This window comes from Lagopus muta, assembly GCF_023343835.1.
Source record: "Lagopus muta isolate bLagMut1 chromosome W unlocalized genomic scaffold, bLagMut1 primary SUPER_W_unloc_1, whole genome shotgun sequence".
Taxonomy (NCBI): Eukaryota; Metazoa; Chordata; class Aves; order Galliformes; family Phasianidae; genus Lagopus; species Lagopus muta.
In genome coordinates this window covers 697,756-986,113 of record NW_026040168.1, presented here as the reverse complement: position 1 = coordinate 986,113, position 288,358 = coordinate 697,756, and the positions used below count along the sequence as shown (strand labels likewise).

The 288,358-nt window shown below is 43.9% G+C and overlaps 2 protein-coding genes across 10 annotated transcripts; one reads left to right on the top strand and one right to left on the bottom strand.

Annotated features, from left to right (window-relative positions):
* Positions 1-65,662: 65,662 nt before the first annotated feature.
* LOC125687565 (zinc finger protein 532-like) lies at positions 65,663-201,244 on the bottom strand. Of its 9 annotated transcripts, XM_048932740.1 has the most exons (11): positions 201,022-201,244; positions 198,848-198,958; positions 178,818-178,857; positions 141,039-143,380; positions 135,330-135,511; positions 130,625-130,801; positions 96,112-96,274; positions 94,626-94,898; positions 67,806-67,918; positions 67,036-67,183; positions 65,663-66,157 (listed from the first exon to the last, which is right to left on the bottom strand). In XM_048932740.1, the coding sequence occupies exons 4-11, from the start codon at positions 143,358-143,360 to the stop codon at positions 65,663-65,665; spliced, it is 3,873 nt and encodes a 1,290-aa protein (XP_048788697.1). In that variant the 5' UTR covers positions 143,361-143,380; positions 178,818-178,857; positions 198,848-198,958; positions 201,022-201,244. The 9 variants fall into 9 exon arrangements, with proteins under 9 accessions (XP_048788697.1, XP_048788696.1, XP_048788700.1 ...); XM_048932739.1 differs by lacking the exon at positions 178,818-178,857; XM_048932743.1 differs by lacking the exons at positions 178,818-178,857; positions 201,022-201,244 and adding an exon at positions 200,672-200,958.
* Positions 125,220-196,457, top strand: LOC125687566 (uncharacterized). The gene is made up of 2 exons (XM_048932748.1): positions 125,220-127,630; positions 191,637-196,457. The coding sequence occupies exons 1-2, from the start codon at positions 125,228-125,230 to the stop codon at positions 192,285-192,287; spliced, it is 3,054 nt and encodes a 1,017-aa protein (XP_048788705.1). The 5' UTR covers positions 125,220-125,227; the 3' UTR covers positions 192,288-196,457.
* Positions 201,245-288,358: the final 87,114 nt, after the last annotated feature.

Sequence of the window (288,358 nt, the reverse complement as noted above, 5' to 3'; positions counted from 1 at the left end):
GGGGATAGAACTGCAATTTCTTGCAATAAATGTCGTATTTTTTGTAGAAAAGTGCTGTTTCTGGCAGAAAGCGTCAAATTTTTGAGGAGAAAACTGCAATTTCTGGGAGACGATGTCATATTTCGGAGAGAAAACGGGTATTTCTGGCAGAAGATGTCATTTTTTGAGAGAGAAATCTGGTATTTCTGGGAGAAAATGTCGTATTTTTGGACAGAATACTTGTATTTCTGGGAGGAAACGTCATATTATGGGGAGAAAACGGGCCTATCTGTTTGAAACGGCCGTATATTTTGGGAGAAACCTGGCATTTCTGGGAGGTGATGTCATATTCTTGAGGAGAAAACTGTTGTTCCTGGGAAAATATGTCATATTTGGTACAGAAAGCTGATGTTTCTGGGGGAAAATATCATGTTTTTGGGCAGTAAATTGGAATTTCTGGGAGGAAATGTCATCTACATGGGACAAAACGGCAATTTCTGGGAGAAAATGTCATATTTCTGGGACAAAATATCGTATTTCTGCAGAGAAAAGAGGTGTTCCTGTGTGAGAATTTTGTATTTTGGGGGATAGAACTGCAATTTCTTGCAATAAATGTCGTATTTTTTGTAGAAAAGTGCTGTTTCTGGCAGAAAGCGTCAAATTTTTGAGGAGAAAACTGCAATTTCTGGGAGACGATGTCATATTTCGGAGAGAAAACGGGTATTTCTGGCAGAAGATGTCATTTTTTGAGAGAGAAATCTGGTATTTCTGGGAGAAAATGTCGTATTTTTGGACAGAATACTTGTATTTCTGGGAGGAAACGTCATATTATGGGGAGAAAACGGGCCTATCTGTTTGAAACGGCCGTATATTTTGGGAGAAACCTGGCATTTCTGGGAGGTGATGTCATATTCTTGAGGAGAAAACTGTTGTTCCTGGGAAAATATGTCATATTTTGTACAGAAAGCTGATGTTTCTGGGGGAAAATATCATGTTTTTGGGCAGTAAATTGGAATTTCTGGGAGGAAATGTCATCTACATGGGACAAAACGGCAATTTCTGGGAGAAAATGTCATATTTCTGGGACAAAATATCGTATTTCTGCAGAGAAAAGAGGTGTTCCTGTGTGAGAATTTTGTATTTTGGGGGACAGAACTGCAATTTCTTGCAATAAATGTCGTATTTTTTGTAGAAAAGTGCTGTTTCTGGCAGAAAGCGTCAAATTTTTGAGGAGAAAACTGCAATTTCTGGGAGACGATGTCATATTTCCGAGAGAAAACGGGTATTTCTGGCAGAAAATGTCATTTTTTGAGGAGAAATGTGGTATTTCTGGGAGAAAATGTCCTGTATTTGGACAGAATACTTGTATTTCTGGGAGGAAACGTCATATTCTTGGGGAGAAAACGGGCCTATCTGTTTGAAACGGCCGTATATTTTGGGAGAAACCTGGCATTTCTGGGAGGTGATGTCATATTCTTGAGGAGAAAACTGTTGTTCCTGGGAAAATATGTCATATTTTGTACAGAAAGCTGATGTTTCCGGGGGAAAATATCATGTTTTTGGGCAGTAAATTGGAATTTCTGGGAGGAAATGTCATCTACATGGGACAAAACGGCAATTTCTGGGAGAAAATGTCATATTTCTGGGACAAAATATCGTATTTCTGCAGAGAAAAGAGGTGTTCCTGTGTGAGAATTTTGTATTTTGGGGGACAGAACTGCAATTTCTTGCAATAAATGTCGTATTTTTTGTAGAAAAGTGCTGTTTCTGGCAGAAAGCGTCAAATCTTTGAGGAGAAATCTGCAATTTCTGGGAGACGATGTCATATTTCCGAGAGAAAACGGGTATTTCTGGCAGAAAATGTCACTTTTTGAGGAGAAATGTGGTATTTCTGGGAGAAAATGTCCTGTTTTTGGACAGAATACTTGTATTTCTGGGAGGAAACGTCATATTCTTGGGGAGAAAACGGGCCTGTTTGAAACGGCCGTATATTTTGGGAGAAACCTGGCATTTCTGGGAGGTGATGTCATATTCTTGAGGAGAAAACTGTTGTTCCTGGGAAAATATGTCATATTTTGTACAGAAAGCTGATGTTTCTGGGGGAAAATATCATGTTTTTGGGCAGTAAATTGGAATTTCTGGGAGGAAATGTCATCTACATGGGACAAAACGGCAATTTCTGGGAGAAAATGTCATATTTCTGGGACAAAATATCGTATTTCTGCAGAGAAAAGAGGTGTTCCTGTGTGAGAATTTTGTATTTTGGGGGATAGAACTGCAATTTCTTGCAATAAATGTCGTATTTTTTGTAGAAAAGTGCTGTTTCTGGCAGAAAGCGTCAAATTTTTGAGGAGAAAACTGCAATTTCTGGGAGACGATGTCATATTTCCGAGAGAAAACGGGTATTTCTGGCAGAAGATGTCATTTTTTGAGAGAGAAATCTGGTATTTCTGGGAGAAAATGTCGTATTTTTGTACAGAATACTTGTATTTCTGGGAGGAAACGTCATATTATGGGGAGAAAACGGGCCTATCTGTTTGAAACGGCCGTATATTTTGGGAGAAACCTGGCATTTCTGGGAGGTGATGTCATATTCTTGAGGAGAAAACTGTTGTTCCTGGGAAAATATGTCATATTTTGTACAGAAAGCTGATGTTTCTGGGGGAAAATATCATGTTTTTGGGCAGTAAATTGGAATTTCTGGGAGGAAATGTCATCTACATGGGACAAAACGGCAATTTCTGGGAGAAAATGTCATATTTCTGGGACAAAATATCGTATTTCTGCAGAGAAAAGAGGTGTTCCTGTGTGAGAATTTTGTATTTTGGGGGACAGAACTGCAATTTCTTGCAATAAATGTCGTATTTTTTGTAGAAAAGTGCTGTTTCTGGCAGAAAGCGTCAAATTTTTGAGGAGAAAACTGCAATTTCTGGGAGACGATGTCATATTTCCGAGAGAAAACGGGTATTTCTGGCAGAAAATGTCATTTTTTGAGGAGAAATGTGGTATTTCTGGGAGAAAATGTCCTGTATTTGGACAGAATACTTGTATTTCTGGGAGGAAACGTCATATTCTTGGGGAGAAAACGGGCCTGTTTGAAACGGCCGTATATTTTGGGAGAAACCTGGCATTTCTGGGAGGTGATGTCATATTCTTGAGGAGAAAACTGTTGTTCCTGGGAAAATATGTCATATTTGGTACAGAAAGCTGATGTTTCTGGGGGAAAATATCATGTTTTTGGGCAGTAAATTGGAATTTCTGGGAGGAAATGTCATCTACATGGGACAAAACGGCAATTTCTGGGAGAAAATGTCATATTTCTGGGACAAAATATCGTATTTCTGCAGAGAAAAGAGGTGTTCCTGTGTGAGAATTTTGTATTTTGGGGGATAGAACTGCAATTTCTTGCAATAAATGTCGTATTTTTTGTAGAAAAGTGCTGTTTCTGGCAGAAAGCGTCAAATCTTTGAGGAGAAATCTGCAATTTCTGGGAGACGATGTCATATTTCGGAGAGAAAACGGGTATTTCTGGCAGAAGATGTCATTTTTTGAGAGAGAAATCTGGTATTTCTGGGAGAAAATGTCGTATTTTTGGACAGAATACTTGTATTTCTGGGAGGAAACGTCATATTATGGGGAGAAAACGGGCCTATCTGTTTGAAACGGCCGTATATTTTGGGAGAAACCTGGCATTTCTGGGAGGTGATGTCATATTCTTGAGGAGAAAACTGTTGTTCCTGGGAAAATATGTCATATTTGGTACAGAAAGCTGATGTTTCCGGGGGAAAATATCATGTTTTTGGGCAGTAAATTGGAATTTCTGGGAGGAAATGTCATCTACATGGGACAAAACGGCAATTTCTGGGAGAAAATGTCATATTTCTGGGACAAAATATCGTATTTCTGCAGAGAAAAGAGGTGTTCCTGTGTGAGAATTTTGTATTTTGGGGGATAGAACTGCAATTTCTTGCAATAAATGTCGTATTTTTTGTAGAAAAGTGCTGTTTCTGGCAGAAAGCGTCAAATTTTTGAGGAGAAAACTGCAATTTCTGGGAGACGATGTCATATTTCCGAGAGAAAACGGGTATTTCTGGCAGAAAATGTCATTTTTTGAGGAGAAATGTGGTATTTCTGGGAGAAAATGTCCTGTATTTGGACAGAATACTTGTATTTCTGGGAGGAAACGTCATATTCTTGGGGAGAAAACGGGCCTATCTGTTTGAAACGGCCGTATATTTTGGGAGAAACCTGGCATTTCTGGGAGGTGATGTCATATTCTTGAGGAGAAAACTGTTGTTCCTGGGAAAATATGTCATATTTTGTACAGAAAGCTGATGTTTCTGGGGGAAAATATCATGTTTTTGGGCAGTAAATTGGAATTTCTGGGAGGAAATGTCATCTACATGGGACAAAACGGCAATTTCTGGGAGAAAATGTCATATTTCTGGGACAAAATATCGTATTTCTGCAGAGAAAAGAGGTGTTCCTGTGTGAGAATTTTGTATGTTGGGGGACAGAACTGCAATTTCTTGCAATAAATGTCGTATTTTTTGTAGAAAAGTGCTGTTTCTGGCAGAAAGCGTCAAATTTTTGAGGAGAAAACTGCAATTTCTGGGAGACGATGTCATATTTCCGAGAGAAAACGGGTATTTCTGGCAGAAAATGTCATTTTTTGAGGAGAAATGTGGTATTTCTGGGAGAAAATGTCCTGTATTTGGACAGAATACTTGTATTTCTGGGAGGAAACGTCATATTCTTGGGGAGAAAACGGGCCTATCTGTTTGAAACGGCCGTATATTTTGGGAGAAACCTGGCATTTCTGGGAGGTGATGTCATATTCTTGAGGAGAAAACTGTTGTTCCTGGGAAAATATGTCATATTTTGTACAGAAAGCTGATGTTTCCGGGGGAAAATATCATGTTTTTGGGCAGTAAATTGGAATTTCTGGGAGGAAATGTCATCTACATGGGACAAAACGGCAATTTCTGGGAGAAAATGTCATATTTCTGGGACAAAATATCGTATTTCTGCAGAGAAAAGAGGTGTTCCAGTGTGAGAATTTTGTATTTTGGGGGACAGAACTGCAATTTCTTGCAATAAATGTCGTATTTTTTGTAGAAAAGTGCTGTTTCTGGCAGAAAGCGTCAAATTTTTGAGGAGAAAACTGCAATTTCTGGGAGACGATGTCATATTTCCGAGAGAAAACGGGTATTTCTGGCAGAAAATGTCATTTTTTGAGGAGAAATGTGGTATTTCTGGGAGAAAATGTCCTGTATTTGGACAGAATACTTGTATTTCTGGGAGGAAACGTCATATTCTTGGGGAGAAAACGGGCCTATCTGTTTGAAACGGCCGTATATTTTGGGAGAAACCTGGCATTTCTGGGAGGTGATGTCATATTCTTGAGGAGAAAACTGTTGTTCCTGGGAAAATATGTCATATTTTGTACAGAAAGCTGATGTTTCCGGGGGAAAATATCATGTTTTTGGGCAGTAAATTGGAATTTCTGGGAGGAAATGTCATCTACATGGGACAAAACGGCAATTTCTGGGAGAAAATGTCATATTTCTGGGACAAAATATCGTATTTCTGCAGAGAAAAGAGGTGTTCCAGTGTGAGAATTTTGTATTTTGGGGGACAGAACTGCAATTTCTTGCAATAAATGTCGTATTTTTTGTAGAAAAGTGCTGTTTCTGGCAGAAAGCGTCAAATTTTTGAGGAGAAAACTGCAATTTCTGGGAGACGATGTCATATTTCCGAGAGAAAACGGGTATTTCTGGCAGAAAATGTCACTTTTTGAGGAGAAATGTGGTATTTCTGGGAGAAAATGTCCTGTTTTTGGACAGAATACTTGTATTTCTGGGAGGAAACGTCATATTCTTGGGGAGAAAACGGGCCTATCTGTTTGAAACGGCCGTATATTTTGGGAGAAACCTGGCATTTCTGGGAGGTGATGTCATATTCTTGAGGAGAAAACTGTTGTTCCTGGGAAAATATGTCATATTTGGTACAGAAAGCTGATGTTTCTGGGGGAAAATATCATGTTTTTGGGCAGTAAATTGGAATTTCTGGGAGGAAATGTCATCTACATGGGACAAAACGGCAATTTCTGGGAGAAAATGTCATATTTCTGGGACAAAATATCGTATTTCTGCAGAGAAAAGAGGTGTTCCTGTGTGAGAATTTTGTATTTTGGGGGATAGAACTGCAATTTCTTGCAATGAATGTCGTATTTTTTGTAGAAAAGTGCTGTTTCTGGCAGAAAGCGTCAAATCTTTGAGGAGAAATCTGCAATTTCTGGGAGACGATGTCATATTTCCGAGAGAAAACGGGTATTTCTGGCAGAAAATGTCACTTTTTGAGGAGAAATGTGGTATTTCTGGGAGAAAATGTCCTGTATTTGGACAGAATACTTGTATTTCTGGGAGGAAACGTCATATTCTTTGGGAGAAAACGGGCCTATCTGTTTGAAACGGCCGTATATTTTGGGAGAAACCTGGCATTTCTGGGAGGTGATGTCATATTCTTGAGGAGAAAACTGTTGTTCCTGGGAAAATATGTCATATTTTGTACAGAAAGCTGATGTTTCTGGGGGAAAATATCATGTTTTTGGGCAGTAAATTGGAATTTCTGGGAGGAAATGTCATCTACATGGGACAAAACGGCAATTTCTGGGAGAAAATGTCATATTTCTGGGACAAAATATCGTATTTCTGCAGAGAAAAGAGGTGTTCCAGTGTGAGAATTTTGTATTTTGGGGGACAGAACTGCAATTTCTTGCAATAAATGTCGTATTTTTTGTAGAAAAGTGCTGTTTCTGGCAGAAAGCGTCAAATTTTTGAGGAGAAAACTGCAATTTCTGGGAGACGATGTCATATTTCCGAGAGAAAACGGGTATTTCTGGCAGAAAATGTCATTTTTTGAGGAGAAATGTGGTATTTCTGGGAGAAAATGTCCTGTATTTGGACAGAATACTTGTATTTCTGGGAGGAAACGTCATATTCTTGGGGAGAAAACGGGCCTATCTGTTTGAAACGGCCGTATATTTTGGGAGAAACCTGGCATTTCTGGGAGGTGATGTCATATTCTTGAGGAGAAAACTGTTGTTCCTGGGAAAATATGTCATATTTGGTACAGAAAGCTGATGTTTCCGGGGGAAAATATCATGTTTTTGGGCAGTAAATTGGAATTTCTGGGAGGAAATGTCATCTACATGGGACAAAACGGCAATTTCTGGGAGAAAATGTCATATTTCTGGGACAAAATATCGTATTTCTGCAGAGAAAAGAGGTGTTCCAGTGTGAGAATTTTGTATTTTGGGGGACAGAACTGCAATTTCTTGCAATAAATGTCGTATTTTTTGTAGAAAAGTGCTGTTTCTGGCAGAAAGCGTCAAATTTTTGAGGAGAAAACTGCAATTTCTGGGAGACGATGTCATATTTCCGAGAGAAAACGGGTATTTCTGGCAGAAAATGTCATTTTTTGAGGAGAAATGTGGTATTTCTGGGAGAAAATGTCCTGTATTTGGACAGAATACTTGTATTTCTGGGAGGAAACGTCATATTCTTGGGGAGAAAACGGGCCTATCTGTTTGAAACGGCCGTATATTTTGGGAGAAACCTGGCATTTCTGGGAGGTGATGTCATATTCTTGAGGAGAAAACTGTTGTTCCTGGGAAAATATGTCATATTTTGTACAGAAAGCTGATGTTTCCGGGGGAAAATATCATGTTTTTGGGCAGTAAATTGGAATTTCTGGGAGGAAATGTCATCTACATGGGACAAAACGGCAATTTCTGGGAGAAAATGTCATATTTCTGGGACAAAATATCGTATTTCTGCAGAGAAAAGAGGTGTTCCAGTGTGAGAATTTTGTATTTTGGGGGACAGAACTGCAATTTCTTGCAATAAATGTCGTATTTTTTGTAGAAAAGTGCTGTTTCTGGCAGAAAGCGTCAAATTTTTGAGGAGAAAACTGCAATTTCTGGGAGACGATGTCATATTTCCGAGAGAAAACGGGTATTTCTGGCAGAAAATGTCACTTTTTGAGGAGAAATGTGGTATTTCTGGGAGAAAATGTCCTGTTTTTGGACAGAATACTTGTATTTCTGGGAGGAAACGTCATATTCTTGGGGAGAAAACGGGCCTATCTGTTTGAAACGGCCGTATATTTTGGGAGAAACCTGGCATTTCTGGGAGGTGATGTCATATTCTTGAGGAGAAAACTGTTGTTCCTGGGAAAATATGTCATATTTGGTACAGAAAGCTGATGTTTCTGGGGGAAAATATCATGTTTTTGGGCAGTAAATTGGAATTTCTGGGAGGAAATGTCATCTACATGGGACAAAACGGCAATTTCTGGGAGAAAATGTCATATTTCTGGGACAAAATATCGTATTTCTGCAGAGAAAAGAGGTGTTCCTGTGTGAGAATTTTGTATTTTGGGGGATAGAACTGCAATTTCTTGCAATGAATGTCGTATTTTTTGTAGAAAAGTGCTGTTTCTGGCAGAAAGCATCAAATCTTTGAGGAGAAATCTGCAATTTCTGGGAGACGATGTCATATTTCCGAGAGAAAACGGGTATTTCTGGCAGAAAATGTCACTTTTTGAGGAGAAATGTGGTATTTCTGGGAGAAAATGTCCTGTATTTGGACAGAATACTTGTATTTCTGGGAGGAAACGTCATATTCTTTGGGAGAAAACGGGCCTATCTGTTTGAAACGGCCGTATATTTTGGGAGAAACCTGGCATTTCTGGGAGGTGATGTCATATTCTTGAGGAGAAAACTGTTGTTCCTGGGAAAATATGTCATATTTTGTACAGAAAGCTGATGTTTCTGGGGGAAAATATCATGTTTTTGGGCAGTAAATTGGAATTTCTGGGAGGAAATGTCATCTACATGGGACAAAACGGCAATTTCTGGGAGAAAATGTCATATTTCTGGGACAAAATATCGTATTTCTGCAGAGAAAAGAGGTGTTCCAGTGTGAGAATTTTGTATTTTGGGGGACAGAACTGCAATTTCTTGCAATAAATGTCGTATTTTTTGTAGAAAAGTGCTGTTTCTGGCAGAAAGCGTCAAATTTTTGAGGAGAAAACCGCAATTTCTGGGAGACGATGTCATATTTCCGAGAGAAAACGGGTATTTCTGGCAGAAAATGTCATTTTTTGAGGAGAAATGTGGTATTTCTGGGAGAAAATGTCCTGTCTTTGGACAGAATACTTGTATTTCTGGGAGGAAACGTCATATTCTTGGGGAGAAAACGGGCCTATCTGTTTGAAACGGCCGTATATTTTGGGAGAAACCTGGCATTTCTGGGAGGTGATGTCATATTCTTGAGGAGAAAACTGTTGTTCCTGGGAAAATATGTCATATTTTGTACAGAAAGCTGATGTTTCCGGGGGAAAATATCATGTTTTTGGGCAGTAAATTGGAATTTCTGGGAGGAAATGTCATCTACATGGGACAAAACGGCAATTTCTGGGAGAAAATGTCATATTTCTGGGACAAAATATCGTATTTCTGCAGAGAAAAGAGGTGTTCCAGTGTGAGAATTTTGTATTTTGGGGAACTTAACTGCAATTTCTTGCAATAAATGTCGTATTTTTTGTAGAAAAGTGCTGTTTCTGGCAGAAAGCGTCAAATCTTTGAGGAGAAATCTGCAATTTCTGGGAGACGATGTCATATTTCCGAGAGAAAACGGGTATTTCTGGCAGAAAATGTCACTTTTTGAGGAGAAATGTGGTATTTCTGGGAGAAAATGTCCTGTATTTGGACAGAATACTTGTATTTCTGGGAGGAAACGTCATATTCTTGGGGAGAAAACGGGCCTATCTGTTTGAAACGGCCGTATATTTTGGGAGAAACCTGGCATTTCTGGGAGGTGATGTCATATTCTTGAGGAGAAAACTGTTGTTCCTGGGAAAATATGTCATATTTTGTACAGAAAGCTGATGTTTCTGGGGGAAAATATCATGTTTTTGGGCAGTAAATTGGAATTTCTGGGAGGAAATGTCATCTACATGGGACAAAACGGCAATTTCTGGGAGAAAATGTCATATTTCTGGGACAAAATATCGTATTTCTGCAGAGAAAAGAGGTGTTCCAGTGTGAGAATTTTGTATTTTGGGGGACAGAACTGCAATTTCTTGCAATAAATGTCGTATTTTTTGTAGAAAAGTGCTGTTTCTGGCAGAAAGCGTCAAATTTTTGAGGAGAAATCTGCAATTTCTGGGAGACGATGTCATATTTCCGAGAGAAAACGGGTATTTCTGGCAGAAAATGTCACTTTTTGAGGAGAAATGTGGTATTTCTGGGAGAAAATGTCCTGTATTTGGACAGAATACTTGTATTTCTGGGAGGAAACGTCATATTCTTGGGGAGAAAACGGGCCTATCTGTTTGAAACGGCCGTATATTTTGGGAGAAACCTGGCATTTCTGGGAGGTGATGTCATATTCTTGAGGAGAAAACTGTTGTTCCTGGGAAAATATGTCATATTTGGTACAGAAAGCTGATGTTTCCGGGGGAAAATATCATGTTTTTGGGCAGTAAATTGGAATTTCTGGGAGGAAATGTCATCTACATGGGACAAAACGGCAATTTCTGGGAGAAAATGTCATATTTCTGGGACAAAATATCGTATTTCTGCAGAGAAAAGAGGTGTTCCAGTGTGAGAATTTTGTATTTTGGGGGACAGAACTGCAATTTCTTGCAATAAATGTCGTATTTTTTGTAGAAAAGTGCTGTTTCTGGCAGAAAGCGTCAAATTTTTGAGGAGAAAACTGCAATTTCTGGGAGACGATGTCATATTTCCGAGAGAAAACGGGTATTTCTGGCAGAAAATGTCACTTTTTGAGGAGAAATGTGGTATTTCTGGGAGAAAATGTCCTGTATTTGGACAGAATACTTGTATTTCTGGGAGGAAACGTCATATTCTTGGGGAGAAAACGGGCCTATCTGTTTGAAACGGCCGTATATTTTGGGAGAAACCTGGCATTTCTGGGAGGTGATGTCATATTCTTGAGGAGAAAACTGTTGTTCCTGGGAAAATATGTCATATTTGGTACAGAAAGCTGATGTTTCCAGGGGAAAATATCATGTTTTTGGGCAGTAAATTGGAATTTCTGGGAGGAAATGTCATCTACATGGGACAAAACGGCAATTTCTGGGAGAAAATGTCATATTTCTGGGACAAAATATCGTATTTCTGCAGAGAAAAGAGGTGTTCCAGTGTGAGAATTTTGTATTTTGGGGGACAGAACTGCAATTTCTTGCAATAAATGTCGTATTTTTTGTAGAAAAGTGCTGTTTCTGGCAGAAAGCGTCAAATTTTTGAGGAGAAAACTGCAATTTCTGGGAGACGATGTCATATTTCCGAGAGAAAACGGGTATTTCTGGCAGAAAATGTCATTTTTTGAGGAGAAATGTGGTATTTCTGGGAGAAAATGTCCTGTCTTTGGACAGAATACTTGTATTTCTGGGAGGAAACGTCATATTCTTGGGGAGAAAACGGGCCTATCTGTTTGAAACGGCCGTATATTTTGGGAGAAACCTGGCATTTCTGGGAGGTGATGTCATATTCTTGAGGAGAAAACTGTTGTTCCTGGGAAAATATGTCATATTTGGTACAGAAAGCTGATGTTTCCGGGGGAAAATATCATGTTTTTGGGCAGTAAATTGGAATTTCTGGGAGGAAATGTCATCTACATGGGACAAAACGGCAATTTCTGGGAGAAAATGTCATATTTCTGGGACAAAATATCGTATTTCTGCAGAGAAAAGAGGTGTTCCAGTGTGAGAATTTTGTATTTTGGGGGACTTAACTGCAATTTCTTGCAATAAATGTCGTATTTTTTGTAGAAAAGTGCTGTTTCTGGCAGAAAGCGTCAAATCTTTGAGGAGAAATCTGCAATTTCTGGGAGACGATGTCATATTTCCGAGAGAAAACGGGTATTTCTGGCAGAAAATGTCACTTTTTGAGGAGAAATGTGGTATTTCTGGGAGAAAATGTCCTGTTTTTGGACAGAATACTTGTATTTCTGGGAGGAAACGTCATATTCTTGGGGAGAAAACGGGCCTGTTTGAAACGGCCGTATATTTTGGGAGAAACCTGGCATTTCTGGGAGGTGATGTCATATTCTTGAGGAGAAAACTGTTGTTCCTGGGAAAATATGTCATATTTTGTACAGAAAGCTGATGTTTCCGGGGGAAAATATCATGTTTTTGGGCAGTAATTTGTTATCTCAGGGAGGAAATGTCATCTACATGGGACAAAACGGCAATTTCTGGGAGAAAATGTCATATTTCTGGGACAAAATATCGTATTTCTGCAGAGAAAAGAGGTGTTCCTGTGTGAGAATTTTGTATTTTGGGGGACAGAACTGCAATTTCTTGCAATAAATGTCGTATTTTTTGTAGAAAAGTGCTGTTTCTGGCAGAAAGCGTCAAATTTTTGAGGAGAAATCTGCAATTTCTGGGAGACGATGTCATATTTCCGAGAGAAAACGGGTATTTCTGGCAGAAAATGTCACTTTTTGAGGAGAAATGTGGTATTTCTGGGAGAAAATGTCCTGTTTTTGGACAGAATACTTGTATTTCTGGGAGGAAACGTCATATTCTTGGGGAGAAAACGGGCCTGTTTGAAACGGCCGTATATTTTGGGAGAAACCTGGCATTTCTGGGAGGTGATGTCATATTCTTGAGGAGAAAACTGTTGTTCCTGGGAAAATATGTCATATTTTGTACAGAAAGCTGATGTTTCTGGGGGAAAATATCATGTTTTTGGGCAGTAAATTGGAATTTCTGGGAGGAAATGTCATCTACATGGGACAAAACGGCAATTTCTGGGAGAAAATGTCATATTTCTGGGACAAAATATCGTATTTCTGCAGAGAAAAGAGGTGTTCCAGTGTGAGAATTTTGTATTTTGGGGGACAGAACTGCAATTTCTTGCAATAAATGTCGTATTTTTTGTAGAAAAGTGCTGTTTCTGGCAGAAAGCGTCAAATTTTTGAGGAGAAATCTGCAATTTCTGGGAGACGATGTCATATTTCCGAGAGAAAACGGGTATTTCTGGCAGAAAATGTCATTTTTTGAGGAGAAATGTGGTATTTCTGGGAGAAAATGTCGTATTTTTGGACAGAATACTTGTATTTCTGGGAGGAAACGTCATATTCTTGGGGAGAAAACGGGCCTATCTGTTTGAAACGGCCGTATATTTTGGGAGAAACCTGGCATTTCTGGGAGGTGATGTCATATTCTTGAGGAGAAAACTGTTGTTCCTGGGAAAATATGTCATATTTGGTACAGAAAGCTGATGTTTCCGGGGGAAAATATCATGTTTTTGGGCAGTAAATTGGAATTTCTGGGAGGAAATGTCATCTACATGGGACAAAACGGCAATTTCTGGGAGAAAATGTCATATTTCTGGGACAAAATATCGTATTTCTGCAGAGAAAAGAGGTGTTCCAGTGTGAGAATTTTGTATTTTGGGGGACAGAACTGCAATTTCTTGCAATAAATGTCGTATTTTTTGTAGAAAAGTGCTGTTTCTGGCAGAAAGCGTCAAATCTTTGAGGAGAAATCTGCAATTTCTGGGAGACGATGTCATATTTCCGAGAGAAAACGGGTATTTCTGGCAGAAAATGTCACTTTTTGAGGAGAAATGTGGTATTTCTGGGAGAAAATGTCCTGTTTTTGGACAGAATACTTGTATTTCTGGGAGGAAACGTCATATTCTTGGGGAGAAAACGGGCCTATCTGTTTGAAACGGCCGTATATTTTGGGAGAAACCTGGCATTTCTGGGAGGTGATGTCATATTCTTGAGGAGAAAACTGTTGTTCCTGGGAAAATATGTCATATTTTGTACAGAAAGCTGATGTTTCTGGGGGAAAATATCATGTTTTTGGGCAGTAAATTGGAATTTCTGGGAGGAAATGTCATCTACATGGGACAAAACGGCAATTTCTGGGAGAAAATGTCATATTTCTGGGACAAAATATCGTATTTCTGCAGAGAAAAGAGGTGTTCCTGTGTGAGAATTTTGTATTTTGGGGGATAGAACTGCAATTTCTTGCAATGAATGTCGTATTTTTTGTAGAAAAGTGCTGTTTCTGGCAGAAAGCGTCAAATCTTTGAGGAGAAATCTGCAATTTCTGGGAGACGATGTCATATTTCCGAGAGAAAACGGGTATTTCTGGCAGAAAATGTCACTTTTTGAGGAGAAATGTGGTATTTCTGGGAGAAAATGTCCTGTATTTGGACAGAATACTTGTATTTCTGGGAGGAAACGTCATATTCTTTGGGAGAAAACGGGCCTATCTGTTTGAAACGGCCGTATATTTTGGGAGAAACCTGGCATTTCTGGGAGGTGATGTCATATTCTTGAGGAGAAAACTGTTGTTCCTGGGAAAATATGTCATATTTTGTACAGAAAGCTGATGTTTCTGGGGGAAAATATCATGTTTTTGGGCAGTAAATTGGAATTTCTGGGAGGAAATGTCATCTACATGGGACAAAACGGCAATTTCTGGGAGAAAATGTCATATTTCTGGGACAAAATATCGTATTTCTGCAGAGAAAAGAGGTGTTCCAGTGTGAGAATTTTGTATTTTGGGGGACAGAACTGCAATTTCTTGCAATAAATGTCGTATTTTTTGTAGAAAAGTGCTGTTTCTGGCAGAAAGCGTCAAATTTTTGAGGAGAAAACTGCAATTTCTGGGAGACGATGTCATATTTCCGAGAGAAAACGGGTATTTCTGGCAGAAAATGTCATTTTTTGAGGAGAAATGTGGTATTTCTGGGAGAAAATGTCCTGTCTTTGGACAGAATACTTGTATTTCTGGGAGGAAACGTCATATTCTTGGGGAGAAAACGGGCCTATCTGTTTGAAACGGCCGTATATTTTGGGAGAAACCTGGCATTTCTGGGAGGTGATGTCATATTCTTGAGGAGAAAACTGTTGTTCCTGGGAAAATATGTCATATTTGGTACAGAAAGCTGATGTTTCCGGGGGAAAATATCATGTTTTTGGGCAGTAAATTGGAATTTCTGGGAGGAAATGTCATCTACATGGGACAAAACGGCAATTTCTGGGAGAAAATGTCATATTTCTGGGACAAAATATCGTATTTCTGCAGAGAAAAGAGGTGTTCCAGTGTGAGAATTTTGTATTTTGGGGGACAGAACTGCAATTTCTTGCAATAAATGTCGTATTTTTTGTAGAAAAGTGCTGTTTCTGGCAGAAAGCGTCAAATCTTTGAGGAGAAATCTGCAATTTCTGGGAGACGATGTCATATTTCCGAGAGAAAACGGGTATTTCTGGCAGAAAATGTCACTTTTTGAGGAGAAATGTGGTATTTCTGGGAGAAAATGTCCTGTATTTGGACAGAATACTTGTATTTCTGGGAGGAAACGTCATATTCTTGGGGAGAAAACGGGCCTATCTGTTTGAAACGGCCGTATATTTTGGGAGAAACCTGGCATTTCTGGGAGGTGATGTCATATTCTTGAGGAGAAAACTGTTGTTCCTGGGAAAATATGTCATATTTTGTACAGAAAGCTGATGTTTCTGGGGGAAAATATCATGTTTTTGGGCAGTAAATTGGAATTTCTGGGAGGAAATGTCATCTACATGGGACAAAACGGCAATTTCTGGGAGAAAATGTCATATTTCTGGGACAAAATATCGTATTTCTGCAGAGAAAAGAGGTGTTCCAGTGTGAGAATTTTGTATTTTGGGGGACAGATCTGCAATTTCTTGCAATAAATGTCGTATTTTTTGTAGAAAAGTGCTGTTTCTGGCAGAAAGCGTCAAATTTTTGAGGAGAAAACTGCAATTTCTGGGAGACGATGTCATATTTCCGAGAGAAAACGGGTATTTCTGGCAGAAAATGTCACTTTTTGAGGAGAAATGTGGTATTTCTGGGAGAAAATGTCCTGTATTTGGACAGAATACTTGTATTTCTGGGAGGAAACGTCATATTCTTGGGGAGAAAACGGGCCTATCTGTTTGAAACGGCCGTATATTTTGGGAGAAACCTGGCATTTCTGGGAGGTGATGTCATATTCTTGAGGAGAAAACTGTTGTTCCTGGGAAAATATGTCATATTTGGTACAGAAAGCTGATGTTTCCGGGGGAAAATATCATGTTTTTGGGCAGTAAATTGGAATTTCTGGGAGGAAATGTCATCTACATGGGACAAAACGGCAATTTCTGGGAGAAAATGTCATATTTCTGGGACAAAATATCGTATTTCTGCAGAGAAAAGAGGTGTTCCAGTGTGAGAATTTTGTATTTTGGGGGACAGAACTGCAATTTCTTGCAATAAATGTCGTATTTTTTGTAGAAAAGTGCTGTTTCTGGCAGAAAGCGTCAAATTTTTGAGGAGAAAACTGCAATTTCTGGGAGACGATGTCATATTTCCGAGAGAAAACGGGTATTTCTGGCAGAAAATGTCATTTTTTGAGGAGAAATGTGGTATTTCTGGGAGAAAATGTCCTGTCTTTGGACAGAATACTTGTATTTCTGGGAGGAAACGTCATATTCTTGGGGAGAAAACGGGCCTATCTGTTTGAAACGGCCGTATATTTTGGGAGAAACCTGGCATTTCTGGGAGGTGATGTCATATTCTTGAGGAGAAAACTGTTGTTCCTGGGAAAATATGTCATATTTGGTACAGAAAGCTGATGTTTCCGGGGGAAAATATCATGTTTTTGGGCAGTAAATTGGAATTTCTGGGAGGAAATGTCATCTACATGGGACAAAACGGCAATTTCTGGGAGAAAATGTCATATTTCTGGGACAAAATATCGTATTTCTGCAGAGAAAAGAGGTGTTCCAGTGTGAGAATTTTGTATTTTGCGGGATAGAACTGCAATTTCTTGCAATAAATGTCGTATTTTTTGTAGAAAAGTGCTGTTTCTGGCAGAAAGCGTCAAATCTTTGAGGAGAAATCTGCAATTTCTGGGAGACGATGTCATATTTCCGAGAGAAAACGGGTATTTCTGGCAGAAAATGTCACTTTTTGAGGAGAAATGTGGTATTTCTGGGAGAAAATGTCCTGTTTTTGGACAGAATACTTGTATTTCTGGGAGGAAACGTCATATTCTTGGGGAGAAAACGGGCCTGTTTGAAACGGCCGTATATTTTGGGAGAAACCTGGCATTTCTGGGAGGTGATGTCATATTCTTGAGGAGAAAACTGTTGTTCCTGGGAAAATATGTCATATTTTGTACAGAAAGCTGATGTTTCCGGGGGAAAATATCATGTTTTTGGGCAGTAATTTGTTATCTCAGGGAGGAAATGTCATCTACATGGGACAAAACGGCAATTTCTGGGAGAAAATGTCATATTTCTGGGACAAAATATCGTATTTCTGCAGAGAAAAGAGGTGTTCCTGTGTGAGAATTTTGTATTTTGGGGGACAGAACTGCAATTTCTTGCAATAAATGTCGTATTTTTTGTAGAAAAGTGCTGTTTCTGGCAGAAAGCGTCAAATTTTTGAGGAGAAATCTGCAATTTCTGGGAGACGATGTCATATTTCCGAGAGAAAACGGGTATTTCTGGCAGAAAATGTCACTTTTTGAGGAGAAATGTGGTATTTCTGGGAGAAAATGTCCTGTTTTTGGACAGAATACTTGTATTTCTGGGAGGAAACGTCATATTCTTGGGGAGAAAACGGGCCTGTTTGAAACGGCCGTATATTTTGGGAGAAACCTGGCATTTCTGGGAGGTGATGTCATATTCTTGAGGAGAAAACTGTTGTTCCTGGGAAAATATGTCATATTTGGTACAGAAAGCTGATGTTTCTGGGGGAAAATATCATGTTTTTGGGCAGTAAATTGGAATTTCTGGGAGGAAATGTCATCTACATGGGACAAAACGGCAATTTCTGGGAGAAAATGTCATATTTCTGGGACAAAATATCGTATTTCTGCAGAGAAAAGAGGTGTTCCAGTGTGAGAATTTTGTATTTTGGGGGACAGAACTGCAATTTCTTGCAATAAATGTCGTATTTTTTGTAGAAAAGTGCTGTTTCTGGCAGAAAGCGTCAAATTTTTGAGGAGAAATCTGCAATTTCTGGGAGACGATGTCATATTTCCGAGAGAAAACGGGTATTTCTGGCAGAAAATGTCATTTTTTGAGGAGAAATGTGGTATTTCTGGGAGAAAATGTCGTATTTTTGGACAGAATACTTGTATTTCTGGGAGGAAACGTCATATTCTTGGGGAGAAAACGGGCCTATCTGTTTGAAACGGCCGTATATTTTGGGAGAAACCTGGCATTTCTGGGAGGTGATGTCATATTCTTGAGGAGAAAACTGTTGTTCCTGGGAAAATATGTCATATTTGGTACAGAAAGCTGATGTTTCCGGGGGAAAATATCATGTTTTTGGGCAGTAAATTGGAATTTCTGGGAGGAAATGTCATCTACATGGGACAAAACGGCAATTTCTGGGAGAAAATGTCATATTTCTGGGACAAAATATCGTATTTCTGCAGAGAAAAGAGGTGTTCCAGTGTGAGAATTTTGTATTTTGGGGGACAGAACTGCAATTTCTTGCAATAAATGTCGTATTTTTTGTAGAAAAGTGCTGTTTCTGGCAGAAAGCATCAAATTTTTGAGGAGAAAACTGCAATTTCTGGGAGACGATGTCATATTTCCAAGAGAAAACGGGTATTTCTGGCAGAAAATGTCATTTTTTGAGGAGAAATGTGGTATTTCTGGGAGAAAATGTCCTGTTTTTGGACAGAATACTTGTATTTCTGGGAGGAAACGTCATATTCTTGGGGAGAAAACGGGCCTGTTTGAAACGGCCGTATATTTTGGGAGAAACCTGGCATTTCTGGGAGGTGATGTCATATTCTTGAGGAGAAAACTGTTGTTCCTGGGAAAATATGTCATATTTGGTACAGAAAGCTGATGTTTCCGGGGGAAAATATCATGTTTTTGGGCAGTAAATTGGAATTTCTGGGAGGAAATGTCATCTACATGGGACAAAACGGCAATTTCTGGGAGAAAATGTCATATTTCTGGGACAAAATATCGTATTTCTGCAGAGAAAAGAGGTGTTCCAGTGTGAGAATTTTGTATTTTGGGGGACAGAACTGCAATTTCTTGCAATAAATGTCGTATTTTTTGTAGAAAAGTGCTGTTTCTGGCAGAAAGCGTCAAATTTTTGAGGAGAAAACTGCAATTTCTGGGAGACGATGTCATATTTCCGAGAGAAAACGGGTATTTCTGGCAGAAAATGTCATTTTTTGAGGAGAAATGTGGTATTTCTGGGAGAAAATGTCCTGTCTTTGGACAGAATACTTGTATTTCTGGGAGGAAACGTCATATTCTTGGGGAGAAAACGGGCCTATCTGTTTGAAACGGCCGTATATTTTGGGAGAAACCTGGCATTTCTGGGAGGTGATGTCATATTCTTGAGGAGAAAACTGTTGTTCCTGGGAAAATATGTCATATTTGGTACAGAAAGCTGATGTTTCCGGGGGAAAATATCATGTTTTTGGGCAGTAAATTGGAATTTCTGGGAGGAAATGTCATCTACATGGGACAAAACGGCAATTTCTGGGAGAAAATGTCATATTTCTGGGACAAAATATCGTATTTCTGCAGAGAAAAGAGGTGTTCCAGTGTGAGAATTTTGTATTTTGCGGGATAGAACTGCAATTTCTTGCAATAAATGTCGTATTTTTTGTAGAAAAGTGCTGTTTCTGGCAGAAAGCGTCAAATCTTTGAGGAGAAATCTGCAATTTCTGGGAGACGATGTCATATTTCCGAGAGAAAACGGGTATTTCTGGCAGAAAATGTCACTTTTTGAGGAGAAATGTGGTATTTCTGGGAGAAAATGTCCTGTTTTTGGACAGAATACTTGTATTTCTGGGAGGAAACGTCATATTCTTGGGGAGAAAACGGGCCTGTTTGAAACGGCCGTATATTTTGGGAGAAACCTGGCATTTCTGGGAGGTGATGTCATATTCTTGAGGAGAAAACTGTTGTTCCTGGGAAAATATGTCATATTTTGTACAGAAAGCTGATGTTTCCGGGGGAAAATATCATGTTTTTGGGCAGTAATTTGTTATCTCAGGGAGGAAATGTCATCTACATGGGACAAAACGGCAATTTCTGGGAGAAAATGTCATATTTCTGGGACAAAATATCGTATTTCTGCAGAGAAAAGAGGTGTTCCTGTGTGAGAATTTTGTATTTTGGGGGACAGAACTGCAATTTCTTGCAATAAATGTCGTATTTTTTGTAGAAAAGTGCTGTTTCTGGCAGAAAGCGTCAAATTTTTGAGGAGAAATCTGCAATTTCTGGGAGACGATGTCATATTTCCGAGAGAAAACGGGTATTTCTGGCAGAAAATGTCACTTTTTGAGGAGAAATGTGGTATTTCTGGGAGAAAATGTCCTGTTTTTGGACAGAATACTTGTATTTCTGGGAGGAAACGTCATATTCTTGGGGAGAAAACGGGCCTGTTTGAAACGGCCGTATATTTTGGGAGAAACCTGGCATTTCTGGGAGGTGATGTCATATTCTTGAGGAGAAAACTGTTGTTCCTGGGAAAATATGTCATATTTGGTACAGAAAGCTGATGTTTCTGGGGGAAAATATCATGTTTTTGGGCAGTAAATTGGAATTTCTGGGAGGAAATGTCATCTACATGGGACAAAACGGCAATTTCTGGGAGAAAATGTCATATTTCTGGGACAAAATATCGTATTTCTGCAGAGAAAAGAGGTGTTCCAGTGTGAGAATTTTGTATTTTGGGGGACAGAACTGCAATTTCTTGCAATAAATGTCGTATTTTTTGTAGAAAAGTGCTGTTTCTGGCAGAAAGCGTCAAATTTTTGAGGAGAAATCTGCAATTTCTGGGAGACGATGTCATATTTCCGAGAGAAAACGGGTATTTCTGGCAGAAAATGTCATTTTTTGAGGAGAAATGTGGTATTTCTGGGAGAAAATGTCGTATTTTTGGACAGAATACTTGTATTTCTGGGAGGAAACGTCATATTCTTGGGGAGAAAACGGGCCTATCTGTTTGAAACGGCCGTATATTTTGGGAGAAACCTGGCATTTCTGGGAGGTGATGTCATATTCTTGAGGAGAAAACTGTTGTTCCTGGGAAAATATGTCATATTTGGTACAGAAAGCTGATGTTTCCGGGGGAAAATATCATGTTTTTGGGCAGTAAATTGGAATTTCTGGGAGGAAATGTCATCTACATGGGACAAAACGGCAATTTCTGGGAGAAAATGTCATATTTCTGGGACAAAATATCGTATTTCTGCAGAGAAAAGAGGTGTTCCAGTGTGAGAATTTTGTATTTTGGGGGACAGAACTGCAATTTCTTGCAATAAATGTCGTATTTTTTGTAGAAAAGTGCTGTTTCTGGCAGAAAGCATCAAATTTTTGAGGAGAAAACTGCAATTTCTGGGAGACGATGTCATATTTCCAAGAGAAAACGGGTATTTCTGGCAGAAAATGTCATTTTTTGAGGAGAAATGTGGTATTTCTGGGAGAAAATGTCCTGTTTTTGGACAGAATACTTGTATTTCTGGGAGGAAACGTCATATTCTTGGGGAGAAAACGGGCCTGTTTGAAACGGCCGTATATTTTGGGAGAAACCTGGCATTTCTGGGAGGTGATGTCATATTCTTGAGGAGAAAACTGTTGTTCCTGGGAAAATATGTCATATTTGGTACAGAAAGCTGATGTTTCCGGGGGAAAATATCATGTTTTTGGGCAGTAAATTGGAATTTCTGGGAGGAAATGTCATCTACATGGGACAAAACGGCAATTTCTGGGAGAAAATGTCATATTTCTGGGACAAAATATCGTATTTCTGCAGAGAAAAGAGGTGTTCCAGTGTGAGAATTTTGTATTTTGGGGGACAGAACTGCAATTTCTTGCAATAAATGTCGTATTTTTTGTAGAAAAGTGCTGTTTCTGGCAGAAAGCGTCAAATTTTTGAGGAGAAAACTGCAATTTCTGGGAGACGATGTCATATTTCCGAGAGAAAACGGGTATTTCTGGCAGAAAATGTCATTTTTTGAGGAGAAATGTGGTATTTCTGGGAGAAAATGTCCTGTCTTTGGACAGAATACTTGTATTTCTGGGAGGAAACGTCATATTCTTGGGGAGAAAACGGGCCTATCTGTTTGAAACGGCCGTATATTTTGGGAGAAACCTGGCATTTCTGGGAGGTGATGTCATATTCTTGAGGAGAAAACTGTTGTTCCTGGGAAAATATGTCATATTTGGTACAGAAAGCTGATGTTTCCGGGGGAAAATATCATGTTTTTGGGCAGTAAATTGGAATTTCTGGGAGGAAATGTCATCTACATGGGACAAAACGGCAATTTCTGGGAGAAAATGTCATATTTCTGGGACAAAATATCGTATTTCTGCAGAGAAAAGAGGTGTTCCAGTGTGAGAATTTTGTATTTTGCGGGATAGAACTGCAATTTCTTGCAATAAATGTCGTATTTTTTGTAGAAAAGTGCTGTTTCTGGCAGAAAGCGTCAAATCTTTGAGGAGAAATCTGCAATTTCTGGGAGACGATGTCATATTTCCGAGAGAAAACGGGTATTTCTGGCAGAAAATGTCACTTTTTGAGGAGAAATGTGGTATTTCTGGGAGAAAATGTCCTGTTTTTGGACAGAATACTTGTATTTCTGGGAGGAAACGTCATATTCTTGGGGAGAAAACGGGCCTGTTTGAAACGGCCGTATATTTTGGGAGAAACCTGGCATTTCTGGGAGGTGATGTCATATTCTTGAGGAGAAAACTGTTGTTCCTGGGAAAATATGTCATATTTTGTACAGAAAGCTGATGTTTCCGGGGGAAAATATCATGTTTTTGGGCAGTAATTTGTTATCTCAGGGAGGAAATGTCATCTACATGGGACAAAACGGCAATTTCTGGGAGAAAATGTCATATTTCTGGGACAAAATATCGTATTTCTGCAGAGAAAAGAGGTGTTCCTGTGTGAGAATTTTGTATTTTGGGGGACAGAACTGCAATTTCTTGCAATAAATGTCGTATTTTTTGTAGAAAAGTGCTGTTTCTGGCAGAAAGCGTCAAATTTTTGAGGAGAAATCTGCAATTTCTGGGAGACGATGTCATATTTCCGAGAGAAAACGGGTATTTCTGGCAGAAAATGTCACTTTTTGAGGAGAAATGTGGTATTTCTGGGAGAAAATGTCCTGTTTTTGGACAGAATACTTGTATTTCTGGGAGGAAACGTCATATTCTTGGGGAGAAAACGGGCCTGTTTGAAACGGCCGTATATTTTGGGAGAAACCTGGCATTTCTGGGAGGTGATGTCATATTCTTGAGGAGAAAACTGTTGTTCCTGGGAAAATATGTCATATTTGGTACAGAAAGCTGATGTTTCTGGGGGAAAATATCATGTTTTTGGGCAGTAAATTGGAATTTCTGGGAGGAAATGTCATCTACATGGGACAAAACGGCAATTTCTGGGAGAAAATGTCATATTTCTGGGACAAAATATCGTATTTCTGCAGAGAAAAGAGGTGTTCCAGTGTGAGAATTTTGTATTTTGGGGGACAGAACTGCAATTTCTTGCAATAAATGTCGTATTTTTTGTAGAAAAGTGCTGTTTCTGGCAGAAAGCGTCAAATTTTTGAGGAGAAATCTGCAATTTCTGGGAGACGATGTCATATTTCCGAGAGAAAACGGGTATTTCTGGCAGAAAATGTCATTTTTTGAGGAGAAATGTGGTATTTCTGGGAGAAAATGTCGTATTTTTGGACAGAATACTTGTATTTCTGGGAGGAAACGTCATATTCTTGGGGAGAAAACGGGCCTATCTGTTTGAAACGGCCGTATATTTTGGGAGAAACCTGGCATTTCTGGGAGGTGATGTCATATTCTTGAGGAGAAAACTGTTGTTCCTGGGAAAATATGTCATATTTGGTACAGAAAGCTGATGTTTCCGGGGGAAAATATCATGTTTTTGGGCAGTAAATTGGAATTTCTGGGAGGAAATGTCATCTACATGGGACAAAACGGCAATTTCTGGGAGAAAATGTCATATTTCTGGGACAAAATATCGTATTTCTGCAGAGAAAAGAGGTGTTCCAGTGTGAGAATTTTGTATTTTGGGGGACAGAACTGCAATTTCTTGCAATAAATGTCGTATTTTTTGTAGAAAAGTGCTGTTTCTGGCAGAAAGCATCAAATTTTTGAGGAGAAAACTGCAATTTCTGGGAGACGATGTCATATTTCCAAGAGAAAACGGGTATTTCTGGCAGAAAATGTCATTTTTTGAGGAGAAATGTGGTATTTCTGGGAGAAAATGTCCTGTTTTTGGACAGAATACTTGTATTTCTGGGAGGAAACGTCATATTCTTGGGGAGAAAACGGGCCTGTTTGAAACGGCCGTATATTTTGGGAGAAACCTGGCATTTCTGGGAGGTGATGTCATATTCTTGAGGAGAAAACTGTTGTTCCTGGGAAAATATGTCATATTTTGTACAGAAAGCTGATGTTTCCGGGGGAAAATATCATGTTTTTGGGCAGTAATTTGTTATCTCAGGGAGGAAATGTCATCTACATGGGACAAAACGGCAATTTCTGGGAGAAAATGTCATATTTCTGGGACAAAATATCGTATTTCTGCAGAGAAAAGAGGTGTTCCTGTGTGAGAATTTTGTATTTTGGGGGACAGAACTGCAATTTCTTGCAATAAATGTCGTATTTTTTGTAGAAAAGTGCTGTTTCTGGCAGAAAGCGTCAAATCTTTGAGGAGAAATCTGCAATTTCTGGGAGACGATGTCATATTTCCGAGAGAAAACGGGTATTTCTGGCAGAAAATGTCACTTTTTGAGGAGAAATGTGGTATTTCTGGGAGAAAATGTCCTGTTTTTGGACAGAATACTTGTATTTCTGGGAGGAAACGTCATATTCTTGGGGAGAAAACGGGCCTATCTGTTTGAAACGGCCGTATATTTTGGGAGAAACCTGGCATTTCTGGGAGGTGATGTCATATTCTTGAGGAGAAAACTGTTGTTCCTGGGAAAATATGTCATATTTGGTACAGAAAGCTGATGTTTCTGGGGGAAAATATCATGTTTTTGGGCAGTAAATTGGAATTTCTGGGAGGAAATGTCATCTACATGGGACAAAACGGCAATTTCTGGGAGAAAATGTCATATTTCTGGGACAAAATATCGTATTTCTGCAGAGAAAAGAGGTGTTCCTGTGTGAGAATTTTGTATTTTGGGGGATAGAACTGCAATTTCTTGCAATAAATGTCGTATTTTTTGTAGAAAAGTGCTGTTTCTGGCAGAAAGCGTCAAATTTTTGAGGAGAAAACTGCAATTTCTGGGAGACGATGTCATATTTCCGAGAGAAAACGGGTATTTCTGGCAGAAAATGTCATTTTTTGAGGAGAAATGTGGTATTTCTGGGAGAAAATGTCCTGTTTTTGGACAGAATACTTGTATTTCTGGGAGGAAACGTCATATTCTTGGGGAGAAAACGGGCCTATCTGTTTGAAACGGCCGTATATTTTGGGAGAAACCTGGCATTTCTGGGAGGTGATGTCATATTCTTGAGGAGAAAACTGTTGTTCCTGGGAAAATATGTCATATTTGGTACAGAAAGCTGATGTTTCTGGGGGAAAATATCATGTTTTTGGGCAGTAAATTGGAATTTCTGGGAGGAAATGTCATCTACATGGGACAAAACGGCAATTTCTGGGAGAAAATGTCATATTTCTGGGACAAAATATCGTATTTCTGCAGAGAAAAGAGGTGTTCCTGTGTGAGAATTTTGTATTTTGGGGGATAGAACTGCAATTTCTTGCAATAAATGTCGTATTTTTTGTAGAAAAGTGCTGTTTCTGGCAGAAAGCGTCAAATTTTTGAGGAGAAAACTGCAATTTCTGGGAGACGATGTCATATTTCCGAGAGAAAACGGGTATTTCTGGCAGAAAATGTCATTTTTTGAGGAGAAATGTGGTATTTCTGGGAGAAAATGTCCTGTATTTGGACAGAATACTTGTATTTCTGGGAGGAAACGTCATATTCTTGGGGAGAAAACGGGCCTATCTGTTTGAAACGGCCGTATATTTTGGGAGAAACCTGGCATTTCTGGGAGGTGATGTCATATTCTTGAGGAGAAAACTGTTGTTCCTGGGAAAATATGTCATATTTTGTACAGAAAGCTGATGTTTCTGGGGGAAAATATCATGTTTTTGGGCAGTAAATTGGAATTTCTGGGAGGAAATGTCATCTACATGGGACAAAACGGCAATTTCTGGGAGAAAATGTCATATTTCTGGGACAAAATATCGTATTTCTGCAGAGAAAAGAGGTGTTCCTGTGTGAGAATTTTGTATTTTGGGGGACAGAACTGCAATTTCTTGCAATAAATGTCGTATTTTTTGTAGAAAAGTGCTGTTTCTGGCAGAAAGCGTCAAATTTTTGAGGAGAAAACTGCAATTTCTGGGAGACGATGTCATATTTCCGAGAGAAAACGGGTATTTCTGGCAGAAAATGTCACTTTTTGAGGAGAAATGTGGTATTTCTGGGAGAAAATGTCCTGTTTTTGGACAGAATACTTGTATTTCTGGGAGGAAACGTCATATTCTTGGGGAGAAAACGGGCCTATCTGTTTGAAACGGCCGTATATTTTGGGAGAAACCTGGCATTTCTGGGAGGTGATGTCATATTCTTGAGGAGAAAACTGTTGTTCCTGGGAAAATATGTCATATTTGGTACAGAAAGCTGATGTTTCTGGGGGAAAATATCATGTTTTTGGGCAGTAAATTGGAATTTCTGGGAGGAAATGTCATCTACATGGGACAAAACGGCAATTTCTGGGAGAAAATGTCATATTTCTGGGACAAAATATCGTATTTCTGCAGAGAAAAGAGGTGTTCCAGTGTGAGAATTTTGTATTTTGGGGGACAGAACTGCAATTTCTTGCAATAAATGTCGTATTTTTTGTAGAAAAGTGCTGTTTCTGGCAGAAAGCATCAAATCTTTGAGGAGAAATCTGCAATTTCTGGGAGACGATGTCATATTTCCGAGAGAAAACGGGTATTTCTGGCAGAAAATGTCATTTTTTGAGGAGAAATGTGGTATTTCTGGGAGAAAATGTCCTGTATTTGGACAGAATACTTGTATTTCTGGGAGGAAACGTCATATTCTTGGGGAGAAAACGGGCCTATCTGTTTGAAACGGCCGTATATTTTGGAAGAAACCTGGCATTTCTGGGAGGTGATGTCATATTCTTGAGGAGAAAACTGTTGTTCCTGGGAAAATGTGTCATATTTTGTACAGAAAGCTGATGTTTCTGGGGGAAAATATCATGTTTTTGGGCAGTAAATTGGAATTTCTGGGAGGAAATGTCATCTACATGGGACAAAACGGCAATTTCTGGGAGAAAATGTCATATTTCTGGGACAAAATATCGTATTTCTGCAGAGAAAAGAGGTGTTCCTGTGTGAGAATTTTGTATTTTGGGGGACAGAACTGCAATTTCTTGCAATAAATGTTGTATTTTTTGTAGAAAAGTGCTGTTTCTGGCAGAAAGCGTCAAATTTTTGAGGAGAAAACTGCAATTTCTGGGAGACGATGTCATATTTCCGAGAGAAAACGGGTATTTCTGGCAGAAAATGTCATTTTTTGAGGAGAAATGTGGTATTTCTGGGAGAAAATGTCCTGTATTTGGACAGAATACTTGTATTTCTGGGAGGAAACGTCATATTCTTGGGGAGAAAACGGGCCTATCTGTTTGAAACGGCCGTATATTTTGGGAGAAACCTGGCATTTCTGGGAGGTGATGTCATATTCTTGAGGAGAAAACTGTTGTTCCTGGGAAAATGTGTCATATTTTGTACAGAAAGCTGATGTTTCCGGGGGAAAATATCATGTTTTTGGGTAGTAAATTGTTATCTCAGGGAGGAAATGTCATCTACATGGGACAAAACGGCAATTTCTGGGAGAAAATGTCATATTTCTGGGACAAAATATCGTATTTCTGCAGAGAAAAGAGGTGTTCCTGTGTGAGAATTTTGTATTTTGGGGGATAGAACTGCAATTTCTTGCAATAAATGTCGTATTTTTTGTAGAAAAGTGCTGTTTCTGGCAGAAAGCGTCAAATTTTTGAGGAGAAAACTGCAATTTCTGGGAGACGATGTCATATTTCCGAGAGAAAACGGGTATTTCTGGCAGAAAATGTCATTTTTTGAGGAGAAATGTGGTATTTCTGGGAGAAAATGTCCTGTATTTGGACAGAATACTTGTATTTCTGGGAGGAAACGTCATATTCTTGGGGAGAAAACGGGCCTATCTGTTTGAAACGGCCGTATATTTTGGGAGAAACCTGGCATTTCTGGGAGGTGATGTCATATTCTTGAGGAGAAAACTGTTGTTCCTGGGAAAATATGTCATATTTTGTACAGAAAGCTGATGTTTCTGGGGGAAAATATCATGTTTTTGGGCAGTAAATTGGAATTTCTGGGAGGAAATGTCATCTACATGGGACAAAACGGCAATTTCTGGGAGAAAATGTCATATTTCTGGGACAAAATATCGTATTTCTGCAGAGAAAAGAGGTGTTCCTGTGTGAGAATTTTGTATTTTGGGGGACAGAACTGCAATTTCTTGCAATAAATGTCGTATTTTTTGTAGAAAAGTGCTGTTTCTGGCAGAAAGCGTCAAATTTTTGAGGAGAAAACTGCAATTTCTGGGAGACGATGTCATATTTCCGAGAGAAAACGGGTATTTCTGGCAGAAAATGTCACTTTTTGAGGAGAAATGTGGTATTTCTGGGAGAAAATGTCCTGTTTTTGGACAGAATACTTGTATTTCTGGGAGGAAACGTCATATTCTTGGGGAGAAAACGGGCCTATCTGTTTGAAACAGCCGTATATTTTGGGAGAAACCTGGCATTTCTGGGAGGTGATGTCATATTCTTGAGGAGAAAACTGTTGTTCCTGGGAAAATATGTCATATTTGGTACAGAAAGCTGATGTTTCTGGGGGAAAATATCATGTTTTTGGGCAGTAAATTGGAATTTCTGGGAGGAAATGTCATCTACATGGGACAAAACGGCAATTTCTGGGAGAAAATGTCATATTTCTGGGACAAAATATCGTATTTCTGCAGAGAAAAGAGGTGTTCCAGTGTGAGAATTTTGTATTTTGGGGGACAGAACTGCAATTTCTTGCAATAAATGTCGTATTTTTTGTAGAAAAGTGCTGTTTCTGGCAGAAAGCATCAAATCTTTGAGGAGAAATCTGCAATTTCTGGGAGACGATGTCATATTTCCGAGAGAAAACGGGTATTTCTGGCAGAAAATGTCATTTTTTGAGGAGAAATGTGGTATTTCTGGGAGAAAATGTCCTGTATTTGGACAGAATACTTGTATTTCTGGGAGGAAACGTCATATTCTTGGGGAGAAAACGGGCCTATCTGTTTGAAACGGCCGTATATTTTGGAAGAAACCTGGCATTTCTGGGAGGTGATGTCATATTCTTGAGGAGAAAACTGTTGTTCCTGGGAAAATGTGTCATATTTTGTACAGAAAGCTGATGTTTCCGGGGGAAAATATCATGTTTTTGGGTAGTAAATTGTTATCTCAGGGAGGAAATGTCATCTACATGGGACAAAACGGCAATTTCTGGGAGAAAATGTCATATTTCTGGGACAAAATATCGTATTTCTGCAGAGAAAAGAGGTGTTCCTGTGTGAGAATTTTGTATTTTGGGGGATAGAACTGCAATTTCTTGCAATAAATGTCGTATTTTTTGTGGAAAAGTGCTGTTTCTGGCAGAAAGCATCAAATCTTTGAGGAGAAATCTGCAATTTCTGGGAGACGATGTCATATTTCCGAGAGAAAACGGGTATTTCTGGCAGAAAATGTCATTTTTTGAGGAGAAATGTGGTATTTCTGGGAGAAAATGTCCTGTATTTGGACAGAATACTTGTATTTCTGGGAGGAAACGTCATATTCTTGGGGAGAAAACGGGCCTATCTGTTTGAAACGGCCGTATATTTTGGGAGAAACCTGGCATTTCTGGGAGGTGATGTCATATTCTTGAGGAGAAAACTGTTGTTCCTGGGAAAATATGTCATATTTGGTACAGAAAGCTGATGTTTCCGGGGGAAAATATCATGTTTTTGGGTAGTAAATTGTTATCTCAGGGAGGAAATGTCATCTACATGGGACAAAACGGCAATTTCTGGGAGAAAATGTCATATTTCTGGGACAAAATATCGTATTTCTGCAGAGAAAAGAGGTGTTCCTGTGTGAGAATTTTGTATTTTGGGGGATAGAACTGCAATTTCTTGCAATAAATGTCGTATTTTTTGTAGAAAAGTGCTGTTTCTGGCAGAAAGCGTCAAATTTTTGAGGAGAAAACTGCAATTTCTGGGAGACGATGTCATATTTCCGAGAGAAAACGGGTATTTCTGGCAGAAAATGTCATTTTTTGAGGAGAAATGTGGTATTTCTGGGAGAAAATGTCCTGTATTTGGACAGAATACTTGTATTTCTGGGAGGAAACGTCATATTCTTGGGGAGAAAACGGGCCTATCTGTTTGAAACGGCCGTATATTTTGGGAGAAACCTGGCATTTCTGGGAGGTGATGTCATATTCTTGAGGAGAAAACTGTTGTTCCTGGGAAAATATGTCATATTTTGTACAGAAAGCTGATGTTTCTGGGGGAAAATATCATGTTTTTGGGCAGTAAATTGGAATTTCTGGGAGGAAATGTCATCTACATGGGACAAAACGGCAATTTCTGGGAGAAAATGTCATATTTCTGGGACAAAATATCGTATTTCTGCAGAGAAAAGAGGTGTTCCTGTGTGAGAATTTTGTATTTTGGGGGACAGAACTGCAATTTCTTGCAATAAATGTCGTATTTTTTGTAGAAAAGTGCTGTTTCTGGCAGAAAGCGTCAAATTTTTGAGGAGAAAACTGCAATTTCTGGGAGACGATGTCATATTTCCGAGAGAAAACGGGTATTTCTGGCAGAAAATGTCACTTTTTGAGGAGAAATGTGGTATTTCTGGGAGAAAATGTCCTGTATTTGGACAGAATACTTGTATTTCTGGGAGGAAACGTCATATTCTTGGGGAGAAAACGGGCCTATCTGTTTGAAACGGCCGTATATTTTGGAAGAAACCTGGCATTTCTGGGAGGTGATGTCATATTCTTGAGGAGAAAACTGTTGTTCCTGGGAAAATGTGTCATATTTTGTACAGAAAGCTGATGTTTCCGGGGGAAAATATCATGTTTTTGGGTAGTAAATTGTTATCTCAGGGAGGAAATGTCATCTACATGGGACAAAACGGCAATTTCTGGGAGAAAATGTCATATTTCTGGGACAAAATATCGTATTTCTGCAGAGAAAAGAGGTGTTCCTGTGTGAGAATTTTGTATTTTGGGGGATAGAACTGCAATTTCTTGCAATAAATGTCGTATTTTTTGTGGAAAAGTGCTGTTTCTGGCAGAAAGCATCAAATCTTTGAGGAGAAATCTGCAATTTCTGGGAGACGATGTCATATTTCCGAGAGAAAACGGGTATTTCTGGCAGAAAATGTCATTTTTTGAGGAGAAATGTGGTATTTCTGGGAGAAAATGTCCTGTTTTTGGACAGAATACTTGTATTTCTGGGAGGAAACGTCATATTCTTGGGGAGAAAACGGGCCTATCTGTTTGAAACAGCCGTATATTTTGGGAGAAACCTGGCATTTCTGGGAGGTGATGTCATATTCTTGAGGAGAAAACTGTTGTTCCTGGGAAAATATGTCATATTTGGTACAGAAAGCTGATGTTTCTGGGGGAAAATATCATGTTTTTGGGCAGTAAATTGGAATTTCTGGGAGGAAATGTCATCTACATGGGACAAAACGGCAATTTCTGGGAGAAAATGTCATATTTCTGGGACAAAATATCGTATTTCTGCAGAGAAAAGAGGTGTTCCAGTGTGAGAATTTTGTATTTTGGGGGACAGAACTGCAATTTCTTGCAATAAATGTCGTATTTTTTGTAGAAAAGTGCTGTTTCTGGCAGAAAGCATCAAATCTTTGAGGAGAAATCTGCAATTTCTGGGAGACGATGTCATATTTCCGAGAGAAAACGGGTATTTCTGGCAGAAAATGTCATTTTTTGAGGAGAAATGTGGTATTTCTGGGAGAAAATGTCCTGTATTTGGACAGAATACTTGTATTTCTGGGAGGAAACGTCATATTCTTGGGGAGAAAACGGGCCTATCTGTTTGAAACGGCCGTATATTTTGGAAGAAACCTGGCATTTCTGGGAGGTGATGTCATATTCTTGAGGAGAAAACTGTTGTTCCTGGGAAAATGTGTCATATTTTGTACAGAAAGCTGATGTTTCCGGGGGAAAATATCATGTTTTTGGGTAGTAAATTGTTATCTCAGGGAGGAAATGTCATCTACATGGGACAAAACGGCAATTTCTGGGAGAAAATGTCATATTTCTGGGACAAAATATCGTATTTCTGCAGAGAAAAGAGGTGTTCCTGTGTGAGAATTTTGTATTTTGGGGGATAGAACTGCAATTTCTTGCAATAAATGTCGTATTTTTTGTAGAAAAGTGCTGTTTCTGGCAGAAAGCGTCAAATTTTTGAGGAGAAAACTGCAATTTCTGGGAGACGATGTCATATTTCCGAGAGAAAACGGGTATTTCTGGCAGAAAATGTCATTTTTTGAGGAGAAATGTGGTATTTCTGGGAGAAAATGTCCTGTATTTGGACAGAATACTTGTATTTCTGGGAGGAAACGTCATATTCTTGGGGAGAAAACGGGCCTATCTGTTTGAAACGGCCGTATATTTTGGGAGAAACCTGGCATTTCTGGGAGGTGATGTCATATTCTTGAGGAGAAAACTGTTGTTCCTGGGAAAATATGTCATATTTTGTACAGAAAGCTGATGTTTCTGGGGGAAAATATCATGTTTTTGGGCAGTAAATTGGAATTTCTGGGAGGAAATGTCATCTACATGGGACAAAACGGCAATTTCTGGGAGAAAATGTCATATTTCTGGGACAAAATATCGTATTTCTGCAGAGAAAAGAGGTGTTCCTGTGTGAGAATTTTGTATTTTGGGGGACAGAACTGCAATTTCTTGCAATAAATGTCGTATTTTTTGTAGAAAAGTGCTGTTTCTGGCAGAAAGCGTCAAATTTTTGAGGAGAAAACTGCAATTTCTGGGAGACGATGTCATATTTCCGAGAGAAAACGGGTATTTCTGGCAGAAAATGTCACTTTTTGAGGAGAAATGTGGTATTTCTGGGAGAAAATGTCCTGTATTTGGACAGAATACTTGTATTTCTGGGAGGAAACGTCATATTCTTGGGGAGAAAACGGGCCTATCTGTTTGAAACGGCCGTATATTTTGGAAGAAACCTGGCATTTCTGGGAGGTGATGTCATATTCTTGAGGAGAAAACTGTTGTTCCTGGGAAAATGTGTCATATTTTGTACAGAAAGCTGATGTTTCCGGGGGAAAATATCATGTTTTTGGGTAGTAAATTGTTATCTCAGGGAGGAAATGTCATCTACATGGGACAAAACGGCAATTTCTGGGAGAAAATGTCATATTTCTGGGACAAAATATCGTATTTCTGCAGAGAAAAGAGGTGTTCCTGTGTGAGAATTTTGTATTTTGGGGGATAGAACTGCAATTTCTTGCAATAAATGTCGTATTTTTTGTGGAAAAGTGCTGTTTCTGGCAGAAAGCATCAAATCTTTGAGGAGAAATCTGCAATTTCTGGGAGACGATGTCATATTTCCGAGAGAAAACGGGTATTTCTGGCAGAAAATGTCATTTTTTGAGGAGAAATGTGGTATTTCTGGGAGAAAATGTCCTGTATTTGGACAGAATACTTGTATTTCTGGGAGGAAACGTCATATTCTTGGGGAGAAAACGGGCCTATCTGTTTGAAACGGCCGTATATTTTGGGAGAAACCTGGCATTTCTGGGAGGTGATGTCATATTCTTGAGGAGAAAACTGTTGTTCCTGGGAAAATATGTCATATTTGGTACAGAAAGCTGATGTTTCCGGGGGAAAATATCATGTTTTTGGGCAGTAAATTGGAATTTCTGGGAGGAAATGTCATCTACATGGGACAAAACGGCAATTTCTGGGAGAAAATGTCATATTTCTGGGACAAAATATCGTATTTCTGCAGAGAAAAGAGGTGTTCCAGTGTGAGAATTTTGTATTTTGGGGGACAGAACTGCAATTTCTTGCAATAAATGTCGTGTTTTTTGTAGAAAAGTGCTGTTTCTGGCAGAAAGCGTCAAATTTTTGAGGAGAAAACTGCAATTTCTGGGAGACGATGTCATATTTCCGAGAGAAAACGGGTATTTCTGGCAGAAAATGTCATTTTTTGAGGAGAAATGTGGTATTTCTGGGAGAAAATGTCCTGTATTTGGACAGAATACTTGTATTTCTGGGAGGAAACGTCATATTCTTGGGGAGAAAACGGGCCTATCTGTTTGAAACGGCCGTATATTTTGGGAGAAACCTGGCATTTCTGGGAGGTGATGTCATATTCTTGAGGAGAAAACTGTTGTTCCTGGGAAAATATGTCATATTTTGTACAGAAAGCTGATGTTTCTGGGGGAAAATATCATGTTTTTGGGCAGTAAATTGGAATTTCTGGGAGGAAATGTCATCTACATGGGACAAAACGGCAATTTCTGGGAGAAAATGTCATATTTCTGGGACAAAATATCGTATTTCTGCAGAGAAAAGAGGTGTTCCTGTGTGAGAATTTTGTATTTTGGGGGACAGAACTGCAATTTCTTGCAATAAATGTCGTATTTTTTGTAGAAAAGTGCTGTTTCTGGCAGAAAGCGTCAAATTTTTGAGGAGAAAACTGCAATTTCTGGGAGACGATGTCATATTTCCGAGAGAAAACGGGTATTTCTGGCAGAAAATGTCATTTTTTGAGGAGAAATGTGGTATTTCTGGGAGAAAATGTCCTGTATTTGGACAGAATACTTGTATTTCTGGGAGGAAACGTCATATTCTTGGGGAGAAAACGGGCCTGTTTGAAACGGCCGTATATTTTGGGAGAAACCTGGCATTTCTGGGAGGTGATGTCATATTCTTGAGGAGAAAACTGTTGTTCCTGGGAAAATATGTCATATTTGGTACAGAAAGCTGATGTTTCCGGGGGAAAATATCATGTTTTTGGGTAGTAAATTGTTATCTCAGGGAGGAAATGTCATCTACATGGGACAAAACGGCAATTTCTGGGAGAAAATGTCATATTTCTGGGACAAAATATCGTATTTCTGCAGAGAAAAGAGGTGTTCCTGTGTGAGAATTTTGTATTTTGGGGGATAGAACTGCAATTTCTTGCAATAAATGTCGTATTTTTTGTAGAAAAGTGCTGTTTCTGGCAGAAAGCGTCAAATTTTTGAGGAGAAAACTGCAATTTCTGGGAGACGATGTCATATTTCCGAGAGAAAACGGGTATTTCTGGCAGAAAATGTCATTTTTTGAGGAGAAATGTGGTATTTCTGGGAGAAAATGTCCTGTATTTGGACAGAATACTTGTATTTCTGGGAGGAAACGTCATATTCTTGGGGAGAAAACGGGCCTATCTGTTTGAAACGGCCGTATATTTTGGAAGAAACCTGGCATTTCTGGGAGGTGATGTCATATTCTTGAGGAGAAAACTGTTGTTCCTGGGAAAATGTGTCATATTTTGTACAGAAAGCTGATGTTTCCGGGGGAAAATATCATGTTTTTGGGTAGTAAATTGTTATCTCAGGGAGGAAATGTCATCTACATGGGACAAAACGGCAATTTCTGGGAGAAAATGTCATATTTCTGGGACAAAATATCGTATTTCTGCAGAGAAAAGAGGTGTTCCTGTGTGAGAATTTTGTATTTTGGGGGATAGAACTGCAATTTCTTGCAATAAATGTCGTATTTTTTGTGGAAAAGTGCTGTTTCTGGCAGAAAGCATCAAATTTTTGAGGAGAAAACTGCAATTTCTGGGAGACGATGTCATATTTCCGAGAGAAAACGGGTATTTCTGGCAGAAAATGTCATTTTTTGAGGAGAAATGTGGTATTTCTGGGAGAAAATGTCCTGTATTTGGACAGAATACTTGTATTTCTGGGAGGAAACGTCATATTCTTGGGGAGAAAACGGGCCTATCTGTTTGAAACGGCCGTATATTTTGGGAGAAACCTGGCATTTCTGGGAGGTGATGTCATATTCTTGAGGAGAAAACTGTTGTTCCTGGGAAAATATGTCATATTTTGTACAGAAAGCTGATGTTTCTGGGGGAAAATATCATGTTTTTGGGCAGTAAATTGGAATTTCTGGGAGGAAATGTCATCTACATGGGACAAAACGGCAATTTCTGGGAGAAAATGTCATATTTCTGGGACAAAATATCGTATTTCTGCAGAGAAAAGAGGTGTTCCTGTGTGAGAATTTTGTATTTTGGGGGACAGAACTGCAATTTCTTGCAATAAATGTCGTATTTTTTGTAGAAAAGTGCTGTTTCTGGCAGAAAGCGTCAAATTTTTGAGGAGAAAACTGCAATTTCTGGGAGACGATGTCATATTTCCGAGAGAAAACGGGTATTTCTGGCAGAAAATGTCATTTTTTGAGGAGAAATGTGGTATTTCTGGGAGAAAATGTCCTGTATTTGGACAGAATACTTGTATTTCTGGGAGGAAACGTCATATTCTTGGGGAGAAAACGGGCCTGTTTGAAACGGCCGTATATTTTGGGAGAAACCTGGCATTTCTGGGAGGTGATGTCATATTCTTGAGGAGAAAACTGTTGTTCCTGGGAAAATATGTCATATTTGGTACAGAAAGCTGATGTTTCCGGGGGAAAATATCATGTTTTTGGGTAGTAAATTGTTATCTCAGGGAGGAAATGTCATCTACATGGGACAAAACGGCAATTTCTGGGAGAAAATGTCATATTTCTGGGACAAAATATCGTATTTCTGCAGAGAAAAGAGGTGTTCCTGTGTGAGAATTTTGTATTTTGGGGGATAGAACTGCAATTTCTTGCAATAAATGTCGTATTTTTTGTAGAAAAGTGCTGTTTCTGGCAGAAAGCGTCAAATTTTTGAGGAGAAAACTGCAATTTCTGGGAGACGATGTCATATTTCCGAGAGAAAACGGGTATTTCTGGCAGAAAATGTCATTTTTTGAGGAGAAATGTGGTATTTCTGGGAGAAAATGTCCTGTATTTGGACAGAATACTTGTATTTCTGGGAGGAAACGTCATATTCTTGGGGAGAAAACGGGCCTATCTGTTTGAAACGGCCGTATATTTTGGAAGAAACCTGGCATTTCTGGGAGGTGATGTCATATTCTTGAGGAGAAAACTGTTGTTCCTGGGAAAATGTGTCATATTTTGTACAGAAAGCTGATGTTTCCGGGGGAAAATATCATGTTTTTGGGTAGTAAATTGTTATCTCAGGGAGGAAATGTCATCTACATGGGACAAAACGGCAATTTCTGGGAGAAAATGTCATATTTCTGGGACAAAATATCGTATTTCTGCAGAGAAAAGAGGTGTTCCTGTGTGAGAATTTTGTATTTTGGGGGATAGAACTGCAATTTCTTGCAATAAATGTCGTATTTTTTGTGGAAAAGTGCTGTTTCTGGCAGAAAGCATCAAATTTTTGAGGAGAAAACTGCAATTTCTGGGAGACGATGTCATATTTCCGAGAGAAAACGGGTATTTCTGGCAGAAAATGTCATTTTTTGAGGAGAAATGTGGTATTTCTGGGAGAAAATGTCCTGTATTTGGACAGAATACTTGTATTTCTGGGAGGAAACGTCATATTCTTGGGGAGAAAACGGGCATATCTGTTTGAAACGGCCGTATATTTTGGGAGAAACCTGGCATTTCTGGGAGGTGATGTCATATTCTTGAGGAGAAAACTGTTGTTCCTGGGAAAATATGTCATATTTGGTACAGAAAGCTGATGTTTCCGGGGGAAAATATCATGTTTTTGGGCAGTAAATTGGAATTTCTGGGAGGAAATGTCATCTACATGGGACAAAACGGCAATTTCTGGGAGAAAATGTCATATTTCTGGGACAAAATATCGTATTTCTGCAGAGAAAAGAGGTGTTCCAGTGTGAGAATTTTGTATTTTGGGGGACAGAACTGCAATTTCTTGCAATAAATGTCGTATTTTTTGTAGAAAAGTGCTGTTTCTGGCAGAAAGCGTCAATTTTTGAGGAGAAAACTGCAATTTCTGGGAGACGATGTCATATTTCCGAGAGAAAACGGGTATTTCTGGCAGAAAATGTCATTTTTTGAGGAGAAATGTGGTATTTCTGGGAGAAAATGTCCTGTATTTGGACAGAATACTTGTATTTCTGGGAGGAAACGTCATATTCTTGGGGAGAAAACGGGCCTGTTTGAAACGGCCGTATATTTTGGGAGAAACCTGGCATTTCTGGGAGGTGATGTCATATTCTTGAGGAGAAAACTGTTGTTCCTGGGAAAATATGTCATATTTTGTACAGAAAGCTGATGTTTCTGGGGGAAAATATCATGTTTTTGGGCAGTAAATTGGAATTTCTGGGAGGAAATGTCATCTACATGGGACAAAACGGCAATTTCTGGGAGAAAATGTCATATTTCTGGGACAAAATATCGTATTTCTGCAGAGAAAAGAGGTGTTCCAGTGTGAGAATTTTGTATTTTGGGGGACAGAACTGCAATTTCTTGCAATAAATGTCGTATTTTTTGTAGAAAAGTGCTGTTTCTGGCAGAAAGCGTCAAATTTTTGAGGAGAAAACTGCAATTTCTGGGAGACGATGTCATATTTCCGAGAGAAAACGGGTATTTCTGGCAGAAAATGTCATTTTTTGAGGAGAAATGTGGTATTTCTGGGAGAAAATGTCCTGTATTTGGACAGAATACTTGTATTTCTGGGAGGAAACGTCATATTCTTGGGGAGAAAACGGGCCTATCTGTTTGAAACGGCCGTATATTTTGGGAGAAACCTGGCATTTCTGGGAGGTGATGTCATATTCTTGAGGAGAAAACTGTTGTTCCTGGGAAAATATGTCATATTTTGTACAGAAAGCTGATGTTTCCGGGGGAAAATATCATGTTTTTGGGCAGTAAATTGGAATTTCTGGGAGGAAATGTCATCTACATGGGACAAAACGGCAATTTCTGGGAGAAAATGTCATATTTCTGGGACAAAATATTGTTTTTCTGCAGAGAAAAGAGGTGTTCCAGTGTGAGAATTTTGTATTTTGGGGGACAGAACTGCAATTTCTTGCAATAAATGTTGTATTTTTTGTAGAAAAGTGCTGTTTCTGGCAGAAAGCATCAAATCTTTGAGGAGAAATCTGCAATTTCTGGGAGACGATGTCATATTTCCGAGAGAAAACGGGTATTTCTGGCAGAAAATGTCATTTTTTGAGGAGAAATGTGGTATTTCTGGGAGAAAATGTCCTGTATTTGGACAGAATACTTGTATTTCTGGGAGGAAACGTCATATTCTTGGGGAGAAAACGGGCCTATCTGTTTGAAACGGCCGTATATTTTGGAAGAAACCTGGCATTTCTGGGAGGTGATGTCATATTCTTGAGGAGAAAACTGTTGTTCCTGGGAAAATGTGTCATATTTTGTACAGAAAGCTGATGTTTCTGGGGGAAAATATCATGTTTTTGGGCAGTAAATTGGAATTTCTGGGAGGAAATGTCATCTACATGGGACAAAACGGCAATTTCTGGGAGAAAATGTCATATTTCTGGGACAAAATATCGTATTTCTGCAGAGAAAAGAGGTGTTCCTGTGTGAGAATTTTGTATTTTGGGGGACAGAACTGCAATTTCTTGCAATAAATGTTGTATTTTTTGTAGAAAAGTGCTGTTTCTGGCAGAAAGCATCAAATCTTTGAGGAGAAATCTGCAATTTCTGGGAGACGATGTCATATTTCCGAGAGAAAACGGGTATTTCTGGCAGAAAATGTCATTTTTTGAGGAGAAATGTGGTATTTCTGGGAGAAAATGTCCTGTATTTGGACAGAATACTTGTATTTCTGGGAGGAAACGTCATATTCTTGGGGAGAAAACGGGCCTATCTGTTTGAAACGGCCGTATATTTTGGAAGAAACCTGGCATTTCTGGGAGGTGATGTCATATTCTTGAGGAGAAAACTGTTGTTCCTGGGAAAATGTGTCATATTTTGTACAGAAAGCTGATGTTTCTGGGGGAAAATATCATGTTTTTGGGCAGTAAATTGGAATTTCTGGGAGGAAATGTCATCTACATGGGACAAAACGGCAATTTCTGGGAGAAAATGTCATATTTCTGGGACAAAATATCGTATTTCTGCAGAGAAAAGAGGTGTTCCAGTGTGAGAATTTTGTATTTTGGGGGACAGAACTGCAATTTCTTGCAATAAATGTCGTATTTTTTGTAGAAAAGTGCTGTTTCTGGCAGAAAGCGTCAAATTTTTGAGGAGAAAACTGCAATTTCTGGGAGACGATGTCATATTTCCAAGAGAAAACGGGTATTTCTGGCAGAAAATGTCATTTTTTGAGGAGAAATGTGGTATTTCTGGGAGAAAATGTCCTGTATTTGGACAGAATACTTGTATTTCTGGGAGGAAACGTCATATTCTTGGGGAGAAAACGGGCCTATCTGTTTGAAACGGCCGTATATTTTGGGAGAAACCTGGCATTTCTGGGAGGTGATGTCATATTCTTGAGGAGAAAACTGTTGTTCCTGGGAAAATGTGTCATATTTTGTACAGAAAGCTGATGTTTCCGGGGGAAAATATCATGTTTTTGGGCAGTAAATTGTTATCTCAGGGAGGAAATGTCATCTACATGGGACAAAACGGCAATTTCTGGGAGAAAATGTCATATTTCTGGGACAAAATATCGTATTTCTGCAGAGAAAAGAGGTGTTCCAGTGTGAGAATTTTGTATTTTGGGGGACAGAACTGCAATTTCTTGCAATAAATGTCGTATTTTTTGTAGAAAAGTGCTGTTTCTGGCAGAAAGCGTCAAATCTTTGAGGAGAAAACTGCAATTTCTGGGAGACGATGTCATATTTCCGAGAGAAAACGGGTATTTCTGGCAGAAAATGTCATTTTTTTAGGAGAAATGTGGTATTTCTGGGAGAAAATGTCCTGTAATTGGACAGAATACTTGTATTTCTGGGAGGAAACGTCATATTCTTGGGGAGAAAACGGGCCTGTTTGAAACGGCCGTATATTTTGGGAGAAACCTGGCATTTCTGGGAGGTGATGTCATATTCTTGAGGAGAAAACTGTTGTTCCTGGGAAAATATGTCATATTTGGTACAGAAAGCTGATGTTTCTGGGGGAAAATATCATGTTTTTTGGGCAGTAAATTGTTATCTCAGGGAGGAAATGTCATCTACATGGGACAAAACGGCAATTTCTGGGAGAAAATGTCATATTTCTGGGACAAAATATCGTATTTCTGCAGAGAAAAGAGGTGTTCCAGTGTGAGAATTTTGTATTTTGGGGGACAGAACTGCAATTTCTTGCAATAAATGTCGTATTTTTTGTAGAAAAGTGCTGTTTCTGGCAGAAAGCGTCAAATTTTTGAGGAGAAAACTGCAATTTCTGGGAGACGATGTCATATTTCCGAGAGAAAACGGGTATTTCTGGCAGAAAATGTCATTTTTTGAGGAGAAATGTGGTATTTCTGGGAGAAAATGTCCTGTATTTGGACAGAATACTTGTATTTCTGGGAGGAAACGTCATATTCTTGGGGAGAAAACGGGCCTATCTGTTTGAAACGGCCGTATATTTTGGGAGAAACCTGGCATTTCTGGGAGGTGATGTCATATTCTTGAGGAGAAAACTGTTGTTCCTGGGAAAATATGTCATATTTGGTACAGAAAGCTGATGTTTCCGGGGGAAAATATCATGTTTTTGGGCAGTAAATTGGAATTTCTGGGAGGAAATGTCATCTACATGGGACAAAACGGCAATTTCTGGGAGAAAATGTCATATTTCTGGGACAAAATATCGTATTTCTGCAGAGAAAAGAGGTGTTCCAGTGTGAGAATTTTGTATTTTGGGGGACAGAACTGCAATTTCTTGCAATAAATGTTGTATTTTTTGTAGAAAAGTGCTGTTTCTGGCAGAAAGCATCAAATCTTTGAGGAGAAATCTGCAATTTCTGGGAGACGATGTCATATTTCCGAGAGAAAACGGGTATTTCTGGCAGAAAATGTCATTTTTTGAGGAGAAATGTGGTATTTCTGGGAGAAAATGTCCTGTATTTGGACAGAATACTTGTATTTCTGGGAGGAAACGTCATATTCTTGGGGAGAAAACGGGCCTATCTGTTTGAAACGGCCGTATATTTTGGAAGAAACCTGGCATTTCTGGGAGGTGATGTCATATTCTTGAGGAGAAAACTGTTGTTCCTGGGAAAATGTGTCATATTTTGTACAGAAAGCTGATGTTTCTGGGGGAAAATATCATGTTTTTGGGCAGTAAATTGGAATTTCTGGGAGGAAATGTCATCTACATGGGACAAAACGGCAATTTCTGGGAGAAAATGTCATATTTCTGGGACAAAATATCGTATTTCTGCAGAGAAAAGAGGTGTTCCTGTGTGAGAATTTTGTATTTTGGGGGACAGAACTGCAATTTCTTGCAATAAATGTTGTATTTTTTGTAGAAAAGAGCTGTTTCTGGCAGAAAGCATCAAATCTTTGAGGAGAAATCTGCAATTTCTGGGAGACGATGTCATATTTCCGAGAGAAAACGGGTATTTCTGGCAGAAAATGTCATTTTTTGAGGAGAAATGTGGTATTTCTGGGAGAAAATGTCCTGTATTTGGACAGAATACTTGTATTTCTGGGAGGAAACGTCATATTCTTGGGGAGAAAACGGGCCTATCTGTTTGAAACGGCCGTATATTTTGGGAGAAACCTGGCATTTCTGGGAGGTGATGTCATATTCTTGAGGAGAAAACTGTTGTTCCTGGGAAAATATGTCATATTTTGTACAGAAAGCTGATGTTTCCGGGGGAAAATATCATGTTTTTGGGCAGTAAATTGGAATTTCTGGGAGGAAATGTCATCTACATGGGACAAAACGGCAATTTCTGGGAGAAAATGTCATATTTCTGGGACAAAATATCGTATTTCTGCAGAGAAAAGAGGTGTTCCAGTGTGAGAATTTTGTATTTTGGGGGACAGAACTGCAATTTCTTGCAATAAATGTCGTATTTTTTGTAGAAAAGTGCTGTTTCTGGCAGAAAGCGTCAAATTTTTGAGGAGAAAACTGCAATTTCTGGGAGACGATGTCATATTTCCGAGAGAAAAAGGATATTTCTGGCAGAAAATGTCATTTTTTGAGGAGAAATGTGGTATTTCTGGGAGAAAATGTCCTGTATTTGGACAGAATACTTGTATTTCTGGGAGGAAACGTCATATTCTTGGGGAGAAAACGGGCCTATCTGTTTGAAACGGCCGTATATTTTGGGAGAAACCTGGCATTTCTGGGAGGTGATGTCATATTCTTGAGGAGAAAACTGTTGTTCCTGGGAAAATATGTCATATTTTGTACAGAAAGCTGATGTTTCCGGGGGAAAATATCATGTTTTTGGGCAGTAAATTGGAATTTCTGGGAGGAAATGTCATCTACATGGGACAAAACGGCAATTTCTGGGAGAAAATGTCATATTTCTGGGACAAAATATCGTATTTCTGCAGAGAAAAGAGGTGTTCCAGTGTGAGAATTTTGTATTTTGGGGGACAGAACTGCAATTTCTTGCAATAAATGTTGTATTTTTTGTAGAAAAGTGCTGTTTCTGGCAGAAAGCATCAAATCTTTGAGGAGAAATCTGCAATTTCTGGGAGACGATGTCATATTTCCGAGAGAAAACGGGTATTTCTGGCAGAAAATGTCATTTTTTGAGGAGAAATGTGGTATTTCTGGGAGAAAATGTCCTGTATTTGGACAGAATACTTGTATTTCTGGGAGGAAACGTCATATTCTTGGGGAGAAAACGGGCCTATCTGTTTGAAACGGCCGTATATTTTGGAAGAAACCTGGCATTTCTGGGAGGTGATGTCATATTCTTGAGGAGAAAACTGTTGTTCCTGGGAAAATGTGTCATATTTTGTACAGAAAGCTGATGTTTCTGGGGGAAAATATCATGTTTTTGGGCAGTAAATTGGAATTTCTGGGAGGAAATGTCATCTACATGGGACAAAACGGCAATTTCTGGGAGAAAATGTCATATTTCTGGGACAAAATATCGTATTTCTGCAGAGAAAAGAGGTGTTCCTGTGTGAGAATTTTGTATTTTGGGGGACAGAACTGCAATTTCTTGCAATAAATGTTGTATTTTTTGTAGAAAAGTGCTGTTTCTGGCAGAAAGCATCAAATCTTTGAGGAGAAATCTGCAATTTCTGGGAGACGATGTCATATTTCCGAGAGAAAACGGGTATTTCTGGCAGAAAATGTCATTTTTTGAGGAGAAATGTGGTATTTCTGGGAGAAAATGTCCTGTATTTGGACAGAATACTTGTATTTCTGGGAGGAAACGTCATATTCTTGGGGAGAAAACGGGCCTGTTTGAAACGGCCGTACGTTTTGGGAGAAACCTGGCATTTCTGGGAGGTGATGTCATATTCTTGAGGAGAAAACTGTTGTTCCTGGGAAAATATGTCATATTTGGTACAGAAAGCTGATGTTTCCGGGGGAAAATATCGTGTTTTTGGGCAGTAAATTGGAATTTCTGGGAGGAAATGTCATCTACATGGGACAAAACGGCAATTTCTGGGAGAAAATGTCATATTTCTGGGACAAAATATCGTATTTCTGCAGAGAAAAGAGGTGTTCCAGTGTGAGAATTTTGTATTTTGGGGGACAGAACTGCAATTTCTTGCAATAAATGTCGTATTTTTTGTAGAAAAGTGCTGTTTCTGGCAGAAAGCGTCAAATTTTTGAGGAGAAAACTGCAATTTCTGGGAGACGATGTCATATTTCCGAGAGAAAACGGGTATTTCTGGCAGAAAATGTCATTTTTTGAGGAGAAATGTGGTATTTCTGGGAGAAAATGTCCTGTATTTGGACAGAATACTTGTATTTCTGGGAGGAAACGTCATATTCTTGGGGAGAAAACGGGCCTATCTGTTTGAAACGGCCGTATATTTTGGGAGAAACCTGGCATTTCTGGGAGGTGATGTCATATTCTTGAGGAGAAAACTGTTGTTCCTGGGAAAATATGTCATATTTTGTACAGAAAGCTGATGTTTCCGGGGGAAAATATCATGTTTTTGGGCAGTAAATTGTTATCTCAGGGAGGAAATGTCATCTACATGGGACAAAACGGCAATTTCTGGGAGAAAATGTCATATTTCTGGGACAAAATATCGTATTTCTGCAGAGAAAAGAGGTGTTCCAGTGTGAGAATTTTGTATTTTGGGGGACAGAACTGCAATTTCTTGCAATAAATGTTGTATTTTTTGTAGAAAAGTGCTGTTTCTGGCAGAAAGCATCAAATCTTTGAGGAGAAAACTGCCATTTCTGGGAGACGATGTCATATTTCCGAGAGAAAACGGGTATTTCTGGCAGAAAATGTCATTTTTTGAGGAGAAATGTGGTATTTCTGGGAGAAAATGTCCTGTATTTGGACAGAATACTTGTATTTCTGGGAGGAAACGTCATATTCTTGGGGAGAAAACGGGCCTATCTGTTTGAAACGGCCGTATATTTTGGAAGAAACCTGGCATTTCTGGGAGGTGATGTCATATTCTTGAGGAGAAAACTGTTGTTCCTGGGAAAATGTGTCATATTTGGTACAGAAAGCTGATGTTTCTGGGGGAAAATATCATGTTTTTGGGCAGTAAATTGGAATTTCTGGGAGGAAATGTCATCTACATGGGACAAAACGGCAATTTCTGGGAGAAAATGTCATATTTCTGGGACAAAATATCGTATTTCTGCAGAGAAAAGAGGTGTTCCTGTGTGAGAATTTTGTATTTTGGGGGATAGTGAGGAGAAATCTGGTATTTCTGGGAGAAAATGTCCTGTTTTTGGACAGAATACTTGTATTTCTGGGAGGAAACGTCATATTCTTGGGGAGAAAACGGGCCCATCTGTTTGAAACGGCCGTATATTTTGGGAGAAACCTGGCATTTCTGGGAGGTGATGTCATATTCTTGAGGAGAAAACTGTTGCTCCTGGGAAAATATGTCATATTTTTTATAGAAAACGGATGTTTCTGGGGGAAAATATCATGTTTTTGAGTAGTAAATTGGAATTTCTGGGTGGAAATTTCATCTACATGGGACAAAACGGCAATTTCTGGGAGAAAATGTCATATTTCTGGGAGAAAATATCGTATTTCTGCAGAGAAAAGAGGTGTTCCAGTGTGAGAATTTTGTATTTTGGGGGACAGAACTGCAATTTCTTGCAATAAATGTAGTATTTTTTTGAAGAAAAGTGCTGTTTCTGGCAGAAAGCGTCAAATTTTTGAGGAGAAAACTGCAATTTCTGGGAGACGATGTCATATTTCCGAGAGAAAACGGGTATTTCTGGCAGAAAATGTCATTTTTTGAGAGAGAAATCTGGTATTTCTGGGAGAAAATGTCCTGTATTTGGACAGAATACTTGTATTTCTGGGAGGAAACGTCATATTCTTGGGGAGAAAACGGGCCTATCTGTTTGAAACGGCCGTATATTTTGGGAGAAACCGGGCATTTCTGGGAGGTGATGTCATATTCTTGAGGAGAAAACTGTTGCTCCTGGGAAAATATGTCATATTTTTTATAGAAAACGGATGTTTCTGGGGGAAAATATCATGTTTTTGAGTAGTAAATTGGAATTTCTGGGAGGAAATTTCATCTACATGGGACAAAACGGCAATTTCTGGGAGAAAATGTCATATTTCTGGGACAAAATATCGTATTTCTGCAGAGAAAAGAGGTGTTCCAGTGTGAGAATTTTGTATTTTGGGGGATAGAACTGCAATTTCTTGCAATACATGTAGCATTTTTTGTAGAAAACTGCTATTTCTGGCAGAAAGCGTCAAATTTTTGAGGAGCAAACTGCAATTTCTGGGAGACGATGTCATATTTCCGAGAGAAAACGGGTATTTCTGGCAGAAAATGTCATTTTTTGAGGGGAAATCTGGTATTTCTGGGAGAAAATGTCCTGTATTTGGACAGAATACTTGTATTTCTGGGAGGAAACGTCATATTCTTGGGGAGAAAACGGGCCTGTTTGAAACGGCCGTACGTTTTGGGAGAAACCTGGCATTTCTGGGAGGTGATGTCATATTCTTGAGGAGAAAACTGTTGTTCCTGGGAAAATATGTCATATTTGGTACAGAAAGCTGATGTTTCCGGGGGAAAATATCATGTTTTTGGGCAGTAAATTGGAATTTCTGGGAGGAAATGTCATCTACATGGGACAAAACGGCAATTTCTGGGAGAAAATGTCATATTTCTGGGACAAAATATCGTATTTCTGCAGAGAAAAGAGGTGTTCCAGTGTGAGAATTTTGTATTTTGGGGGACAGAACTGCAATTTCTTGCAATAAATGTCGTATTTTTTGTAGAAAAGTGCTGTTTCTGGCAGAAAGCGTCAAATTTTTGAGGAGAAAACTGCAATTTCTGGGAGACGATGTCATATTTCCGAGAGAAAACGGGTATTTCTGGCAGAAAATGTCATTTTTTGAGGAGAAATGTGGTATTTCTGGGAGAAAATGTCCTGTATTTGGACAGAATACTTGTATTTCTGGGAGGAAACGTCATATTCTTGGGGAGAAAACGGGCCTATCTGTTTGAAACGGCCGTATATTTTGGGAGAAACCTGGCATTTCTGGGAGGTGATGTCATATTCTTGAGGAGAAAACTGTTGTTCCTGGGAAAATGTGTCATATTTGGTACAGAAAGCTGATGTTTCTGGGGGAAAATATCATGTTTTTGGGCAGTAAATTGGAATTTCTGGGAGGAAATGTCATCTACATGGGACAAAACGGCAATTTCTGGGAGAAAATGTCATATTTCTGGGACAAAATATCGTATTTCTGCAGAGAAAAGAGGTGTTCCTGTGTGAGAATTTTGTATTTTGGGGGATAGTGAGGAGAAATCTGGTATTTCTGGGAGAAAATGTCCTGTTTTTGGACAGAATACTTGTATTTCTGGGAGGAAACGTCATATTCTTGGGGAGAAAACGGGCCCATCTGTTTGAAACGGCCGTATATTTTGGGAGAAACCTGGCATTTCTGGGAGGTGATGTCATATTCTTGAGGAGAAAACTGTTGCTCCTGGGAAAATATGTCATATTTTTTATAGAAAACGGATGTTTCTGGGGGAAAATATCATGTTTTTGAGTAGTAAATTGGAATTTCTGGGTGGAAATTTCATCTACATGGGACAAAACGGCAATTTCTGGGAGAAAATGTCATATTTCTGGGAGAAAATATCGTATTTCTGCAGAGAAAAGAGGTGTTCCAGTGTGAGAATTTTGTATTTTGGGGGACAGAACTGCAATTTCTTGCAATAAATGTAGTATTTTTTTGAAGAAAAGTGCTGTTTCTGGCAGAAAGCGTCAAATTTTTGAGGAGAAAACTGCAATTTCTGGGAGACGATGTCATATTTCCGAGAGAAAACGGGTATTTCTGGCAGAAAATGTCATTTTTTGAGAGAGAAATCTGGTATTTCTGGGAGAAAATGTCCTGTATTTGGACAGAATACTTGTATTTCTGGGAGGAAACGTCATATTCTTGGGGAGAAAACGGGCCTATCTGTTTGAAACGGCCGTATATTTTGGGAGAAACCGGGCATTTCTGGGAGGTGATGTCATATTCTTGAGGAGAAAACTGTTGCTCCTGGGAAAATATGTCATATTTTTTATAGAAAACGGATGTTTCTGGGGGAAAATATCATGTTTTTGAGTAGTAAATTGGAATTTCTGGGAGGAAATTTCATCTACATGGGACAAAACGGCAATTTCTGGGAGAAAATGTCATATTTCTGGGAGAAAATATCGTATTTCTGCAGAGAAAAGAGGTGTTCCAGTGTGAGAATTTTGTATTTTGGGGGATAGAACTGCAATTTCTTGCAATACATGTAGCATTTTTTGTAGAAAACTGCTATTTCTGGCAGAAAGCGTCAAATTTTTGAGGAGCAAACTGCAATTTCTGGGAGACGATGTCATATTTCCGAGAGAAAACGGGTATTTCTGGCAGAAAATGTCATTTTTTGAGGGGAAATCTGGTATTTCTGGGAGAAAATGTCCTGTATTTGGACAGAATACTTGTATTTCTGGGAGGAAACGTCATATTCTTGGGGAGAAAACGGGCCTATCTGTTTGAAACGGCCGTATATTTTGGGAGAAACCTGGCATTTCTGGGAGGTGATGTCATATTCTTGAAGAGAAAACTGTTGTTCCTGGGAAAATATGTCATATTTTGTACAGAAAGCTGATGTTTCTGGGGGAAAATATCATGTTTTTGGGTAGTAAATTGGAACTTCTGGGTGGAAATTTCATCTACATGGGACAAAGCGGCAATTTCGGGGAGAAAATATCGTATTTCTGTAGAGAAAAGAGGTGTTCCTGTGTGAGAATTTTGTATTTTGGGGGATAGAACTGCAATTTCTTGCAATAAATGTCGTATTTTTTGTAGAAAACTGCTATTTCTGGCAGAAAGCGTCAAATTTTTGAGGAGAAAACTGCAATTTCTGGGAGACGATGTCATATTTCCGAGAGAAAACGGGTATTTCTGGCAGAAAATGTCATTTTTTGAGGAGAAATCTGGTATTTCTGGGAGAAAATGTCCTGTTTTTGGACAGAATACTTGTATTTCTGGGAGGAAACGTCATATTCTTGGGGAGAAAACGGGCCCATCTGTTTGAAACGGCCGTATATTTTGGGAGAAACCTGGCATTTCTGGGAGGTGATGTCATATTCTTGAGGAGAAAACTGTTGTTCCTGGGAAAATATGTCATATTTTTTATAGGAAACGGATGTTTCTGGGGGAAAATATCATGTTTTTGGGTAGTAAATTGTTATTTCAGGGAGGAAATGTCATCTACTTGGGAAAAAACGGCAATTTCTGGGAGAAAATGTCATATTTCTGGGACAAAATATCGTGTTTCTGCAGAGAAAGGAGGTGTTCCAGTGTGAGAACTTTGTATTTTGGGGGATAGAACTGCAATTTCTTGCAATAAATGTCGTATTTTTTGTAGAAAAGTGCTGTTTCTGGCAGAAAGCGTCAAATTTTTGAGGAGCAAACTGCAATTTCTGGGAGACGATGTCATATTTCCGAGAGAAAACGTGTATTTCTGGCAGAAATAGTCATTTTTTGAGGAGAAATCTGGTATTTCTGGGAGAAAATGTCCTGTATTTGGACAGAATACTTGTATTTCTGGGAGGAAACGTCATCCCCCAGGCCTGTCAGCCTGACCTCAGGCCTGTCAGCCTGACCTCGGTGCCAGGGAAGATTATGGAGCAGATTGTCTTGAGGGAGATCATGCGGCACTTGCAGGGTGACCGGGGGATCAGGCCTAGCCATCATGGGTTCATGAAGGGTAGGTCCTGTTTGACCAACCTGATCTCCTTCTATGATCTAGTGACCCAACTGGTGGATGAAGGAAAGGCTGTTCATGTGGTCTACCTAGACTTCAGCAAAGCCTTTGACACTGTCTCCCACAGCATTCTCCTGCAGAAGCTGGCAGCCCGAGGCTTGGATGGGTACACTCTTGGCTGGGTAAGGAGCTGGCTGGAGGGCCGGGCACAGAGAGTGGTGGTGAATGGAGTCAAATCCAGCTGGCGACCGGTTGTGTGTGGTGTTCCCCAGGGGTCGGTGCTGGGGCCTGTCCTCTTCAATATCTTTATTGATGACCTGGATGAGGGCATCGAGTGCACCCTCAGTAAATTCGCAGATGACACCAAATTGGCTGGAGGTGTGGATCTGCCTGGGGGTAGCGAGGCCCTACAGAGGGATCTGGACAGGCTGGAGAGCTGGGCTGGAGCCAATGGGATGAGTTTCAACAAGGCCAAATGCTGGGTCCTGCACTTTGGTCACAACAACCCCAGGCGACGCCACAGGCTTGGGGCGGTATGGCTGGAGGACTGCGTAGAGGAAATGGACCTGGGGGTATTGATTGATGCTCGGCTGAACATGAGCCGACAGTGTGCCCAGGTGGCCAAGAAGGCCAATGGCAGCCTGGCTTGCATCAGAAACAGTGTTGCAAGCAGGAGCAGAGAGGTGATTGTTCCCCTATATTCAGCACTCGTCAGGCCGCACCTCGAGTACTGTGTCCAGTTTTGGGCCCCTCACTGCAAGAAAGACATTGAGGCCCTGGAACGTGTTCAAAGAAGGGCAACGAAGCTGGTGAGGGGTCTGGAACACAGACCATATGAGGAGAGGCTGAAGGAGCTGGGAATGTTCAGCCTGGAGAAGAGGAGGCTCAGGGGAGACCTCATTGCTCTCTATAACTTCCTGAAGGGAGGTTGTAGTGAGCTGGGGGTCGGCCTCTTCTCTCGTGTCATTAGTGATAGGACCAGGGGAAATGATTTCAAGCTACGGCAGGGGAGATTCAGGCTGGACATGAGGAAGTATTACTTTTCAGAAAGGGTGGTCAGGCACTGGAATGGACTGCCCAGGGAGGTGGTGGAGTCACCGAGCCTGGGGGTGTTCAAGGAAAGGCTGGATGTTGTGTTGAGGGACATGGTTTAGTAGGAGCTATTGGGAATAGGTGAACGGTTGGACTGGGTGATCTTTTAGGTCTTTTCCAACCTTAGTGATTCTATGATTTTATGATTCTATGATTCTTGGGGAGAAAACGGGCCTATCTGTTTGAAACGGCCGTATATTTTGGGAGAAACCTGGCATTTCTGGGAGGTGATGTCATATTCTTGAGGAGAAAACTGTTGTTCCTGGGAAAATATGTCATATTTTTGGATAGGAAACGGATGTTTCTGGGGGGAAATATCATGTTTTTGGATTGAAAATTGGAATTTCTGGGAGGAAATGTCATCTACTTAGGACAAAACTGCAATTTCTGGGAGATAATGTCGTATTTCTGGGAGAACATATCGTATTTCTGTAGAGAAAAGAGGTGTTCTTGTGTGAAAGATTTGTACTTTGGGGGATAGAACTGCAATTTCTTGCAATAAATGTCTTATTTTTTGTAGAAAACTGCTAGTTCTGGCAGAAAGCGTCCTATTTTGGAGGAGAAAACTGCAATTTCTGGGAGACGATGTCATATTTCTGAGAGAAAAGCGGTATTTCCGGCAGAAAATGTCATTTTTTGAGAGAGAAATCTGGTATTTCTGGGAGAAAATGTCCTATTTTTGGACAGAATACTGGTATTTTTGGGAGGAAACATCATATTCTTGGGGAGAAAACGGGCCAATCTGTTTGAAACGGCCGTATATTTTGGGAGAAACCGGGCATTTCTGGGAGGTGATGTCATATTCTTGAGGAGAAAACCGTTGTTCCTGGGAAAATGTGTCATATTTTTGGATAGGAAACTGATGTTTTCTGAGGGAAAATAACATATATTTGGATTGAAAATTGGTGTCATGGAGTTGACTAGATGAATCTATGTCCGTGACAGGGGCGACAGGCATCTGCCCTCCCCCCCCCACCCCAGTCCCACAAAAAATGGGAAGGAAGAAAGGGAGGAAAAGAGCAGCTGCAACAATCTATGGAGGAAAACTTATTTTATTATAATATTGGAATACAAGATAACACAATATATACAATTTAATTGAAATTGAGATTAATAAATCAGACAAGATGAGAGAGAGTGATTTCCCGGGACCGAGTGAAACCTGAAAAGCTTGGAACGTCTAGGAAAGCACCCTCCAGCACCCACTGCCAGGCAGCAAGAGAGCACCCCCCCCACCCAGAAGTGGCAGATCCCGTGACTGCTGTAATGTACAGGGATAGGTACCTGAGACTGGGGCAGTGACACTTTAATGCCTCGTACACTACATGATGTTTTGATGTGGAATACTGAAACCCAAAAACGAAAAACAAAAACAAAAAAACATAGAACCATGACATTCCACCCCTTATTCTACATCGTTACATCATGCTGAGAATATATATACATATATACAAATAAACAAACAAAATGATTAAAATGCATTACACACACATGCCTGTATACATATACATAGAATTAGTAACTGCACTCCCCTGGCATCAAGTTTCCTTGTGGTACCCATTGAACATCCCCATTCTTCTGCATTACCCACCAAGTGGATCCTGGTCCCTGGGCAAAAACTGTACTACGGAGAGGTTTGCCCTTTCCAGAAGCTGGAAGAACCCAAACTGCCTTTCCTAACATGTTCTTTACATGTACAACAGGGACTTTATCTCCCTCTACGGTATGTAGGGAACTGGATTGGTTAGGACCATCACGACTGATAGATCCTCTGGTATTGTCTAACCAGGTGGCTTCTGCCAAATGCTTCTCCCAGTGCTTAAATGTTCCGCCACCCAGTGCTTTTAGCCTCGTTTTTAACAACCCATTGTATCGTTCAATTTTACCAGAGGCTGGTGCATTGTAGGGAATGTGGTAAATCCACTCAATGCCATGATCTTTGGCCCAAGTATTTACAAGAGAATTTTTGAAATGAGTCCCATTATCTGACTCAATCCTTTCTGGGGTGCCATGTCGCCACAGGACTTGTTTCTCGAGACCCAGTATGGTGTTTCGGGCGGTAGCATGGGGTACTGCATATGTTTCGAGCCACCCAGTGGTTGCCTCCACCATGGTGAGCACATAATGCTTACCATTGCGAGATCGTGGCAAGGTGATATAATCAACCTGCCATGCCTCCCCATATTTGTACTTTTGCCATCGCCCTTCCTCCCACAGAGGTTTCATCCTCTTGGCTTGTTTGATGATGGCACATGTTTCACAGTTATGAATAACCTGTGCAATGGCATCCATAGTTAAGTCCACCCCTCGGTCTCTAGCCCATTTGTATGTTGCATCTCTCCCTTGATGACCTGAGGTCTCATGGGCCCATTGAGCTAGAAATAATTCACCCTTGTTCTGCCAGTCCAGGTCTATTTGAGCCGCCTCAATTTTGGCAGATCAGTCTACCTGATGGTTATTTTGCTGTTCTTCAGTAGCCCGACTCTTGGGCACATGAGCATCTACATGGCGCACCTTCACAACCATATTCTTTGTTCGGGCAGCAATGTCTTTCCACAGTTCAGCAGCCCAAATAGGTTTACCCCTTCTTTGCCAGTTATTTTGCTCCCACTGCTGTAACCACCCCCATAAGGCATTTGCTACCATCCATGTGTTAGTGTAGAGATAGAGCATTGGCCACCTCTCCCGTTCAGCGACATCTAAGGCCAGTTGGACAGCCTTTACCTCTGCAAATTGGCTTGATTCGCCTTTCCCTTCAGTGGCCTCTGCAACTTGTCGTGTGGGGCTCCACACAGCAGATTTCCATCTGCGATGCTTTCCCACAATATGACACGATCCATCTGTGAACAGGGCATATTTCTTTTCATTCTCTGGTAGTTCATTGTATGGTGGGGCCTCTTTAGCACGTGATACTTCTTCTCCTGGTGGTGTTCCAAACTTTTTACCTTCAGGCCAGTCCATGATGACCTCTAGGATTCCTGGACGGCTGAGGTTCCCCATCCGTGCTCGTTGTGTAATCAGTGCAATCCACTTGCTCCAAGTGGCATCAGTAGCATGATGGGTGGAGGGAACCTTTCCTTTAAACATCCAGTTCAGCACTGGCAGTCGAGGTACCAGAAGGAGCTGTGTGTCAGTACCGACTACTTCAGAAGCAGCCCGAACCCCCTCATACGCGGCTAAGATCTCCTTCTCAGTTGGAGTGTAGCCCTCTTCCAACCCCCTGTAGGCTCGACTCCAGAATCCCAGGGTTCGGCCTCGGGTCTCTCCTGAGGCTCTTTCCCACAAACTCCAAGTGGGACTGTTCTCTCCAGCAGCAGTATAGAGGATGTTCTTTATACCCTGTCCTGTCCGTACTGGCCCTAGGGCCACGGCACGGGCTATCTCCTGTTTAATCTGTTCAAAAGCCTGCTGCTGCTCAGGGCCCCATGTAAACTCATTTCTCATTCGCGTCACATAATGAAGGGGGCTTACAATGACGCTGTAGTTTGGAACATGCATTCTCCAAAAGCCCACTGCACCCAGAAAAGATTGTGTCTCTCTTTTGCTAGTGGGTGGAGACATAGCAATGATTTTGTCGATCACATCTGTCGGGATGTGATGACGGCCATCTTGCCACTTTATACCTAGGAAATGAACCTCCTGGGCAGGTCCTTTCACTCTGCTTTGCTTAATAGCAAAACCAGCACTCAGAAGAATTTGTATTATTCGCTCTCCTTTCGTGAAGACTTCTGCTGTATCGCCCCCACACAATGATATCATCAATGTACTGCAGGTGCTCAGGAGCACTGCCCTGTTCCAATACAGTTTGGATCAACCCATGGCAAATGGTCGGGCTGTGTTTCCACCCCTGGGGCAAACGGTTCCAGGTATACTGAACGCCCCTCCATGTGAAAGCAAAATGTGGCTTACATTCTTTGGCCAAAGGAATGGAAAAGAAGGCGTTAGCAATGTCAATGGTGGCATACCATTTGTCCGCTCTTGACTCCAGTTCATACTGGAGTTCTAACATGTCCGGCACAGCAGCACTCAGTGGGGGTGTGACTTCATTCAGGCCACGGTAGTCCACCGTCAGCCTCCATTCTCCACTGGCTTTACGCACTGGCCATATGGGGCTGTTAAAAGGCGAGTGAGTTTTGCTGATCACTCCCTGGCTCTCTAGTTGACGAATTAACTTATGAATTGGGAGCAAAGAATCCCTGTTGGTGTGGTACTGCCTCCTGTGCACCGTTTTTGTAGCAATCGGTACCTGTTGCTCTTTTACTCGCAGCAGCCCCACAACAGACGGATCTTCTGATTGGCCAGGCAAAACAGATAACTGCTTAACACCTTCTGTGTCTTCAGCAGCTATTCCAAAGGCCCATCGATACACTTTGGGATCCTTAAAATATCCCCTTCTGAGGTAATCAATACCAAGTATACATGGAGCCCCTGGGCCAGTCACAATAGGGTGCTTTTGCCAGTCTTTACCAGTGAGGCTGATTTCGGCCTCCAACATAGTCAGCTCTTGGGAACCCCCAGTCACCCCATGAATATAAACTGATTCTGTCCCTTGTTGACTCGAGGGCATTAGAGTGCACTGTGCACCAGTATCCACCAGGGCCTTATATTTCCGTGATTCTGATGTGCCAGGCCATCTAATCCACACAGTCCAATAAACTCTATTATCCCTTTCCCCCCCGGCTGGGGGCAGGGCCCCTCTATTTGTTACCTCTGTTGTCTGCAGCAACTGGAGCAATCACCTTTTTGGAGAAGTTCACCTTGGTGGTTGATTTGTCTTGTAATTCTTTTACCCATGCATGAAGTGCAGGAGTAGGTTGCTTATGCCACTTCTTCGTATCTTCTCCATGATCACGTAGGTAATGCCACAATGCAAAACGTGATGCAGTCTTACTGTTGTCACTTGTTCAAGCAGGAGGACGTCTTCTTTTGGTAGCTGAGACATTGGATGACAGTGGCTGGGAGGAAATCAAGTTGATCAGCCCCTCAAGTAGGCTGTTTTGGGAATTCTGTTCCTCACTGGATGTATCTGTTACCACCATGGCTTCATCAGCATCAGGCACAATTAATAGTTTGTCTATTATATTTTCTTGTTTGTTCTCCATTCTCTCCAGCTTTTCAGCTACTTTTTCAATGGCTGAAACACAAGCTTGTAGAGGGCTTAAATGTAACTCAAAGTCTTGAAGTTTATTAACCAACTCATTTATAAGGGGTCTTCTTTCCCCTCTGCCATACATTGCTGCAAACGTACTGGCGTACCTCTCTGTTGCAGTCTTCGTGAATGTACGCCACATGTTTGGTGTACACCTGGCTCTCTCAGGATCATGCTCTTGGTCTGGCTCATCAGGAATGAAATCGGGGCTATGTAGTGTTTCCACCACAGCATATTCTCTCAAATAACGGATGCCTTCTTCCATATCAGCCCATTTCTTCTTCTCAGGCATCAGATGGTCTTTGAAGGGGTATCTTTCTTTTACAGCTAACAACATCCTCTTCCAGAGGGTGAAGGCCTGGTTCTGGCATGTACCAATGCCTCTGTCAATGGCTGAGTCCCTAGTAATGCCACCCAGTTGGCGAGCTTCTCTACTATCTAGCCACACACTGTTGGCCCCATTGTCCCAGCATCGAAGTAACCAAGTGGCAATAGGCTCATTTGGGTGATGTGAGAAGTCTTTTCTCAGACTTTGAATTTCATTCATTTTCAGAGATCGATCAACAAAGGTAACAATATCTTGCTCACCTCTTACTCTTCCAGGACTTCTTGTTGCCCTCGTAGGCGTTGGTGACCGTGGTCTTACTGAGGGCCCCTCCCCTGGACTCAGAGGTGCTTCTCTTGGACCTCGGAGCCACTCCTCTGGACCTCTTTCCTCCTCTTTCTTCTCTTCTGAGTCGAGATTTGCTTTGTTTCCCGTCCTCTTACAGGGGCAACTGACATCAATTGTGGTGCCTCCTGTGGTTGATCGCGTTGGTCAGTTCCAATGCTCTCATCTTCCAGCTCAGCTTGGAGCCTGTCTCGTTCGATTATGACAGTATCTAGCTCAGATTGGAGGGTGTGTTGTTGAGACTGAAGATTGTCGAGTTTGGGTTGCAGGGAGTCTCTTTCAATTCGGAGGGCATCTCTCTCAGATCAGAGGTTTTTTCTCTGGAGCAGGAGACTCTCTCGCTCATTTTGAACTGTTTCCCTGAGACTCTCCCTTTCAATTTCAGAAGCTCTCTCTCTCTCCAGGATAGTATTGAATAAGGCCCGATAAGCATTAGCCAGGCCCCAAATCATTTGTGCCTCCTCAGAACTGCCCAAGCCGCAACATTCCTGCCTCAAATAGCTGTTTAGACTCTCGGGGTCTTTCAGGTGTTCTGGCGTGAAATTCCATGACACTGAAGATTTCCATCTGTCTAAAGTCTCTCCCAGACCTCTCCACACTCCCTGCCACTCAGTTTTCTCCAGTTTTGGGGAGGACATCCTCAAAATATAATAAATACTAATACTGAGCGAAATGATGAGCAATACATTCAGGGAGATTAACAACACAACTAGGTGATCATTCAAAAACTGCATAACAGGTTGAAAGGAGAGACTGGAAACCTTAAAAATCCCCAATCCTGTAAAATTAACAGCTGTCTCCGGAATTGTATGCCACATTGTATGAAAGTGCCAGGTCCATATTTCCACCCATGTTTTCAATTGACTGTATATGCCTATTGCTCCATAGAGCAAGGTGGCAAGCTTAATTAACGCCCAGTATGTTTTGAGCATTAGGAAAGAAGAAGCAGTAGCATGCAGCCCCTTAAAAGTCAGTTTCACAAGAGAAAGCATTTTTTTTTTTCCTCTTTTTTTTTTTTTTTTTTTTTTTTTACAGAGGCAAGATAGTAAAGCTCAGAGTTTACAAATATCCTAGGATATTGGCAGTCCACCTGGAGTTTTCAAGGTCACGTTTTCAGAGAATAGCGGTGAAACAGATAAGCTTTCCCAATGAAGCTCTCCGAGAGCAGAGTGAGATTTGTTCTAAACAGCTAGAAAGCAACTGCTGCGCGCATTCTCCACCAAAGAATATCAACGGTTTATGGGCTGGTTCGGCCCAGTTCCATGACCAACAGGGCGGAGGGATCTGCAGATCCGCGCCTCCGGGAAAGGGGAAAACAGGGGACCCCGAAATACTTGAAAACAAGAGCAATAATCTGAGGTGGAACAAATGATTTACTAAATATAGTATTAGCAAAAAATACAATGAGAGAGAGTGTCTATCTGGATGGTAGATAGACCTCACCACAATGCTGAGGTGAGAAGTGCAGTCCAGTTGAGTGACTGAAGAAAAGCAGATGGCGAAGTGCAGATGGCGAAGAAAGAACTCAGGTGACCTTGCACAGAGTTATATATCCTTGCTGACCACAAAGCCTCCCGGGGAAATGTAGTTCTCCGTCGGACGAACATTCGGCAGAAGTCAAACACCCCTGGGGGTGCCACTGGGGGCAGTGCATTACATGATGTTACGGTGTGGAATACTGATAGCCAAAAATCATAAAACCATGACAACTTTGATTTCTTTTCCTGGCTTCCAGGTGGCCCATGGGTCAAACGTATCCTATTTTATGTACTGTGTGTTGTTGCAAAACTCTTATGTTTGTACCGTGTATGATTCCATGTTTTATTCAATTGATACAACATGTTGTAACTTCCATGTACTTTGCAACTACTTCAACTGATGATGGACAAGTCCAACAGATCAGGGCAACATTTGTAACCAAGCCCAAGAAATCTTTTGTAGTAATTGTGTAACGATTATCTCCCCCTTCTCCCCTTCCTCCTTCCCCCCCCCTGCTTCTTTGCTGTCTTTTTATTTTCTCCCTTTTCTTTTCCTCACCACTGTGGAGGGTTACTTATGCACTACTACGAGCAATCTTTGAGCCACGGGGTGGTGTAAGAATCCTTTGTTTTTTGGCTCAAAGCTTGCTTCCTGAGGTATTTCTTGTGATAAGACTCTGAGTGATTTGTTGAGGAGGCAACTGATGGATGCTAACTGTGTGACAATCCATATCGCTTTGGGAACATTTGAAAGCCCCTTCCTCCAGAGCTGCTTGCTCTGTAGAAGAGCGGAAGAGAGTGCTCAGGAGTGTTTACTGGCGGAAGATCTGGCCTGTGACTAAACCGCTCCAGCTAGGTGTGGGAAAATTGGGGAATGATACCATCGTGTTCTGTGAGAAACAGGATGCAGATGGGCATCCCTGCTCCCTCTTATCTGCTGGCAAGGCCCGGAAGATGGAAACAAAGGAGTTTCTGCTGAGATCCCAGAGACAGAAGCTGCCACTCAAAGGTGAGCTGACTCAACCACTTTGAAAGCATTGAAAAGGGGCCATCATCGCCATGGTTGTCATCGTCGTCATCAACAGAACAACAATGCCTGACGACCCACCACTACTGAAGATCAAAGACTGAACTATGAACCACGCTGGATCCATGGTGGTGACTATGTCCCTCTTGCTTCCTATAAAGACTCCTTGCTTCTTCTCTTCTATCTTTTCTATCGCGCACCTTCCCTTCCCCATTACCCTAATTCATAATAGTGTCCGTCCTCCCCTTCCCCATTTCCCTGATTAAGATTTGTAATAAACTGGTCGGACCAACATTTGAACCATTGTTTCTTAATCTCACGCCGGGTATATAGATAATAAAAGAACCTCCTCTCCCTCCTATAAATTGGAGCAAGACATCATGGCACCCCAGAAAGAATTGAGTCAGATAATGGGACTCATTTCAAAAATTCTCTTGTGAATACTTGGGCCAAAGATCATGGTTTTATCATATTCCCTATCATGCATCAGCTTCTGGTAAAATTGAACGCTACAATGGGTTGTTAAAAACTATGTTGAAAGCAATGGGTATCAGAACATTTAAGCATTGGGAGAAGCATTTGGCAGAAGCCACCTGGTTGGTCAATACTAGAGGATCTATCAATCGCGATGGTCCTGCTAGCTCCCTACATACGGTCAAGGGAGATAAGGTCCCTGTTGTACATGTAAAGAACATGTTAGGAAAGGCAGTTTGGGTCCTTCCAGCTTCTGGGAAGGGCAAACCTCTGTGTGGAACTGTTTTTGCCCAGGGACCTGGGTCCACCTGGTGGGTGATGCAGAGAAACTGGGATTTTCAATGTGTACCACTAGGGAATTTGATGTTGAGGGAGTGCAGTTAGTAATTCCATGTATATATATAGGTTTGTGTGTGTGTGCATTTAATGTTTGGTAATTATTGCTTGTTTGCATATATTAAGCATGATGTAGTGATGTAGAATAAGGGGTGGAATGTCATGGTTTTGTGATTTTTGGTTTTTGATATTCCACATAATAACATCATGTGGGGCCCTGGGAGTTTAACTGTTAATGCTCAAGTTCTAGGTACCTGCCCAGAAGAGAAGAACTACATTCCCCAGGGGACTTTGCGGTCACAGAGAGGAGATATAACTCCTGGCAGGGTCACCTGATGAGCTCTTTTTTTGTCTGCTCTTCTTTGTTGTCTCTCCTCTTGTCTCCCTGCTGCTCAACTGGACTGCGCATCTCATGTCAGTGTTGTGGTGAGGCCTATCCACCTTTTAGACATTCTCTCTCTCGTTATATTTGATTTATTAGCTTCATTTCTGATTATATTGCATTATAGTGTGTTATCTTGCATTCTGATACTGTATTTAGTAAAATAGTTTGTTTCTCCTCAGATCGTTGCCACTGTTTTCAATTATTTTGGGGTTCCCTTTTGCGGAGGCATTGATTTTGCGAAATCCCTCTGCCCCACTAGTCACAGAACTCGGTCAAACCAGCCCGTAAACCACTGACATAGTGCACAGCAGCATTCTGCTCTCAGCACTGCCCTCATTGACAGTTGTTGGCTCATAGCATTCCTTACAGATGCAGGACCATGAGATGGTAAAATAAAAGTATTAATAATGGCTGTGAAAAATTAATTTTTATTATCTGTTCACTGTGTGCAAAACTATTCTACATAGTGATAAGCCGTAGTTGACAGTGCACATCAACAAACAAGTGTCAGAGGTATACACTCAATGAGGAAGGCAGCGGTGGCTGGTGCACAGAACGTGCAAACATCAAGTGACACCAGCTGTGCTCTGGGATAGAGGAGTACCTCACAACTACTCATGTACAAGTAATAGAAATGAGACAGGAAGAATTTACCAACAAACCAAATTATTATGAATGAGGATGAAGAGACAAAGCAGAATTCATGTATCCAATACACAATTTCCAGAGCGATTAAGAAGGGTTACAGAGGTGGCTGAGAAGGATCCATATTTTTTCAAACACTTCCATCATTAAAATTGCTAAAATTTAATGATGAATAACAGAATCTCACAAATCTTTTGGGGTAAAATGCTCCACATTTATTTACATATGAAATGTGTTTAATACAGTCGTAATGGGCATAGTGTATAGTAACATCTGACAGCAGCAAAACTTTAAGGAAATGAACAATTACTACTGTATATCATGCAGCTATCTATATATAAACTATTTGTTTTTTTAAAAAAAAGTACAAAACAGTTTTGTAGGGATACATACAAGGTATAAAATGCAAAACCAAAACAAAAATATAACTCTTACAGAGAACCATATACGAAAGGGACAGTATGGTACCTTTCTGTCCTTGGTGAAAGCATAACTAGTGATGTTAGATATACTCTGAATGGCTGAATTAGCTCTGTAAGGTCTGTGCTAATGGTGAAGCCCCTACTCACGTAGGCTGGTGTGTGGTGTGTTTGCTTCTTGATGGCTGTGGTTGAATGTAATGCTGAGCACCAGAACATTTGGCAATAGCTTACAGAGATGGGAAACACCAACCTCAGCAGCAAGTGTTAACTATTTTCTTTTGATAACCAGAAGTATAGGAAAATACATAATGCTGTGTAATCGCTTCTATACGTTTAATAAATTACATGACAAAAAAATCATAATTATATGCCTATTTCTGTAATTACATCTTACTTGTTTAATCTAGAGCAGCCCAGCCCTTTTACAACTATTTGAGCTTTGACTGTAAGCACCTGTTGGCAAAAAATTACTTCATTATATATACATATATATATTTGTGCAATTACATTTTTCAAAAGTACTTTATTACTCTGGGGGATCTGCATCTGTTTTGGTGTTGACATCTAAATCGGCACTGCACCTTACATGTGCAGCTTCCTAACACATTTAGAAGCACGAGTCCTGTGAAACTGGAACTGGAACTGTGAACTGCCCCACTAGACCTGCTGTTCACAAACGGAAGGTTTGGTGGGAGATGTGGAGGTTGGAGGCTGTCTTGGACAGAGTGATCATGAAATGATAGACTTCGTGATTCATGGTGGAGCCTGGAGGGGGAATAGTAATACTGCTACCTTGGACTTCAGGAGGGCGGACTTTGAATTGTTCAGGGGACTAATAGGGGGAGTCCCCTGGCATTCAGTCTTAGTGAGCAAAGGGGTCCAAGAGAGCTGGTTGCTCTTCAAGAAGGAAGTCTTAAGGGCGCAGGAGCAGGCAGTCCCCCTGAGCTGCAAAATGAGCCGGCGGGGAAGAAGACTGGCGTGGATGAATAGGGAGCTATTCCTGAGGCTCCAGGAGAAAAAGAGAATCTACCGCCTGTGGAAAGAGGGACAGGCCACTCAGAATGAATACAAGGAAGTCGTTAGGATGTGTAGAGGTGAAATCAGAAAGGCAAAAGCCCAGCTTGAATTTAACCTAGCCGCTGGTGTGAAAAGGAATAAGAAACTCTTTTATAAATACATTAACAGTAAGAGGAGGACAAAGGAGAATATCCACTCTTTGCTGGATGAGGCTGGGAATGTGACCACTGAGGATAAGGAAAAGGCGGAGGTTCTGAATGCCTTCTTTACGTCTGTCTTTAAAAGTCAGACCAGTTATCCTCAGGATACCCCTCTCTCTGACCTGGTAATCTCGGTTGGGGAGCACACTAACCCCCCTGTGATTCTGAAAGAAACAGTCAGAGACCTACTGCTCCAGCTGGACTGTCACAAGTCGATGGGGCCAGATGAGATCCACCCGAGAGTGCTGAGGGAACTGGCGGTGGTGATAGCCGAGCCGCTTTCCATCATCTGTCAGCGCTCCTTGTTGACTGGTGAGGTCCCAGAAGGCTGGAGGCTTGCCAACGTGACTCCCATTTATAAGAAAGGTCGTAAGGAGGATCTGGGGAACTACAGGCCTGTCAGCCTGACCTCGGTGCCAGGGAAGGTTATGGAGCAGATCATCTTGAGGGAGATCATGCGGCATGTGCAGGGTGACCGGGGGATCAGGCCTAGCCATCATGGGTTCATGAAGGGTAGGTCCTGTTTGACCAACCTGATCTCCTTCTATGATCTAGTGACCCAACTGGTGGATGAAGGAAAGGCTGTTCATGTGGTCTACCTAGACTTCAGCAAAGCCTTTGACACTGTCTCCCACAGCATTCTCCTGCAGAAGCTGGCAGCCCGAGGCTTGGATGGGTACACTCTTGGCTGGGTAAGGAGCTGGCTGGAGGGCCGGGCACAGAGAGTGGTGGTGAATGGAGTCAAATCCAGCTGGCGACCGGTTGTGTGTGGTGTTCCCCAGGGGTCGGTGCTGGGGCCTGTCCTCTTCAATATCTTTATTGATGACCTGGATGAGGGCATCGAGTGCACCCTCAGTAAATTCGCAGATGACACCAAATTGGCTGGAAGTGTGGATCTGCCTGGTGGTAGCGAGGCCCTACAGAGGGATCTGGACAGGCTGGAGAGCTGGGCTGGAGCCAATGGGATGAGTTTCAACAAGGCCAAATGCCGGGTCCTGCACTTTGGTCACAACAACCCCAGGCGACGCTACAGGCTTGGGGCGGTGTGGCTGGAGGACTGCGTAGAGGAAATGGACCTGGGGGTATTGATTGATGCTCGGCTGAACATGAGCCGACAGTGTGCCCAGGTGGCCAAGAAGGCCAATGGCATCCTGGCTTGCATCAGAAACAGTGTTGCAAGCAGGAGCAGAGAGGTGATTGTTCCCCTATATTCAGCACTCGTCAGGCCGCACCTCGAGTACTGTGTCCAGTTTTGGGCCCCTCACTGCAAGAAAGATATTGAGGCCCTGGAACGTGTTCAAAGAAGGGCAACAAAGCTGGTGAGGGGTCTGGAACACAGGCCATATGAGGAGAGGCTGAAGGAGCTGGGAATGTTCAGCCTGGAGAAGAGGAGGCTCAGGGGAGACCTTATTGCTCTCTATAACTTCCTGAAGGGAGGTTGTAGTGAGCTGGGGGTCGGCCTCTTCTCTCGTGTCATTAGTGATAGGACCAGGGGGAATGGTTTCAAGCTACGGCAGGGGAGATTCAGGCTGGACATGAGGAAGTATTACTTTTCAGAAAGGGTGGTCAGGCACTGGAATGGACTGCCCAGGGAGGTGGTGGAGTCACCGAGCCTGGGGGTGTTCAAGGAAAGACTGGATGTTGTGTTGAGGGACATGGTGTAGTGGGAGCTATTGGGGGTAGGTGGACGGTTGGACTGGGTGATCTTTTAGGTCTTTTCCAACCTTGGTGATTCTATGATTCTATGATTCTATGAAATTCAACATTTCCCCTTGGCTTACTTTCTTCCTTTTTCCCCTCCAAGCACTGCCTTCTGCTAAACTTTCTTTCAGAAACATTCATATAAGAAACAGTTTAAGAGAACCTAAGAAACTGTCCCAGCATTAAGAACTCTGTTTTAGAGAAACATACTACAAAAAACAGAAACAAAACAAAAAAACATTTTTTTCCACTAGATACCAATAAAAGCACATAACAAAGAGTATAAAAGTTATTAGCTTAAATATATACAAACTCTTTTCAACTCAAATACTGCTTCAGTGGTTTTGAGGGTATAGACAATGAGGTGAAGGGGGACGTTATTATGCAGAATATATTGCAACAGCCTGAACAGTACTGTTAACACTATTATACCTTGAACTTTCTGTAACAAAAATGTCATTATTATTCCAATGTGGAGAGAGATTTCTATATCCCAATGAACTGATTACTTTTCAGCTGAGCTCATTCTTTTTGACTTAATGAAGGCCATGCCATGTGTTCTCATGTGAGTATTTAAGGCCGCTTCAGTTTCAAAAGTCTTTGCGCAAACTTTGCATCTTCTGTCCAACACTGTGTTGTCAGACAATTCATCCTCATGGTTGGGTTTATTCTCTTGCTGATTATCCTCCCTGGATCCATTCTGCTTTGATACTGGCTGTGGCTCCTTCAGCTTGTGTACAATGAAGAGATGCCTGGAGAGAGACACATGAGACGTGTAGCAGAGTCCACACTCCCTGCACTGGTATGAAGAGCCATCAGATTTATGCTGAGGAATATGTTCGTGAAACTGGAGAAGATTTTCTGTTGTAAAGCCACAGACAGCGCACTTATGAACCTTAAAAACATTTATTTTTAGCTTCTTCAGTGGTTGTGTGATTGCGCCTCGTGGAGGCCTGAATTCCAGTACAGGTTCTTCCAGTTTACGCTTTGGACTAGGAACCTAAAAAAAGTCATAAATAGTATTTTTGTAAGCATAAATACGTAGTGACTGCAATGACCATGACTGCCAACTACAAAAACTTTCCCCTGGTAGGTTCCAGTGCAACTTCAATAAATACAGTATTTGAAATAATACAAGCAAATATATGTTGTTAATATAAATTGCATACAAATTTTATTTTGTCAGCTCTGATAAAGCAACAGTACCTAATGCACTGTATAAACAAGATTAAGTATTTGCCAGTGTAACTGCAAGTACACATTAATGTGACTGCAGTTGTGTATAGAATGCAGAATATAAGTCTAGGAACTCTTCAGCAGTACCTTCTGAAACTGTACTTCAACTACACTTAATATTTCATAAATGAAATTTGACTTGATTATCTCCTGATTATTAGTAGCCAAATTAATATATTGTCAAAGAGTGAAGCACAAGTCTTTGGACAGTGCTGTCTTCTTATTTTTGCTTTCCTCCTAACACTCATCATCATAGTGAAAGCAGTTTCACTCTAACATTTATGTCAAATAAACTCAAAGCTGGGTATTTGGGATAAGCTCACAGTTCTTCTATGTGACCTGTAACTTTTCTACAGCTATGAGAGGACTTAGTTGCAGAGGTTTTGAAAAGTGTTCATAAACCAAACAGGTAAGTTATATTCTCCATCATTCAGTGAATAAAATAAACTGTAAGTCTTTTGAAAAATAAGTTCCAGTTCAAACATAAAAGAATTTGTTGCAGGAACCTTTGAGATGTCCTGGGGGCTCAACTTCACACAGCAGAATTTTATGGTATCAAGATACCTGCATCTATTTAAAGATGCTGAACGTATATCCACAAAAATTTAATTCAGTGACTGAATTAATCTTCTAAGTGATTACCTTTGTATCTTCTTTTACTTCCCTTTCCTCCATACTAGTTAATTCAGTCATTTCTTTTACATCAGGGTCTTTAATGCCATGCATCAATTGAATATGTTTTTCCAACATCAATCGCTTGGTAAAAGTACGTCTTGAATCTGGGCAGTGCCTATATAAACACAGAGCAGGCGTGTAGAGGTTCAAATGTCATGCTTTAAAATAGATGTGCAATTCTGGAGAATGTGAACAGAACTAGTAAATAAGCCCAGACAAATCCAATCTATTAAAGATAATATTAAAAACAATGCTTTTCCAATCAATTGCACAAATATTATAAGAGAGGGAGAACAATTAGAAAACAAAACCGCAAATGGTTGAGCAGCTTATATTCACAGTAAATGAGAGAAAAGTTCTCTGAAGATAATATACAAAACAGCACAAAAAGAGGGTAAGAAAAAAAAACAGGAACATCTGAGTTTGTTTCTTACACTTCTCTTAATGTAACTAAACTGTACATTCAATTAAACACTTAAAGTTCTCCCTAAACTAAATTTCAGCAAGAAAATACTTTCCATGAAGGATGAGTGCTAGCTCCAAAGGAGTCTTAATTCTGCATTCAAGTCCAAATTCTTTGATATCCGTGGAACTAATGTACGGGACTGAGGTTAGGTTGGGTTATTCTAACCTCAGAGCTTGGAAAAGTTACAAAGAGAAATTCAGTTAACAATGTTTGTTGTTGGTGTATACTCTGCCCCTAGTATCTTTAAAAAATAAATAGAAGTAGAACTTACGAGCATGTATAAACCTTCCTAATGCCTTTGTGCTTGATACGATTGTGACGACATAAACTATGGGATGAACTGAAAGATTTGTCACATTGTCGACAAGGGTGTTTCTTCGTTTGCTTTAAAAAAAGAAAAACACATTAATTAAAAAAAAGCTAAACAAAAGTAGTACATGTGCCAATCTCTAATAATAGGAAAGAAACATACTTAACACTATCTGGCACTGTATATTCAAGCACGCACCTTTCCTACAGCAGCACTGTAGGAGACAGAGAAAATAGATCTTTATCAAAGCAGTGTGGACAACACACACCTACCAAAGACTGTAAACAGGTACCACAAACTGTGGATACAATGAAGGTCTTCTATCAAAGAAATAAGAAAAATCAGGAAGCTATTTCTAGATCAGTAAAAGCAACACGAACAGAGACGTGCTTTCACCATAAAGTCACCTTTCCATTCTGTATGGGAACTGCTGAATCACGGCCTGAACCTCTGATTGATTACCTGAGGTGAGCAATGAGTCAGCCACAGGAGCACAGGTGAAGGCAATTCACCTGTGCTGCTGGAAGGGGTGGAGCCTGGCTCCACATCTCCTAGACCCATTTAAGAGCTGACAAGCAGTGAAAAAAGGTCTTTTCTGGAGGTTCCTCCTCTGGAGTTTTGTAGTGAGTCTAGGATGTGGGTAAGCTTTTTATCTACTATCTATACTCTTTTTGTTATTATAATCTGCTTTGCCAAACTCTCTTGTTTATTTCATTATTGTAACATCTTTATATTAATTGGCTATACAATAGGTGGGCCAGGCAGGCCAAATATATTAAAATTTACATCACGTCCTTCCTATGGAATTTCTATAAATGGGATAGGGGGAGAATGCTACCTGCCCTAGACAAAATGATTCTAGGGCAGCAGATCCCAGGATTTGTGGGATGTCCCTGTTTTGAACTGGACTAGCAGTTATCAATGAAAAATGGGGGTCCCTATGTGTTATGGGAAATATATTTCCATATTGCATGGTAGATTATTTTCAGGGACCTGGCAAAAACATACTGGTCATGAAAGAAAAACAACTGGCTGCCTTCAAGATGGCGTGGCCACTATTAAAACCTTTAAATCACACAGAAAAATTGAATAATACTTTAGAAAATGAAAGCCAACTTTTGAAAGGCTGTACAGAGAAGTTAGAGCAAGAACTTCACGTATTAGCGAGGTAGAAACCGATTCTGTATCTTCCAATAGGTCAAGTTTGTAACACTTCAGTAGATAATGACCAGACTCTTGAATCAACAGACTTCGTTGATCAGGAAAATAAAAAAAAAATCTAAATTAGATCTCAAATCTCCGATTATGACAAATCCTCTGGAAGTCCATCCTGTTATAACTCAGAAAACAAAAAGAGTACAGGACAGACTGGCAGGGGTGCCGCCTGATCAGTGGCCCCCTGCCCAGACTCATTTGCACGTAACAGCCTGGCCTTACACAGCAACAGAATTGATGGATTTAGTATAGCGATTTCAGCAGAAGCCTGGAGAAAGTGTTCCGGCTTGGTTATTAAGACTGTGGGATTCTGGGGCAGAAAGTGTTTTGGTGAATAGCCTGGAAATAGCCAAGTTGGCCACCATGACTGTCCATCCTGCTCTCAGGCAGAGGTTGTATGCGGGTAATCGATATTGTGATGAAAACCATTCTATAAGAGAATGGTTAATGGCGGCCTGCTGTATGGTATGGCCGAATAAATCTGATAGCCCTCTTCATACAGGGCTGTGGTCCTCCATGGAGGACCTTCAAAATTATATCCATGAACTAGGCATAAGGGAAGCAATTCATGAAGACAAATTTGATGGCCTTGATATGGTCAAATTTTCAGCAGGGTTGGGAGCCTTGATTCTACAGCAAGCTCCCTCTCATTTGTGTGGTACTTTGGTGTCTCTAATAAATTCCCTGGTGGCCTCAGAAGCAGTAGTCCAGCAGGCTGCCCTGTTAGTGGCTGACCTAGGAGAAACAGGACGCCTGTGGACCAGGAGCAACATTTGGACATTAGAAGAAGCCGAGGTCCTGCCGGTGGCTGAAACCAAAATGCTGGCTACTCGAGCTCCTCAATCAGGACCCGTAAGGGTCTCCTGAAAACAAATGTTCAATAATTTAATTTGGGCTGGGGTCCAATTTGCTAAGGTTGACTGCTAGCCCAACCATGTCCTTCTCCAGCTTTGAAGACAACTAAAGGATAATCAAAAAATTCAGAACTACCCTAAGAAACCAAGGGTAAGGGTTATAGAGAGAATACCAACAACGACATAGAACCTAGAGGATTTCATTGTTCCTAATAGGGGGGAAAAAAAAAAAAGCTGCCTCAGGTGTCTTGGGCCACGATGCCTGAGCCACCAGAAGCAAAAGAATTGGCCATAGCGCAATTCATGGTGTGACAAGGGATGTTAGTCCCCTTAGGGCCTCCAGGTGGGACCAGAGGCCTTATGTAGAATTAACGATTTATTGGTCCTGAAAAAATATTCAGAGAGTTATGGCATTACTGGACACCGGAGCAGAAGCATCAATTATCTATGGAGGTCCGAGGAAATCTGATGGGGACAGAGTGATGACTGGTGGTCTTGAGGGGCAGACTATTCCTGTCACCCAAACATGGTTGAAATTAGGGGTTGGGCGTCTCCCACCCCGGGAGTACAAGGTGTCTATTGCCCCAGTCCAGGAATACATCCTGGGCATAGATATTCTGTGGGGTCTGGCTCTCCAGACAACTGTGGGAGAGTTCAGATTTGGACAGAGATGTATCAGTATCCGGGCAGTGCAGGCAATATTAAGAGGCCATGTGAAACATGGGCCTGTTTGCCTGTCGAAACGGTGTTGGATTACTGATGTGAGACAGCATAGACTCCTGGGTGGGCAAGATAAAATATTGAGAACAGTGCAGGAATTAGAAGAAGTGGGCATTATAAGGCGTGCATACAGCCCATATAATTCCCCCATGTGGCCAGTGAGTAAGTCGGATGGCACGTGGAGAATGACAGTGGATTATAGAGAATTAAAGGTCACGCCGCCTATTCATGAAGCCCAATATTGCCTCCCTAATGGACACATTAAGTAGGGAGATAAAAACCTATCACTATGTCCTAGGTCTAGCAAATGTGTTCTTCAGTATCCCAATTGCTGAGGAATCGCAGGATCGGTTTGCATTTACGTGGGGAGGCAGGCAGTGGACCTTTCAGGTCCTGCCCCAGGGGTTCAAGCATTCACCAACGTATTGTCATAATCTGGTGGCGCGTGGCCTGGCAGGTTGGACAAAACCTGATGATGTTAACCTATATCATTATATTGATGATCTCCTGCTGACATCCGACTCACTGGAGGCAGTAGGACAGGCGGCAGATTCATTAACCACCTATTTACAACAGAGGGGATGGGCTATAAATCCCCAAAAGGTGCAAGGTCCAGGCCTGTCCATAAAATTCCTGGGGTGGTTTGGTCAGGAAAGACCAAAGTACTTCCCAGTGCTGTCATAGATAAGGTTCAGGCGTTCCCTGTCCGTACAACATCGAAGCAGCTGCAAGAGTTTCTAGGTATATTGGGTTACTGGCGTTCCTTTATACCTCACCTTGCGCAGCTGCTAAGGCCACTGTACAGACTCTCAAAAAAGGGGCAGCTATGGGACTGGGGGAAAACCGAACAGGATGCTTTCCAACAAGCAAAACTGGCAGTTAAACAAGCTCAGGCATCGGGTATATTCGATCCTACCCTCCTAGCCGAGTTGGGCATTCACATTACTCAAGACGGCTTCAGTTGGGGCCTGTGGCAACACCAGAGTTCTCTTTGGGCCCCCATTGGTTTCTGGTCTCAGGTTTGGCATGGAGCAGAAGAAAGATACAGTATGATTGAAAAGCAGTTATTGGCTGCCTATTTGGCATTACAGGCAGTAGAGCCAATAACTCAAACGGCTGAAGTTATCGTCAAGACCACTCCACCGATCCAGGGGTGGGTGAAAGATCTGACCCACCTTCCTAAGACAGGGGTGGCCCAAGCACAAACAGCGGCACGATGGGTCGTCTACCTCAGCCAAAGGAGCAGTCTGTCTTCATCACCCTTGAAATAAGAACTCCAGAAGATCCTAGGCCCAGTGACGTATCACTGAGATGCACCAAAAGAAATACTGGTCGCTCCACCGAAGAAGAGTCCCGTTCAGGAGGGAAAATATCCTGTCCCTGAAGATGCCTGGTACACAGATGAGTCCAGAAGGGCAACCCGAACAAGTGGAGAGCAATAGCATACCATCCTTCCACCGAGACAATCTGGTTTGACGAGGGGGATGGTCAGAGCAGCCAATGGGCAGAACTGCGAGCCGTGTGGATGGTTATAACCAAGGAACCCGGTGATGGTATCCTGAACATCTGCACAGATAGTTGGGCTGTGTACCGGGGGCTCACTCTTTGGATTGCACAGTGGGCCACCCAGGAATGGACTATCCACGCCTGACCGATCTGGGGCAAAGACATGTGGTTAGACATATGGAATATGGTCAAACACAGGACCACAGAAGCTGACACGCTGGCCTGAGTTCGATGGATTGAGAATTCACCATCTGAGATCATCGCCCGTTGGTTACATCAGAAGCTACGGCATGCTGGACAAAAGACAATGTGGGCAGCTGCTAAAGCATGGGGACTGCCCGTACAGCTACCTGACATCGTCCAGGCATGCTAAGATCTCTTCTGGAGATCTTTCCTCTGGGGTTTTGCAGCGAGCCCAGGACATGGGTAAGCTTTCTATCTATTCTCTTTTTGTTATTATAATCTGCTTTGCCAAACTCTCTTGTTTATTTCAGAGTTGTAACATCTTTATATTCATTGACTATACACCTTCCCATAGCCAGATGATTTCTGCAGCTGCTGAGAGGTTACCAGTCACCCACAAGATGAGGGGTTAAAGACACTCTTTAAATAAGGACTAAAGCAAATAATCATGAATACTTATGTGCTAACAAGGCTCAGAAAAGTCACAAGGAAATGAGAGAAACAGTCTGATGCCAACTTGAGGGACATCTGTTTGGGTAAATCTATGTGTTTCCTTTGCTACGTGGAAGGAGAAAGAAAAGGAAGGAAGGTAAGAAGTATGGATTAGTTTCAGTCTATGCTGTTCCACCTGAACACACTTATGGGAGCTCTAGTATCTGAAGAAATAATGTATAAAACTATAGAACTATAAAAGCCCCAAGAATGAATGACATGGGCCCCATGCTTTAAACTTACTAGCACATAACCAATCCTAGAACTCAGTCCAAATCGGCCTGTCTTATCAGTATTGGAAGCAAGAAACCGAAATATTCCCAATCATATATCCTTCTTTCTTCCACAATTAGGAGCTTGAAAAATCTACTTATCTGTAGTTTTCTACTGCTTTGGTACTAATAAGGAAATCGGTATAACATATTGAAAATTAAATCCAAAGAATGTTTAAACAAATCTCATTTAAGACTTTCCAACAATCCAGTTGGAGCCAGTACCCCACACTCAGCATTCTACACGATGGTTCCTGCCAGAATCAGGGTGCCCAGGGTCTAAAGAAGAAATGGATTTCATTGGAATGCCCTGAAAGAAATTCTGATCACTTGCACCCAGATTTCAAGCATTCTACTCTGAGGAAGAATATTTCAAGCATTTTACTCTACTGGCCAGGTACAAGTGAGGGAATGGGCAGTCTCGTGTGATCAGTCCAGTTATCTAGAAGAAGAAAATCACATTTCCCAGACTACTTTTTCCTGCTCTAGCAGAGAACAGAGCTTTCCTTCACAGTGTTAATAACACTTTATTTCCTGCAATTCTTCACAGTCAGACAGACCTGACTGATGAGGAGGGTTGGAAGAGAGTGCTGACTTAGCATCACAGGACCCCCCCCCCCCCCCCCCCCGCCTGCCTAGCCTGCTTCCCCAGTTCCCTCTAAGCAACAGGTTTCAGACGCTGGAAACTGAAGGGGAGGCATGTGGTGAGGCAACAGAGGATCTGCCTAGGAGGGCGCCTAAGGCGAGGCGGTCACCCCAACACCTTGAGACTGCCTCTGTGAGGAAAGAAAGGTGATCGTGGTGGGCAACTCCCTTCTCAGAGGAATGGACAGCCCCATGTGCAGACCGGGCCTGAGTCATCAGGAAGTGTGCTGCCTTCCTGGGGCCCAGGTCAGGGACCTAACCAGGAAACGCTCAAACCTGGCTAGGTCCACTGATTATTTTCCATTACTCATAGTTCAGGTGGGTAGTGATGTAATTGCTCAGAGAAGCCTACAAACTATGAAAAGAGATTTCAGGGGTTTGGGGCATTTAGATCAAGGAGCGGGAGCTCAAGTGATTTTCTGTTCTATACCTTCAGGGGCAGTGAGGGACATGGAGCAGGCTTGGAAAGCACAAGCAATGAATAATGGGCCCAGAGGCTGGTATTGAGCCAGAAACTTTGGAATTCAGGAACTTAGTTCCTGAATTCATCCAGTAACTGAAGAACAAACAATATACCTCTTTCAGGTTGCAAAGGCAATGTATTTTCGTGGAGTCACTGATTTGATCATAACCAGTAATGTACTCCAAGATCCACTTATTTTTATCAATGTATATGGCTTTGAGCCTCCTGAATGCCAGGTCTGGAACCTGTTAATGATCTGAAATCAAAACTTCCCAGGATGACAGTTCCCTGGTTTGCCATTACAAGCCTTTAAGAATCCATCATCTATCAATGCAACACACAGACACCACCAAAACTACAACTTCTCCTCTCAAGGAGTACGTGTTTCTTTACTTTGAAAATAAATGAAAGGAAATGTGAAAGAAAAGTAACACAGAAATTTGCTGTAGATCATCAGCTGAGAAAGAAACGTAATCCATTGGCCATCTGTAGTGGTACTTCCGAGAAACTGCAGATAAAACAAAGACAGGTACAGGAACTGAGTGCAAGGATGACCACAGCCTTCCCAACCCCACCAATCTGACACTGATCTCTGTCCTAGAGAGTGATTTTCCATTAAAAATATCAACCCCAAACCTTGCTTGTTAGCACACTACATTTTCTCATTACCTGCATAAATTACCCAAAGTCCTTCCTATTTCCCTCCAGGCAGTTTTCACCAACAGCACATTGTCCAAAGGAACTCTAAAGACCACTCTGCACCATGCCCTGAGACGACAAAAAGAAGGACTCCGAAGTCGGAGCCATTCAGTGAGTCCAGATATTTGAAATAATGAAAAACACTACCGTTATTCACATGACCTGTGAAAAAAATATTTCTGTGCTCTATCAAGTGATCTCTTTCTTGTGGCCATGTTTTTCTTTTGCTGCTTCTCATGTATGCTAAAATATCTGTTATTTGCACTGCATCCCTTTAGGACCTGTACTCAATGTTTTCTGCAGTCACCCTTCGCAGTGGTTGCTTGCTCTGTGCAGCACAGAGCAGCACTGCCAGCTGCACCCAGTAAGCACCAGGGCTGAGAAATGAGAGCCCCGCTCCTCACTGCCATGCACAAATGCTTCTCAAACATCATTCAGAACTTGTATTCTAGTTTGCCACATTACTGCTGACGTCTACTCCTCAGAATCCTGACTGCTTGGATAATTCCTGTAAGATAGTGTTAAAGAGCTTGCCAGAAATAAGGAATGCTTCTTGATGTTAAGTGGTGGGGGAAAAACAAACATTTCTAAAATGCTGTTTCACCTCTCACCCATATAAATCCCACATATCCTACTAACTGTTTTAACTGAGATTGTAAGAGACCACTCCTGGGAAGTGAGTTGATGGATCACCACCCATGCAGATCAGCTGATGTGTATGCAGAACTCTGTCCAGGCACAGTGCTATTACAGCCACAGTGCTCTGCGGGATGTACTGCTGAAGCTCTAAAGAAGAGACAAAGGATTCACCAGTGTATCCTCTCCCTTGGCTGCTGCACACTCCTCCAGCACCTTGCTCCTATCCCAGCACAGCAGCTCAAGGTAACCTGAGGTAGTGCTTTTACTGCCAGCTGGTAAACTGGGCATTTGGTAAACTAGGGAATCTGCTGGTGAACACAGAGCCAGTACCAACTGCACACATCCCCTAACTCTGGGGTACCAAATACTTTTCTTTTATCCCTTAAGACCTGTCTCTTATAATGCTCTCTGCATCTCCAACTTTGTCCAAAAGTGAGGAAACATCAGAGCTGACTGCTCACCAACCTGCAAACACCAGAGGACCCTCAAGCTGCTGCTGCACAGCTTTCTAATGACTGCTGCCCTGAGCCGTGCAGCACTTGCTGATACAACTGCTCCTGACAGGAGAACATCAGTCTGCTATAAACAGTCTGACGTATCTGTCAACTTATATACATGTAAAAATTTTCTCTCTCTAAAACCATTTGGAGCTGAATATTTGTATTTTCTATATAAGCCAAAAGACATTAATCTGTTCACAAAAGAGCAAAAACTATCCAAATTTCAGACTTAGGTCTCTGAGAAAATGAAGTATTAAATAAAATTAACATAAAATTATCTATTAGTATTTGTTGTGATTCTATCCACCAAGTATTTCTTCCGCTCACATTTAAAAGTACTATTTTCAATCCTACACACATACACCTGAGTGCTGGCTTGCTTTATAGCTGAAGTAACTGATATTTAACATACAGCAGCTTAAAACCCTGTCCTGGTTGTAAAGGCAGTTACAGTTTGTTGGGACCTAACACTTGCAAAGCCCTGAGACAGGCAGTGCCCTGCACCACGCTGCCAGGATGACTGCACATGACTGCTTCTGCTCCCTGTGCTCACAGTGCAGGCATGGCACACACACACCTTGTCATTTTTCAGAAACCTGGTCAATAGTCACATATTATCTTAGAATGAATACACATGTATCTCACAGGGAAATACTGTCATACCAAATGGATGTGTCAGCATTTTGAATGCTACTTCACCAGAGCATGGTATTCCTCCTTCCTATACTTTTTTCCTCTAAAAACCTGTACTTGTGGGACAATGTACTTTATACCAGGAATACAGTATATAATCATAAAATGGCCTCATAAGCAAGAATTCTTCCAATATTCAAAAAGAGATCAGTCACGGAAAATGCTTTAATGCTGCTCACAGTCTACTGAAAAAAAAAAAAAAATCATATAAGGTTTGGTTGCACATAAAAACATCTCAGGTTTGCTACAGGAGAGAGCTGACAAAGTTGAAAGTTGAAAGCCATCCATTTTTCTACATTAAAATTATCTCATTTCAACCATTTGAGAATTACCACATACAGATATATATTTTTTAAATATAGCATATTCATCAAATGTGGACGTATTTCTTCTAATAAAACACACAACACTACAGCAGATAAAAGAGAATTTGTGCTATGAACACTTCATGTCATTCGGCCAAGATATATGAGAAATATCCTCAGGAACCAATTAATTTAAACAAGAAAATAATTTCCCTTTTCATAGAATCATAGTATGGCTTGGGTTGGAAGAGACCTCAGGGATCAAGTTCCAACCTCTCCTACTACAGGCAGGGTTGCCAGCAGCTAGATCAAGTACTAGAGCAGATTGCCCAGGGCCCCATTCAACCTAGCCTCAAACACCTCCAGGGATGGGGCATCCACAACCTTTCCAGGCAACCTGTTCCAGCACCTCACCACTCTCTCAGTAAAAAACTTCCCCCCGACACCTAAGCTAAATCTCCCTTCCTTTAGTTTAAAACCATTCTCCCTTGTCCTATCACTATCTACCCATGTAAAAAGTTGATCTCCCTCATCATTATAAACTGCCTTTAAATATCAGAAGGCCACAATGAGGTCTCCCCACAGCCTTCTCTTTTCCAGGCCCAACAAGCCCAGTTCCTTCAACCTATCTTCATAGGAGAAGTGCTCCAGCCCTCTGATAATCTTTGTGGCCCTACTCTGGACCCTGTCCAAATGCTCCACATCTTTCCTGTGTTGGGGGCCCCAGAACTGAACACAGTACTCCAGCTGGGGCCCCACAAGGGCAGAATGGAGTGGGACAAACACCGACCTTGCCCTGCTGGCCACCCCGCTTCTGAACCAAGGATACATTGGTCTTCTGGGCTGCAAGCGCACACTACTGGCTCATGTTAAGTTTTTCATCAACCAGGACACCTAATTCCTTCTCAGCGGGGGTACTCTCATGGGGCATGATTGATCATGGGGCAGTTTACTTGGCCCCTGGCCTGTTGTTCGTCCATGGAACCCACCTATCTCAAAGGGGGCAACAAATCCTAGAGCAGGAGCTAGCGGGGCTTATCGAAAGAGCTTTAAATGGGCTACAATGCGGGAAGGGGACAAAACAGGCCTCGCAAGAGATGAGCCTAGGGGAGCGATGCTTGAGCTGGGGGTGAGGCAGATGACTCGTCTCAGATGCGTCTACACCAATGCATGCAGCATGGGCAACAAGCAGGAGGAGTTGGAAGCGATTGTGCGTCGGGCTAACTATGACCTAGTTGCTATTACCAAAATATGGTGGGACCCCTCCCATGACTGGAGTGCTGTGATGGATGGCTACAAGCTCTTCAGAAGGGATAGATGAGGAAGGAAGGGTGGTGGTGTGGCCCTTTATATTAAAGACTGTTTTGATGTTGAAGAGCTTGGGGTTGGGAATTACAAAGTTGAGTGTCTATGGGTAAGGATCAGGGGGAAGGCCTGTAGGGGAGACATCTTGGTGGGGGTCTGTTATAGACCGCCTAATCAGGATGAAGAGATGGACGAGGCATTCTATGAGTAGCTTGCAGAAGATGCGCGATCGCCAGCACTCATTCTCATGGGAGACTTCAACTTCCCTGATATACGTTGGAAATATAATACAATGCAGAGGAAGCAGTCCAAGAGGTTTCTAGAGTGTGTGGGAGATAGCTTCCTTACGCAGCTGGTATGAGACCCTACCGGGGTGGTGCCCTGCTAGACCTGCTCTTCACTAACAGTGAAGGACTGGTGGGAGATGTGAAGGTTGGGGATTATCTTGGGCAGAGCGACCATGAAACTGTAGAATTCTCTGTTCTTGGAGATGTCAGAAGGGTGACTAGCAAAACTGCTATCCTGAACTTCAAGAGGGTGGACTTTGACCTGTTTGGGATGCTTGTAGCACGGGTCCCTTGGGAGTCGCTCCTTAAGGGTAAAGAGGTCCAGGAAGCCTGGATGCTCCTCAAGATGGAAATCTTAAAGGCGCAAGAACAGGCTGTCCCTGAACGCCGGAAGGCAAGCCGTAGGGGAAGACCGGTGTGGATGAACCGGGAAATACTGTTGAGACTCTGGAAGAAAAGGAGAGTCTATGTCCCCTGGAGGAAGAGACAGGCTACTTGGGGAGATTACAAGAAAGTTGCTAAGGTAAGCAGGGAGGAAGTTAGGAAGGCAAAAACCCAGCTTGAACTCAGATTGGCTACTGCAGTAAAAGAGAATAAGAAATCCTCTTACAAATAAATCAATTGTAAGAGAAGAACCAGGGAGAATTTCCATCCTTTACTTGATGCAGCGGGGAATGTGACCACTGAGGATAAGGAGAAGGCTGAGGTCCTCAACACCTTCTTTACATCTGCCTTTAATAGGCAGATCAGTTATCCTCAGGGCACTTTGCATCCCAGACTTCCAGATCAGGGTGTTACTCAGAATACACCCCCGGTGATTCAGGTGGAGACAGTTAGAGAGCTCCTCCTCCATCTGGACTGTCACAAGTCCATGGGACCAGATGGGCTCCACCCTAGGGTGCTGAGGGAGCTGGCAGGGGTGATTGCCAAGCTGCTCTCGGCCATCTACCAGCGCTCCTGGTTATCTGGAGAGGTCTCAGAGGATTGGAGACTTGCCAATGTGACTCCCATCTACAAGAAGGGCCATAAGGAGGATCTGGGCGACTAGAGGCCTGTCAGCCTGACCTTGGTACCAGAGAAAGTTATGGAGCAAATCACCCTGGGTGAGATCACACGGCACGTGCTTGGCATCCAGGGGATCAGGCCCAGCCAACACGAGTTCATGAAAGGCAGTTTGTGCGTGACCAGCCTCATCTCCTTCTACAACTGGGTGACCAGACTGGTAGACGAGGAAAAGGCTGTTGATGTAGTCTACCTAGACTTCAGCAAAGCCTTTGACATGGTCTCTCACAGTATTCTCCTGGGGAAACTGGCTGCCCGTGGCCTGGACAGGTATACCCTTCTTTGGGTAAGGAACTGGCTAGAAGGCCGTGTGCAACGGGTAGTGGTTAATGGAGTTAAGTCCAGCTGGCAACCTGTTACAAGTGGTGTCCCCCAGGGGTCAGTACTGGGGCCCATCTTGTTTAATATCTTTATTGATGATCTAGATGGGGGGATTGAGTGTACCCTCAGTAAGTTTGCAGATGACACCAAGTTGGGAGGTGGTGTCGACTGCCTGAGGGTAGGAAGGCCCTTCAGAGGGATCTAGATAAGCTGGATCGCTGGGCTGAGGTGAATGGGATGAGGTTCAACAAGGCCAAGTGTCGGGTCCTGCACTTTGGCCACAATAACCCCATGCAGCACTACAGGCTTGGGGCTGAGTGGCTGGATGAGTGTGAAGAGGAAAGGAACCTGAGGGTGTTGGTTGATGCCCGGCTGGACATGAGCCGACAGTGTGCTCAGGGGGCCATGAGGACCAATGGCATCCTGGCCTGCATTAGAAACAGTGTGGCCAGCAGGAGCGGAGAGGTAATCATCCCCCTGTACTCAGCACTGGTGAGGCCGCACCTCGAGTACTGTGGTCAGTTTTGGGCCCCTCACTACGGGAAAGACACTGAGGCCCTCCCTGGAACGTGTCCAGAGAAGAGCAACAAAACTGGTGAGGGGTCTGGAGCACAGATCTTATGAGGAGCGGCTGAAGGAGCTGGGATTGTTTAATCTGGAGAAGAGGAGGCTCAGGGGAGACCTCACTGCACTCTACCACTTCCTGAAGGGAGGTTGTGATGAGGAGGGGCTTGGCCTCTTCTCCCAGGCAATGAGCAGGACCCGAGGAAATGGCCGCAAATTGTACCAAAGGAGATTTAGGTTAGACACAAGGAAGAACTTTTTCTTTCAGAGAACGGTTAGGCACTGAAATGGCCTGCCCAGGGAGGTGGTGGAGTCACTGTCCCTGGCAGTGTTCAAGAGGCGTCTGAATGAGGAGCTACGAGATATGGTTTAGTGGCTTGTGGTAGCAATGGTAGTGGGAGGACGGTTGGACTAGATGATCTAGTAGGTCCTTTCCAACCTTGTGATTCTGTGATTTGGGAAACTGAAAAAAAAACAAGTAATATAATGTCTTTCTGCTATTTCAGCTGAAGCCAGTGAGCCAAAGACTTGGATCAGTGCTTGGAATTGGGCCCTAATTGATTCTTCTAGAGAATCCATACAAGATCAGTCCCTACGTTCCAAATCATTCAATCAAAATGATTTTACATGGAAAATAATATTAAAGGGTTGGCATAGTTATTCTCAATTTCTGAAGAAGTGACAGTTTCCTAATAATAGAGATACACAACAATTCACAAGAAAATTTTACTGATACAAGTCATTTTTCTGGTGCCTTATCTTAATGAAAAAAGAATTCTCAATCCTAAATACTACCAAGGTCAAACCATACGGAACTGCTTAAGGAACTGAAAAACATTCATAGAATCATAGAATCGCCAAGGTAGGAAAAGACCTCTGAGATCATCTAGTCCAACCGTTCACCTACCACCAGTATTTCCGCACAAAACCAAGTGGCTTAGTACAACATCTAAATGTTTCTTGAACACCTCCAGGAACAGAAACTCAGCCAACTCCCTGGGCAGCCCGTTTCAGTGCCTGAACAGTCTTTTGGAGAAGAAATTCTTCTCAATATTGAACCTGAACCTCCTCTGGTGCCACTTGAGGCCATTCCCTCTAGTCCTATCACTAGTTACATAGGAGAAGAAGCTGACTCCCACCTTGCCACAACCTCCTTTCGGGGAGTTGTAGAGAGCAGTAAGGTCTCCCTTGAGCCTCCTCTTCTCCAGATTAAACAATCCCAGTTTCCTCAGCCACTCCTCATAAGACTTGTGCTCCAGACTCCTCACCAGATTTGTTGCCCTTCTCTGAACACGCTCCAGGGCCTCAATGTCTTTCTTGTAGTGAGGGGCCCAAAACTGAACACAGTACTTGAGGTGCAGCCTCACCAGAGCTGAGTACAGGGGGATGATCATTTCCCTGTTCCTGCTGGCAACACTACTTCTGATACAAGCTAAGATGCCTTCTTGGCTACCTGGGCACACTGTTGACTCACGTTTAACTGAGTGTCGACCAACACTCCCAGGTCCATTTCTTCCACGCAGCCTTCCAGCCACCCTGCCCCAAGCCTGTAGCATTAAATGGGGTTGTTGTGGCCAAAGCGTAGGACCTGGCACTTAGTCTTGTTGAACTTCATCCCGTTGGCTTCAGCCCATTGATCCAGCCTGTCCAGATCCCTCTGTAGGGCCTTCCTACCCCCAGGCAGATCGACACTTCCTCCCAACTTGGTGTCATCTGCAAGCTTACTGAGGGTGCGCTCAATCTCCTTGTCCAGGTCATCAATAAAGTTATTAAACAGGACAGGCCCCATGTCACGGAGTTATCTAGATCTATCTGTGTCCGTGACAGGGGAACAGCAGGCCCACAGGCCCTCCGGCCCAAAAAACGAAAGGGAAAGGGAAAGAGGGAAGGTTAGGGAGATGGGAGCTGGGCCTAAAAGCATAACAGTGGCAATGATCTGAGGATCAAAGTTAATTTATTAAATATCATCTCAGAATGCAAGATAACACAATATAATATGATTTAATTGGAATTGAGGCTAATAAATCAAGTGAAATGAGTGAGTGTCTGTAACCAAAGGCCTTACTCTGAATTGAAGGCAAAATGGCTGGGGAGCACGCCCACACACTGCCAGGCAGCAAGCAAGAGGATGAGTCCCATGATTTGCCAGCTTTATCTTCTTCCTCTGAATGCAAAGTCCTCTGGGGTATGTAGTTCTCTTCTGAGAGACAGGTACTCGGAGAATAATTCCCAGTGCTTTACACTATGTTATGATGTAGAATACTGATAACAAAAATCATAAAACCACGATGCCCCGGTACTGTCATTCTGGGGAACACCACTCGTGACTGATCACCAGCTGGATGTAACTCCATTCACCACCACTCTCTGGGCCCGACCCTTCAGCCTGTTCTTTACCCAGCAAAGAGTGTACCTGTCCAAGCTACAGGTTGCCAGCTTCTCTAGGAGAATACTATGGGAGAAAGCGTCAAAGTCTTTGTTGAAGTCTAGGTAGACTACGACAACAGCCTTTCCCTCAACCACCAGGTGGGTCACTTGATCATGGAAGGAAATCAGGTTGGTCAAACAGGACCTGCCTTTGGTGAACCCATGCAGTCTGGGCCTGATCCCCTAATTGTCTTGCACGTGCCATGTGATCTCGCTCAAGATGATCTGTTCCATAACCTTTTTCTCTGAAATTATCAAAGGTGAAAACCTGACAGCGTATAATCACAGTGCATACTTATTAATGCTAATGCATTAATCAGTCCATTTTGCAGCATGGTTTTGCAGTATGCTTAGAATTGCAGTGCTCTGGGAAGTATTTATAAAAGCTTAAAAACTCAATATTGTACCAACATACAAACTCAATCAAAGCAGCTCAGACATATTTGACAAGGCCCCTGCACAGTGCAGATGCACCCTCAAGTGCTTGGTCAGAACAGCAGCAGGAGGACTGTCCTCAGCAGCACCCAGTATCTCCTGGAGCACCAGGAGCACAACCTGAAGTCATTCATTCTAAATTTGTTGGGATAATTCTACATAGAGACCCAAATAAATATAGGATGCACTTATTTCTGCAATGCTGGCCAAAAACAAAATAACTAAAACCATAAAAAAATTAAGCAAAAATATTAGTACATGAAATTAAATGAAAATAATGAACAGATATACTGTATCTATTAGTGTATTATAGTACACAATCTCTTTCTATATATACTATAATCTTCTTGAATGAAGAAGGATGCCCTTCACCTGAAATACTGTGTTACTCTTTGTGTTGCCCTCTTTAAAATCGTGCATAGGAAAAATGGAATGGGCAATGCAAATGTACGGTGTCAAGAGTGGTTTATGAAGAGAAATCAAAAAGACATGCATTCTAGGAACAAAAGAGAGACAATATTATAACACTAATTCTTGTGTTTTAAGATGAACAGATGGCTTCCTCATGTAAGCCAAACCAAACTCAGGAATAAACATGGGATAAAGGCAGTAGAATCTGGGGAACCATCATGTGGTGTGCATGGGAAAAGTGAATACTTTCATTGAGATAGCAACTAGAATAAATATTTTTGTCTAACATGCAGTACTGCTAACATGCAGGATATATTTTTCTTTGATTTTCTTTTAATCAGAAAATCTGAATGTTACACATGTGAAGAGCAACTGGTGTCATCTACCTGGACTTGTGCAATGCATTTGACACAGTGACACAGTCCTGCATGACATCCTGGTTGCCAAATTGGAGAAAAATGGATTTGATGGATGGACCACACACTGGATAAGGAATTGCACATAGAGAGTTGCAGTCAACGACTCAATGTCCCAGTGGGGAGCAGTCATGAGTGGTGTTCCTCAGGGATTGTTGTTGGGATTGGTGCTATTTAACATCTTTGTAGCTGACATAGACAGTGGGATCGAGTGCACCCTCAGCAAGTTTGCAGATGACACCAAGCTGAGTGTTGCAATTGACATGCCAGAGGGAAGGAATGCTATCCAAAGAGACCTTGAGAGGTGGGCCCATGCCAACCTCATGAAGTTCAACAAGGACAATGTGAGAATCCTTCTTAGTTTTTTTTTGGCTCAAAGCTTGCTTCCTGAGGTTTTTCTTGTGATAAGACTCTGAGTGACTTGTCAAGTAGGCAACTGATGGGTGCTAACTGTGTGACAATCAATATCGCTTTGGGAACATTTGCAAGCCCCTTCCCCCAGAGCTGCTTGCTCTGTAGAAGAGCGGAAGAGAGTGCTCAGGAGTGTTCACTGGCGGAAGATCTGGCCTGTGGCCAAACCGCTCCAGCTAAGTATGGAAGGCTGGGGGATGATACCATTGTATCTTGCGAAGGCAAGATGCAAGTTGGTGCCTCCCTGCTTCCTCTTATCTGCTGGCAAGGCCAGAAAGATAAGAACTAAGCAGGTTCCTGCTGAGATACCCGAGCCAGAAGCTGCCACCGCAAGGAGAACTGACTCAACCACCTTGGGTTTGAGCTGCCACTCAAAGGAGAGCTGACTCGACCACTTTGGATTTGAGCTGTCACTCCAAAGATAGCTGACTCAACCACTTTGAAGCATTGAAAAAGGGCCATCATCACCATGGTCATGGTCGTCCTTCGTCGTCAATAGAACAACAATGCCCGACGACCCGCCACTACTGAGGATCAAAGACAGAACTACGAACCACGCTGGATCCATGGTGGTGACTATGTCCCTCTTGCTTCCTATAAAGACTCCTTGCTTCTTCTTTTCTATCTTTTCTATCGCCCTCCTTCCCTTCCCCCATTACCCTAATTCATAATAGTGTCCGTTCTCCCCTTCCCCATTTCCCCTGATTAAGATTTGTAATAAACTGGTTGGACCAACATCTGAACCGTTGCTTCTTAATCTCACGCCGGGTATATAGATAATAAAAGAACCTCCTCTCCCTCCTATAAATTGGAGCGAGACAGACAAGTGCAAGGTTCTGCATCTGGGTCGAGGCAATCCCAAACACATATACAAGCCAGGCAGTGCTGCTTGAGAGCAGCCCTGAGGAGAAGGATTTGGGGGTGTCCGTTGATGAAAGACTCAACATGAGCCAGCAATGTGCGCTTGCAGCCCAGAAAGCCAACCGTATCCTGGGCTGCATCAAGAGAAGTGTGACCATCAGGTCAAGGTAGGTAATTCTGCCTCTCTACTCCGCTCTCATGAAACCCCACTTCGAGTACTGCATCCAGTTCTGGGGCCTCCAACACAAGAAGGTCATTGAGCTGTTGGACCGGGTCCAGAGGAGGACCACAAAGATGATCAGGGCATGAGAGCAGGAGACTGATTGGTGGAATAACTCCCTGGCATGCCAGAGGGAAGGGTGCTGGGGAAATGCCCCCCAGAGTGTGGTGGAGCCCCTGCCCTGTTGCTGTTGGGCTGAGGTAGGGGACCAAAAATTTGAGGATGGTTGGAGGCGAGTCCCAGTTTGGCACTGCGGGCAACCACCCTCCCTACCTGCTTCGCTTCCCCAGATACCCCTCCATAATAGGTTTCAGGCTCTGGATCTAGAGGGAGAGGTAGGTGAGGATGGGGTGGAAGGTCCATCTATGAAGTGAAATAGGAAGAGGTAGTTGACACCATGCCTCAAGACTGCCTCCGATAAGAAAGAAAGAAGGGTGATTATAGTAGTGATTGCCTTCTGAGAAGAACAGAGTGCCCACTATGTAGAGTTGACCCTCATAGAGAAGTCTACAGTCTGCCTGGAGTTCGGATCAGGGATATCACCAGGACATTCCCCATCTGGTGCACTTGACAGACTACTACCCACTACTGATCTTCCAGACAGGTGGGGAGGAAACTGCATCCCATAGTCTGAGGGGAATGAAGAAATACTACAAGGCCTTCATACAGTTGCTGAAAGACTCTGGGGCGCATGCTATTTTCTCTTCCCTCCTTCCATTTTTGGGTGAGGATATGGGACAGAATAGAAGGATTCAGTCCATAAATGCTTGGCTCTGAGACTGGTGCTATAGGCAGGGCTTTGGGTTCTTTGATAATGGCTTGTTTTATAAGACACTAGGCCTAACAGTAACACGTGGGAAAGGTTTATCTCTCGGGCAAGAGGGTTCTGGGACAGGAATTAGCAGGGCTCATCTGGAGAGCTTTAAACTAGATTTGAAGAGGAATGGGGCTGTCATGGGCTTGCACTGGTGGGGCAGTGCTCTAGTACTGATGAAGACTGGGAGACCTCCCACCCCCCCGAGTGAAATCAGTGTGCTCAACTCGCTCCCTGAAATGCCTGTACACCAACGCACACAGCATGGAGAATAAGGAGGACGAGTTAGAAATCCATATTCAGTCAGGAGATTATGACCCGGTGGCAATTACAGAGACATGGTGGGACAGCTCACATGACTGGAATGTGGTCATGGATGACTATGTCCTTCTCAGGAAAGACAGGACAGCAAGGCAAGGTGGTGGAGTTGCTCTTTACGTAAGAGAGCAACTACAGTGTATTGAGTACTGTCCAGGAGTGGATGAGGAGTGGGTTAAGAGTTTGTGGGCAGGCTGGCATGGATGATACTGTTGTGGGTATCTATTATAGGCTACCAGATCAGGACGAGAAAGTTGATGAAGCCTTCTTCAGGCAGCTGATAGTGGCCTCGCAATTACAGGCCTTGGTTATCATGGGGGATTTTAACTACCCTGATATTTGCTGGAAGGCCTACTCATCCAGCCATCCACAGTCCAGGAGGTTCCTCCAGTGCACTGATGATAACTTCCTGATGCAAATGGTGGATGAGTCAACTAGGAGAGGAGCACTACTAGATCTTATTCTCACTAATAAGGAGGGTCTGGTTGAAGTGGTGAAGGTTGAGGGCAGCCTTAGTTGAAGTGATCATGAGGTGGTGGAGTTCAGGATCTCATGTGGCCAGAACAAAATACCAGTCAGCCTGTCATGGTTTTATGATTTTTGGTTATCAGTATTCTACACCATAACATCATGTAATGCACTGGGGGTTTGACTGCTGATGCTCAAGTTCCGGGTGCCTGTCCGAAGGAGAACTACATTTCCCCAGGAGGCTTTGCGGTCAGCGAGGAGATATAACTCCTGGTAAGGTCACCTGACGTTCTCTTCTTCGCCTGCTCTGCTTCGCCTGCGCTTCTCCGTCTGCGCTTCTCCGTCTGCTCTTTGCCATCTGCTTTTCTTCATCCGCTCAACTGGACTGCACTTCTCACCTCAGCGTTGCAGTGAGGCCTATCCACCTTTCAGACACTCTCTCTCTCTCTCGTTATATTTTGCTGATAGTATATTTAGTAAATTAGTTTGTTCTACCTCAGATTGTTGCCTCTGTTTTCAATTATTTTGAGGTCCCCTGTTTCCCTTTTCTGGAGGCACGGATCCACGGATCCCTCCACCCCGCTGGTCACGGAACTGGGCCGAACCAGCCCGTAAACCGTTGACACAGCCTCACCTCCATCCCTGGAAAGGTGATGGAACAACTTATCTTTGGCGCTGTCTCTAGGCATATCAAGGATAAGAGGGTCATTAGAGGTAGTCAGCATGGCTTCACCAAGGGGAAGTCATACTTGACCAACCTGATAGCTTTCTGTGAAGAAATAACCAGGTGGGTAGATGATGGTAAAGCAGTGGATGTGGTCTATCTTGATTTCAGTAAAGCATTTAACACCATCTCCCACAGCATCCTCACAGCTAAACTGAGGAAGTGTGGTCTGAATGATTGGATTTTGAGGTGGATTGTGAACTGGCTGAATGAAAGAAGACAGAGAGTTGTGGTCAATAGGATGGAGTCTAGTTGGAGGCCTGTGTCCAGTGGAGTCCCTCAGGGATCGGTACTGGGACCAGTGCTATTCAATATATTCATCAATGACTTGGATGAGGGAATAGAGTGCACGGTCAGCAAGTTTGCTGATGACACAAAACTGGGAGGAGTGACTGAAATGCCAGAAGGCTATGCCACCATCCAGCGAGACCAAGACAGGATGGAGAACTGGGAGGGGAAAAATGTAATAAAATACAACAAGAGCAAGTGTAGAGTCTTGCATCTGGGCAAAAACAACCCCAGGTACCAGTATAGGTTGGAAACTGACCTGTTGGAGAACAGCGTAGGGGAAAGGGACCTGGGGGTCCTGGTGGACAGCAGGATGACCATGACCCAGAACTGTGCCCTTGTGGCCAAGAAAGCCAATGGCATCCTGGGGTGTATTAGAAGGGGTGTGATTAGTAGGTCGAGAGAGGTTCTCCTCCCCTTCTACTCTGCCCTGGTGAGACCACATCTGGAGTATTGTGTCCAGTTCTGGGCCCCTCAGTTCAAGAAGGACAAGGAACTGCTTGAGAGAGTCCAGTGCAGAGCCACAAAAATGATTAAGGGAATGGAGCATCTTCCTTATGAGGAGAGGCTGAGGGAGCTGCGTCACTGAGGGATGACCTCATTAATGTTTATAAATATGTAAAGGGTGAGTGTCATAAGGATGGAGCCAGGCTCTTCTCAGTGACATCCAATGATAGGACAAAAGACAATGGGTGCAAGCTGGAACACAGAAGGTTGCACATAAATATGAGAAAAAAATCTTTACTGTGAGAGTGACAGAACACTGGAACAGTCTGCCCAGAGAGGTTGTGGGGTCTCCTTCTCTGGAGACATTCAAAACCCACCTGGACATGTTCCTGTGTGACCTGATCAAGGTGTTCCTGCTCCAACAGAGGGATTAGACTAGATGATCTTTCAAGCTCCCTTCCGATCCCTGATATTCTGTGATTCTGTGATCAGAAGGCTGGAGCAAATAAAGAAACGGATTATTCAGTTTCCTCTACTGGCCATGTTTGCTTGATAATAAGCACTTTGCCCTCACTCCTGTAAATACTCATGCACTTGAATGACCTCATGCAAAGCATTCCTGCTACCTACACAACGCATCCACTACTCAGGTGTTTGCCAGGAGCAGTAGCACAAGCTCTGAATCAAACAAAAAGTCTCACTGACTTAAGTGAACCTGGCATCCAAATCCAGAATGTGATACTACATGGAAGAATGAAGTCTGAACTGAAAATGGTAAGTTCATCTTAAACTACAAAATTGTTTGCTGCAATACAATTGCTGCAATTTACCTGGGTGTCCTGGTGGGCAACAGCTTGGCCATGAGCCAGCAGTCTATCCTGGTGGCCAAGAAGGCCAATGGCATCCTGGGGTGCATTAAAAAGAGCATGGACAGCAGGTAAAGGGAGGTGATCCTCCCCCTCTACTCTGCCCTGGTCAGGCCTCACCTGGAGTATTGTGTCCATTTCTGGCTTCCCCAGTACAAAAAATACAGAGATCTTCCGGAAAGAGTCCAGTGGAGGGCCACAAAGATGATAAAGGGCCTGGAGCACCTCTCTTATGAAGAAAGGCTGAGCGACCTGGGTCTGTTCAGCCTTGAGAAAAGAAGACTCTGAGGGGATCTGATCGATGTCTATAAATATCTAAGACACGGGAGGCGAAGGGATGAGGCCAGACTCTTTTCAGTGGTCTGTGGCGATAGGACAAGGGGGAACGGCCACAAACTGGAGCATGGGAAGTTCTGCAAAAATGTGCATAAGAACTTCTTTGCAGTAAGGGTGATGGAGCACCGGAACAGGCTGCCCAGGGGGGTTGTGGAGTCTCCTTCTCTGGAGATATTCAAGACCCACTTGGATGCCTACACATGCAGCATGGTCTAGGGAGCCTGCTTTGGCAGGGGGTTTGGACTAGATGATCTCTAGAGGCCCCTTCCAGCCCCTATAATTTTGTGATTCTGTAACGCATGAAGATGGACTCCTTGATCTTCACTGCTTTAAGACACAGGTACCACCGAATATGCTATTGTTATAAAACAAATTGAATCGTTTCTGTAAAATTCAGATAGCAACATTTTTGAACAGGCACATAACTGTACAAGATCAATTGCATATCAAACTCCTGTCAAGCAATGCTCTTCATGGCAGCATGTATTATTTTATCAGTTTGTATCAGGCAGTAAAAATGTTCCTCTGTGAACATCATCTACTTATCAATCATCAAATGCTTCAGTCGGAAGTCAAGGAAAGTGTAAGTTTACAATAGGATTGTAAATTAAGTACTTCAAACTCTTTTATCTAGGAGCCTCTTGCTTACCCTTCACCAGGAAAACAGCCTAGGGAAATAATTATAGCTTGGGAACCCACAGTTAAATGCCTCATGTAAATGGTAAAAGCACACCTCAAAATCTGATAAGACTCTACTTTTCCATGCTAAACTTCTTTGTTATAACTTCCACAAATAATTGTTTGCCTTTTAAAGACTCTGTATGACAATGTTTCTCTCCTCAACCTTGAAAAATTATTTTTGCTTCTTACCTGCTTAAGAGAGGTAACACTCAAATTTCGGAAAATATCCAGATTTTAATTTTTGTACACTTTTCATTCTGTTTTGTTTTTATAGGACCTACCATTGTTTCAAGCACATCTAATATTTTCTAGATATTTTCTTTTACCTTAGGTAAAAGACAAATGTTTAACTAGTGACTAATTAAAAGAGACTGTTCATAAGGATATGGAGCTAGTATTATTCAATCAATCTCCCTGCACCTATATGGAGAAGAGAGGCTAGATGGCTAGATGGTTAGAAGCTCTTCAGAAGGGATAGACGAGGAAAGAAGGGTGGTGGTGTGGCCTTTTATATTAAAGACTGTTTTGACGCAGAAGAGCTTGGGGTTGGGAATGATGGAGTGGAGTGTCTGTGGGTAAGGATCAGGGGGAAGGCCTGTAGGGGAGACATCGTAGTTGGGGTCTGTTATAGACCGCCTAGTCAGGACGAAGAGTTGGATGAGGCATTCTATGAGCAGCTCGCAGAAGTCACGCGATCGCCAGCACTTGTTCTGATGGGAGACTTCAACTTCCCTGACATATGTTGGAAATATAATATAGTGCAGAGGAAGCAGTCCAGAAGGTTTCTAGACTGCGTGGAAGATTGCTTCCTTATGCAACTGGTAGGAGAGCCTACCAGGGGCAGTGCCCTGCTGGATCTGGTCTTCGCTAACAGAGAAGGACTGGTGGGAGAAGTGAAGGTTGGGGACTGTCTTGGACAGAGTGACCACAGAATTGTAGAATTCTCCATTCTCGGGTTGTCAAAAGAGTGGTCAGCAGAACTACCTTCTTGAACTTCCAGAGGGCAGACTTTGATCTGTTCAGGGAGCTTGTAGCGTGGGTCCCTTGGAAGTTGCTTCTCAAGGGTAAAGGGGCACAGGAAGCCTGGACGCTCCTCAAGACCGAAATCTTGAAGGCACAAGAACAGGCTGTCCCTGAGTGCCGTAAGGCGAGCCGCAGGGGAAGGCGTCCGGTGTGGATGAGCCGGGAATTACTGTTGAGACTCAAGGAGAAAAAGAGAGTCTACATCCTCTGGAAGAAGGGACAGGCTGCTCGGGGAGATTACAAAGAAGTAGCTAAGGTATGCATGGAAGAAGTTAGGAGGGCAAAAGCCCAACTTGAGCTCAGGTTGGCCTCTGCAGTGAAAGACAACAAAAAATCCTTTTATAAATATATCAATGGGAAAAGAAGAATCAAAGATAATTCTCATCCTATACTTGATGCAGCAGGGAACGTGGTCACTGAGGACAAGGAGAAGGCTGAGATCCTCAGTGCCTTCTTTACATCAGCCTTTAATAGCCAGATCAGTTATCCTCTGGGCTTTTTATGCTCCGATCTGGAAGTCTGGGACACAGCACAGAATATGCCCCCAGCAATTCCAGTGGAGACAGTCAGAGAGCTCCTCCTCTGTCTGGACTGTCACAAGTCCATGGGACCGGATGGGCTGCACCCTTGGGTGCTGAGGGAGCTGGCGGGGGTGATTGCCGAGCCCCTCTTGGCCATCTATCAACTCTCCTGGCTAACTGATGAGGTCCCAGAGGATTGGAGGCTTGCTGATGTGATTCCCATCTTCAAGAAGGGCCGCAGGGAGGATCCGGGGAACTATAGGCCTGTCAGCCTTACCTCAGTACCAGGGAAGGTTATGGAGCAAATCATCTTGGATGAGATTGCACAGCATGTACGCAGTGTCCAGGGGATCAGAACCAGCCAGCACGGGTTTGTGAAAGGCAGGTCGTGCTTGACCAACCTCATCTCTTTCTACGACTGGGTGACTAGTCTGATAGATGAGGGAAGGGCTGTTGATGTAGTCTTCCTAGACTTCAGCAAAGCCTTTGACACGGTCCCTCACAGGCTTCTGGGGAAACTGGCTGCCCGTGGTCTGAACAGATATACACTTCTTTGGGTAAGGAACTGGTTAGAGGGCCATGCCCAGCGGGTCATGGTGAATGGAGTGAAGTCCAGCTGGCGATCCGTTTCAAGTGGTGTCCCCCAGGGGTCGGTACTGAGGCCGACCATGTTTAATATCTTTATTGATGACCTGGATGAGGGGATTGAGTGTACCCTCAGCAAGTCTGCAGATGATACCAAGCTGGGAGGTGGTGTTGATCTGCCTGAGGGTAGGGAGGCCCTTCAGAGGGATTTAGACAGGCTGAACCGCTGGGCTGAGGTGAATGGGATGAGGTTCAACAAGGCCAAGTGTCGGGTCCTGCACTTTGGCCATAACAACCCCATGCAGCACTACAGGCTTGGGGATGAGTGGCTGGATGAGTGTGAAGAAGAGAAGGACCAGGGGGTGTTGGTTGATGCCCGGCTGGACATGAGCCGACAGTGTGCCCAGGTGGCCAAGAGGGCCAACGGCATCCTGGCCTGCATTAGAAATAGTGTGGCCAGCAGAAGCAGGGAGGTGATCATCCCCCTGTACTCAGCACTGGTGAGGCCGCATCTCGAGTATTGTGGTCAGTTTTGGGCCCCTCACTACAGGAAAGATGTTGAGATCCTGGAGCGTGTTCAGAGAAGGGCAACAAAACTGGTGAGAGGTCTGGAGCACAAACCTTATGAGGAGCGGCTGAGGGAGCTGGGATTGTTTAATCTGGAGAAGAGGAGGCTCAGGGGAGACCTCATTGCACTGTACAACCTCCTGAAGGGAGGTTGTGGTGAAGAGGGATTTGGCCTCTTCTCCCAGGCAACGAGCAGGACACGGGGCAATGGCCGCAAGTTATATCAGAGGAGGTTCAGATTGGACATAAGGAAGAACTTCTTCTCTCAGAGAGTAGTCAGGCACTGGAATGGCCTGCCCAGGGAGGTGGTGGAGTCACCGTCCCTGGCAGTGTTCAAGACGCGTCTGGATGACGTGCTGCGTGATATGGTTTAGTACTAGTGGTGGCAATGGTGATGAGGAAACGGTTGGACTGGATGATCTTATTGGTCGTTTACAACCTTGTGATTCTTGTGATTCTTGTGCTATCGGGACAATTTTCTAAACTGAAAAATGGAAGGAAGGAGTTGTGAGTTCTATAAAGGAAAAGAATAATGATAAATAAGCCATATTTTAAAAGTCAATGTCATAGCTCTCTCCCTGCAAGCAGTAGCAGAAGAAATTTGTTCAGTTTCATTACTGCTCACCTATCAGATTTTTTTTTTAATTTAACTGGGAAAGCTACGAGATGCATCAAGGATATCAAGCTGTATTTCTGCTGACCTGAGAACACAGCATTTCCATGTTTCACTTTCAATCAACTTTGAGTAAGCTATCTCACATCTAGATTCTTTCAGTAAAAATTTCACTTTGTTCAACTCAGCTGACTTGTTGACTGAACCTGCAAGTGTAAGAGTAGAGCAATGACTCGACCTTGCAGTGAGTACACCTTTAAAATTAAATGCTGGTTGGTACTCACTGGACCAACAAAACAAGACTCCATTGAACTCCAAGGAACTGTGAAGGCACAAAGGAAAAAATAAGAACCTGGATCAGAGGAGATAACTTGGAAGAAATACTGGAATATCTTTCATTCTTTTCACCTTGAATAAATTTTGCTAATGGATGAACAAGTCTACAATTAACTAAGAGTATGTGGATTTTCTTAAAAGAACTATGTAGAAAATGACAAAAACTAAGGAGAAGAAGAATAATGATGAAAATTAAATGAATTATTTGCAACTGAATTAAAAAAAAAAAAAAAAAAACCTTCACATTTTAGGTTTAACTCATATTTTTATAATTAAATATTCATTTACCTTTCCATGTTCTTTCCTCACATGGGAGATGTAAACATCTCTCTGAGTGAAGAGCCTATCACAATCCCAACACGTCCAGCCACGATTTATGACTTTTTTAGGTTCTCCTTTCTTTATAGGAGATTTCTTCTCTAACTTTTCTGTTCTGTTGACAGATCTTGTGTCCTCTCTGTTGTGAATGGTTGAGCTGTGATTTGTGGATTTCGTATTCAGAGGCAAATTTACTCCCAGGTTTGGTGGCCCTTCAACACTTTTCAAAGTTCCATGCATAGACTATAATAAAATAAATTAAAAAAGGAAAACAATTAACATAGATGTATATGATTGTACTGACAAAATGCTAAATACCCTCTGAATCATAAGTGTTCATCTACTTCTTTGTCATCCTGTTACAGATCACATTCATAGAATCATAGAATGGTTTGGGTTGGAAGGGACCTTTAAGATCATCTAGTTCCAACCCTCCTGCTATAGGCAGGGGCACCTCCCACTAGACCAGGTTGCCCAAAGCCCCATCCAGCCGAATCTTGAATGCCTGCAGGGCAGGAGCATCCACAACCAACTACTTTTCAAAGACTTCTGATTTTATTTTCAATACATCTTCAGTGATTTCTGGGGGTTACAAATACCACAGTTGAGGCTGAAATTATTGTTTTAGTAGACAAGAAAGATGTCTAGTTTTTCACTACTACAAATTTTACTATTTAAATAGCTTCAACAGTTATCAGGCACCAGATCATGTTAATAACAAATTTCAGCACTGCTAATAGATTCAGTGTGTTCAAAACAAGATAACAGTGTAACAGTGTATTTAAAATGTACAGCTAACAAGTTAAAGCCAGGGGGCTGCTGATTCTTAGTAATGTCATTTGAAGGACAACAGTAAATCTTCTCAAGTAAATTCCTTCATGCAGTTATAGGGATATTGATGAGAAAATCCACTTCAAGTTTCCTTTTTTTCCCTTAAAATGGCATGCGTTCACATGTGCACGTGAGTGTGTACACACGCATGCACTCACACATACTTTCTACATTTATTCAAGAAACACACTGGTTCCCACCAGCAAGTTCTCAACATCAAAAACTTGATTTTGTCATGTACTCAGTGTTCTCAGCTCCTAACAATTGGAATACTTCAAATATAAATAATATAAGGTTCAATATTTGCTAGGATTGGACCAACTTGCTTCAATAACCCCATCATTATTTTGATAAAATGACATACTGAATGCAATGCACTGAGATATTCTTAGTATATCAAAATCAATGTCCATATAGAAAAATTAAGTGGTTACACCACAGTTGCTGAAAGTTATACAAAATATAAGACTTTGACACTTGCGATAATTATTCAGATTACTCTTTTGGAATCATTAACATTTCTTTCAGCAGCCTTCTTGTAATTCTGAGCCTTTTAAAAGGATTTTCTCAAATAATATACTGCATAGCAAATAGTATCTTAGAATAAAACAAGATGCCCACACACCTTGATATGATCCATCATAAGCTGCTTCTGTGCATACAAAAGAGAACAGTCTGGACACTTGAAAACAGACACCTTCTGGTTTTCAATGTGCTGATCAAAGTGGCGATAGAGCAGAGGTTGTAGAGTAAACACAGTATCACACATAGAGCATTTATATATTATTCTAAAAAAAGAAGTACAATAAACGGTGTCAGTCATGTTGATGATCTACCTGCATGAATCATGTTAACTTTTTTCTTAGCAGAGACAAGATCTGACACATTTAGGTAATCATTTCACACATCCTGAAAAAGGGTAAAATGCAACTAATTCAAAACATACTCCAAAATCAAAATAAAGCAGCAGTAGAAAAATAGAAAAAAAAAATAATTAAACCAGAAAACAGCATATGCCTGTTACATATGTAGCATTCTATAAGAGAATGGTTAATGGCGGCCTGCTGTATGGTATGGCCGAATAAATCTGATAGCCCTCTTCATACAGGGCTGTGGTCCTCCATGGAGGACCTTCAAAATTATATCCATGAACTAGGCATAAGGGAAGCAATTCATGAAGACAAATTTGATGGCCTTGATATGGTCAAATTTTCAGCAGGGTTGGGAGCCTTGATTCTACAGCAAGCTCCCTCTCATTTGTGTGGTACTTTGGTGTCTCTAATAAATTCCCTGGTGGCCTCAGAAGCAGTAGTCCAGCAGGCTGCCCTGTTAGTGGCCGACCTAGGAGAAACAGGACGCCTGTGGACCAGGAGCAACATTTGGACATTAGAAGAAGCCGAGGTCCTGCCGGTGGCTGAAACCAAAATGCTGGCTACTCGAGCTCCTCAATCAGGACCCGTAAGGGTCTCCTGAAAACAAATGTTCAATAATTTAATTTGGGCTGGGGTCCAATTTGCTAAGGTTGACTGCTAGCCCAACCATGTCCTTCTCCAGCTTTGAAGACAACTAAAGGATAATCAAAAAATTCAGAACTACCCTAAGAAACCAAGGGTAAGGGTTATAGAGAGAATACCAACAACGACATAGAACCTAGAGGATTTCATTGTTCCTAATAGGGGGGAAAAAAAAAAAAGCTGCCTCAGGTGTCTTGGGCCACGATGCCTGAGCCACCAGAAGCAAAAGAATTGGCCATAGCGCAATTCATGGTGTGACAAGGGATGTTAGTCCCCTTAGGGCCTCCAGGTGGGACCAGAGGCCTTATGTAGAATTAACGATTTATTGGTCCTGAAAAAATATTCAGAGAGTTATGGCATTACTGGACACCGGAGCAGAAGCATCAATTATCTATGGAGGTCCGAGGAAATCTGATGGGGACAGAGTGATGACTGGTGGTCTTGAGGGGCAGACTATTCCTGTCACCCAAACATGGTTGAAATTAGGGGTTGGGCGTCTCCCACCCCGGGAGTACAAGGTGTCTATTGCCCCAGTCCAGGAATACATCCTGGGCATAGATATTCTGTGGGGTCTGGCTCTCCAGACAACTGTGGGAGAGTTCAGATTTGGACAGAGATGTATCAGTATCCGGGCAGTGCAGGCAATATTAAGAGGCCATGTGAAACATGGGCCTGTTTGCCTGTCGAAACGGTGTTGGATTACTGATGTGAGACAGCATAGACTCCTGGGTGGGCAAGATAAAATATTGAGAACAGTGCAGGAATTAGAAGAAGTGGGCATTATAAGGCGTGCATACAGCCCATATAATTCCCCCATGTGGCCAGTGAGTAAGTCGGATGGCACGTGGAGAATGACAGTGGATTATAGAGAATTAAAGGTCACGCCGCCTATTCATGAAGCCCAATATTGCCTCCCTAATGGACACATTAAGTAGGGAGATAAAAACCTATCACTATGTCCTAGGTCTAGCAAATGTGTTCTTCAGTATCCCAATTGCTGAGGAATCGCAGGATCGGTTTGCATTTACGTGGGGAGGCAGGCAGTGGACCTTTCAGGTCCTGCCCCAGGGGTTCAAGCATTCACCAACGTATTGTCATAATCTGGTGGCGCGTGGCCTGGCAGGTTGGACAAAACCTGATGATGTTAACCTATATCATTATATTGATGATCTCCTGCTGACATCCGACTCACTGGAGGCAGTAGGACAGGCGGCAGATTCATTAACCACCTATTTACAACAGAGGGGATGGGCTATAAATCCCCAAAAGGTGCAAGGTCCAGGCCTGTCCATAAAATTCCTGGGGTGGTTTGGTCAGGAAAGACCAAAGTACTTCCCAGTGCTGTCATAGATAAGGTTCAGGCGTTCCCTGTCCGTACAACATCGAAGCAGCTGCAAGAGTTTCTAGGTATATTGGGTTACTGGCGTTCCTTTATACCTCACCTTGCGCAGCTGCTAAGGCCACTGTACAGACTCTCAAAAAAGGGGCAGCTATGGGACTGGGGGAAAACCGAACAGGATGCTTTCCAACAAGCAAAACTGGCAGTTAAACAAGCTCAGGCATCGGGTATATTCGATCCTACCCTCCTAGCCGAGTTGGGCATTCACATTACTCAAGACGGCTTCAGTTGGGGCCTGTGGCAACACCAGAGTTCTCTTTGGGCCCCCATTGGTTTCTGGTCTCAGGTTTGGCATGGAGCAGAAGAAAGATACAGTATGATTGAAAAGCAGTTATTGGCTGCCTATTTGGCATTACAGGCAGTAGAGCCAATAACTCAAACGGCTGAAGTTATCGTCAAGACCACTCCACCGATCCAGGGGTGGGTGAAAGATCTGACCCACCTTCCTAAGACAGGGGTGGCCCAAGCACAAACAGCGGCACGATGGGTCGTCTACCTCAGCCAAAGGAGCAGTCTGTCTTCATCACCCTTGAAATAAGAACTCCAGAAGATCCTAGGCCCAGTGACGTATCACTGAGATGCACCAAAAGAAATACTGGTCGCTCCACCGAAGAAGAGTCCCGTTCAGGAGGGAAAATATCCTGTCCCTGAAGATGCCTGGTACACAGATGAGTCCAGAAGGGCAACCCGAACAAGTGGAGAGCAATAGCATACCATCCTTCCACCGAGACAATCTGGTTTGACGAGGGGGATGGTCAGAGCAGCCAATGGGCAGAACTGCGAGCCGTGTGGATGGTTATAACCAAGGAACCCGGTGATGGTATCCTGAACATCTGCACAGATAGTTGGGCTGTGTACCGGGGGCTCACTCTTTGGATTGCACAGTGGGCCACCCAGGAATGGACTATCCACGCCTGACCGATCTGGGGCAAAGACATGTGGTTAGACATATGGAATATGGTCAAACACAGGACCACAGAAGCTGACACGCTGGCCTGAGTTCGATGGATTGAGAATTCACCATCTGAGATCATCGCCCGTTGGTTACATCAGAAGCTACGGCATGCTGGACAAAAGACAATGTGGGCAGCTGCTAAAGCATGGGGACTGCCCGTACAGCTACCTGACATCGTCCAGGCATGCTAAGATCTCTTCTGGAGATCTTTCCTCTGGGGTTTTGCAGCGAGCCCAGGACATGGGTAAGCTTTCTATCTATTCTCTTTTTGTTATTATAATCTGCTTTGCCAAACTCTCTTGTTTATTTCAGAGTTGTAACATCTTTATATTCATTGACTATACACCTTCCCATAGCCAGATGATTTCTGCAGCTGCTGAGAGGTTACCAGTCACCCACAAGATGAGGGGTTAAAGACACTCTTTAAATAAGGACTAAAGCAAATAATCATGAATACTTATGTGCTAACAAGGCTCAGAAAAGTCACAAGGAAATGAGAGAAACAGTCTGATGCCAACTTGAGGGACATCTGTTTGGGTAAATCTATGTGTTTCCTTTGCTACGTGGAAGGAGAAAGAAAAGGAAGGAAGGTAAGAAGTATGGATTAGTTTCAGTCTATGCTGTTCCACCTGAACACACTTATGGGAGCTCTAGTATCTGAAGAAATAATGTATAAAACTATAGAACTATAAAAGCCCCAAGAATGAATGACATGGGCCCCATGCTTTAAACTTACTAGCACATAACCAATCCTAGAACTCAGTCCAAATCGGCCTGTCTTATCAGTATTGGAAGCAAGAAACCGAAATATTCCCAGTCATATATCCTTCTTTCTTCCACAATTAGGAGCTTGAAAAATCTACTTATCTGTAGTTTTCTACTGCTTTGGTACTAATAAGGAAATCGGTATAACATATTGAAAATTAAATCCAAAGAATGTTTAAACAAATCTCATTTAAGACTTTCCAACAATCCAGTTGGAGCCAGTACCCCACACTCAGCATTCTACACGATGGTTCCTGCCAGAATCAGGGTGCCCAGGGTCTAAAGAAGAAATGGATTTCATTGGAATGCCCTGAAAGAAATTCTGATCACTTGCACCCAGATTTCAAGCATTCTACTCTGAGGAAGAATATTTCAAGCATTTTACTCTACTGGCCAGGTACAAGTGAGGGAATGGGCAGTCTCGTGTGATCAGTCCAGTTATCTAGAAGAAGAAAATCACATTTCCCAGACTACTTTTTCCTGCTCTAGCAGAGAACAGAGCTTTCCTTCACAGTGTTAATAACACTTTATTTCCTGCAATTCTTCACAGTCAGACAGACCTGACTGATGAGGAGGGTTGGAAGAGAGTGCTGACTTAGCATCACAGGACCCCCCCCCCCCCCCCCCCCCGCCTGCCTAGCCTGCTTCCCCAGTTCCCTCTAAGCAACAGGTTTCAGACGCTGGAAACTGAAGGGGAGGCATGTGGTGAGGCAACAGAGGATCTGCCTAGGAGGGCGCCTAAGGCGAGGCGGTCACCCCAACACCTTGAGACTGCCTCTGTGAGGAAAGAAAGGTGATCGTGGTGGGCAACTCCCTTCTCAGAGGAATGGACAGCCCCATGTGCAGACCGGGCCTGAGTCATCAGGAAGTGTGCTGCCTTCCTGGGGCCCAGGTCAGGGACCTAACCAGGAAACGCTCAAACCTGGCTAGGTCCACTGATTATTTTCCATTACTCATAGTTCAGGTGGGTAGTGATGTAATTGCTCAGAGAAGCCTACAAACTATGAAAAGAGATTTCAGGGGTTTGGGGCATTTAGATCAAGGAGCGGGAGCTCAAGTGATTTTCTGTTCTATACCTTCAGGGGCAGTGAGGGACATGGAGCAGGCTTGGAAAGCACAAGCAATGAATAATGGGCCCAGAGGCTGGTATTGAGCCAGAAACTTTGGAATTCAGGAACTTAGTTCCTGAATTCATCCAGTAACTGAAGAACAAACAATATACCTCTTTCAGGTTGCAAAGGCAATGTATTTTCGTGGAGTCACTGATTTGATCATAACCAGTAATGTACTCCAAGATCCACTTATTTTTATCAATGTATATGGCTTTGAGCCTCCTGAATGCCAGGTCTGGAACCTGTTAATGATCTGAAATCAAAACTTCCCAGGATGACAGTTCCCTGGTTTGCCATTACAAGCCTTTAAGAATCCATCATCTATCAATGCAACACACAGACACCACCAAAACTACAACTTCTCCTCTCAAGGAGTACGTGTTTCTTTACTTTGAAAATAAATGAAAGGAAATGTGAAAGAAAAGTAACACAGAAATTTGCTGTAGATCATCAGCTGAGAAAGAAACGTAATCCATTGGCCATCTGTAGTGGTACTTCCGAGAAACTGCAGATAAAACAAAGACAGGTACAGGAACTGAGTGCAAGGATGACCACAGCCTTCCCAACCCCACCAATCTGACACTGATCTCTGTCCTAGAGAGTGATTTTCCATTAAAAATATCAACCCCAAACCTTGCTTGTTAGCACACTACATTTTCTCATTACCTGCATAAATTACCCAAAGTCCTTCCTATTTCCCTCCAGGCAGTTTTCACCAACAGCACATTGTCCAAAGGAACTCTAAAGACCACTCTGCACCATGCCCTGAGACGACAAAAAGAAGGACTCCGAAGTCGGAGCCATTCAGTGAGTCCAGATATTTGAAATAATGAAAAACACTACCGTTATTCACATGACCTGTGAAAAAAATATTTCTGTGCTCTATCAAGTGATCTCTTTCTTGTGGCCATGTTTTTCTTTTGCTGCTTCTCATGTATGCTAAAATATCTGTTATTTGCACTGCATCCCTTTAGGACCTGTACTCAATGTTTTCTGCAGTCACCCTTCGCAGTGGTTGCTTGCTCTGTGCAGCACAGAGCAGCACTGCCAGCTGCACCCAGTAAGCACCAGGGCTGAGAAATGAGAGCCCCGCTCCTCACTGCCATGCACAAATGCTTCTCAAACATCATTCAGAACTTGTATTCTAGTTTGCCACATTACTGCTGACGTCTACTCCTCAGAATCCTGACTGCTTGGATAATTCCTGTAAGATAGTGTTAAAGAGCTTGCCAGAAATAAGGAATGCTTCTTGATGTTAAGTGGTGGGGGAAAAACAAACATTTCTAAAATGCTGTTTCACCTCTCACCCATATAAATCCCACATATCCTACTAACTGTTTTAACTGAGATTGTAAGAGACCACTCCTGGGAAGTGAGTTGATGGATCACCACCCATGCAGATCAGCTGATGTGTATGCAGAACTCTGTCCAGGCACAGTGCTATTACAGCCACAGTGCTCTGCGGGATGTACTGCTGAAGCTCTAAAGAAGAGACAAAGGATTCACCAGTGTATCCTCTCCCTTGGCTGCTGCACACTCCTCCAGCACCTTGCTCCTATCCCAGCACAGCAGCTCAAGGTAACCTGAGGTAGTGCTTTTACTGCCAGCTGGTAAACTGGGCATTTGGTAAACTAGGGAATCTGCTGGTGAACACAGAGCCAGTACCAACTGCACACATCCCCTAACTCTGGGGTACCAAATACTTTTCTTTTATCCCTTAAGACCTGTCTCTTATAATGCTCTCTGCATCTCCAACTTTGTCCAAAAGTGAGGAAACATCAGAGCTGACTGCTCACCAACCTGCAAACACCAGAGGACCCTCAAGCTGCTGCTGCACAGCTTTCTAATGACTGCTGCCCTGAGCCGTGCAGCACTTGCTGATACAACTGCTCCTGACAGGAGAACATCAGTCTGCTATAAACAGTCTGACGTATCTGTCAACTTATATACATGTAAAAATTTTCTCTCTCTAAAACCATTTGGAGCTGAATATTTGTATTTTCTATATAAGCCAAAAGACATTAATCTGTTCACAAAAGAGCAAAAACTATCCAAATTTCAGACTTAGGTCTCTGAGAAAATGAAGTATTAAATAAAATTAACATAAAATTATCTATTAGTATTTGTTGTGATTCTATCCACCAAGTATTTCTTCCGCTCACATTTAAAAGTACTATTTTCAATCCTACACACATACACCTGAGTGCTGGCTTGCTTTATAGCTGAAGTAACTGATATTTAACATACAGCAGCTTAAAACCCTGTCCTGGTTGTAAAGGCAGTTACAGTTTGTTGGGACCTAACACTTGCAAAGCCCTGAGACAGGCAGTGCCCTGCACCACGCTGCCAGGATGACTGCACATGACTGCTTCTGCTCCCTGTGCTCACAGTGCAGGCATGGCACACACACACCTTGTCATTTTTCAGAAACCTGGTCAATAGTCACATATTATCTTAGAATGAATACACATGTATCTCACAGGGAAATACTGTCATACCAAATGGATGTGTCAGCATTTTGAATGCTACTTCACCAGAGCATGGTATTCCTCCTTCCTATACTTTTTTCCTCTAAAAACCTGTACTTGTGGGACAATGTACTTTATACCAGGAATACAGTATATAATCATAAAATGGCCTCATAAGCAAGAATTCTTCCAATATTCAAAAAGAGATCAGTCACGGAAAATGCTTTAATGCTGCTCACAGTCTACTGAAAAAAAAAAAAAAATCATATAAGGTTTGGTTGCACATAAAAACATCTCAGGTTTGCTACAGGAGAGAGCTGACAAAGTTGAAAGTTGAAAGCCATCCATTTTTCTACATTAAAATTATCTCATTTCAACCATTTGAGAATTACCACATACAGATATATATTTTTTAAATATAGCATATTCATCAAATGTGGACGTATTTCTTCTAATAAAACACACAACACTACAGCAGATAAAAGAGAATTTGTGCTATGAACACTTCATGTCATTCGGCCAAGATATATGAGAAATATCCTCAGGAACCAATTAATTTAAACAAGAAAATAATTTCCCTTTTCATAGAATCATAGTATGGCTTGGGTTGGAAGAGACCTCAGGGATCAAGTTCCAACCTCTCCTACTACAGGCAGGGTTGCCAGCAGCTAGATCAAGTACTAGAGCAGATTGCCCAGGGCCCCATTCAACCTAGCCTCAAACACCTCCAGGGATGGGGCATCCACAACCTTTCCAGGCAACCTGTTCCAGCACCTCACCACTCTCTCAGTAAAAAACTTCCCCCCGACACCTAAGCTAAATCTCCCTTCCTTTAGTTTAAAACCATTCTCCCTTGTCCTATCACTATCTACCCATGTAAAAAGTTGATCTCCCTCATCATTATAAACTGCCTTTAAATATCAGAAGGCCACAATGAGGTCTCCCCACAGCCTTCTCTTTTCCAGGCCCAACAAGCCCAGTTCCTTCAACCTATCTTCATAGGAGAAGTGCTCCAGCCCTCTGATAATCTTTGTGGCCCTACTCTGGACCCTGTCCAAATGCTCCACATCTTTCCTGTGTTGGGGGCCCCAGAACTGAACACAGTACTCCAGCTGGGGCCCCACAAGGGCAGAATGGAGTGGGACAAACACCGACCTTGCCCTGCTGGCCACCCCGCTTCTGAACCAAGGATACATTGGTCTTCTGGGCTGCAAGCGCACACTACTGGCTCATGTTAAGTTTTTCATCAACCAGGACACCTAATTCCTTCTCAGCGGGGGTACTCTCATGGGGCATGATTGATCATGGGGCAGTTTACTTGGCCCCTGGCCTGTTGTTCGTCCATGGAACCCACCTATCTCAAAGGGGGCAACAAATCCTAGAGCAGGAGCTAGCGGGGCTTATCGAAAGAGCTTTAAATGGGCTACAATGCGGGAAGGGGACAAAACAGGCCTCGCAAGAGATGAGCCTAGGGGAGCGATGCTTGAGCTGGGGGTGAGGCAGATGACTCGTCTCAGATGCGTCTACACCAATGCATGCAGCATGGGCAACAAGCAGGAGGAGTTGGAAGCGATTGTGCGTCGGGCTAACTATGACCTAGTTGCTATTACCAAAATATGGTGGGACCCCTCCCATGACTGGAGTGCTGTGATGGATGGCTACAAGCTCTTCAGAAGGGATAGATGAGGAAGGAAGGGTGGTGGTGTGGCCCTTTATATTAAAGACTGTTTTGATGTTGAAGAGCTTGGGGTTGGGAATTACAAAGTTGAGTGTCTATGGGTAAGGATCAGGGGGAAGGCCTGTAGGGGAGACATCTTGGTGGGGGTCTGTTATAGACCGCCTAATCAGGATGAAGAGATGGACGAGGCATTCTATGAGTAGCTTGCAGAAGATGCGCGATCGCCAGCACTCATTCTCATGGGAGACTTCAACTTCCCTGATATACGTTGGAAATATAATACAATGCAGAGGAAGCAGTCCAAGAGGTTTCTAGAGTGTGTGGGAGATAGCTTCCTTACGCAGCTGGTATGAGACCCTACCGGGGTGGTGCCCTGCTAGACCTGCTCTTCACTAACAGTGAAGGACTGGTGGGAGATGTGAAGGTTGGGGATTATCTTGGGCAGAGCGACCATGAAACTGTAGAATTCTCTGTTCTTGGAGATGTCAGAAGGGTGACTAGCAAAACTGCTATCCTGAACTTCAAGAGGGTGGACTTTGACCTGTTTGGGATGCTTGTAGCACGGGTCCCTTGGGAGTCGCTCCTTAAGGGTAAAGAGGTCCAGGAAGCCTGGATGCTCCTCAAGATGGAAATCTTAAAGGCGCAAGAACAGGCTGTCCCTGAACGCCGGAAGGCAAGCCGTAGGGGAAGACCGGTGTGGATGAACCGGGAAATACTGTTGAGACTCTGGAAGAAAAGGAGAGTCTATGTCCCCTGGAGGAAGAGACAGGCTACTTGGGGAGATTACAAGAAAGTTGCTAAGGTAAGCAGGGAGGAAGTTAGGAAGGCAAAAACCCAGCTTGAACTCAGATTGGCTACTGCAGTAAAAGAGAATAAGAAATCCTCTTACAAATAAATCAATTGTAAGAGAAGAACCAGGGAGAATTTCCATCCTTTACTTGATGCAGCGGGGAATGTGACCACTGAGGATAAGGAGAAGGCTGAGGTCCTCAACACCTTCTTTACATCTGCCTTTAATAGGCAGATCAGTTATCCTCAGGGCACTTTGCATCCCAGACTTCCAGATCAGGGTGTTACTCAGAATACACCCCCGGTGATTCAGGTGGAGACAGTTAGAGAGCTCCTCCTCCATCTGGACTGTCACAAGTCCATGGGACCAGATGGGCTCCACCCTAGGGTGCTGAGGGAGCTGGCAGGGGTGATTGCCAAGCTGCTCTCGGCCATCTACCAGCGCTCCTGGTTATCTGGAGAGGTCTCAGAGGATTGGAGACTTGCCAATGTGACTCCCATCTACAAGAAGGGCCATAAGGAGGATCTGGGCGACTAGAGGCCTGTCAGCCTGACCTTGGTACCAGAGAAAGTTATGGAGCAAATCACCCTGGGTGAGATCACACGGCACGTGCTTGGCATCCAGGGGATCAGGCCCAGCCAACACGAGTTCATGAAAGGCAGTTTGTGCGTGACCAGCCTCATCTCCTTCTACAACTGGGTGACCAGACTGGTAGACGAGGAAAAGGCTGTTGATGTAGTCTACCTAGACTTCAGCAAAGCCTTTGACATGGTCTCTCACAGTATTCTCCTGGGGAAACTGGCTGCCCGTGGCCTGGACAGGTATACCCTTCTTTGGGTAAGGAACTGGCTAGAAGGCCGTGTGCAACGGGTAGTGGTTAATGGAGTTAAGTCCAGCTGGCAACCTGTTACAAGTGGTGTCCCCCAGGGGTCAGTACTGGGGCCCATCTTGTTTAATATCTTTATTGATGATCTAGATGGGGGGATTGAGTGTACCCTCAGTAAGTTTGCAGATGACACCAAGTTGGGAGGTGGTGTCGACTGCCTGAGGGTAGGAAGGCCCTTCAGAGGGATCTAGATAAGCTGGATCGCTGGGCTGAGGTGAATGGGATGAGGTTCAACAAGGCCAAGTGTCGGGTCCTGCACTTTGGCCACAATAACCCCATGCAGCACTACAGGCTTGGGGCTGAGTGGCTGGATGAGTGTGAAGAGGAAAGGAACCTGAGGGTGTTGGTTGATGCCCGGCTGGACATGAGCCGACAGTGTGCTCAGGGGGCCATGAGGACCAATGGCATCCTGGCCTGCATTAGAAACAGTGTGGCCAGCAGGAGCGGAGAGGTAATCATCCCCCTGTACTCAGCACTGGTGAGGCCGCACCTCGAGTACTGTGGTCAGTTTTGGGCCCCTCACTACGGGAAAGACACTGAGGCCCTCCCTGGAACGTGTCCAGAGAAGAGCAACAAAACTGGTGAGGGGTCTGGAGCACAGATCTTATGAGGAGCGGCTGAAGGAGCTGGGATTGTTTAATCTGGAGAAGAGGAGGCTCAGGGGAGACCTCACTGCACTCTACCACTTCCTGAAGGGAGGTTGTGATGAGGAGGGGCTTGGCCTCTTCTCCCAGGCAATGAGCAGGACCCGAGGAAATGGCCGCAAATTGTACCAAAGGAGATTTAGGTTAGACACAAGGAAGAACTTTTTCTTTCAGAGAACGGTTAGGCACTGAAATGGCCTGCCCAGGGAGGTGGTGGAGTCACTGTCCCTGGCAGTGTTCAAGAGGCGTCTGAATGAGGAGCTACGAGATATGGTTTAGTGGCTTGTGGTAGCAATGGTAGTGGGAGGACGGTTGGACTAGATGATCTAGTAGGTCCTTTCCAACCTTGTGATTCTGTGATTTGGGAAACTGAAAAAAAAACAAGTAATATAATGTCTTTCTGCTATTTCAGCTGAAGCCAGTGAGCCAAAGACTTGGATCAGTGCTTGGAATTGGGCCCTAATTGATTCTTCTAGAGAATCCATACAAGATCAGTCCCTACGTTCCAAATCATTCAATCAAAATGATTTTACATGGAAAATAATATTAAAGGGTTGGCATAGTTATTCTCAATTTCTGAAGAAGTGACAGTTTCCTAATAATAGAGATACACAACAATTCACAAGAAAATTTTACTGATACAAGTCATTTTTCTGGTGCCTTATCTTAATGAAAAAAGAATTCTCAATCCTAAATACTACCAAGGTCAAACCATACGGAACTGCTTAAGGAACTGAAAAACATTCATAGAATCATAGAATCGCCAAGGTAGGAAAAGACCTCTGAGATCATCTAGTCCAACCGTTCACCTACCACCAGTATTTCCGCACAAAACCAAGTGGCTTAGTACAACATCTAAATGTTTCTTGAACACCTCCAGGAACAGAAACTCAGCCAACTCCCTGGGCAGCCCGTTTCAGTGCCTGAACAGTCTTTTGGAGAAGAAATTCTTCTCAATATTGAACCTGAACCTCCTCTGGTGCCACTTGAGGCCATTCCCTCTAGTCCTATCACTAGTTACATAGGAGAAGAAGCTGACTCCCACCTTGCCACAACCTCCTTTCGGGGAGTTGTAGAGAGCAGTAAGGTCTCCCTTGAGCCTCCTCTTCTCCAGATTAAACAATCCCAGTTTCCTCAGCCACTCCTCATAAGACTTGTGCTCCAGACTCCTCACCAGATTTGTTGCCCTTCTCTGAACACGCTCCAGGGCCTCAATGTCTTTCTTGTAGTGAGGGGCCCAAAACTGAACACAGTACTTGAGGTGCAGCCTCACCAGAGCTGAGTACAGGGGGATGATCATTTCCCTGTTCCTGCTGGCAACACTACTTCTGATACAAGCTAAGATGCCTTCTTGGCTACCTGGGCACACTGTTGACTCACGTTTAACTGAGTGTCGACCAACACTCCCAGGTCCATTTCTTCCACGCAGCCTTCCAGCCACCCTGCCCCAAGCCTGTAGCATTAAATGGGGTTGTTGTGGCCAAAGCGTAGGACCTGGCACTTAGTCTTGTTGAACTTCATCCCGTTGGCTTCAGCCCATTGATCCAGCCTGTCCAGATCCCTCTGTAGGGCCTTCCTACCCCCAGGCAGATCGACACTTCCTCCCAACTTGGTGTCATCTGCAAGCTTACTGAGGGTGCGCTCAATCTCCTTGTCCAGGTCATCAATAAAGTTATTAAACAGGACAGGCCCCATGTCACGGAGTTATCTAGATCTATCTGTGTCCGTGACAGGGGAACAGCAGGCCCACAGGCCCTCCGGCCCAAAAAACGAAAGGGAAAGGGAAAGAGGGAAGGTTAGGGAGATGGGAGCTGGGCCTAAAAGCATAACAGTGGCAATGATCTGAGGATCAAAGTTAATTTATTAAATATCATCTCAGAATGCAAGATAACACAATATAATATGATTTAATTGGAATTGAGGCTAATAAATCAAGTGAAATGAGTGAGTGTCTGTAACCAAAGGCCTTACTCTGAATTGAAGGCAAAATGGCTGGGGAGCACGCCCACACACTGCCAGGCAGCAAGCAAGAGGATGAGTCCCATGATTTGCCAGCTTTATCTTCTTCCTCTGAATGCAAAGTCCTCTGGGGTATGTAGTTCTCTTCTGAGAGACAGGTACTCGGAGAATAATTCCCAGTGCTTTACACTATGTTATGATGTAGAATACTGATAACAAAAATCATAAAACCACGATGCCCCGGTACTGTCATTCTGGGGAACACCACTCGTGACTGATCACCAGCTGGATGTAACTCCATTCACCACCACTCTCTGGGCCCGACCCTTCAGCCTGTTCTTTACCCAGCAAAGAGTGTACCTGTCCAAGCTACAGGTTGCCAGCTTCTCTAGGAGAATACTATGGGAGAAAGCGTCAAAGTCTTTGTTGAAGTCTAGGTAGACTACGACAACAGCCTTTCCCTCAACCACCAGGTGGGTCACTTGATCATGGAAGGAAATCAGGTTGGTCAAACAGGACCTGCCTTTGGTGAACCCATGCAGTCTGGGCCTGATCCCCTAATTGTCTTGCACGTGCCATGTGATCTCGCTCAAGATGATCTGTTCCATAACCTTTTTCTCTGAAATTATCAAAGGTGAAAACCTGACAGCGTATAATCACAGTGCATACTTATTAATGCTAATGCATTAATCAGTCCATTTTGCAGCATGGTTTTGCAGTATGCTTAGAATTGCAGTGCTCTGGGAAGTATTTATAAAAGCTTAAAAACTCAATATTGTACCAACATACAAACTCAATCAAAGCAGCTCAGACATATTTGACAAGGCCCCTGCACAGTGCAGATGCACCCTCAAGTGCTTGGTCAGAACAGCAGCAGGAGGACTGTCCTCAGCAGCACCCAGTATCTCCTGGAGCACCAGGAGCACAACCTGAAGTCATTCATTCTAAATTTGTTGGGATAATTCTACATAGAGACCCAAATAAATATAGGATGCACTTATTTCTGCAATGCTGGCCAAAAACAAAATAACTAAAACCATAAAAAAATTAAGCAAAAATATTAGTACATGAAATTAAATGAAAATAATGAACAGATATACTGTATCTATTAGTGTATTATAGTACACAATCTCTTTCTATATATACTATAATCTTCTTGAATGAAGAAGGATGCCCTTCACCTGAAATACTGTGTTACTCTTTGTGTTGCCCTCTTTAAAATCGTGCATAGGAAAAATGGAATGGGCAATGCAAATGTACGGTGTCAAGAGTGGTTTATGAAGAGAAATCAAAAAGACATGCATTCTAGGAACAAAAGAGAGACAATATTATAACACTAATTCTTGTGTTTTAAGATGAACAGATGGCTTCCTCATGTAAGCCAAACCAAACTCAGGAATAAACATGGGATAAAGGCAGTAGAATCTGGGGAACCATCATGTGGTGTGCATGGGAAAAGTGAATACTTTCATTGAGATAGCAACTAGAATAAATATTTTTGTCTAACATGCAGTACTGCTAACATGCAGGATATATTTTTCTTTGATTTTCTTTTAATCAGAAAATCTGAATGTTACACATGTGAAGAGCAACTGGTGTCATCTACCTGGACTTGTGCAATGCATTTGACACAGTGACACAGTCCTGCATGACATCCTGGTTGCCAAATTGGAGAAAAATGGATTTGATGGATGGACCACACACTGGATAAGGAATTGCACATAGAGAGTTGCAGTCAACGACTCAATGTCCCAGTGGGGAGCAGTCATGAGTGGTGTTCCTCAGGGATTGTTGTTGGGATTGGTGCTATTTAACATCTTTGTAGCTGACATAGACAGTGGGATCGAGTGCACCCTCAGCAAGTTTGCAGATGACACCAAGCTGAGTGTTGCAATTGACATGCCAGAGGGAAGGAATGCTATCCAAAGAGACCTTGAGAGGTGGGCCCATGCCAACCTCATGAAGTTCAACAAGGACAATGTGAGAATCCTTCTTAGTTTTTTTTTGGCTCAAAGCTTGCTTCCTGAGGTTTTTCTTGTGATAAGACTCTGAGTGACTTGTCAAGTAGGCAACTGATGGGTGCTAACTGTGTGACAATCAATATCGCTTTGGGAACATTTGCAAGCCCCTTCCCCCAGAGCTGCTTGCTCTGTAGAAGAGCGGAAGAGAGTGCTCAGGAGTGTTCACTGGCGGAAGATCTGGCCTGTGGCCAAACCGCTCCAGCTAAGTATGGAAGGCTGGGGGATGATACCATTGTATCTTGCGAAGGCAAGATGCAAGTTGGTGCCTCCCTGCTTCCTCTTATCTGCTGGCAAGGCCAGAAAGATAAGAACTAAGCAGGTTCCTGCTGAGATACCCGAGCCAGAAGCTGCCACCGCAAGGAGAACTGACTCAACCACCTTGGGTTTGAGCTGTCACTCAAAGGAGAGCTGACTCGACCACTTTGGATTTGAGCTGTCACTCCAAAGATAGCTGACTCAACCACTTTGAAGCATTGAAAAAGGGCCATCATCACCATGGTCATGGTCGTCCTTCGTCGTCAATAGAACAACAATGCCCGACGACCCGCCACTACTGAGGATCAAAGACAGAACTACGAACCACGCTGGATCCATGGTGGTGACTATGTCCCTCTTGCTTCCTATAAAGACTCCTTGCTTCTTCTTTTCTATCTTTTCTATCGCCCTCCTTCCCTTCCCCCATTACCCTAATTCATAATAGTGTCCGTTCTCCCCTTCCCCATTTCCCCTGATTAAGATTTGTAATAAACTGGTTGGACCAACATCTGAACCGTTGCTTCTTAATCTCACGCCGGGTATATAGATAATAAAAGAACCTCCTCTCCCTCCTATAAATTGGAGCGAGACAGACAAGTGCAAGGTTCTGCATCTGGGTCGAGGCAATCCCAAACACATATACAAGCCAGGCAGTGCTGCTTGAGAGCAGCCCTGAGGAGAAGGATTTGGGGGTGTCCGTTGATGAAAGACTCAACATGAGCCAGCAATGTGCGCTTGCAGCCCAGAAAGCCAACCGTATCCTGGGCTGCATCAAGAGAAGTGTGACCATCAGGTCAAGGTAGGTAATTCTGCCTCTCTACTCCGCTCTCATGAAACCCCACTTCGAGTACTGCATCCAGTTCTGGGGCCTCCAACACAAGAAGGTCATTGAGCTGTTGGACCGGGTCCAGAGGAGGACCACAAAGATGATCAGGGCATGAGAGCAGGAGACTGATTGGTGGAATAACTCCCTGGCATGCCAGAGGGAAGGGTGCTGGGGAAATGCCCCCCAGAGTGTGGTGGAGCCCCTGCCCTGTTGCTGTTGGGCTGAGGTAGGGGACCAAAAATTTGAGGATGGTTGGAGGCGAGTCCCAGTTTGGCACTGCGGGCAACCACCCTCCCTACCTGCTTCGCTTCCCCAGATACCCCTCCATAATAGGTTTCAGGCTCTGGATCTAGAGGGAGAGGTAGGTGAGGATGGGGTGGAAGGTCCATCTATGAAGTGAAATAGGAAGAGGTAGTTGACACCATGCCTCAAGACTGCCTCTGATAAGAAAGAAAGAAGGGTAATTATAGGTCAATTGTCCAGGGTAATTGTCCAGGTCATCAATAAAGTTATTAAAGAGGACAGGCCCCATGTCACGGAGTTATCTAGATCTATTTGTGTCTATAAAGGCATTGAGCACAATCCTCTGCCCGTGGCCTTCCAAACAATTCCTTATCCACCTAATAGCTCACCCTTTAAATCCATCTCTCTCAAATTTAGAGATAACAATCTGGTGGAGGACCGTACTGTCACTCCATCACAGAAGGCCAACAGATTGGTCAGGCACGATCTCTCCTTGGTGAAGCCATGGTAGCTGTCTTTGATCACCCCCTCATCCCTCATGTGCCTTAACATATCTTCCAGGAAGATGTTTTCCATGATCTTCTCAGGCACAGACATGAGGCTGAATGGCCTGTAGTTCCTCAGATCCTCCTTTTCAGCAGAATTACCAGGTTACAGCCTGAACCAATGGTTGAGCACCAGGTGAGAAGGCATGGCTAACCCAGGGAGCACATATACAACTAATGCACCTGAGTGACCAGAAGGGGTGGAGCCTGGATCCATTCTTCCTCACCTTCATTTAAGGCTTAGCAGCCATGCAAACTTTTCTCTGTATAGTGATATTATTTTTCTTGAGCAACCACTGGTTGTCAGAAGGAGTGAGCTTTTTTTTTTTTTTAAACCTGTTATCATTCCATAGTGCTTGTATCCCATTAGAAGGCACTGTTGTTGTCTTCTTTTACCATGTTATTGGTGACTGCAGCAGGACTCAACCTCCTAAAGGTATTTCATTCTAATCCTCCTGAAAAGGAGAGTACTAAAAATAGCATTCCTGGAGAACATAATTGGATGGTTCAACTGGGGAAAATACTACCCCTTTACACAAAGCCTTGCTAGGACTGTAAAAGCACATCACATCTCTGGATGTTAACCCTTGCAGTTGCTGGGCAGTGATGAAGCTGATGTGCTGGCTTGAGTTAGATGGCTGAAAAACACATCAGCAGAAGACACTGCCCACTGGCTATATTGGAGACCATGACATGCAAGACAGAAGACCATGTGGGCAGCAGCAAAGCATAGGAGCTGCCCGTACAGTTCCCAGATATGTACAAGCATGTCCATAATGTGATACTTGCTCGCAAGTGAGACGACCTCTGCTGGAAACAAAAGCCCATCTCGCTAGAGGACACAACCCATTACAACAGTGACAGAATGATTATATAGGTACACTTTCTTAATCTGAGGAGGCCAGATATGCCCTAACATGCATTGATACAGCGAGTGGATTGATGCAAGTCTATCCTGTACCAAAGGCAAACCAAGCCTATATTATTAAAGGCACTAACTAGGCTGATGGCATAACATGGGACTCCTCAGGTCATCAAGAGTGACCAAGGTATGCATTTCATGGGTGCAACTGTGCAGAAGTGGGCCGAAGACAACAACATCAAATGGAAGTTTCAACTGCTGTACAATCCAACAGGAGCAAGCCTAATAGAAAGATATAACGGTATCCTGAAGGCTGCTTGTCAAAGGTTTTGGGCCGGTTTGGCCTGGTTCCGCGACTAATGGGCCCATGCCCTAGGAGAGAGGGAAGCGGGGGTAGGGAAAAGGTAGGGAGATGGGCCTAAAAACAAAACAGTGGCAACGAGCTAAAGGAGAAAAATAATTTACTAAATATGATAGCAGAATGTGAGATAACACAATATAATACAATATAATTGGAATTGAGGCTAATGAGTCAAATAAAATGAGAGAGATTGTCCAAAACCAAAGACTCTAATGCTGAAGGTGAGATGGTTAGGGAGCACACACCACAGAGACGAGCAGTAAAAACAGGGGAGTCTTGTGACTCCTGAGCAGTTTAATCTTTCCCTTTGAACAGAAAATGGAAATGGAACAGTGAAGTCTTCTGGGATTTGTAGTTGTTCTCTTTTGAGAAGCAGATACCTGGAAATATCGACAGTCCATGGAACTGGAGCATTTACTCTAACTCCCAGTACACTACATGATGTTATGATGCGGAATACCAATAACAAAAATCATAAAACCATGAAACCGCTCTGAAGGCAGATTCACAGTCCTTGCAGGGGTGGACCGAGAGACTCTATGAAACCCTGTGAGACTTGAAGGAGAGACCAAGGAATGGCAGACTAAATGCCTTATAAGAATGTTGCAGACAACTTGGGCATCCCCACTTAGGATACAAATTACAGGCAAGGACACCTTGCTCAAGCCGCAAATTGGCACCATGAATAATCTTCTGCTGAGGATCCCTGAGGATCTCGAGCCCGGAAAACACAAGGTAAAATGGCCTTGGAAGGTGCAAGTAGGACCAAAATGGTGTGGTCTGTTTGCACCTTGGGGGAGATTATTAGGGGTTGCAGGATCAGTAAATCCTCTAGTAGTTGATACATGGCCAGCAGAGGTATTAGTTGACACCCCAATCTTTATCACAAAGGGGACATTAATCATGTCCATGTGGCAAATTAGACCCCCCCCCCCCCCCCCCTTTGGTACCTGATATAGTGATTTAGCCATAGATCACAGAATCACAGAATCACAGAATCACCCGGGTTGGAAGGGACCCCAAGGATCATGTAGTTCCAACCCCCCTGCCTAGCAGGGCCACCAACATACATATTCAGATCAGGTTGCCCAGGACCCCGTCCAACCTGGCCTTAAACACGTCCAAGGACGGGGCATCCACAACCTCCCTGGGCAGCCCGTTCCAGGGCCTAACCACTCTCCTAGTAAAGAACTTCCCCCTAACATCTAACCTAAATCTTCCCTCCTTCAACTTAAAACCATTTCCCCTAGTCCTGCTGTCGTCAGCCCTTTTGAAGAGTTTACTCCCCTCCTGGGTGTAGGTTCCCTTCAGGTATTGATAGGCTGCAATGAGGTCACCCCGCAGCCTTCTCTTCTCCAGGCTGAACAAGCCCAACTCCCTCAGCCTGTCCTCATAGGGGAGGTGCTCCAGCCCCCTGATCATCTTAGTTGCCCTCCTCTGGACCCTTTCCAAAATCTCTATGTCTTTCTTGTACTGAGGGCTCCACACCTGGACACAGTACTCCAGATGGGGCCTCACAAGAGCCGAGTAGAGAGGGACAATCACCTCCCTGTCCCTGCTGGCCACCCCTCTCCTGATGGAGCCCAGGATCCCATTTGCCTTTCGAGCTGCCAGAGCGCACTGCTGGCTCATATTCAGTCTCTCGTCCATCAGGACCCCCAGGTCCTTCTCTGCCGAGCTGCTCTCAAGGACCACTCCTCCCAGCCTGTACAGGTGCCTGGGGTTCTTCCGGCCCAAATGCAAAACCTTGCACTTTGCCGTGTTGAACCTCATCAGGTTCACCCGAGCCCAGCCCTCCAGCCTGTCGAGGTCCCTCTGAATGGCATCCCTTCCTTCCACCGTATCAACCGCACCACTCAGCTTGGTGTCATCAGCAAACTTGCTGAGGGTGCACTCAATTCCCTCATCGATGTCATTAATAAAGATGTTAAAGAGCACCGGTCCCAAGACAGACCCTTGGGGGACACCACTTGTTACCGGCCTCCACCTGGACATAGAGCCATTGACCACCACCCTCTGTCTGCGGCCTTTCAACCAATTGCTTATCCATCGGGTCGTCCACCCATCAAATCCACTTCCCTCCAATTTGGAGATGAGGATGTGGTGGGGGACCATGTCAAAGGCCTTGCTCAGGTCCAGGTAAATGACATCGGTCGCCTTCCCTTCGTCCACCAATGCCGTCACTCCATCATAGAAGGCCACAAGATTAGTTAGGCATGACCTTCCTTTGGTGAAGCCGTGCTGGCTGTCTCGGATCACATGCTCATTCTTTATGTGACCGAGCATGTTGTCCAGGAGGATCTGTTCCATGATCTTCCCAGGCACGGAGGTGAGACTCACCGGCCTGTAGTTCCCCGGGTCCTCCCTGCTCCCCTTCTTGTATATGGGAGTGACGTGACCCTTCCTCCAGTCGTCCGGGACCTCACCTGACAGCCACGACTTCTCAAATATGATGGAGAGCGGCTCGGCAACCACCTCGGCCAGCTCCTTCAGGACCCTGGGATGCACGCCATCCGGCCCCATAGACTTGTATTCATTCAGTCTAAGGAGGCACTCTCGGACTTGCTCTGCCCTTACAGTGGGGAGGGATTTATCTCCTCGGTCCCCACATAGAGGTTTGGGGATGCAGGGTTCAGGGACGTGAAAAAGACTAGAATCCTGGCCACCAGTGAAGACCGAGGTGAAGAACTCATTCAGCACCTCGGCTTTCTCTTCATCTGTTGAAGCCAGTTCTCCTTTTAAATTTACCAAAGTAGGTACGCCCGTTTTGGCCTGTCTCTTCTGGGCAATGTACCTGTAGAAGGTTTTCTTATTGTTTTTCACGTCCCTTGCCAAGTTCAGTTCTGCCTGCGCCTTGGCTTCCCTGATCCCACGTCTGCAAGTCCGGACGGCATTCCTGTACTCTTCCCAGGTGACACAGCCTTGTTTCCAGAGCTTGTACACCCCTTTCTTCGCCCTCAGTTCTCTCAGCAGGTCCTTGCTGAGCCATGCCGGTTTCCTACCTCGCCTGCCCACTTTCTTATTCAGCGGAATGGAGACCTCTTGTGCTTCCAGGAGGGCATCTTTGAAGAGCCACCAGCTCTCCTCAACATCCATGTCTTTGAGGGCAGCGCGCCAGGGGATCTTGGCCAGCAATCCATTGAGTAGCTTGAAGTCTGCTCTTCTGAAGTTCAGTGTCCTGGTCCTGCTCTTTGCCAGGCCCACATCGCTTGAGATCACAAACTCAACCAGGGCGTGGTCGCTGGAGCCCAGGCAGCCTCCAACCTTGACGCCTTTGATGATCTCCTCAGCGTTGGTGAGCAGCAGGTCCAGCAACGCTTCACCTCTGGTCGGTCTGTCCAATACCTGAACCAGAAAGCTATCATCAATGGATTCCAAGAGCCTTCTGGAGCTCTTGCAGCTCGCCGTGTGGTTTTCCCAGCAGATGTCCGGATGGTTGAAGTCCCCCACCAGGACAAGAGCCCGTGAGCCAGACATCTCACGCATCTGGAGCAAGAAAGCCTCGTCGACAGCCTCCCCTTGATCAGGTGGTCTGTAGTATACCCCTAACACCAGCTGACCTATATTTGTCCCATCTCTAATCCTAACCCACAGGCTCTCAACCTGTTCCTGACTGCTTCTCGTAGGGAGCTCCTCACAGTTTATCCAATCTCTGACATAGAGAGCAACTCCCCCACCCCTCCTACCTCGCCTATCTCTCCTAAAGAGTCTATAGCCGTCGATGGCAGTATCCCAATTGTGGGAGTCATCCCACCATGTTTCTGTGATAGCAACAAGGTCATAACTTCCCGAGTGCATCACAGTTTCCAGTTCCTCCTGCTTGTTACTCAGGCTGCGTGCGTTGGTATAAAGGCACTTCAGCCGGGCTATCCGTCTCGCCACTTTTCCCTTTATAAGGGATCTAGGATCCCCTAGAACAGCAGCATCCCCAGCATCCCCCTGCCCTAGTCCTTCCCTATGCACTCTGCCGTCATTGCCCATGGAGTTTGGTATAAGCCCTCGAATGACCCGTTCGATTCCAGTAGCCCTTATTGTGTCCCCTTCCCCCTTCATTCCTAGTTTAAAGACCTGTCAATGAGTCCCGCTAATTCTTCAGCTAAGATCCTCTTACCCCTCAGGGACAGGCTGCATGCATCAGCAGCCATCATGCCAGGTGCAGTGTAAATTGCCCCATGGTCAAAAAAGCCGAAATTCTTGCGCCTGCACCAGCTCTTAAGCCATCTATTGAAGAGTTGGGTATTTTGGATCCTCCCTGTACCTTTCCCTGACACCACGGGCATAGAGGAAAAGACCACCTGCACCCCAGCTCCTTCAAGTATTCGCCCCATTCCCCTGAAGTCTTTCTTGATAGACCTCAGGCTTTCCTTATCAACTTCCTCGCCGCCAGCCTGAATTATTAAGAGTGGGTAATAATCTGAAGGCCGAATCAACCTAGGAATTTTCTTTGAAATGTCCCTGACCCGTGCTCCAGGAAGGCAGCACACCTCTCTGCGGGTAGGGTCGGGCCGGCATATAGGGCCTTCTGTTCCTTGCAGAAGGGAGTCGCCTATGACAATCACCCTCCTGTCCTTACGGGTAGAAGCAGTCTTGAGGGCTGGGGGCGACCGCTTCGCCTGAGGCAACCTCACGGGTGAACCCATCTCCGCACTCTCACTCGTCCCCCCCTCAACTTCCAGGGCCTCAAACCTGTTACGCAGAGGCACCTGGGGAGCCGGGGATGGTCGGGATGGGGGATGCCCCCTCCGCCGAGCAGGTACCCGTTTCCACTCCTCCTCCCTTCTCAAATTGCTGTTAGGGGGAAGAGAGGACAGGGGGCTCGCTGAAACGCTGTCAGCTGGCTGGTTCCCCTTTACCAGGTGTTTGTAAGGTGGCAGGGGCGGACGTGCTCCGTGAGGAGCCTCGTCTGTGTGCCGAGAACCTGAGGTTGAGAGGGACTGACACCACCAGTCAATCTCCCTCTCACACTCTTTTATAGTCCTCAGCCTCTCCACTTCCTCCTTCAGGCTAATCACAAGGCTGAGCAAGTCATTCAATTGCTCGCACCTTGTACAAGTGCTGCCTGCTTCCTGTGGCACTGCAAAGGCCAGGCTGTGGCACTCCTCACAGCCAGTGACCTGCACACTAGCATCTCGTGATGTTATCTCTGTCTGAGTCGCCACACACTTCATACCCTTGATATCAGGCCAAAGGGTGTGGTACTTCATACAAGTGGAGGTGTTGACTCAAGACAGAAACACAGCCTGTATCCTACCATGGATAGATATCCTACCCCTCCTTGTACCTATTAAACATCTGTACTACTCCCCTTGAGGTTGTTAAGTTCACAGGACTACCAGTTGGAACAACACTGCTCCAGTATGCTCCAATGTCCAAGAGATAACATTGTGACACCCAGTGGTGGACTGTTGAACTTCTGGGAACCAGCGACTACGAACCTGAACTGTTACTGGTCCTTGAAGAAGATATGCCTCCAGAAGGAACATCAAATACTGGTCCTACAGATCCACAAAAAGACTGTCAACAATGGTCTTCAGTGCCTCAATACCTTACATTGCAATGGGTACTGTATATGTATTGTGATGTACTTTGGGTTGCCAAAACAGCACGATCTAACCCCCTGACCTGCTCAACCATTGGTTCATGCTGTGAAGGGGTAGAGTGTAGTGGAATTGCCAGTTCATGGCCTGAACCTATGGTTGTGCACCAGATGAGAAGGCATGGCTAACCCAGGGAGCTCAGGTGCAAGCAATAGACCTGAGTGACTGGAAGGGGTGGAGCCTGGATCCACCCCTCCTCACCCTCATTTAAGGGTTAGCAGCAAAGGGAGCAGTATCTCTTTGGATAGGTATTGTGTTCTTTTTTAGTTCTCATTGTTAAATGAGCCAATTTTTCTTCTTAGTTGCCTGCTATTGCTCCATAGTGCTTGTGTCCCATTAGAAGGTGCTGTCATTATCTTCTTTTGCTGTACATCTTTTCTCTCTTGTGAAGGGGAGTGATTTTTTTCCAGTTCCCGAAGGTTTTGCCTGATAGCCATGGCTTTTCAAATATGATGGAGAGCAGCTTGGCAACCACTTCAGCCAGCTCCCTTAGGACCCTGGGGGTACATGTCATCTGGCCCCATGGACTTGTACATGTTCAGTCTCAGACTTGCTCTGCCCTTACTGTGGGGGGGAGTTTGCTTTCCCCAGTTCCCTCCTAGAGGTTTGGATTCAGGAATGTGGGAATCCTGGCCGCCAGTGAAGACTGAAGCAAAGAACTCATTGAGTACCTCAGCCTTCTTAACATCTGTTGTAGCCAGTTTTACTTTCTCATTTACCTAAGATCTACACTTTCTTCAGCCTGTCTTTTCTGATCTGTGGACGTGTAGAATCCCTTCTTGTTGTTTTTAACATCCCTTCTCAAGTTCAGTTCCAGTTAAAAGTATTTATGCTGTTCACTAACAATTTAATTCTGAGGAAAACCACAGGTCCTGATAACTTTAGATAGACTTTAAGTGATCAGACAGTAATCAACATGGGTGTTCTGAGCCCAGAGGTGACACTGCACTCCTACAGATGCCTGTGAAGCTGGAGCAAGGAACTCTAAGCACTGCAGGGACTGAGAAAGCCCTACACGGTAATTCTGTTGCTATTTTACTAAAAAGAATAAATAATAAAAATCTCCTTTTCATAGGCTAGGAGAAAAAGTGGTAAGAAAGATTCCTGTGAAATCTCATTATTACAATGCATGATGCATTATTTCTCACACCTGCCTTCTATTTTCCCGAGTCTACTATTTGTTACAATGTTCTGCAGTGCTCACAGTGTGCTTTGTGCCCTTCAGAGAAACAGAACAGAGTTAAATAGTGGAGTATTTACTTTCATAGAATCATAGAATCACCAAGGTTGGAAAAGACCTAAAAGATCATCCAGTCCAACCGTTCACCTATTACCAATAGCTCTCACTAAACCATGTCCCTCAACACAACATCCAGTCTTTCCTTGAACACCCCCAGGCTTGGTGACTCCACCACCTCCCTGGGCAGTCCATTCCAGTGCCTGACCACCCTTTTCGGAAAATAATACTTCCTAATGTCCAGCTTGAATCTCCCCTGCTGTAGCTTGAAACCATTCCCTCTGGTCCTATCACTAATGACACGAGAGAAGAGGCCGACCCCCAGCTCACTACAACCTCCCTTCAGGAATCTATAGAGAGCAATGAGGTCTCCCCTGAGCCGCCTCTTTTCTAGGCTGAACATTCCCAGCTGCTTCAGCCTCTCCTCACGTGGCCTGTGTTCCAGACCCCTCACCAGCTTTGTTGCCCTCCTCTGGACACGTTCCAGGGCCTCAATGTCTTTCTTGCAGTGAGGGGCCCAAAACTGGACACAGTACTCGAGGTGCGGCCTCACTAGTGCTGAGTACAGGGGAACAATCGCCTCTCTGCTCCTGCTTGCAACACTGTTTCTGATGCAAGCCAGGATGCCATTGGCCTTCTTGGCCACCTGGGCACACTGTCGGCTCATGTTCAGCCAAGCATCAATCAATACCCCCCAGGTCCATTTCCTCTACGCAGTCCTCCAGCCACACCGCCCCAAGCCTGTAGCGTCGCCTGGGGTTGTTGTAGCTGAAGTGCAGGACCCGGCATTTGGCCTCCAGCCAGCTCCTTACCCAGCTGTCATGGTTCTATGTTTTTTGTTTTTTGGGTTTCAGTATTCCACATCAAAACATCATGTAGTGTACGGGGCATTAAAGTGTTAATGCCCCAATTCCAGTTACCTATCCCTGTACATTACAGAAGTCACGGGATCTGGCCCTTCCGGGTGGGGGGGCACTCTCTTGCTGCCTTGCAGTGGGTGCTGGAGGGTGCTTTCCTAGCCATTCCAAGCTTTTCAGGTTTGACTCGGCCCCGGGAACTCTCTCTCTCTCATCTTGTCTGATACATTAATCTCAATTTCAATTAAACTGTATATATTGTGTTATTTTGTATTCCGATATTATAGTAAAATAAGTTTTCCTCCACAGATTGCTGCCGCTGCTCTTTTCCTCCCTTCCTTCCTTCCCATTTTTTTGTGGGAGTGGGGTGGGGGGGGAGGGCAGAGGCCTGTTGCCCCTGTCACGGACATAGATTGATCTAGTCAACTCCGTGACAGATTTTCGTGGAGAATGCGGGCATAGCTACTTTTTAGCTTTTAGAACGAATCTCTTTTTCTTTCTGCTCTTAGAGAGCTTCGTTAGGGAGCATTATCAGTAGTTCAGGTTTCTGTGCTGGAAAACCTGACCTTGAAATACTAGGCGTACTGCCAGTGTTCTGGGATATTTGTAAACCTTGAGCACTGCTTAGTCTGGGTAGTGCCTTTTTTTTTCTTTTTTTTTCCCTCCTCTTGTTAGCTTCAATTCATTAACCCCTTTTTAGCAGGCACCACTGATGAACCCACTCGTTATTGTGGGGGTGCTGGGTAAAGGATTAAAAGCAATGGTGTTAGTCACAACCTGCTGGCCAATAATCCAGCTCATAATTATGTGTTGTGGAATTGCAACCATATATAGGTACCTAATGACACTGATGGAGACACCTATGTTTTACCTATTTGCAATGTGGTACGATTTGAACTTTGACATCTACATCCCAGAAGGAATGGCTAATTTCACAAACAACTACATCCCAAATGGAATAGCTAATTTTACAAACAACACGATGTTCAGACCAGTCTCCGGGTTTTCTTTTCGGTTTGTCAAACGTTTTTTGAATCCTGAATTAATAGTCATGGTGGTGTGCATGTCATCAATTCTCCTGAATGTATTCTTTATTTGTAATAAGGGGAAGGAGTCTTCTCCAAAACTAGAGAATGATGACTGGCAGGGGATATGGAGAGGTTTAGGAAAGGTCTTAGAAGCATGGGGACCCGCAGTGTCATGGGATTTTACTCTTGAACACCTGTGGGATCCTGAGAAACTAAGCCAATATTTGAATCAGGGACTATGCGGCTTACATAAATCTAAGGAGGTACAACTTATTTGGGGTTTGGCTTGTGCTTACCGTGCCCTATATAATACCATTTTGGAGAGAGAGAGTTTCCGAGCTGAGGTTCAAGCCAAAGGGGAAAATCCCCAAGTCAAATCTAATCAATCACAGGAGACACCAGTAACAATACCGGTTGCTCCTGTGGAGGGCAAGAAATGGAAACGAGTGTCTTCGCGTCTTGAACGAAAAAGAGAAGAGGAGGAGGAGGAGGTGGAGGAAGATCCAGGCGAGGGGCCCTCCTCAGAACCACCACCATCGCGAAAGGCAAAAGGGAAAACTAAGAGACGTGCAGAAGAGAGTGATGAAGAGGAAGTCTCTATTACTACTCGCCGGCCTCTAAAGATGACTGAAATCCAAGGTTCAAGAAAGGAGTTTACACGGCGCCCGAATGAAAGTCTTGTTTCCTGGTTGGTTCGCTGTTGGGACAGTGGGGCCCATAGCTTGCCTCTGGATGGTAATGAAGCTCGCCAACTGGGTGCCATTGCCAGAGATCCAGCTATTGATAGAGAAATTAGTCGATGTTCGGATGAGGCTGCCTCCCTCTGGGAACGAGTGTTAACAGCCGTGAAGGAAAAGTATCCCTTCAAAAATGGCTTGAAGATTGCAATGAAAAAATGGGATACAGTGGAAAAGGGTATCCAGTATTTGAGGGAAATAGGCGTGGTGGAAATGCTGTATGACCCTGACTTTGTTCCTAACCAACCACACCAAAACCGCGACCCTGAAAAGGTGAGGACAACGCCTGAGATATGGCAGAAAATCGTGACAACAGCGCCAGACAAATATGTCTCTACACTGATGTCAGCGTGTGACAGATTCAACGAACAACAGAGAACGCCCTTAGTTTATGAATTAATTGTTACGCTCCAAAACTACGAACAATTGCTGTCCCCAATTCATGCTGCCGTTGCTGCTATATCAAGAATGATGACGGAGCAAGTGCCTCAACTGATTAACCGTGACAAACCTGTAGCAGTATCAGAAACACTTGATGAAGATCAGGATAATCAAAAGAGTCTATCGAAGGATATGAAGGAGGTGAAGGAGATGATAAAATGTATGCAAGCAAGCCCACCTAGCTAAAGACGATGAACCTTCCTTCTCACGTGCACCGTCAAAGATCTCAGCTGTTAGAAGCAAACGCTCTCCGGCTCAAGTAAGGGGTAATACACCGCGAGTTACCTTATGGTATTACCTACGTGACCATAGAGAAGACATGGGGAAGTGGCACGGTCAAACTACTCCTGTACTACGAGCCCGGGTGAAAGAATTACAAAGCAGATCTACCACCAGTGCAGTTGCTCCAGTTACCACAGGTAATGAATAGAGGGGCCCTGCCCTCAGTCGGGGGGGGAAAGGGATAATAGAGTATATTGGACTGTGTGGATTCGATGGCCTGGCACATCAGAACCACTGAAATATAAGGCCCTGGTGGACACTGGTGCACAGTGCACTCTGATGCCCTCGAGTCACCAAGGGACAGAATCAATCCATATTTCTGGAGTGACCGGGGGCTCTCAAGAATTGACTGTGTTGGAGGCTGAGATAAGCCTCACTGGTAAGGACTGGCAAAAACATCCTATTGTGACGGGCCCAGGGGCTCCGTGTATATTAGGTATTGATTATCTCAGAAGGGGGCATTTCAAGGATCCTAAGGGGTATCGATGGGCCTTTGGAATAGCTGCTGTGGACACAGACAACATTAAGCAGCTGTCTGTTTTGCCTGGCCTGTCAGAAGATCCATCTGTTGTGGGGCTGCTGCGAGTAAAAGAGCAACACGTACCGATTGCTACAAAAATGGTGCACAGGCGTCAGTACCGCACTAACAGGGATTCTTTACTCCCCATTCATAAGTTAATTAGTCAACTAGAGAGTCAGGGAGTGATCAGCAAAACTCACTTGCCTTTTAACAGCCCCATATGGCCAGTGCGTAAAGCCAGTGGAGAATGGAGGCTGACGGTGGACTACCATGGCCTGAATGAAGTCACACCCCCACTGAGTGCTGCTGTGCCGGACATGTTAGAACTCCAGTATGAACTGGAGTCAAAAGCAGCCAAGTGGTATGCCACCATTGACATTGCTAATGCCTTCTTTTCCATTCCTGTGGCCGAAGAATGTAAGCCACAGTTTGCTTTCACATGGAGGGGCATTCAGTATACCTGGAACCGTTTGCCCCAGGGGTGGAAACACAGCCCGACCATTTGCCATGGGTTGATCCAAACTGTATTGGAACAGGGCAGTGCTCCTGAGCACCTGCAGTACATTGATGATATCACTGTGTGGGGCGATACAGCAGAAGAAGTCTTTACAAAAGGAGAGAGAATGATCCAAATTCTTCTGAGTGCTGGTTTTGCTATTAAGCAAAGCAGAGTGAAAGGACCTGCCCAGGAGATTCAGTTCCTAGGTATAAAGTGGCAAGATGGCCGTCGCCACATCCCGACAGATGTGATCGACAAAATCACTGCTATGTCTCCACCCACTAGCAAAAGAGAGACACAATCTTTTCTGGGTGCAGTGGGCTTTTGGAGAATGCATGTTCCAAACTACATCCTCATTGTAAGCCCCCTTTATTATGTGACGCGAATGAGAAATGAGTTTACATGGGGCCCTGAGCAGCAGCAGGCTTTTGAACAGATTAAACAGGAGATAGCCCGTGCCGTGGCCCTAGAGCCAGTACGGACGGGACAGGGTATAAAGAACATCTTCTATAATGCTGCTGGAGAGAACGGTCCCACTTGGAGTTTGTGGCAAAGAGCCTCAGGAGAGACCCGAGGCCGACCCCTGGGATTCCGGAGTTGGGTGTACAGAGGGTCTGAAGAGCGCTACACTCCAACTGAGAAGGAGATCTTAGCCGCTTATGAGGGGGTTCGGGCTGCTTCTGAAGTAGTCGGTACTGAAACACAGCTCCTTCTGGCACCTCGACTGCCAGTGCTGAACTGGATGTTTAAAGGAAAGGTTCCCTCCACCCATCATGCTACTGATGCCACTTGGAGCAAGTGGATTGCACTGATTACACAACGAGCATGGATGGGGAACCTCAGCCGTCCAGGAATCCTAGAAGTCATCATGGACTGTCCTGAAGGTAAGAAGTTTGGAACACCACCAGGAGAAGAAGTATCACGTGCTAAAGAAGCCCCACCATACAATGAACTACCAGAGAATGAAAAGAAATATGCCCTGTTCACAGATGGATCGTGTCATATTGTGGGAAAGCATCGCAGATGGAAATCTGCTGTGTGGAGCCCCACACGACAAGTTGCAGAGGCCACTGAAGGGAAAGGAGAATCAAGCCAATTTGCAGAGGTAAAGGCTGTCCAACTGGCCTTAGATGTTGCTGAACGGGAGAGGTGGCCAATGCTCTGTCGTTACACTGACTCATGGATGGTAGCGAATACCTTATGGGGGTGGTTACAGCAGTGGGAGCAAAATAACTGGCAAAGAAGGGGTAAAACTATTTGGGCTGCTGAACTGTGTAAAGACATTGCTGCCCGAACAAAGACTATAGTTGTAAAGGTGCGTCATGTAGATGCTCATGTGCCCAAGAGTCGGGCTACTGAAGAACAGCAAAATAACCATCAGGTAGACCGAGCTGCCAGAATTGAGGTGGCTCAAATAGACCTGGACTGGCAGAACAAGGGTGAATTATTTCTGGCTCGGTGGGCCCATGAGACCTCAGGTCATCAAGGGAGAGATGCAACATACAAATGGGCTAGAGACCGAGGGGTGGACTTAACTATGGATGCCATTGCACAGGTTATTCATAACTGTGAAACATGTGCCATCATCAAACAAGCCAAGAGGATGAAACCTCTGTGGGAGGAAGGGCGATGGCAAAAGTACAAATATGGGGAGGCATGGCAGGTTGATTATATTACCTTGCCACGATCTCGCAATGGCAAGCATTATGTGCTCACCATGGTGGAGGCAACAACTGGGTGGCTCGAAACATATGCAGTACCCCATGCTACCGCCCGAAACACCATACTGGGTCTCGAGAAACAAGTCCTGTGGAGACATGGCACCCCAGAAAGGATTGAGTCAGATAATGGGACTCATTTCAAAAATTCTCTTGTAAATACTTGGGCCAAAGATCATGGCATTGAGTGGATTTACCATATTCTCTATCATCCACCAGCCTCTGGTAAAATTGAACGATACAATGGATTGTTAAAAACGATGTTAAAAGCACTGGGTGGCGGAACATTTAAGCTCTGGGAGAAGCATTTGGCAGAAGCCACCTGGTTAGTCAATACCAGAGGATCTGTCAATCGTGATGGTCCTAACCAATCCAGTTCACTTCATACCGTAGAGGGAGATAAAGTCCCTGTTGTACATGTAAAGAACATGTTAGGAAAGGCAGTTTGGGTTCTTCCAGCTTCTGGAAAGGGCAAACCTCTCCGTGGTACAGTTTTTGCCCAGGGACCAGGATCCACTTGGTGGGTAATGCAGAAGAATGGGGATGTCCAATGTGTACCACAAGGAAACTTGATGCCGGGGGAGTGCAGTTACTAATTTTATGTATATATATATAGCCACGTGTGCATTTTAATCATTTTTTTGTTTGTTTGTATATATGTATATATATTCTCAGCATGATGTAACGATGTAGAATAAGGGGTGGAATGTCATGGTTCTATGTTTTTGCTTTTTTGTTTTTGGATTTCAGTATTCCACATCAAAACATCATGTAGTGTACGGGGCATTAAAGTGTCACTGCCCCAATTCCAAGTACCTATCCCTGTACATTACAGAAGTCACGGGATCTGGCCCTTCCGGGTGGGGGGGGGGGCGCTCTCTTGCTGCCTGGCAGTGGGTGCTGGAGGGTGCTTTCCTAGCCGTTCCAAGCTTTTCAGGTTTGAATCGGTCCTGGCAACTCTCTCTCTCTCATCTTGTCTGATTTATTAATCTCAATTGCAATTAAATTGTATCTATTGTGTTATCTTGTATTCTGGTATTATAGTAAAATAAGTTTTCCTCCATAGATTGTTGCCGCTGTTCTTTTCCTCCCTTCCTTCCTTCCCATTTTTGTGGGACTGGGGTGGGGGGGGGGAGGGCAGAGGCCTGTCGCCCCTGTCACGGACATAGATTGATCTGGTCAACTCCGTGACAACATCCTAACGACTTCCTTGTATTCATTCTGAGTTGCCTGTCCCTCTTTCCACAGCACCATGCTGTTGCCAACAGAGGAGGAAGGCAGAAGAAAGGCTGTGATCTGTGAAGCATGAAGTCTGAATTTCACATGTGCTGCACCTGCAGCTCCCACTGACTGCAGTGGAGTACCTGAATATTCAACATCTGTACAACTGAGATCTGAATCTCAGTTCCTAATTATCACAGAATCACAGAATCACAGAATTGTAGGGGTTGGAAGGGACCTCCAGAGATCAAGTCCAAATACCCTGCCAAAGCAGGTTCCCTACACCAGGTAGCACAGGTAGGCATCCAGGCAGGTCTTGAACATCTCCAGAGAAGGAGACTCCACAACCTCCCTGGGCAGCCTGTTCCAGTGCTCCGTCACCCTCACTGTAAAGAAGTTCTTGCGCACATTTGTGCAGAACTTCCTATGCTGCAGTTTCCGGCCGTTTCCCCTTGTCCTGTCTCCACTCACCACTGAAAAGAGTATGTCCTCGCCATTCTGCCCCCCCACCTTAGATACTTATAGACCTGGATCAGGTCCCCTCTCAGTCTTCTTTTCTCAAGGCTGAACAGACCCAGTTCACTCAGCCTTTCTTCATAAGAGAGATGCTCCAGGCCCTTCACCATCTTCATGGCCCACCGCTGGACTCTTTCCAAGAGAAATTATGCTCCTTGCTGCCTTCAGTAAAGCACTTACTGATGTTATGTGCAACCTTCCCAGCTGCAGAATGAAAAGAGTTTGGCCTTAATCCAGAAAAGAGAGCTCATGTATCACAAAAAGCTTACATAGTATAGCTCTATGAATATTTTTATTCTGAACTGGAGGGCAGCCCTGGACAAATCTAATAGCTAGCACTTCTCACCTAATAGCCTGGGCTTGTTCTTGTGATGCAATAGCCTAAGTGCAGCTAAAACCGAGCACACTGCCCCCAGAGCTCACAGCTTGCATGAAGCACTGTACAGTCACCAGCAGTGCATGCCCCAAGGAACCCCACAGCTCTGTGGTGACTGCTGCCTGGAGGTCCCCCCACAAGCACACACCTCAACCCCTGAGCACTGCCAGCACTGAAAGAACCAACCTTCCAAATTAACCTACCAGACAGCTGTCTGTAAGCACGTGACAAAACAAGAAATTTTTTTCTGACCTTTTCATCCAGATGTTGTGAGAACTGCTACAGAAGTGCTGATGAGTCTTAGCAGTTCTTTTAGGAATCACATTTTCTTAATTTGCAGTAAAAATGCATACAAGTAGACTAAAAACCAGGGATAAGCCACACTAGTAGGCTGTCTGAATTACTTTTGTAATTCACAGAAAGATCACAGTACAGTTCAGTTCTAAGTGCCCCTCCCCCCGCTCCACTCCTGCTGTGGGCTAGGGTGCCCTCCACCAGCTCAGGCTGCCCAGGGCCCCATCGATGGCCTTGGGCACCTCCAGAGGTGGGGCACCCACAGCTCTGGGCAGCAGTGCCAGTGCCAGTGCCTCACCACCTCTGAGTAAAGAATTTCCCCCTCACATCCAACCTAAATCTTCCCTCTTTAACTTTTGCCAAATTCCTAGATAAAAACACATGAAAATATCACAAGAACACCACACATTACCAAACGGATGACAAACTGTTGGTTGTATGGTACTTAATGTTTTGTAAGCACAGAACAGAATGCAATTTCCTAAGTTATTAAAATGCAGGCAAGTACATTAAAAAGATTAATTTTGCTTACTTTGGTTCGCCTATCTTGATACCTGGGTGTTGTGTATAGGCATGGGAATGTGTGCTGGGAGCAGACTTAAATGCCATGGGACAGATAGGACATTTGTAAAAGACTTCACAATGAGAACCTTGAATGTGAGACTTGAGTGCCGCCACATCAGAGTACACAACATTGCAATGCACACAGCTGCAAAAAAAGAATGGAGAAGAGTCAGTTCAGCCTAGCAAAAAGCAGTACTGCAAGACACAGAATCAACACTGGTTTTCAAGCAAGTGAAAGAAGTGAGCATATATACACAACCGGATAAAACTACGTTATTCTGTCAATTTAAAAGTATGAATGACAGAGTAGGAATCAATATAAGCAGAGATTTATCTAAAAGGAGAAAAGAAATTTCCCAAATTTATCTTTGTAAATCTAAGAGATGAAGTCAGAACATGTTTTATGGGATTACAACAGAATAGACAGAAGGGTCAACAAAGAAATATTCCATTGATTGTGAAAAGAATGCTTTGCAAATTTGTAAAGAGTTTTACAAAATGCATTTTTTTTTCACATGCAGTGGATTGTGCAAGGTACACTGCTACCACCAAAATGGAAAACCAGTAAACAAAACATTTAGACCATTTCCCTTGTTTAGATTTAATGAAGTCATAATATTAATGACCTTTGGTACTAATAATTGATTTGCTTGGATAAAAAAGAAAGAGTAAATTTAAATTCAAGACAACTAAACTGAATCTCTACAATCACATCAATGTATTAGATTGGAATTCTGAAAATATTTTTCAAAACATACTTCTGCAGTGTCAAAAATTTATGACCTTTCCGCATCTATTCTAAAATAAAATTATTAAAAAATTGAATTAAAATTAGCACATGAGCATTTCTACACACAATGTCCCCTTTTAGTTTCATGCACTTCAAGGACTAAGTACTATCCAGTAAGTACAAGAATAAGCTGCAATAAGCAATTACATCATCTCTCAAATCAACAAATTTCTTATTTTGCAGTAAGGGTTTTACAATTTAAACCTAGAACTGTAGCTTCCAAAATAATAATTTTTGCATCTATCACGGTAATATGATTTTTGTATAAACATCACACAATTTTCCAACTGTTTTCATGCTTTTATGACAGCAATAAAGCAGGAAATAGTTAAAAATTGCACTCAATAATTATTTTTCTTTTAAAATGTCCCACCTTTGAATTTTATGAAATATCACCCTTTCTTTTTTAAGCACTTAATATACATTCCTAATAATACTAATTCAGTTTATATCTATCTGCACTCCACTTCCCAGTGCATTTTCTAAAGTAAATGGCCTTCACCTTTTCCAGTCTCACACAGAGATGAACCATTCTTTGTAGTGGCAGTGTGGCCCTCTCATTGCAGTGAGTCCCCAGAGCCCCGCTGCTGCATTGTCACTCAGCAGAGTTGGGTCCCATCTTATCCCTCCCTTCCCCATTGCCTGGCTTTTATTCTTTAGTGATGCAAAGTCATAAATAATTCTCAGCATCCACTGTTTTATGTTAAAAGCAATTCATAAGGCCCAAACCTTCCTTTCCTTAAGTGCTGTATCACCTTTGTTCTCAACATGGAAGGATGCAATTCAACTTAAGGCTGAAATGTTCAGCCAGTTTATGTCAGACAACTCGCCTGGACTGCTGACATGAAGCTGCTCCATAGGTCCTTTGGAAAGGCAGGACAGGCTGTGGTTCTCCAGTGAAAGGTCCCAGTGATGAGGAGCGCAGCAAGGAGGGCCTTACACTCTCCTGGATACTGCTTCTCTTTGCCTAGGCATTTTTGGTTTAGTATCTCCAAATAAAGCAATTGACTTAGTGTGACATGAGATCTTAATGGTAAATCTTGAGAAGTTCAGTAACATTATAATGATTCCTCATGAAGAATTTATGGATTTTCCGGTGTTACTGGTGCAGGTCAACAGTCCCTTAAGACGATGTTAAGAGACACAGGTGAGGGGAAAGAGCAGAAGAGTGGATGAGGCAGATGTAAGAAATATATAATAAAAAAGACCACTGTGGTTGGGAGACAAGATTAAAAGAATCCAAAGAAACATGAGGAGCTGAGAGTTCTGTCAGGCCATGGATTCAGGCTGAGAACCAACTGCTGCAGCAGCTGGCCTGATGCACAAAAAATGCTTTCTTCATGAGAGGAAGATGTCACAGGCATCCCAGCAAAGGAACAGGTACTGTGAGGGAGAAGAGGCTATCTGATGGGTAGGATTCTAACTCGCCTCTATGTGGTCAGATAGGATGGAATGGTGATGCCTGAGGAGTGCTGAGCAGAGCACTACGGGCTGCTTCTCCATCCCTTGCTGTGCTGTCTGCCAGTCAGTCAGTAACAATCCAAGATAAAACAACTGTCATGCCTTTTAAAATGCAACATTTGCACAAAACGCCTCTGATCACTGTTTTCTCAGTGAGATGCCATTACAGGGAAAAAAAAAGAATAAAAGGAAAACCAAAGAGTAATTATGATGAACAGGCTGTTGGAGTGAGAAAGGTAATCTTCAAGTGGTGTAAAGTGGAGGAATCTTTCCTTCACACAGCAAATAGATTAAAAAGGACTTGACAAAGTTGTTCTAGCTATGCTACCAGACAGGTGCAGTATGCCCATTCACAGCCTGATAATAAATTCTGGTAGAAAATAAGAACAGGATTATTCTACCAAAAAGAACAGTCTAAAATTCAATGTTCTGAAAAAAAATCAAGAGGCTCATTATGAACCTGAAATTAAGAAAATACATCTGAATTTTCTAGACCTCCAGCCCATGGACGGTTGACATTCTTGGTGGAGAATGCGGGCAGAAGCTGCTTTTTAGCTTTTTAGAACGAATCTCTCTCTGCTCTCGGACAGCTTTGTTGGGAAAGTTTATCTTTTCCACAGGTGCTCACTGAAAACTTGACCTTGAAAGTTCAGGCAAGACTGCCAATATTCTGAGATATTTGTAAACTTTGAGCACTGCTATCTTGCTTCTGGAAAGAGAAAAAAAAAATGATTCCGCTTTCTCTTTTAAACCTGTTTGCAGAGGAAGCTGCTAATTTCACAGAACTTGGGATTTTTAAGCAGGCTCCCAGTCTCTCCTTTGAATCCTTTATGCAGTTTTTGAATGCTCACCTGATCATGTTGTTGATCTCCCTGAATTTACTGTTCATCATTTCACTCAGTATCTGTATTTATCATATTTTGAGGAAGCCTTCCCCAAAGCCAGAGGATACTGAGTGGCAGGGAGTGTGGAGAGGCTTGGAAGAGACTTTAGAGAGATGGACATCTTCGGTGTCATGGAACTTTACTCCTGAACACCTGAAAGACCCTGAGAGCTTAAACATTTATTTGAGACAGGAATGTTGCGGCTCAGGCAGATCTGAGGAGGCATAAATGATTTGGGGCCTGGCTAATGCTTATCGGGCCTTATTCAATACTATCCCAGAGAGGGAGAGAGTTTGTGAAATTGAGACAGAGTGTCTGAGAGCTGAAAGGGAGAATCTCAGGGAGACAGTACAAAATGAGCGAGAGAGACTCCTGGTCGAGAGAAAAGACCTCCAATCTGAGAGGGATATCTTCAAGTCTGAGAGAGATGCCCTCCAAATCGAGAGAGATTCCCTGCAGTCCCAAAGAGAGAGTCTCCAAGCTGAAAAGGAGAGTTTCCAAGAGAGACTCTGAGCTGAGAGGGAAAATCTCCAGGTCCAGAGAGAGTCTCCTAGTTGAGAAACAGAGTCTCCAAATCCAAGTGTCCAGTGTCTCCAAATCCAGTGTCTCCGAGCTGAGAAAGTCTCCAAGCCGAAGGGGAAAATCTCCGAGCTGAGAGAAGGAATCTCCAATCTCAATGAGATGCCTTCAAATCCGAGCGAGACTCCCTCCGATCCAAACTCGACATCCTCCAATCTGAACTAAATACTCTCATAATTGAACAAGACATACTCCAAGCAGAGCTAGAGGGTGAGAGCATCAGAACTGACCAACGTGATCAACCACAGGAGGCACCACAATTGATGTCAGTTGCCCCTGTAAGAGGACGGAAAATGAAACGAATCTTGACTCAGTTAAAACAGAAGAAAGAGGAGGAAAGAGGTCCAGAGGAGTTGCTCCGAGATCCACGAGAAGCACCTGAGTCCAGGGGAGGGGCCCTCAGTAAGACCACGGTCACCAACGACTATGAGGGCAACAAGAAGTCCTGAAAGAGTAAGAGGTGAGCAAGATATCGTTACCTTTGTTGATCGATCTCTGAAAATGAATGAAATTCGACGTCTGAGAAAAGACTTCTCACGTCACCCAAATGAGCCTATTGTCATCTGGTTACTTTGATTTCAGACAACGGGGCCAACAGTGTGTGGCTGGATAGTAGAGAAGCTCACCAACTGGGTGGCATTGCTAGGGACTCAGCCATTGATAGAGGCATTGGTACATGCCAGAACCATGACACTGTGAAGCCCTGAATCTAACATTTTATCGCTGGATGAGATTAGCTAATATTCTAATTGAACAACATACAAGAGCAGATGCTCAAAAGAAAGCTGAATTCTAATGCACTATTTACTCAAAAATTTATAGTACTAACAGAATTATTGCCAGGACAATCTTAAACCCATGAAGCTCTATTCTACAAACAATGCTTATGAAAATGGAAAATTACTTCTGAAAGCATAAATTACATATAAATTGACAATGAAAGTAATCATAATACTGACCAAAAACCAACTCTTCGAGTATAATGCAGGCAGTTCTTAGTGACATGAGTCTGGAAGTGGACAGATCTGCAGATTGCTCCACATTCAGGACACGTGTATGGAGATTTATGCTGATGAATTCTCTGGTGTGATGCAAAACTGCACTGGTTAGGAAGCAGCATCTGGCAGATATTGCATGTCTTCTAAACAACAAACCAAAACAGACGAAACAAAAGGTTGGGTTCAGCTATACAGAATTTCTCATGTCAAACACTGTAGTATAAATAAAAGGTTAAATGCTACGACTGTGATGTGAGCCAAAATAAGTAGGCAAGGTCTAAATTCAGACTCTACTGACTGACTAACCTTGTAGCAACTGGCACCAGATATATTGGCATTCTGAGACAGATTCCGACACAACAAAGCTCTTTCATTCACCACTGACCATAGAAAATGCATGTTAGTTTATTTAAATTTTATGTACGTGCCTCACAAGATTACCTTACTAGTGCAAGGGGCTTGAGTGAAGTACATTATAATTATCTTTACTTTCTTTGATCCTTGCTCCTGACGAATTCTATTGGGAATATCCTCAATACCAATAAATGGGGTATTATCAATCAGAAAGTTTGTAGACAATTTCAAAATGCATTTCTCAGGCTAGACTCCAGCATCTGCATTGTAAAATACAAAAATATTGTGCATCTGAGTAAAAACTATGGATACCTAACATATTTACAAAGTCTTTGAACAGCTATCTTTCCAAGTACGGGAGTTACTTCCTATACTAATTCTTTTCTTATATTTTGTTACACATAAATATATATTTTTTAAAATCTTCAGCTACATATTGACCATTTGCCAAATCAGAAATACTGGAATTATTTGGGTACTTTGTGCCATTCCTGAGATTAAATGCAAATGATGCAACAGAGCTGTCAACAGGGTTCACTTTTGTTCACAGTTGCTTTCCATCACTGGAGGGCACAAAGAACAGAACCTGTAAAACCACTGGTGAAAACGTTCCACCTACAGCAATATATCTCTAGGATCTCTAAGCAGTGGCTGACAGTTGTATGGAGAGATGCTTCTGCTTAATTTTTATCACCAAAGTTGCTTCATTGACTCCAACAGAAATACCAGCACAGGTCTTTGCAGAACAATGAATTTAACTTCATTTCCTAAGATCTTACTCTGTAGGGCTTTTAAAATTATTTCTTATGACCTGGGAATTACGAATTTCACCAGTGACTTAGGAAGATTTAAAAGCAAAACTAAGACTCCTTCATGACATGGGTACTTATGAACATAAGATTTACATATTTTTAGCAGTGTTATCCATAAGAATCTTGCAGATGGAATGACGTGTACATCTCTAAAGTATTAAAAATTATTTACTAACTTATGAATAAAGAAATCTTCAAATAATTAAGAAAATCATTCTTACATTAAAACAATTTCTTACAGAAAGAAGTAAAAACAGTTTCTTACTGAGGCTTCACCAAAAGTCACTCCCTTCTTCCAATTCAGGCCAGTCTCCTTTAAGAATCTTTTAAAAATTGTAAGATTTAGAGCATACAGTAGCAGAATTAAAGCTACTGTTGCAGAAGAGATAACTACACTGCTACAAATAGGTTTCATAGAAGTCTGCCTTACTAGTATTGGCAACTTTGCCAGTACAAAAAAAATCACCTGTTCCCATTTAATCAGCAAGAGACAGATCCTAACTGCAACAACTGAAGCACCAAGCCTTTACAGTCAGTGCCAATTTATTATTATTTTTTTTCAAATAGAACCCTGTTTAATACCAAGGTCTAAAATAATTTCTTAATTGCCTTATATATTGACAATATTACTGATAAGAACAAGAGTATTTTTGTATCAGGATCTGTATACTCTTTTTTTTTTTCTTTTCATCTAAATGCTTTCTTGAGGCTGCATACAAATAGTTGTGAAATTTTTTTAATTAATTTTCAGGAGAAACGTTAACATGAAATATCTTAAGGTCACACAACTCTGAAGCAGATGTCTTCTTCCATATGGTTCACTTTATTGTTTACTTTGTGATCACCACATGGTGTGTTTGAACACAGTCTCCATCCATAGTTCTCAAATGTCCTGATTAGAGAAAGATGGCAAAATGCAAAACTTTAAAACAGAGGAAGTTAACCAAAGAAAATCTACAATTCTCCACATTCAGGTTAAATACTAACACTACCACCAGCCTAAAGAATTAATAGACAGCATAGAGGTTGCAGAAAGCTTTGTCTGAGATGAATGACCTGCAGCCATTTTGTACTATTACTCTGATTAGAACCTCTACGACACAGGAAGGCTGAAATTGTACTCAAACACATAGATATCTACAGAAATGCCAGTGTTTGTCCTCAGCTGACCAACAGCCATGGTATGAACCTTCAGACAGTGCACAGAATTGCTTTGGGATGCTAACTTTCTTCAGCTCAGGCTCACAGGAGGCCAAAGCCTGACTTAACATAACTTGGCTTAAGATATGTTTGCCACATTTACTCAGCTTCAGTACCATTCTTAAAATGTATCTTTTGTCATACATGTATCAATAAGCAGCAATGTAATACTGAACCTGGAGTTTTATATTATGTAAGAAAACAGCAAAACAAAGCTTCTTACATCAAGGGTTTTCACAGTCCTTCCAAAACACTATAAAAAGAAACCTGGATTCTATGTTACGTGACAGCCATACAACATTCCAATCCTAAATAAGTGTATCTCCAATTCTGCAACAAGGAGTCTGCAAGATTCATCTGCCATGTCAGTAATTCAGATTGACACAAAATGCCAGTAATGCTATTTGTTAGGGCTACAGGTTTGCTAGTTTGAAAAGTACAGTAATATATTTACTTGAAACTGATTACTGTAGAACAAGAAGAATCTACTGTGAAACTCACTTCTGCTTACCATTTTATTCTGGGCTTAAGGTAGCATTAAATTGCAGTTCTCTCATTCCAACCCATACCAAAATCAAACATAGTTTCTGAAAACCATCACCTGCCTGAATTTGAAGTCAAAGTTTCAGAAAAAAAGAGTCAGATGAAAAAATTGTGGAGGTGGAAAATATACAAAAGAACTATGAGTATAAAGGTAAATAAGTTATGCAGCATCCACAAGAACAATACACTTACAGCTGTAAATAAGATGAACATTAACATGAATTAGCCCAGGCCTGTTGCTTTGTTTCCCCAGTACGTTAGTGATGGCTTCATTCAGCCATGAAACCCATCACTGAATAGTCTCATTCCTTATAACAGAATTACTAACGTGAGATATTGCAGAAAGGTAACAATATTATAGGGAACATTATTTAATTGCTAAAAATATTTTACTATTTTTTATTTTAAAATAAACATTCTACCTTTATAACAAGAATATAACAAGAACGTAACACATAAAAAGTGAAGTTTCCATTTTAAGAGTAATTAGGTGGGCACTAAGAAGAATGGTAAGTTGCAAAATCCAAATATTTTTATCTTTCTTCCTCCTCAAGTGAAAATATTGTATCTAGCTTTTCTGTTTTCTTCTCCCAAAATAATCAGCTTCATAACAAAAACCCAGTGCCAAGCACTAAGAAAACAGAAATCAGAATAATTCTTTTTCAAGCTTTTAGAGTGGTAACGTATCACAACAATATACTGAAATTTATTAATAAACACCTACACAGAGTCTTTATTCAGCAAACACTACTCTTACAGAGATGCGTATGCTAGCTGATGAGAGGATGAAAAGACAAGAAAGCAGGAGGTACTGCTTTCACTAAAGCAACCCTTCAGTTGAATGGCTTCTATGATGTAACTATACAGCTTCACCACACAATATGTAATAAAAGGCAACTTAAAAAAATGTAGAGAAATGAAAACAAGTTTTGATATATCAAAATGACTAAGAAAAATATTTAATTCATTTTTAAGAGGATAGTTTAACAAACACTTTAAAACTATGTTTATAAACAATTAATAATGTTCTTTTAAAATGGCATGATATGAAAATTGCTTTTATTTATTTATTTTTTTTTAAATTTGGAAGTCCATGCCCTACTAAGCAGGTATTAAGGCCTTGTTCATACCTCAGTCCTCATAAGACAGTGAGTTCCCAGCAGGAGATATAAACATCCGTGGGCAGTATCTGTGTACCCTTATTTAACTTTCTACTTAACTGATATTGCATTTTGTCATTGTATGAAGACTTCATTGTTTTCCTACAATAAAAGCACTAGGGTAGACATTATCTAACAGGACGTGCACACAGAACAAACTGCAGCAACAGGGCAAAAAAACACTGGAGAGAGGCAGCAAGAAAGGCCAATGGTGTTTCTAAAAACTATTTCCCTGGCTGTACTAAAACAGTCCCCACAGAAAGCAAGTACAGAACTTTTTAGTATTTAATCTTTCTTGCTCTATTTTTTCCATTTTATTCTTGCCTCATCCTCCTAACCTATTTTCACTGTATTTGCTGGTCTCATTCATTTGGTTTGTTATGCTTATAGACTGTATTCTTAATTCCTTGTTTTCATAGTACCAAGCACTGAAGGGGTCTCCCAAGGACTACTGGATCTTATATCACAAATGATCATTAATGAACCTATTATGGAAAAAAAAGATAAATCTAATATGCATCAGCAGAAGAGTTACCTTCCTAACTTAAGGACTTAAACCCTTATCCCACACACTGCTGTAAGATTCCAAGAATATATCCAGGGCTTAATCAGTCTGAGCAAGGATTGAGCCTTTCAGCTCCTTGCTGATGTGCAGCCACAAGCTGCTACATCGAGATTAACTGAGTGCTTTGAAACACACCAGAATCCCTTTTAATTGGCACACCATCATTTAATTATTTATCTCAATTCTTACAGGGTTATAAAATACACTGCACACTGATTAATACTAACTTTTATTGAATTATGTGTTTCTTTCAGATCAGGCCACATATAAACCATTTTAAAATTCTTTGCTAATATATTTTAACTCATTAGCAATTGTAAGAGGAAATGAAAGCCAACAGAAGTGAACAAATGGTCACACAGGAAGAAATGCATGCTAGTGAATAACACTTTCTGGTTATAAAAGACATGAAGGCAGAAAAACACATATCCATTCAGCAGAATCAATCAATGTGCAATTTATTAGTTGCTACAGTCCTTGCATGTAAAATGAATGTCAAACACACTTCTAGTGCTAAATGAAAATAATAAAATCCAAGGACAAATCAAGAACTCCAGTTAAATAGGTGTGCTGTTAATGAGGGTGCCAATTAAGTGGATTCCATAGGACAATCACATTTCAAAGCACAGAAAAAATCATTAAAATCATAGAGACTATTATGAATTTCAATATTATAATGTTCAGCTGCAACAAAACTAATGCTAAATTTTAGAAAAAATGGAAAAATAGGAGGAGAGGAAAGAACAGCAGCAGAAGTTGGTGAGGATGGGACAGGAGGGATGTCATGGAAGTTACTGTAGAAGCACTCTGTTCTGTTTTTTTACTAGAGTTCAGGGCCTAAAACATTCTAAGAAAACTCTTATTTAAAATTTAAAAATGTTGACTCACTATAAAAGTGATTGCAAATTTTTGTTGTTTTAGTTTATGTTTTTAATCGTGGATTCAGATAATTAACATCTAAATAAAAGAAAAAACATTTCCAAAGTCCCCTAGGCTTATAGGCGAAACACTGGAATTTAAATGCATGATACTCTACTTGTCCACTTGTGTCTGCAGCCTGCTGGAAATGTGTAGCAAGAGATGTCTCATCTTGGAAAACTTCATTGCACTCCAAACACTTTAGACCATGTCTACAGAGTTTTGATGGATCTTCATCTAGTGGCATGGCTGGGACGATGGGGGTACTTGCTGGGGCTGATATGACTATTCCCGTTATGCCAGACTGTATCTTCGTTACAGTGTGCATGCCAACTCCCACTGGGCTTTGAAGCATAGATGTAGCAGTGCTGCTTGAAGGAGATGCTATCATTTGATCTGCTGGGACTGGTTTTAAAATCAGGTGCGAACACTGCATTACAACTCCTTTTTCCTTGTGTCCACGAGCATGGGAAAGAAGACTGCATTTGTTGTAGAAAACTAAGTTCTTTGTACAATGATTACAAGTCACTTCAATTCGCATGCTCCTCCTGTCATAATGCTGGGTCAGACTCTTTTCAAGAGCAAAGGAGTCACCACACTCCAAACACTTGTAACCTCGTGTCGGTAACGTTATTCCAGCACTGGCAGGGGGACTAAGGTTGGGGATATAAACTGGGACAGGGTTGACACTACTCAGAACCTTATTAAATGCTTCCACTACAGAACTCTGTAGAGATGACACCACTTGGACTCGAGACACCTTTTTAGAAGGCTGTGGAGCTGCTACAGAAATTATTGCCTGCTTTATTTGTTGCTGGGGTTTCGTTAGCACTTGTCGGAGTTCAGAGGTGGTTTGAGCACCTTGAGGCAGAAGATTAAGGTTAGCAAGATGGACTGTCTTTGGCACAAGTTTAGTGCTGGCAAGACTTGATGCTGGCACCACAACAGTCTGCTGCTGTATCGCACTGGCAGCTTTTATAATGGCGCTACTGGCACTCTGCACGGAAGCAGCAGATAGTACAGTGGCTTTCACTGTAGTATTGTTAGCAAGCTTCAAATTAATAACTTGTGAACCTGCTGTTTTCACTGCTGAAACTGGGAGAAAGGCAGTAGCCACAGGTTTGATAGTGACCTGCTTTGGTGGGAGTTCTGCAGATGCAACTGCATTGGTAACAACTGCGGACTGGAGAGGAGCTCTAGGAGGAGGGGAAAGAACAGCAGCAGAAGTTGGTGAGGACAGGAGGGATGTCATGGAAGTTACCATAGAAGCAGTCTGTTCTGGTTTTTTACTCGAGTCCAAATCAAATTCTGGCAACACTCTAGTAACAGTTCTCTTGATCTGCCCAGAGGAAGTCTTGATGGTTTTTATGCGAACTTTAGGAATTGCTGGTGTGGACCCTGCAGGAGAAGATGGAGATCCCTTGCTACTGTTTTCACTTGATACACTTCTGGGACTATCAGGTGGTTTTATAGATGGCTTTTTAGCATCATCAATAAGACTTTGAGATTCAGGTGAATTTTCAATAGCTAGGGGACTTTCATGTTTTGGTAATGGAGAAGACTCTCCTGAATTAGACTGTAAATCTTTGCTGGTATCTGTAGCTGCCTTTTTAGCACTCAGTGCTGCAATCGCAGCAATGCATGAAGAAAGCTTTGCTGATGACTTTGTTTTGGACTGTGAAATGCCGGCAAGATTTGTTTCACTTTTTTCAGTACATAGTTTTCCATCAAGTACTCTGTTTTCAAGAAGCTTCTCAGAATTGTCTTCTATCAATTTGTTCTCTGCCTTGAGAGCTTTGAAAGGCTCATAGACATGTAAAGTCACAGAGTTTGTCTCTCGTTTAGCAACTTTACTTTTATCTATACTACTTGAAACTGAGATACCAGATTTAATCAAATTCTCTCCCTCAAGTGTCTTTACTTTGTCATATTCCTGCTGATATACAGAATCTGTCAAGAAATTTGCTCTGAAATTTCCACGCACCTCTTCTTTATCTGGAGGATCATCTACCTCAATTTTTTCATCATCATCAAATTCTTCAGCACTTGAAATTGGACTAAACTGGTTGAAAGCCGAATCCTTTAGTGTAGTCTCAGAAGCTGACCCATCATCTTTAAATGACTTGCTTTCATCTTTACTGTAACTATTAAGACTTGAGGATATTAGAAAGCCATTATGCAAGCCATTGCCTGTGGAATGGTGGCCATCCTTGTCTACACTTTCTGAAGAATCAATAGTACGTACATTTTTCACAATGACGCTCACACCAACATCGGATGATGATAGTGTATGAGAATCTTCATCTGTTTGTGCATTGTGTTTTATGTGGCTTTCATGATCATCATGTGCAGATTCAATAGCTGCTTTTGGATCAACCACATCTGGTATGTCAAAGGCTGCAAGAAGATCATCAAAATCTGGGGTCTTCATATCCCCCATGGTCACGATTGTAGGCAAGTCTGTAAAACAAGCAGAAAGTACTCATCTCAGTATTTAAAGCTCTAACAGCACACATACAAAAATAAGCACATGTTTGCATATGCCATACAAAAAGATGTTATTTCACTTCTGAAGTGGTATTTTCAGAAATCAAGCATTGCAAATAGTATCCCAGTGTAGGCATACAATATACAGTTAAATTATAATGACAAGAACTAAAGTAATCCATCAGGTTCATAGACTGCAACCTAGTAATTTTATTCCATGAACAAACTTTCTTTTCAAGTGACTTTCTTCCATCTACTCACCTACTCTCTCTGCTACCCTCCCCCACCCATACTACAACTACAGCAAAATAACTAGACTGTCAGAAAAATAACGAGATACTCGTAGCCTAGATTTTCCTTGATATTTACACTATCAACCTGATGAGCTTTCTTGAAAACAGCAAAAAAATTCATTTCTACTAACAGTTTAAGACTGCTGTACAGTTTTCTGTAAATTAAACACGTTAACACAAATTATTGAATATTTGTCTCCCAATGCCCACAAGGCATTTTTTCAACAACTCCAAAAAAGAATCTGCTACCACTACACCACTCCTATCAGGAGTATCAGATAGGTGAATTGCCTTCACCTGTGCCGCTCTGGCTGACTCATTGCTTGCCTCAGGTGATCAATCAGAGGTTCAGGACATGACTCAGCAGTTCCCATACACTCCATCCCTTCACAGCGTGAACCAATGATCAGGTTGACTAAAGGGTAAGCTTTCCGTAATACAGAGATCCGCTATATTGTGATGCTTATGCAATTTTCATCGTGACGCGTGTTGGTACAATTCAAGACGAGTGATGATCAGCGAATGTCCATATTGTTTTATGGGCCAGTGCTCGATGATGTTACTTGAGGCATGCGGCTGTGAGGTGCAGGTCCGTTCTGTGTTCCATCAGCCCCATACAGACCATCACCGGGTGTTACATGTGATCTGACAGTAACACTGGAACGCTTGATGGCATTTCATTCCTTTGGGTGATCCCGAAGGCTCACAGACTCACGGGGAGTAATACAGATGTTTCAGAGGTACCAGGAGGGGAAGGTCTGCTCTCCAGGGCAAGATACAGGCCGTATTTCTATCTTGGGTCAACACTTCCGCTTGTACTGGAACACATCCTGGCCGCCTGTAGCACACCTTCAGAACGGATGTCTGCAGCTGCATAATTATATCAGGCACCAAAGGAAGTGTCCTGATCTGCCACAGGGACATGATGGGAGTCCCTTTAGCAATGAAAATCGGAGTGTTGACCACAATATCAGTAGGCCATGCACCTATTACTGGAGGGACTACTGAACCTCCCACCTCCAACAATCTCCCCCAAGCTGCAAGTAGGCCACACCACTTGGGTCCTACCTGCACCTTCCAAGGCCATTTTATTTTATGGGTACCCGGATCTAAATTCTCAGGGGCAGGGAGCAGAAGATTATTTTCGTTACCAATCTGGGGTCTTACCTGATGATCAGTGCCCAAAATTTGGATCCTAAGCGGGGTGGCCCATGTCGTCTGCAACATTCTCAGGGCACTGGGTCTGTCGTCTCGGGGTTTTTCATTCAGGTCCCGCAAGGTTTCATACAGTCTTTTTGTCCACCCCTGCAGGGACTGAGAGTCTGTCTTCAGGGCAGCCTTAAGAATACCGTTATAACGTTCGATGAGGCCTGCCCCCGTTGGATTATATGGCAGGTGGAATCGCCATTCAGTGTTATTTTCTTCTGCCCAGCGCTGTATCATTGCACCAGTAAAATGAGTCCCTTGGTTGCTCTCGATGACTTGAGGTGTCCCGTAGGCAGACATCAGTTTAGTGAGTGCCTTGATGGTATATGCCTGGTTTGCTTTCGGTACTGGATAGGCCTGCAGTAACCCACTTACCGTATCGACGCAGGTCAGGGCGTACCTTGCCTCCTCGGAGTGAGGAAAGGGCCCGATGTAATCGACCTGCCATCGCTGGAGAGGATTGTGTCCCCTAGCAAGATGGGCTGTTGTTTTGGGCAACGATCTCGGTCTCGTTTTGCAGCACGTGTTGCAATCCTGGCATGCCTGGATGATATCAGGTAGCTCTATGGGCAGTCCCCATGCTTTAGCAGCTGCCCACATTGTCTTTTGTGCAGCATGCCGTAGCTTCTGATGTAACCAGCGGGCGATGTTCTCAGATGGTGAATTCTCAATCCATCCAACTCGGGCCAGCGTGTCGGCTTCATCATTTCCTGGTGACTGTAGGGGCTGATGACCAGAAACATGGTAGACACGTACAGTCCTGTGTTTTACTGTATTCCATATGTCTAACCACATGTCTTTGCCCCAGATTGGTCGGGCGTGGATAGTCCATTCCTGGGTGACCCACTGTGCAATCCAAAGAGTGAGCCCCCGGTACACAGCCCAACTATCTGTGCAAATGTTCAGGATACCATCACCGGGTTCCTTGGTTATAGCCATCCACACGGCTCGCAGTTCTGCCCATTGGCTACTCTGACCATCCCCCTCGTCGAACCAGATTGTCTCGGTGGAAGGATGGTATGCTATTGCTCTCCACTTGCTTGGGTTGCCCTTGCTGGACCCATCTGTGTAACAGGCATCTTCAAGGATAGGATATTTTCCCTCCTGAATGGGATTCTTCTCTGGTGGAGTGACCAGTATTTCTTTTGGTGCATCACTGTGATACGTCACTGGGCCTAGGATCTTTTGGAGTTCTTTCAAGGGGGATGAAGACAGACTGCTCCTTTGGCTGAGGTAGGCGACCCATCGTGCCACTGTTTGTGCTTGGGCCACCCTGTCTTAGGAAGGTGGGTCAGATCTTTCACCCACCCCTGAATCAGCAGAGTGGTCTTGACTATAACTTCAGCCAAACAGAACAGAACAGAACAGGTTCTGAACAGAACTCTGGCGTTGCCACAGGCCCCAACTGAAGCCGTCTTGAGTAACGTGAACGCCCAACTCGGCTGGGAGGGTAGGATCAAATATACCCGATGCGTTGGCTTGTTTAAGTGCCAGTTTTGCTTGTTGGAAAGCATCCTGTTCTGTTTCCCCCAGTCCCATAGCTGCCCCTCTTTTCTGAGTCTATATAGTGGCCTTAGCAGCTGCGCAAGGTGAGGTATAAAGGAACGCCAGTAACCCAGTATACCTAGAAACTCTTGCAGCTGCTTCGATGTTGTAGGGACTGGAAACGCCTGAACCTTATCTATGACAGCACTGGGAAGTACTTTGGTCTTTCCTGACCAAACCACCCCCAGGAATTTTACGGACAGGCCTGGACCTTGCACCTTTTGGGGATTTATAGCCCATCCCCTCTGTTGTAAATGGGTGGTTAATGAATCTGCCGCCTGTCCTACTGCCTCCAGTGAGTCGGATGTCAGCAGGAGATCATCGATATAAGGATATAGATTAACATCATCAGTTTTTTTCCAATCAGCATGGTCACAAGCTGAAAGGTGAGACAGGCTCCATAGGTGAAAGTAAAAAGGCAAGAAGGCTTCACATTGACTGAGAATAAGGGGGGTGAAGGGAAGTAGTTTACAGAAGCAAGAATGTAGAGCTTGTTAGAAAATAAGGGATGCCAGACACTGTGTCTAGGATAGTGAGGGGGATGAAGGCCATAAAGATAAGGGTTTGAGAACAGCCCGAGGACATTTGGCAGGGAGGTGATTAGATGTCCACAGGGCAAGAAGAAAACAGTTTGGGGGGATGCCCCCCCCCTCCAAAGGCCGGGAGTTTACAGCGAAAATGGTCAGAAGCCTTCACGAGGAAAACAACAAATCTTCATCCCTCGACCCACTACGCACGTAAGGGGGGAGGATCTGCATGCTAACGAACTCTCGGGGGTATAATGAATATGTATCGAAATTCCAGTAAAACTACTGATTATGTATTAGTTTTGTAGGAATCAAATGTTGTTTCTGCATTCGAATTGGATAATATTATTTTTATTTCATGATCTCCGCTATCATAGTTCTTTTTGGGAGTCCTTCTACTTAACTTGGGGAAGATCTCTGATAAGTTTACATCACTTATCCTCTAGACGAACCTTCTGAGGAACACACGCTCTGTATACAGGTGTATATATGTATATTTTGTCATACACACTGCAAGAATATCCTGCACGAGATCACACCAGAAAACAAGTCATGGCATGCTCGAGGAAGCGCCTGAAGAGGCATGGGAAGGCCTGGCATCATTCCCCAGTGCTCTTTGTTTAACGAAGACTTTAAAGAAAATCACCATATCAATAGGACAAGGAGAGCACTGAGACATCTTGGAAACAACAGGATGACTACTGACTGACATCAGATAACAAATAAATTAACAAGTAAATAGCAAATGTAAACCTTCTGATAAGATTGTGAACCTGGAGTACCCAGCCATTGGGGAAAAAGGGGAGGGGGGAGGCAAGGGGGAGAAAACAGGGTATAAAGGCTGTCATGTTTTGTCCATAGGCGCGCTCCTGCTTGCGGGACACCCGCCATTGCAATCGCGAATAAATTCTGCTTTTATCAGAGATACCATCCTGACAAAAATTACTTGGATATTTCCAACAATTTGGGGGCTCGTCCGGGAGTATTATCGCCTCTTTGGGAGTTTCCCTACTGCCCTGCACAGGATAGGTGCACCCCGCTGATTTCAGCGGTCCTGTCTGGGTGCTGAGGTGACTCCTTGGTACGGCCGATAAAAATCCGAGACTGTTTCGTAAAGGACGGGCTCTGTGAAAGCCAAGGGGCAGGTAGGCACAGGTGTTGGCCATTGCGACCCGGTAACTTCATGCACGGACCAAGGTAAGGGGATTTAACTCTTTCCTTGGGGGTTGGTTGAGACTCTTGAGTGTGTGTGACTGAGATGCACTGTCAGTGTGAAGCGAGTGCTGAGTCCCGACCTGCAGTTCCGCTGTCCCACGAGGGGCACGGCCAGGGACGGATGGAGCGGCTGCTCGTGGAAGGAAGAGTCTCGGGAGGGAACTGTTGGTGTGCAGTACCCTGTGCACTTGACGAAGTGAAATTAATCCGAGATAGGAGTATAGTACTCCTGAGGGATTGGGCCCAAAATCCGAGAATCAGAATGTGCTAACCTGTGAGCTGGGGAGTTCACAGTAGCATTCTGGAGGGATGGGTAATAGGAGTTCCCGAGAGCAGGGGAAAAAGGTCCCCGGAATGGTGCCTAGAGAGAGCCAGCCCCTTGGGAGAAGTGTTTCAAAATTGGAAAGTAATCCCAAAACTAGGAAAAGAACAGGGAAAAGATTTTTAAATACTGTATACAGTAGCGAGCCATTACAGGGAAAATCGTTATTTTGACCAAAATAGGAGTCTGAAGAAAATTGGGCCTATCAGACTTTGTATTTATATGTAAACAATAAGACTCCTTTTCTGAAACAGAATTGGCTTAGGTCGCTTAATAAGTGCAAGAAGTAAAGAAATGTGCCTCGCGAGGAGTCCAAGTTCAAAGGAAATGGGAAAGAGAAGCAGAAAGATCATAAATGGGATCCCTTAGATAACTTCCCCCCCTTTTAATTTCTAAAGCAGTGCAATTTCTAAAGCGGCGGTGACCTCTCCAGAGGAGGAGAGTGGCCGTGCTGCTGATCTGTGCAGGGTCCTGGAGAGAGGATTCGCTCTCGATTACTGAGGGAGTTGGAGTAATGCGAATGGGACCTGGATAGTTTTTCTTTCTCTAATACTAACCTTACTAATACTTCACTTTATCCTCTTAAGGCAGTCTTAGGTCAAAGGGAAAAAAAGGTGCGGTAATGCCTGCTGTTTTTACTAGAAGAGAAGTTAGGAGTTGCAAGAAGAATTCCTTAACTGAGGATCCTATAAGTGTAGCAGAACAATTAGATCATTTCTAGGGCCTAATTTGTACTCATGGATGGAAATTATGTTTATCATTGATATGCTGATTATTGGAGAAGGAGGTTGGCAGCTATGCAAGTGTGGGAAATGAATACAGAGGGAAGGTTGAGCTCTGGAGGAAGGCAGAGAGAGGAAGGATCCTGAGGATAAATTGTACTGATTATTGTCACTGTCTTTGTGATTGTTAAATGTTTATGTCCTGAAAGTGTTATGTTATGTTATGTCGTGTACGAGGCTGTTATGGAACAAGGGGTGTCTAAAGTGATATGAGAAGACACCCTGGGTTGTATTTTGGCTCACTGGAGAAGCATTGTTGGTGAGCCAGGGGGAATATTGAATAAGAAACCAGGAACGTAAATGGAGTAATGGGACCAGTTTTATAATTGAGTATCCTAATCATGAGACCAAGTGCTGGGTGTTTGTGGAAGTTGAGGAATTGTGTTGTTTGATTTGTGGATTTTGAAGGCACTGGGAGAAACTGTCTTAATGGTATATGGAAATGCAGAAATGCAATTTTAATGGTATGTGGAAATTATGTGGAAATGCAGTTTTTAATGGTATGTGGAATTGCAGTTGAGGGTACAAATAGTGGAATTGTGGAAAAACAAACAAACAAACAACTTGTAAGAACAACTTGGAGTGGGAGAAAGAATTGTGGGCCGGAGCCTCCCGCTGTAACTGTGAAGGGTGTATGTAGTTAACAAAATACGCAAGTTAGAGATGTAGTCAACGAAATACATAAAGCGGGGGCTGTCAAGGTCACCAGGCGTAACCAGGCATAATCTGTGTGGGCCCCTTGCGTGGTTAGTTAATACGTGAAAGGGGGGCTGTAACAGTCATCAGCCTCTGCGGGGGGCTCCTTGACTCATAAGAAAACCATGATGAGACATGGCAAGACAAGACATGCCACATGTCTATTGGACACAGATAACCGTAGCAAGGGTGATTGGTAGCACTGTGATATAAGGGACAATTATAAGAAGAGTGTGTTGCTTGCAATAAGTGCCATTTGCCGCTCACCACATTGGTGTCATAAAAGCGTGTGATTTGGCCGGGGCTTGTCATGGTTCTATGTTTTTGTTTTTGTTTCTTGTTTTTGGGTTTCAATATTCCACATAAAAACATCATGTAGTGCACGGGGCATTAAAGTGTCACTGCCCCAATTCCAAGTACCTATCCCTGTACATTACAGAAGTCACGGAATCTGGCCCTTCCAGGTGGGGGGGGCACTCTCTTGCTGCCTGGCAGTGGGTGCTGGAGGGTGCTTTCCTAGCCATTCCAAGCTTTTCAGGTTTGAATCGGTCCCGGGAACTCTCTCTCTCTCTTATCTTGTGTCATGGTTCTATGGTTCTTGTTTGTTTGTTTGTTTGTTTTTACTTTGGGTTTCAGTATTCCACATCAAAACATCATGTAGTGTACGGGGCATTAAAGTGTCACTGCCCAATCCCAGGTACCTATCCCTGTACATTACAGCAGTCACGGGATCTGGCCCTTCCGGGTGGGGGGGGGCACTCTCTTGCTGCCTTGCAGTGGGTGCTGGAGGGTGCTTTCCTAGCCGTTCCAAGCTTTTCAGGTTTGACTCGGTTCTGGGAACTCTCTCTCTCTCATCTTGTCTGATTTATTAATCTCAATTTCAATTAAATTGTATATATATTGTGTTATCTTGTATTCCAATATTATAGTAAAATAAGTTTTTCCTCCATAGATTGTTGCCGCTGCTCTTTTCCTCCCTTCCTTCCTTCCCATTTTTGTGGGACTGGGGTGGGGGGGGAGGGCAGAGGCCTGTCGCCCCTGTCACGGACATAGATTGATCTGGTCAACTCCGTGACAGATTTTTGGCACCCAACGTGGGGCTCAAGCTGCTTTTTAGCTGTTAGAACGGATCTCTTTTTCTCTCTGCTCTTAGAGAGCTTCGTTAGGGAGCATTATCAGTAGTTCAGGTTTCTGCGCTGGAAAACCTGACCTTGAAAGATTAGGCGTACTGCCAGTGTTCTGGGATATTTGTAAACCTTGAGCACTACTTAGTCTGGGTAGTGCCTTTTTTTTTTCCCTGCTCTTGTTAGCTTCAATTCATTAACCCCTTTTTAGCAGGCACCTCTGATGAACCCACTCGTTATCGTGGGGGCGCTGTGTAAAGGATTTAAAGCAATGGTGTTACTCACAACCTACTGGCCAATAATCCATCTTGCATTTACGTGTGTTGGAATTGCATCCGTATATAGGTACCTAATGGCACTGATGGAGACACCAATGTTTTACCTACTTGCAACATGGTATGATTTGAATTTTGACATTTACATCCCGGAAGGAATGGCTAATTTCACAAACAACTACATCCCAGAAGGAATGGCTAATTTCACAAACAGCTACATCCCAAATGGAATAGCTAATTTTACAAACAACACGATGTTCAGACCAGTCTCCGGGTTTTCTTTTCGGTTTGTCAAACGTTTTTTGAATCCTGAATTAATAGTCATGGTGGTGTGCATGTCATCAATTCTCCTGAATGTATTCTTTATTTGTAATAAGGGGAAGGAGTCTTCTCCAAAACTAGAGAATGATGACTGGCAGGGGATATGGAGAGGTTTAGGAAAGGTCTTAGAAGCATGGGGACCCGCAGTGTCATGGGATTTTACTCTTGAACACCTGTGGGATCCTGAGAAACTAAGCCAATATTTGAATCAGGGACTATGCGGCTTACATAAATCTAAGGAGGTACAACTTATTTGGGGTTTGGCTTGTGCTTACCGTGCCCTATATAATACCATTTTGGAGAGAGAGAGTTTCCGAGCTGAGGTTCAAGCCAAAGGGGAAAATCCCCAAGTCAAATCTAATCAATCACAGGAGACACCAGTAACAATACCGGTTGCTCCTGTGGAGGGCAAGAAATGGAAACGAGTGTCTTCGCGTCTTGAACGAAAAAGAGAAGAAGAGGAGGATGAGGAAGAAGATCCAGGCGAGGGGCCCTCCTCAGAACCACCACCATCGCGAAAGGCAAAAGGGAAAACTAAGAGACGTGCAGAAGAGAGTGATGAAGAGGAAGTCTCTATTACTACTCGCCGGCCTCTAAAGATGACTGAAATCCAAGGTTCAAGAAAGGAGTTTACATGGCGCCCGAATGAAACTCTTGTTTCCTGGTTGGTTCGCTGTTGGGACAGTGGGGCCCATAGCTTGCCTCTGGATGGTAATGAAGCTCGCCAACTAGGTGCCATTGCCAGAGATCCAGCTATTGATAGAGGAATTAGTCGATGTTCGGATGAGGCTGCCTCCCTCTGGGAACGAGTGTTAACAGCCGTGAAGGAAAAGTATCCCTTCAAAAATGGCTTGAAGATTGCGATGAAGAAATGGGATACAGTTGAATAGGGTATCCAGTATTTGAGGGAAATAGGCGTGGTGGAAATGCTGTATGACCCTGACTTTGTTCCTAACCACCCCCACCAAGACCGCGACCCTGAAAAGATGAGGACAACGCCTGAGATATGGCAGAAAATCGTGACAACAACACCGGACAAATATGCCTCTACACTAATGTCAGCATGTGACAGATTCAACGAACAACAGAGAACGCCCTTAGTTTATGAATTAATTGTTACGCTCCAAAACTACGAACAATTGCTGTCCCCAATTCATGCTGCCGTTGCTGCTATATCAAGAATGATGACGGAGCAAGTGTCTCAACTGATTAACCGTGACAAACCTGTAGCAGTATCAGAAACACTTGATGAAGATCAGGATAATCAAAAGAGTCTATCGAAGGATATGAAGGAGGTGAAGGAGATGATAAAATGTATGCAAGCACCACATTGGTGTCATAAAAGTGTGTGATTTGGCCGGGGCTGTCTGAGCACTTCACGACGGGACATTAATCAGAGGTTGCCGAAGCAAAGGCAACAGGTGTATTACTTGTGAATGGGGATGGGACGGGACACTGGAAGTGAGAATAGCCAGCATCTGCAGAGCTGGGGAAACCCGATATCCAGTGTGAGCACTGGAAGCCTGGGGAGAGGAGGGGGTGAAACTGAAATATAATGTTAGTAATGTCTGTGATGATGAGAGTTTGGAAAGTGAAAAGGGTTTGGGAAAAACAAGCTGAGGAAGGCAAAGTTGAGAAAGGTTAACAAGGATGTCCTTACCTAGAAGAAGAGGTAAGGGGAGCCTGGAAGGACTTGGGGAGAGTTCCACCCTGCCAGGACTGAAAGCAGCAGGGGAAGCAGGCTGAAGAGATTTATTTTCTGGTACCTCTGGGTGCGTCTTACTCTGTGCTACATCAAGAACTATTACCCATAGATGATTTTTGTAATAGTTGAAGGAGCTACTGGCAAGAGAAGTTTACTTTTTTTTGGACCAATTAAATACAGGCTAGGAGAACAAGTAGGAATATATAAATTCTTGTACATGCCAGGTTCTCCAAAACGATTATTTGGGCATGACATGTTAGAATAGTTGAATGTAGAGATTAAATTCAGTAGAGACAATTGGAACTACTTGTCAAGCAAGAGCAATGGACTGAAAATTTTAAGTCTGGCTTTAACACAAACTGGGAAAAGCAATGTTGTACTCCCAGAAGTTACGTAAATCCTACATTGGGTATACACAGGATTGCAGGCATCAGGGATGCCTGGCAGAGCCAAAAATGCAGCCCAATGAAAGTTAAGTTAAAGATGGGAGCCAGCCCAACCAGGGTAAAGCAATGCCCTTTGAGGATACGAGATTGTAGGAGGATAAAAGAAATAAAAATAACTTTTTGGATTTTGGATTACTAATTGGATAGAAATCCAAATACAACACCCAATCTTGCAAACAAAAAAAATTGGATAGCAAGAGCTATAGTTTGGTACAAGGTTTGAGGGCAATTAATAGAAAAGTTGAATATACACAACTCATGGTGTATATCTTTATTAACCAAGTTAAGGAATAAGTAGGTGGGGTTTACCGTTCTGGATTTGAAGTGCACCTTTTTCTGCCTGGTTTTGCAAAAGAAAGTCTAAAATTATTTGAATAATTAAAAGTAATAATAATAATAATTCAGTTAACCTGCACAGTGATACCCAGGGTTGTGAGAACAGCCCAGTGATTTTTGAGAACTGGTCAACACGTGAGCCTGAGATTTGGGTTCACTATCTCACAGTGGAACTTTACTGCAGTACGTGGATGCTACAGTAACAAAAGGACAGTGTACAATGGACTGTGAGCTTGCTGAATTTCTTGATTTAAATGGCTATCAAGTTTCTCAACAGAAAGCACAACTGATCAAAAAGAAGGAAGCAATTTGCTGAACACCCAGAACGCCAACGCAGAGCTGCCTCCAAGCCAGCAGTGTGCGACTGCATGGAGACTGTCTGTGCCAGTTGGTCAGAGCTACAGGAGGAACCGTTGGACGATGCTGAAGAGTCCTGGATTCATCGGCGGAAGCAGTTTTGTGAAGACAAGGAAACTGTAAGGCAGGCCATGCAGTAACTGCTACTGACAAGGTAATTGAAGCAAAACCATTACCTGTGGGGACTTCCACTCAGAAGGCTGAAATAATTGCCTTGACAAGAACCTTAAATATATGGACAGATGCTAACAGGTCAGCAAGCATTGGGAATAAATTGGCAATTGCACATAGCACACAGACCACAGGCGAGTGGTCAGGGGGAAAAGATGAACTATCTAATTAAATCACAGGTTGTAAAACTGGGCCAGGAAGCTGGACTATCCTGACCACAGTTGTTGCCTTTGGCTCTCCTTAGTACCAGAACAAAACCTAGAGCCAAAGAGGGGTTAAGTCCTTTCAAAATACTGTACAAAAGGCCTTATGTTGTACAAAAGGGAATTTCTACCCAAGTAGGGAGCAAAATACTAACTGAGCATGTGATAAGTCTACAGGAATAGCTTTGAGTAAAAGAGGAACTGGTTCTAGGAACTAGAGCCCAAGGCCTTGATATGGCTTGATAATATGTGTATAACAAATCTCTTAAGATTCGCCCCTGGAACCAAGCTGGGTAGGTCTGTTCCAGGTGCTGCTAACATCCCACACAACAGTGAAAGCATTGTGGATACATCATACTAGAGTTAAGGAGGTCCCTCGAACACAATGAGAACTGAAAACAGCTGGACCCTTAAAATTGTGAATCTAAGGACAGAAATGTGGGCTCTTGTAACTGTTAGAAATGTTGATTTGATGAGTGCAGCATTTGATGTAAATACTTATGTATCTCTTGTGACAAACATCATTGCATATCAGTATTGTTTGGTATGTGGGCAAGCTAAGGATTTAAATTTTCTCTTCTTGTTGTCCCTGATGATTTTAAGGCAAGAAATCAAACTGTTGCAGGGTTTGAATCACTGTCCTGGTGGGTGATGATCAACAAGAATGTAAGATTGGATTAACTACATCTGTTATAATCAATGGAGATTTACAAATACTATACAATGAACTACCAGAGAATGAAAAGAAATATGCCCTGTTCACAGATGGATCGTGTCGTATTGTGGGAAAGCATCGCAGATGGAAATCTGCTGTGTGGAGCCCCACACAACAAGTTGCAGAGGCCACGGAAGGGAAAGGCGAATCAAGCCAATTCGCAGAGGTAAAGGCTGTCCAACTGGCCTTAGATGTTGCTGAACGGGAGAGGTGGCCAATGCTCTATCTTTCCACTGACTCGTGGATGGTAGCGAATGCCTTATGAAGGTGGTTACAGCAGTGGGAGCAAGATAACTGGCAAAGAAGGGGTAAACCTATTTGGGCTGCTGAACTGTGTAAAGACATTGCTGCCCGAACAAAGACTATAGTTGTAAAGGTGCGTCATGTAGATGCTCATGTGCCCAAGAGTCGGGCTACTGAAGAACAGCAAAATAACCATCAGGTAGACCGAGCTGCCAGAATTGAGGTGGCTCAAATAGACCTGGACTGGCAGAATAAGGGTGAATTATTTCTAGCTCGGTGGGCCCATGAGACCTCAGGTCATCAAGGGAGAGATGCAACATACAAATGGGCTAGAGACCGAGGGGTGGACTTAACTATGGATGCCATTGCACAGGTTATTCATAACTGTGAAACATGTGGCATCATCAAACAAGCCAAGAGGATGAAACCTCTGTGGGAGGAAGGGCGATGGCAAAAGTACAAATATGGGGAGGCATGGCAGGTTGATTATATCACCTTGCCACGATCTCGCAATGGCAAGCATTATGTGCTTACTATGGTGGAAGCAACCACTGGGTGGCTCGAATCATATGCAGAACGCCATGCTACCGCCCGAAACACCATACTGGGTCTCGAGAAACAAGTCTTGTGGCGACATGGCACCCCAGAAAGGATTGAGTCAGATAATGGGACTCATTTCAAAAATTCTCTTGTAAATACTTGGGCCAAAGATCATGGCATTGAGTGGATTTACCATATTCCCTATCATGCACCAGCCTCTGGTAAAATTGAACGCTACAATGGATTGTTAAAAACGATGCTAAAAGCACTGGGTGGCAGAATATTTAAGCACTGGGAGAAGCATTTGGCAGAAGCCACCTGGTTGGTCAATACCAGAGGATCTATCAGTCGTGATGGTCCTAACCAATCCAGTTCCCTACATACCGTAGAGGGAGATAAAATCCCTGTTGTACATGTAAAGAACATGTTAGGAAAGGCAGTTTGGGTTCTTCCAGCTTCTGGAAAGGGCAAACCTCTCCGTGGTACAGTTTTTGCCCAGGGACCAGGATCCACTTGGTGGGTAATGCAGAAGAATGGGGATGCCCAGTGTGTACCACAGGGAAACTTGATGCCAGGGGAGTGCAGTTACTAATTCTATGTATATATATATATGTAAATATATATATAGCCATGTGTTTGTAATGCATTGTAATCATTTTTTGTTTGTATGTATGTATATATATATTTTAAGCATGATGTAACGATGTAAAATAAGGGGTGGAATGTCATGGTTCTATGGTTCTTGCTTGTTTGTTTGTTTGTTTTTACTTTGGGTTTCAGAATTCCACATCAAAACATCATGTAGTGTACAGGGCATTAAAGTGTCACTGCCCAATCCCAGGTACCTATCCCTGTACATTACAGCAGTCACGGGATCTGGCCCTTCCGGGTGGGGGGGGGGGGGCGCTCTCTTGCTGCCTTGCAGTGGGTGCTGGAGGGTGCTTTCCTAGCCGTTCCAAGCTTTTCAGGTTTGACTCGGTTCCGGGAACTCTCATCTTGTCTGATTTATTAATCTCAATTTCAATTAAATTGCATATATATTGTGTTATCTTGTATTCCAATATTATAGTAAAATAAGTTTTTCCTCCATAGATTGTTGCCGCTGCTCTTTTCCTCCCTTCCTTCCTTCCCATTTTTGTGGGACTGGGGTGGGGGGGGAGGGCAGAGGCCTGTCGCCCCTGTCACGGACATAGATTGATCTGGTCAACTCCGTGACAGATTTTTGGCGCCCAATGTGGGGCGACTGCTTTTTAGCTTTTAGAACGAATCTCTTTTTTTTCTCTCTGCTCTTAGAGAGCTTCGTTAAGGAGCATTATCAGTAGTTCAGGTTTCTGCGCTGGAAAACCTGACCTTGAAAGATTAGGCGTACTGCCCGTGTTCTGGGATATTTGTAAACTTTGAGCACTACTTCGTCTGAGTAGTGCCTTTTTTCCTTTTTTTTTCCCCTCCTCTTGGTAGCTTCAATTCATTAACCCTTTTTTAGCAGGCACCAGCAATGAACCCACTCGTTATCCTGGGGGTGCTGGGTAAAGGATTAAAAGCAATGGTGTTAGTCACAACCTACTGGCCAATAATCCAGCTCATAATTATGTGTTGTGGAATTGCATTCATATATAACTACCTGAGGACACTGATGGAGACACCTATGTTTTACCTAGTTGCAATGTGGTATGATTTGAATTTTGACATTTACATCCCAGAAGGAATGGCTAATTTCACAAACAACTACATCCCAAATGGAATAGCTAATTTTACAAACAACACGATGTTCAGACCAGTCTCCGGGTTTTCTTCTCGGTTTGTCAAACGTTTTTTGAATCCTGAATTAATAGTCATGTTGTTGTTGTTGTTTGTGTCATCAATTTTCCTGAATGTATTCCTATGCATTCGTATTAAGGGAAAGGAGTCTCTTCCAAAACCAGAGAATGATGATTGGCAGGGGATATGGAGAGGTTTAGGAAAGGTTTTAGAAGCATGGGGACCCGCAGTGTCATGGGATTTTACTCTTGAACACCTGTGGGATCCTGAGAAACTAAGCCAGTATTTGAGTCAGGGACTATGCAGCTTACATAAATCTAAGGAGGTACAACTTATTTGGGGTTTGGCTTGTGCTTACCGTGCCCTATATAATACCATTCTGAAGAGAGAGAGTTTCCGAGCTGAGGTTCAAGCCAAAGGGGAAAATCCCCAAGTCAAATCTAATCAATCACAGGAGACACCAGTAACAATACCAGCTGCTCCTGTGGAGGGCAAGAAATGGAAACGAGTGTCTTCGCGTCTTGAACGAAAAAGAGAAGAAGAGGAGGATGAGGAAGAAGATCCAGGCGAGGGGCCCTCCTCAGAACCACCACCATCACGAAAGGCAAAAGGGAAAACTAAGAGACATGCAGAAGAGAGTGATGAAGAGGAAGTCTCTATTACTACTCGCTGGCCTCTAAAGATGACTGAAATCCCAGGTTCAAGAATGGAGTTTACACGGCGCCCGAATGAAAGTCTTGTTTCCTGGTTGGTTCCTCTGTTGGGACAGTGGGGCCCATAGCTTGCCTCTGGATGGTAATGAAGCTCGCCAACTAGGTGCCATTGCCAGAGATCCAGCTATTGATAGAGGAATTAGTCGATGTTCGGATGAGGCTGCCTCCCTCTGGGAACGAGTGTTAATAGCCGTGAAGGAAAAATATCCCTTCAAAAATGGCTTGAAGATTGCAATGAAGAAATGGGATACAGTTGAAAAGGGTATCCAGTATTTGAGGGAAATAGGCGTGGTGGAAATGTTGTATGACCCTGACTTTGTTCCTAACCAACCACACCAAAACCGCGACCCTGAAAAGGTGAGGACAACGCCTGAGATATGGCAGAAAATCGTGACAACAGCGCCGGACAAATATGCCGCTACACTAACGTCAGCATGTGACAGATACCAAGAACAACAGAGAACACCCTTACTTTATGAATTAATTGTTACGCTCCAAAACTACGAACAATTGCTGTCCCCAATTCATGCTGCCGTTGCTGCAATATCAAGAATGACGGAGCAAATGTCTCAACTGATTAACCGTGACAAACCTGTAGCAGTATCAGAGACGCTTGATGAAGATCAGGATAATCAAACAAGTCTAGCGAAGGATGTGAAGGAGGTGAAGGAGACGATGAGATTTTTGCGAGCCCACCTAACTAAAGACGGTGAACCTTCCTTCTTACGTGCACGATCAAAAATCTCAGCTGTTAGAAGCAAACGCTCTCCGGCTCAAGTAAGGGGTAATACACCGCGAATTGACTTATGGTATTACCTACGTGACCATAGAGAAGACATGGGGAAGTGGCACGGTCAAACTACTCCTGTACTACGAGCCCGGGTGAAAGAATTACAAAGCAGATCTACCACCAGTGCAGTTGCTCCAGTTACCACAGGTAATGAATAGAGGGGCCCTGCCCTCAGTCAGGGGGGGGGAAGGGATAATAGAGTATATTGGACTGTGTGGATTCGATGGCCTGGCACATCAGAACCACTGAAATATAAGGCCCTGGTGGACACTGGTGCACAGTGCACTCTGATGCCCTCGAGTCACCAAGGGACAGAATCAATCCATATTTCTGGAGTGACCGGGGGCTCTCAAGAATTGACTGTGTTGGAGGCTGAGATAAGCCTCACTGGTAAGGACTGGCAAAAACATCCTATTGTGACGGGCCCAGGGGCTCCGTGTATATTAGGTATTGATTATCTCAGAAGGGGGCATTTCAAGGATCCTAAGGGGTATCGATGGGCCTTTGGAATAGCTGCTGTGGACACAGACAACATTAAGCAGCTGTCTGTTTTGCCTGGCCTGTCAGAAGATCCATCTGTTGTGGGGCTGCTGCGAGTAAAAGAGCAACACGTACCGATTGCTACAAAAATGGTGCACAGGCGTCAGTACCGCACCAACAGGGATTCCTTGCTCCCCATTCATAAGTGGATTCGTCAACTAGAGAGCCAGGGAGTGATCAGCAAAACTCACTCGCCTTTTAACAGCCCCATATGGCCAGTGCGTAAAGCCAGTGGAGAATGGAGGCTGACGGTGGACTACCGTGGCCTGAATGAAGTCACACCCCCACTGAGTGCTGCTGTGCCGGACATGTTAGAACTCCAGTATGAACTGGAGTCAAAAGCGGCCAAATGGTATGCCACCATTGACATTGCTAATGCCTTCTTTTCCATTCCTTTGGCCAAAGAATGTAAGCCACAGTTTGCTTTCACATGGAGGGGCATTCAGTATACCTGGAACCGTTTGCCCCAGGGGTGGAAACACAGCCCGACCATTTGCCATGGGTTGATCCAAACTGTATTGGAACAGGGCAGTGCTCCTGAGCACCTGCAGTACATTGATGACATCATTGTGTGAGGCGATACAGCAGAAGAAGTCTTCACAAAAGGAGAGCGAATGATCCAAATTCTTCTGAGTGCTGGTTTTGCTATTAAGCGAAGCAAAGTGAAAGGACCTGCCCAGGAAATTCAGTTCCTAGGTATAAAGTGGCAAGATGGCCGTCGTCACATCCCGACAGATGTGATCGACAAAATCACTGCTATGTCTCCACCCACTAGCAAAAGAGAGACACAATCTTTTCTGGGTGCAGTGGGCTTTTGGAGAATGCACGTTCCAAACTACAGCCTCATTGTAAGCCCCCTTTATTATGTGACGCGAATGAGAAATGAGTTTACATGGGGCCTTGAGCAGCAGCAGGCTTTTGAACAGATTAAACAGGAGATAGCCCGGGCCGTGGCCCTAGGGCCAGTACGGACGGGACAGGGTATAAAGAACATCCTCTACACTGCTGCTGGAGAGAACAGTCCCACTTGGAGTTTGTGGCAAAGAGCCTCAGGAGAGACCCGAGGCCGACCCCTGGGATTCTGGAGTCGGGCATACAGAAGGTCTGAAGAGCACTACACTCACGAGAAACCATGATGAGACATGACAAGACAAGACATGCCACATGTCTATTGGACACAGATAACCGTAGCAAGGGTGATTGGTAGCACTGTGATATAAGGGACAACTATAAGAAGAGTGTGTTGCTTGCAATATGTGCCATTTGCCGCTCACCACATTGGTGTCATAAAAGCATGTGATTTGGCCGGGGCTGTCTGAGCACTATGTCATGGACATAGATTGATCTGGTCAACTCCGTGACAGGGCTGTCTGAGCACTTTACGACGGGACATTAATCAGAGGTTGCCGAAGCAAAGGCAACAAGTGGTGACCCCGACGTGATAATGCCATGTCCCAGTCGTGAATGTGTGACAGCCAGTTGCGCGACGGACGCAGGAGCCCGCGGCGGTAAGGCGGCGGAAGAGCCGGAGGGACTGATCCCCCTGGGGCTGTGAGCGCAGCTGTGAAGTTATCCCACAGCGGTAGATTTGTGGAAGGTGGAGGGCTGATCACCCTGGACAACCATGGAATCCGTCATTAAGGTATTGCATCAAGCTTGTAAGGACTATTTCGGCGAGGATGCTCCTTCTGAGAAGGACATTGCCGCTGTACTTACTCGCCTGGAAGAGGAGTGGAATCTTCCCTCCCCTCAGGGCATTTTAGACCCCACTAGATGGGATGCATTTACATCTGCGCTTGCGCAGCGTGCGATAGAGAAGGAGAAAGTTGCGGAGCTTAAAATTTGGGGGTTGGTCCTCGGCGCTTTCCGAGCCGCGAGAGAAGATAGAATTCCTGAAGCTGCGCGCGTTATGATGGGTTTGGAATTTAATAACACCGTGAGAAACGGCGCGGGAAGCGTACTTTCTTGCAGGTCCCCTGAGGAAGCGAACACCGCAAATATGCCCTCAGCTATGGCGACTAACATCTCGTCCGCACCTTCAGCACCCCCTTCTGCTCCCCTCTCGCTCCAGCTTCGCATAAACAAATAGAAGAAGACTGCGCTGAACTGTCTGCAGTTTTATCTTGCAAAACAGCTCAAGTGCAGGAATCCAAGGTCGCTGAAACTCCCCAGCCGTATTCAGGACAACCGCTGTATCCTCTGTGTAACCTAACACCACCTGTGGGGGCAGGGAAAAAAGTGAGCTGGGATGGGACACTTGCTGCCTCCTCTCAGGAGGTGGAATGCAGTAACACCCAGGGGGGGTGGGGACTGCGGGAAAGGCCTGGGTACGGATTGGTCAAAAGTTAGGGAGGTAGTAGAAGAAAAAACAGCAGAGAGAAAGGGAAGCGATGTAAGTTACAGGCGCTGCGATGATAGTGTCCTGCCAGCACTGTCCACCCTGACTGTGCCTGAAGGTGTAGGTGGCGTCCGGCTGGCGCCCTCTGCTCAGGTTGCACCCGACGCAGAAAGAAATAACGATAGTCTCCGGACCCACTCTCTGCCTCAGTGTTCAGACCCACTGACTCGACCCACACATCCTTCTACAAGATTGAGTGTGTATGCAACCAATCAGAAGCCTCTACAACAGTCAGTGCTTGATCAAAGGGAGATGGGCACAGTGGGAGCAGTGCGGAGCCTGCAGCTTCCAGCTGTGACTGAAAAGGATAGCGAAAGGAGAGAGGTGAATTTGCATTTAAGAGTTAAGAGAGATGCACTAACAGATTGTGGAAAGTTTAGATCTAGCCTGATAGAGGAAGGAAGAGTACTGGAGATCTTCCTGATAGTAGGGAACGATAACAGAGGCCCGGAAGAGGTATCCCTCGATCTGAAAGACATCACACACCTGATAGATTGTGCAGAGCAACGGGGATTGAAATCACTCCTCACTTTAAATGCATTAGAAGTCCTGACAGCATCAGGCCTTCTCTTTCCTCATGTAACAAATCTGACGTGCATGGTGCTTAAGCCAGTGCAGTATGCATTGTGGGCATCAGAATGGTTTCCCTTCAGGGACAGGTGGCCAGACTGAGGCCTGGAGAACAAGCAATTCCATACAGCTGGTTTGTGAGAGCAATACTCTCAAAGCCTGAGACATCTGCCTTGATATTGAACAAATGTTTGTCATTTTTGAGGTACACTCCAACAGGTACCTAAGACAATGTTGGTATATATTGGGAAAGGTTATGTTTGTATAAGGATCTTTGTAATTTCATACTCATAGATAGTGCCACTAGAGCTATCAGCAATTGCTCTAATCTCTAACCTCTCTGTCTGTAACTTTACTAGTATTGTAGGATGTGGCTTTAATTAGTGTCGGTGACATCACATCAGTTCTTGCAGGATAATTATACGGTGATTAAAGACCTATCACCTACTCCAAGTGGGATGAATCTCGTTTTGGCTTACCAAGGAAGGACGTTGGTAAGGAAGCTTTTGCAACATGATGACCTGCACCAGTTCCTGAAACGTGTAAGAGATAATGGACAGAAAACCTTGATCACCGTTCACCATGACACAGAAGAGATACATCGTGTCCTAGAGAGAGTAAAGAAGGACGGAGAACACCACTGATGGGAAGTGCTTCTGGGATGGTCCACCAAAGTGACGGGAATGTTTAAATCTGTTTAACTCTATTCGTTATTCAGTTATAGTAGTATTAGGTCTAATATTCATATGCTTTACACTTATAGTCATATATATAGGCATATAGGTATATTACATTTATAAGTATGGTTTAAGACATAAGGGTAGGATTATTTGGTGAATCGCGATGTAACGGGGCAAAAGGCTTAACCGAGAGGACAATGGCATGTATAGGCGCAATGCGGGGATTTCGGGGTGTACGTGGTTAGGGTCCTCTCGAGTTGTAGTAGATTTGCTTGAGCTTAGGGAGGGGGAGATGTAGTTAACAAAATACGCAAGTTAGAGATGTAGTCAACGAAATACATAAAGCGGGGGCTGTCAAGGTCACCAGGCGTAACCAGGCATAATCTGTGTGGGCCCCTTGCGTGGTTAGTAAATACGTGAAAGGGGGGCTGTAACAGTCATCAGCCTCTGCGGGGGGCTCCTTGACTCATAAGAAAACCATGATGAGACATGGCAAGACAAGACATGCCACATGTCTATTGGACACAGATAACCGTAGCAAGGGTGATTGGTAGCACTGTGATATAAGGGACAACTATAAGAAGAGTGTGTTGCTTGCAATAAGTGCCATTTGCCGCTCACCACATTGGTGTCATAAAAGTGTGTGATTTGGCCGGGGCTGTCTGAGCACTTCACGACGGGACATTAATCAGAGGTTGCCGAAGCAAAGGCAACAGGTGTATTACTTGTGAATGGGGATGGGACGGGACACTGGAAGTGAGAATAGCCAGCATCTGCAGAGCTGGGGAAACCCGATATCCAGTGTGAGCACTGGAAGCCTGGGGAGAGGAGGGGGTGAAACTGAAATATAATGTTAGTAATGTCTGTGATGATGAGAGTTTGGAAAGTGAAAAGGGTTTGGGAAAAACAAGCTGAGGAAGGCAAAGTTGAGAAAGGTTAACAAGGATGTCCTTACCTAGAAGAAGAGGTAAGGGGAGCCTGGAAGGACTTGGGGAGAGTTCCACCCTGCCAGGACTGAAAGCAGCAGGGGAAGCAGGCTGAAGAGATTTATTTTCTGGTACCTCTGGGTGCGTCTTACTCTGTGCTACATCAAGAACTATTACCCATAGATGATTTTTGTAATAGTTGAAGGAGCTACTGGCAAGAGAAGTTTACTTTTTTTTGGACCAATTAAATACAGGCTAGGAGAACAAGTAGGAATATATAAATTCTTGTACATGCCAGGTTCTCCAAAACGATTATTTGGGCATGACATGTTAGAATAGTTGAATGTAGAGATTAAATTCAGTAGAGACAATTGGAACTACTTGTCAAGCAAGAGCAATGGACTGAAAATTTTAAGTCTGGCTTTAACACAAACTGGGAAAAGCAATGTTGTACTCCCAGAAGTTACGTAAATCCTACATTGGGTATACACAGGATTGCAGGCATCAGGGATGCCTGGCAGAGCCAAAAATGCAGCCCAATGAAAGTTAAGTTAAAGATGGGAGCCAGCCCAACCAGGGTAAAGCAATGCCCTTTGAGGATACGAGATTGTAGGAGGATAAAAGAAATAAAAATAACTTTTTGGATTTTGGATTACTAATTGGATAGAAATCCAAATACAACACCCAATCTTGCAAACAAAAAAAATTGGATAGCAAGAGCTATAGTTTGGTACAAGGTTTGAGGGCAATTAATAGAAAAGTTGAATATACACAACTCATGGTGTATATCTTTATTAACCAAGTTAAGGAATAAGTAGGTGGGGTTTACCGTTCTGGATTTGAAGTGCACCTTTTTCTGCCTGGTTTTGCAAAAGAAAGTCTAAAATTATTTGAATAATTAAAAGTAATAATAATAATAATTCAGTTAACCTGCACAGTGATACCCAGGGTTGTGAGAACAGCCCAGTGATTTTTGAGAACTGGTCAACACGTGAGCCTGAGATTTGGGTTCACTATCTCACAGTGGAACTTTACTGCAGTACGTGGATGCTACAGTAACAAAAGGACAGTGTACAATGGACTGTGAGCTTGCTGAATTTCTTGATTTAAATGGCTATCAAGTTTCTCAACAGAAAGCACAACTGATCAAAAAGAAGGAAGCAATTTGCTGAACACCCAGAACGCCAACGCAGAGCTGCCTCCAAGCCAGCAGTGTGCGACTGCATGGAGACTGTCTGTGCCAGTTGGTCAGAGCTACAGGAGGAACCGTTGGACGATGCTGAAGAGTCCTGGATTCATCGGCGGAAGCAGTTTTGTGAAGACAAGGAAACTGTAAGGCAGGCCATGCAGTAACTGCTACTGACAAGGTAATTGAAGCAAAACCATTACCTGTGGGGACTTCCACTCAGAAGGCTGAAATAATTGCCTTGACAAGAACCTTAAATATATGGACAGATGCTAACAGGTCAGCAAGCATTGGGAATAAATTGGCAATTGCACATAGCACACAGACCACAGGCGAGTGGTCAGGGGGAAAAGATGAACTATCTAATTAAATCACAGGTTGTAAAACTGGGCCAGGAAGCTGGACTATCCTGACCACAGTTGTTGCCTTTGGCTCTCCTTAGTACCAGAACAAAACCTAGAGCCAAAGAGGGGTTAAGTCCTTTCAAAATACTGTACAAAAGGCCTTATGTTGTACAAAAGGGAATTTCTACCCAAGTAGGGAGCAAAATACTAACTGAGCATGTGATAAGTCTACAGGAATAGCTTTGAGTAAAAGAGGAACTGGTTCTAGGAACTAGAGCCCAAGGCCTTGATATGGCTTGATAATATGTGTATAACAAATCTCTTAAGATTCGCCCCTGGAACCAAGCTGGGTAGGTCTGTTCCAGGTGCTGCTAACATCCCACACAACAGTGAAAGCATTGTGGATACATCATACTAGAGTTAAGGAGGTCCCTCGAACACAATGAGAACTGAAAACAGCTGGACCCTTAAAATTGTGAATCTAAGGACAGAAATGTGGGCTCTTGTAACTGTTAGAAATGTTGATTTGATGAGTGCAGCATTTGATGTAAATACTTATGTATCTCTTGTGACAAACATCATTGCATATCAGTATTGTTTGGTATGTGGGCAAGCTAAGGATTTAAATTTTCTCTTCTTGTTGTCCCTGATGATTTTAAGGCAAGAAATCAAACTGTTGCAGGGTTTGAATCACTGTCCTGGTGGGTGATGATCAACAAGAATGTAAGATTGGATTAACTACATCTGTTATAATCAATGGAGATTTACAAATTGTACAAAGAGTGCAATAAAGAGAATTGCAGGACAGTTATATGCCACAAGTAGGATGGCCTGAGAAAATAGGATCTCCTAAGATATGATACAAGGGTGTATATGTAACGCTAGGTACCCATTGTTGCACCTTCATCCCAAGAACACAGCTCTGGATGACATAATAACGAAGGCATTGCAAGGGCTTGGTGCCACCCTTGGCAATGAAGTGGCAGAAAAATCAGGAATAGATACTTCTGTCACTGGATGGTTGGAGTCCTGGTTTGGTGAATGGAAAGGGGTGACTGTATCCACATTTACTTCTTTGATAGTAGCAGCAGGAGCCTTGATGGCTACTGGTTGCTGTGTTATCCCCTTTGTGAGGGGCTAGTAGAGACAATGATCGAGACAGCACTATTGAAGCAAACACCAATGGAGCTATTACATTTGGACAAAATGATGGTATTAGAGGAGATGGGAGATGAAGAAAGTGAAGACGAGGGAGATGTCTATAAGTGAAACTTAAAAAAAAAAAAAAGGGAATTGCAGAAATCAACAATGTATAAAAAAGAAAAAGGGGGGGGAATTGTGGGAATCAAATGTTGTTTCTGCATTAGAATTGGATAATATTATTTTTATTTTATGATCTCTGCTATCATAGTTTTTTTTGGGAGTCCTACTTAACTTGGGGAAGATCTCTGATAAGTTTACATCACTTATCCTCTAGACGAACCTTCTGTCTCACTCTAATTTATAGGAGGGAGAGGAGGTTCTTTTATTATCTATATACCTGGCATGCGATTAAGAAACAACGGTTCAAATGTTGGTCCGAACAGTTTATTACAAATCTTAATCAGGGGAAATGGGGAAGGGGAGGATGGACAGTATTATGAATTAGGGTAATGGGGAAGGGAAGGAGGGCGATAGAAAAGATAGAAAAGAAGAAGCAAGGAGTCTTTATAGGAAGCAAGAGGGACATAGTCACCACCATGGATCCAGCGTGGTTCGTAGTTCCGTTTTTGATCCTCAGTAGTGGTGGGTCGTCAGGCAGAGTTGTTCTATTGACAACGACGACCATGGCGATGATGGCCCCTTTTCAATGCTTCAAAGTGGTTGAGTCAGCTGTCTTTGTAGTGACAGCTCAAACCCAAGGTGGTTGAGTCGGTTCTCCTTGCGGTGGCAGCTTCTGGCTCTGAGATCTCAGCAGGAACCTCCTTAGTTCTTATCTTTCTGGCCTTGCCAGCAGATAAGAGGAAGCAGGGAGGCACCAACCTGTACCTTGCCTTCGCAGGATACAATGGTATCATCCCCCAGCCTCCCATACTAAGCTGGAGCGGTTTAGTCACAGGCCAGATCTTCCGCCAGTGAACACTCCTGAGCACTCTCTTCCGCTCTTCTACAGAGCAAGCAGCTCAGGGGGAAGGGGCTTTCAAATGTTCCCAAAGCGATATCGATTGTCACACAGTTAGCACCCATCAGTTGCCTCCTTGACAAGTCACTCAGAGTCTTATCACAAGAAAAACCTCAGGAAGCAAGCTTTGAGCCAAAAAAAGAAAACAAAAAAACAAAGAAGGATTCTCACACCTTCGAAGGAACGCACGCTCTGTATACACATGTATATATGTATATTTTGTCATACACACTGCAAGAATATCCTGCACGAGATCACACCAGAGAACAAGTCATGGCAGGCCCGAGGAAGCGCCTGAAGAGGCATGGGAAGGTCTGGCATCATCCCCCAAGTGCTCTTTGTTTAACGATGACTTTAAAGAAAATCACCATATCAATAGGACAAGGAGAGCACCAAGACATCTTGGAAATAACAGGATGGCTGCTGACTGACACCAGATAAGAAATAAATTAACAAGTAAATAGCAAATGTAAACCTTCTGATAAGATTGTGAATCTGGAGTACCCAGCCAGTGGGGAAACAGAGGAGGGGGGAGGCAAGGGGGAGAAAACAGGGTATAAAGGCTGTCATGTTGTGTCCATAGGTGTGCTCCTGCTTGCGGGACGCCAGCCATTGCAATCACGAATAAAATCTGCTTTTATCAGAGATACCATCCTGACAAAAATTACTTGGATATTTCCAACAGTATGGAAATACTGTTTTGGGTGGAGAGGGTGGGGGGAGGTAGCCCAAGAGAGCTAACTCTCCTGGGCCTGCTGCTTCCTCAAGGATTGGCTCCGCAACTGCCTCCACTACCTGCTTGCTGCCCAAGGCCTGCCACGCTGCTCCCCTCCCCTCCCCCCCCGCTGCTTCTGCCTCGGACCTTCAAACGTCGTGCAACGGGACCGCCGCTGGATCCTGGTGGTGACTATCCCCGCTTTACGCAATTCTTGCTTCTTTCCCCTCTTTTCTATCGCCCTTCTTCCCTTCCCCGTCTCCCTGATTAGGATTTGTAATAAACTGGTTAGACTAACATATGAACCCTTGTTTCTTAATCTCACGCTGGGTATACAGATATTAAAAGAACCTCATCTCCCTATAAATTAGAGCAAGACAGAAGCCTAAGGTTATTTGCCTTTGAATAGAAAAGCTCCAGTATGGGGAGAAAAGACTCAGTTAATCTGAACAGTGTTACCCAGGGTTGTGAGAACAGCTCAATGATTTTTGAAAGCTGGTCAACTAATGAACCTGAGACTTGGGTTTCTCCATCCCAGAGTGGAACCTTACTGCAGTACATGGACGTCACAGAAACAAAAAGGACTTTGTGCAATGGACTGTGAATTTGCTGAATTTCTTGTTTAAACGATTATCAAGTTTCTCAACAGAAAGCACAAGTAAGTCCACAGTAAGCAACATGTTTGGGATATGAAATTACAGCTGGAGTTCAAACCCTAAGGACTGTCAGGAAAGAAGCCACCTGCCAAACCCCCGAGCCACAAACTACCAAGGAATTCCGTACATTCCCAGGAATGACAGGATGGTGCCGACCATGGATACTCAGCTACGGACTGTTGGTAAAGCCAAAATATTCTATGAAATGGGGAGGCAAGGTGGGCACTCCCTCAGCTGAAACACAAACTCACGAAGGCCCTCTGCTTTGGGGCTACCAGCTCGCATTAAAAAAACAAGGAATAGCCCTGGGAGTCCTTGCCCAGAACCTTGGACCCTATCAAAGGGCAGGGGCACACTTCTCCAAACAGCTTGATGAAGTGAGTAAGGAATGGCTGGGGTGCTTGAGAGCGGTGGCTGCACTAGTACTCAGTATTCAAGAAACCATTCAAGTTACACTAGGCCAAAAAATATCAGTTTTAATATCTTACACAGTGTCTACTGTATTGGAGGTAAAAGGAGGGCATTGGCTCTTACCCCAAAGGTTCCTGAAATCCCAGGCCATCCTGGTAGAGCAGGATGATGTAGAAATAATTTTAACTACTATTGTCAACCCAGTATCTTTCCTTAGCGGAACACCGGGAGAACCAGTATTTCATGACTGCTTTGAAATAACTGAAGCTGCATATTGCAGCCAGTCGGACCTGAAGGACAAACCCTTAGAAGATGCAGAAGACACCTGGATTACCAACAGCAGCAGTTTTGTGAGACAAGGAAACTGGAAGACAGGATATGCAGTAGCTGCAACTGACAAGGTAATCAAAGCACAACCATTACCTGAGGGTACTTTCCCTCAAAAGGCTGAAATAACTGCCTGGACAAGAGTCTTAATGATATGGACAGATGCTAATTATGTATTTGGGATGCTACACACTCATAGTACCATCTGAAAAGAGCAAGGATTGCACACACAAGGAAAACAGCATGATGTAAATCTACCAAAGAACATGCTATTATGCATTGTAAAGGACATCAGTGTCATGGTTCTATTTTTTTTTTCCCCATTTTTTGTGGGACTGGGGTGGGGGGGGAGGGCAGAGGCCTGTCGCCTCTGTCACGGACATAGATTGATCTGGTCAACTCTGTGACAACTCTGTCCCAGGAACTCTCTCTCATCTTGTCTGTTTTATTAATCTCAATTTCAGTTAAATTGTATATATTGTGTTATATTGTATTCTGATATTATAGTAAAATAAGTTTTCCTCCATAGATTATTGCCACTGTTCTTTTCCTCCTTTCCTTCCTTCCCAGTCTTGTGGGACTAGGGTCGGGGGGAGGGCAGAAGCCTGTTGCCCCTGTCACAGACGTAGATTGATCTAGTCAACTCTGTGACAGAAGTGCTGAGTACAGGGGAACAATCGCCTCTCTGCTCCTGCTTGCAACACTGTTTCTGATGCAAGCCAGGATGTCATTGGCCTTCTTAGCCACCTGGGCACACTGTCAGCTCATGTTCAGCCAAGCATCAATCAATACCCCCCAGGTCTATTTCCTCTATGCAGCCTTCCAGCCACAATGCCCCAAGCCTGCAGCGTCACCTGGGGTTGTTGTAGCTGAAATGCAGGACCCGGCATTTGGCCTCCAGCCAGCTCCTGACCCAGCTGTCATGGTTCTATGTTTTTTGTTTTTTGGGTTTCAGTATTCCACATCAAAACATCATGTAGTGTACGGGGCATTAAAGTGTCACTGCCCCAATTCCAGGTACCTATTCCTGTACATTACAGAAGTCATGGGATCTGGCCCTTCCGGGTGGGGGGGGGGGGGGGGGGGGCGCTCTCTTGCTGCCTGGCAGTGGGTGCTGGAGGGTGCTTTCGTAGCCATTCCAAGCTTTTCAGGTTTGACTCGGTCCTGGGAACTCTCTCTCATCTTGTCTGATTTATTAATCTCAATTTCAATTAAATTGTATTATATTTTGTTATCTTGTATTCCAGTATTATAGTAAAATAAGTTTTCCTCCACAGATTGTTGCCGCTGTTCTTTTCCTCCTTTCCTTCCCATTTTTGTGGGACTGGGGTGGGAGTGCAGAGGCCTGTCGCCCCCATCACAGATATAGATTGATCTAGTCAACTCCGTGACAATCAGAAAGGTAACACTGTACAGGAAACTGGAAATAAGATGATGGGTCAGGTGGCAGGACAGGTAGTTGAAGAAGGCTTTAATTCCAGACGGTAAACTTAAAATCTTTAAACCGGAATCAGAACCTGTACAACAATCGCAAATTGATTTCTTGGAACTCCCAAGAACAGGGGGGTATCGCTGTATATTGGTAACAACTGATACCTTTTTACAGTAGCCAGAGACATTCCCTTGTAGAACTAATAAGGCACATGGAGTAACTACAATATTGGTATAGGAGATTATTCCAAGATGCTCACTTGGTCGGTCAAGAAAAGTGTACCGTCAAATGTAAAACTCATAATGAAAAGATGAGTTGGTTACTGATTTTCTTTATTTCAGTGTACACGGGGTGGCATCTGTGGCAAGTTGATGCTGTGTGCTGGTACATTTTGTATTTTGGCTGCAATAGTACTATGTTTTCTGTTATATTTATTTACTTGTTATCGTTAGATGTGTGATTGTCACTCTTCTCCCTTCTATTTGAATTAACCTTACATTTCTATACTTATCAATGGCTGCTATTAAGGAACGTAATAGCACTCTCATTAGTGGGCATGAATATCATAACGGAAGCAATATGAGGGGCAAGTGTTGATTGGGTAAAGGTTTCTGGTGGCTGGGCAGAGATGGGAGAGCTCAAACTACCACCAGGCATAGTGAGAACTATTTGGAGCCAGTATCAAAACCCAAGGAGGGTTAAAATGGTAAAGAACCCATTGGTAAGGTATAATCAACAACTTCATGAGAGCCCTTATCCTGGTCTTAGGAGTAGCTCAGTGGGAAAATGCTATAGTGAATATCTCTGCAACTCTAGAAATGGTAGAAAATGCTACAACAAACGCATTACAAATAGTCCAAGAGGAGGTATCCTCTTTGTCCAAAGTAGTACTCCAAAACAGGATGGCATTAGATCTATTAATAACTAGAAAAGGAGGGGTGTGCACAATAATAAATCAGAGTTGCTGTACTTAAATAAATAAGGATCTGAAAACAGACTTAAGGAAAACCTGGAAGCAAAAGTCCTGCGTAGGACAAGTATCAACAACACAACTGGGAAACAGATTAATGGGGCTCACTTACTAGCTGGTTACTAAATCTAGGATGGTTAAGGTGGCTTTTCTTGGTTCTTGGCATGCATTGTACTGGTACTATTGGTGAGCCTTACCTGTGTGTAATGAGGTGTTCTACGTGCCTGTGCCACAATACTATAAGACGAGTTAAGGCCAAAGGTGGAAAGCTTATTTCACACAATAAGAAAGAATAATCTAGCAGGTGGAAATCCTGCTAGATAAAGAAAAGGGGGGAATTGAAAAGTGAGATGGGCCCAAAGGTGAAAGTAAAAAGGCAAGAAGTCTTCACATTGACTGAGAATAAGGGGGGTGAAGGGGAATAGTTAGAAATAGTTCACAGAAGCAAGAACGTAGAGCTTGTTAGAAAATAAGGGATGGCAGACACTGTGTCTGGGATAGTGAGGGGGATGAAGGCCATAAAGATAAGGGTTTGAGAATAGCCCCAGGACATTTGGCAGGGAGGTTAGATGTCCACAGGGCAAGAAGAAACCGGTTTGGGGGAATGCCCCGCCGCCCGCCCCCCCCCCCCCCCCCCTGAAAGGCCAGGAGTTTACAGTGAAAATGGTCAGAAGCCTTCCCAAGGAAAATGACAAATCCTCATCCCTTGACCCACTACACACACGCAAGAGGGGAAGGGTCTCCATGCTAACAAACTCTCGGGGGTGTAAAGAATATGTATCCAAATTCCAGGAAAACTATTGATTATGTGTTAGTTTCACCTATATAAGTAGCAAGACATATGTAGCAAGAATTTTCTAGACAATGTGCAAGTTAAGCGGATCTATCCCCCTTGCACCTAGGTGTCTGTGCAGCACTGAATAAACCGTACCTGCTTTGTAATCTTACTTGGGTTACAGAGTTTCATTCCGCACATCAGCGCCACTAGATTATGACAATACATTGGTGAATGCACGTACCCCTGTGGCAGGACCTGAAAGGTCCACTGCCTGCCTCCCCATGTAAACGCAAACTGATCTTGCGATTCCTCAGCAATTGGAATACTGAACAACACATTTGCTAGATCTAGGACACAATGATAGGTTTTTATCTCCCTACTCAATGTGTCCATTAGGGAGGCAATATTGGGTACGGCTTCATAAATAGGCAGCGTAACCTTATTTAATTCTCTGCAATCCACTGTCATTCCCCATGTGCCATCCGACTTTAGCACAGGCCACATGGGGGAATTATATGGGCCGTATGCATGCCTCATAATGCCCACTTTTCCTAATTTCTACACCATTCTCGATATTTCATCTTGCCCACCTGGGAGTCTATGCTGTCTCACATTAGTAATCCAGCACGGTTTTGGCAGGCAAATAGGCCCATGTTTCGCATGACCTCTTAATATTGCCTGCACCGCCAGGATACTGATACATCTCTGTCGAAGTCTGAACACTCTCACAGTTGTCTGGAGAGCCAGACCCCACAGAATATCTATGCCCAGGATGTATTCTTGGACTGGGGCAATAGACACCTTGTACTCCCGGGGTGGGAGACACCCAACCCCCAATTTTAACCATGTTTGGGTGACAGGAATAGTTGTCCCCCAAAACCACCAATCATCACTCTGTCGCCATCAAATTTGGTCGGACCTTCGTAGAGAATTGATGCTTCTGCTCCGGCGTCCATGAATGCCATGACTCTGAATATTTTCTTGGGACCAGTGAATAGTTAATTCTACATAGGGCCTCCGGTCCCACCTAGAGGCCCTAGGGGGACTAACATCCCTTATCACACCATGAATTGCGCTATGGCCAATTCTTTTGCTTCCAATGGCTCAAGCATTGTGGCCCGAGACACCTGAAGCAGCTTCCCCCCCCCCCATTAGGAACAATGAAATCTTCTAGGTTCCATGTCACTGTTGATATTCTTTCTATAACCCTCACCCTTGATTTCTCAGGGAAGTTCCAGAATTTTTGATTGTCCCTTTAGTTGAAGTTTAGTTGTTGTAGGACATGGTTGGGCTGGCGGCCCATCTTAGCAAAGTGGACCCCAGCCAAAACTAAATCATTGAGCATTTGTTTTCGGGAGACCCTTATGGGTCCCAATCAAGGAGCTCGAGTAGCTGGCATTTTGGTTTTACATATCAGCAGGACCTTGGCTTCTTCTAGTGTTTGAATACTGCGCCTAGCCTGCAGGTGTTCCGTTTCTCCTAGGCCACTAACTGGGCAGCCTGCTGGACTACTGCTTCTGAGGCCACCAGAGAATTTAATATAGAGACTAGAGTACCATACAGATGAGAGGGAGCTTGCTGTAGAATCAATTCTCTCAACCCTGCTGAAAATTTGACCATATCAGGGCCATCAAATGTGTCTTCATAGATAGCCTCTCTTACACCCAGTTCACAGATATAATTTTGAAGGTCCTCCATGGAGGACCACAGCCCTGTATTTAGAGGGCTATCAGATTTATTCGGCCATACCATACAGCAGGCTGCCATTAACCATTCTCTTATAGAATGGTTTTCATCACAATATCGATTACCCACACACAACCTCTGCCTGAGAGCAGGATGGACAGTCATGGTGGCCAACTTGGCTATTTCCAGGCTATTCACCAAAACACTTTCTGCCCCAGAATCCCACAGTCTTAATAACCAAGCTAGCACACTTCCCCTAGGCTTCTGCCAAAATCGCTATACTAAATCCAGCAATTCTGTTGCTATGTATGGCCGGGCTGTTATGTGCAAATGAGCCTGGGCAGGGGGCCGCTGATCAGGTGGCACCCCTGCCGGCCTGTCCTGTACTTTTTTTTTTTTGTTTGTTTTCTGAGTTAGGACAGGACAGACTTCTAGTGGATCTGTCAAAGTCGGATATTCAAGATCTAATTTGGATTTTTTATTTTCCTGATCAATAGAGTCTGCTGATTCAGGAGTCTGGTCATTGTTTATTGTAATGTTACAAACTTGGCCTACTGGAAGATGCAGAATTGGTTTCTTCCCTGTTAAGATGCCAAGTGCCTGCTCTAATTTTTTAATACAGTCTCTCAGAAGTTGACTTTCATTTCTCTAAAGTATTATTTCTTATTTCAACAAGATTTAAGGCATTTAATAGTGGCCATGCCACTGTGAAGGCAGCCAATTGTCTTTCTTCAGTGATCAGTACATCTATGCTAAGTCCTTGAAAGTAATCTGCCATGCCATATGGGGAGATATTGCCCATAACGCGTAAGGGACCCCTTTTTTCAACGATAACCGCTAGCTCACAATAGGGAGATCCCACAAATCCTGGGATCTGCCCTGGAATAATTTCCTCTAGAGGAGTATCGTTCTCCCGCTTGACCCATTTATAGAAAATCCAAAGAAAAGAAGCGATGTAAATTTTAGTATATTTGGCCTGCCTGGCTTGCTAAGTGCACCATCAAAGAATATTAGGATGTTATAATTACAAATTAAATAAAAGAGTTAGGCAAAGCAGACTATGATACCAAAAGAGAATAAATAGAAGGCTTACCCCTATCCTAGGCTCACTCACAAAACAGCAGCAGAGGCAAACTCCAGAAGAGATCCTTCCCCCCTGGCAGCCAGGCTCCCCCCCTTCCGGCAGCACAGGTGAATTGCCTTCACCTGTGCTCCTCTGGCTGACTCATTGCTCACCTCAGGTGATCAATCAGAGGTTCAGGCCATGACTCAGCAGTTCCCATACATCTTCCTATTACAATACCCAATAGATAACTCAAAACTGAAACCTTGTACATGCCACGTAAAGAGAAAAAAATAATACTTCTTAGCATACTTTCAGATTATAAATCTCACTACGATATTTACCTTTTTCCACACATTTCAAGAATTGCAAAATTGTGCAAAATGAATCACTTGTAGAGGTCTAAAAAAATCAGTTACAAAAAGCACAGATAAATTTCCCATTTTCTTTCATAACTGTGCACAGGTACAGTCTGTATTGTGACAGAGCTGTCTTCAATATGCTTTTATTGTTCAGTACTTATCATGCAAAATTGAGTATTCAATGTGAAAAGGTATTTAACTAAATTAGTGTTACTGTTGGAAAGCATGCAGTTAGGGAGCATTTATCTTCCCTCCTGCCTTTTTATCAGCACTGAAAGACAGGAAAGCATTTTTTCTATATAGTTCAGTGTGTTGTATCCAGTATCAATCAGCATAGGCCATTAAAGAACCACTGTCATTAAACTACAGCAGTACCTTCAAGTTCCTCAAATTAAATCAAATAAGCGAGAAGCTACTACAATGTAACCCATATATATATATATGGTCTGTTGAAATCCACTTGCCAACAGAGATCACAGAATTACAAGGGTTGAAAGGGACCTCAAGTGATCATCGAGTCCAGCCCCCACTCCTACAACTTTAACAGCTCACTTCCTCCTCATTTATCTTGAGATGTTTCGTAGAGATAAACTACTTCCAGGCCATTAAATTCAGCTGTAACAACACCAAGTGTTGCAGTTGGAAAAAACATCATAGAGAAATGGAAAGAAACAGAGAAGGAATACTCACCCATATTTGAAGATTCAGGCTCCCGATGAAGGACTCCACAAAAAAGAGATCTCCAGAAAGAGATCTTTCTCCAGTGGTAGTCAGCCCATAAGTGTGGGGGTTGGGTCTGAGAAAGGTAGATCCAGGCTCCATCCCTTCTGTTCACACAGATGAATTGTCTTCACCTGTGCTCCCATGGCTGACCCAGTCCTTGCCTCAGGTGATCAATGAGTGGTTCAGGCCTTGTCTCAACAGTTCCCATACACCAAGAAACACTAGTCAGAATGCAGATTCTATGGTGTGAGAATCCTTCTTTGTTTTTTGGCTTAAAGCATTCTTCCTGATGTATTTCTTCTGATAAGACTCTGATTTATTGAGGAGGCAAGTGATGGGTGCTATCATGTGACAATCAACATCACTTTGTAGACATTTGAAAGCACCTTCCTCCAGAGCTCCTTGCCTCCGGAAGAGTGCTCAGGAGCATTTACTGATGGAAGATCTGGCCTGTGACTAAATAGCTCTAACTTGGTATGGGAAAATTGGGGAATGATACTATTGTGTCCTGTGAAAAAATGAATGCAGGTGGGCATCCCTGCTCCCTCTTATCTGCTGGCAAGGCCTGGAAGATGGGAACAAAGGAGTTTCTGCTGAGATCCCAGAGCCAGAAGCTGCCACTCCAAGGAGAGTTGACTCAACCACTTTGGATTTGAGCTGTCGCTCCAAAGAGAGCTTACTCGACCACTTTGGACTTATAAATAAGTTGGAAAAGTGGCCATCATTGCTGTGGTCACCATCGTTGTCAACAGAACAACAATGCCCAATGACCCACCACTACTGAAGATCAATGACTGAACTACGAACCTCGCTGGATCCATGGTGGTGACTATGTCCCTCTTGCTTCCTATAAAGACTCCTTGCTTCTTCTTTTCTATCTTTTTTATTGCCCTTTTTCTTTTCCCCATTACCCTAATTCGTAATAGTGTCCGTCTTCCCCTTCCCCATCTCCCTGATTAAGATTTATAATAAACTGGTCAGACCAACATGTGAACCATTGTTTCTTAATCTCACACCGGGTATACAGATATTAAAAGAACCTCCTCTCCCTCCTATAAATTGGAGTGAGACATATGGTTAAGTATGTATTTTTATGCTTATCGTTATCAGGATGGATAGTACTCTAAATGCTCTACAGAAAGATGCAGTTTATTCAAAAGGCATAATCTCTCCACTTGAGAAAAATCTGTAAGACTTACCTACACATCAACACTGGCCAACTGGAAGTCATTATGGACTCTGAGAAAGGCAACCAAGGAAAATTTGTCAAGAAACAGACAAGAATACTGGAATACACACTGACACTTGATTTGATTCATTCAAATAATTATAGCCCAGTTTTGAAAATTGTTTACATGGTCCACTTAATCGTTATGCTCCTTTGTCTAACTTATTAACTCCTTTTAATTACACCAAGTTCTGCAGAGCTGAACTCACCATTTGCCTTTTAGAAAATATGACTATACCATTGAAATTAATGAACTCACCTTCCTTAATTAACTCAAAATTCCTTTACTTACTGGAAAGTACATAGAAGAGTATCACGGTAAATACTCATTGTCAAAATTTCACTACTTTTGTAAAGCATATGGTTATAAACTGTATTTATTAGACATGAAATTGTTTCATAATGTTGGTAATCCTGGTATTATTACTTAATTACATAATTTAACAATCCATCCATTTGAAAACAAATTTCTGATCCTCATCCATTTAAAACTGGTAAATGGGATAAAATGAATGCAGTCAGTACAGCTCAACTCTCTTCCGGCATCACCAGAAGCTAACTCATAGCATTCAGTATACAACACGTCAGCTGCTACCTTCTTATACCAAAGCATTATGATTATCATATTTATCCATAGTGTTGGAGATTGTGACTTTAGCCTACCCTCTGCCCAGAGGATTTCAAAGTCCTGTGAGAGGGACACAATGACAAAAGCAGCTATCTAATAACTATAATATGTCACTGGTGCCATGAGAGACAGTCAATATGATTGTGGTGTAGGCACAATTGGACTTTTCAAATCTTCTGGATCTGTATTAACAACAAAACCAAAATACTGTAGGAAATTCTAAGAATATATGAAAAGAGAACTTTGTGAACACAATAAACCTCCTGTAAACAAGAATCCCGACCTCACAAAATACACAGAGCTGGCCAAGACGATCACTTACCTTACATGACCAAGAGTATTACAGAATCACAGAATTGCAGGGGTTGGAAGGGACCTCAAATGATTGAATTAAGGAAAATAAGTTAGGTTAAAAGTTAAGTGCCTTCATGGGGTGCTGAATCGGCAGCTACAGATCTGGCCTTGCTAAGTCAGGTTCTTGCTGCCAATAACAGATGCTTTTCTACAGACTTAGACAGTACAGACAGCAGGTTGTGGGAATACTAGAAAAACTGTTCAGAGCAGAAGCTTTGGAACAAAATTGGAGGAAAACTCCAGGAAGCTTCTATTACTAAAGACAGAACAGCTGCTAAACTTTTAGCTGTTTGGCACCAAATAATGGAAGGACTTAAACAAATTAGACAAGGAAGTATTTATTTCGACTATTCCCCATTGCCCTCCCTCCCAACCCTGTCGCTGCCCCTCGGTGCAGAAAGCTGGATTCGATCTGCAGCTCCGACACCCACCCCCCCCGCCCTGTTGCCCTCAGCTCCACCCCGGTGCTCATCCCGTTCCTGCCTTTGGCTCCGCCCCCGACCTCTCTGCAGCCTGCGTGTAACTTGGTTAAAGACAGTAACGGACCTGCATATACTTCTAAGGCTACACAAACTTTCCTCCAAGAATGGGGGGTTAGACATATTACAAGCATTCCTCATTCTCCCACTGGACAAGCTATCATTGACCATATTCATCTAACACTGAAATCTATTCTTAATTTAAAAAAAGGGGAAATACAGGAGACAACACAAGGAAGATCATGTAAGGTTTTGCTTGTGTTGAATTTTGAATCGTGATCATACAGATACAACTCGTGTGGATCGTCATTTTGGGGCCTCCCCAATGCTCAAGGAACGGCCAATGGTCAATGTTCAGAATATAGCCACAGGGCATTGGGAAGGTCCCTTACCACTGATAACTTGGGGTCGTGGATATGCTTGTGTTTCCACAGGGACTGGCCCTACATGGGTTCCAGCAGGATATGTCTGGCCTCATCTCAAGGCAGAAAATAGCATCCAGCCTTTATAATGACTGGGAGTGTGTGCTTCTTATTTATTGGTATTGCTTTGTAACTTGTTGTATTGCAAATAGCAGCAGTAGTAGTGCACTTGAGGCAAAGGCGCACGCTAAGAGAGCTAACCTTGATAGTTCTGTTTTGCAAGCAGGTGTTCCACTTGGGCTCTGTATAATACACTGGCCATACAGATGCAGTGTACAAATGGAAAATACCCTTCGGACCCTGAGAAGAATAAAACAAGAGAGAATCTGTGATGGGTGAGAGAGGAAAAGTGCACCTTGAAGCAGGGGACGCCCTGCTGGCACTGCCTATCGCATTCACCGCCAACATGTTCTTTCTCTCTCTTTTTCTGCAGGTTGTTGTTTCTTGAGGGTCAGTAAGTAATAATGCCCCTAGTGATATTCTAGCCCACTAATTTTAGCACACATTTGCCCACTAATATTGATTCTATTTGACATGCAAAATGTTGTACAGCCATTAATTTTCTATTAGCCCAAAGGCATGATCATGAGCACTCTAAAAGCATCTGTTGTACATATTTTAGTGATCATTCAAAATCAATATATCAGAATATAGGAAAGTTGAAGACCTCTTTCTAACCAGTTAGAGATGAACACAGAACAGAACCTTCAGGGATTTATTTCCAGGTTGCAGAAAACTTGAGTTGCAGACTAAACACGTATTTGTTCTTTTTAGTAGGTTAACAGTATTTCTTGTCATTATGATGTTTGTCTTTATCACATTTAGAGTATTGTCAATCGAGGCCTTGATTGAGTTATAATGATTATGTTATTAAAATAATTTGTGTTATTATCTTATAGTATGGTAGTAGTTTGCAAATAAACAAAAAAGGGGGAATTGTGGGAATACAAGAAAAACTGTTCAGAGCAGAAGCTGTGGAGCAAGATAAACAGCATGAGAATCAAGGACACCTCTAGAAGAAGAGAGAATGTCTCACGGCTCTGGATAAGTGCCTGTGTGAATGGTTGAAGAGTGTTTTGTAGAATGCTCTGTTGACATGTAAAGGTGGATGGGAAAGCTAGAAAAAGAAAACTTGTGAAGGTATATAAATGATGTGAGAACTTGTAATAAACGATTTGGATCATTCACATCTGAGTCCATGCATCAGATGCTGCAGCGGGTCTCCTGTTTCTCCAAATAACGTTGTTAGCTATCCTATCTCTGGAATGCAAGGTAACAGGCTCGGACAGTAAAACCACAAATTAACAAAGAAGTGGCAGATTGGTGGACAGAGTTGTAGCCGATAAGATGATCAGCCAGAGCTAGTCAAGCATCTTCCAACTTGACCCAGGTCAAAGAGTACACAGCGAGAAAGACATACGGCCTTCATCAAAAGACCACCAGACGACCACCGAGCGATACCACACATGCGTAAAAGAACTGAGACTCAGTACAGAACTTCAAGACAGAAGGTTGCCCACAGTCTAGCAAAGCAGACAAGAACAGAAAACTATCAAGAACTACCAGTCTCACTTTTATCCCTTGTTTCCATGTGGATGCATAACTTATTGTAAATGAAGCACAAATTAAGAAAACATACTGAATGCACCATAATGAACATAATCTGAAAGACTAATGTCTAAAATGTCCTTTTATCTGCTCCAGCTATATTTTATTTGCTATGCAAATAATCAGAACTGTAGTAACATAACACATACACAGGAACAATGCCAAGCTGAAGTTGCTATCTGGACTGGTTAAAAAAAAGACAGTGGTATTTAAGTAACAGTTCACTTTGAGTGAATTACAACTGTAATGCTCTGCTTACAAGTTCCTGGACAGAGATTGCTGGATTGCAAAGTGTTAACATCTTTAGGAATATTTATTTCTTTGGTTGTTTACAATCAGTAAGAAGAATCGCATACACATAATATTAACATTACAAAGAAATTTCTTATAAGAATTAAATAAAAAAGGTTCTTGAGCTCAAAGCATATCAAAACCACACAAATAAAGCCTTAACTGACAGTTTTTCATGATTCTGTATACTGCTATGCGCTCTCACTATGCATCCGTCCATGGATAGCTTCTTTGCAGTTATTATACACACTCAAAAAGAACTATAAAGAATCCCTCATCTAAAACTTCCTCCAATTACATATGCTGCAATTTCATTAACATTTAGCAATAGCAAGTAAAGGCAACTCTATTTATCCATGTATGTTTAAGAGCAGAAGTATGTAACAGCAAGGAGACACATTTGTTCTTTACTAAGAAACTTCATTAAGTCTAACTCCAAAATGGGAAAGTATCCCAGAAGAATTCAGAGGTCTTCAGCTTTAAGCTAAGATCTTAAATCTATCCATAGAAAGCACACTGAATAAAACTGCAGCTATCTCTCAGGTGCACGCAGACAAACTCCCATACTCTCACAGAGCACAAGAATGTAATGGCTTCTTCCATACTCATTAATCTAGAATATCATTGTAAGACTCAGTATATAAACTAGTTTCCATCACAATTCCAAGGAATCCAAAGCCACGTTCCTCCCTGTTTTCCCCAAACACATTTCAATAACCCTTTCTCTTAAAGATAAAACTCTGCCTTTTACCCAAGATTGAAACCAACCGGGGCTTTGGCTGCTACACAAGCTATTGGCCTGTTCCTCATGAACATTCAATACATGAAGCCTGTAAATAGTTCAGAACAGGACATGAGGCAAGTTCCTCATTTCCTAGGGAACTGATTTTCCAGGAATTGGAATTTCTTTGAGAACTGCTTTCTTTGAGAAATGTTGACAGCAAAACCTAGTGTCTCCAAGAGATATACAAACCTGTAAAAAAAAAAATCCATCAGAGGATTGCCATTAAAATTATCAGTTTTATTGATAATGATTTCCAAGTGCACTTAACAATGAAGATCTTCAGAATTAAACAGAGAAACAGTCCACAATGTGTGTAACCAAGGATACATTCCTCAGACTTGACAAACACAAAATACTGAAAGAAATAACCTGCAAGACCCCCATCTCCTCAAACATCTTTGAATACTCTTTTTTTTTTTTCATTTTTAGTTTCTAAGTAACAGAGAAACATAATTCACCTCAAAACACTGGACTGGCAACTTGAAGCATATACTATGAAATACACTGGACAGATTATACCATAAATTAAGCACCCCTAATTTTGAGGGTATTTATAATGAGGAGTCAGCTCTTAGATGTGCTGACTCTGTCCAAAGTACCATTTCATTTTTAGATGATGGTCTACTTTATAAAATTAAAAACAAACAAAAAAGTTATCTAAAAATTTATGCATTACTTTCTTGATTATTCAATGATAGAAGCAAATATATCCAATATGAATTACATAGCCAGAGAGCCACAGCGCAATGAGGAACAGCGCTTTTGGGTTCAATTTTTTGATGGTGGGTGACTGGACTTCTGGTAAGACCACCAGTGAGTCTGAAGACATAAAGATAATGGGCTCTGGGACAAGTAAGAATATCCTTACTTCATGGTTTCTGTTAATCTCTTTGGAGGAAAACCCACACCTATGTGTGCATCAGTATCTTACTGAAATGAAAGGTCTAAATTAAATTCCAGAGGAGAAAAAATATTTTATTTCTCTGTTCAAAGCATGTGTTGTGACTGCATAAATTTTTCTATCTTTGGAAATGCATCTCCTGAATAAGAACTTCTATGAGCAGCATGAAGAACACAGCCCAGGTGTCAGCCAAAGGAAGGTAACTCTTCACTCCATATTTTCCCTGTCAGCCTTTTCACTCCAGTTCATCTGACAACACACATTCCAGTGAAGCATCCACTCGGGTAATTATGTCAAAACAAGAACCCATCTGTGAGAATTCTCTAATGTCAGTGAGACAGTAAGCAAGCAGGATAGGAATGTGATGAGAAATAGTTACATTCCTGTAAGCCTTTTGGGCATTCATATCCTGGCTGTTAAGATAGAAAACCCAAGGATGCACTCTAAAGTTTTAAAAGGCAGATTCCAGAAAAAGAGGAATGCATCTGGGAGCTTCTATTCTACTACTACAGATTAAAGAGACCATTTTGAAGTACAGCTTTCTTATAGCTATGCTTTGCACAGATGCGAGGAAGGCTCAAATACATGATGACACAAATAGCAACTGGAGAAACATCAGAGCTTAGAAGCAAATAGCTGATTCTAAAGGATTACAGGCAGTTTTGCTTTACTACAAGGAATTTTTGTCAAGTCCTCTACCTGAGCTGGTTCCAGGTTCTAGCCATGAGGCAGACCAAACTGGCCTACCTTTCCCCTCTGCCAAGGGGGAAAAATACACACAGAAGAAAACATTCGTTCTCACTTTCTAAATATGATCTATCTTATAGCTTGGGCTTTAGGACAGCTGCAGATGGGGCACATTATTCTCCACAAGGAAGGCCAAGCTGCCTATAAATTGCTGCAGAAATTAAAACGTACTTTTTGGTATAAACAGTCAGACAAGCTGAACTAGCATGAAAATACATATTTTTTATTTCTCTAGCATTATGTCAAGAAATTTCATCACATGGAGAAGACTTCAGTAATTCAATAAGAATTACAGTAATATCTCCTAAGCTTAGGTACATATCAGCCTGACACACAGACTATAAGCAGCTCATTAGTTATTCAACATATATTAGCAAAGATGATGGACTAACACTTTCTATTATTTACTCTAAAAGCTCTCTAAGGAGAGACAAAAGCAATATGCTAGTTCAACCACCAAAAATGTCCGGAAATGAGAACCACATCTCAAATCATGACTCAGAGTGGTTTGAAATACTCAGGAGGCAAGTAGGATATGCAAGAAGCCACTTCAACCACAATCAGCAATGCTGATCATATTCACATACAATACAGGCCTTTTGGCTAATCAAGGATCTGATGACTTCTTATTATCACAAAAATTAGACAGATTCTTGCTTTCTGGTCAACTGGAGAGGTCCCAGAGGACCGGAGGCTTGCCAATATTACTCCCATCTACAAGAAAGGTCATAAGGAAGATCCGGGGAACTACAGGCCTGTCAGCCAGACCTTGGTGGCAGGGAAGGTTATGGAACAGATCATCTTGAATGAGATCACATGGCACGTGCAAGACAATTAGGGCCAGACTTCATGGGTTCACAAAAGGCAGGCCCTGTTTGAACAACCTGATTTCCTTCCATGATCAAGTGACCCACCTGGTGGTTGAGGGAAAGGCTGTTGTCGTAGTCTACCTAGACTTCAACAAAGCCTTTGACGCTTTCTCCCATAGTACTCTCCTAGAGAAGCTGGCAACCTGTAGCTTGGACAGGTACACTCTTTGCTGGGTAAAGAACAGGCTGAAGGGTCGGGCCCAGAGAGTGGTGGTGAATGGAGTTACATCCAGCTGGTGATCAGTCACGAGTGGTGTTCCCCAGAATGACAGTACTGGGGTGTCATGATTTTATGATTTTTGTTATCAGTATTCTACATCATAACATAGTGTAAAGCACTGGGAATTATTCTCCGAGTACCTGTCTCTCAGAAGAGAACTACATACCCCAGAGGACTTTGCATTCAGAGGAAGAAGATAAAGCTGGCAAGTCATGGGACTCATCCTCATGCTTGCTGCCTGGCAGTGTGTGGGCGTGCTCCCCAGCCATTTTGCCTTCAATTCAGAGTAAGGCCTTTGGTTACAGACACTCACTCATTTCACTTGATTTATTAGCCTCAATTCCAATTAAATCATATTATATTGTGTTATCTTGCATTCCGAGATCATATTTAATAAATTAACTTTGATCCTCAGATCATTGCCACTGTTATGCTTTTAGGCCCAGCTCCCATCTCCCTAACCTTCCCTCTTTCCCTTTCCCTTTCGTTTTTTGGGCCAGAGGGCCTGTGGGCCTGCTGTTCCCCTGTCACGGACACAGATAGATCTAGATAACTCCGTGACATGGGGCCTGTCCTGTTTAATAACTTTATTGATGACCTGGACAAGGAGATTGAGCGCACCCTCAGTAAGCTTGCAGATGACACCAAGTTGGGAGGAAGTGTCGATCTGCCTGGGGGTAGGAAGGCCCTACAGAGGGATCTGGACAGGCTGGATCAATGGGCTGAAGCCAACGGGATGAAGTTCAACAAGACTAAGTGCCAGGTCCTACACTTTGGCCACAACAACCCCATTTAATGCTACAGGCTTGGGGCAGGGTGGCTGGAAGACTGCGTGGAAGAAATGGACCTGGGAGCGTTGGTCAACGCTCAGTTAAACGTGAGTCAACAGTGTGCCCAGGTAGCCAAGAAGGCACCTTAGCTTGTATCAGAAATAGTGTTGCCAGCAGGAACAGGGAAATGATCATCCCCCTGTACTCAGCTCTGGTGAGGCTACACCTCAAGTACTGTGTTCAGTTTTGGGCCCCTCACTACAAGAAAGACATTGAGGCCCTGGAGCATGTTCAGAGAAGGGCAACAAATCTGGTGAGGAGTCTGGAGCACAAGTCTTATGAGGAGTGGCTGAGGAAACTGGGATTGTTTAATCTGGAGAAGAGGAGGCTCAAGGGAGACCTTACTGCTCTCTACAACTCCCCGAAAGGAGGTTGTGGCAAGGTGGGAGTCAGCTTCTTCTCCTATGTAACTAGTGATAGGACTAGAGGGAATGGCCTCAAGTGGCACCAGAGGAGGTTCAGGTTCGATATTGAGAAGAATTTCTTCTCCAAAAGACTGTTCAGGCACTGAAACGGGATGGATGAGAGATTGAGACTTTAAAGGTGAGGCTGGATCACGCCCTGGGCAACCTGATCTAGCTGTAGATACCTCTGTTCATTGCAGGAGAGTTGGGCTAGATGACCTTTAAAGGTCCCTTTCAACTCTAAGGATTCTATGACTCTATGAGAAGTTGCCAGAGAGCTTATGGTTCAGGGTTACAGGGAAGGCAAGGGAAGGAGACATCATAATGGGGGTCTGCTACAGGCTGCCTGACCAGGAAGACCAGGCCCTCTATAAACAGATAGAAACAGTTTCACACTTACAAGCTATGGTCCTCATGGGAGACTTCAACCACCCTGGTATCTGTTGGAAGGACAGTACAGCAGGGCATCAGCATTCAAAGAGGTTCCTGGAATGCACTGATGATAACTTCCACACAGGCTGAAACATGGTCTCCAGGATGAAACATGGTCTCCACTAGACAGCGGGCTCATTCTAAGAAGACCGTAGCAACCCAGACTGAAACCATACTAAGAAATGTCGCTGTTCAGGCCTCTGGCTGCAGGGAGTGCCTGAGCCTACTTCTGCCCAGGGAGAGTGGCAGGGACTTAACCTGTGCAAGATGTGAGCAGGTGCATGAGCTTCTCAGCCTGGTGGTGGAGCTCAAGGATGAGGTGCAGATACTTAGGACCATCAGGGAGTGTGAGTGGGAGATGGACTGGTGGAGTGACTCACTGGCTTACCTGAGGGAAGGGCCCCGGGAAAAAAAACCCAGACAGTTGGTGGACCCCCTACCCTGTCACAGTCAGACAGACCTCACTGATGAGGAAGGTTGGAAAAGAGTCCCAACTATAGGCCTGTTAGCCTGACCTCAGTACCAGGGAAGGTTATGGAGCAAATCATTTTGGATGAGATTGCACAGCATGTGCACAGTGTCCAGGGGATCAGGCCCAGCCATCATGGGTTCGTGAAAGGCAGGTCGTGCTTCACCAACCTCATCTCCTTCTATGACTGGGTGACTAGTCTGGTAGATGAGGGAAGAGCTGTTGATGTAGTCTACCTAGACTTCCTAGACTTCAGCAAAGCCTTTGACACAGTCCCTCACAGGCTTCTTCTGGGGAAACTGGCTGCCTGTGGTCTGAACAGATATACACTTCTTTGGGTAAGGAACTGGCTACAGGGCCGTGCCCAGCGGGTTGTGGTGTTAAGTACAGCTGGCAACCCATTTCAAGTCGTGTCCCCCAGGGGTCAGTACTGGGGCCCATCCTGTTTAATATCTTTATTGATGACCTAGATGGGGGGATTGAGTGCACCCTCAGTAAGTTTGCAGATGACACCAAGCTGGGAGGCGGTGTCGATCTGCCTGAGGGTAGGGCGGCCCTTCAGAGGGATTTAGACAGGCTGAACCGCTGGGCTGAGGTGAATAGGATGAGGTTCAACAAGGCCAAGTGCCGGGTCCTGCACTTTGGGCACAACAACCCCATGCAGTGTTATAGGCTTGGGGATGAGTGGCTGGATGAGTGTGAAGAAGAGAAGGACCTGGGGGTGTTGGTTGATGCTCGGCTGAACATGAGCCGACAGTGTGCCCAGGTGGCCAAGAGGGCCAACGGCATCCTGGCCTGCATTAGAAATAGTGTGGCCAGCAGGAGCAGGGAGGTGATCATCCCCCTCTACTCAGCACTGGTGAGGCTGCACCTCGAGTACTGTGGTCAGTTTTGGGCTCCTCACTACGGGAAAGATGTTGAGGTCCTGGAGCGTGTCCAGAGAAAGGCAACAAAACTGGTGAGGGGTCTGGAGCACAAGTCTTATGAGGAGCGGCTGAGGGAGCTGGGATTGTTCAGTCTGGAGAAGAGGAGGCTCAGGGGAGACCTCATTGCACTCTACAACCTCCTGAAGGGAGGTTGTGGTGAAGAGGGATTTGGCCTCTTCTCCCAGGCAATGAGCAGGACACGGGGTAATGGCCGCAAGTTGTATCAGAGGAGGTTTAGGTTGGACATAAGAAGAACTTTTTCTCTCAGAGAGTGGTCAGGCACTGGAATGGCCTGCCCACAGAGGTGGTGGAGTCGCCGTCCCTGGCAGTGTTCAAGAAGCATCTGGATGACGTGCTGCGTGAGATGGTTTAGTGCTAGTGGTGGCAATGGTGATGAGGAGACGGTTGGACTAGATGATCTTATAGGTCATTTCCAACCTTGTGATTCTATGATTCTTCTTCCAAGTCATACAGGAACCCACGAGAAAAGGTTCTATGCTGGACCTTGTCCTCAAAAATGAGGAGGGACTGGTGAGTAACGTGAAGCTCAAGGGCAGCCTTGGCTGCAGTGACCATGAAATTATAGGGCTCAAGATCCTTAGGGCATCAGATTGTGCAGCAAACTCACTACTCCTGACTTAAAGAGAACAGACTTCAACCTCTTCAGGGATCTCCTTGGCAGGGTGTCAGGGGACAAAGACCTGGAGGGAAGAGGGGCCCAAGAAAGCTGGTCGGTATTCAAGGACCATCTCCTCCAAGCCCAGAAGCAGTGCATCCCAAGAAAAAAGAAGGCAGACAAGAATGCCAGGAGGCCTCCATGAATGAACAAGGAGCTCCTAGACTTACTGAGGCGCAAAAAGAAAGTTTATAAGTAAAAGCAAGAACAGGTTAACTGGGAGGGATACAAAGAGGGTGTCCAAGCAGCCAGGGATCAGGTTAGGAAAGCTAAAGCCTAGATAGAATTAAATCTAGCCAGGGACATAAAGGGGAACAAGAATTTCTACAAGTATGTCAGAGATAAAAGGAAGGCTAGGGAAGATGTGGGCCCTCTCTGGAAGGAAACTGGAGAACTGGTCACAAAGGATGCAGAGAAGGTTGAGGTGCTCAATGACTTCTTCATCACAGTCTTCACCAGCAAGGGCTCTAGACACACTACCCAAGCTGCAGGGAAAAAAGGAAAGAACTCGGAGAAGGTAGATCTACCTGCTGTAAGTGAAGATCAGGTACAAGATGATCTAAAGAACCTAAAGTCCTAAAAATCTGAAGTTGCACAAGTCCATGGGACCCAACGAGATCTACCCACAGGTTCTGAGAGAACTGGTAGATGAAGTTGCCAATCCATCATATTTGAAAGGTCATAGCAAGCTGGTGAAGTTCCCACTAACTGGAAAAAGAGAAACATAACCCCCATTTTCAAGAAGGGGAAAAAAAGAAGATCCAGGGAACTACAGGCCAGTCAGTCTCACCTCTGTGCCTGGCAAGATCATGGAGCAGATCCTCCTGAAGGCCCTACTAAAGCACATGGAAAATAAAGCCAAGGCGATTGGTGGTAACCAACATGGCTTCACCAAGAGCAAGTCATGCCTGACAAACTTGGTGGCCTTTTACAACATCATGGAATCATCGTCATCATGGACTGGCCTGAAGGTAAAAAGTTTGGAACACCACCAGGAGAAGAAGTATCACGTGCTAAAGAAGCCCCACCATACAATGAACTACCAGAGAATGAAAAGAAATATGCCCTGTTCACAGATGGATCGTGTCGTATTGTGGGGAAGCATTGCAGATGGAAATCTGCTGTGAGGAGCCCCACACGACAAGTTGCAGAGGCCACTGAAGGGAAAGGAGAATCAAGCCAATTTGCAGAGGTAAAGGCTGTCCAACTGGCCTTAGATGTTGCTGAACAGGAGAGGTGGCCAATGCTCTACCTTTACACTGACTCGTGGATGGTAGCGAATGCCTTATGGGGGTGGTTACAGCAGTGGGAGCAAAATAACTGGCAAAGAAGGGGTAAACCTATTTGGGCTGCTGAACTGTGTAAAGACATTGCTGCCCAAACAAAGACTATAGTTGTAAAGGTGCATCATGTAGATGCTCATGTGCCCAGGAGTCGGGCTACTGAAGAACAGCAAAATAACCATCAGGTAGACCGAGCTGCCAGAATTGAGGTGGCTCAAATAGACCTGGACTGGCAGAACAAGGGTGAATTATTTCTGGCTCGGTGGGCCCATGAGACCTCAGGTCATCAAGGGAGAGATGCAACATACAAATGGGCTAGAGACCGAGGGGTGGACTTAACTATGGATGCCATTGTACAGGTTATTCATAACTGTGAAACATGTACCATCATCAAACAAGCCAAGAGGATGAAACCTCTGTGGGAGAAAGGGCGATGGCAAAAGTACAAATATGGGGAGGCATGGCAGGTTGATTATATCACCTTGCCACGATCTCGCAATGGTAAGCATTATGTGCTTACTATGGCGGAGGCAACCACTGGGTGGCTGGAAACATATGCAGTACCCCATGCTACCGCCCGAAACACCATACTGGGTCTCGAGAAACAAGTCCTGTGGCGACATGGCACCCCAGAAAGGATTGAGTCAGATAATGGGACTCATTTCAAAAATTCTCTTGTAAATACTTGGGCCAAAGATCATGGCATTGAGTGGATTTACCATAATCCCTATCATGCACCAGCCTCTGGTAAAATTGAACAATACAATGGATTGTTAAAAACGATGCTAAAAGCACTGGGTGGCGGAACATTTAAGCACTGGGAGAAGCATTTGGCAGAAGCCACCTGGTTAGACAATACCAGAGGATCTATCAATCGTGATGGTCCTAACCAATCCAGTTCCCTACATACAGTAGAGGGAGATGAAGTCCCTGTTGTACATGTAAAGAACATGTCAGGAAAGGCAGTTTGGGTTCTTCCAGCTTCTGGAAAGGGCAAACCTCTCCGTGGTACAGTTTTTGCCCAGGGACCAGGATCCACTTGGTGGGTAATGCAGAAGAATGGGGATGTCCAATGTGTACCACAAGGAAACTTGATGCCGGGGGAGTGCAGTTACTAATTCTATGTATATAGCCATGTGTGCATTTTAATCATTTTTTTGTTTGTTTGTATATATGTATATATTTTAAGCATGATATAACGATGTAGAATAAGGGTTGGAATGTCATGGTTCTATGTTTTTGTTTTTTTTGTTTTTGGGTTTCAGTATTCCACATCAAAACATCATGTAGTGTACGGGGCATTAAAGTGTCACCGCCCCAATCCCAGCTACCTATCCCTGTACATTACAGAAGTCACGGGATCTGGCCCTTCCGGGTGGGGGGGCGCTCTCTTGCTGCCTGGCAGTGGGTGCTGGAGGGTGCTTTCCTAGCCGTTCCAAGCTTTTCAGGTTTGAATCAGTCCTGGCAACTCTCTCTCTCTCATCTTGTCTGATTTATTAATCTCAATTGCAATTAAATTGTATCTATTGTGTTATCTTGTATTCTGGTATTATAGTAAAATAAGTTTTCCTCCATAGATTGTTGCCGCTGTTCTTTTCCTCCCTTCCTTCCTTCCCATTTTTGTGGGACTGGGGTGGGGGGGGAGGGCAGAGGCCTGTCGCCCCTGTCACGGACATTGATTGATCTAGTCAACTCCGTGACAGTCATCTATCTGGACTTGTGCAAAGCATTTTACACTGTCCCATGACATATCTGGTCACCAAATTGGATAAACAAGGGTTTGATGAACTACTCGCTAGATAAGGAATTAGTTGGATGGTCACACTCAGAGAGTTGCAATCAACGGCTCAATGTCCACGTGGAGACCAGTGACGAATGGTGTTCCACATAGACAGGTACTGGCACTATTACTGTTTAACATCTTTGAAGGCAACATGGACAGTGGGATTGAGCGCACCCTCAGCAAGTTTGCAGTTGACAACAAGCTGAGTGGTGCAGTTGACCAGCTAGAGGGAAGGGATGCCATCCAGAAAGACCTGGACACACTTGAGAGGTGAGCCCATGCCAATCTTGTGAAATTCAACTAGGCCAAGTGCAAGGTCCTGCATCTGGGTTGGGGCAATCCCAAGCACAGATACAGATTGGGTGGAGAATGGCTTGAGAGCAGCTCCGAGGAGAAGGCTTTGGGGGTGTCTGTTGATGAAAAACTCCACATGAGCCAGTAATGTGCACTTGCAGCTCAGAAGGCCAACTGTATTCTGGGCTGCATCAAGTGTGACCAGCAGGTCAAGGGAAGTGATTCTGCCCCTCTACTCTGCTCTCATGAGACCCCACCTGGAGTACTGTGTCCAGTTCTGGGGCCCCCAACACAAGAAGGACATGGAACTGTTGAAGCAGGGTTCCAGAGGAGGGCCACAAAGATGATCAGAGGGCTGGAGCACCTCCCCTATGGGGACAGGCTGAGAGAGCTGGGACTCTTCAGCCTGGAGAAGAAAAGGCTCCAGAGGGACATTATAGGGGCCTTCCAGTACCAGAAGAGGCGTACAGGAAAGCTGGGGAGGGACTTTTTATAAGGGCATGTAGTGATAGAATGAGGGGAAGTGGTTTTAAACTGGAAGAGGGTAGATTTAAACTAGATATCAGGAAGAAATTCTTTACTGTGAGGGTGGTGAGACACTGGAACAGGTTGCCCAGTGAGGCTGTGGATGCTCCCTCCCTGGAGGCATTCAAGGCCAGGCTGGATGGGGCTTTGAGCAACCTGGTCTAGGGGGAGGTGACCCTGTCTATAGCAGGGGTGTTGGAACTAGATGATCTTAAAGGCCCCATCCAACCCAAACCATTCTATGATTCTGTGATATTCACTTGCCTTACATTTACAATATCTAAATGAATGCTTAGAGTGCTCCATCAAATGAAAACAAGTTATGGAAGCTTATTGAGACATTGCCCATAAACTGTGGATACAGGCACAATCCCAGCTCACACCACCATTGGGTAGAACATTTTAGAACTGGGACAGGGTTACACAACACCCAGCTATTAGTTGTGATTTAAGTCTGACACTGCATACTTCACAATAAACTGCTCTGTCCTTATTAAATGCAACCATTCAAGCACATGTCTCCACTGGTAAAAGACAGCTTCACTATAGTATAATTCTTAAATGAAGTATTCATTTCAGTTTTCAGGAGAAGTTATTTCTACCTACTTACACAAACAAAGATTTTACCACACAGAGCCAAAAATATATAGAGACAAAAGCAGATATATAACATATATAATGGTTGTCATTAGTCTTCTGAGACTAAAATTAGCTACATGCAGTCAGGTCCTAAACAAAACAGATGTAAAAAAATGTCCACATTCCCTCTGTTTTTATCCCTAAATCTCCATGAACAACTGCAGGCACATTTTTTCAAGCAGAGCCCAGAGCTGGCTATAGAAGTCTTGTTTAGCAGCAATGGAGCTAGTTCAGGCTTCTTGTATTTGTTACAAACCTCAGACATAATCTGTAAATGTATACCACGTAACAGGAGAAGCTCATTCAATTTTTTTTAAAAGGAAATTCTGAAATTTGAAAAGCATAAAAAAATGCTTCCACAACAGGCAGTACCAGTTCACATTTGACTTGGATATATTTTCATGCAAGCTCAACAATAAAGATGCTTTAAACAAACTTGGATGTCTTAAGGAAGAAAAAAAAACTAGAATATAAACCTTTCCCAACCGTTAATTCAAAATATCCAAAGTTTCGGGCCTTGTAGTTTCCTGAATTTCTCTCAAAAGTAAGATGAACTAATGAAAAGTAGCTTAGTTCCCACACCATTCTTTTTGCGTGCTATTTTAAAATGGCTTGATTTTCACAGTACCACAGAATGATGGAATCACAGGGGTTGGAAGGGACCTCAAGAGATTGAGTCCAACCCCCCTGCTAAAGCAGGTTCCCTACAATAGGTCACACAGGTAGGTGCCCAGACAGGTCTTGAATATCTCCATAGAAGATGACTCCACAACCTCTCTGGGCAACCTGTTCCAGTGCTCCATCATCCTTACTGTAAAGTTCTTCTGCATGTTTGTATGAAACTTTCTATGTTCAAGTGTTTGGCAACAGCTCACTATGCACTACTGAGAAGAGCCTAGCCTCAACCATTTGCCTTCCACCTCACTTCAGATATTTATAAGCATTTATCAGATCCCCTCTCAGTCTTGTTCTCCCCAGGCTGAACACACCCTGTTTACTCAACCTTTCCTCACAAGGGAGATGCTCCAGGCACTTAATCATCTTTGTGGCCCTCTGCTGGACTCCCTCTAGGAGATCCCTTTCTTTTTTGTACTGGGGAGCCCAGAACTGGACACAGTACTCCAGGTGAGGCCTGACCAGGGCAGAGTAGAGGGGGAGGATCACCTCCCTCAATCTGCTGACCACATTCCTTTTAATTCACTCCAGGATGCTGTTGGCCTTCTTGACCTCCAGGGCACACTGCTGGCTCATGGCCAACCTGTTGTCCACCAAAACACCCAGGTACTTCTCCACAGAGCTCCTCTCCAGCAGGTCATCCTCCAACCTGTACTAATGCATGCAGTTATTCCTCCCCAGGTGCAGGACTCTACACTTGCTCTTGTTCAACCTCATCAGGCTCCTCCCTGCCCAACTCCTCAGTCCCTCCAGGTCTTGTTGAATGGTAGCACAGCCTTCTGGTGTCAGCCACTCCTCCCATCTTTGAATCATCAGGAAGCTTTCTGAGGGTGGACTATATCCCTCCATACTAGTCATTGATGAAGATGTTGAACAAGACTAGCACCGACCTCTGGGGAACACCGCTAGTTACAGCCCTCCAACCAGACTGCGCTGCTGATGATAACCCTCTGACTCTGTCAGTCAGCCAGTTCTCAACCCACCTCACCGTCCAGTCATTTATCCCATGCTTTCTAAGTTTCATAACAAGGACGTTGTGGGAGATGGTGTCAAACGCCTTGCTGAAGTCAAGGTACACAACATTCACCATTCTCCCCCCATCTATCCAGCCAGCGATGACATCATAGAATGCTACTAGGTTGGTCAAGCATGATTTCCCCTTGGTGAATCCACGCTGACTACTCCTGATAACCTTCTTCTCTTCCAATTGCCTGGAGATGGCATCCAGAACAAGTTGTTCCATCACCTTTCCAGGGACAGAGGTGAAGCTGACTGGCCTGTAGTTTCCCGGATCCTCCTTCTTGCCTTTCTTGAAGACTGGAGTAACATTGGCTATCCTCCAGTCTTCAGGCACCTCTCCCATTCACCAAGACCTTTCAAAGATGACAGAGAGATGTACACCTGAACATAAAATTAGCCAGTACAGTAACGTGAGTAATTTAGATGTACAATAATAATGTGGATTTTAAGATTTCCAATTTAGAACCACAGAATTATCTAGGCTGGAAAAATCTTCAAGATCATCAAGCCCAGCCATCAACTTGACCTATTGGGTCCCATAGCTAAATCATGTCATTTAATGCAATTTTGAGCCACATGCTAAATGATACTTGCTTCCTGCCTATTTTCTTTATTTTATTTTATTTTATTTTAAGTGGATAACAGCATGAAGCTGCTCCAGACAACCTCAGTGAGAGCTCCAGGTCAGGCAGGGCCTGCCTGGGTAACACTAGCAATGGACAGGTCCATTAGGGTCCATGCATTTTTATTTTAAACATACAAACCCAGCAATCTGAGTGCATGTTTGTATTTTATCCCACATTCAAATTTCCAAGAAGAATAAAAATAGTTGATTAATTTAAGAGACTTGGGACTTGATAAATCATTGCCCCTGTTCTAAAGATCAAATATCCAAGACAAGCCTCAGTGGAAGTTGAGCTCATGACTGCAGAGACAGAGGACTAACTCTCAAATGTTAAGCAGCATTTTCTGCAGGGAAGATGGCCTATGTGCAAAAGTACCTGATGAAGAACATTTACAAATACTCATAGTCTAAGAAAAAAACAAAACAAAAAAAAAAAACCCACCAACTCACTAAGAATACTGCAGAACCCAGCATCTATTCAGGTTTCTTATCTTACAACCTAAAAAAAAAAATCCCTGCAAATTTTAAACTTCCTTTGTGAAAAATAAAAATTCATAGTACAGATCTTGTTCAAAAACCCAAATAAAAAAGATGCATTGATTTTTGTGACCATTCAAGTATTTTAAACTTTAAAGCACCTTACTATTCTGGTTGAGAGAAAAAAAATCCAAAAAGTGCTCTCATGTTACATTCATTTTATCCAGCCCTTGGAAAAAGATCATGCATTAACAGCAGCAATAGGTATAATTTATATCAAGCAAGATGAATTCACATTTGTAAAGTATATTTTTGCTACAGATATCTACAGTAAAATATAGAATGTCTGCATCCAAATTACAAAAAAGATGGAAACAAATCAGCATAGTGATGTTAGGCATTTTGCTTCACTACACAAGCTACCTACTGCCCTATCAACTCTGAGAAAAAAAATACATTGCAGCTGCATTAAAACCCACAGAAACAATTTCAAGCAAAACATTGGCATGCTATTTTCACTGTCCTACAATTAATATCTAAGTACCTTATGTAATCTGCTGCAGTCCAAAATAAAAAGGTTCTCTTGTATTTGCCATGCTCTGATGCAGGAACTCTGCCCATCATCAGCCACCATAAAACTTACTCAAATCCCACAATCTTTCAGGGCTTTCAAGACACAGAGGGAAGGACCCTCATTTCATACTAGAACAGAATGTATTCACCATTTTGCCTCCATATTTATCTTGATTGCAGATTATCAAAGCAGCTAACATAGCCAAGACTGGTCAGATTTTTTTAAAAAAATCACACTGGATAAGATTCTAGAGTTGCTGATTTCCTGTTATAGGAAGTAACAGTTCTGGCAAAAGAATCCCCAAGGCAAAATGTTCAGTGATCCAATGTGCAAGCTCTAACAGCCTTTGTTCTTCCCTTTACTATATTTGTTACTGCTTTCTTCTCCCTCCCTCTGAATCCTCCAGCTTTCTCTGTAAGATTCAAATGCCAGATCACATCTAAGTACACATTTATTTTTCATATGAGAAAAAAAAAAAATCCTATCCATTACTCACTGCTTTGAGTTAAAAGTGGCCATCCCTCAGGAGCTGAAGCACTGCTCATCTGGTTTCCTAGTCTTAGTCCATTACTGCACAAAGTTATAATTCATGCAACTAATAATTCACTGGAGCTCCATCAGACCTCTGAAATGCATCTCTACTTGGCTGCTGCACAATTCTCCCTGGGTTACAGCAGTTTAAGAAACACCATCCCTATTCTGTATGTTTTTCTATGTAGGATATAAGTACAGGTTTAACACTGAAGTCCTGAATTCAGAAACAAACTACCACATGGTTTGCAATTTATGATAGCCACTCAGAGGCCTATCCTTTATCACTAGACTGTAAAAAAGCATACATCTGGATGTAAGATACTGAAATGAAAATACCATATTTAGCATAGGTATCAGTACATCTTTACAAACAATACCTTTAATCCTATTAAACCTGGAAGTTAATATTTCTTCAATAATACACCGTTGTCTCTTTCACTACTGTGCCAAGTGTGTCATCAGGAACCAGATTTACTTTTCACACATGTACCTTCCCACTATTGTCACAGTCACACTCACACACCCATCTTACCTTTGTGAACCTTGACCTCTGAAATATTCTTTTTGCCAACACTCAGTTACTGCCGCAGATGGATTAACTCTGCAAATATGAAAGGGTTAAAGGCAGTCCCAATCAATAGGCCTACAAGGAGGAAAAAAAAGGAAAAACAAGTATGCCTTGCAGCATCTTTGCAGTGAATGCACAATTTATGCACAATTCCACAACAACACGGCTTCCTTTTGGCCTTTCAGAAAGGTGCAGACCCCACCCCAACATCTCCTAAAGAAGAAAACCACAAGACAGTGCCCTGTAAAAAAAAAAAAAAAACGGCATGCAAAGCAGCATTCTTCAGTTGCAAGCACAGCTACAATTACAAATCATTCAATCTATTTTATTTAGTTTCATTTTAAAATAGACTGCACGACCAGCGTCCCACCCTTGCAAAGCAAAAATATTTTAATAAGGGTCATAAATCTCAGCTGTTGCCCATTCTGTAAGCATAAAAAGGCACAAAAAGCCCAAGTCATCTCAGCTACTGCAAATATGTACATTTATATACAGAACCCTTTAGGACTACATAGCCACATACCAGTGCTGTATGTCTAAGTGTGCATTCACATACTGTTTAGGGATGGTATCTTTCTGCAAGCTCCTCTGCTTTTGGCTGCCATGGAGGGTGGAAGCTATCCTACTGTAGCAGCTCACTGACTGCATTGTGTTCAAGAGCTGATCTGCCTCAAACCAGTTCCAGCCGGTTCTGGTCACCCTACATAAAAACTATGGCAACCCTCGCAGAGCTGCCAATGTATCTTCAGGAAGCATGGAGCTCTGCTTGCCTCTGCGGGGCCGACTGAGCCCCAACCCCATCCCACCGCCCCTCGCTCTGTGCCCCCCCACTCCCCTCTTCTCCTCCCCCACTTACCTCTCACAACCTGGCTGAAAGCTGTTTGCATGCCTGGCTGTAGCTAAGAGACAGCAATAAAAATCCGCACAGAATCTCTCTTACAGCACCAGGCAAGCTTGGCCACAGCACAGGGAAACAGCTGCTACCCAGGGCTGCTGCTCTGCTCCCCTGGTCTATGGGGAGCAGCATCACCTCTGCCCTCGTGCCCATGGCTGTGGGGCAGCCATGCAGGGTCAACTCCTGCCTGCCCTCCCCTCTGCTCCCACATCTGGGGCCACTCAGTGGCATTTTTCCTTCTCTGCACTGCATTAACTACAGAGATTACCCATGCATGCACCACCCTCCCCTCACAAAATCCATTTCCACAGCAAGAGATGCCTGCAAAGCTATGCCTTGGCCCCCTCCTAACAACTTTGAGTTGACTGCTGAGATGCTTTGTTGTTTTATTTTTCCTTTTTGCTATTCGGCCTTCCTTGAGGCACTGAGCAGCATGCAGCACCCCACGCCTAATGGCCCCACAGCCACAGGAGGCCAGGGCCCACCCCACCAAAATGGCTGCTGGTCCTGTCCCAGTGCTGCATGCAGCCCTTAGGGCCAAGGCTACGGCTCCCATGGTGCTCCTGCCATGCCCAGAGCAGTGCTGCTACCCACATCCCTGCCTGTCCTCCAGCGGGGCCAATGGCTGCCCCACACAGCACTGCTCGCTCTGCTCAGCTATGGCTACTCAGCCTTGCACTCCACAACCCATAACTACCTTCACTATGTGACAATCCCCATCTCACTGCTGTCTTGTAGGAAGGCTATTTACGAGGCTCTCTCCCTCTCCTCCCGGGATCTGCTAACTTGGTGGCACCACCGAGCCCCTCTGCGACTGCACCTGTAACTGTGAGCAGAAGTCAGCACGACCCGCAGTCCCTTCTCCGTGGAGAGCACCGAGAGCTGGCACCTACCCCACAACCCTCATCTGCACCCCACTCTGGGGGAACGCTGCCAAATTCTTGTGCCGCCTTAGCCCCGGCTGCTCCACATAGACAACCCCACACGTGAACAGCACAGAAACCCCTCCCCTAGCCCATCCCCCGCCTGGCCCGTTCGCCCCTCGGCGGCCCTATAGAGCCTCAGGCAGGGGAGGGGCCCCGTGGAGACGGTAAAGGAGGAAGGGGGAGAAGCGACAAACAGATGCCGCCGCCGCCGCGACACCCCAGAGCCGAGGCCCCGCTGTGCAGAGCAGGCCGCACTCTGCGAGGCTGGGAGAAGGCGACCCCCACCGCATGCAACCTCCACCCCCATGCACACACACCTGCTGCGGCCCGGGCCCGGCCGGGCATGGCTATGGTCTGCACCGCCCCAGCCACCCGCCCGCCGCGAGGCCTGGCCAGGAGACAGCAGAGCATAATGGCAGCAGCTCTACAGGAAGCAGGGGGAGCCGCGGCCCGTACAGAGGGGGGAAACGCTCCATGCGATTCCCGGCGGAGCAGCTCTGGAAGCGAGCCGGGGGCGGGTAGGACTGCACAGCCCCAGTGCTCCACGGTCGACCGAGAGCAGGGCGGGGGGGAGGCGCCAGATGGGTTGCGGCCCTCCGCTGCCAACACACGCCACAGCGCAGCAGCCACGGAGCCCACCCCAGCCAGGAGTACCGCACCGAGCCCTCGCACTAAGGTCAGGGCAGGCCCCGTTCCCACCGTGTCCACGGGCAACGCCGGGCTCCACGCCTCGGGGCCCTGCACGGCTGCGGCCCTGCTGGAAGGCACCCTAGGGCAAGGAGCAGTAGCCAGGGGCCTTCCCCTACCCTCCCCGGGTTTGGGCGCCTGAGGCCCACTCCCCGTTATGCCTTTCAGCACACAAAGGAGCAGGTAGTGCATGCTGCTGCAGTCCTCCTACTCTACACAACCCTGGAGCCAAGTGTAGGGCCAACGCAACACAGGACCATGGCCTGCTCGAGCCAGCAGTGCTCCAGTGCTACAGGTGTATAGCACAACAAAATGCAGACATGGAATAGTGCAGTCTCCACTGTATTTTTGGCTGCTCCCTCCTTTGACAAGCAGCTGTTTGCTGCAAAGCAGGCAGATGTTAATTCCATAGGCATCCATGAAATTTTCTCTATTTACAAGTGTGCAGTGTGAGCCCTGGAACATGAAGTTTCACATGTGAATCACTTCATCGGATCGTGGCTTTAGGATAAGTGTAGCAGATTAGTAGCGCCCATACCAAGTTTATGATAAGAAATTTTACAGACAATATGCAGGGCACCACTACACCATGTGGGAGTGCCTCAGGGAGCAGTGTGCAGCACCAGGGCTACACGTGGCCCCCACCAGTGGCACTGCACCAGGCACCACCTGGAATCATTTGCAGCCTCAACAAAAACCTCAGCACATTGCCCCATTACCAATGGCAGCAATCGCTGAGTCCAGGAAGTTTGCAGGATTTGAATGTAACAAATGGACATTATACTAAAAGTAAATGGATTTATGTTCTACAATAATGTTCAGGAAGGGCTGCAGACTCTGTCCTGCACGTACCTGAGGCTCGTCCTGGAGCTACCCCCTGTAACTAGGCAGGCATGACTTTCAACACCTGATTTTTTTCCCGATTAACCAGGAAACTGGTTGTTACAGAAGAAAACAGTCGGTCACCCTAAACGTTAAACTCTAAAATAACAAAGTTAAGAAAATGTAAAGTACCATTTATAAGGAGACCTGGGTAGACAGCCCTTCTCCAATAGCTTTTTCCTTCAGACACACAGAAGGAGAGACCATTTCAGTGCAGTTGTTGCTACAGTGTCACTGCTGCTCAGTGAGGCCCCAGCAGATTCTCAGCACATTCCATCCCTGGGTCCTCTCGGGGCAAAGGCTGTGTGTGGGTCACTGAAGTAATCCTGGAGCCCCCCCATCCTGCCCTAGCCACTGGGTCTGCAGCATGGGAGATAAAATATAGTTTTTGCATTAAAAAAAAAAAAAAAATGTTGTGCTAAAGGGACGTACCTCAGAACTCACAATACAAGGGAACATTTTGTCTGTGGTTAAAGAATAGGGATAGTACTAGTCTGTGAAAGAATGTTGTTTGTAAGCGCTATCAGAAGCAGTCTGGTTGATGTGTTAGTTCACATACATTCCTCCCTTGAAAAGATCACTGGGGGAAGGAGCAAAAAGTAACAGCTTTAAAACACACATCTGCACCCACAACGGCACAAGAAAAGACAAACTGATCTGGCAAATACATGACAGGATGCATAAACAATCAATACTAAAATGCTAAAATTACAAAATAAACAAAAGAGTTAGGCAAAGCAGATTATAACAACCAAAAGAAAATAGATAAAAAGCTTAACCATATCCCAGGCTCACTTACAAAACTCAAGCAGAACAGATCTCTAGAAAACATCCTTCCCCACTCGTAGCCAGCTCTTAAAAGGGTCTAGGAGAGGTGGAGCCAAGCTCCACCCCTTCTGGCAGCACAGGTGAACTGCCTTCACCTGTGCTCCTCTGGCTGACTCATTGCTTGCCTCAGGTAATCAATCAGAGGTTCAGGCTATGACTCAGCAGTTCCCACACAGGATCCAAATTACAGGCACTGATAATCAGGTAGGACCCCAGCTTGGTAATGAAAATTACCAATCTGGGGAGATTTTTGGAGGTGGGAGGCTCGGTAGTCCCTCCGATGATAGGTATGTGGCCTACTGAAATTGTGGTCAACACTCCAATCTTTATTGCTAAAGGGACCTCCATCACATCCCTATGGCAGATCAAGACTCCTCCTTTGGGGCCTGATATAGTTATGCAGCCGCAGATATCAGGCCAGAAGGTATGGTACAGGTGGCTAGGGTATGCCCCAGTTCAAGCAGGAGTGTTGACCCAGGATAGAAATATGGCCTGTATCTTGCCCTGGAGGGTAGACCTTCCTTTCCTGGTACCTCTGAAACATCTGCATTACTCTGTGAGTCTTTGAGCCTCTAGGATCACTGGAAGGAGCAAAATGCCATCTAAGCATTCCAGTGCTGCTATCAGATCATGTGTGACACTCAGTGATGTTCTACATGGAACTGATGGAGCATAGGATGGGACTGTACCTCACAACTTTGTACCTCCAGTAACACCATCGAGCACTGGCCTGTGAAAGACCACAAACTTTCACCAATCATCACTTGTCTTAAAATAGTGTCAACAGACATTGCAACAGGAAAATTGTATAAGCATCGTGAGGTGTCAGATTTCTGTATCAGGGAGGACTCACCCTCTAGTTAACACAATCATTGGTTCATACTGTGAAGGGAAAGAGTGTATGGGAACTATTGAATCACAGCCTGAACCTCTGATTGATCACCTGAGGCAAGCAATGAGTCAGCCACGGGAGCACAGGTGAAAGCAAATCACCTGTGCTGACAGAAAGAGTGGAGCCTGGCTCCACCTCCCCTAGACCCCAATTAAGAGCTGACTGCCACTAAGAAAGGATTTCTTTCTGGAAATCCACCCCTTCTGTCAGCACAGGTGAATTGCCTTCACCTGTGCTCCTCTGGCTGACTCATGGCTCGCCTCAGGTGATCAATCAGAGGTTCAGGCCTTGACTCAGCAGTTCCCATACACTCCACCCCTTCATGGCGTGAACCAATGATCAGGTTGACTAAAGGGTAAGCCTTCCCTAATACAGAGATCTGCTATATTGTGATGCTTATACAGTTTTCATCGTGATGCATGTTGGTACAATTCAAGACGAGTGATGATCAGCGAATGTCCATGTTGTTTTATGGGCCAGTGCTCGATGATGTGACTGGAGACATGCGGCTGTGAGGTACAGGTCTGTTCTATGTTCCATCAGTCCCATGTAGACCATCACTGGGTGTTGTATGTGATCTGACATCAACACTGGAACGCTTGATGGCATTTCATTCCTTCCGGGGATTCCGAAGGCTCACAGACTCACGGGGAGTAATACAGATGTTTCACAGGTACCAGGAGGGGAAGGTCTGCTCTCCAGGGCAAGATACAGGCCGTATTTCTGTCTTGGGTCAACACTTCCGCTTGTACTGGGACATATCCTGGCTGCCTGTAGCACACCTTCTGGACGGATGTCTGCAGCTGCATAAATATACCAGGCACGAAAGGAGGTATCCTGATCTGCCACAGGGACATGATGGGGGTCCCTTTAGCAATGAAAATCGGAGTGTTGACCACAATCTCAGTAGGCCATATACTTATTACTGGAGGGACTACTGAACCTCCCACCTCTAACAATCTCCTCTGTATGGGAACTGCTGAGTCACGGCCTGAACCTCTGATTGATCACCTGAGGCGAGCCATGAGTCAGCCAGAGGAGCACAGGTGAAGGCAATTTACCTGTGCTGCAAGAAGGGGGGGAGCCTGGCTCCACCCCTTCTAGACCTATTTAAGAGCTGGCTACCGGGGGAATGATCTTTTCTGGAGATTGACTTTTCTGGTGTTTTGTCGGTGAGCCCAGCATGAGGGTAAGCTTTCTATTTATTTTCTTTTGTTTTCATTGTTCCCTTTGTCTAACTCCCTTAACATCTGTTGATTGTGTTTGTTTTTTTTTGTTTTTTTTTTTTTTTTTTTTAAGGTGTAAGTAGGTTATATCTCAAGGGTCCTGCCTGCACCTTCTAAGGCCGTTTTGTTTTATAGACAGCCTGACCCAAATTCTCAGGGGCAGGGAGCAGAAAATTATTTTTGTTACCAATCTGGTGTCTTAACTGATGATTAGTGCCCAAGATTTGGATCCTTAGTGGGGTGGTCTGTATTGTTTGCGGCATTCTTTGGGTGCTGGGTCTGTTGCTTTGGGGTCTTTCATTCAGGTTAGGAACTGCCATTCGATGTTATTTTCTTTTGCCCCACGCTGTATTATTGTACCAGTAAAATGAGTCTCTTGGTCGCTCTCAATGACTTGAAGTGTCCTGTAGGCAGGCATCAGTTTAGTGAGTGCCTTGATGGTATATGCCTGGTTTGCTTTCAGTACGGGATAGGCCTGCTGTGGCCCACTTGCAGTGTCAACACAGGTCAGGGCATATCTTGTCTTCTCAGAGTAAGGAAGGGGCCCGATGTAATTGGCCTGCTATTGCTGGAGAGGATTGTGTCCCCTAGCAAGATGGGCTGTTGTTTTGGGCAATGATCTCGGTCTCGTTTTGGTGTATGTGTTGCAATTTTGGTATGCTTGGACAATATCGGATAGTTGTATAGGCAGTCCCCATGCTTTAGTAGCTGCCCACATTGTCTTCTGTGCCGCTTGCCATAGCTTCTGATGTAACCAACTGTCTCGTTTCAATTTACAGGAGGGAGAGGAGGTTCTTTTATTATCTATATACCTGGTGTGAGATTAAGAACAACGGTTCAAATTTGGGTCTGACCAGTTTATTACAAGTCTTAATCAGGGGAAGTGGGGAAGGGGAGGATGGGTACTATTATGAATTAGTGTAATGGGGATGGGAAGGAGGGCGATAGAAAAGATGAAAAAGAAGAAGCTAGGAGTCGTTATAGGAAGCAAGTGGGACATAGTCACCACCATGGATCTAGTGAGGTACATAGTTCAGTCTTTGTTCTTCAGTAGTGGTGGGTCGTCAGGCAGCGTTTTATTGACGACGGGAAGAGTGATTAATGACGGCCATGGTGATGATGGCCCTTTTCAATGCTTTCAAAGCAGTTGAGTCAGCTGTCTTTGTAGTGACAGCTCAAATCCAAAGTGGTCGCATCAGCTCTCCTTTGAGTGACAGCTCAAACCCAAGGTGGTTGAGTCAGTTCTCCTTGCGGTGGCAGCTTCTGGCTCTGGGATCTCAGCAGAAACTCCTTTGTTCTTATCTTTCTGGCCTTGCCAGCAGATAAGAGGAAGCAGGGAGGCACCAACTTGTATCTTGCCTTCACAGGATACAATGGCATCATCCCCCAGCCTCCCATACTAAGTTGGAGCGATTTAGTCACAGGCCAGATCTTCTGCCAGTGAACACTCCTGAGCACTCTCTTCCACTCTTCTACAGAGCAAGCAGCTCTGGGGGAAGGGGCTTTCAAAAGTTCCCAAAGCGATATCGATGGTCACACAGTTAGCACCCATCACTTGCTTCCTTGACAAGTCACTCAGAGTCTTATCACAAGAAAAACCTTAGGACGCAAGCTTTGAGCCCAAAAACAAGGAAGGATTCTCACGCCAACGGGCAATGTTCTCAGATGGTGAATTCTCAATCCATCGAACTCAGGCCAGCGTGTCGGCTTCATAGTTTCCCAGTGACTGTAGGGGCTGATGACCAGTAACATGGTAGACACGTACAGTCCTGTATTTGACCGTATTCCATATGTCTAACCTCATGTCTTTGCCCCAGATTGGTCGGGTGTGGATAGTCCATTCCTGGGTGGCCCACTGTGCCATCCAAAGAGTGAGCCCCGGTACACAGCCCAACCATCTGTACAGATGTTCAGGTTACCATCACCGGGTTCCTTGGTTATAGCCATCCACACAGCTCGCAGTTCTGCCCATTGGCTGCTCTGACCAAAATGGTGCACAGATGGCAGTACTGCACCAACAGGGATTCCTTGTTTCTCATTTGTAAGTTGGTTTGTCATCTAGAGAATTGGGGAGTGATTGTTGGAGATGGAGAGGTCAGCTCGTCCTCATTGAATGTCGACTCACTGATAATGAAGCTCTGGAAAAGAGACCAGTTGACCATTATAGGCCAGTCAGCCTCTCCTCTGTCCCTGGAAAGGTGATGGAACAGCTTGTGCTGGATGTCATCTCCAGACAACTGGAAGAAGAGGAGGTTATCAGGAGTAGTCAGCACGGGTTCACCGGGGGAGATCGTGCTTGACCAACCTGGTAGCCTTCTATGATGTTGTCTCTGGCTGGGTGGATGGGGGGAGAGCAATGGATGTAGTCTACCTTGATTTCAGCAAGGCATTTGATACTGTCCCCCACGACATCCTTATAACAAAGCTGAGGAAGTGTGGGAGATGAGTAGACAGTGAGGTGGGTTGAGAACTGGCTGACTGGCAGAGCACAGAGGGTCATTGTTGGTGGTGCAGAGTCCGGTTGGAGGCCTGTAACTAGCGGTGTTCTTCAGGGGTCTGTGCTGGGTCTGGTCTTGTTCAACATCTTCATCAATGACCTTGATGAGAGGATAGTGGCCACCCTCAGCAAGTTTGCTGATGATACGAAGTTGGGTAGATTGGCAGACATGCCTGAAGGCTGTGCTGCCATTCAGCAAGACCTGGACAGGCTGGAGAGCTGGGCAAAAAAAAAAAAAACAAAAACAAAAAAAAAAACGATGAGGTTTAACAAAAGCATGTGTAGAGTCTTGCATCTGGGGAGGAATAATTCCATGCACTACTACAGGTTGGGGATGACCTGCTGGAGGGGAGCTCTGCGGAGAGGGACCTGGGTGTCCTGGTGGACAACAGGTTGGCCATGAGCCAGCAGTGTGCCCTTGTGGCCAAGAGGGCCAATGGCGTACTGGGGTGCATTAAAAAGAGCGTGTCCAGCAGGTCGAGGGAGGTGATCCTCCCCCTCTGCTCTGCCTTGGTAAGACCTCATCTGGAGTACTGCGTCCAGTTCTGGGCTCCCCAGTACAAAAAAGACAGGGATCTCTTGGAAAGAGTCCAGCGGAAGGCCACGAAGATGGTGAAGGGCCTGGAGCATCTTTCTTATGAAGAAAGGCTGAGTGAACTGGGTCTGTTCAGCCTTGAGAAAAGGAGACTGAGAGGGGACCTGATCCAGGTCTATAAATATGTAAGGTGTGGGGGGCAGAATGGCGAGGCCGGACTCTTTTCAGTGGTGAGTGGAGACAGGACAAGGGGAAACGGCCGGAAACTGCAGCATAGGAAGTTCCGCACAAATGTGCGCAAGAACTTCTTTACAGTGAGGGTGACGGAGCACTGGAACAGGCTGCCCAGGGAGGTGGTGGAGTCTCCTTCTCTGGAGATGTTCAAGACCTGCCTGGATGCCTACCTGTGTGACCTGCTGTAGGGAACCTGCTTTGGCAGGGGGGTTGGACTTGATCTCTGGAGGTCCCTTCCAACCCCTACAATTCTGTGATTCTGTGAGACAGAAGGTCTGAATAAACAGGGATGTTTTGTATCTAGCCATAAGATAAACTCTCTGCTGATTATGAAGACTTGTTATGGAATTTGCTTGCTTTCTAGACAATGGATTGTTAGTGGAAATGTGCTGAATATGTGTGTTAGAATATAAAAAGGCTTGCTTGAGAAGTAGAAGGATCATCATGATCATGATTGTCACAGCAATAAAGTAATCTTCGTAGCATGAGAACCCCCTGTCGTGTTGCTAACTCACGACAAGTGATCAGCAAAACTTACCTTTTAACAGCCCCATATGGCCAGTGAATAAAAGCCATCAGAGAACGCAGGCTGGTGGACTACCGCATCTTGAATGAAGTCGTACCCCCAATGACTGCTGCTGTACCAGACATGCTAGAAATCGAGTATGATCTGGAGTCAAAAGCATGAATTAAGGAAATTAAGTTAGGTTAAACTTATGTGCCTTCATGGGGTGTTGAATGGGCAGCTGCAAATTTGACCTGGCTAAGCCAGGTTATCTCTGCTGATAGCAGATGCTGTTCTACAGACGTAGAAAATTAGTGTAGATAGTGGGTCTCCTGTTTTTCCAAATAACATCATTAGCTCCCCTATCTCTGGAATGTGAGACGATAGACTAAAACAGCAAACCACAAATTAACAAAAAAGCAGCGGATTCGTGAATGGAGTTGTGACCAATGAGATGACCAACCAGAGCCAGCCAAACATCCTCCCTCCGAACCCAATTTCAAGAAAATAACACAATGACCTTAATTGGATAGAGCACTGAGAGAGATGCATGTGTAAAAGAGCTGAGACTTGGGGCAAAGGAGGGATGTGAATCATTTTGGGGACTCACTGTAGTAACCCAGCCTTTTCTTGTACATCTAATGCTTAAGTAAGAAGCTTGCTCTTTAAGTATGTGCCTTTCTCGCCCTCCGGTATGCAGGTGAGGTGGGAATATCCCCCCTGCATGCAGTGTGTGTGCAGCACTGATAAAACATACGTGCATTATTACTACTCTGTGGTTATAGAGTTTGATTTCTGCACATCAAGCAGCCAAGCGGTATGCCAACACTGACATTGCTAATGGCTTGTTCTCAATTCTTCTGGCCGCAGAATGTAGGCCTCAATTGGTTTTCAACTGGACGGGCGTTTGGTATACCTGGAATTGTTTGCCCCAGGGGTGGAAACATAGTCCAACCGTTTGCCATGAGTTGATCCAAACTGCACTGGAACAGGGAGGTGCTCCTGAGCACTTACAGTACATTGATGACAATATTGTGTGGGGCAATACAGCAGGGGAAGTTTACAAGAAAGGAGAGAGAATAATCGACATCATCCTGCATGCTGGTTTTGCTATTAAGAAAAATAAAGTGAAAGGACCTGCCCAGGAAATTCAGTTCCTAGGTATAAAGTGGCAAGATGGATGTTGTCACATCCCAATGGATGTGATCGACAAAATCACTGCCATGTCCCTGCCCACGAATAAGAAAGAGACACAATCTTTTCAGGGCGTAGTGGGTTTTTGGAGAATGCATGTTCCAAACTACAGCCTCATTGTAAGCCCCCTTTATCAGGTGATGCGGAAGAAGAATGATTTTGTGTGGGGTCCTGAGCAGCAGCAGGCTTTTGAGCAGATTAAGCAGGAGATAACCCGTGCTGTGGCCCTAGGGCCAGTACAGACGGGACAGGGTATAAAGAACATCCTCTACACTGCTGCTGGAGAGAAAGGCCCCACTTGGAGTTTGTGGCAAAGAGCCTCAGGAGAGACCCGAGGCCGACCCCTGGGATTCTAGAGTCGGGCGTATAGAGGGTCTGAAGAGCGCTACACTCCAACTGAAAGGGAAATCTTAGCTGCGTATGAGGGGGTTCGGGCTGCTTCTGAAGTAGTCGTTACTGAAACACAGCTCCTTCTGACACCTCAACTGCCAGTGCTGAACTGGATGTTAAAGGGAAAGGTTCCCTCCACCCATCATGCTACTGATGCCACTTGGATTATGTGGATTGTGATGATTACGCAGTGTGCACGTATGGGGAACCTCAGCCATCCAGGAATCTTGGAGGTGATCATGGACTGGCCTGAAAGTAAAAAGTTTGGAACATCGCCAGGAGAAGTATCATGTGCTAAAGAGGCCCCACCATACAATGAACTACCAGAAAATGAAATTTGCTCTGTTCACTGATGGATTGTGCCGTATTGTGGGGAAGCATCGCCGGTGGAAAGCTGTGGTGTGGAGCCCTACCCGACAAGTTGCAGAGGTTGCTGAAGCTAAAGGAGAATCGAGCAAATTTGCGGAGGTAAAGGCTGTCCAACTGGCCTTAGATGTTGCTGAATGGGAGAGGTGGCCGATGCCTTATCTTTCTACTGACTCATGGATAGTGGCAAATGCCTTATGGGGTTGGTTACAGCAGTGGAACAGAATAACTGGCAGTGGAGGGGTGTGAGTATCCTTTGTTTTTTTTGGCTCAAAGCTTGCTTCCTGAGGTATTTCTTGTGGTAAGATTCTGAGTGACTTGTCAAGGAGGCAAGTGATGGGTGCTAACTGTGTGGCAATCGATATCGCTTTGGGAACTTTTGAAAGCCCCTTCCCCCAGAGCTGCTTGCTCTGTAGAAGAGCGGAAGAGAGTGCTCAGGAGTGTTCACTGGCAGAAGATCTGGCCTGTGACTAAATCGCTCCAGCTTAGTATGGGAGGCTGGGGGATGATGCCATTGTATCCTGTGAAGGCAAGATACAAGTTGGTGCCTCCCTGCTTCCTCTTATCTGCTGGCAAGGCCAGAAAGATAAGAGCAAAGGAGTTTCCTGCTGAGGCCCCAGAGCCAGAAGCTGCCACCGCAAGGAGAACTGACTCAACCACCTTGGGTTTGAGCTGTCACTCCAAAGATAGCTGATTCAACCATTTTGAAGCATTGAAAAAGGGCCATCATCACCATGGTCGTTGACCTTCGTCATCAATAGAACAACAATGCCTGACGACCCGCCACTACTGAGGACCAAAGACAGAACTACAAACCTTGCTGGATCCATGGTGGTGACTATGTCCCTCTTGCTGCCTATAAAGACTCCTTGCTTCTTCTTTTCTATTTTTTCTGTTGCCCTCCTTCCCTTCCCCATTACCCTAATTCATAATAGTGTCTGCCCTCCCTTTTCCCATTTCCCTAATTAAGATGTGTAATAAACTGGTTGGACCAACATTTGAACCATTGTTTCTTAATCTCACACCGGGTATATAGATAATAAAAGAACCTCATTTCCCTCCTATAAATTGGAGCAAGACATTTATTTAATGGCGTAGTCGGCAGGATACCCGCTGTCAGTGTTGTCCTTCCAGATATAGTTTGAAACCTTTTTTTTCTGTGTGCACCTCCTGGAGTTGCAAGGAGTGATAGTTTTGAAAATTTAGACATGAGTCCTTCTCCAGGAATACCGCTCCGTATTCTGAAACTTTACCTTTTATGTGTGTACCTCTCGGGGACGTATTTTGAATACTTGCATTTTGTCTAATACGTGTGTGCCTCCTCAGGAAGACCTCTCTGGTTATTTTGGTTATTTGGTAACTGAAGTGCAAACCTTGAACTTTTTTTTTTTTTGTGTGTGTGTGTCTGTATGCACGCACCTCTTGGGGAAGTGAGTAAGTGATATTTTGTTACTTAAATGTGTGTGCCTCTCCAAGAAATTATATTTACTCTATTGAAACCTAGAAAGTGTTGCTTTAGCTTCGCATTTTTTTGTGCTCCCCCAAAGTAAGGGAGGAGTGACTGGAGCATTTGCATTTGTTTAGGTGTGGTGTATCTCCCTGGGAGGAGCAGTGAGGAGTAACTGAGCTTTTGAATACGTGTACCTCCTCCTTCCTTAGTGTAGATCTTTCATTGTATTAAGAAATGAGTAACAGTATTGCCAGTATGAAAAGTGAAGATGTGTTATTTGACCTTTTAGACAAGCATGGTGCTCGTCCCTCTTTATCAGGGGTGGACTGGGCACGCCAGAATTGGCATAATTTGCAGAGTGTTTCGGACCGCATTAGTGTCTTACAGAATGAGGCTCGTACACGAGCTGGAAAAGGAAAATCGTTTATTTGTGCTGTACTCGGGGCTGCTTTAAAAGCTGCCGTGGAGTTCCGAAATGAAAAGCATTTGGCAGAACTCCAAACCATAGAAGCACTACAGGAATTGGTTAGAGTTATACAAGAATTGGTAAAAACTCTGCAGAATCAAATAGTTAATCTCGAGGAACAATTAGAGAGAAACGTAATTCGGCTTTGTTGCAAATGGCTTTTAAGGAACTGCTAACGTGTAAGCATGCCAGCCATACCGTCACCCACAGTTTGCCTCGAGAAAAAACTTTTCCTCAGGTGGAACTACCAGGAATGAAGGAAAGGCTAGATAAATTAGAAACTCCAATAGCCCCATTGCATCCTTTGATTAAAAACTGAATGCACGTTCGATAACAGTGAGGATCTAGATCCTCTAATGAATGTTAAGGAAATTCCCTTCTCAGCCACTGATATAGCGAAATTGAAGAAAGATTTCAGCCGCTCTCCAAAGGAATCAGAGACAGAATATGTATGGAGGGTGAGTCTCACTGGTGACGACCAGATTTGGTTAACAGAAAAGGAAGCAGAAGGTTATTGGGGACCAGGAGTATTTTTAACTACTGGCAACAGTCGTGCTCCCTGGTCATTAACACAAAGGGCTGCCTATTGGGCAGGTGGTCTCAACCCTTTAGAACGGGGAGACCCTCTTGCCATTACTGGAACAACTGATCAGTTAGAGAGTGTTCAAAAGGCTGCTTGTCTCCAAATGATGTATGATAGAAAGCTGCAGCTGTACCATGAATCACCTATGATGATGCCTGTCGATCCTGAAAGAATGACCCCTCTAATTAGGGGGCTTCCAGAGTCGTTAAAACCTATAGGTATTCAACTGCAAGGAAAAATGCAGGTAATGCCTCAGGGAGAGAGAGCCCGTAATGCCTCAGGGAGAGAGAGCCCGGCCAGTGTTAGAAGGAACTGTAACCCCCAACCATCTGCAGTCAGGAAACAAAGCATGGACGTGGTGAGAAGTTGCCCAAGAGTTAATTAACTATGGAAGGAAATATGGGCCAGTGGTTTCTTCCTCCACTAAATTTGAGCCAAGGTGTTGGTAATAATCCAAGTAATTTTGTCAGGACGGTATCTCTGATAAAAGCAGAATTTATTCGCGATTGCAACATCGGGCGTCCCACAAGTAGGAGCGCGCCTATGGACACAACATGACAGCCTTTATACCCTGTTTTCTCCCCCTTGCCTCCCCCCTCCCCTGTTTCCCAATGGCTGGGTACTCCAGGTTCACGATCTTATCAGGTTTACATTTGCTATTTACTTGTTAATTTATTTGTTATCTGGTGCCAGTCAGTAGTCATCCTGTTGTTTCCAAGACGTCTCGGTGCTCTCCTTGTCCTATTGATATGGTGATTTTCTTTAAAGTCATCATCGTTAAACAAAGAGCACTGGGGGGTGATGTCAGGCCTTCCCAATGTCTCTTCAGCCGCTTCCTTGGACATGCCATGATTTGTTCTTTGGTTTGCTCTCGTGCAGGATATTCTTGCAGTGTATGTGACAAAATATACATATATACACCTATATACAGAGTATGCGTTCCTGGGAAGGTTCATCTATGCGATAAGTGATGTAAACTTATCAGAGATCTTCCCCAAGTTAAGTAGAGGGACTCCCAAAAAGAACTATGATAGCGGAGATCATAAAATAAAAATAATATTATACAATTCTAATGCAGAAACAACACTTGATTCTCACAAAGGGAAGTAAGACTTGCAGCAGTCAGCCTTGCCCCCAGGCCTCCTAGCCCAAAGCTCAGTGGGACTGGAAGGGTCTCATTGTCAGTAAAAACAGGTAGGCAAAATATTGATCATAAACGTAATTGTCTCTGGACACTGGGCTGGCAAAAGGGTATTCCACAAGATTTGATGAATGGATTACCCACTGTCAGGTTAGAGAAATTAGTTAACTGGTGGCCAGAACAAAAGCTCCAGAATCTCGAGGAAAGCAAAACCCCAGGTCCTAGGGTCTCTCCCAGGGAACCTGAACGGTTCTCCAAGCTGTCATGGTTTTATCATTTTTGGTCATCTGTATTCCACACCATAGCATCATGTAATGCACTGGGAGTGGGGTTTGATATCTGCCGAATGTTCGTCCGTCGGAGAAGAACTACATTTCCCCAGGAGACTTTGTGGTCAGCAAGGGGATATAACTCCAAGCAAGGTCACCTGATCTTTCTTCTTCGCCGTCTGCGCTTCGCCGTCTGTACTTCAGTCACTCAACTGGACTGCACTTCTCACCCCAGCATTGTGGTGAGGTCTATACAATTCAAACAGACTCTCTCTCTCTCTCTCTCTCTCTCTCTCTCTCTCTCTCTCTCTCTCTCTCTCATTGTATTTTACTAATACTATATTTAGTAAAATCATTTGTTTCAACTCAGATCAGTGCTGTTGTTTTCAAGTATTTTGGGGTCCCCTGCTTCCCCTTTCCCAGAGGCGCGGACCCGCAGACCGTGACCGCCCTGCTGGTCACGGAACTGGGCCGGACCAGCCCATAAACCGTTAACACAAGCCATTAGAAAACTGATGTCTTCGCCCCTCCCAAGTGAGCAGGGTGGGGGCGGTGTAGGGTGCTTGCATTAGAAAGCTCACAACAAAGGGAAGCAAGATCCTCGATTTAACACCTTCTGCCAAAGGCCTCACCATTCTTGCCAGTTATCCCTGTGAGTCACGACCCAGTGGCTGATAAGCCAGGGAAGCACTCTTACCTCCCTGGACAGACTGTGTCAATTGACTCAGCTAGCCTGAGGCCAGTTTCCCTAACCTTAACAGGATCCCTTAACAGATATGCTTGGAAGGCTAAAGACACCCCGAAAAAGGAATATGAAATCAACACTTGCTGGATTGTTCCCTCGTATTTTTTTTTTACCCTATTAACAAAGCCCAAAAAGGGCAAGTCGGTGTATTGTTTTATTTAACAGAAGATCCCCATGGGACCTTGAGAGAACACAAAAAGGCTAATAGCTGACTTTATTTATTTGTGTTTTGTGACAGAAATACTGAAGATTCAATCATGCTAGAATACTGAATGTATCTCTTAGTTACATTTTTTGGTTGCAATAGTGTTATGTTTTGTGTTGTTATGGGTATGGGTGGTGATTGGTATCAGTCCATGGATCTGTTAAACTTCACAACTGGGTTCAGGGTTTTTTACAGGTCATCCTGGCTTACTGGTACTCCCTGCACAGTGATGCCATTTCTTTTGACCCCTTCTTTCACCCCTTTTTACCAAACTGATTATGATTTGCATGTAACTCCTCCTCAGTGTTTCCAAATTCCTAACAAACTGGGAAATGAATCAAGGGACCCATCTAATATCTGTTAGATGTGGTCACAAAAGAAATCTATCAGAAAGCCTTTTGCACTGATGCTTTTCAGTGTCACACCAGTCCAAGAGTTCCATCCAAAACATGGTTGTTGGAAAGCGTCTAAGTTATAGTAAGAGATGTGTATGTTTCTGGGATTACCCCTCTTTAAAGGTTTGTACTGTGGGGGTATCCTGCACTCACTGTCCTGTGAAAAGTTCTGGGGACTGTAACAATACTTGAACTTGCCAAACTAATATTTATATCTCTCAGCATTTGAATTGCTTTGGAAATGCTCTAGTGTAAAGTTCTTGAAACACTAAATCATCTTAGAAAACATTACATGGCAAGTCCACATATTGTCAAATTAGACTAGATACACTTTTCGTGAATTAACTGAAGTGTAATACTGTAGGGCTATTCGTAAACACCACAACCTCTACTGAAAAATTCCCATCTGGATCCTGGCTTACACTGGGAGTTCCTAGGTTGGGAAAGCAGCTGACACAAATACCTACGTTTGTTTTACTTATTTGTTTATTAATATTGGTTATTGTTAAATGTATGGTAATTGCTAAATGTATGGTTGTCTCTTTTCACTTTCTACCTTTAATTCGTCATGTAACATTCATGTCACCACTCCTGAGGTATCACCGAGTGGTGTCTGTGGCAAACTGAATGATTCTAATTGTTGTCTAAAGATTGATGATAATGGTAAAGTTATTAAACAAATTGCCCAGGGTATACTGAAAATAGCCCGTGTTCCTGTCCAAACCTGGAAAGGCCTGTGAGAATCAAGTGTTGTTTCTGCATTAGAATTGTGTAATATTATTTTTATTTTATGATCTCTGCTATCATAGTTCCCAGGAACACACTCTGTATATAGGTGTATATATGTATATTTTGTCATACACACTGCAAGAATATCCTGCACGAGAGCAAACCAGAGAACAAGTCGTGGCATGCCCGAGGAAGCACCTGAAGAGACATTGGGAAGGCCTGACATCATCCCCCAGTGCTCTTTGTTTAACGATGATGACTTTAAAGAAAATCACCATATCAATAGGACAAGGAGAGCACGGAGACACCTTGGAAACAACAGGATGACTACTGACTGGCACCAGATAACAAATAAATTAACAAGTAAATAGCAAATGTAAACCTTCTGATAAGATTGTGAACCTGGAGTACCCAGCCGTTGGGGAAACAGGGGAGGGGAAATGCAAGGGGGAGAAAACAGGGTATAAAGGCTGTCATGTTGTGTCCATAGGAGCGCTCCTACTTGCAGGACGCCCGCCATTGCAATCGCGAATAAATTCTGCTTTTATCAGAGATACCGTCCTGACAAAATTACTTGGATTATTTCCAACAATTTGGGGGCTCGTCCGGGAGAATTATCGCCTCTTTGAGAGTTTCCCTACTGCCCTGCACAGGATAGGTGCACCCCGCTGATTTCACCGGTCCTGTCTGGGTGGTGGGGTGACTCCTTGGTACGGCCGATAAAAATCCGAGACTGTTTCATAAAGGATGGACTCTGTAGAAGCCAAGGGGCAGGTAGGCACGGGTGTTGGCCATTGCGACCCGGTAACTTCGTGCCCGGACCAAGGTAAGGGCATTGAACTCTTTCCTTGGGGGTTGGTTGAGACTCTTTGAGTGTGTGTGACTGAGACTCGCTGTCAGTGCGAAGCGAGTGCTGAGTCCCGACCTGCGGTTCCGCTGTCCCGTGAGGGGCACGGCCAGGGATGGACGAAGCGGCTGTGTTGGTGAAAGGAAGAGTCTCGGGAGGGAGCTGTTGGTGTGCGGTACCCTGTGCACTTGACGAAGTGTCAGCAGTACACCCCTATTAATCCGAGATAGGAGTATAGTACTCCTGAGGGATTGGGCCCAAAATCCGAGAATCAGAGTGTGGTAACCTGTGAGCTGGGGAGTTCACAGTAGCATTCTGGAGGGATGGGTAATAGGAGTTCCCGAGAGCAGGGGAAAAAGGTCCCCGGAATGGTGCCTAGAGAGAGCCAGCCCCTTGGGAGAAGTGTTTCAAAATTGGAAAGTAATCCCAAAACTAGGAAAAGAACAGGAAAAAAAAAATGTTTAACTACTGTATACAGTAGAGAGCCACTACAGGGAAAATCATGATTTTGACCAAAATAGGAGTCTGAAGAAAATTGGGCCTATCAGACTTTGTATTTATATGTAAACAGTAAGACTCCTTTTTCTGAAACAGAATTGGCTTAGGTCGCTTAGTAAGTGCAAGAAGTAAAGAAATGTTCCTCGCGAGGAGTCCAAGTTCAAAGGAAATGGGAAAGAGAAGCAGAAAGATCATAAATGGGATCCCTTAGGTAACTTCCCCCCTTTAATTTCTAAAGCTGTGCAATTTCTAAAGCGGCGGTGACCTCTCCAGAGGAGGAAAGTGGGTGCTGCTGATCTGTGCAGGGTCCTGGAGAGAGGATGCGCTCTCAATTACTGAGGGAGTTGGAGTAATGCGAATGGGACCTGGATAGTTTTCCTTTCTCTAATACTAACCTTACTAATACTTCACTTTGTCCTCTTAAGGCAGTCTTAGGACAAAGGAAAAAAAGGTGCGGTAATGCCTGCTGTTTTTACTAGAAGAGAAGTTAGGAGTTGCAAGAAAAATTCCTTAACTGAGGATCCTATAAGTGTAGCAGAACAACTAGATCAATTTCTAGGGCCTAATTTGTACTCATGGATGGAAATTATGTTTATCGTTGAAATGTTGATTATTGGGGAAGGAGGTTGGCAGCTATGCAAGTGTGGGAAATGAATACAGAGGGAAGGTTGAGCTCTGGAGGGAGGCAGAGAGAGGAAGGATCCTGAGGATAAATTGTACTGATTATTGTCACTGTCTTTGTGATTGTTAAATGTTTATGTCCTGAAGGTGTTGTGTTTTGTTATGTCGTGTACGAGGCTGTTATGGAACAAGGGGTGTCTAAAGTGATATGAGAAGACCCCTTGGGTTGTATTTTGGCTCACTGGAGAAGCATTGTTGGTGAGCCAGGGGGAATATTGAATAAGAAACCAGGAACGTAAATGGAGTGATGGGACCAGTTGTATAATTGAGTATCCTAATCATGAGACCAAGTGCTGGGTGTTTGTGGAAGTTGAGGAATTGTGTTGATTTGTGGATTTTGAAGGCACTAGGAGAAACTGTCTTAATGGTATGTGGAAAATATGTGGAAATGCAGCTTTTAATGATATGTGGAAATGCAGTTTTAATGGTATATGGAAATGCAGAAATGCAATTTTAATGGTATGTGGAAATTACGTGTAAATGCATCTTTTAATGGTATGTGGAAATGCAGTTTTAATGGTATATGAAAATGCAGAAATGCAATTTTAATGGTACGTGGAAATTATGTGGAAATGCAATTTTTAATGGTATGTGGAAATTATGTGGAAATGCAGTTTTTAATGGTATGTGGAAATGCAGTTTTTAATGGTATGCGGAATTGCAATTGTTAATGGTATGTGCAATTGCAGTTGAGGGTACAAATAGTGGAATTGTGGAAAAACAAACAAACAAACAAACAAAAAATGGCAAAAAGGTTAAGGAAAACAGTGAGTTTGGGATATTAGAGTTGGGCCGGCACGAGAACACATCCCCGCACACCCCCCCACTGCGGCTTGTAAGAACAACTTGGAGTGGGAGAAAGAACTGGGGGCCAGAGCCTCCCGCTGTGATGTGAAGGGTGCAGTGCTTGTGAATGGGGATGGGACGGACATTGGAAGTGAGAATAGCCGGCATCTGCAGAGCTGGGGAAACCCGATATCCAGTGTGAGCACTGGAAGCCTGGGAGAGAAGGGGGTGAAACTGAAATACAATGTTAGTAATGGCTGTGATGATGAGAGTTTGGAAAGTGAAAAGGGCTTGGGAAATACAAACTGAGGAAGGCAAAGTTGAGCAAGGTTAACAGGGATGTCCTTACCTAGAAGAAGAGGTAAGGGGAGCCTGGAAGGACTCAGGGAGAGTTCCACCCTGCCAGGACTGAGAGCAGCAGGGGAAGCAGGCTGAAGAGGTTTATTTTCTGGTACCTCTGGGTGCGTCTTAACATGTTATCTGTAGATGATTTTCGTAATAGTTGTAGCAGCTACTGGCAAGAGAAGTTTACTTTTATTTTGGACCAATTAAATACAGGTTAGGAGAACAAGTAGGAATATATAAATTCTTGTACATGCCAGGTTCTCCAAAACGATTATTTGGGCATGACATGTTAGAATAGTTGAATGTAGAGATTAAATTCAGTAGAGACAATTGGAACTACTTGTCAAGCAAGAGCAATGGACTGAAAATTTTAAGTCTGGCTTTAACACAAACTGGGAAAAGCAATGTTGTACTCCCAGAAGTTACGTAAATCCTACATTGGGTATACACAGGATTGCAGGCATCAGGGATGCCTGGCAGAGCCAAAAATGCAGCCCAATGAAAGTTAAGTTAAAGATGGGAGCCAGCCCAACCAGGGTAAAGCAATGCCCTGTGAGGATGCAAGATTGTAGGAGGATAAAAGAAATAAAAATAACTTTTTGGATTTTGGATTATTTATTGGATAGAAATCCAAATACAACACCCAATCTTGCAAATGAAAAATTGGATGGCAAGAGCTATAGTTTGGTACAAGATTTGAGGGCAATTAATAGAAAAGTTGAATATATACAACACATGGTGTATATCTTTATTAACTAAGTTAAGGAATAAGTAGGTGGGGTTTACCGTTCTGGACTTGAAGTACACCTTTTTCTGCCTGGTTTTGCAAAAGAAAGTCTAAAATTATTTGCCTTTGAATAGGAAAACTCAAATATGGAGAGAAGAAAAAAAAAAAATTAAAAGTAATAATAACTGCACAGTGATACCCAGGGTTGTGAGAACAGCCCTGTGATTTTTGAGAACTGGTCAACTCGTGAGCCTGAGATTTGGGTTCACCATCTCACAGTGGAACTTTACTGCAGTACGTGGATGCTACAGTAACAAAGGACTGTGTACAATGGACTGTGAGCTTGCTGAATTTCTTGATTTAAATGGCTATCAACAGAAAGCACAACTGATCAAAGAAAAGGAAGCAACTTGCTGAACACCCAGAACACCAACGCAGAGCTGCCTCCAAGCCAGCAGTGTGCGACTGCATGGAGACTGTCTGTGCCAGTTGGTCAGAGCTGCAGGAGGAACCGTTGGACAATGCTGAAGAGTCCTGGATTCATCGACGGAAGCAGTTTTGTGAAGACAAGGAAACCGTAAGGCAGGACGTGCAGTAACTGCTACTGACAGGGTAATTGAAGCAAAACCATTACCTGTGGGGACTTCCACTCAGAAGGCTGAAATAATTGCCTTGACAAGAACCTTAAATATATGGATGGATGCTAAATATGCTTTTGGGGTGGTACCCACTCGTGGTACCATCTGGAAAGAGCAAGGATTGCTTACACACAAGGAAAACAAATTCAGCATGATGTAAATCTACCAAAGAACATCATGGCTGTTATACATTGTAAAGGACATCAGAAGAGTGACACTGTACAGGAAACTGGAAATATGATGATGGATCAGGTGGCAAAACAGGCAGCTGAAGGAAAAGAAATTGGTGAATGGCTTTAATTCCAGACGGTAAACTTGAAATACCTGAACCTTAGTCAGAACCTATAAGGTACTCTAGAAAGGATAGGAATCTAATTAATGAAGGGAAGAGGGCAAGCTGACAGATGGGTGCATACCCAGATGGACACACTGTTGTGCCCGTTAGTATTTTATAGAATTTGGTTCTAAGGGAACATAATAAAACGGGGGGTACAGACACCAGAAAGTAACTGTACAATCCTAGTACCAGGAACAGGGTACAAGTGGGGCTTGTTGGAAAGGGAACCTTCCAGGACAACAATTGCAAATTGATTTTTTTTTTAACTGCCAGGAAAAATGAGGGTTTTGATATATGCTAGTTCTAACCAATACCCTTTCAGGGTGACCAGAAGCATTCCCTTGCAGGATCAATAGAGCAAAGGAAGTAACCAAGGTACTTTTGCAGGAGATTATTCCAAGGTTTGGGTGTCCTGCAACAATACCCTTCCGGAATTGGAATACTGGAACCAGGGAATTCATTTTATTGCAGAGATTGTCCAACAGGTCAGCAAGCATTGGGAATAAATTGGCAATTGCACATAGCACACAGACCACAGGTGAGTGGTCAGGGGGAAAAGATGAACTGTCTAATTAAATCACAGGTTGTAAAACTGGGCCAGGAAGCTGGACTATCCTGATCACAGTTGTTGCCTTTAGCTCTCCTTAGTACCAGAACAAAACCTAGAGCCAAAGAGGGGTTAAGTCCTTTCAAAATACTGTACAGAAGGCCTTATGTTGTGCAAAAGGGAATTTCTACCCAAGTAGGGAGCAAAATACTAACTGAGCATGTGATAAGTCTGCAGGAATGGCTTTGAGAAAAGGAGAAACTGGTTCTAGGAACTAGAGCCCAAGGCCTTGATATGGCTCGATAATATGTATGTAACAAATCTCTTTTAAGATTTGCCCCTGGAACCAAGCTGGGTAGGTCTGTTCCAGGTGCTGCTAACATCCCACACAACAGTGAAAGCATTGTGGATACATCATACTAGAGTTAAGGAGGTCCCTCGAACACAATGAGAACTGAAATCAGCTGGACCCTTAAAATTGTGAATCTAAGGACAGAAATGTGGGCTCTTGTAACTGTTAGAAATGTTGATTTGATGAGTGCAGCATTTGATGTAAATACTTATGTATCTCTTGTGACAAACATTATTACATATCAATATTGTTTGGTATGTGGGCAAGCTAAGGATTGATTTAAACTTTTCTCTTCTTGTTGTCCCTGAAGATTTTAAGGCAAGAAATCAAACTGTTGCAGGGTTTGAGTCACTGTCCTGGTGGGTGATGATCAACAAGAATGTAGATTGGGTTAACTACATTTGTTATAATCAATGGAGATTTACAAATTATACAAAGAGTGCAATAAAGAGAATTGCAGGACAGTTATATGCCACAAGTAGGGTGGCCTGAGAAAATAGGATCTCCTAAGATATGATAAAGGAATGTATATATAACACTGGGTACCCGTTGCTGCACCTTCATCCCAAGAACACAGCTCTGGATGACATAATAACGAAGGCATTGCAAGGGCTTGGTGCCACCCTTGGCAATGAAGTGGCAGAAAAATCAGGAATAGATACTTCTGTCACTGGATGGTTGGAGTTCTGGTTTGGTAAATGGAAAGGGGTGACTGTATCCACATTTACTTCGTTGATAGTAGCAGCAGCAGCCTTGATGGCCACTGGTTGCTGTATTATCCCCTTTGTGAGGGGACTAGTAGAGTGATTGATAGAGAGAGCACTATTGAAGCAAGCACTAATGGAGCCATTACATTTGGATAAAATGATGGTATTAGAGGAGATGGGAGATAAAGAAAGTGAAGACGAGGGCGATGTCTATAAAAGTGAACCTTAAAAAGAATTGCAGAAATCAACAGTGTATAAAAAAAGAAAAAGGGGGGAATTGTGAGAATCAAGTGTTGTTTCTGCATTAGAATTGTATAATATTATTTTTATGATCTCCGCTATCATAGTTCCCAGGAACACACTCTGTATATAGGTGTATATATGTATATTTTGTCATACACACTGCAAGAATATCCTGCACGAGAGCAAACCAGAGAACAAGTCATGGCATGCCTGAGGAAGCACCTGAAGAGACATTGGGAAGGCCTGACATCATCCCCCAGTGCTCTTTGTTTAACGATGATGACTTTAAAGAAAATCACCATATCAATAGGACAAGGAGAGCACCGAGACATCTTGGAAACAACAGGATGACTACTGACTGGCACCAGATAACAAATAAATTAACAAGTAAATAGCAAATGTAAACCTTCTGATAAGATTGTGAACCTGGAGTACCCAGCCATTGGGGAATCAGGGGAGGGGGAAGGCAAGGGGGAGAAAACAGGGTATAAAGGCTGTCATGTTGTGTCCATTGGAGCGCTCCTACTTGCAGGATGCCCGCCATTGCAATCGCGAATAAATTTTGCTTTTATCTGAGATACCGTCCTGACAAAATTACTTGGATTATTTCCAACAGGCCTGGATGTTGATTTCTATTCCTGGCTTCCAGGTGGCCGATGGGTCAAAACGTATCCTATTTTATCCACTGCATGTTGTTGCAACACTTATGTTTGTACCTTGTAGGATTCCATGTTTTATTCAACTGATACAATGTGTTGTATCCTCCATGTACTTTGTAACCACTTCGACTGATGATGAACAAGTCCAACAGATCAGGGCAACATTTGTAACCAAGCCCAAGAAATCTACTGCAGTAATTGTGTAAGGATTATCTTTCCCTTCTCCCCCCTCCTCCTTCCCCCCCTGCTTCTTTGCTGTCTTTTTATTTTCTCCCTTTTCTATTCCTCACCACCATGGAGGGTCACTTATGCTTTATTCCAAGCAATCTTTGAGCCACGGGGTGTGAGAATCCTTCTTTGTTTTTTTTTGGCTCAAAGCTTGCTTCCTGAGGTTTTTCTTGTGATAAGACTCTGAGTGACTTGTCAAGGAGGCAGCTGATGGGTACTAACTGTGTGGCAATTGATATCCCTTTGGGAACATTTGAAAGCCCCTTCCCCCAGAGCTGCTTGCTCTGTAGAAGAGCGGAAGAGAGTGCTCAGGAGTGTTCACTGGCAGAAGATCTAGCCTGTGGCCAAACCGCTCCAGATTGGTATGGGAGGCTGGGGGATGATACCATTGTATCCTTTGAAGGCAAGATATAAGTTGGTGCATCCCTGCTTCCTCTTATCTGCTGGCAAGGTGTATGGGAACTGCTGAGTCAGGGCCTGAACCTCTGATTGATCACCAGAGAATTCCTGACTATCAGATTCCTCATGAAGTGATACCTGCATGCTGACATACTCTCCTGGGCCTGCTACCTGAGTGCTGCTGCTTCCTCAAGGATTGGCTCCTGAGCACTGCTGCTTCCTCAAGGATTGGCTCCGCGACTGCCTCCGCTACCTGCTTGCTACCCAAGGCCGACCACGCTGCTGCTTCCCCCCGCTGCTTCTGCCTTGTTGGAAATAATCCAAGTAATTTTGTCAGGACGGTATCTCTGATAAAAGCAGAATTTATTCGCGATTGCAATGGCGGGCGTCCCACAAGTAGGAGCGCTCCTATGGACACAACATGACAGCCTTTATACCCTGTTTTCTCCCCCTTGCCTCCCCCCTCCCCTGTTTCCCCAATGGCTGGGTACTCCAAGTTCACAATCTTATCAGAAGGTTTACATTTGCTATTTACTTGTTAATTTATTTGTTATCTGGTGCCAGTCAGTAGTCATCCTGTTGTTTCCAAGATGTCTCGGTGCTCTCCTTGTCCTATTGATATGGTGATTTTCTTTAAAGTCATCATCGTTAAACAAAGAGCACTGGGGGATGATGTCAGGCCTTCCCAATGTCTCTTCAGGTGCTTCCTCGGGCATGCCATGACTTGTTCTCTGGTTTGCTCTCGTGCAGGATATTCTTGCAGTGTGTATGACAAAATACACATATATACACATATATACAGAGTGTGTTCCTGGGAACTATGATAGCGGAGATCATAAAATAAAAATAATATTATACAATTCTAATGCAGAAACAACACTTGATTCCCACAATTCCCCCCTTTTTCTTTTTTTATACATTGTTGATTTCTGCAATTCTTTTTAAGGTTCACTTTTATAGACATCGCCCTCGTCTTCACTTTCTTTATCTCCCATCTCCTCTAATACCATCATTTTATCCAAATGTAATGGCTCCATTAGTGCTTGCTTCAATAGTGCTCTCTCTATCAATCACTCTACTAGTCCCCTCACAAAGGGGATAATACAGCAACCAGTGGCCATCAAGGCTGCTGCTGCTACTATCAACGAAGTAAATGTGGATACAGTCACCCCTTTCCATTTACCAAACCAGAACTCCAACCATCCAGTGACAGAAGTATCTATTCCTGATTTTTCTGCCACTTCATTGCCAAGGGTGGCACCAAGCCCTTGCAATGCCTTCGTTATTATGTCATCCAGAGCTGTGTTCTTGGGATGAAGGTGCAGCAACGGGTACCCAGTGTTATATATACATTCCTTTATCATATCTTAGGAGATCCTATTTTCTCAGGCCACCCTACTTGTGGCATATAACTGTCCTGCAATTCTCTTTATTGCACTCTTTGTATAATTTGTAAATCTCCATTGATTATAACAAATGTAGTTAACCCAATCTACATTCTTGTTGATCACCCACCAGGACAGTGACTCAAACCCTGCAACAGTTTCATTTCTTGCCTTAAAATCATCAGGGACAACAAGAAGAGAAAAGTTTAAATCCTTAGCTTGCCCACATACCAAACAATATTGATATGTAATAATGTTTGTCACAAGAGATACATAAGTATTTACATCAAATGCTGCACTCATCAAATCAACATTTCTAACAATTACAAGAGCCCACATTTCTGTCCTTCGATTCACAATTTTAAGGGTCCAGCTGATTTCAGTTCTCATTGTGTTCGAGGGACCTCCTTAACTCTAGTATGATGTATCCACAATGCTTTCACTGTTGTGTGGGATGTTAGCAGCACCTGGAACAGACCTACCCAGCTTGGTTCCAGGGGCAAATCTTAAAAGAGATTTGTTACATACATATTATCGAGCCATATCAAGGCCTTGGGCTCTAGTTCCTAGAACCAGTTTCCCTTTTTCCTCAGAGATATTCCTGTAGACTTATCACATGCTCAGTTAGTATTTTGCTCCCTACTTGGGTAGAAATTCCCTTTTGCACAACATAAGGCCTTCTGTACAGTATTTTGAAAGGACTTAACCCCTCTTTGGCTCTAGGTTTTGTTCTGGTACTAAGGAGAGCTAAAGGCAACAACTGTGATCAGGATAGTCCAGCTTCCTGGCCCAGTTTTACAACCTGTGATTTAATTAGACAGTTCATCTTTTCCCCCTGACCACTCACCTGTGGTCCGTGTGCTATGTGCAATTGCCAATTTATTCCCAATGCTTGCTGACCTGTTGGACAATCTCTGCAATAAAATGAATTCCCTGGTTGAAGGGTATTCTTGCAGGACACTCAAACCTTGGAATAATCTCCTGCAAAAGTACCTTGGTTACTTCCTTTACTCTATTGGTCCTGCAAGGGAATGCTTCTGGTCACCTTGAAAGGGTATTGGTTAGAACTAGCATATATCAAAACCGTCATTTTTCCTGGCAGTTAAAAAAAAAATCAATTTGCAATTGTTGTCCTGGAAGGCTCCCTTTCCAACGTGCCCCACTTGTACCCTGTTCCTGGCACTAGGATTGTACAGTTACTTTCTGGTGTCTGTACCCCCCCTGTTTTATTATGTTCCCTTAGAACCAAATTCTAAAAAATACTAACGGGCACAACAGTGTGTCCATCTGGGTATGCACCCATCTGTCAGCTTGCTCTCTTCCCTTCATTAATTAGATTCCTATCCTTTCTAGAGTACCTTATAGGTTCTGACTAAGGTTCAGGTATTTCAAGTTTACCGTCTGGAATTAAAGCCGTTCACCAATTTCTTTTCCTTCAGCTGCCTGTTTTGCCACCTGATCCATCATCATATTTCCAGTTTCCTGTACAGTGTCACTCTTCTGATGTCCTTTACAATGTATAACAGCCATGATGTTCTTTGGTAGATTTACATCATGCTGAATTTGTTTTCCTTGTGTGTAAACAATCCTTGCTCTTTCCAGATGGTACCACGAGTGGGTACCACCCCAAAAGCATATTTAGCATCCATCCATATATTTAAGGTTCTTGTCAAGGCAATTATTTCAGCCTTCTGAGTGGAAGTCCCCACAGGTAATGGTTTTGCTTCAATTACCTTGTCAGTAGCAGTTACTGCATGTCCTGCCTTACGGTTTCCTTGTCTTCACAAAACTGCTTCCGTCGATGAATCCAGGACTCTTCAGCATCGTCCAACGGTTCCTCCTGTAGCTCTGACCAGCTGGCACAGACAGTCTCCATGCAGTCGCACACTGTTGGCTTGGAGGCAGCTCTGCGTTGGCGTTCTGGGTGTTCAGCAAATTGCTACCTTCTCTTTGATCAGTTGTTCTTTCTGTTGAGAAACTTGATAGCCATTTAAATCAAGAAATTCAGCAAGCTCACAGTCCATTGTACACAGTCCTTTGTTACTGTAGCATCCACGTACTGCAGGTTAACTGAATTATTATTATTATTACTTTTATTATTTTTTTTTTTATTTTCTTCTCTCCATATTTGAGTTTTCCTATTCAAAGGCAAATAATTTTAGACTTTCTTTTGCAAAACCAGGCAGAAAAAGGTGTACTTCAAGTCCAGAACGGTAAACCCCACCTACTTATTCCTTAACTTGGTTAATAAAGATATACACCATGTGTTGTATATATTCAACTTTTCTATTAATTGCCTTCAGATCTTGTATCAAACTATAGCTCTTGCCATCCAATTTTTCATTTGCAAGATTGGGTGTTGTATTTGGATTTCTATCCAATTAGTAATCCAAAATCCAAAAAGTTATTTTTATTTCTTTTATCCTCCTACAATCTTGCATCCTCACAGGGCATTGCTTTACCCTGGTTGGGCTGGCTCCCATCTTTAACTTAACTTTCATTGGGCTGCATTTTAGATTCTGCCAGGCATCCCTGATGCCTGCAATCCTGTGTATACCCAATGTAGGATTTACGTAACTTCTGGGAGTACAACATTGCTTTTCCCAGTTTGTGTTAAAGCCAGACTTAAAATTTTCAGTCCACTGGTCTTGCTTGACAAGTAGTTCCAATTGTTTCTACTGAATTTGATCTCTACATTCAACTATTCTAACATGTCATGCCCAAATAATCGTTTTGGAGAACCTGGCATGTACAAGAATTTATATATTCCTACTTGTTCTCCTAGCCTGTATTTAATTGGTCCAAAAAAAAAAAAGTAAACTTCTCTTGCCAGTAGCTGCTACAACTATTACGAAAATCATCTACAGATAACATGTTAAGACGCACCCAGAGGTACCGGAAAATAAACCTCTTCAGCCTGCTTCCCCTGCTGCTTTCGGTCCTGGCAGGGTGGAACTCTCCCTGAGTCCTTCCAGGCTCCTCTTACCTCTTCTTCTAGGTAAGGACATCCCTGTTAACCTTGCTCAACTTTGCCTTCCTCAGCTTGTTTTTCCCAACCCTTTTCACTTTCCAAACTCTCATCATCACATCCATTACTAACATTATATTTCAATTTCACCCCCTTCTCTCCGCAGGCTTCCAGTGCTCACACTGGATATCGGGTTTCCCCAGTTCTGCAGATGCCGGCTATTCTTACTTCCAATGTCCGTCCCATCCCCATTCACAAGCACTGCACCCTTCACATTACAGCAGGAGGCTGTGTCCCCCAGTTCTTTCTCCCACTCCAAGTTGTTCTTACAAGCCGCAGTAGGGGGGTGTGCGGGGACATGTTCTCGTGCCGGCCCAACTCTAATATCCCAAACTCACTGTTTTCCTTAACCTTTTTGCCATTTTTTTTTTGTTTCTTTGTTTGTTTTTCCACAATTCCACTATTTGTACCCTCAACTGCAATTCCACATACCATAAACAATTGCAATTCCGCATACCATTTGTATAACCAAGATGTTATAATCACAATACAATTGTGTATAATCAATAGATATCAAAATGTTATAATTGCAATATAATCAAAAGAGTAAGGCAAAGCAAACAAGGATCACAAAAGAGAATAAGTAGAAGAGCTTACCCTTGGGTTGAGCTCACTAGAAGATACCAAAGAGGAGGATCTCCAGAAGAGATCCTTCCCCTCTGGTAGCCAGCTCTTCAATAGGTCCAGGCTCCACCCCTTCCAGCAGCACAGGTGAATTGCCTTCACCTGTGCTCCTCTGGCTGACTCATGGCTCACCTCAGGTGATCAATCAGAGGTTCAGGCCATGACTCAGCAGTTCCCATACACTCCACCCCTTCACGGCGTGAACCAATGATCAGGTTAACAAAAGGGTAAGCTTTCCCTAATACAGAGATCCGGTATATCGCAACGCTTGTACAATTTTATCGCGACGTATGTTGGTACAGTTCAAGACAAGTGATGATTAGTGGATGTCCATACTCTTCTATGGGCCAGTGCTCGATGATGTGCCTGGAGGCATGAGGTTTTGAGGTGCAAGTCCATTCTATGTTCCATCAGTCCCATGCAGACCATCACTGGGTGTTGTACGTGATCTGACAGCAACACTGGAACGCTTGATGGCATTTTGTTCCTTCCACTGGTCCTGAAGGCTCACAGACTCACGGGGAGTAATACAGATGTTTTACAGGTACCAGGAGGGGAAGGTCTGCTCTCCAGGGCAAGATACAGGCCGTATTTCTGTCTTGGGTCAACACTTCCGCTTGTACTGGGGCACGTCCTGGCCGCCTGTACCACACCTTTTCGCCGGATATCTGCGGCTGCATAACGATATCAGGCACCAAAGGAGGTGTCCTGATCTGCCATAGGGACATGATGGGGGTCCCTTTAGCAATAAAGATCGGAGTGTTGACCATAATATCAGTAGGCCAGGTACCTATTACTGGAGTGACTACTGAGCCTCCCACCTCCAATAGTCTCCCCCAAGGTGCAAGTAGGCCACACCACTTGGGTCCTACCTGCACCTTCCAGGGCCATTTTATTTTATGGGTACCTGGCTCTAAGTTTTCAGGGGCAGGGAGAAGAAGATTATTTTCATTACCAATTTGGGGTCTTACCTGATGATCAGTGCCCGTAATTTGGATCCTAAGTGGGGTGGCCCATGTCGTCTGCAACATTCTCAGGGCACTGGGTCTGCCACCTCGAGGTCTTTCATTCAGGTCCCGCAGGGTTTCATACAGTCTTTTTGTCCACCCCTGCAAGGACTGGGAGTCTGTCTTCAGGGCAGCCTTAAGAATACCATTATAACGTTCGATGAGGCCTGCCCCTGTTGGATTATATGGCAGGTGGAATCGCCATTCGATGTTATTTTCTTCTGCCCAGCGCTGTATCGTTGCACCAGTAAAATGAGTCCCTTGGTCGCTCTCGATGACTTGAGGTGTCCCGTAGGCAGACATCAGTTTAGTGAGTGCCTTGATGGTATATGCCTGGTTTGCTTTCAGTACTGGATAGGCCTGCAGTAGCCCACTTGCAGTGTCGACACAGGTCAGGGCATATCTTGCCCCGTCGGAACGAGGAAGGGGCCCGATGTAATCGACCTGCCATCGCTGGAGAGGATTGTGTCTCCTAGCAAGATGGGCTGTTGTTCCGGGCAACGATCTCGGTCTCATCTTGGAGCAGGCATCGCAATGCTGGCATGCCTGGACGATATCAGATAGTTGTATGGGCAGTCCCCATGCTTTAGCAGCTGCCCACATTGTCTTTTGTCCAGCATGCCGTAGCTTCTGATGTAACCAGCGGTCGATGTTCTCATATGGTGAATTCTCAATCCATCGAACTCGGGCCAATGTGTCGGCTTCATCGTTTCCCGGTGACTGTAGGGGCTGATGACCAGAAACATGGTAGACACGTACAGTCCTATGTTTGACCGTATTCCATATATCTAACCACATGTCTTTGCCCCAGATGGGTCGGGCGTGGATAGTCCATTCCTGGGTGGCCCACTGTGCAATCCAGAGAGTGAGCCCCCGGTACACAGCCCAACTATCTGTGCAGATGTTCAGGATACCATCACCGGGTTCTTTGGTTATAACCATCCACACGGCTTGCAGTTCTGCCCATTGGCTGCTCTGACCATCCCCCTCATCGAACCAGATTGTCTCGGTGGAAGGATGGTATGCTATTGCTCTCCACTTGCTCGGGTTGCCCTTGCTGGACCCATCTGTGTACCAGGCATCTTCAGGGATAGGATATTTTCCCTCCTGAACGGGACTCTTCTCTGGTGGAGCAACCAGTATTTCTTTTGGTGCATCACTGTGATACGTAACTGGGCCTAGGATCTTCTGGAGTTCTTCTTTCAAGGGGGACGAAGACAGACTGCTCCTTTGGCTCAGGTAGGCGACCCATCGTGCCACTGTTTGTGCTTGGGCCACCCCTGTCTTAGGAAGGTGGGTCAGATCCTTCACCCACCCCTGAATTGGCAGAGTGGTCTTGACTATAACTGCAGCTGTTTGAGTTATTGGCTCTACTGCCTGTAATGCCGAATAGGCAGCCAATAACTGTTTTTCAATCATACTGTATCTTTCTACTGCTCCGTGCCAAACCTGAGACCAGAAACCAATGGGGGTCCGAACAGAACTCTGGCGCTGCCATAGGCCCCAACCGAAGCCGTCTTGAGTAACATGAACATCCAACTCGGCTGGGAGGGTAGGATCGAATATACCCAATGCCTGAGCTTGTTTAACTGCCAGTTTTGCTTGTTGGAAAGCATCCTGTTCGGTTTTCCCCCAGTCCCATAGCTGCCCCTTTTTTGTGAGTCTGTATAGCGGCCTTAGCAGCTGCGCTAGGTGAGGTATAAAGGAACGCCAATAACCCAATATACCTAGAAACTCTTGCAGCTGCTTTGATGTTGTAGGGACTGGGAATGCCTGAACCTTATCTATAACAGCACTGGGTAGCACTTTGGTCTTTCCTGACCAAACCACCCCCAGGAATTTTATGGACAGGCCTGGACCTTGCACCTTTTGGGGATTTATAGCCCATCCCCTTTGTTGCAAATAGGCAGTTAATGAATCTGCTGCCTGTCCTACTACCTCCAGTGAGTCGGACGTCAACAGGAGATCATCAATATAATGATATAGGTTAACATCATCAGGTTTTCTCCAGTCAGCCAGGTCACGCGCCACTAGATTGTGACAATACGTTGGTGAATGCACGTACCCCTGGGGCAGGACCTGAAAGGTCCACTGCCTGCCTCCCCACGTAAACGCAAACTGATCTTGCGATTCCTCAGCAATTGGGATACTGAAGAATGCATTTGCTAGATCTAGGACACAATGATAGGTTTTTATCTCCCTACTCAATGTGTCCATTAGGGAAGCAATATTGGGTACGGCCGCATGAATAGGCGGCGTGACCTTATTTAATTCTCTGTAATCTACTGTCATCCTCCATGTGCCATCCGACTTCCGCACCGGCCATATGGGGGAGTTATACGGGCTGTGTGCAGGCCTTATAATGCCCACTTTTTCTAATTCCTGCACCGTTCTCGATATTTCATCTTGCCCACCCGGGAGTCTATACTGTCTAACATTAGTAATCCGGCGCGGTTTCGGCAGGCAAACAGGCTCATGTTTCGCATGGCCTCTTAATATTGCCTGCACCGCCCGGATACTGATACATCTTTGTCGAAGTCTGAACTCTCCCACAGTTGTTTGGAGAGCCAGACCCCATAGAATGTCTATGCCCAGGATGTATTCTTGGACTGGGGCAATAGACACCTTGTACTCCCGGGGTGGGAGACGCCCAACCCCCAATTTTAACCATGTTTGGGTGACAGGAATAGTCTGTCCCCCAAAACCACCAATCATCACTCTGTCGCCATGAAATTTTTCCGGATCTCCATAGATAATTGATGTTTCTGCTCCAGTATCTACTAGTGCCATAACTCTCTGAATATTTTTTCGGGACCAATAAATCGTTAATTCTACATAGGGCCTCTGGTCCCGTCTGGAGGCCCTACGGGGACTAACACCCCTTGTCACTGCATGAATTGTGCTAGGGCCAGTTCTTTTGCTTCTGATGGCTCAGGCATTGTGGCCCGAGACACCTGAGGTGGCTTCTTTTTCCTGTTTGGAATAATAAAATGTTCTAGGTTCCATGTTGTTGTTGGAACCCTCTCTATAGCTCTTAACCTAGATTTCTTAGGGTAGCTCTGGAATTTTTGATTGTCCTTTAGTTGTCTCCAGAGCTGGAGAAGGACGTGGTTGGGCTGGCAGTCGATCTTAGCAAATTGGACCCCAGCCCGAATTCAATCATTAAACATTTGTTTTCGGGATACCCTTATGGGTCCCGATCGAGGAGCTCGAGTAGCCGGCATTCTGGTTTTATTTACCGGCAGGACCTCTGCTTCCTCCAAAAACCGAATATTGCGCCTAGTCCGCAGGCACTCTGTTTCTCCCAAATCGGCAACTAACTGGGCAGCCTGCTGGACTACGGCTTCTGATGCTACAAGGGGATTTAATATCGAAACTAGGGTGCCGTACAGATGGGAGGGAGCTTGCTGTAGAATTAAGTCTCTCATCCCTGCTGAAAATTTAACCATATCAGGGCCATCAAATGTATCTTCATAGATGGCCTCTCTTACACCCAGTTCACGGATATAGTTTTGAAGGTCCTCCGTGGAGGACCACATACCTGTATGTAACGGTATGTCTGATTTATTCGGCCATACCATACGGCAGGCCGCCATTAACCATTCTAGTACGGAATGGTTTTCATCACGATATTGATTGCCCACGTATAACCTCTGTCTGAGAGCAGGATGGACGGTCATGGTGGCCAACTTAGATATTTCTGGGCCATTCACCACGACACTTTCTGCCCCAGAATCCCACAGTCTCAAAAACCAATCCGGCACACTTTCTCTAGGCTTCTGCCGAAATCGTTGTACTAAGCCCATTAATTCTGTTGCCGTGTATGGCCGAGCTGTCACATGTAAATGAGTCTGGGCAGGGGGCCATTGATCAGTCGGCACCCCTGCCGGTCTGTCCTGTACTTTTTTTGTTTTTTGGGTTATCACAGGACGGACTTCCAATGGATCAGTTTGAATTGGACATTCAAGGTCTGATTTGGATTTCTTGTTGTCCTGATCAACGAAGTCTGTTGATTCAGGAGCCTGGTCATCATTTATTGAAATATTACGAATTTGGCTTACAGAAAGATGTAGAATTGGCTTCTTCCCAGTTAAAACGCTAAGTTCGTGCTCCAACTTTTCAATGCGATTTTTCAAAAGCTGATTTTCGGTTTCTAAAGTATTATTTCTTAAGTCCGCATGATTTAAAGCGGTTAATAGTGGCCATGCCACCATGGAGGCAGCCAATTGTTTTTCTTTGTTAATGAGAATATCCTTGCCAAGTCCTTGAAAATAGTCTGCCATGCGATATGGGGAGAGATTGCCCATAACGCGTAAGGGACCCCATTATTCAATGATGGCAGCTAACTCGTAATAGGGCGATCCCTCAAATCCTGGGATCTGCCCTGGAATCATTTTCTCTAGGGGAGTATTGTTCTCCCCCTTGACCCATTTATAGAAATTCCACAGGAAAGACATGATGTTAATTTCAGTATATTCAGCCTGCCTGGCTCGCCAAGTGTATAACCAAGATGTTAAAATCACAATACAATTCTGTATAATCAATAGATATCAAGATGTTATAATTGCAATATAATCAAAAGAGTAAGGCAAAGCAAACAAGGATCACAAAAGAGAATAAGTAGAAGAGCGTACCCTAGGGTTGAGCTCACTAGAAGATACCAAAGAGGAGGATCTCCAGAAGAGATCCTTCCTCTCTGGTAGCCAGCTCTTAAATAGGTCCAGGAGGGGTGGAGCCAGGCTCCCCCCCTTCCAGCAGCACAGGTGAATTGCCTTCACCTGTGCTCCTCTGGCTGACTCATGGCTCACCTCAGGTGACCAATCAGAGGTTCAGGCCGTGACTCAGCAGTTCCCATACACCATTAAAAACTGCATTTCCACATACCATTAAAAAAACTGCATTTCCACATAATTTCCATATACCGTTAACATCTGCATTTCTACATACCATTAAAATTGCACTTCCACACAATTTCCACATCCCATTGTGGGAATCAAGTGTTGTTTCTGCATTAGAATTGTATAATATTATTTTTATTTTATGATCTCCACTATCATAGTTCCCAGGAACACACTGTATATATGTGTATATATGTACATTTTGTCATACACACTGCAAGAATATTCTGCACGAGAGCAAACCAGAGAACAAGCCATGGCATGCCGGAGGAAGCGCCTGACATTGGGAAGGCCTGACATCATCCCCCAGTGCTCTTTGTTTAACAATGACTTTAAAGAAAATCACCATATCAATAGGACAAGGAGAGCACCGAGACATCTTGGAGACAACAGGATGACTACTGACTGGCACCAGATAACAAGTAAATAACAAATGTAAACCTTCTGATAAGATTGTGAACCTGGAGTACCCAGCCATTGGGGAAACAGGGGAGGGGGGAGGCAAGGGGGAGAAAACAGGGTATAAAGGCTGTCATGTTGTGTCCATAGGCACGCTCCTACTTGTGGGACGCCCGCCATTGCAATCGCGAATAAATTCTGCTTTTATCAGAGATACCGTCCTGACAAAATTACTTGGATTATTTCCAACAATTTGGGGGCTCGTCCGGGATTATTATCGCCTCTTTGAGAGTTTCCCTACTGCCCTGCACAGGATAGGTGCACCCCGCTGATTTCAGCGGTCCTGTCTGGGTGCTGAGGTGACTCCTTGGTACGGCCGATAAAAAACCGAGACTGTTTCATAAAGGACGGACTCTGTAAAAGCCAAGGGGCAGGTAGGCACGGGTGTTGGCCATTGCGACCTGGTAACTTTGTGCACGGACCAAGGTAAGGGCATTGAACTCTTTCCTTGGGGGTCGGTTGAGACTCTTGAGTGTGTGTGACTGAGACGCGCTGTCAGTGCGAAGCGAGTGCTGAGTCCCGACCTGCGGTTCCGCTGTCCCGCGAGGGGCACGGCCAGGGACGGATGAAGCGGCTGTGTTGGTGAAAGGAAGAGTCTCGGGAGGGAGCTGTTGGTGTGCGGTACCCTGTGTGCTTGACGAAGTGCCAGCAGTACACCCCTATTAATCCAAGATAGGAGTATAGTACTCCTGAGGGATTGGGCCCAAAATCCGAGAATCAGAGTGTGGTAACCTGTGAGCTGGGGAGTTCACAGTAGCATTCTGGAAGGATGGGTAATAGGAGTTCCCGAGAGCAGGGGAAAAAGGTCCCCGGAATGGTGCCTAGAGAGAGCCAGCCCCTTGGGAGAAGTGTTTCAAAATTGGAAAGTAATCCCAAAACTAGGAAAAGAACAGGAAAAAAAAAATGTTTAACTACTGTATACAGTAGAGAGCCACTACAGGGAAAATCATGATTTTGACCAAAATAGGAGTCTGAAGAAAATTGGGCCTATCAGACTTTGTATTTATATGTAAACAGTAAGACTCCTTTTTCTGAAACAGAATTGGCTTAGGTCGCTTAATGAGTGCAAGAAGTAAAGAAATGTTCCTCGCGAGGAGTCCAAGTTCAAAGGAAATGGGAAAGAGAAGCAGAAAGATCATAAATGGGATCCCTTAGGTAACTTCCCCCCCCTTTAATTTCTAAAGCAGTGCAATTTTTAAAGCAGCGGTGACCTCTCCAGAGGAGGAGAGTGGGTGCTGCTGATCTGTGCAGGGTCCTGGAGAGAGGATGCGCTCTCAATTACTGAGGGAGTTGGAGTAATGCGAATGGGACCTGGATAGTTTTCCTTTCTCTAATACTAACCTTACTAATACTTCACTTTGTCCTCTTAAGGCAGTCTTAGGACAAAGGAAAAAAAGGTGCGGTAATGCCTGCTGTTTTTACTAGAAGAGAAGTTAGGAGTTGCAAGAAAAATTCCTTAACTGAGGATCCTATAAGTGTAGCAGAACAATTAGATCAATTTCTAGGGCCTAATTTGTACTCATGGATGGAAATGATGTTTATCATTGATATGTTGTTTATTGGAGAAGGAGGTTGGCAGCTATGCAAGTGTGGGAAATGAATACAGAGGGAAGGTTGAGCTCTGGAGGAAGGCAGAGAGAGAGGAAGAATCCTGAGGATAAATTGTACTGATTATTGTCACTGTCTTTATGATTGTTAAATGTTTATGTCCTGAAGGTGTTGTGTTATGTTATGCTGTGTACGAGGCTGTTATGGAACAAGGGGTGTCTAAAGTGATATGAGAAGACCCCCTGGGTTGTATTTTGGCTCACTGGAGAAACATTGTTGGTGAGCCAGGGGGAATATTGAATAAGAAACCAGGAACGTAAATGGAGTAATGGGACCAGTGTTGCCGTTCGAGCCCGTTTCGAATTTCCCGGGAGACCGCAGCTTGGCCAATTACCGAGGCGACACCAATATGATGAGCAGCAAATGGCGTTTATTACCCGTATACACTACCTTATATAGCCTAATTACTTCGTCTACGCCCCCAAGGGGGCACATCACACATCAATCATTAGAGCAGGGAGGGAGCTTAACACATCAGACCCCGCGGGGGGGTCTCGCAGTTTCGCAGTTGCTGACAACATCTCCCCCTCTCCATGCTCAAGAAAGCATACTACAACTCGAGGACCCTAATCGCGTACACCCCGAAATCCCCGCATTGCGCCTATACATGCCATTGTCCTCTCGGTTAAGCCTTGCCCCGTTACAACCCAATTCGCAAAATATCCTATCCTAATAACCCTATAACTTATATAACACTATATAACTTATAACCCTATATAACCTTATAACTTAATGACCTATATACTTATATAACCTTATAATCTTATAACCTTATAACTTAATGAGCTATATACTTATATAACCTTATAACCTTATATAACACTATATAACTTATACTTATTAACTTATTAACTTATTAACTTAACTTACTTATTAACTTAACTTATATACTTATAACTTAATGACAATCTATTATCTTAACAATCCTAAAATCTTAATATCTTATATAAGTTCTACCTTAACGTTATAACCGTCTATCAGCCTTAAAATAAGTCTTACAAAAAACGATGCAGTATATCCCTATTTAATGCTAAATCAAGCTGGGACACTTGCTTTAGCAAGCGCCATGTCTTTATATATAATATAACTATAAGAACCAAGCATAATACTATCAGACCTAATATAACAACTACCGGATGTAGTACAGAGTTAAATATTCCCGTAGCTGTGGGAGACCAACCGAAAAGAACCTCCCACCAATGATGTTCTCCAGCTTTCATTACTCTTTCCAAGATGCGATGTATCTTTTTCACGTCATGATGAACAGTAATCAAGGTCTTTTGTCCGTTGTCTTTGATGCGTTCTAATAGTCGATGCAGATCGTCATGTTGTAGAAGCTCCTTTACCAAAGCGAGATTCATTCCAATCAGCGCTGGACGCAAATCTTTGATCAGGGTGTAATTGAACTGCAAAAGCTGATATGAAGTAACAGGAACTGTATAGTTAAAATCACATCCTAAAATATTGATAAAATTGCAAACACAAAGATTTGAGTGATTGGCAGTATCAACAATCATATCCCCTATTTGTATGGAGTCGCAATGAGTTCTGATGCAAGCACATCCTTTTCCAATATAGACAAGCATTGATTTGAACATCCTACCAGGCTGGACCTCAAAGTGGCAGATATTTTGTTCAGTGTCAAAACAGATATCTTGGGTCTCAAATGTATTACTTTCGCAAATAAATCCTTGTTGTTCTCGCATGGCACATGAACTAACGTCCACAGTTTGCCATTTCTCATTCTTTTGAAGAGCCCATATCCGATGTTCAATTGGATACAGAGTAGTCTCACCATGATTTAATCCTAGGGCTACGATTGGATATATCGTGTATACTGAAGCATTACTTATCATCAAAACAAAAGCCACGGCATAATTGGTGACAGGGTCATAAGTGAAGTTAACTAAATGCCACCATGATTGAAATTTTCTTTCAAACCTATTTGCATTGTCCCAAATTACTTTTCTAATTTCAGTGGGTATAGTGCCATCCTCACCTTCTCTCACGATTGTCGCTGCTATAAACTGCATCCACATCTGGGCCTGAATGCAACTGAGGGCTAAAGAAGTATTACCTTGGACTGCTGAAAGCGCATCCATAATCAGCAGATGATCTTTCCTATCTATCTTTTCCCATTGCGGTAACACATTTGATAAAAGCCATTGGCTTGTTCCTAAACCTGATAGAGACAACTGTAGAGGATGTTGCAATTCACGTATATTACCTGTAATGGCATTCAATTTACTCATGAGTATTTCAGTGTCTATACTGTTTAAGACTCCTTGTCATGGTTTTATGATTTTTGGTCATCAGTATTCCACACCATAACATCATGTAATGCATTGGGGGTGGGGTTTGATATCTGCCGAATGTTCGTCCGTCGGAGAAGAACTACTTTTCCCCAGGAGACTTTGCGGTCAGCAAGGGGATATAACTCCAAGCAAGGTCACCTGATCCTTCTTCTTCGCCTGCTCTTCGCTGTCTGCGCTTCGCTATCTGCGCTTCGCTGCCTGCGCTTCGCCGCCTGCGCTTCGCCGTCTGTACTTCAGTCACTCAACTGGACTGCACTTCTCACCCCAGCATTGTGGTGAGGTCTATACAATTCAGACTCTCTCTCTCTCTCTCTCATTGTATTTTACTAATACTATATTTAGTAAAATCATTTGTTTCACCTCAGATCAGTGCTGTTGTTTTCAAGTATTTTGGGGTCCCCTGCTTCCCCTTTCCCAGAGGCGCGGATCCGCAGATCCCTCCGCCCTGCTGGTCACGGAACTGGGCCGGACCAGCCCATAAACCGTTGACATTTTTGGTGGAGAATGCGGGCAACAGTTGCTTTCTAGCTGTTTAGACTCTCTGCTCTCGGAGAGTTCCGTTGGTAAAGCTTATCTGTTTCACCACTACTCTCTGAAAACGTGACCTTGAAAACTCCAGGCGGACTGCCAGTACCGTAGAATATTTGTAAACTCTAAGCTTTACTATCTTGCCTCTGTAAAAAAAAAAAAAAAAAAAAAAAAAAATGCTTTCTGTAGTGAAACTTACTCTTAAAGGGCTGCACGCTGCTGCCTCTTCTTTCCTAATGCTCAAAGCATACTGGGCATTAATTAAGCTTGCCACCTTGCTCTATGGAGCAATCGGCTTATACAATCAAATGAAAACATGGGTGGAAATATGGACCTGGCACGTTCGTACAATGTGGCTTACAATTCCGGAGACAGCTGCCAATTTTACAGGACTGGGATTTTTTAAGGTTTCCAGTCTCACCTTTCAGCCTGTAGTGCAGTTTTTGAATGAACACCTAGTCGCATTACTAATCTCCCTGAATGTATTGCTCATCATTTCGCTCAGTATTAGTATTTATTATATTTTGAGGATGTCCTCCCCAAAACCAGAGAATACTGAGTGGCAGGGAGTGTGGAAAGGTCTGGGAAAGACTTTAGACAAATGGAAATCTTCAGTCTCATGGAACTTTACTCCAGAACACCTGAAAGACCCTGAGAGTCTAAACAGCTATTTAAGGCAGGAATGTTGCGGCTTAGGCAGTTCTGAGGAGGCACATATGATTTGGGGCCTGGCTAATGCTTATCGGGCCTTATTCAATACTATCCTGGAGAGAGAGAGAGCTTCTGAAATTGAAAGGGAGAGTCTCAGGGAAACAGTTCAAAATGAGCGAGAGAGTCTCCTGCTCCAGAGAAAAAACCTCCAATCTGAGAGAGATGCCCTCGAGTCACCAAGGGACAAAATCAATTTATATTCATGGGGTGACAGGAGGTTCCCAAGAACTGACTATGTTGGAGGCCGAAATCAGCCTCACTGGTAAAGACTGGCAAAAGCACCCTATTGTGACTGGCCCAGGGGCTCCATGTATTCTTGGTATCGATTACCTTAGAAGGGGATATTTTAAGGATCCCAAAGGGTATCGATGGGCCTTTGGAATAGCTGCTGTAGACACAGAAGGTGTTAAGCAGTTGTCTGTTCTGCCTGGCCTATCAGAAGATCCGTCTGTTGTGGGGTTGCTACGAGTGGAAGAGCAACAGGTACCGATAGCTACAAAAACGGTGCACAGACGGCAGTATCGCACCAACAGGGATTCCTTGCTCCCCATTCAGAAGTTAATTCATCAATTAGAGAATCAGGGAGTGATCAACAAAACTCACTCGCCCTTTAACAGCCCCATATGGCCAGTGCGTAAAGCCAGTGGAGAATGGAGGCTGACGGTGGACTACCGTGGCCTGAATGAAGTCACACCCTCATTGAGTGCTGCTGTGCCAGACATGTTAGAACTCCAATACGAACTGGAGTCAAAAGCAGCTAAGTGGTATGCCACCATTGACATTGCTAACGCCTTTTTCTCCATTCCTTTGGCCAAAGAATGTAGGCCACAGTTCGCTTTCACATGGAGGGGCATTCAGTATACCTGGAACCGTTTGCCCCAGGGGTGGAAACATAGTCCAACTATTTGTCATGGTTTGATCCAAGCTGCACTGGAACAGGGAGGTGCCCCTGAGCACTTACAGTACATTGATGACATCATTGTGTGGGGCAACACAGCAAAGGAAGTTTTTGAGAAAGGAGAGCAAATAATCCAGATCCTTCTCCGTGCTGGTTTTGCTATTAAGCGAAGCAAAGTGAAAGGACCTGCCCAGGAAATTCAGTTCCTAGGCATAAAGTGGCAAGATGGCCGTCGTCACATCCCGACAGATGTGATCGACAAAATCGCTGCCATGTCTCCCCCCACTAATAAGAAAGAGACACAATCGTTTCTGGGCGTAGTGGGTTTTTGGAGAATGCATGTTCCAAACTACAGCCTCATTGTAAGCCCACTTTATCAGGTGACACGGAAGAAGAATGATTTTGTGTGGGGTCCTGAGCAACAGCAGGCTTTTGAGCAGATTAAACAAGAGATAGCCCGTGCTGTGGCCCTGGGGCCAGTACGGATGGAACAGGATGTGAAGAACATCCTCTATACTGCTGCTGGAGAAAAGGGTCCCACTTGGAGTTTGTGGCAAAGAGCCTCAGGAGAGACCCGAGGCCGACCCTTGGGATTCTGGAGTCGAGCCTACAGGGGGTCGGAGGAGGGCTACACTCCAACTGAAAAGGAGATCTTAGCTGCATATGAGGGGGTTCGGGCTGCTTCCGAAGTAGTCGGTACCGAAACACAGCTCCTTCTGGCACCTCGACTGCCAGTGTTGAACTGGATGTTCAAGGGAAAGGTTCCTTCCACCCATCATGCTACTGATGCCACTTGGAGTAAGTGGATTGCACTGATTACACAACGAGCACGGATGGGGAACCTCAGCCGTCCAGGAATCCTAGAAGTCATCATGGACTGGCCTGAAGGTAAAAAGTTTGGAACACCACCAGCAGAAGAAGTATCACGTGCTAAAGAAGCCCCACCATACAATGAACTACCAGAGGATGAAAAGAAATATGCCCTATTCACAGATGGATCGTGTCGTATTGTGGGAAAGCATCGCAGATGGAAATCTGCTGTGTGGAGCCCCACACGACAAGTTGCAGAGGCCACCGAAGGGAAAGGAGAATCGAGCCAATTTGCAGAGGTAAAGGCTGTCCAACTGGCCTTAGATGTCGCTGAGCGGGAGAGGTGGCCAATGCTCTATCTTTACACTGATTCATGGATGGTAGCAAATGCCTTATGGGGGTGGTTACAGCAGTGGGAGCAAAATAATTGGCAAAGAAAGGGCAAGCCTATTTGGGCTGCTGACCTATGGAAAGATATTGCTACCCGAACAAAAAATATGGTTGTAAAGGTGCGCCATGTAGATGCTCATGTGCCCAAGAGTCGGGCTACTGAAGAACAGCAAAATAACCATCAGGTAGACCGAGCTGCCAGAATTGAGGTGGCTCAAATAGACCTGGACTGGCAGAACAAGGGTGAATTATTTCTGGCTCGGTGGGCCCATGAGACCTCAGGTCATCAAGGGAGAGACGCAACATACAAATGGGCCAGAGACCGAGGGGTGGACTTAACTATGGATGCCATTGTACAAATAATTCATGACTGTGATACATGCGCCACAATTAAACAAGCTAAGAGGATGAAACCTCTCTGGGAGGAAGGGCGATGGCAAAAGTACAAATATGGGGAGGCATGGCAGGTTGATTATATCACCTTGCCACGATCTCGCAATGGTAAGCATTATGTGCTCACCATGGTGGAGGCAACAACCGGGTGGCTTGAAACATATGCAGTACCCCATGCTACCGCCCGAAACACCATATTAGGACTGGAGAGGCAAATCCTGTGGCGACATGGCACCCCAGAAAGGATTGAGTCAGATAATGGGACTCATTTTAAAAATTCACTTGTGGATACTTGGGCCAGAGAACATGGCATTGAGTGGATTTATCATATCCCCTATCATGCACCAGCCTCTGGTAAGATCGAACGCTACAATGGGTTGTTAAAAACGATGTTGAAAGCAATGGGTGGCGGAACATTTAAACACTGGGAGAAGCATTTGGCAGAAGCCACCTGGCTGGTTAACACCAGAGGATCAATCAGTCGAGATGGTCCTACCCAATCCAGCTCCCTACATATTGTAGAGGGAGATAAGGTCCCTGTAGTACATGTAAAGAACATGTTAGGAAAAGCAGTTTGGGTTTTTCCCGCTTCTGGGAAAGGCAAACCTCTTCGCGGAACTGTCTTTGCCCAGGGACCTGGGTCCACCTGGTGGGTGATGCAGAAAAATGGGGATGTTCAGTGTGTACCACAAGGGAATTTGATGTTAGGGGAGTGCAGTCTGTAATCCCATATGTTAAGCATGATGTAGTGATGTAGAATAAGGGGTGGAATGTCATGGTTTTATGATTTTTGGTCATCAGTATTCCACACCATAACATCATGTAATGCATTGGGGGTGGGGTTTGATATCTGCCGAATGTTCGTCCGTCGGAGAAGAACTACTTTTCCCCAGGAGACTTTGCGGTCAGCAAGGGGATATAACTCCAAGCAAGGTCACCTGATCCTTCTTCTTCGCCTGCTCTTCGCTGTCTGCGCTTCGCTATCTGCGCTTCGCTGCCTGCGCTTCGCCGCCTGCGCTTCGCCGTCTGTACTTCAGTCACTCAACTGGACTGCACTTCTCACCCCAGCATTGTGGTGAGGTCTATACAATTCAGACTCTCTCTCTCTCTCTCTCATTGTATTTTACTAATACTATATTTAGTAAAATCATTTGTTTCACCTCAGATCAGTGCTGTTGTTTTCAAGTATTTTGGGGTCCCCTGCTTCCCCTTTCCCAGAGGTGCGGATCCGCAGATCCCTCCGCCCTGCTGGTCACGGAACTGGGCCGGACCAGCCCATAAACCGTTGACACTCCTAAACCTGTTCCCAGAATACCAGAAACATCTCTTCTTGCTCTTCTAGGTGTATCAAGTGCCTGTCGATGAAGCCATGCCGACCATCCGGCATATGACATGCCTAAAAATAATGCACAATCTGGTTTAATAGTTGACACATTAGTCTGCAATAATAGCATCACTCGTTTAAGGGACCACGTTGGATTAAAGATCACCTGACGCTGACCTGTGTTCTTGATTATTTCTCTGCTTTTCCATCATGTCCCACTTACATCAGGTTTAACTTTCCTGGATGGGACCCACAAAATTTTTCCGGAATTTTTATTTTTTACTGCAGCATATCCTCTTCCCCATACCAAAATAGACCAGCCCGATTCCCAAATACCACTATCTACCTTGATCTTAACCGGTGGCCCTTCCTCAATGATTCTTGGCTGCCAATGCTTTTGTATCGGGGTTCTTGTGTTTTCCCCACGCTCAAAATGATTCAATGCATATAATGCTCGTGCCAAAATCTCTCCTTGTTCCGATACCGGAATTCTTCCTGTATGTCCTCCGCCCTCCCCCAGGACACGAATTTTTTCTCTGAGGAGGCGGTTAGCCCTTTCAACAATAGCTTGACCTTGTGAGTTGCCTGAAATTCCTGTAGTATGTGTGATATTCCAACGGGCCAACCATTCTTTAGACGAACGTGAAGTAAAACAAGAGCCATTATCTGTTTTTATATGGCGTGGCATTCCCAAAATTGCTATGGCTGTGGCCCAATGATGTTGTGCCGCTGTAGAACTAGTACGGCTGTGCTGTGTAGCAATAATGACTGTAGAAGACGTATCAACTGTCACTGCGAGCCATTGTCTTGGTGCCATTCGCGGTTCCATCATAAAATCTGTCTGCCAAATATCCAATGGGGTGAGACCACGGGGATTAACCCCTGCCCCTAACGCCGGCGCAGAATTACAATATGGACACATCTGCACAATTTCCCTAGCAACTGTGATAGGGATAGAACACGTTCGAGCTAACGCTTTTGCCCCTATATGTAATGTGGAATGAAGATCACGAGCCTCTTGTAGGGTATATACCTGCTTCCTAGCCATTTGATCTGCTATGTCATTTCCTTTTGTAAAAAATCCTGGAACATCAGAATGGCTATGGACGTGAAGAATAGCAACTGGCTCTGACCTGACCACTAAGGCATCTTCCAATAGGGCTGCAGTTACTGTATTGGGCTGTCCCTCTTTGCCCATATGCAGTAACATTTTAGCCACGAATGTAGAATCAGTAACGATGTTACAAGGTGTCTGAGGCCAAAGGCGCAACGCAACTGCCACAGCTCTGGCCTCAAGCATTTGAACACTTGCTGAACAATCTATTATCACCTTAGACTCCCATTTGCCATCCTGAGCTTGCCAGACAGCTACTCCTTGTTTGGTAGCTGAAGAAGCATCAGTAAAAATTGTTGGGCCGTCCACAGGGGTATCCAGTACTCTATACTGCAGTGATATCTGGAGAGGCCTTGCTAGATCAAAGATAGGCAGTGAGTCTGTGTAGCTAAGATTACCACTGAAATCATAGAGAACAAGGAAAACCTCCTCTGGCAAAGGCTGAACGTTCCGAAAGGTTCCTGGCAGGTATATAGTATCAAGGTCCTTTCCAAAGGCCCTTATTGCAGTAAGACGGGTTTTACGTAACAATAACGAGAGTTGTTCTAACCACGAGGTAAATGCTTTTGTCGGCTGAACAGAAAACAACCAGCACAATGGACGAGGACGAGAGCTAAGGGCATGCCCTATTACAGCTGCTGATCCCTCCTGGCATCTAGTCACTGCGCCTTCTAGTGGCTGGTCTGAATTCCACCTTGCAAGCGCATTGAAGGAACAGGCTACTAGTATTTCTTGCCAAGCAGACTCCATCTCTGGTGTCCACTGTCTCTCTTCCTGAGGATTAGATCCCTTTAGCTGATCATAAAAGGGTTTCATAAGCCGTGGAGGTATGCCTAATGCATTTCGCACCCATTGCATGGCCCCCACAAGCTTCTGAACATCCCACAGAGTTGTAATATGGGGTTTAATTTTTAATCCTTCTGGGATCACCGTTTCAGATCCAAACCTGTATCCCAGGAACTCAATTCCTGGTTCTCTCTGAATTTTTTCTTGTGAAATAACAAATCCAGTAGTAGTAAGCACATTAACTATCTGCTCCTCTAACACTTGCAGCTGGGAATCACTTGGTGCTGCAAGCAACAGGTCGTCCATATAATGAGCAAGCTGACAGTTCGATAGTGACTGTCTTACTGGTTCTATAATTTTGCCTACTACCAATTGACAAATTATTGGAGAGCAAGCCATTCCTTGTGGAAGAACCTTCCACTGAAATCTTTGAGCAGGTCCCTGATTGTTCAGGACCGGGACAGTGAATGCAAAAGCCTCTCTGTCCTGCTCTGCTAACGGAATAGAAAAGAAGCAGTCCTTAAGGTCAATGACCATCAGGGGCCATCCTTCCGGTATAGCCGAAAGCAGAGGTCCCCCTTGCTGAACCGGACCAAAAGGGATAAGTTGCGCATTGACTGCTCGGAGATCGTGTAACAGTCGGAAGGATCCCGATGCTTTTCGAATTACAAAAACAGGCGTATTCCAACTACTGAGTGACGGTTCTATATGTCCTGCATTAAGTTCTCGTGAAACAATCTGTACAAGCGCTGCTAATTTATCAACAGAAAGGGGCCACTGATCCACCCAAACGGGAGATACATCCCGTTTCCAACGCAACGGAATCGCATATTGCAGCGCTAAATGATGGACAGTGGCCCTTTTCATAAATTTGTCAGTTTTACTCCCATTTCAAAAAGAAAGTCCCTGCCAAGTATGGATCCTCCTATTGGTGCTAAAGTAGGAAGGATGATTACATTTTTTTCCATGGTACCATCATCATTGATGATCGCAAGCTCTACCACTCTGTCTGCCTTTCTGGTGGGCACATCGCCCCCTACACCCGCAATTGTTCTCCACATAAAAGTCGCGGGCCACTGCCGAGGCCAATCATCTTCTGAGATGACAGTAATATCTGCACCAGAATCAAGTAAGGCTACAAAAATTACCGCTTTGGGCACCGATGATGGAAGATCTGGATCCATATATGACATCCTAACCGTAACGATTGGTCGTTCTTCTAAATCCATAGTTAATGCCACTGCGGGCGTCGTGCTTTTGGCCCACCTAGGGATGACGGGAAGGAGTCCTGGGCCATTGGCTCCCTCCCTCTCCCGTTTCCCTGCAGTGGGATTCTAAATTTTTTACACTGACGTGCAACATGTCCGGCTCCGCCACATAATTGGCACCGTTTATCTGATCCTTGCCCCATCTTCTTAGGGCACTGTGCTTTGAAATGGCCACGTTGCCCACACTTAAAACACGGGCCTTTATTCCTTCCTTCCCTGACCCGATTGGCATCTATCATTTCCTGCATGGCGGCTGCTAATCCCTCATTAGTTAATGGTGCGACTTTCTGATGATCTAACACATATTTAATAAGCTCCCCTGGGGTAGTTAGGTTACCCGGTGCTGCTCTGATGATTTGCTGGATGTCTGGCAACGATTTCTGTTTAAGACATTCTATTATGACTGCGGATTGGACCTCCCTTGGGAGATCAGATCCCTCCACTGCACGAATTAGGCGATTCGCAAAATCAGAAAATGACTCAGAGTGGCTCTGCTTTATGTCTGCCCACGGATGCACAGGTTCCGCAACCTTAGCCACTTCTCGCAGGGCTTGGAGGGCTGCCGTTGTAACGGCTGCCAGCTCTCCTGGTCTGAGCATAGCTGCTTGGCCCTCCGGGGATCCCACCATTCCATCTGCCAGGCCTTGAAGACGTACAAGAGTAGTTCTCTCGCCTCTGCGCTGGCCATTGGCTGGATGGTGGGGGTCCCGGTTGGCAGCAGCCACCACAGCTTGAAGTAGTCTATCCCATTCATCATGCCATAGGGTGTATTGTACGGGCTCAAGAATAACATGCATAAGGTTCACCACATCATATGGCAAAAGACTAGAAGCCATAAGAGCTTCCACCGCTGCCATAGTAACAGGGGAACGCAGGCCTTTGTTCTTAACTAATTCCGAAAGACGAGTAACCGCTTTGGAATCCAGAGGAACCCAAGCTGGACCCTCTGGTCTTACCACCACCGGCAGAGCGAGAGCGACACCTGCTGGATCTGCGGCCTGTATGTCCTCCCTCACTCGAGCCCAATCAGTGAGGGTAGGCGGGCCCCATGAAGCTGTCGATATGGGACCACGCCCCTCCTGGGCGGACTCTGGGGCCATCCCCGTCGGACCACTCCCCCCACAGCAAGGCCGGGGACAATCCACGCCCCTCGGGGGGTGGCCACCGTAGCAGGCAGAATCGGGCAGTAGGTGAGTCCCGCCCCCACTGTCGCATTCCACAGGTTGTATCCCAGCCCCTCCAGACATCTCTCCCTTCTCAAGGACCCTCTTATCAACTGTGTTAGAAGTTATACTACTTTCCTCCACCGACCCCCCTTCCCCGTTATCTTTATAGGGCTTAAGCGAAGGATATATGCTGCGAGCCGGGTATGGAGGTGGGTCCTCCCTTTTATGGTATGATTGCTCCTGCTTCACTTCGTTCTTCTTTATCTCCAGGGTCGTTGTTTCTGGTGGGGCCGAAGGAGTCAGCGCCATCTTGCCCTCTGGCGAATCTGTAGGGGAGACAAGACCCCCCCCTGGCCCGAGCCCCAGCAGCTCCCTAGCACGGTCACCTGCAACCTTCTCCTCTTTTGCTTTCTTAAGAGCTGTTAAAATCAATCCCCATACCAAAAACTCTGCTGGTTTCTGAGTAATCATTGCTCTCTGTGAGAGCGCGGCAGTAAACGAATCCCAATTATTAGGATCATATAAATCAGAAGGGGATGATAGTAATCCCTCCTTCTCCAGCAACAAAAGTGTCGCTAATATCTCCTTCTTAGAAGGAACATTTTTCCCGCAATAATTTTTGCATGCATGGAAAATCACCTTTATGACGGCTTCCATAACGCCTCTGGCCGAACATACACCTGGCCTCTTCTGGCGTTTCCCCCCTAGCGTCCTAGGGGAATCTTGGCTCCTTTTCCCCGAGCCTCCCGCCTGACGAGGAGTAATGCGCACTCCTCCCCGTCCCCGGGTTTCCACCACTCCGCGGATTTGAATTTACCGCTACCGCAGTGGAATCCTGCTTCTGGCAGGCAGCTGACTCACTCCCAGGAATCACGTCGATCAGGGTCACCACTTGTTGCCGTTCGAGCCCATTTCGAATTTCCCGGGAGACCGCAGCTTGGCCAATTACCGAGGCGACACCAATATGATGAGCAGCAAATGGCGTTTATTACCCGTATACACTACCTTATATAGCCTAATTACTTCGTCTACGCCCCCAAGGGGGCACATCACACATCAATCATTAGAGCAGGGAGGGAGCTTAACACATCAGACCCCGCGGGGGGGTCTCGCAGTTTCGCAGTTGCTGACAACATCTCCCCCTCTCCATGCTCAAGAAAGCATACTACAACTCGAGAGGACCCTAATCGCGTACACCCCGAAATCCCCGCATTGCGCCTATACATGCCATTGTCCTCTCGGTTAAGCCTTGCCCCGTTACAACCCAATTCGCAAAATATCCTATCCTAATAACCCTATAACTTATATAACACTATATAACTTATAACCCTATATAACCTTATAACTTAATGACCTATATACTTATATAACCTTATAATCTTATAACCTTATAACTTAATGAGCTATATACTTATATAACCTTATAACCTTATATAACACTATATAACTTATACTTATTAACTTATTAACTTATTAACTTAACTTACTTATTAACTTAACTTATATACTTATAACTTAATGACAATCTATTATCTTAACAATCCTAAAATCTTAATATCTTATATAAGTTCTACCTTAACGTTATAACCGTCTATCAGCCTTAAAATAAGTCTTACAAAAAACGATGCAGTATATCCCTATTTAATGCTAAATCAAGCTGGGACACTTGCTTTAGCAAGCGCCATGTCTTTATATATAATATAACTATAAGAACCAAGCATAATACTATCAGACCTAATATAACAACTACCGGATGTAGTACAGAGTTAAATATTCCCGTAGCTGTGGGAGACCAACCGAAAAGAACCTCCCACCAATGATGTTCTCCAGCTTTCATTACTCTTTCCAAGATGCGATGTATCTTTTTCACGTCATGATGAACAGTAATCAAGGTCTTTTGTCCGTTGTCTTTGATGCGTTCTAATAGTCGATGCAGATCGTCATGTTGTAGAAGCTCCTTTACCAAAGCGAGATTCATTCCAATCAGCGCTGGACGCAAATCTTTGATCAGGGTGTAATTGAACTGCAAAAGCTGATATGAAGTAACAGGAACTGTATAGTTAAAATCACATCCTAAAATATTGATAAAATTGCAAACACAAAGATTTGAGTGATTGGCAGTATCAACAATCATATCCCCTATTTGTATGGAGTCGCAATGAGTTCTGATGCAAGCACATCCTTTTCCAATATAGACAAGCATTGATTTGAACATCCTACCAGGCTGGACCTCAAAGTGGCAGATATTTTGTTCAGTGTCAAAACAGATATCTTGGGTCTCAAATGTATTACTTTCGCAAATAAATCCTTGTTGTTCTCGCATGGCACATGAACTAACGTCCACAGTTTGCCATTTCTCATTCTTTTGAAGAGCCCATATCCGATGTTCAATTGGATACAGAGTAGTCTCACCATGATTTAATCCTAGGGCTACGATTGGATATATCGTGTATACTGAAGCATTACTTATCATCAAAACAAAAGCCACGGCATAATTGGTGACAGGGTCATAAGTGAAGTTAACTAAATGCCACCATGATTGAAATTTTCTTTCAAACCTATTTGCATTGTCCCAAATTACTTTTCTAATTTCAGTGGGTATAGTGCCATCCTCACCTTCTCTCACGATTGTCGCTGCTATAAACTGCATCCACATCTGGGCCTGAATGCAACTGAGGGCTAAAGAAGTATTACCTTGGACTGCTGAAAGCGCATCCATAATCAGCAGATGATCTTTCCTATCTATCTTTTCCCATTGCGGTAACACATTTGATAAAAGCCATTGGCTTGTTCCTAAACCTGATAGAGACAACTGTAGAGGATGTTGCAATTCACGTATATTACCTGTAATGGCATTCAATTTACTCATGAGTATTTCAGTGTCTATACTGTTTAAGACTCCTTGTCATGGTTTTATGATTTTTGGTCATCAGTATTCCACACCATAACATCATGTAATGCATTGGGGGTGGGGTTTGATATCTGCCGAATGTTCGTCCGTCGGAGAAGAACTACTTTTCCCCAGGAGACTTTGCGGTCAGCAAGGGGATATAACTCCAAGCAAGGTCACCTGATCCTTCTTCTTCGCCTGCTCTTCGCTGTCTGCGCTTCGCTATCTGCGCTTCGCTGCCTGCGCTTCGCCGCCTGCGCTTCGCCGTCTGTACTTCAGTCACTCAACTGGACTGCACTTCTCACCCCAGCATTGTGGTGAGGTCTATACAATTCAGACTCTCTCTCTCTCTCTCTCATTGTATTTTACTAATACTATATTTAGTAAAATCATTTGTTTCACCTCAGATCAGTGCTGTTGTTTTCAAGTATTTTGGGGTCCCCTGCTTCCCCTTTCCCAGAGGCGCGGATCCGCAGATCCCTCCGCCCTGCTGGTCACGGAACTGGGCCGGACCAGCCCATAAACCGTTGACATTTTTGGTGGAGAATGCGGGCAACAGTTGCTTTCTAGCTGTTTAGACTCTCTGCTCTCGGAGAGTTCCGTTGGTAAAGCTTATCTGTTTCACCACTACTCTCTGAAAACGTGACCTTGAAAACTCCAGGCGGACTGCCAGTACCGTAGAATATTTGTAAACTCTAAGCTTTACTATCTTGCCTCTGTAAAAAAAAAAAAAAAAAAAAAAAAAATGCTTTCTGTAGTGAAACTTACTCTTAAAGGGCTGCACGCTGCTGCCTCTTCTTTCCTAATGCTCAAAGCATACTGGGCATTAATTAAGCTTGCCACCTTGCTCTATGGAGCAATCGGCTTATACAATCAAATGAAAACATGGGTGGAAATATGGACCTGGCACGTTCGTACAATGTGGCTTACAATTCCGGAGACAGCTGCCAATTTTACAGGACTGGGATTTTTTAAGGTTTCCAGTCTCACCTTTCAGCCTGTAGTGCAGTTTTTGAATGAACACCTAGTCGCATTACTAATCTCCCTGAATGTATTGCTCATCATTTCGCTCAGTATTAGTATTTATTATATTTTGAGGATGTCCTCCCCAAAACCAGAGAATACTGAGTGGCAGGGAGTGTGGAAAGGTCTGGGAAAGACTTTAGACAAATGGAAATCTTCAGTCTCATGGAACTTTACTCCAGAACACCTGAAAGACCCTGAGAGTCTAAACAGCTATTTAAGGCAGGAATGTTGCGGCTTAGGCAGTTCTGAGGAGGCACATATGATTTGGGGCCTGGCTAATGCTTATCGGGCCTTATTCAATACTATCCTGGAGAGAGAGAGAGCTTCTGAAATTGAAAGGGAGAGTCTCAGGGAAACAGTTCAAAATGAGCGAGAGAGTCTCCTGCTCCAGAGAAAAAACCTCCAATCTGAGAGAGATGCCCTCGAGTCACCAAGGGACAAAATCAATTTATATTCATGGGGTGACAGGAGGTTCCCAAGAACTGACTATGTTGGAGGCCGAAATCAGCCTCACTGGTAAAGACTGGCAAAAGCACCCTATTGTGACTGGCCCAGGGGCTCCATGTATTCTTGGTATCGATTACCTTAGAAGGGGATATTTTAAGGATCCCAAAGGGTATCGATGGGCCTTTGGAATAGCTGCTGTAGACACAGAAGGTGTTAAGCAGTTGTCTGTTCTGCCTGGCCTATCAGAAGATCCGTCTGTTGTGGGGTTGCTACGAGTGGAAGAGCAACAGGTACCGATAGCTACAAAAACGGTGCACAGACGGCAGTATCGCACCAACAGGGATTCCTTGCTCCCCATTCAGAAGTTAATTCATCAATTAGAGAATCAGGGAGTGATCAACAAAACTCACTCGCCCTTTAACAGCCCCATATGGCCAGTGCGTAAAGCCAGTGGAGAATGGAGGCTGACGGTGGACTACCGTGGCCTGAATGAAGTCACACCCTCATTGAGTGCTGCTGTGCCAGACATGTTAGAACTCCAATACGAACTGGAGTCAAAAGCAGCTAAGTGGTATGCCACCATTGACATTGCTAACGCCTTTTTCTCCATTCCTTTGGCCAAAGAATGTAGGCCACAGTTCGCTTTCACATGGAGGGGCATTCAGTATACCTGGAACCGTTTGCCCCAGGGGTGGAAACATAGTCCAACTATTTGTCATGGTTTGATCCAAGCTGCACTGGAACAGGGAGGTGCCCCTGAGCACTTACAGTACATTGATGACATCATTGTGTGGGGCAACACAGCAAAGGAAGTTTTTGAGAAAGGAGAGCAAATAATCCAGATCCTTCTCCGTGCTGGTTTTGCTATTAAGCGAAGCAAAGTGAAAGGACCTGCCCAGGAAATTCAGTTCCTAGGCATAAAGTGGCAAGATGGCCGTCGTCACATCCCGACAGATGTGATCGACAAAATCGCTGCCATGTCTCCCCCCACTAATAAGAAAGAGACACAATCGTTTCTGGGCGTAGTGGGTTTTTGGAGAATGCATGTTCCAAACTACAGCCTCATTGTAAGCCCACTTTATCAGGTGACACGGAAGAAGAATGATTTTGTGTGGGGTCCTGAGCAACAGCAGGCTTTTGAGCAGATTAAACAAGAGATAGCCCGTGCTGTGGCCCTGGGGCCAGTACGGATGGAACAGGATGTGAAGAACATCCTCTATACTGCTGCTGGAGAAAAGGGTCCCACTTGGAGTTTGTGGCAAAGAGCCTCAGGAGAGACCCGAGGCCGACCCTTGGGATTCTGGAGTCGAGCCTACAGGGGGTCGGAGGAGGGCTACACTCCAACTGAAAAGGAGATCTTAGCTGCATATGAGGGGGTTCGGGCTGCTTCCGAAGTAGTCGGTACCGAAACACAGCTCCTTCTGGCACCTCGACTGCCAGTGTTGAACTGGATGTTCAAGGGAAAGGTTCCTTCCACCCATCATGCTACTGATGCCACTTGGAGTAAGTGGATTGCACTGATTACACAACGAGCACGGATGGGGAACCTCAGCCGTCCAGGAATCCTAGAAGTCATCATGGACTGGCCTGAAGGTAAAAAGTTTGGAACACCACCAGCAGAAGAAGTATCACGTGCTAAAGAAGCCCCACCATACAATGAACTACCAGAGGATGAAAAGAAATATGCCCTATTCACAGATGGATCGTGTCGTATTGTGGGAAAGCATCGCAGATGGAAATCTGCTGTGTGGAGCCCCACACGACAAGTTGCAGAGGCCACCGAAGGGAAAGGAGAATCGAGCCAATTTGCAGAGGTAAAGGCTGTCCAACTGGCCTTAGATGTCGCTGAGCGGGAGAGGTGGCCAATGCTCTATCTTTACACTGATTCATGGATGGTAGCAAATGCCTTATGGGGGTGGTTACAGCAGTGGGAGCAAAATAATTGGCAAAGAAAGGGCAAGCCTATTTGGGCTGCTGACCTATGGAAAGATATTGCTACCCGAACAAAAAATATGGTTGTAAAGGTGCGCCATGTAGATGCTCATGTGCCCAAGAGTCGGGCTACTGAAGAACAGCAAAATAACCATCAGGTAGACCGAGCTGCCAGAATTGAGGTGGCTCAAATAGACCTGGACTGGCAGAACAAGGGTGAATTATTTCTGGCTCGGTGGGCCCATGAGACCTCAGGTCATCAAGGGAGAGACGCAACATACAAATGGGCCAGAGACCGAGGGGTGGACTTAACTATGGATGCCATTGTACAAATAATTCATGACTGTGATACATGCGCCACAATTAAACAAGCTAAGAGGATGAAACCTCTCTGGGAGGAAGGGCGATGGCAAAAGTACAAATATGGGGAGGCATGGCAGGTTGATTATATCACCTTGCCACGATCTCGCAATGGTAAGCATTATGTGCTCACCATGGTGGAGGCAACAACCGGGTGGCTTGAAACATATGCAGTACCCCATGCTACCGCCCGAAACACCATATTAGGACTGGAGAGGCAAATCCTGTGGCGACATGGCACCCCAGAAAGGATTGAGTCAGATAATGGGACTCATTTTAAAAATTCACTTGTGGATACTTGGGCCAGAGAACATGGCATTGAGTGGATTTATCATATCCCCTATCATGCACCAGCCTCTGGTAAGATCGAACGCTACAATGGGTTGTTAAAAACGATGTTGAAAGCAATGGGTGGCGGAACATTTAAACACTGGGAGAAGCATTTGGCAGAAGCCACCTGGCTGGTTAACACCAGAGGATCAATCAGTCGAGATGGTCCTACCCAATCCAGCTCCCTACATATTGTAGAGGGAGATAAGGTCCCTGTAGTACATGTAAAGAACATGTTAGGAAAAGCAGTTTGGGTTTTTCCCGCTTCTGGGAAAGGCAAACCTCTTCGCGGAACTGTCTTTGCCCAGGGACCTGGGTCCACCTGGTGGGTGATGCAGAAAAATGGGGATGTTCAGTGTGTACCACAAGGGAATTTGATGTTAGGGGAGTGCAGTCTGTAATCCCATATGTTAAGCATGATGTAGTGATGTAGAATAAGGGGTGGAATGTCATGGTTTTATGATTTTTGGTCATCAGTATTCCACACCATAACATCATGTAATGCATTGGGGGTGGGGTTTGATATCTGCCGAATGTTCGTCCGTCGGAGAAGAACTACTTTTCCCCAGGAGACTTTGCGGTCAGCAAGGGGATATAACTCCAAGCAAGGTCACCTGATCCTTCTTCTTCGCCTGCTCTTCGCTGTCTGCGCTTCGCTATCTGCGCTTCGCTGCCTGCGCTTCGCCGCCTGCGCTTCGCCGTCTGTACTTCAGTCACTCAACTGGACTGCACTTCTCACCCCAGCATTGTGGTGAGGTCTATACAATTCAGACTCTCTCTCTCTCTCTCTCATTGTATTTTACTAATACTATATTTAGTAAAATCATTTGTTTCACCTCAGATCAGTGCTGTTGTTTTCAAGTATTTTGGGGTCCCCTGCTTCCCCTTTCCCAGAGGTGCGGATCCGCAGATCCCTCCGCCCTGCTGGTCACGGAACTGGGCCGGACCAGCCCATAAACCGTTGACACTCCTAAACCTGTTCCCAGAATACCAGAAACATCTCTTCTTGCTCTTCTAGGTGTATCAAGTGCCTGTCGATGAAGCCATGCCGACCATCCGGCATATGACATGCCTAAAAATAATGCACAATCTGGTTTAATAGTTGACACATTAGTCTGCAATAATAGCATCACTCGTTTAAGGGACCACGTTGGATTAAAGATCACCTGACGCTGACCTGTGTTCTTGATTATTTCTCTGCTTTTCCATCATGTCCCACTTACATCAGGTTTAACTTTCCTGGATGGGACCCACAAAATTTTTCCGGAATTTTTATTTTTTACTGCAGCATATCCTCTTCCCCATACCAAAATAGACCAGCCCGATTCCCAAATACCACTATCTACCTTGATCTTAACCGGTGGCCCTTCCTCAATGATTCTTGGCTGCCAATGCTTTTGTATCGGGGTTCTTGTGTTTTCCCCACGCTCAAAATGATTCAATGCATATAATGCTCGTGCCAAAATCTCTCCTTGTTCCGATACCGGAATTCTTCCTGTATGTCCTCCGCCCTCCCCCAGGACACGAATTTTTTCTCTGAGGAGGCGGTTAGCCCTTTCAACAATAGCTTGACCTTGTGAGTTGCCTGAAATTCCTGTAGTATGTGTGATATTCCAACGGGCCAACCATTCTTTAGACGAACGTGAAGTAAAACAAGAGCCATTATCTGTTTTTATATGGCGTGGCATTCCCAAAATTGCTATGGCTGTGGCCCAATGATGTTGTGCCGCTGTAGAACTAGTACGGCTGTGCTGTGTAGCAATAATGACTGTAGAAGACGTATCAACTGTCACTGCGAGCCATTGTCTTGGTGCCATTCGCGGTTCCATCATAAAATCTGTCTGCCAAATATCCAATGGGGTGAGACCACGGGGATTAACCCCTGCCCCTAACGCCGGCGCAGAATTACAATATGGACACATCTGCACAATTTCCCTAGCAACTGTGATAGGGATAGAACACGTTCGAGCTAACGCTTTTGCCCCTATATGTAATGTGGAATGAAGATCACGAGCCTCTTGTAGGGTATATACCTGCTTCCTAGCCATTTGATCTGCTATGTCATTTCCTTTTGTAAAAAATCCTGGAACATCAGAATGGCTACGGACGTGAAGAATAGCAACTGGCTCTGACCTGACCACTAAGGCATCTTCCAATAGGGCTGCAGTTACTGTATTGGGCTGTCCCTCTTTGCCCATATGCAGTAACATTTTAGCCACGAATGTAGAATCAGTAACGATGTTACAAGGTGTCTGAGGCCAAAGGCGCAACGCAACTGCCACAGCTCTGGCCTCAAGCATTTGAACACTTGCTGAACAATCTATTATCACCTTAGACTCCCATTTGCCATCCTGAGCTTGCCAGACAGCTACTCCTTGTTTGGTAGCTGAAGAAGCATCAGTAAAAATTGTTGGGCCGTCCACAGGGGTATCCAGTACTCTATACTGCAGTGATATCTGGAGAGGCCTTGCTAGATCAAAGATAGGCAGTGAGTCTGTGTAGCTAAGATTACCACTGAAATCATAGAGAACAAGGAAAACCTCCTCTGGCAAAGGCTGAACGTTCCGAAAGGTTCCTGGCAGGTATATAGTATCAAGGTCCTTTCCAAAGGCCCTTATTGCAGTAAGACGGGTTTTACGTAACAATAACGAGAGTTGTTCTAACCACGAGGTAAATGCTTTTGTCGGCTGAACAGAAAACAACCAGCACAATGGACGAGGACGAGAGCTAAGGGCATGCCCTATTACAGCTGCTGATCCCTCCTGGCATCTAGTCACTGCGCCTTCTAGTGGCTGGTCTGAATTCCACCTTGCAAGCGCATTGAAGGAACAGGCTACTAGTATTTCTTGCCAAGCAGACTCCATCTCTGGTGTCCACTGTCTCTCTTCCTGAGGATTAGATCCCTTTAGCTGATCATAAAAGGGTTTCATAAGCCGTGGAGGTATGCCTAATGCATTTCGCACCCATTGCATGGCCCCCACAAGCTTCTGAACATCCCACAGAGTTGTAATATGGGGTTTAATTTTTAATCCTTCTGGGATCACCGTTTCAGATCCAAACCTGTATCCCAGGAACTCAATTCCTGGTTCTCTCTGAATTTTTTCTTGTGAAATAACAAATCCAGTAGTAGTAAGCACATTAACTATCTGCTCCTCTAACACTTGCAGCTGGGAATCACTTGGTGCTGCAAGCAACAGGTCGTCCATATAATGAGCAAGCTGACAGTTCGATAGTGACTGTCTTACTGGTTCTATAATTTTGCCTACTACCAATTGACAAATTATTGGAGAGCAAGCCATTCCTTGTGGAAGAACCTTCCACTGAAATCTGTTGCTGACAACAGACCAGTTGTATAATTGAGTATCCTAATCATGAGACCAAGTGCTGGGTGTTTTTGGAAGTTGAGGAATTGTGTTGTTTGATTTGTGGATTTTGAAGGCACTGGGAGAAACTGTCTTAATGGTATGTGGAAATGCAATTGTTAATGGTATGTGGAATTGCAGTTTTAATGGTATATGGAAATTATGTGGAAATGCAGCTTTTAATGGTATGTGGAAATGCAGTTTTAATGGTATACGGAAATGCAGAAATGCAATTTTAATGGTATGTGGAAATTGTGTGGAAATGCAACTTTTAATGGGATGTGGAAATTGTGTGGAAATGCAACTTTTAATGGGATGTGGAAATTGTGTGGAAATACAACTTTTAATGGTATGTGGAAATTATGTGGAAATGCAGTTTTTAATGGGATGTGGAAACGCAGTTTTATGTGGAAATTATGTGGAAATGCAATTTTAATGGTATGTGGAAATTGTGTGGAAGTGCAATTTTAATGGTATGTAGAAATGCAGTTGTTAACGGTATATGGAAATTATGTGGAAATGCAGTTTGTAATGGTATGTGGAAATGCAGTTTTTAATGGTATGCGGAATTGCAATTGTTAATGGTATGTGGAATTGCAGTTGAGGGTACAAATAGTGGAATTGTGGAAAAACAAACAAACAAAAAAAAAAAATGGCAAAAAGGTTAAGGAAAACAGTGAGTTTGGGATATTAGAGTTGGGCCGGCACGAGAACACATCCCTGCACACCCCCCCCACTGCGGCTTGTAAGAACAACTTGGAGTGGGAGAAAGAGCTGGGGGCCGGAGCCTCCCGCTGTGATGTGAAGGGTGCAGTGCTTGTAAATGGGGATGGGACGGACATTGAAAGTGAGAATAGCCGGCATCTGCAGAGCTGGGGAAACCCGGTATCAGTGTGAGCACTGGAAGCCTGTGGAGAGAAGGGAGTGAAACTGAAATATAATGTTAGTAATGGCTGTGATGATGAGAGTTTGGGAAGTGAAAAGGGCTTGGGGAATGCAAAGTTGAGCAAGGTTAACAGGGATGTCCTTACCTAGAAGAAGAGGTAAGGGGAGCCTGGAAGGACTCAGGGAGAGTTCCACCCTGCCAGGACTGAAAGCAGCAGGGGAAGCAGGCTGAAGAGGTTTATTTTCTGGTACCTCTGGGTGCGTCTTACTGTTACCCGTAGATGATTTTTGTAATAGTTGTAGCAGCTACTGGCAAGAGAAGTTTACTTTTTTTTTGGACCAATTAAATACAGGCTAGGAGAACAAGTAGGAATATATAAATTCTTGTACATGCCAGGTTCTCCAAAACGATTATTTGGGCATGACATGTTAGAATAGTTGAATGTAGAGATCAAATTCAGTAGAGATGATTGGAACTACTTGTCAAGCAAGAGCAATGGACTGAAAATTTTAAGTCTGGCTTTAACACAAACTGGGAAAAGCAATGTTGTACTTCCGGAAGTTATGTAAATCCTACATTGGGTATACACAGGATTGCAGGCATCAGGGATGCCTGGCAGAGCCAAAAATGCAGCCCAATGAAAGTTAAGTTAAAGATGGGAGCCAGCCCAAAAAGGGTAAAGCAATGCCCTTTGAGGATACGAGATTGTAGGAGGATAAAAGAAATAAAAATAACTTTTTGGATTTTGGATTACTAATTGGATAGAAATCCAAATACAACACCCAATCTTGCAAATGAAAAATTGAATGGCAAGAGCTATAGTTTGGTACAAGGTTTGAGGGCAATTAATAGAAAAGTTGAATATATACAACTCATGGTGTATATCTTTATTAACCAAGCTAAGGAATAAGCAGGTGGGGTTTACCGTTCTGGACTTGAAGTACACCTTTTTCTGCCTGGTTTTGCCAAAGAAAGTCTAAAATTATTTGCCTTTGAATAGGAAAACTCAAATATGGAGAGAAGAAAAAAAAAAAAAAAAAAAAATTAAAAGTAATAATAATAATAATTCAGTTAACCTGCACAGTGATACCCAGGGTTGTGAGAACAGCCCAGTGATTTTTGAGAACTGGTCAACTCGTGAGCCTGAGATTTGGGTTCACCATCTCACAGTGGAACTTCACTGAAGCACGTGGATGCTACAGTAACAAAGGACTGTGTTCAATGGACTGTGAGCTTGCTGAATTTCTTGATTTAAATGACTATCAAGTTTCTCAACAGAAAGCACAACTGATCAAAGAGAAGGAAGCAACTTGCTGAACACCCAGAACACCAATGCAGAGCTGCCTCCAAGCCAGCAGTGTGTGACTGCATGGAGACTGTCTGTGCAAGTTGGTCAGACCTACAGGAGGAACCGCTGGACGATGCTGAGGAGTCCTGGATTCATCGACGGAAGCAGTTTTGTGAAGACAAGGAAACCGTAAGGCAGGACATGCAGTAACTGCTACTGACAAGATAATTGAAGCAAAACCATTACCTGTGGGGACTTCCACTCAGAAGGCTGAAATAATTGCCTTGACAAGAACCTTAAATATATGGATGGATGCTAAATATGCTTTTGGGGTGGTACCCACTCGTGGTACCATCTGGAAAGAGCAAGGATTGCTTACACACAAGGAAAACAAATTCAGCATGATGTAAATCTACCAAAGAACATCATGGCTGTTATACATTGTAAAGGACATCAGAAGAGTGACACTGTACAGGAAACTGGAAATATGATGATGGATCAGGTGGCAAAACAGGCAGCTGAAGGAAAAGAAATTGGTGAACGGCTTTAATTCCAGACGGTAAACTTGAAATACCTGAACCTTAGTCAGAACCTATAAGGTACTCTAGAAAGGATAGGAATCTAATTAATGAAGGGAAGAGGGCAAGCTGACAGATGGGTGCATACCCAGATGGACACACTGTTGTGCCCGTTAGTATTGTATAGAATTTGGTTCTAAGGGAACATAATAAAACATGGGGGGTACAGACACCAGAAAGTAACCGTACAATCCTAGTACCAAGAACAGGGTACAAGTGGGGCATGTTGGAAAGGGAACCTTCCAGGACAACAATTGCAAATTGATTTTTTTAACTGCCAGGAAAATGAGGGTTTTGATATATGCTAGTTCTAACCAATACCCTTTCAGGGTGACCAGAAGCATTCCCTTGCAGGACCAATAGAGCCAAGAAAGTAACCAAGGTACTTTTGCAGGAGATTATTCCAGGGTTTGGGAGTCCTGCAACAATACCCTTCAACCAGGGAACTCATTTTATTGCAGAGATTGTCCAAGAGATCAGCAAACATTGGGAATAAATTGGCAATTGCACACAGCACACAGACCACAGGCGAGTGGTCAGGGGGAAAAGATGAACTGTCTAATTAAATCACAGGTTGTAAAACTGGGCCAGGAAGCTGGACTATCCTGATCACAGTTGTTGCCTTTGGCTCTCCTTAGTACCAGAACAAAACCTAGAGCCAAAGAGGGGTTAAGTCCTTTCAAAATACTGTACAGAAGGCCTTATGTTGTACAAAAGGGGATTTCTACCCAAGTAGGGAGCAAAATACTAACTGAGCATGTGATAAGTCTGCAGGAATAGCTTTGAGAAAAGGAGAAACTGGTTCTAGGAACTAGAGCCCAAGGCCTTGATATGGCTCGATAATATGTATGTAACAAATCTCTTAAGATTCGCCCCTGGAACCAAGCTGGGTAGGTCTGTTCCAAGTGCTGCTAACATCCCACACAACAGTGAAAGCATTGTGGATACATCATACTAGAGTTAAGGAGGTCCCTCGAACACAATGAGAACTGAAATCAGCTGGACCCTTAAAATTGTGAATCGAAGGACAGAAATGTGGGCTCTTGTAATTGTTAGAAATGTTGATTTGATGAGTGCAGCATTTGATGTAAATACTTATGTATCTCTTGTGACAAACATTATTACATATCAATATTGTTTGGTATGTGGGCAAGCTAAGGATTTAAACTTTTCTCTTCTTGTTGTCCCTGAAGATTTTAAGGCAAGAAATCAAACTGTTGCAGGGTTTGAGTCACTGTCCTGGTGGGTGATGATCAACAAGAATGTAGATTGGGTTAACTACATCTGTTATAATCAATGGAGATTTACAAATTATACAAAGAGTGCAATAAAGAGAATTGCAGGACAGTTAGATGCCACAAGTAGGGTGGCCTGAGAAAATAGGATCTCCTAAGATATGATAAAGGAATGTATATATAACACTGGGTACCCGTTGCTGCACCTTCATCCCAAGAACACAGCTCTGGATGACATAATAACGAAGGCATTGCAAGGGCTTGGTGCCACCCTTGGCAATGAAGATAATAATCAGGAATAGATACTTCTGTCACTGGATGGTTGGAGTTCTGGTTTGGTAAATGGAAAGGGGTGACTGTATCCACATTTACTTCGTTGATAGTAGCAGCAGCAGCCTTGATGGCCACTGGTTGCTGTATTATCTCCTTTGTGAGGGGACTAGTAGAGTGATTGATAGAGAGAGCACTACTGAAGCAAGCACTAATGGAGCTATTACATTTGGATAAAATTATGGTATTAGAGGAGATGGGAGATAAAGAAAGGGAAGAAGAGGGCGATGTCTATAAAAGTGAACCTTAAAGAATTGCAGAAATCAACAATGTATAAAAAAGAAAAAGGGGGGAATTGTGGGAATCAAGTGTTGTTTCTGCATTAGAATTGTATAATATTATTTTTATTTTATGATCTCCGCTATCATAGTTCCCAGGAACACACTGTATATATGTGTATATATGTACATTTTGTCATACACACTGCAAGAATATCCTGCACGAGAGCAAACCAGAGAACAAGCCATGGCATGCCGGAGGAAGCGCCTGACATTGGGAAGGCCTGACATCATCCCCCAGTGCTCTTTGTTTAACGATGATGACTTTAAAGAAAATCACCATATCAATAGGACAAGGAGAGCATTGAGACATCTTGGAGACAACAGGATGACTACTGACTGGCACCAGATAACAAGTAAATAACAAATGCAAACCTTCTGATAAGATTGTGAACCTGGAGTACCCAGCCATTGGGGAAACAGGGGAGGGGGAAGGCAAGGGGGAGAAAACAGGGTATAAAGGCTGTCATGTTGTGTCCATAGGCGCGCTCCTACTTGTGGGACGCCCGCCATTGCAATCGCGAATAAATTCTGCTTTTATCAGAGATACCGTCCTGACAAAATTACTTGGATTATTTCCAACACCATTAAAAACTGCATTTCCACACAATTTCCACATAGCATTAAAACTGCATTTCTGCATTTCCATGTACCATTAAAACTGCATTTCCACATACCATTAAAAGCTGCATTTCCACATAATTTCCACATACCATTAAAACTGCATTTCTGCATTTCCACATACCATTAAAACTGCAATCCCTCATACCATTAAAAGCTGCATTTCCACATAATTTCCACATACCATTAACAACTGCATTTCCACATAATTTCCACATACCATTAAAATTGCATTTCCACATAATTTCCACATACCATTAAAAATTGCATTTCCACATACCATTAAGACAGTTTCTCCTAGTGCCTTCAAAATCCACAAATCAACACAATTCCTCAACTTCCACAAACACCCAGCACTTGGTCTCATGATTAGGATACTCAATTATACAACTGGTCCCATCACTCCATTTACATTCCTGGTTTCTTATTCAATATTCCCCCTGGCTCACCAACAATGTTTCTCCAGTGAGCCAAAATACATCCCAAGGGGTCTTCTCATATCACTTTAGACACCCCTTGTTCCATAACAGCCTCGTACACGACATAACAAAACACAACACCTTCAGGACATAAACATTTAACAATCATAAAGACAGTGACAATAATCAGTACAATTTATCCTCAGGATCCTTCCTCTCTCTGCCTCTCAATAATCAGTACAATTTATCCTCAGGATCCTTCCTCTCTCTGCCTCCCTCCAGAGCTCAACCTTCCCTCTGTATTCATTTCCCACACTTGCATAGCTGCCAACCTCCTTCTCCAATAATCAACATTTCAATGATAAACATCATTTCCATCCATGAGTACAAATTAGGCCCTAGAAATTGATCTAGTAGTTCTGCTACACTTATAGGATCCTCAGTTAAGGAATTTTTCTTGAAACTCCTAACTTCTCTTCTAGTAAAAACAGCAGGCATTACCATACCCTATTTCCCTTTTACCTAAGACTGCCTTAAGAGGACAAAGTGAAGTATTAGTAAGGTTAGTATTAGAGAAAGGAAAACTATCCAGGTCCCATTCGCATTACTCCAACTCCCTCAGTAATTGAGAGCGCATCCTCTCTCCAGGACCCTGCACAGATCAGCAGCACCCACTCTCCTCCTCTGGAGAGGTCACCGCTGCTTTAAAAATTGCACTGCTTTAGAAATTAAAGGGGGGGGAAGTTACCTAAGGGATCCCATTTATGATCTTTCTGCTTCTCTTTCCCATTTCCTTTGAACTTGGACTCCTCGCGAGGAACATTTCTTTACTTCTTGCACTCATTAAGCGACCTAAGCCAATTCTGTTTCAGAAAAAGGAGTCTTACTGTTTACATATAAATACAAAGTCTGATAGGCCCAATTTTCTTCAGACTCCTATTTTGGTCAAAATCATGATTTTCCCTGTAGTGGCTCTCTACTGTATACAGTAGTTAAACATTTTTTTTTTCCTGTTCTTTTCCTAGTTTTGGGATTACTTTCCAATTTTGAAACACTTCTCCCAAGGGGCTGGCTCTCTCTAGGCACCATTCCGGGGACCTTTTTCCCCTGCTCTCGGGAACTCCTATTACCCATCCTTCCAGAATGCTACTGTGAACTCCCCAGCTCACAGGTTACCACACTCTGATTCTCAGATTTTGGGCCCAATCCCTCAGGAGTACTATACTCCTATCTCGGATTAATAGGGGTGTACTGCTGGCACTTCGTCAAGTGCACAGGGTACCGCACACCAACAGCTCCCTCCCGAGACTCTTCCTTTCACCAACACAGCCGCTTCGTCCATCCCTGGCCGTGCCCCTCACGGGACAGCGGAACCGCAGGTCGGGACTCAGCACTCGCTTCGCACTGACAGCGAGTCTCAGTCACACACACTCAAAGAGTCTCAACCGACCCCCAAGGAAAGAGTTCAATGCCCTTACCTTGGTCTGGGCACGAAGTTACCGGGTCGCAATGGCCAACACCCGTGCCTACCTGCCCCTTGGCTTTTACAGAGTCCGTCCTTTATGAAACAGTCTCGGTTTTTTATCGGCCGTACCAAGGAGTCACCTCAGCACCCAGACAGGACCGCTGAAATCAGCGGGGTGCACCTATCCTGTGCAGGGCAGTAGGGAAACTCTCAAAGAGGCGATAATAATCCCGGACGAGCCCCCAAATTGTTGGAAATAATCCAAGTAATTTTGTCAGGACGGTATCTCTGATAAAAGCAGAATTTATTCGCGATTGCAATGGCGGGCGTCCCACAAGTAGGAGCGCTCCTATGGACACAACATGACAGCCTTTATACCCTGTTTTCTCCCCCTTGCCTCCCCCCTCCCCTGTTTCCCCAATGGCTGGGTACTCCAAGTTCACAATCTTATCAGGTTTACATTTGCTATTTACTTGTTAATTTATTTGTTATCTGGTGCCAGTCAGTAGTCATCCTGTTGTTTCCAAGATGTCTCGGTGCTCTCCTTGTCCTATTGATATGGTGATTTTCTTTAAAGTCATCATTGTTAAACAAAGAGCACTGGGGGATGATGTCAGGCCTTCCCAATGTCTCTTCAGGTGCTTCCTCGGGCATGCCATGACTTGTTCTCTGGTTTGCTCTCGTGCAGGATATTCTTGCAGTGTGTATGACAAAATACACATATATACAGTGGATGTACAGAGCATACAGAGCAGTGGATGTAGTCTACCTTGATTTCAGCAAGGCATTTTATACTGTCCCCCATGACGTCCTTATAACAAAGCTGAGGAAGTGTGGGATAGATGAGTGGACAGTGAGGTGGGTTGAGAACTGGCTGACTGGCAGAGCACAGAGGGTCGTTGTTGGTGGTGCAGAGTCCGGTTGGAGGCCTGTAACTAGCGGTGTTCCTCAGGGGTCTGTGCTGGGTCCGGTCTTGTTCAACATCTTCATCAATGACCTTGATGAGGGGATAATGGCCACCCTCAGCAAGTTTGCCGATGATACGAAGTTGGGAGGATTGGCTGACACGCCTGAAGGCTGTGTTGCCATTCAGCAAGACCTGGATAGGCTGGAGAGCTGGGCAGAAAAAAACCGGATGAGGTTTATCAAAAGCAATTGTAGAGTCTTGCATCTTGGGAGGAATAATTGCATGCACCAGTACAGGTTGGGGGATGAGCTGCTGGAGGGGAGCTCTGCGGAAAGGGGCCTGGGTGTCCTGGTGGACGACAGGTTGGCCATGAGCCAGCAGTGTGCCCTTGTGGCCAAAAAGGCCAATGGCTTACTGGGGTGCATTAAAAAGAGCGTGTCCAGCAGGTCAAAGGAGGTGATCCTCCCCCTCTACTCTGCCCTGGTAAGACCTCATCTGGAGTACTGCGTCCAGTTCTGGGCTCCCCAGTACAAAAAAGACAGGGATCTCTTGGAAAGAGTCCAGCGGAGGGCCACGAAGATGGTGAAGGGCCTGGAGCATCTCCCCTATGAGGAAAGGCTGAGTGAACTGGGTCTGTTCAGCCTTGAGAAAAGGAGACTGAGAGGGGACCTGATCCAGGTCTATAAATATCTAAGGTGTGGGGGGCAGAATGGCGAGGCCGGACTCTTTTCATTGGTGAGTGGAGACAGGACAAGGGGAAACGGCTGGAAACTGCAGCATAGGAAGTTCCGCACAAACATGCGCAAGAACTTCTTTACAGTGAGGGTGACGGAGCACTGGAACAGGCTGCCCAGGGAGGTGGTGGAGTCTCCTTCTCTGGAGATGTTCAAGACCTGCCTGGATGCCTACCTGTGCGACCTACTGTAGGGAACCTGCTTTGGCAGGGGGGTTGGACTCGATGATCTCTGGAGGTCCCTTCCAACCCCTACAATTCTGTGATTCTGTGATTCTGTGATACACATATATACAGAGTGTGTTCCTGGGAACTATGATAGCGGAGATCATAAAATAAAAATAATATTATACAATTCTAATGCAGAAACAACACTTGATTCCCACATGCCTCAAACCTTCAAACGCCGTGCAACAGGACGGCTGGTGGATCCTGGTGGTGACAATCCCCGCGTTACATCATTCTTGCTTCTTTCCCCTCTTTTCTATCGCCCTTCTTCCCTTCCCCGTCTCCCTGATTAGGATTTGTAATAAACTGGTTGGACCAACATATAAACCGTTGTTAATCTCACGCCGGGTATACAGATATTAAAAGAACCTCATCTCCCTCCTATAAATTGGAGCGAGACATTTTCTTATTGGCGTGGTCATCAGGATACCCGTTGTGAGAGTGTTGTCCTTCCAGATATAGTTTGAAACTTTTTTCTGTGTGCACGTCCTGGAGTTGCAAGGAGCAACAATTTTGAAAATTTAGATGTGAGCCCTTCTCCAGGAAGACCGCTCCATATTCTGATTCCTTACGTTTTATGTATGTACCTCTCGGGGACATATTTTGAATACTTACATTTTGTTTAATACATGTGTGCCTCCTCTGGAAGACCTCTCTGTGGTTATCTGGTAACTGAAGTGCGAAACTTGAACCTTTTGTGTGTGTGTGTGTGTGTGTGGGCGTGCGCCCGTTGGGGAAGTGAAAAAGTGATATTTTGTGACTTAAACGTGTGTGTCTCTTCAAGAAGTTTTATTTACTCTATTGAAACCTAGAAAGTGTTGCTTTAGCTTCACGTTTTTTGTGCTCCCCCCAAAGAAAGGGAGGAGTGGTTTGAGCTGTGTGCACCTCCTGGAGTTGCAAGGAGTGAACTGTAACTTAGGTGTGGTGATAACAGTTTTTTTTAGCCTCTTGTCTTTGTGTGCTCCCCTCAACAAATGGAGGCGTGATTGGAGCATTTGCATTGTTTAGGTGTGGTGTATCTCCCTGGGAGGAGCGGTAAGGAGTAAATGAGCTTTTGAATACGTGTACCTCCTCCTCCCTTAGTGTAGATCTTTCATTGTATTAAGAAATGAGTAACAGTATTGCCAGTATGAAAAGTGAAGATGTGTTATTTGACCTTTTAGAAAAGCATGGTGCTTGTCCCTCTTTACCAGGGCACGCCAAAATTGGCATAATTTGCATAGTGTTTCAGACCGCATTAGTGTCTTACAGAATGAGGCTCATACATGTGGGAATCAAATGTTGTTTCTGCATTAGAATTGTGTAATATTATTTTTATTTTATGATCTCCGCTATCATAGTTCTTTTTGGGAGTCCTTCTACTTAAATTGGGGAAGATCTCTGATAAGTTCACATCACTTATCGTATAGATGAACCTTCCCAGGAACACTCTCTGTATATAGGTGTATATATGTATATTTTGTCATACACACTGCAAGAATATCCCGCACGAGAGCAAACCAGAGAACAAGTCATGGCATGCCCGAGGAAGCACCTGAAGAGACATTGGGAAGACCTGACATCATCCCCAGTGCTCTTTGTTTAACAATGATGACTTTAAAGAAAATCACCATATCAGTAGGACAAGGAGAGCACCGAGACATCTTGGAAACAACAGGATGACTACTGACTGGCACCAGATAACAAATAAATTAACAAGTAAATAGCAAATGTAAACCTTCTGATAAGATTGTGAACCTGGAATACCCAGCCATTGGGGAAAAAGGGGAGGGGGGAGAGGCAAGGGGGAGAAAACCGGGTATAAAGGCTGTCATGTTGTGTCCATAGTTGCGCTCCTGCTTGCGGGACGCCCGCCATTGCAATCGCGAATAAAATCTGCTTTTATCAGAGATACCGTCCTGACAAAAATTACTTGAATATTTCCAACAGTATGGATGTGGGGGGAGGTAGCCCAAGAGGGCTAACTCTCCTGGCCCTGCTGCCTGAGCGCGCTACTGCTTCCTCAAGGATTGGCTCCGCGACTGCCTCCGCTACCTGCTTGCTGCTTCTGCCTCGGACCTTCAAATGTCGTGTAACGGGACTGCTGCTGGATCCTGGTTGTGACTATCCCTGGTTGTGACTATCCCTGCTTTACGCAACTCCTGCTTCTTTTCCATCTTTTCTATCGCCCTTCTTCCCTTCCCCATCTCCCTGATTAGGATTTGTAATAAACTGGTTGGACCAACATATGAACCATTGTTTCTTAATCTAACGCCGGGTATACAGATATTAAAAGAACCTCATCTCCCTCCTGTAAATTGGAGCGAGACACCCCCTTATTCTCAGTCACTGTGAAGCCTTCTTGCCTTTTTAGTTTCACTTATGGGGGCCTGTTTTACCTTTCAATTCCCCTGTTTTCTTTTATCTAGCAGGATTTCCACCTGCTAGATTATTCTTTCCTAGTGTGTGAAATAAGCTTTCCACCTTTTGCCTTAACTCATGCCTTCTCCATACTTCGTATTCCCTTCTAGTATTCCAGCATAGGCACGTAGAGCACCTCATTACACATAGGTAAGGCCCACCAATAGTATGGATACGATGCATGCCAAGAAAAGCCACCTTAACAATCCTAGATTCAATAACCAGCTAGTAAGTGAGCCCCATAGATCTGTTTCCCTGTCGTGTTATCAATACTTGTCCTACGCAGGACTTTTGTTTGTTTCCAGATTTTGCTTATGTCTGTTCTCAGATCCTTATTTAAGTACAGCAACTCTGATTTATTATTGTGCACACCCCTCTTTCTTTAGCTGTTAATAGATCTAATGCCATCCTGTTTTGGAGTACTACTTTGGACAAAGAGGATACCTCCTCTTGGGTTGATCATAATGTGTTTGTTGTGACATTTTCTACTATTTGTATAGTTGCAGAGATATTCACTATAGCTTTTTTCAGCTGAGCTACTCCTAAGACCAGGATAAGGGATCTCACAAAGTTATGGTATCCTGTATTATACCTTACCAATGGGTTCTTTACCCTTTTAACCCTCCTTGGGTTTTGATACTGGCTCCAAATAGTTCTCACTATGCCTGGTGGTAGTTTGAGCTCTCCCATCTCTGCCCAGCCACCAGAAACCCTCACCCAAAGGACTCCTGCTCATCATATTACTTCCATTATGATACTCATGCCATCTAATGAGAGTGCTATTACATTCCTCAATAGCAGCCATTGTTAAGTCTAGAAATGTATGGTTAATTCAAATAGAAGGGAGAAGAGTGACAATCACACATTTAACAATAACAAGTAAATAAAGATAACACAAAACATAGTACTATTGCAATCAAAATACAAAATGTAACAGCACACAACATCAACTTGCCATAGACACCACCCCATGTACACTGAATTAAAGAAAATTAGTAACCAACTCATCTTTTCCTTATGAGTTTAATTTTCGATGGTACACTTTCCTTGACTGACCAAGTAGTTTCTCAGTGTGGGCGGTATTTGGTGTGGGTGGTACTTGGGTTACGGTGGGTGGTAGATACAGGGGGTGGTTCTGGGTGGTACTTAATGGGTCACAGGTTCACAAGGTGCTTGTGTGTCAGGGTATATAAACAGGTGTTGCACAGCAATAAATTGGCACTTGAGCTACACTCTATGTCGTGCATCTCTCGTGTCCCTGCACTGGGTGAGGTGCAGATGGTAGGGGCGCTGATGTGGTGTTGCTGACCGGGCAGGGTTGCAAGAAGGTTGGCAACACTTAGCATCTTGGAATAACCTCCTATACTAATACTGTAGTTACTCCACGTGTCTTATTAGTTCTACAAGTGAATGCCTCTGGCCACTGTAGAAAGGTATCAGTTCATACCAACATACAGCGATACCCCCCTTTTCTTGGGAGTTCTGAGAAATCAATTTGCCATTGTTGCCCTCCCTTCAAAATCATTAATTAGATTGCTATCTTCTCTAGAATATTTTACAGGTTCTGACTCAGGTTTAGAGATTTTAATTTTACCATCTGGAATTAAAGCCTTCTTCAACTACCTGTTCTGCCACCTGACCCATCATCTGATTTCCAGTTTCCTGTACAGTGTTACCTTTCTGATGTCCTTTACAATGTATAATAGCCACGCTCTTCGGAAGATTTACATCATGCTGTTTTCCTTGTGTGTGCAATCCTTGCTCTTTTCAGATGGTACTATGAGTGTGTAGCATCCCAAATACATAATTAGCATCTGTCCATATCATTAAGACTCTTGTCCAGGCAGTTATTTCAGCCTTTTGAGGGAAAGTACCCTCAGGTAATGGTTGTGCTTTGATTACCTTGTCAGTTGCAGCTACTGCATATCCTGCCTTCCAGTTTCCTTGTCTCACAAAACTGCTGCCGTTGGTAATCCAGGTGTCTTCTGCATCTTCTAAGGGTTTGTCCTTCAGGTCCGACCGGCTGCAATATGCAGCTTCAGTTATTTCAAAGCAGTCATGAAATACTGGTTCTCCCGGTGTTCCGCTAAGGAAAGATACTGGGTTGACAATAGTAGTTAAAATTACTTCTACATCATCCTGCTCTACCAGGATGGCCTGGGATTTCAGGAACCTTCGGGGTGAGAGCCAATGCCCTCCTTTTACCTCCAATACAGTAGACACTGTGTGAGATATTAAAACTGATATTTTTTGGCCTAGTGTAACTTGAATGGTTTCTTGAATACTGAGTACTAGTGCAGCCACCGCTCTCAAGCACCCCAGCCATTCCTTACTCACTTCATCAAGCTGTTTGGAGAAGTATGCCACTGCCCTTTGATAGGGTCCAAGGTTCTGGGCAAGGACTTCCAGGGCTATTCCTTCTTTTTTATGTGAGAACAGCCAGAAGGGTTTAGCCGTGTCTGGTAGCCCCAGAGCAGAGGGCCTTTATATGTTCTTATTTCAGTTGAGGGAATGCCCACCTTGCCTCCCCATTTTATAGAATATTTTGGCTTTACCAACAGTCCGTAGCTGAGTATCCACGGTCGGCATCATCCTGTCATTCCTGGGAACATATGGAGTTCCTCAGCAGTTTGTGGCTCGGGTTTGGCAGATGGCTTCTTTCCTGACATTCCTTAAGGTTTGAAGTCCAGCTGTAATCTCATATCCCAAATATGTCACTTTCTGCTGAGTTATTTGTGCTTTCTGTTGAGAAACTTGATAATCATTTAAACAAGAAATTCAGCAAATTCTCAGTCCATTGCACACAGTCGTCTTTTGTTGCTGTGGCATCCACGTACTGCAGTTAAGTTCCACCTTGGGATGGAGGAAGCCAAGTCTCAGGCTCACGAGTTGACCAGGTCTCAAAAATCACTGGGCTGTTCTCACAACCCTGGGTGACACTGTCCAGGTTAACTGAGACTTTTTCTCACCATATTGGGGTTTTCTTATTCAAAGGCAAATAACCTTAGGCTTCCTTTGACCAAACCGGGCAGAAAAGGCATCCTTCAGACCCAGAAGGTAAACTCCACCTACTCATTCCTTAACTTGGTTAATGAAGTGTATGGATTTTTCACCACTGAGTGTATGCATTCAACAGTTCTATTACTTGCCCTCAAATCTTGTACCAAACTATAGCACTTGCTTTCCAAAATTTTTTTTTGTTGGCAGGTTTGGAGTATTGTATTGGGATTCGTATTCTATTAGCAATCCAAATTATCAAAAAATTATCTATTATTTCTTTTATCCGCCTACAGTCACATATCCTCAAAGGGCGCTGCTTTACCCTGACTGGGCTAGCTCTTGCTTTTGACTTCTATTTAGGGCTGCATTTTTTGCTCAGCCAAGTATCCCTGATACCCACACTCACTTCTAAGTATATCTTATTCAAGATTTCTGTAACTTCTGAGGCTATAACCTTGTTTTGCCCAGTTTGTGTTAAAGGCAGACTTAAAATTCTCAATCAGTTAATACTGTTTGATCCTTAGCTCCAGTTTTATTTAATTTCTTGCTAGAGTAACCTGACATGTACAAGAATTTATGTATTCCTACTTGTTTTCTCACCCTATATTTAATTGATCCCAAAATGTAAGACTTTTCTTATTGGGCATTAGCTCCTACTACTGTTACAAAATCATCTATGGGTGTTAAGAGGCACCCTTATCCACCAAAAGATAAAGCTCTTTATCCTGCTCCTCTAGCTGCAATTTAACCAGTGGATCTGCTAGGGTAAACTTCCCAAATTCCCATCCTTCATCTTTCATCCTTCATCAGGCCTTCCTCAGCCTGTGTCCTTCCCAAACTTTTCACTTTCCAAACTCTCATCATTACATAAACTACTAACATCATATTTCAGTTTTACCTCCTCCTCTCCGGAGGCTTGCAGTGCTAACACTGGGATTTCAGGTTTCCTAGATCTCTGCTGAGGCTATTCTCACTTTCCTATCCTCTCCACCTCACCCTTTGCAAGTAATGTTGTTTACAGCAGCAGTCTCCATCCTCAGCTTACTCTCACACCAAGTTCTGTTCGTGGGGGAATGGTGCGGGGAGGTTGCTCTCATGCCAGCACAAATAAACTCAGTTTTTCTTTAACCATTTTTCCTTTGTACATTATTCCACTATTTGTACCCTAAGTTACACTTCCACATACCCTCAGTTCTACTTCTGTATACCATTAACAATTAACTTTCTTATATCATCAAAACAGTTTGTCCCATTCCTTTCAAAATCCGCAAACCAAACCGTACAGTTTTTCAACTTCCACAACACCCAGCACTTGGTCTCTCATGATTAGGGTACTCAATTATAAAACTGGTCCCATTATTCCATTTATGTTCTGGTTTCTTATTTAGTATTCCCCCTCTGGCTCACCAGCAATGATTCTCCAGTGAGCCAAAATTCAACCCGGGGGTCTTCTCAGTATCACTTTAGACACCCCATCTTCCATAACAGCCTCGTAGGTAACACTCTCATGACATAAACATTTAAAAACAACAAAGACAGTGACAATAATCAGTACAGTTTATCCTCAGGATCGTTCCTCTCTCTGTCTCCTTTCAGGGCCCAACTTTCCCTTTGTATTCCTTTACTATAATCTATAGCATATGTATTTCCATCATCATCCCAATCTCATTTCATGTAAAGGAGAAAATACGTATGTATGAACAAATAGCATAGAGAACAAAACTAACTTTCGCTTCATCCATCTTCAGCCATTTCCCTCACAGGAGAACAAAGCAGTGGATCGGGACTCTGCTCTTGCTCCGTAGCTTAGCTATGTCTCACTCTCCCCACACTCACACAATACCGGCTTAGACAAAATATAAGTTTGAAATTTCTTAGTTCGTAGTTCTAATTTCCTCAGAGGATATCCCAAATATTTCGATGGCATTGATTCAGATACATGGTACCGAACATTTACAACAGATGGTAATAGCAATTACATAACCTATAACTCCTGTTATCACAACCAGGAGAACCCAGATAACCGTGTAACAGGATACCCACTATATCCTGTCCCCTTACCCTGCGTACGACTTACAAGGTCCGTTTGTGGGTGCTCCCCCAAGGAGCTGCACACCAGAGCCTGCCCACCCCAGCCAGCAACCTACCAAACCTGTGAGCTCCCTTCCCAGGGGCAGCACAAAGGCTATACCCCATGTAGGACGTCTCCATATGGCTTACGGGCCCCCTCATTCCATACACATACCCGGTCCGCCAATGTGTCTGCTCCCGCAGTGATCGGATGAGGAAGGAGAGTCCTTCCGAGAAATCTAGGGGCCCACCTAAGGCATCCCTCTTCTCAACCGGTCCTGCAGCTGAGCAGAGGGCGTCCCATTTGGGGTGCCAAATAGACATGCAGAATCAAACTTCGTAACTTGAGTAAGATTACAAAGAAGGTAAGGTTTATTCAGTGCTGCGCAGATACCTAGGTGCAAGGGGATAGATCCGCCTAAATTGCATACCGACTAGAAAAAAAATCATGCAACAGTTACAGGCGAAACTAGCACGTAATCAATAGTTTTCCCGGAATTTGGATACATATTCATCACACCCCCGAAAGTTCATTTGCATGCAGACCCTCCCCTCATGCATGTGCATAGTGGGTCATGGGATGAGGATTGGTTGTTTTCCTTGCAAAGGTTTCTGACTGTTTTCAGTGTAAACTCCTGGCCTTTCGGCAGGGCATCCCCCCAAACTCGTTTCTTTTTGCCATGTGGACATCTAATCATAGAATCATAGAATCATAGAATTACAAGGGAATCACAATTTCTGGGAGAAAATGCGGAATCACAGAATCGTAGAATCACAAGGTTGGAAACGACCGACAAGACCATCTAGTCCAACCATCTCCTCATCACCAATGCCACCACTAGCACTAAACCATCTCACGTAGCACGTCATCCAGATCCCTCTTGAACACTGCCAGGGACGGCGACTCCACCACCTCTCTGGGCAGGCCATTCCAGTGCCTGACCACTCTCAGAAAGAAAAAGTTCTCCTTATGTCCAACCTAAACCTCCTCTGATACAACTTGTGACCATTACCCCGTGTCCTGCTCATTGCCTGGGAGAAGAGGCCAAATCCCTCTTCACCACAACCTCCCTTCAGGAGGTTGTAGAGTGCAATGAGGTCTCCCCTGAGCCTCCTCTTCTCCAGACTGAACAATCCCAGCTCCCTCAGCCGCTCCTCATAAGACTTGTGCTTTAGACCCCTCACCAGTTTTGTTGCCTTTCTCTGGACATGCTCCAGGACCTCAACATCTTTCCCGTAGTGAGGAGCCCAAAACTGACCACAGTACTCGAGGTGCAGCCTCACCAGTGCTGAGTAGAGGGGGATGATCACCTCCCTGCTCCTGCTGGCCACACTATTTCTAATGCAGGCCAGGATGCCGTTGGTCCTCTTGGCCACCTGGGCACACTGTCGGCTCATGTTCAGCCGAGCATCAACCAACACCCCCAGGTCCTTCTCTTCTTCACACTCATCCAGCCACTCATCCCCAAGCCTATAACACTGCATGGGGTTGTTGTGCCCAAAGTGCAGGACCCGGCACTTGGCCTTGTTGAACCTCATCCTATTCACCTAAGCCCAGCGGTCCAGCCTGTCTAAATCCCTCTGAAGGGCCGCCCTACCCTCAGGCAGATCAACACCGCCTCCCAGCTTGGTGTCATCTGCAAACTTACTGAGGGTGCACTCAATCCCCTCATCTAGGTCATCAATAAAGATATTAAACAGGATGGGCCCCAGTACTGACCCCTGGGGGACACGACTTGAAATGGGTCGCCAGCTGGACTTAACTCCATTCACCACGACCCGCTGGGTACGGCCCTGTAGCCAGTTCCTTACCCAAAGAAGTATATATCTGTTCAGACCACAGGCAGCCAGTTTCCCCAGAAGAAGCCTGTGAGGGACTGTGTCAAAGGCTTTGCTGAAGTCTAGGAAGTCTAGAAAGACTACATCAACAGCCCTTCCCTCATCTACCAGACTAGTCACCCAGTCATAGAAGGAGATGAGGTTGGTGAAGCACGACCTGCCTTTCACGAACCCGTGATGGCTGGGCCTGAGCCCCTGGACACTGTGCACATGCTGTGCAATCTCATCCAAAATGATTTGCTCCATAACCTTCCCTGATACTGAGGTCAGGCTAACAGGCTGTCACGGAGTTGATCAGATCAATCTATGTCCGTGACAGGGGCGACAGGCCTGTGCCCTCCCCCCAAACCCCAGTCCCACAAAAATGGGAAAGAAGGAAAGGAGGAAAAGAACAGCGGCAACAATCTATGGAGGAAAACTTATTTTACTATAATATTGGAATACAAGATAACAAAATATATACAATTTAATTGAAATTGAGATTAATAAATCAGACAAGATAAGAGAGAGAGAGTTCCCGGGACCGATTCAAACCTGAAAAGCTTGGAACGTCTAGCAAAGCACCCTCCAGCACCCACTGCCAGGCAGCAAGAGAGCGCCCCCCCCACCCGAAAGGGTCAGATCCCGTGACTTCTGTAATGTACAGGGATAGGTACTTGGAATTGGGGCAGTGACACTTTAATACCCCGTACAATACATGATGTTTTGATGTGGAATACTGAAACCATAAAAAAAAAACCCAAAAACATAGAACCATGACAGTTTTCTTCCAGATTTTCCTTAAGTCTGTTTTCAGATCCTTATTTATTTAAGTACAGCAACTCTGATTTATTATTGTGCACACCCCTCCTTTCCTAGCTATTAATAGATCTAACGCCATCCTGTTTTGGAGAAGTACTCTGGACATAGAGGATACCTCCTCTTGGACTGTTTGTAATGCGTTTGTTGTGGCATTTTCTACTATTTCTAGAGTTGCAGAGACATTCACTATATCCTTTTTCCACCAAGCTATTCCTAAGACCAGGATAAGGGCTCTCACAAAGCTGTTTATTATACCTTAACAATGGGTTCTTGTCTCGCTCCAATTTATAGGAGGGAGAGGAGGTTCTTTTATTACCTATGTACCTGGCATGAGATAAAGAAACAACGGTTCAAATGTTGGTCCGACCAGTTTATTACAAATCTTAATCAGGGGAAATGGGGAAGGTGAGGACAGACACTATTATGATTAGGGTACTGGGGAAGGGAAGGAGGGCTATAGAAAAGAAGAAGCAAGGGGTCTTTATAGGAAGCAAGAGGGACATAGTCACCACCATGGATCCAGCAAGGTCCGTAGTTCCGTCTTTGATCCTCAGTAGTGGTGGGTCGTCAGGCAGAGTTGTTCTATTTACGACGATGGACGACAACGACCATGGTGATGATGGCCCTTTTTCAATGCTTCAGAGTGGTCGAGTCAGCTCTCCTTTCAGTGGCAGCTCAAATCCAAAGTGGTTGAGTTAGTTCTTGCGGTGGCAGCTTCTGGCCCAGGGACCTCAGCAGGAAATTCCTTTGTTCTTATCTTTCTGGCCTTGCCAGCAGATAAGAGGAAGCAGGGAGGCACCAACTTCTATCTTGCCTTTGCAGGATACAATGGTATCATCCCCCAGCCTCCCATATTAAGCTAGAGCGGTTTAGGCACAGGCCAGATCTTCCGCCAGTGAACACTCCTGTGCACTCTCATCCGCTCTTCTACAGAGCAAGCAGCTCTGGGGGAAGGGGCTTTCAAATGTTCCCAAAGCGATATCGATTGTCACACAGTTAGCACCCATCACTTGCCTCCTTAACAAATCAGAGTCTTATCACAAGAAATACCTCAGGAAGCAAGCTTTGAGCCAAAAAACAAAAAAACAAAACAAAACAAAACAAACAAAACAAAAAAAAAAACAAAGGAGGATTCTCACACCACCCCGTGGCTCAAAGATTGCTTGAAATAAAGCATAAGTGACCCTCCACAGTGGTGAGGAAAAGAAAAGGGAGAAAATAAAAAGACAGCAAAAAAGCAGGGGGGGGAAGGAGGAGGGGGAGAAGGGGAAGATAATCGTTACACAATTACTACAAAAGATTTCTTGGGCTTGGTTACAAATGTTGCCCTGATCTGTTGGACTTGTCCATCATCAGTTGAAGTGGTTACAAAGTACATGGAGAATACAACACGTTGTATAAGTTGAATAAAACATGGAATCATACACAGTGCAACTCTTATGTTTGTAACAACACACAGTAGATAAAACAGGATACGTTTGACCCATGGGCCACCTGGAAGCCAGGAAAAAAAAAAAATCAACGTCTAGGCCCTTCCAGGTTTGGACAGGAACATGGGCTATTTTCTGTATACCCTGGGCAATTTGTTTAAAAACTTTACCATTATCATCAATCTTTAGACAACAATTAGAATCATTCAGTTTGCTACAGACACCACTCGGTGATACCTCAGGAGTGGTGACATGAATGTTACATGATGAATTAAAGGTAGAAAGTGAAAAGAGACAACCATACATTTGGCAATAACCAATATTAATAAACAAATAAGTAAAACAAACGTAGGTATTTGTGTCAGCTGCTTTCCCAACCCAGGAACTCCCACTGTAAGCCAGGATCCAGATGGGAATTTATCAGTAGAGGTTGTGGTGTTTATGAATAGCCCTACAATATTACACTTCAGTTAATTCACTGTCACGGAGTTGACCAGATCAATCTATGTCCGTGAGAGGGGCGACAGGCCTCTGCCCTCCCCCCCCACCCCAGTCCCACAAAAATGGGAAGGAAGGAAGGGAGGAAAAGAACAGCGGCAACAATCTATGGAGGAAAACTTATTTTACTATAATATTGGAATACAAGATAACACAATATATACAATTTAATTGAAATTGAGATTAATAAATCAGACAAGATAAGAGAGAGAGAGTTCCCGGGACCGAGTCAAACCTGAAAAGCTTGGAACGGCTAGGAAAGCACCCTCCAGCACCCACTGCCAGGCAGCAAGAGAGCGCCCCCCCCCCCCCACCCGGAAGGGCCAGATCCCGTGACTGCTGTAATGTACAGGGATAGGTACCTGGGATTGGGGCAGTGACACTTTAATGCCCCGTACGCTACATGATGTTTTGATGTGGAATACTGAAACCATAAAAAAACAAGACAAAAAACAAAAACATAGAACCATGACATTCCACCCCTTATTCTACATCGTTACATCATGCTTAAAATATATATATATACACATATACAAACAAACAAAAAATGATTAAAATGCACACATGGCTATATACATATACATAGAATTAGTAACTGCACTCCCCCAGCATCAAATTTCCTTGTGGTACACACTGAACATCCCCATTCTTCTGCACTACCCACCAAGTGGATCCTGGTCCCTGGGCAAAAACTGTACCACGGAGAGGTTTGCCCTTTCCAGAAGCTGGAAGAACCCAAACTGCCTTTCCTAACATGTTCTTTACATGTACAACAGGGACTTTATCTCCCTCTACGGTATGTAGGTAACTGGATTGGTTAGGACCATCACGATTGACAGATCCTCTGGTATTGACTAACCAGGTGGCTTCTGCCAAATGCTTCTCCCAGTGCTTGAATGTTCCGCCACCCAGTGCTTTTAGCATCGTTTTTAACAATCCATTGTATCATTCAATTTTACCAGAGGCTGGTGCATGATAGGGAATGTGGTAAATCCACTCAATGCCATGATCTTTGGCCCAAGTATTTACAAGAGAATTTTTGAAATGAGTCCCATTATCTGACTCAATCCTTTCTGGGGTGCCGTGTCACCACAGGACTTGTTTCTCGAGACCCAGTATGGTGTTTCGGGCGGTAGGATGGGGTACTACATATGTTTCGAGCCACCCAGTGGTTGCCTCCACCATAGTAAGCACATAATGCTTACCATTGCGAGATCGTGGCAAGGTGATATAATCAACCTGCCATGCCTCCCCATATTTGTACTTTTGCCATCGCCCTTCCTCCCACAGAGGTTTCATCCTCTTGGCTTGTTTGATGATGGCACATGTTTCACAGTTATGAATAACCTGTGCAATGGCATCCATAGTTAAGTCCACCCCTCGGTCTCTAGCCCATTTGTATGTTGCATCTCTCCCTTGATGACCAGAGGTCTCATGGGACCACCGAGCCAGGAATAATTCACCCTTGTTCTGCCAGTCCAGGTCTATTTGAGCCACCTCAATTCTGGCAGCTCGGTCTACCTGATGGTTATTTTGCTGTTCTTCAGTAGCCCGACTCTTGGGCACATGAGCATCTACATGATGCACCTTTACAACTATAGTCTTTGTTTGGGCAGCAATGTCTTTACACAGTTCAGCAGCCCAAATAGGTTTACCCCTTCTTAGCCAGTTATCTTGCTCCCATTGCTGTAACCACCCCCATAAGGCATTCGCAACCATCCACGAGTCAGTGTAAAGATAGAGCATTGGCCACCTCTCCCGTTCAGCAACATCTAAGGCCAGTTGGACAGCCTTTACCTCTGCAAATTGGCTTGATTCTCCTTTCCCTTCAGTGGCCTCTGCAACTTGTCGTGTGGGGCTCCACACAGCAGATTTCCATCTGCGATGCTTTCCCACAATACGACACGATCCATCTGTGAACAGGGCATATTTCTTTTCATTCTCTGGTAGTACATTGTATGGTGGGGCTTCTTTAGCACGTGATACTTCTTCTCCTGGTGGTGTTCCAAACTTCTTACCTTCAGGACAGTGCATGATGACCTCTAGGATTCCTGGACGGTTGAGGTTCCCCAACGGTGCTCGTTGTGTAATCAGTGCAATCCACTTACTCCAAGTGGCATCAGTAGCATGATGGGTGGAGGGAACCTTTCCTTTAAACATCCAGTTCAGCACTGGCAGTCGAGGTGCCAGAAGGAGCTGTGTTTCAGTACCGACTACTTCAGAAGCAGCCCGAACCCCCTCATACGCGGCTAAGATCTCCTTCTCAGTTGGAGTGTAGCGCTCTTCAGACCCTCTGAACGCCCGACTCCAGAATCCCAGGGGTCGGCCTCGGGTCTCTCCTGAGGCTCTTTGCCACAAACTCCAAGTGGGACCGTTCTCTCCAGCAGCGGTGTAGAGGATGTTCTTTATACCCTGTCCCGTCCGTACTGGCCCTAGGGCCACAACATGGGCTATCTCCTGTTTAATCTGTTCAAAAGCCTGCTGCTGCTCAGGGCCCCATGTAAACTCATTTCTCATTCGCGTCACATAATAAAGGGGGCTTACAATGACGCTGTAGTTGGGAACGAGCATTCCCCAAAAGCCCACTGCACCCAGAAAAGTTTGTGTCTCTCTTTTGCTAGTGGGTGGAGACATAGCAGTGATTTTGTCGATCACATCTGTCGGGATGTGACGACGGCCATCTTGCCACTTTATACCTGGGAACTGAATCTCCTGGGCAGGTCCTTTCACTTTGCTTCGCTTAATAGCAAAACCAGCACTCAGAAGAATTTGTATTATTCGCTCTCCTTTCGTGAAGACTTCTGCTGTATCGCCCCACACAATGATGTCATCAATGTACTGTAAGTGCTCAGGAGCACTGCCCTGTTCCAATACAGTTTGGATCAACCCATGGCAAATGGTCGGGCTGTGTTTCCACCCCTGGGGCAAACGGTTCCAGGTATACTGAATGCCCCTCCATGTAAAAGCAAACTGTGGCTTACATTCGTTGGCCAAAGGAATGGAAAAGAAGACATTAGCAATGTCAATGGTGGCATACCATTTGGCCGCTTTTGACTCCAGTTCATACAGGAGTTCTAACATGTCCGGCACAGCAGCACTCAGTGGGGGTGTGACTTCATTCAGGCCACGGTAGTCCACCGTCAGCCTCCATTCTCCACTGGCTTTACGCACAGGCCATATGGGGCTGTTAAAAGGCGAGTGAGTTTTGCTGATCACTCCCTGGCTCTCTAGTTGACGAATCCACTTATGAATGGGGAGCAAAAAATCCCTGTTGGTGCGGTACTGACGCCTGTGCACCGTTTTTGTGGCAATCGGTACCTGTTGCTCTTTTACTCGCAGCAGCCCCACAACAGACGGATCTTCTGACAGGCCAGGCAAAACAGACAGCTGCTTGATGTTGTCTGTGTCCACAGCAGCTATTCCAAAGGCCCAACGATACCCCTTAGGATCCTTGAAATGCCCCCTTCTGAGATAATCAATACCTAGTATACATGGAGCCCCTGGGCCCGTCACAATAGGATGTTTTTGCCAGTCCTTACCAGTGAGGCTTATCTCGGCCTCCAACACAGTCAATTCTTGAGAGCCCCCGGTCACTCCAGAAATATGGATTGATTCTGTCCCTTCATGACTCGAGTGCACTGTGCACCAGTGTCCACCAGGGCCTTATATTTCAGTGGTTCTGATGTGCCAGGCCATCGAATCCACACAGTCCAATATACTCTATTATCCCTTTCCCCCCCCTGACTGAGGACAGGGCCCCCGTATTCATTACCTGTGGTAACTGGAGCAACTGTACTGGTGGTTGATCTGCCTTGTAATTCTTTCACCCGGGCTCGTAGTACAGAAGTAGGTTGACCGTGCCACTTCCCCATGTCTTCTCCATGGTCACGTAGGTAATACCATAAGGCAATTTGCAGTGTATAACCCCTTACTTGAGCCGGAGAGCGTTTGCCTCTAACAGCTGAGATTTTTGATTGGGCACGTGAGAAGGAAGGTTCATCGTCTTTAGTTAGGTGGGCTCGCAAAAATTTCACCATCTCCTTCACCTCCTTCACATCCTTCGCTAGACTCGTTTGATTATCCTGATCTTCATCAAGTGTTTCTGATACTGCTACAGGTTTGTCATGGTTAATCAGTTGAGACACTTGCTCCGTCATTTTTGATATAGCAGCCACCACAGCAGCATGAATTGGGGACAGCAATTGTTCGTAGTTTTGGAGCGTAAGAATTAATTCATAAACTAAGGGCGTTCTCTGTTGTTCGTTGAATCTGTCACACGCTGACATTACTGTAGAGGCATATTTGTCCAGCGCTGTTGTCACGATTTTCTGCCATATCTCAGGTGTTGTCCTCACTCTTTCAGGGTCGCGGTCTTGGCATGGGTGGTTAGGAACAAAGTTAGGGTCATACAACATTTCCACCACGCCTATTTCCCCCAAATACTGGATCCCCATTTTTCAACTGTATCCCATTTTTTCATTGCAATCTTCAAGCCATTTTTGAAGGGATACTTTTCCTTCACAGCTATTAACACTCATTCCCAGAGGGAGGCAGCCTCATCTGAACATCGACTAATTCCTCTATCAATAGCTGGATCTCTGGCAATGGCGCCTAGTTGGCAAGCTTCATTACCACCTAGAGACAAGCTATGGGCCCCACTGTCCCAACAGCAAACCAACCAGGAAACAAGAGTTTCATTCGGGTGCCGTGTAAACTCCTTTCCTGAACCTGGGATTTCAGTCATCTTTAGAGATCGACGAATAGTAATAGAGACTTCCTCCTCATCACACTTTCGCATGTCTCTTAGTTTTCCCTTTTGCCTTTCGTGATGGTGGTGGTTCTGAGGAGGGCCCCTCACCTGGATCTTCCTCCACCTCCTCCTATTCTTGTCTTTTTCATTCTAGACGAGAAGAGACTTGGTTCCATTTCTTGCCCTCCACAGGAGCAAGTGGTATTGTTACTGGTGTCTCCTGTGATTGATTAGATTTGACTTGGAGATTTTCCCCTTTGGCTTGAACCTCAGCTAGGAAACTCTCTCTCTCCAGAATGGTATTATATAGGGCACAGTAAGCACAAGTCAAACCCCAAATAAGTCGTACCTCCTTAGATTTATGTAAGCCGCATAGTCCCTGACTCAAATACTGGCTTAGTTTCTCAGGATCCCACAGGTGTTCAAGAGTAAAATCCCATGACACTGCGGGTCCCCATGCTTCTAAAACCTTTCCTAAACCTCTCCATATTCCCTGCCAATCATCATTCTCTAGTTTTGGAAGAGACTCCTTTCCCTTAATACGAATGCATAGGAATACATTCAGGAGAATTGATGACACGAACAACAACATGGGTATCAATTCAGGATTCAAAAAACGTTTGACAAACCGAGAAGAAAACCCAGAGACTGGTCTGAACATCGTGTTGTTTGTAAAATTAGCTATTCCATTTGGGATGTAGCTGTTTGTGAAATTAGCCATTCCTTCTGGGATGTAGATGTCAAAGTTCAAATCATACCACATTGCAAATAGGTAAAACATAGGTGTCTCCATCAGTGCCCTTACACAGTTATATACGGATGCAATTCCAAAACACACAAGTGTGAGATGGATTATTGGCCAGTAGGTTGTGACTAACACCATTGCTTTAAATCCTTTACTCAGCACCCCCACAATAACGAGTGGGTTCATCGCTGATGCTAGCTAAAAAAGGGTTAATGAATTGAAGCTAACAAGAGGAGGGAAAAAAAAAAGGAAAAAAGGCACTACTCAGACTAAGTAGTGCTCAAAGTTTACAAATATCCCAGAAAACTGGCAGTACACCTAATCTTTCAAGGTCAGGTTTTCCAGCACAGAAACCTGAACTACTGATAATGCTCCCTAACAAAGCTCTCTAAGAGCAGAGAGAAAAAAGGATTCGTTCAAAAAACTAAAAAGCAGTTGTGCCCCACGTTGGGCACCAATAATCTGTCACGGAGTTGACCAGATCAATCTATGTCCGTGACAGGGTCGACAGGCCTCTGCCCTCCCCCCCACCCCAGTCCCACAAAAATGGGAAGGAAGGAAGGGAGGAAAAGAACAGCGGCAACAATCTATGGAGGAAAACTTATTTTACTATAATATTGGAATACAAGATAACACAATATATACAATTTAATTGAAATTGAGATTAATAAATCAGACAAGATAAGAGAGAGAGAGAGAGTTCCCGGGACCGAGTCAAACCTGAAAAGCTTGGAACGTCTAGCAAAGCACCCTCCAGCACCCACTGCCAGGCAGCAAGAGAGCGCCCCCCCCACCCGGAAGGGCCAGATCCCGTGACTGCTGTAATGTACAGGGATAGGTACCTGGGATTGGGGCAGTGACACTTTAATGCCCCGTACGCTACATGATGTTTTGATGTGGAATACTGAAATCCAAAAACATAAAAAAAACCAAAAAAACCCCAAAAACATAGAACCATGACATTCACGAAAAGCGTATCTAGTCTAATTTGACAATATGTGGACTTGCCATGTAATGTTTTCTAAGATGATTTAGTGTTTCAAGAACTTTACACTAGAGCATTTCCAAAGCAATTCAAATGCTGAGAGATATAAATATTAGTTTGGCAAGTTCAAGTATTGTTACAGTCCTCAGAACTTTTCACAGGATAGTGTGTGCAGGATACCTCCACAGTACAAAACTTTAAAGAGGGGTAATCCCAGAAACATGCACATCTCTTATAAAACTTAGGCACTTTCCAACAACCATGTTTTGGATGGAACTCCTGGACTGGTATGACACTGAAAAGCATCAGTGCAAAAGGCTTTCTGATAGATTTCTTTTGTGACCACATCTAACGGGTATTAGATGGGTCCCTTGATTCATTTCCCAGTTTGTTAGGAATTTGGAAACACTGAGGAGGAGTTACATGCAAATCATAATCAGTTTGGTAAAAAAGGGGTGAAAGAAGGGGTCAAAAGAAATGGCATCACTGTGCAGGGAGTACCAGTAAGCCAGGAAGACCTGTAAAAACCCTGAACCCAGTTGTGAAGTTTAACAGATCTAAGGACTGATACCAATCACCACCCACACCCACAACAACACAAAACACTACTGCAACAAAAAAATGTAATCAAGAGGTACATTCAGTATTCTAGCATGATCAAATCTTCAGTATTTCTGTCACAAAATACAAATAGTTAAAATCAGCTATTAGCTTTTTTGTGTTCTCTCTGAAAAATACGAGGGAACAATCCAGCAAGTGTTGATTTCATATTCCTTTTTCGGGGTGTCTTTAGCCTTCCAAGCATATCTGTTAAGGGATCCTGTTAAGGTTAGGGAAACTGGCCTCAGGCTAGCTGAGTCAATTGACACAGTCTGTCCAGGGAGGTAAGAGTGCTT

What these genes read in the sequence shown, in the direction of transcription:
- LOC125687566 (XM_048932748.1), top strand. Translation starts at nt 125,228, where the DNA reads ATGCCCTCGAGTCACCAAGGGACAGAATCAATCCATATTTCTGGAGTG. An exon ending in AATATGGGGAGGCATGGCAG is followed by an intron (nt 127,631 to 191,636) that starts GTTGATTATATT and finishes GAGGCATGGCAG; the next exon opens with GTTGATTATATCACCTTGCC.
- LOC125687565 (XM_048932740.1), bottom strand. Translation starts at nt 143,360, where the DNA reads ATGGGGGATATGAAGACCCCAGATTTTGATGATCTTCTTGCAGCCTTT. An exon ending in CTGCAGACACAAGTGGACAA is followed by an intron (nt 135,512 to 141,038) that starts GTAGAGTATCAT and finishes TTTGTTGTTTAG; the next exon opens with AAGACATGCAATATCTGCCA. An exon ending in ACTCGAAGAGTTGGTTTTTG is followed by an intron (nt 130,802 to 135,329) that starts GTCAGTATTATG and finishes CTTTTTTTGCAG; the next exon opens with CTGTGTGCATTGCAATGTTG.